General features: G+C 39.6%; 12 protein-coding genes, 2 long non-coding RNA genes and 1 pseudogene across 19 annotated transcripts in view; 7 read left to right on the forward strand and 8 right to left on the reverse strand.

The window, feature by feature from the left end:
* Positions 1-8753: 8753 nt before the first annotated feature.
* LOC116725274 (granzyme-like protein 1) lies at positions 8754-10577 on the reverse strand. The gene is made up of 5 exons (XM_032571213.1): positions 10452-10577; positions 10116-10275; positions 9845-9983; positions 9406-9630; positions 8754-9296 (listed from the first exon to the last, which is right to left on the reverse strand). The coding sequence occupies exons 1-5, from the start codon at positions 10507-10509 to the stop codon at positions 9132-9134; spliced, it is 747 nt and encodes a 248-aa protein (XP_032427104.1). The 5' UTR covers positions 10510-10577; the 3' UTR covers positions 8754-9131.
* Positions 10578-10872: 295 nt separating this feature from the next.
* On the reverse strand, positions 10873-13207 carry LOC116725892 (granzyme B-like; annotated as a pseudogene).
* Positions 13208-35936: 22729 nt separating this feature from the next.
* LOC116726286 (Rieske domain-containing protein) lies at positions 35937-38477 on the forward strand. The gene is made up of 3 exons (XM_032572951.1): positions 35937-36314; positions 37301-37416; positions 37939-38477. The coding sequence occupies exons 1-3, from the start codon at positions 36125-36127 to the stop codon at positions 38035-38037; spliced, it is 405 nt and encodes a 134-aa protein (XP_032428842.1). The 5' UTR covers positions 35937-36124; the 3' UTR covers positions 38038-38477.
* A 7386-nt stretch (positions 38478-45863) lies between these two features.
* cilp2 (cartilage intermediate layer protein 2) lies at positions 45864-68371 on the reverse strand. 2 transcript variants are annotated; one of them, XM_032572947.1, is made up of 9 exons: positions 68268-68371; positions 60506-60583; positions 58594-58863; positions 58265-58447; positions 57669-57824; positions 55730-56047; positions 55277-55385; positions 54281-54438; positions 45864-49205 (listed from the first exon to the last, which is right to left on the reverse strand). In XM_032572947.1, exons 1-9 carry the CDS (start codon positions 68329-68331, stop codon positions 46789-46791), a joined length of 3753 nt encoding a protein of 1250 aa, XP_032428838.1. In that variant the 5' UTR covers positions 68332-68371; the 3' UTR covers positions 45864-46788. The 2 variants fall into 2 exon arrangements, with proteins under 2 accessions (XP_032428838.1, XP_032428839.1); XM_032572948.1 differs by lacking the exon at positions 60506-60583 and having other exon boundaries at positions 68268-68365.
* Positions 61260-86345, forward strand: LOC116726287 (uncharacterized). The gene is made up of 3 exons (XR_004340575.1): positions 61260-68082; positions 68278-68414; positions 85599-86345. It is a non-coding gene; the product is annotated as an uncharacterized LOC116726287 (long non-coding RNA).
* yjefn3 (YjeF N-terminal domain containing 3) lies at positions 72484-127187 on the reverse strand. The gene is made up of 6 exons (XM_032572950.1): positions 126737-127187; positions 87969-88077; positions 78438-78548; positions 74852-74965; positions 73505-73655; positions 72484-73269 (listed from the first exon to the last, which is right to left on the reverse strand). Exons 1-6 carry the CDS (start codon positions 126793-126795, stop codon positions 73073-73075), a joined length of 741 nt encoding a protein of 246 aa, XP_032428841.1. The 5' UTR covers positions 126796-127187; the 3' UTR covers positions 72484-73072.
* Positions 127188-129518: 2331 nt separating this feature from the next.
* Positions 129519-156030, reverse strand: gatad2ab (GATA zinc finger domain containing 2Ab). Its single transcript, XM_032572949.1, has 11 exons — positions 155808-156030; positions 141472-141780; positions 137038-137161; positions 136700-136831; positions 134974-135045; positions 134750-134866; positions 134443-134622; positions 134109-134349; positions 133630-134018; positions 133311-133524; positions 129519-132490 (listed from the first exon to the last, which is right to left on the reverse strand). Exons 2-11 carry the CDS (start codon positions 141765-141767, stop codon positions 132357-132359), a joined length of 1899 nt encoding a protein of 632 aa, XP_032428840.1. The 5' UTR covers positions 141768-141780; positions 155808-156030; the 3' UTR covers positions 129519-132356.
* A 2710-nt stretch (positions 156031-158740) lies between these two features.
* On the reverse strand, positions 158741-171063 carry mau2 (MAU2 sister chromatid cohesion factor). The gene is made up of 18 exons (XM_032571934.1): positions 170791-171063; positions 170410-170493; positions 170158-170253; positions 168931-169025; positions 168306-168333; positions 168005-168160; positions 167701-167847; positions 166840-166930; positions 166629-166732; positions 165384-165461; positions 163612-163677; positions 163421-163504; positions 162928-162977; positions 162752-162829; positions 162548-162659; positions 160445-160535; positions 160185-160312; positions 158741-160020 (listed from the first exon to the last, which is right to left on the reverse strand). Exons 1-18 carry the CDS (start codon positions 171022-171024, stop codon positions 159946-159948), a joined length of 1797 nt encoding a protein of 598 aa, XP_032427825.1. The 5' UTR covers positions 171025-171063; the 3' UTR covers positions 158741-159945.
* A 1615-nt stretch (positions 171064-172678) lies between these two features.
* On the forward strand, positions 172679-178988 carry LOC116725705 (mitochondrial coenzyme A transporter SLC25A42-like). Its single transcript, XM_032571935.1, has 8 exons — positions 172679-173044; positions 173469-173629; positions 174900-175011; positions 175250-175275; positions 175968-176134; positions 176360-176476; positions 177448-177599; positions 177701-178988. Exons 2-8 carry the CDS (start codon positions 173540-173542, stop codon positions 178024-178026), a joined length of 990 nt encoding a protein of 329 aa, XP_032427826.1. The 5' UTR covers positions 172679-173044; positions 173469-173539; the 3' UTR covers positions 178027-178988.
* Positions 178989-188160: 9172 nt separating this feature from the next.
* On the forward strand, positions 188161-191822 carry LOC116725983 (uncharacterized). The gene is made up of 2 exons (XR_004340517.1): positions 188161-190149; positions 190814-191822. It is a non-coding gene; the product is annotated as an uncharacterized LOC116725983 (long non-coding RNA).
* A 52198-nt stretch (positions 191823-244020) lies between these two features.
* Positions 244021-248115, forward strand: tmem161a (transmembrane protein 161A). Its single transcript, XM_032573047.1, has 11 exons — positions 244021-244138; positions 244581-244684; positions 244762-244845; positions 244940-245031; positions 245159-245315; positions 246227-246442; positions 246526-246669; positions 246772-246885; positions 246996-247170; positions 247276-247372; positions 247463-248115. Exons 1-11 carry the CDS (start codon positions 244136-244138, stop codon positions 247765-247767), a joined length of 1491 nt encoding a protein of 496 aa, XP_032428938.1. The 5' UTR covers positions 244021-244135; the 3' UTR covers positions 247768-248115.
* Positions 248116-252385: 4270 nt separating this feature from the next.
* On the reverse strand, positions 252386-268223 carry mef2b (myocyte enhancer factor 2b). The gene is made up of 9 exons (XM_032571126.1): positions 267945-268223; positions 262567-262636; positions 260535-260738; positions 259926-260054; positions 259605-259788; positions 258709-258857; positions 258375-258489; positions 256406-256502; positions 252386-254642 (listed from the first exon to the last, which is right to left on the reverse strand). The coding sequence occupies exons 2-9, from the start codon at positions 262618-262620 to the stop codon at positions 254330-254332; spliced, it is 1245 nt and encodes a 414-aa protein (XP_032427017.1). The 5' UTR covers positions 262621-262636; positions 267945-268223; the 3' UTR covers positions 252386-254329.
* A 7557-nt stretch (positions 268224-275780) lies between these two features.
* tmem221 (transmembrane protein 221) lies at positions 275781-282248 on the forward strand. The gene is made up of 3 exons (XM_032572703.1): positions 275781-277504; positions 279918-280003; positions 280642-282248. The coding sequence occupies exons 1-3, from the start codon at positions 277200-277202 to the stop codon at positions 281181-281183; spliced, it is 933 nt and encodes a 310-aa protein (XP_032428594.1). The 5' UTR covers positions 275781-277199; the 3' UTR covers positions 281184-282248.
* On the reverse strand, positions 279815-285942 carry borcs8 (BLOC-1 related complex subunit 8). 2 transcript variants are annotated; one of them, XM_032572701.1, is made up of 6 exons: positions 285785-285941; positions 285477-285589; positions 284419-284483; positions 284239-284346; positions 282299-282388; positions 279815-280478 (listed from the first exon to the last, which is right to left on the reverse strand). In XM_032572701.1, exons 1-5 carry the CDS (start codon positions 285819-285821, stop codon positions 282319-282321), a joined length of 393 nt encoding a protein of 130 aa, XP_032428592.1. In that variant the 5' UTR covers positions 285822-285941; the 3' UTR covers positions 279815-280478; positions 282299-282318. The 2 variants fall into 2 exon arrangements, with proteins under 2 accessions (XP_032428592.1, XP_032428593.1); XM_032572702.1 differs by lacking the exon at positions 282299-282388 and having other exon boundaries at positions 285785-285942.
* A 2-nt stretch (positions 285943-285944) lies between these two features.
* rfxank (regulatory factor X-associated ankyrin-containing protein) overlaps positions 285945-288358 on the forward strand; it is a 3465-nt gene continuing 1051 nt past the window's right edge. The window contains exons 1-8 of one of the 4 annotated variants that reach the window (XM_032572694.1): positions 285945-286190; positions 286286-286408; positions 286559-286657; positions 287529-287594; positions 287673-287773; positions 287851-287991; positions 288091-288157; positions 288261-288341. In XM_032572694.1, coding sequence (XP_032428585.1) covers positions 286288-286408; positions 286559-286657; positions 287529-287594; positions 287673-287773; positions 287851-287991; positions 288091-288157; positions 288261-288341 — 676 coding nt within the window. In that variant the 5' untranslated portion in view covers positions 285945-286190; positions 286286-286287. The remainder of the gene's footprint in view (positions 286191-286285; positions 286409-286558; positions 286658-287528; positions 287595-287672; positions 287774-287850; positions 287992-288090; positions 288158-288260; positions 288342-288358) is intronic. The other 3 variants (XM_032572696.1, XM_032572695.1, XM_032572699.1) reach the window with 3 other exon arrangements.

Raw genomic sequence — 288358 nt, forward strand, 5'->3', positions numbered from 1 at the left:
TATCTGATGCATTAGCAATTTACTTCCTCTAACGTTCTTCACACTTACTGCGCAGATGACACTAAGATAAGCTAATGAACCCACAAGAAGAGGTTAGACATGTCCCTTTAAAATGCTATGTGACTACCAGGTCATAATAATGAAAACTGACTGCTTCAGATATGTCTCCAGTTTTCTATCATTACTGAAAATTGATGTACAGTTTAGAATGCATTTGTGACTAGGCCGCATATGAACATAATTTAAGGGTGAGACGCTCAAAGGGATAGTTCTGATTGTTTTACATTGAGTTCTGTTGTGAGTAGGCATAGTAAGAGAACTTGTACCTTTCTAAACCATTGACCGTCTCAAAAATGCTATGGTTAAACATGCAAACCCTTTTTGTTTCTATAATCGTGGGGGAAAACCCAAGTCTTGCTTAAGAAAAACTAAATTAAAATTGTGAGTAGATAAATATTATGCTCCGGCAAGAACATCGTGGTCTGCCAGGAAATGATTAATTCTTGTGACAGTGCTTGTAACCTATGAGGAATCTTTCACCATCTCCAACTGTTTTCAGCATGCTCAAAACTTCTGTGACGAGATCTGGCTTGCATGGCTGTTGTGTGGGATGGAAGTGTTTTACCACACTTTTCTAACGTTACACAACAGCTGATCTGAATTTCCAAAATTATTGGATTGATAGTTGGGCTTGGGCTTCTGTGGCATGCTTACATTGCATGCACCACAGAGAAAACCATTTGGTAATTCAGAATATAAAGTTGTGTTAAGGTGGGGAAAAAGGTGCAGAAATTAGCTAGACTGTAACAAAAGCAGCTCACTGCACAATAAAAGCGCGTGCAGCTCCGTCCTGCTCCGCTCCTATCAATCACATCCTCGACAGTTTGAACCTGACTCACCCTGCAGTTACAACAAGCAACTGAATGGAGCTGGAAGATGCTGCTTAGCCAAATGATGGTCTAAAAATGAAAGCAGTACAATCTTAATTAAAATAATACGTAGAGTTTAATTCAGGCTTAAAATTAAAGATTATTATTTTGGTCAGACTGGGCTTGGACACAATTTCCATGGGCTCTGGTTGGGTCGGGTTGGGCTTTTTAGGCCCAATCAAATCTCTAATGTCAACAGTCTGCTATGCCCCCAAGGTCTAGGAGTTCGGGGGTGGTAACATAAAAATGTGTCCAGATAAAATAAGTGGAATGTAAAGGTTTTTATTACAAAAGAAACACAATACAACTTAACCCAATTAAAACAAAAGAAAAAGGGCCAACAAATTCAAGGATGGTTAAGTGCAAATTAAATTACAAAATGTTCAAACAAGTCAGTCTAAAGTAAACTCAAAACAACCCAAAAGAAAGGACAAAAAGGGAGCACCAAACCTCCCAAACACAAACTTCTAGCTTGTATAAAGTCAACCTAAAGCAGATTCAAACTACTTAGCAGAACAAGCAAGAACAAAATAGTTCAAAACTGCCCAAAGCAGTTGTAAAACACCAAAGATGGGGGACAGCCTAACAAAACCTCTTCCTACTAGCTGCCACACTGGAGGAATGACTTCAGGAGCCTTTTATATGGTGCAGGTGGGCCTCATCAGCATTTGATTGACTTGACAATCTTCTGCTGGTCCAATGAGGTCGCTGCTCCTCTGCAGCCTTCAGGCAGCCAATCAGGAAGGTGTACCCTCACAGTTCAGCCTGCATAACAAAGAAAAAGGAGCCTGCACAGCCTCATACAGATTCTTTGTTTCTGTACTGTGGCTGCCTCCTCTCCCTTTCTCTTCCCTGTTGTTTTGTGAAGCAGTACACCAGCAGATCAGGACCACCTTTGACTGCTTTCAACTAATGATTGGCCTTTTTTTATATTAGGTCCCACCTGTGTGTATGATCATTTATCACTCAGCTCAGTTGAGGAAGCAAGAACTGGCTAAATACACTGCCCTGTTGCCCAAATGTTGCTTTTGTGGACTTACTTTGTAAAAGAAAACAACACCTGACAGTCTTAAGGCTCCAACATACTCGATCCAAAGCCGAACAGTCACGTGCTTTGGGCATGTTTGTGCCAGGTGTTAATTTCCACCTGTAATACCAGACCCAGCTGGTAAAATTGTTTAAAAGAAGAAAATACATATAAACAGCCAGATGTTGTTCAATAAATATAAAACACAATTTAAGCACCATCAAATATATAATGTAATATAATGTAATAGTGTCCCTAGTAACATAGATTTCACTATGTTTCACTACATTATGTTACAAAATGTATATATTAGTCTAAGCATTTTTTTTCTAAATGCATTGTAGTTTCTCTTTAAGACTTTAGAATAAACCTCCTAACATGTATGTGTTTAGTATGCCTACTTTTGGATAGAAGAGTAACTTAAAAATCAGTGCTTGAAATATTTCGTATTATATTTCACTTCTTCTCTTCTTAAATTTGCAAATACTTTCTAAAAGTTATGCCATCATAAGAGGAACATATACTGTGATATGTTCCATAAGAGGAACATGTACTGCGAAAACAAAATCTTACTCACCAAGATGCTTCCTCTAATCGTCTGCAACAGCTGGCAGGATTTGTGATTAAAACATTAATAGAATAAAAATGTTTTGAAAGGTATAAGTTCCACAGTTCTACACTTATTCACTCTTATGATATTAAAACAGTAAAAATTTATATGCATCAACTTTAAAATTCAAGTAAATCATCCCAAAAGTTGTGTTAGATGTCTAAAAATTAAAACATTTCATGGTTAGCAGTAGCTGGTGGTCATATCCATATGAACGCACCGCAGTTTGGAATGCTCTCCTTCTTCCTGCTTTTAAAAAGAAAGAAAATCTCTGTTTTGCATAAGAAGCAAAACAAAAAATTTTAACCCATTTGTAAGGGAAATAGTTTGATTCAGAACGCAAAGAATAAATGTATGATTAAAATAATTTGTAATAATGGTAGGATGAAAAATCAGTAGTCTACAGAGAAGGATGTGTACATTTGCGGTGAGGTGTGAATATTCATTAAAATGACAAAAAAACAGCCAATTGCATTTGTGTAAGACAGTTTCTGACACTGCAGCACCCATGAGGTCATACTGAGAGCTTTTCTGATAAATCTGAGCAAAAAATATGAATTACTCATCTGGGACATGCACACGCACAAGCGTTAGCATGTTGAGTCATTGTATTTCTTAGAATAATGTAAACTCATTTGGCAACTAGTATCTTAATAATCATATTAATTTATCCTACGTCAGTGACTGAATTATAACAACTAAACGTTATGAGGCAGAAACAGAGATATGTTAGATTACAACCAATCATTGTAATTTTGTTTCATGTCATCCATTGTATAAAACATGTATGCGCTGCATAATTGAAGTTTTCTTTTTCAGGCTGCATTCACCATAATAATGCACCATGTCAAAAAGCTCAAATTATATCAAACTGTTTCTTTTAAATATGAAAATGAGTTCTTTGTTTCCCAGCAACCTCTACAATCATCAAATCTAGATCCAACAGAGATTGCTTGGGTTGTGTTGGTTTGGGAGAGTTGCATCAAGTTTTACCATTTCATGAGGCCTTGAATGAGGTTTCTTTTATAAAGTCCGTCTGCTTTGTTCTGGTAGTAATAAACACAGGGGTCAATTTTCAGTGATAGCTGCTAAAGTCAATAAATTGCATATTGAACTTCCATACACATTTAACTCAGAAACTGCAAATACCTGTGGAATATCTTTGATAAACCTCTGTAAGGCAAAACAGTATATAAATCCAGTGTTGATGGTGTTCACAAATAAAAAAAAAAACAAAGTTTTTATCACCCCCTCAATGTAATGATCAAAGGTCTAAATGTCATATGATGTCATATAAATGACCAAATATTATCCAGATAAGCATGACTTAAAGTTATACGCATATGACAATCCTCTTTTCAAATAGTTTTTGCTAAACAGACAGAAGATCAACCGGTTTTGTTGACAGTATCTTATTTAATTGTTCTTTCAATGAAAAACACAAAATATGGCAAATATTACTCCTCAAAGTGAACAAGTTTAGGTTTAAAGCCAATATGTTAGAGGACACAGTGCTTCTATTCTCAAGACAAACATCCATCCATCCATCCATCTTCTTCCGCTTATCCGAGGTCGGGTCGCGGGGGTAGCAGCTTCAGAAGGGAGGCCCAGACTTCCCTCTCCCCAGCCACTTCTTCTAGCTCCTCTGGGGGAATCCCGAGGCGTTCCCAGGCCAGCCGAGAGACATAGTCCCTCCAGCGTGTCCTGGGTCTTCCCCGGGGCCTCCTCCCGGTGGGACGTGCCCGGAACGCCTCACCAGGGAGGCGTCCAGGAGGCATCCTGACTAGATGCCCGAGCCACCTCAACTGGCTCCTCTCGATGTGAAGGAGCAGCGGCTCTACTCTGAGTCCCTCCCGGATGACTGAGCTTCTCACCCTATCTCTAAGGGAGAGCCCAGCCACCCTACGGAGAAAACCCATTTCGGCCGCTTGTATCCGCGATCTCGTTCTTTCGGTCATGACCCAAAGCTCATGACCATAGATGAGGGTGGGAACGTAGATCGACCGGTAAATCGAGAGCTTCGCTTTTTGGCTCAGCTCTCTCTTCACCACGACGGACCGGTACAGCGCCCGCTTGACAGCAGACGCTGCGCCAATCCGCCTGTCGATCTCCCGCTCCCTTCTTCCCCCATTCGTGAACAAGATCCCGAGATACTTAAACTCCTCCACTTGGGGCAGGACACCCCCCCTGACCCGGAGAAGGCACTCTACCCTTTTCCGGCTCAAGACCATGGCCTCGGATTTGGAGGCACTGATCCCCATCCCGGCCGCTTCACACTCGGCTGCGAACCGCTCCAGCGAGAGCTGCAGATCACGATCTGATGAAGCCAAAAGGACCACATCGTCTGCGAAAAGCAGAGATGAGATCCTAAGGCCACCAAATCGGATCCCCTCAACACCTTGGCTGCGCCTAGAAATTCTGTCCATGAAAGTGATGAACAGAATCGGTGACAAAGGGCAGCCCTGGCGGAGTCCAACTCTCACCGGAAACGAGCCCGACTTACTGCCGGCAATGCGGACCAGACTCTGACACCGGTCATACAGGGACCTGACAGCCCGTATCAAAGGGCCCGGTACCCCATACTCCCGGAGAACCCCCCACAGGGCTCCCCGAGGGACACGGTCGAACGCCTTCTCCAAGTCCACAAAACACATGTAGACTGGTTGGGCGAACTCCCATGCACCCTCCAGGACCCTGCCGAGGGTGTAGAGCTGGTCCAGTGTTCCACGACCAGGACGAAAACCACACTGCTCTTCCTGAATCCGAGGTTCGACTATCCGACGGACCCTCCTCTCCAGGACCCCTGAATAGACCTTGCCAGGGAGGCTTAAGAGTGTGACCCCTCTATAATTGGAGCACACCCTCCGGTCCCCCTTTTTGAACAGGGGGACCACCACCCCAGTCTGCCAATCCAGGGGAACTGCCCCCGATGTCCATGCGACATTGCAGAGTCGCGTCAGCCAACACAACCCTACAACATCCAGAGCCTTAAGAACTCCGGGCGGATCTCATCCACCCCCGGGGCCTTGCCACCGAGGAGCTTTTTAACCACCTCGGCGACCTCGCCCCCAGAGATTGGAGAGCCCAACCCAGAGTCCCCAGGCTCCGCTTCCTCAGTGGAAGGCATGTTGGTGGGATTGAGGAGGTCTTCGAAGTACTCTGCCCACCGGCCCACAACGTCCCGAGTAGAGGTCAGCAGCACACCATCCTCACTATAAACAGTGTTGGTGCTGCACCGCTTCCCCCCCCTGAGACGCCGGATGGTGGACCAGAATCGCCTCGAAGCCGTACGGAAGTCTTTCTCCATGGCCTCTCCAAACTCCTCCCACGCCCGAGTTTTTGCCTCAGCAACCGCCCGAGCCGCATGCCGCTTCGCCCGCCGGTACCCATCAGCTGCTTCCGGAGTCCCACAGGCCAAAAAGGCCCGATAGGACTCCTTCTTCAGCCTGACGGCATCCCTCACCGAAGGTGTCCACCAGCGGGTTCGAGGGTTGCCGCCGCGACAGGCACCGACAACCTTGCGGCCACAGCTCCGATCGGCCGCCTCGACAATGGAGGCACGGAACACGGTCCACTCAGACTCCATGTCCCCCACCTCCCCCGGGACGTGTTCGAAGTTTTGCCGGAGATGGGAGTTAAAGCTCCGTCTCACAGGGGATTCCGCCAGACGTTCCCAGCAGACCCTCACAACACGTTTGGGCCTGCCAGGTCTGACCGGCTTTCGCCCCCACCACCGGAGCCAACTCACCACCAGGTAGTGGTCAGTGGACAGCTCCGCACCTCTCTTCACCCGAGTGTCCAAGACATACGGCCGCAGATCCGATGAAACGATGACAAAGTCGATCATCGAACTGCGGCCTAGGGTGTCCTGGTGCCAAGTGCACATATGGACACCCTTATGCTTGAACATGGTGTTCGTTATGGACAATCCATGGCGAGCACAGAAGTCCAGCAACAGAACACCGCTCGAGTTCAGGTCAAGACAAACACTAAATATCTTTCTTGCATTAAGTGGTTCTGTTCACAAGGAGGCAGTGTTGCACAATTTGCTGAGGTAGTTCAGATGTTAGGATCAATGAACTGAGGCTTTCTTGATTTTAAACATAACACAGGACAAACTTAGATGAAACCAACTCTCAAATAATGTAATAATTTTCAAACCGTCTGAAATTTTGGCAAACTTAAATGGTGCAGGTCCATTAGGGTTCATCAAATAATGAAGACACCACTTCATAAGCTGCACCACCTTCACAGAGCTCCAGTGTCCTGCAGAATACGCAGCATACATACAGCTGTTTTTGTGAATTTTTGCACATACACAGCAAAAATTCACCAATTATCAAAGCAGTTATTATGGAATATCTGCCAGTTTTTTCATCTGATGAGCAGGGAGAGTTTTATTTTACACACTCCTCAATGTTAGTCAGTGTTACATTGATTTCCATGAGTTTGTCAGTCACATTTATTTTCCCCAGTCAGTTTCCCCCCAAAAGAGACACCATTTCTTTTCATTACTTTTGTATTTCCTGTTTTTTTTTTCTTTTAAAAAACCATCATGTTTTTATCCAGTGTGTGGGATCTCATTTTAATGAGGCCCTTTGCAAATTACACAGTGGCAGCTAAAGTTATGAAAGAACAAATAGAAGAAAACTGATTTAGTCTCGATCTTAAACAGTTTGGTTCCTTAAGATATTCTAAGTTGAATTTTAAAAAATTGTGACAGTTTATTTGTATTTTCTGTGGCAGGACTGGAATCAAAAAGGCTTGATATCCCATTAAAGTCGATAAACTAAAATGCATTTGGGAAAAAAAAGAAGAAATTAGCCTTAATATATCTAAAGTTGAAAAATGAGAAGAGACTGTGATCATAACTTTGAGAAGTCTAGAAAGCCTGGTTCATGAGCAATAATACACATTCTTCACACAAAGGAGATTATGTCTCATTTGTAGACTCAAACACTCTAACGTCCACACACACAGCTTCAGAATTTGTTTTGTTTTAAACCTTTTGATTAACGCTTCTTAAAGTAGCTGCACAACATATGATGTCAACTTTGTGCGGCGACCTAAACTGGCACATATAATAGTTTTTCATACGTCAATTTATGATTTAGTCATGCATATTTAATAATTACCTGGTCACTGGGGAAAATTCCCAAGTGGACTATTTGGCAAGAAATAGATCATTACCAAACAATTTCCCAAGTTCTGAAATAGCAGAGTACAGAATCCCACCAAGGATGAAGGATGGTCAAAACTTATCTTTCCAGATATTAGTAATTATTTATTCGTTCTGCTGATTTTAATCTAATTGCACAGATAGTGATACATGCTAACATCAATAACTGGCAATCACTGAACTGAAAAAAAATTATTAATGACAAGATGCGGAGTTATAACTTTAAGAACTGGTAAACCTCCTCCTTCTGCATTATTACATATTTTGCCTAGACAGGACTTTTTAAAGTTTAAATGAGCTAGCCCAATCTAGGTGATCTATTTAGCATCCACACACCTGTGAGAACAGCCAACCAAATTATCCTCAATGTTTAGAGGTGAAGGACCATTTGCTGTGGCAGACGGTGGAATAGCTTAGCTCCATCTGCATTGTTTGCACCATAAAACCATTAAAATATCAGCTTAAAATTAATTTGTTTTGTCTGGCCTACGACTTATTGTGCATAGGATGCTAAATACTAAATCACATACTCAAAGGAGAGCAAAAGATAAAGTTTAGAATAAATAGGAACATGGTTAACGGACAGTGACTCTAAATCAGATTAAATTTGCTCATATATGATCTGATTAATCACATATCTTGTTCATTGTTTCTTGCAGAGAGCGCTTTATCTTGTTGAGATGATCCAGTTATGAAGGGTTGAATTTAAAATCAGTAAACTGCAATTCTTGAGCTGAAAGACAACACACCCTTTTAGAGCTTAAGGCTAATTTATGAAAAGTTTATTGTTATAACTTCAAGAAGTATGGCAACCCTCCTCCTTAGGCAACGACACACATTCTTCACAAGGAGGGAGTGCTGTCCTCTTTTTAGTGTATCAGTTGCTGAAAATAAAAGCCTACACTACAAGTTTCAGAAGACAAGTTTATTGTTTTATATATATATATATATATATATATATATATATATATATATATATATATATATATATATATATATATATATATATATATATATATATATATAGCACAAACATAGAGGAGAGCCAATTATGGACAATCATGGATAATCTTTTCACACACATTGAATCTCCAATCATTTTACAACTATCTAGGTGTTATCAAACATTTGTTAAAGTTTAGCTTCAACAAACTGACATTTCACATCAGTGTCAAAATAGGTTCTCAAACTCAATATAGAAGAATATTAACAAATTTCACACTCAGACTATGTTCATGGACTGGCGACCTGTCTAGGGTGTACCCTGCCCCTCTCCAGAACCCACTAGGGTGGGTGGGTGGATGGACTATGTTCATAATATGCTGTAACTTTTAGCAATGAAGTTACTAAAAGTAAAGTTAAACATGATTGAATTAGCAAGGTCTTCTATTTCTTGCTAAGAGCCTTTTTCATTGTTGAGGTGATCCAGTCAACGTAGCAAGGTATCTTTGTGTAAGCAACCATTGAATGACCATCTGGGCTTTGAGACATGAAGGCCACAACTCCATAAGCGGTGTTTTGTCCACATACCAGTGGACCTCCAGAATCCCCCTGCAAGAACATACACATAATGTAGAGATCACTTGAGTGACAATGAGATGTTATATTATCAGTAACATCTCAATAGTTTGCTTTATTCTGAAAAAAAAAAATTACATACCTTACCAGGTCTAGCTTTTCCATTTGAACAGTATAACTTAAGTTTAGTACAATCGCTATTTTCAATCAATGTGACATTCATTTCCATGAGTTTGTCAGAGATCACTCCATCCGGACGAGTTTGACCCCAGCCGGAGACGATGCAAGATTTGGGCAGAGTCACATCATCCTGGCTTGCCAGAGCGACGGGTTTCACAAAGTTGTTCACCACCGCTCTAGAGCTTAGCTAGAAGAGTGATGAGTTAAATGAAATATAAATAAAAATCCAAACTCATATTGTACTATGCACATTTCCTGCAAATGCATTGTTTTCTAGCATGAATTGTTTTCTAGCATGAATTGTTTTCTAGCATGAACTGAACTCATTACGATTTTGGCATGTGTGTTGAAGAAAAAACTAAAGCAAATGGCAAAAATATAAAGCATTTGTTCGTTTTTACCTTAAGGAGCATTATATCATCGATATATGCATTTTTGTCGTAATTTTCATGAGGAAAGGCTTTTTCCACAGTTCGATCCTGTATGTCGTCATTTTTCAAAGATTTTGTATTATCAACTCCAAGGTAAATTGTATAATTGCTGTAACGAGATACCACAATAACAAAAAGTGCAAGCATTCAGGTTCCTTCTGTATAGGCAGTAATTACAAATATATGCACAAAAATATGCAAAAATATTGTCCATAAATAAAAATGATGGTTTTAGACAGACTTGGCTTGGCAGTGGGCAGCAGTCATCACAAAATCCTCGTTCAGAAGAAATCCATCACAGAATGATTCTTCATTGTTGGCCAGGTGCCTTCTTATGAACACCATGTACGGCCTGCTGTGTGGCTCAGCCACATGGCCTCCAATTATTTTTTCAGTTCGGCCTACAGGAATTATTTGATACAATAGATTTAATATAAACACATTCACAAAAATCCTTTTCTTATACAGTTGAGGTTAGCTGTATAATGTTTAATTATAATGGTCTGTGGAACTCAAAAAAGGCAAATTAGCTGTTCCTCAAATTGATGGTTTTCATGCTATGGAATCATTTTCTTACCTTGATCATAAAGAGTCAGCAGGACCATCAGTACAGGCAGTTTGTTATTGAAGAACATGATGTGATCACAGTCCAGCTGAGCAACGGTGCTGAGCAGCCGAGGCACGAATAGTTGACAAGTTCAAACCCTCATATCTCCTGGCTTTTAACCAAAAGGGGATGTGTCTTAACTTGCACATGCAAATGACGTGGCTTAGAGACACACTCAGACAGAGCCTCACTGAAATACAGATTTTAAAAGAGAACTTTGGGCCAATGTGTAAAAATGCCCATCAATCCTGCAATTGTGTTTTTGCTGCATGGGAAACATTTATACTAGTATTTCCAGTTAGCAAACTGAAGAATCTCTTGTTGCAACAACAACAACAACAAAAAAAGAATCAATTTATTTAAATGATAATGAATTTGGAAGCAAGTTTGTTTGTGACGTATGATGCCACACAATCAATTATTTGCACTCCTCCTCGGACTCTATAACACATGGCACACGTCTAAAGAACGAGCGTAAATTAGATTGAAGGCTCAAAAACGTGACAACATTTTGGCAATAAAGCTGGCTTTCTTTATTAATTACACATGATCTTCAAAAGGAGGCAGCATTATGTTTTCAGTGTATCAGTACATATGGAAAATAAAAGCACACACACCCTTCAATAGAGAACATGTTTAATTTTATTTGTTTGCTCATGATTCAGCACAAATGTATAAGTCCACAAGCCATTGCCTGTGTTGGTCTGACAGTATTATGAATTCATTCACTTGCAATTCTCTCAGTTATTGCGTCAGCTGGTTGTCAGATAACATGTGAAATTAAATGACACCTATTAGCCAGGTCTGTAGTGCAGGTTTTCAGAACAGTACAAGTTTTCCTTCCTGCAGTTTGCATTTTCGATCAGTGTTGCGTTGATTTCCATGAGTTTGGGGGACAGCAGTCCATCTGGTGCTGTTTGACCCCAGCCAGAGACGATGCATGATTTCGGCTGAGCCTTATCATCCTGGCTTGCCAGATTGATAGGTTTCACGTTATCTTTAAAGTTTGCCTTGGAGCTCAGCTTTAAGACTAGTGCAAAAAAGAAAAAGTATAATCAGCATTAAGATTTGGTTTTTGTGGTTATTTTAGTTTGTTAGTATCATGGTAGCATGCATGGTTTGTAGTATCAAGATCTTTGCAAGTGATACCATGAAAAAGAAAGATAACAGCCAATACATAAGATTTACAACTATTGTTACCTTGAGGAGCATGACATCATTCTTAAAGGTTTTATTGATGTAATGTACATGTGAAAATGCTTGTTCCACTTTTATGAGCTTCACTTAAAAATGACACATACTGTGAAGTCCAATATAAACTAAGTAATCCCTGTAATGGGAAAAAAAGAGAAAAATCTGCTTTTGCATCATATGCCAGTTAAAGCAAAAGGTAAAAAAAAAAAAAAAAAAGGTAGTAAAAAACAAGACTCACTTGGATTGACAGTGGGCAGCAGTCATCACAAAGTCCTCACTGAGAATAAATTCATCACAGTTTCTTGTGTCATTTGACGCATCTCTCCACAAGCACCATGTAGGGCCGGCTGTGTGGCACAGCTTCCCGACCTCCAATTAGTCTTCCTGAATAAACTGGAAAAAAATCTAAACATAAGTGTTCAAAATCATGCTTTTCCGCCACAGGACTTCACTTCCTCCCGTACAGCACGGTGCATTTGAGAATGCATTTCTGGACCCTCTGTATAAAGTAGTTCATGAAATATCATGTCAACTTCAAAATACAGTACATGCCCTTTGATTATATGACTTTTACATATTTATCTCCATAAAGCAGTTTGAAATTTACTTTCATCTTGGTTCAACATTTGTTTACTAAACATGTTGGACATTTTATTTGCAGAATTTCTAAACCTAAAGTACTCAGGATCTCGGGTTATTTCAGATCATTTTTGGCCCTGCATTTCAATCATGTGTTTAGGTGAGTTTTCTTTTTCTTCCTCCTTCTGCCTATTTAGATTATAATTTTTAAAGCTGTTTATTTAATTATGATAGGATCTGACTTTGAGTTGTTATACTTTGTATTTAGTTCATTTTTGTCCCTGTTATCTACTTATTTATTTATTTCAGTCTGCTGATTTATGTTTACTCCTTGCTCCTCTCCTGACTTTCTCTCTCCTTCTTCAGTCTACCTGTCTGGCCTCAACCCATTACCAATCAGCCACCGGTTCTCTGTCCAGTAAACAAACTCCCTATTTAAGCTCCTCATTGTTCATTCACTAACCGCTGGACTCTGCTGCTGTCTCCCTCATGGTTTCCCTCGCAGTTATTTCTTGCCTCCAACGATGTATTTTTGCTCTTCCTTATTGTAAATATTTTTTATATATATTTTTCTCAAATACTCTGAAAATTCATCTGTTGGCTCTTTGCGACTGGGTTCATAACTAATCATGACAAAAGTTTGATTTAAATAATTTTAACGTCAGGTAAACACAAGCCCTTTGACATTTCACAGTGTAATCGGCACATTGTCTACTTACAAAAAAATATATGTATATATATATATATATATATATATGGCCTTCTTTAAATTAAATGACAAGAATCCAGAATTACCTTACCTGGACCAAACAACGTGAGCACAACCAATAGTACCGCCACTGTGCTGTAGCTAAACATGATGCGGCCGCAGTCCAGCTGAGCTGCAGAGCTGAGCAGTAGAGTTCAAGCGCCCAGTCGTTCTTTCCTGCTTTAGAGAGCGAAAAGTTCTTGCATTGCTCATGTAGGCAACACATTGTTTGTATGATGATGTGGCTTCTAGTGACCTTCTTATGTAGGACAGTAAGACAACAGCCTTAAAGAATGACCTGAATGTGAATGTACACTTTTAGTCACCATGTTAGTCATTATTTGTATACTGTTAAGAAACTTCCTTTTTTGGGGGGAGTTGGGACATTTAGAGTTGAAAATATAGACCGCCACGAAAGCATATTCATTCAAATGTCTTCTGAATGGGACTGGTTTTATTATTGTTGCTATTATTTGCTGACCTGCTAAAAAGAGAAATGCATGTATTGGGGGGAAAAAGTTGTTTTATTTATGCAGATCAGTTTGTTTTTCTTCCTTTGAATTTTCAGTGAGTGTGCCTGATTGTTAGGCTGTGAAATTGGAGAGAAAAGAAAAGCACATCAGTCATTTCAAGATCCAGCACTATTAAAGAAAGAGAAAAAGAACATTTACTCTCAAACTGCTTCTGAATGGTCTTATGTGAAGAAAACTAAATAGATAACAGAGTTGAGGTGAGAGCGAGAGAGTAAGAAGTCATCTGGGAGATTTAGATAGAATGAATTCTTAGAAGTAGTTACATGGTGACAACCAACATATTTTGAGTTTTAAAAGCATGGGCACCATCTCACTGCTGAAATGTTTGATTGTTCTAAAACTAATTTGCATATTTTTGGAGATAAACATTTTACACAGAATGTTTTATTCTGGTGTCTTGCCTATTTCAGAAGTTAAAAAAAGAAGAGTCAAATAACCAATGCACTATTTTTGTACATGTATCCTAAATACCTTGGCCTAGACTGCCATTTCCATAAATTTGCAGTGCATGAAAAACCGCTTTTTAAAAATGTCAGTGCAAGTTAACGTGTAATTGACTCAAATAGTGTATGCCTCAAGATGAATCAGACCGACTCAGTGAGCTGTAATATAGCTGGTCATAATTTATTCACCAGTGCTTCTGTGGTATTACTCACAAGATTCAACAAGCTCTGTTGACATTTTGTGATCAAAGCTATGGGCTTCTAAGAGGAGACTCTGTGTCTGTCATTCACCCTCAAAGGTAACATTATTCTGATGCTATCATGTCATAAGAGAGCGAATAAAAATATAATTTATTTCACAGTGTGGTTTGCGGAACTTGAGGTGAAATCTAACCCATGGAACTACAGGAATGAAGAAATGATTAGAATTGAGTTGCAAAGAAAAGGAGTTCAGGCCAAACAGAGCAGATTTATAAATTACAAGAACAGAGGAAGTGTTGTTCTCTCGGGTCGGGAAAACAAACCTCAATCACTTTTTATTAGGAAAAGTATGATGTAATTAGTTGAGCCTACCGATAGCTCAAAATTAAAAAATTATTTGTAATTCCAAAGGAAGTTAAATGTTGTTTGTTATCCAAGGCTCTTCAAGGAGTTGTTGTAGATGCTGATTACTGTGAGCAAGAAGGATATCCTGCAGCAATCTGTGTTACTATGATGCTGGAGAAGCCTATAGCTGAAGACACCGTTGTTGTACAAAAGACTGATAAAGTGAATCCTCAGGGTTAGCCAGAATGTTTTTTTTTGTTTGTTTTATGATGAATCTTCCGTTGCACAATCATCTCCAGAGATTTTACAGTGGAACCATTGTTCTTTATGACCATGGTTAAACTATTTAAGTCACTGTCTTTGATGCTCCTGTCCTGAAGACCACCTAGTTTAACATACAGTTTTACACAGTTAAGCCTCAAACTGTTTGTCAGGTAGTGATTGATCCACTTGGATGTCAAGGCCTCCACCTGTGTGTCTTGGAGATTTGGACAAAGAAGATCAGGCTGAATTGTATAAAATGCATGGAGAAATCAAATAACATGATCCTCACAGTGCTGCTTGCTTTGTCCAGATGACAGTGGGTTTGTTGAAACGGGTATATGACGGCATCTTCAACTCCATCTCCACGTAATTCTTTGCTTACCCAGTTACGATTAGGCTCTTCATGACTTTCATATTGTGGGACATAAGGGCCACAGCTCTGTTTTCTTTGGTACTGGACTCAGGCAGGATGTCTTCCACAACATTGGAATCTTTTTCTGGGTCAACCCAAGGTTGAAGAGGTGCTGTAAAATCCCACAGATCTCCTCTGCACAGGCCTTCAGTACCCTGGGGCGCTCACACCACTAGACATGCAGCCTTGGCCTGCAGCTCATTCTCTCCACGGAGCAAAGCGAGCACCACCATCTCCTGATTTGAAGACAAACATGTAGAAGCAGAAGGATCCATGGCTCATGGAAAATCCTTTCACTTCCAGGGGTCTCAATTTTCTTTTCTTGAGGGGAATTGTCCTGCAACTTTTGCATGCGCCTCTGCTTCAACACACCCAAATCAAGCAACAATTAGGTCATAAGGAGGAATCTGAAACCATGCATCTTTTCTTTCCACAAAGTTGCTTATGGAGGTCTATCACATCAAAGACTGACAATATCATTGGAAACAAATCCAATGAGTATGGATACCTTAGCACTGGCTGGACAATGAATGTATGATATACTTCAGATCTAAGTAACCAAAAGATCCAAAGTATTGAGGCCACTGTTGGCATTAACTTCCTTTTCATCTTTTTGGCAGTATGATCAAACATGAAGGAATGCATCTTATTAACCACAGTGTATGAATATGTCTTTTACTTCACTTCCTATGTCTAGACACAAGTATTTTCCCTTTATATCTTTCTCATAAACCTTCATGTAATTGTTTTAGCAAAGCAAAAAAAAAAAAAGTTTTAATGTGTTTAAAAAAGAAGAAAGGAGGGGGTAAAGGAGTTGTGTAAGCAGGTTTTAGGATGTGAGCGCGTGGAGTCCAGGGCTGTAATGGGAATCACAGAAGGACTTCCAAAGAGAAGCTTGTTTGGTAGAACAGGGGTCTTTACCACTAGCCTATCCCTTTTATGAGGATCACGGGGCTGACAAGAGTGGCTGGTTTATCCATTGGACATACCAACAAGGTAAAAGGAAATATGATAGTGGCCATTAATCAAAGCAAAATTACATATTTATTAAGAAGAAAGAAAGAATGACAACACTAAAACCAATGGACAGAGAAACAGAACTTCCTGGAACAGTTGCAATATATCAAACCGTGTCTTTAACTGAAAACACATATGTGGATGCTCAGAAGAGACCTGTGCTGACGTGATACTGACTGGATTATTTTGCAATCGTCCTGATATCATCTGAACTTTATCTCTTCTCAAAAATTCAAAAGTTAACTATAAAAAAAATACTGCACGTATCCTTATCTCTGGAGTTATGGCCACTGAACCTTTTAAAACCTAGAAGGCAAAAAAGCAGAGGCAAAATAAAAACTTATATTAACAAAATGATTAGGGTTAACTTACAACCATCTGCAAAAGACAGCAAACCTGCTGTTCTGAGAAACATAAAATCTAAAAAGTTAAATAATGCTTAATTGCATAATAACCTCCCCCTGACCCTACTAATGAGCATTTTATTCAATGAGATAAACTTGGAGATTTTACATAGTGAGTAAATGTTCATGTGACTTGGTTAAATGCCAGTACTTTACTACACATACTTTTCATAGTTTTCTTCCAAATATATTCAAAGAAGTCGGGAAAACACTCGGCTTCAAAAATTACCTCTATGGACTGAGAAAATAACTGCGAATGTGATAATTCTACACAGAACTATAATGTTTCTATAATTTACAACGTTTCATAGAATGAGCTAATTTGCTGCCCTCATTTCAGCCTCGATCTTGACACTCATCTGATTTCAGCTGCAAAGGAAACAGCTCAAACAACTTGAGCACGTATGCATGTGGTTAAACAGAACGTAGTGCAGCAACTTATCAGTATAAGATGAACAGATATAGCAACAGTTTTTCAAAATTTGAAAGTCTAGGAATCCTGAATGTGGATTGTTGCATGTTTGCTTTTAAACTAAATAAGGTGAATCGTATGACGAAATCTGGTCCCTGGTAACATTGCAAACAAAACATAAGTGGAAATTCTTATGACGAGGCTGAAACAAACATACCACAATATCTGCATTAATGCAGTAAAATGATCATGTCTATTGCAAAAAGAGCTTGATGTGTAACATGCCCCAGGTGGATTAAGGCTCTGAGCTGAAGAAATTCACACATTCACACTCCAATTTGTGCATAGGCTGGAAGACCAAAAGAATTTTTAGTTTTTCCAGGATTCAAAATATACCTTCTAGGCCAGGGGTGGGCAACTCCAGGCCTCGAGGACCGGTCTCCTGCAACTTTTAGATGCATCTCTACTTCAACACACCTGAGTCAAATAATGAGGTCATTAGCAGGACTCTGGAGAACTTGACTGCACTTAGGAGGTGATTCCGCTATTGGATTCAAGTGTGTTGGACCAGGGAGACATCTAAGAGTTGCAGGACACCGGCCCTCGAGGACCAGGATTGCCCACCCCTGTTCTAGGCCGTCAAAGAGAAGTTCTGACAACATATTTAGTAACAAGTATGGAGGAAGGTAAGGACCAATGAAGATGACTTTTATTAATTGGCTGCACATTGGGTTTGCAAGCTTGTTTGACAAGTCACTGCTCAATGTAAGAAAAAACAAGTAAGATGGATCAACTCTATGTGGACAGAGAAAAATATATGTATTTTTAAACATGCGCCTGTCTAAAAATACTAAGATAAGAAATGAGAGTACAATATGCAGTGCCATCTTAATAATTTCCCTTGGATGACCCACACACATTTAAAGCACTGTACAGAAACAAGTCTCATCTAGAGCCTTTTATGATGTTTATAAAGTAACGTAAGTCTAAATCCTTCATAACAGTGTTGGAACTGAGGTGGATGAATGCTCTCAAACTGTTTGATTAACTGAGATATAAATTTCCTGAACTAGCTAACCGTGAGTTTCATAGCTTAGAGGCTATGAAAAGGTTAATGTAACTTGGTTACGGCATTCTTGCCAGCTTAGAGCAACAGAAGATGGGCTGCTGGGATCACAGTAAAAGTGGGAGCCAGCGCCACTGGTGTCTGAGAGTCCTGGGCCTAGTGGTAGATGTTGCCACTTTGATTAGCTTCTACAACCAGTGGTAATCCTATATGTTCATTCTTTGGAACTGGACTAAATCCTCCAAGATGCCAATCATGCATGTGAGAGACAAACCCTGCTCTCACGTGCACAGAGCAGGGTTTGTCAAAGACCCCCAAAATTTTGGGAGTGGAGAGAATAGAATGGCCTGACTGCAGTGCTGACCCTAACTACTTAGGAGATACGTAGTTCCTGCTGTTTGTGCCAGTGTGGCCAGCACAAACACTCTGGCAACAAATATTGGTTAAGAATTGGATGTCACCTATCAGCAGTGAGTGACCAAACCAGTGATCACCAGGAAGAGGTGCCAGGCTTTTATGGTTGTGTAAGTCTTTCCAGTGCATTACTGAGGCCAGATTTTGTTAAATATTTTAATTGTTAGGCTGCAAGTCGTATGTGGTATGAGATTTTTGATTAAATCCCTTGTGATCTGAATTTGATCCATTCAGTTCACTTTTCTTTGACAGCTATCAGTAAAGATGTGATGTACAGTGCTTCGCTTATGTACTACTTAGTGGTGGTTTTCTCTACTAGTAAGATACCACAATTTTTCTCATGCTAAGACTCCAAATACTCCAATATTTCTGTAAGTTCTCTTTGTCAGTTTCTCTCATATATGAGAGTTATGTTAAATATAACATAGCTGACCATTATGGATGTGGAAGTCTTTCAGTCATAACATGGTCCTTAACAAGGGCATTAAAGAAAGGAAAAGAAAAAAAAAGAGAAAGCATTTGACTGAGCTTTGAATGGCATAAGTTATGTCAGCGCTGTGAATATTTTTTGTTCTGCTTGAATCTTTTCAATTCAAAAAACATATGCTGTGTCTCCACTGTGGAGATGGAATTCATATTTAGATGTATCACATTTAAAGCAGTATAATAAGAAGACAGGAATTCCATCACAACAGGCCACATTTTTTGTCGGAAAGTGATATGGCCACAAAGATTCTGTGTCTCAAGCTCCTCTGCGCGGTCCCTAAAAGACAGCCTATTAAAAGTGAGGAAATGCAACAAATCAAGTCGTGATTGGTGAATGACTTTACGTTTCATTACAATTACTTGTTTCTTTGCAGTGAACTGTCTGACTCTCTCTGCTTAAGAAGAAGAAGAGCATCTTGAATTACCAGACTTTTTGTACAGCAGAAATTTGACAAAAGACTATCGCAGTTTCATTTCCTGCTACTTTAGTTTCCTAACTCACTTGTATGCTCTTCTTTTAGTTTGAACCAAATCAAAATCCCTCAGGAGCGATGTGAGGCAAGCAGCTTGAAACTTGCTCCGATAACTGACGCTGGTTTTGATCCCAAAAAACACCAAAGAATGGTTTAGGTAAATAAAAACGTGTGTTGGACTTTCTGACTTATTGAAAGAGGCCCTCACAGGCTCAGAACAGAAAGATTCATATGGGAGGAATTTGTTGGGGGGGAAATTAAAATCAAGCAATGTTCTGTGGAGTTTTACAAAATAATATGGTACCACCAGTGACATATGCTCATCTGAAGTCAATTTCAGTAGTGAGAACACTATGTAGCAAACGAAGGAACTGTGAAAAGCAACTGTTTTCTTACAGGTTATTTCTGTTTTGTTATACTCAAATGACTGATGTCATTACAGAGAATTTTTTAAGGATACAAATATTATTTCAGAGTACAGTACTTCAAGACACAATTTACCCTGTTCTTCCTCAACTCTTGATACTCATAGTACAAAGACCAGAGAAAGCTTCAAGTAACAAGGTTCACATAAGTAAGTGTATAACTTATGCGAGTGAATTAAGAGCAAGGCAGACTTTTCAGAAAAGTGTATTACCAGCAGTTGCTTAAGATTTATGAGATAAGTTGTTGTCATCGTGTCCTGGATTTCTTTATAAGGTCATGTGCTGCCACAAATCTCGCCCCAAAAAACTACAGGAAGTCTCAGTAAGTACAGTGTGCATAAAACAGGTAGCCTTAACATTCTTCTTTGAGTGAACCTTTAAAGTAAAGTATAAGTTAAACTCTTAGAGATTTCAAGTCAACCTATTCTGAAATTCTAATTTACATGGGTATAAGTTGCGACTGAAAGTATCTCATGTATTTTCTTTGTTTTTATCAGCTTTTTGACAGGTCTATGGATCTATTAATATTGTAAGACATGTAAAGCTTTATTGTCAAAGTTGTCAGAGTGTGGGAACATATATCTTTATCTGCCTATTGAGCAATACTCAATCATAAAGATCTTTTTTGTTGACATATGACATAGTGAACGTTAAGATTGACAGGGTCAAAGGAAACCAGATGAACCTCACGTGCATTTCTGAATACGTGGGAACCTTCACAGAACTTCAGCGCTCAATGTCTCCTCATCGGTCCGTCTCAGCACAAAGATCTAGTGTTCTGCCCATAGGGAGCGCTTCTGAAATACGAGCGGACTGGTCAAATGGTGTGGAAAGAAAAACAGGCAGATGAAAAAGGTGCTGTGTAGGTTTTCACTGAACTGCAAACAAGGTTTGTGAGAACATACGACAAATACACTAGGCCTTCTTGTGATGTGGCAAATTAGGAGTCAGATATACTGCATGTACTTGTATAGCCCTTTATGAAGTCCAGAGACCGATGAAAAGTTGTATGGGTGCATTAGTGTTGCTTTTTCATGCAGTTGTAGCGGATTGAACTGGTTTAAACTTTTTCAGTTTGAATGTAAACAAAGGCAACAAAACACATGGTAACTCTTACAGAGCGACATGATGTAAAGTTGGGTTTGACATTGGGTTTAGGTAAAGGTTATGGCTAGGGTGAGGCTGTGTGGTTTTGACTGTCTGCCAAAAAGACTGCTTGAGTGTGACTTTGAAATACTGTGTTTATGAATTATTTTTGTTCATTAAAGAGGCACCTTACCCATCCAATGTGTATTCAGTGTCTAATTCATACGCACAATTTGATTCAGGCCAGACATTTACACTTATTCAGAGATCACCTCTGTTTTGATATTCAATGAAAGCTTCTTATAAAAGACATTTATGATGCATCAAAAAAGATCTTCTCTCATCTGTTTGTGCAAAATAGGAATACCTGCACCATGAATGGTTTGTACTGTCGCCAAGTTTCTCATTGCCCCATTCCCTTTATGCAGGAAGCCTTTACTAGATTGGTCCCAGCAGATGGGAAATGACACTGGTATTCTGAGTATTTGGCAGTGAGTAGGGGAAAGAAGAAGCAGGTTTTTGAAAGTATTTTAATAGTGAGAGTAGATCAACAGAATGTGGATGAAGAGGAAGAGGGTGAGAACAATACACAGTGTATCTTTAGACTGGTCTGGCCCACTTTGCAGGGAGAGTTAGATAGCCTGTTTTTGCCATTAAAGAAGAATTTTAAATGTAGAAAACAGATGAGCCCTTCTTATCTAATGATTCCCGACAGGTCAGATCAGTGTATATATGTGCTCAGGCTTTATGGGTCTGTGTGGGGACATGATTTGTGTGTGGTTTTATAAGTTTTTATGATTAATATTTTCTTCCTGCCACTATGGTTCGCTCTCTGGTGATTTTTCTTCAGCTAGAAATAAATAAGCTCTCATGATTCTCCTTTAAGTCTGTGATTATTACTGGATATTTCATGGCTTAGACACAGAAGTGAGTGGTAAACTTCCCAGAATAGTTCTTATTTAGTTTTTGATCATCAACAAATAGGCTTTTATTGTCAGTTCAACAATGCAATGTCTGGTTTTATACTTATGCCACACCATTGACTTGCAACTCTAAAGCAATTGCAATGCAAACTAGGACCATTTAGAAAGACAAAACTGGAAACGTTAGAAAAAACTAAGCAGAGAAAGCATCATTGTTCCGGGAGAGCAAGCTTCTTCATTTTTGTTGAGAAACTGAACAAGTAGGAAGATAAGAATAGAGGCAACTATCACTTGCATACAAAAGTTAATGTGGAAATAATAAATCTGCTACTGAAACATGGTTTTATAGGAAGACATATACATGTAATATGACTAAGAATGAACCACAGCAAAAAAAAACAACAAACAAAACAAACATTTTTTTATCTAGTATCTAATACACACTAATATTTATTTGCTTACTTCAGTGATTCATGTCTAAGAAAGTTCTGCTCTTGGCAGTAGTTGTATTATGTTCTTTTTTAACTGGCTTGTGATGTGGCCAAACACATGGTGAAATGATGCACAGTCATTGTGTATGGGCCAATCACTATTTTATCATTCTGGAGTCAAATACTAGTTTTCCCTCTAAGGAAGAGATTAACAATCAGCTGCACAATTGTTGCATAAACCAGACTTTTCTGTACAACCACAAACTTTAGTGTATATTTTTGTGATTTTATGTGACAGACCTTCTCAGGGTGGAACATAATTGTCAAGTGAAAGGAAAACAATACACATTTTCCAAATGTTTTCATTTAAAAAACTGTTAAAAGTCTGTGCACCTGTCTTCAGTCAGTATGAGTCAATAGTTAGAGTTGCTTCACACTGCAATTAAATCTGCAAGTACCTGGGGGTTGTTTCCGCCAGGTTTGCACATCTCAGCTTATTCTTCTTTGATTTAATCAATACAATGGCATGTAGCAGTGCACCCTTTCTTTGAGCTCATGGTATTATGTCATCCTGCAGTAAATGGCTGTTACCAAGTTGTCAGTCACAGATTTTATCCTTTCTACAGTAAGTGTGGGCTGAAATGGCAAAAACCCCTTTAATTTCTTGAAATAGCTCAAACTCAGCCAGATAAGATGGGGACTTTCCGTGAACAGCACCAGGTATTGCCAAAGTTTTTTCAACCTGAATTTTGCCTGGACCATTCAAACAAATGTGCTTTGGTCTGAAGGATTTGATTGTAACTCTGGCTGTACTGGGATGCGATTCACTTCATCTGACAAAACAGAAATGGCTGACAGCATTATGTTGCCACCATTATGTTTTAGCACAGGAATGTTGTATCCAGGGCAATTCACAGTGTTATAATATAATTATTGATTATAGGCTATGAAAATTTGTTCTTTTCATATACATGGTGAGTGAAAAATAATGAGGACATTAGCAACTTGTTGGATGGCATTATAGTTTCAAAATGCAGCTTGTCGTGAAAATGAGTTCTTTTTTGACATACATTTCAAATCATCAAAGCCTTGTCATGGAAATAATCTGTCATCTGATAAAAGATCCTCGAACAACAGAAACTTTCTTGCACATATTATGTAGCTCTCAAGCAGCTCAGATCAAAAGCACCTTGAAACTTGTTTAACGGTGACCCTTTCTTTGTACTCCTACTCTCTGTGAGGGCGTATTTTCTATTAAACAGAGTCCAGATCTCTTCCCATCAAGTCAACTTTTAAATTTGAGTGTTACATAAAGCCAACAAAAAACTACTAAGGGTTTGTTCAACAAGTGACCTCATTTCCCTGTCTGTTTCTGGAAATATGTTTTTTGTTTTTTTTAAAAAAAAACAACTTTGATTTAATTTTGCTGTTGTTAAAGTCTTTGCTATTTTTTAAGGTGTTTTTTTAAAGGCTACAAAAAAGTCACATTTTGTGGATCATGACTGATTTGTAAAACCGCATCGAGAGCGAATTATTCGTAAATAAAATGACTTTATTTCTAAATTACAGTTGAATCCAGATGTTTAAACGTACTAACACACAACCTTTCAGCCTAGAAGCTACACTTACTTGACTATATGAAAAGTGTCTTCCTCACAGCCCAACACTATGTCATATCCTGATGCTAAATAGGTTAGCTTTAGGTCAGTTTTGTGTATCAAAATAGCTGCATAGTAAACAAAATTTGGAGAACGTTACAAACAAATGTCAAAAACATCTCTGGCATTAGCAAACAGAAAAATATGCCAATCCTAACTGAGCTGAAACATATAATGTATAGTTTGATTCTGGCAAAAAAGGTCATCTCTGTTTTAGACAGTGTATCTAAATCAAAGATATGAACCGCATTACATGCTGCAAAAGGTATTTTTATTCTGATCAATTTAAATTACCGGAAAGGACACTTCTTGAAGCAAAATCTAAAGAAAACGGGAAGATACGGGGACTTGCACCATATTCAGATTTCTAGTAGGTATAGTAGTCAATGCATGTTTACTTGTGTTGGCTTCTTGTTTGAAATCTGATGAGTCAGAGTGAAATAAACATGATAAAAACATCCGCAGTGAAGTTTCTCATTCAACTCTCTCTTTAAATAGGTTTCTGTCTTACCAGAGATGCATGTCTTCACAGATGTAACACCATCTCTACACTATGATGTGGAGATTAACACCACAGGAAGCGGGGACTGATCTGTGCCTATTGCAAACACAACACACGTTGTATGAAAGATGTCAGCTTGAAAAGTGGCAAGCCTGTTTTACAATTAAAAAAATAAAAAACAATACACAGTGGCACATATTGGACTAACCACCAATGTAGTAAAAAGCCAAAACAGAGGACTGTGCTGAATCAGTTCACACATTTTAATTGTAATAGAACCGTATTGGGGAACACTCTCAGGTTTTGTGAAAGTATCAACAAGCCCAGATCTTTTTTCACATTTTAGCACATTACAATCGCTAACTATAATGTGTTGTATTGTGATTTTACATGAAAAATCAGTACAACATAGTGCATAACTGTGATTTACAAAACAAATATGAAATGTGGTTTTTATTTGTATTCAGCTGAATCGATACTTAGAACCACCTTTCAGCAAACTTACAGCAGCAAGTCTGTTTGCCCATTTTTCTCTGTATGCTGCCAAATTAGTTCAGTCAGACTGAATGAAGAGTGTTTCCAAGCAGTGGTTTTTTTATGTATCTGGATTTTGATCTGGACTTTGACTGCGCCGTGGGCACCTCTGACTAATTCTCAAGTCTTTTGCTGACTGTAAAATATTTGTTTAACATTTTTTCCATTCGAGTTAGCATTAACTCTGTCCAGGTATTCCATCCAAAGAAAAGAGTTGCAACAGCTTGATGAAGTAATCGTTTGAACTGTATTTTATGTAGACATAAGTCATGAAAGACACAATTTTCAGAGTTTTATTCGTGAGACATTTTGAAAACCTTGAAATATATTCCTTCCACCTTCAATTTTGCTCTACCTTTTGTTAGTCTTTGAAATAAATCGCAATAAAAACATTCACATTTATGATTTTCATTGTCACGTGAGAAAGTGAAAAGCGTTCAACTGGCACGAATACTTTTGCGAGGCAAAGTTGCAAACCAACCAAGCAACCTCTAAGCAAGATAACAGGGCTGATTGCATGTTAGCTTCAGAAGATAAAATGCAAGTAGTGTTTCTCCATTGCATGCTCACATTCACGCAGCATCACACATTGCTGCATGTCAGTAGAAGATGGTGCTTTGGGGTTCAGCACAATGTCAAGGGTCAAGCCAATAGCCATGTAAGATCAAACACTGTAGCTTCAACAAGCAGGCAATGAACAAACACGTTTTCCTTTAATGTAAGGAAGTTGGTTTAAAGTCATCAGTATTTAACCGGCTCAAACAGGATGTTTCTTATATCTTACATGTCTTCTGCTGATGTTCCTACATCACTGCTCAGTTTTGTTTAGGAAGAAATTCCACATCAAGCTGTAAGCTTAAACTGCATTAAAAGAGTTATTTTTGTCTTCAAGTTCCCAGACTTTAGAGATAAAAAACAATTCTTGTAATTGTTTTGGCATCATGATGCAATCACAACCTTATCGCCCTTTACCCATTTATCATAGAGCATGAAAGGGATTAAATCAAATCTGTCTGCTTTTGACAGGCACTTCAGCACAATCTAATCAGAACATCACATTATGAGTTTTATCAAAGAAGAAAGTTTAAACCTAACAAAGTTTTTAGCCTATAAAGAAGAAAAATACAAATACATAACTTTAAAAGTCAACTTTGTTATATTGTTTGGTACCTTTGAACAAAGGGTTCCTTTGGATTTATTAAAGAAGGTATATCATGCAAAGTCCATCTTTTAACCCATAAATACATTTTGTTTGAGACTTGGAGGCTCCTGGATTGCAGAAAGGTTTAGTTGAGTGTTGCCTGTTGCTGCATGAATATCTTTATATTCTGTTTATGACAGTTTTCATGCTCTTCTTTTTTCTCTACTACCCAGTGATATTTTTTTCAACTATTATGTCACAGTATTTGCTGTAGAACTGCTAAGGTCATAGACTTCCAGCTAGCCACTTTTGCAAATCAAGCATTTTCATTTCTCAGTGATTTTGGAGTCCAAGTTCAAGAATGCCAAAGCTACAAGTGGATAAGTCAAAATGTTTGGTCATTGGGTGTATTATCCCACAAAATGCATTACACTCTACTGTCCCCCTGCATCAGATTGCTGAAACACTTGTCCTTGAAGTGCTTCATGCAAACAAAAAGGACTTTTTCCACTGGCTTGGGTACATTTCCAAGAAAAATAACATTTAACCGAGCTCTTCAAAGAGGTTCTCTGCCAGTATCAAGAAGGATTTCTCAAAATACTTCATCTGACTGAGATGTGAGGTCTCCGTCTGCAGAAATGTAAGACACAGCATAGCGATGAGCTGCAAATATCGCTTAAATGACAACAATGAGCTTTATTTTAGACATGGATTTGTTGTGTGTTGATATGATGTCCTGGCCATTGTTTTGATTGTTTTGATAGCAGTAACATTGTGCCTGATGTTAGGGCTGTGTGCTCGCTTTTAGCTCCTTGACGACATAACCCTCTTTACCACAATTGAATGATTTAAATGTGAAAAGGGAGGATTTAAAAGCAGGATACATCCACTTTGAGACTATTCTAAAACCATAAAAGCAGTCATGAGCCTTTAAGGATGGATTTATGGAGTATGTTGTCATGTAGAGCAGAAGCAACTCAATCAGTTTTCTGCTTAAATCAGCTGGGTGGCATTTAGGAAGAATCCAGGTGGTTTAATTAGCTTCCCAACAGACCTTCTCAGGTGTGTTGAACAAGGGGAACACTTAAAATCTTCAGGACACTAGCCCCCCGAGGTCCGATATTGAACACTTCTGTCAAAACATGACATCAAACGGTAAAAGTCTAACTCTGAGGGGTATTGCAAAGATACAAAAAGAGTGATTCGTCCAGAGGTCATTTCCCAACATTCAGTTTATATGCTGTTGTAGCAACTGCAAAAATCATATCCAGAAGGCTTTAGGAGTCTGGAGCAGATGGAATCATATTCATCATGAAAACAATGTTTTCCAATTCCAGTGTATCACCAATTGCAAAAACATTGCGTAAATCTCCCTGATGATGTTGTGAAAACAGATACCATGCTGAATATTTTCTCCTTTGAGTCCAAAAGCTCACTATTCCAGATAGATCGGTACCCCACTACAAATTAATCCCTTTGCCATGCGAGTCATGTGGACTCTTTTAAGAAGCGAAAGAAACCTAGTGGGGGACAAAGTTGACTGAATGTTGTGTTGTGGGTGGTAGCTGTGGGATAAAACACATTTCATCTTTCACTTTCAGTCTATCAATATGCCTTTTATAGAGCTTAATGTCCCTTTCAATACTTTGCATCGGGGATAGCGTACACTCACTAAGTCTGACAGACAAGCTGGGATTAATGTTGTTTTAGTAAACTTTCATATGTCCACAAGCCACTAAGCTAACCTCTCAGGAGGAAGCTGGGGAACCTGTTAGATCTATTGAAGCTACAATGTAAAAAATACTCAGAATTTATGTGAAACAAAACCTAAGATCTCCAGAGCAACAAGAAAACAGTGCACAGCCTCAGACATATTTATTACAACTCTGGACCAGTTTTAATCTGTCTGTGATAGAATCATTATGTTTATTTTGAACAGAAGCCACCGTCTCTGTTATCAAGTGTGAGATCTATTTGTCTAATGGTAATAGCCTTTCACAAGAGGTTTCCTCTCCTTTGGAGGTCCAGATAATGCATAACAACCCCATAAGTTTACTATTATGGGGACACTTGGAACTCATTGATGCTTTAAGTAATCTTTAGAGAAACAATTACTCCTGAATCCTGCAACAGAAGGCACAGCAAAAGCTGCCGATGGCAACGAAATGGAGCATACCTAACACATCTCTGAGGGCCCATTTCAAACAGAAATTTCAACAGTAATATTTTTTTTCTTTTTCTCTCCCTTAAGAGGCCTGTCTCATGTTCTTTCCTTCAGCTTAAAATGTGTTTTTGACATGCCATATAGCCATGAGCGAAAAAGATTTCCATCATTGCATTTAAGGGCAGTAAGTCCTCTGGTAAATCTGGAAAATAGCCAGATGACTCACAGACCACATGATGTTAGGATTGTAAATCTTAAACTAAATTCCCTGACTTGTGTTTTCTTCAGACTGGTCATGAATATTATATTGATGTGAAAGTGACCGGGAGTGTATCCATCTATAAAATGATCAGCAGGGTCAAGAGACTACATGGCTGTAAGGAGAACAGTGTCTGCTGAGGGGGTGAAGCAGGTTTTATAGATGTCATGCATGTGGGTTTTTTTAACCGTGTCAGACTGGAGTGCCTTTGTCTACCTTTCTGTCTCGGTAGAACTGAGGGATGATCTATGCAGCACTTTCATGTATTAGTGAAAGCATGAAAGCTATATAAGTTTTCCTTTTACTTTCTTTCCTTTATGACCTTATGCATGTCATAGTTTTTCCTCTTTTTCTGTTCGGTTCGAGGAACAAATTCACTTTAACTCTTAAGTGAACAAAATAGCATGGAACGTTACCAACTAGTCAAAAGCACAGACATAAACATCAGTAGAAATGTTAAGTACTTAAAACAAACACGTGTGTCAAACCCAAGGCCTGCGGGCCAAATCTGGCCCTCCATAACTAATTCTGTGGTCCTCCAGACTCTGGTGAGGTCTGTCAGAGTCATTGTGGAGCATGTTTTGCCAAGTATAGTCAGAAGTTTACATATATTGTGGTTTAGATTGATTGGTCATGTAATGTTAGAACTGTGATAAAACATGTCATCTAGGTCTGAGCTGTATTCTACAAATGTGTGTCAAAATTTTGATATTAAAGAAAACACAGTCAAACAAGAACTTTCATATGCAGTTCTTGCTGATATATAATTAAAAGTTTCTCAACAGAGACACATCAAATTAATGTATTTTATACATAAAAGCAATCACAAAATAATTGCAAAAATTTGTATTTGTACGAGTCTTTATTTCACTGAGAGAGACAAAGAAGAGAGAAAATTAGACTGAAAGAAAAGATGTAATGACTAGCAATTATTAGTACCTCTGGAACAAAAAAAAGATCTTTACTAATAGTTTTGCTACCTTTACTATTTTAACCAGCCATATTACATAATTTACTGCTTTCTATGAGAATGACAAATCTGTGGGAATGACTATAGATACCCCCCCCCCCCCAAAAAAAAACACGTCGGTTTTTTTTGCTTCCTTTAAGATGTGAAAGGCACTAAAAGGAAATAACTCACTTACTTTTACCGAGACACTAGATAACTCCTTCTGGATTATTTCAGTTCATAAATCTATTAAATCCCCCTCTAAATTGTTGAACGCTTATTACAACCAACTTAGTCAGATACAGTAGAATAAATGTGTCATGTGTCTATTTCAGAACAAAGTATCCAACTTGTTCAGGCTTCTGGAAGACAAGACACACACACACACACACACACACATATCCCCGTTCTTTTTTTCTAGGAGTCAGCATAAATGTCAACAAATCCCAACACAGACTATGCAACACACTTTAAAACCATCGTCATAGAGCAAGCTATGAGGATTCCATGTATACATTTCAGATGATGAACTTCTTACATTTCAGACATTACCTCCCTGAGCACTCCATCTGCTGAGCTGTGCACCTTGAAGAACAAGATGTATTGTGTCTGGTTATAATCAGAAATGAGGACACTATGGAAGGAATGCAGCAGAGTCTGATCTCTCCTGCAGGCATGTATGCCATGGAAGCGAAGGTGAATTGGGGTTTCGGGTTTTGCAGCAAGAGTGACTCAGTGGTTCATGGGTTCAACTAAACAATGCTGTTCCGTTTCATACTGAATGAAGGAAAACATCCCAAAATTTCAGAGTGTGCTGAACACAGAGGCTTAGCTGTCAAATGAGATTCAGCTTGCTGACTGGTGTCACGCTTTCATGCTATTTCTCGATATTCGGTGTAGAAAGAAAAGGTTTTCCTTTTAGATTTAAATGTAGACCTTGGTCAATGTGAGATGTCAGAGCAAAATAAAGAGGCCTCTCTCTCTTGGGCTTGCATGAAAAATGTATTTTCATATGCAGAAAAAGACCAGTTGAAAGAAGGGCCTCTTCACACATCAAGTCCAATATCTGACCGAACATGGTCATTTACTAACTTTTGTTTCTCAGATTCATTTGAAACTGAATAATATCGATCCGCAGAATGACAAAAGATATGTGCTTCATTCTGTTTTATTAAACTTTGCATAATTTGGAACCAGAGCATAGGTTGATGACTGATTTTGACTTTCACTTCTTTTTTCCAGCACCGAGGCAACTTTATGTTTGGAAAACGCTAAAGAATGTCTTCGGTTCACCCTAGCTCCTGCCAGCTGTTTAATAATCTTTATTGGTGCGAGCAGCCATCTCCGTGTCATTGGATATGATTATTGCAGTGCGCACGCAAATACCAGCCAGGACAGGGGACTGTTTTACGGATGCAGGTGGAGTCGCGCTCCATTCCTTAACCATGATCTTGATTTCCAGGATCGTGATGTTCCCATAAACGCTGCTAAACAAATCAAAGACTTGTTTCAGGGAATACCGTTCAGAGCAAGTGGTGGCCTCTGCAGTGACCAGACTTAAACATCATCAAGTCTGTATGAGTTATTTAGCAGAGAGGGCACTTTCACACCATCCCTCATGAAGCAGGTCATATATATATATATATATATATATATATATATATATATATATATATATATATATATATATATATATATATACAATATCCGTACTGAACTCATCTTAGCCAAGAAATTGTCTCTCTTCAAAACGATTTTACACTACTTTGCCAATATTAACACAAAAATTTTATTATCATTATTATTCTGAACTTCCCAAGTTATATTCGTGTTATTTTTTTCTGAATTTGAGGTCAGTTGGATTGTAAGACGTGGAGAAGTCAGGAGTCTTGTTAAAGGTTGGCCTCGTGAAAATGAAAGGCAATAATCAGCATTAAAGCTTTGAATTTAGTTTTGGAGAGAGAGGGAGAGAGAAATAGAAAGATCATAGATATTAATATCATGATTTGCTCTGACCTCTCATCTAGCTTTGCACCAGGAAAGCCAAGCAAAACCGATGCCATGACTTAAAATATTTTATGAGGGATGGATTGACATTTAATGAAAGGCTTTTTTGTGAGACTCCGAGGGCAGATGCTGGGACTTGGCAGAAGAGTCTGTTGTGGTTTTAGTGTCCAGTTCAACAACCATAAATGCTGAGTCTGTATTTGTATTAGTACTGATATAATGACACTGCGGCTGTTCATTTTGAATAGAATGGAAAAATGAGCTCAAAGCAGCAATGAAAGCCATAGTAAGCGTTTTTTTTAGCAATTGAATTCTGTGAATAGGTTATGAGCTCTATTAACCTAAATTCATAAACCCAACATTAATTTTTTTGTTCATTTAGCTTTTTTTTTAATGAAACAAAATTAATGAGTAATTACGTTATGTCCCTCTTTGTCCATCAATTGTCTTTGCTTACTTAAATTGAATTTAATTTTAAATAAAATATAAGACTACTCTTAGAAACATGTTTGTCTTTCTTGATTTGCCAGAAGTGTCTCTCAGAAAACTATGGCTCATGTGGTTCAGAATCCTCTCTGTGTGAAAGATCATGGCCTGAGAGATGAGTTGGAAGTGACAAAATACATTAAGCGGCATCATTCCTCCTCTCTGAAAATAACAAGGTGACAGTTCTCATCAATAAAAACGTGGCTTTTTTTTTGGCATAAAGTCTCCAAAAGCTTTAAAATTGTTTTTGTTTTTTTTCACTCCCAGATGCAGACTTTGTGATGTTACAAGGGAAACCTGCATTTAGTGTAAGTTTGTAAATCTTATGAATCTACTCCAACTCTTGAATTAGCTTTGCTTCACAATCCCATCTACGTTGGGGTTACGTTGCTTGTGCACCTTTATCCTTACACACATTTTCCTTTCACTCCATTACCTGGGGCTACGAATCCATGGTGTTCTTAGGTGCTGAGCACTGTAAGGTTTATGCCCATCTTAACATTATGCCTTCCTTTTAATTCCAGGTGACAAATTAGCACACATATCCACCACACACACACAAACACACGCCTGTTTGCGTGGCTGTCTTTCTGGGGATTTTTCATTAACTTCCATTTATTTCTACAGCCTAAACCTTACCCTTATCCTAACCCGAACCATAACATACCTAACCCTAAGCCTATCCAAAACTCAATTCACACCTTAGTCCTAAATCTAAACCCTGACCCAGAAACAGAGCAGTGGGTCCCCACAACGTAGTATGTGTCAGGAAAATGGTCCCTCACAAGGTATTACGAACAAATGCACACACTGAACAGAAATAAACATGTGTAATATTTATTTATTTTACTGATTTAATATATTATACAGCATAGGAGAAAGTCTGTTTTTATTTGAACTATTGAAATAAATTAAAATTTAAATGACATTCCAATTCATCAAGATGAAGCTGTACTCCAAACTAATTAAAATTCCTGTAAATCATACTGTGATCCTGTCTGCGAATGACAAGCTTTAATAGAACAAGTGGCAGTGCAAGTAGGAACTGTTTTTTTGAGCTTGGCCCAACTATTTGCCTCGGTAATAAAAACCATACTGACCAGAGAACTGTTCTTCCAGATGTATTAGGAGCCATTTGAGAGCACCTTGGTTGTGGACAAGATGAAGCAAATGATGGATGAGATTTGGCTCTATTTTCAGCCTAACATCTTTTCTATGCCATGTTTTCTTCACACCATATTTTGTCCCATGCAAAGAGTTACACTGACCAGTGGCCAGAGTGCTAGAATGAGAAGTCAAAGAAATTTATGGACACTGCAACACTCCTATGATCATTCCAGTTCCTTTTCACTGTCTGCAGCTTTGTTTATTAATTCCCTCCAGACGGCCGACTCAGATTTTCCACAAAGCATTATTTTCATTTCTGTGGTATTTTTTATTTATTTTTTCACTCCAGAAAATCCCAAATCTCTAGGAGATCATTACAATTGAAAATCTTCATGCGAACTCAAACACTCAATGCGAAGAAAAGCAGAGATGTCAGTGCCACTAGCACAAATCCCACTTCATCGTATATTTCATGAGTCTTTTACTCTAAAGTCTAATACATAAGACACACTTACTGCTTGGAGCATAGCTGGTAACAAACACCTCTGGTTATTCTCCAGTCTAACGCCACTGAACAGCAGGAGGTGACATTAGCAAAGCCTACCTGTCATAAAAAAGGTGAAAAAAACCCCAGCTGATTTCCACTCCTGTTTTTTTTTTCTTTTTTTCTGTGTTTTACTTTATTTCCACAGACGTTTTACCAGGATTTGCTGTTGAACAATGTTCAGAATCTCAGTGACTTACACCTTCATGCATTGCAATTTCTTGTGTTCAATGGTAGTAATTTCTCATAGCTTGCGATGGTGACAAGGACAAAAAGAAATATCAAAACATCATTACTCAGAATGTCAGAGTAAAACTACTTTCACTGCTACACCATAAATTTCACAAGTGGAACTTTGTCTGTCTAGGACAAAACATAATTAAGAACCTGGTCAACTAGCTTAGATTTCTTTACTTTGGCCTTCTGTTTTCTTCTCATTTACTTTTGTAGAGATCCAGCTTCTGACAAGTTACAGAAACATTCTGTTTTTTTCTCCCCCTGCCTGCAGGGGATTCTCAAAGTGTTGTAGTTCTCTGTGCTCAGACTGCGCTCTTACATGACTCAGTTTTTCAAAGTCACAGATCAGAACAAGCTGCCTCTGTTGTAGATCACCCCAGTCTAGACACTACCTTTCATTACTCAGAGGCGGAACGTCCTGTTTCATTATTTCACATTTAATAAAGCCGTAGAAACAACAGATGAGACAAAAAAACAACATACACATATGAGGCATAATATTATAACCGCCTGCCTAAACGTTTATTGGACCCATTTTGATTTCTAAACAGAACTGATCCACTGAGGCAAGTACTTCACTTGACCTTTCAAGGTGTGCTGTGGTATCTGGCACCAAGATGTTAGCAACAGATCCTTTAAATCCTGCAAGTTGTGAGGTGCGGGCTCCGTGGATCAAACTTGTTTGCCCAGCACATACCACGGCGATTGAGATCTGAGAAATTTGGAAGCTAATTTAAACTCCCAAATGTGCTGCAGCGCTCCAAAAGCTGTTACTGTCCCAGTTTTGGTTTGTCGGATTATCCTGGCTGAAGAAAACCACAGCCAGTAACGCTGTTTTCATGAAAGAGCATGCATGGTCTGCGTCATTCACACGGACTTTGGAACCCCAATTTTCACAGCGGAACATTGCCCAAACCATAATCTGCTTCTTCCCAAACTTCATCCTAGTGACCACAAATTAGTGGCCTGATTCAGCTGGATTATATGGAACAATAAAGAATCGCAGTATGCACGTTCTGCAGTAAGCATGAGTACCCTGGCTGTCTCATACAGAACATGTTGCAATAAATTGTGTATTCTGACACTTCTCCCTCACATACCAATAATTATGGCCAGGCTATCCTACTCATCTCCATGAGCATTGGTCAGCCATGCTCCTTCCACGAAGCACTTCTGATGAATGTGTTGTAATGTGCCATGATGCAGAAATAATCAGTGTAATTCACTGTACTTGTCAGTGGTCATGATCTAATGACTAATCACTATATATCACTATTAATGCCGTTTATTTTCATTTTTCAAATAGATTTTCTTCTGCACAAATTCAGCTGTGTCTCTGTTTTTATGGAACAGGGTCAGGATTATTTTGGTGCTAAAGTCAGTTGCTCCATATATTCCTGAAGATTATTGCAGGAGCATAAATTAAACAGTTGACAAACATTTTGCCTATTGTATTGTCTCTAATTTGATAGTGTCTCAATAAAATACCACAAAATGCATCAAATAGTTGAGATGGAATTTGGTTTTTAAAAAAGTAAATAAATAAATGACTGAAATAATTAGCAATAACTCCCATCACTTTAGAGAAAGAAATTGAAAGTAATCAACTACTGCTGCCTAGCCGCCATGAAAGAACAGTTTTAAGCTCTGTGTCTAATAATTGAGGATTTCTTTTCAAGTAGTTATAGAGAACATGAAAAGCTATGCTCCACATTTACCACACAACTTTGGAATCTGGTAAGAATCTGTCTTTAATTAACTCAACAGGCCACCAACAAAGTACTAGACAATACACAATGGAGCTGTATTGTTAGAAACAGACTGACCCTAATCAAAGAACAGGAAGGGTCTGTCTGGGTCCATCCATTTATTTATATATATATATATATATATATATATATATATATATATATATATATATATATATATATATAGGATTGCTGCAGCATAAATAGCTTAAACGTTAGATATATACATATATGTAGTCCCGCTCTATGACGGTAGGTTGAGGTTGAGCCAGCAGCAGCTCGGCGGACACAGATTGCAGTAGCTCCTTGCTGGATGAGAGCTGTGATAGTCTGGTGGTTAAATATGGAATATTTACATGCTGCGAACAGCAAGAACACCGTGCGCACCAGTGAGAAAAAAACAAGGCTGTAGCTGCGCAAATTACAAAACCGTATAACCCCGCGGTTATTTATGGCTTCTGGCTCGGAGGATGATGAAGGGAACACGACGGGCGCTTCATGGAGACTTATAGGCCCAGCCTCGGAGCTTTCCAAGAAGCCCTGCCGTCTAATGTACTCCCCTCTCGGCCGCGACAGTGATGTCTGTCTCTTTTATGTCAGGGGACAGTTTTTTGCCATGGACGCCCGCTGTGCTCACTCCGGTAAAAACACACTTAATTTCTGCCTAGTTTAAAGGAAAGCAGCGCTTTGCTCAGTGTATGATGAATGCAGCCCATGTTGACATATGTGGCGATTGTTTCTTTTGCAAATTCATATGAATATGCGAGACTAGAAGGATAGGAACAAATGGGGGGGAAAAGCATTCTGCCCCCTGCCGTCTGGTTTTCAGAAATTACCAATTGTCACCTTCACTTTTTCTCGAAAGAAGAATAATTTAGATAAAATACACTAGATTAAAACTATGAAATAGCTTTTTTTTTTATTTAAAAAAATGTTGTTTTTTTTTTACAATTTTGTTAAAACTGTCACTATATCCTGATAGTATAATATGAGGATAATCAGACAGATAATCTGTCTCATGTTATACGAGGAACTATGTCAGAAACAACCTCTGTGAAAAACAACCATTTGCAGCCAAGAGGAAGCTCTTAGCGTTGTTAATCACCCTCATGTAAGCGCTGCTCACACTCTTTTCCTTGCTCTCTGCTGCACCTGCCGTGAATGTCCAGGCTGGCATGGCCACTGATGACGACGGATAAACATTAACATTAAGTTGCTTCTTTGCCATTAGCAAATATTACTACAACAAAACTCCTGAGCAGTGTTTCAGAGCACAACAATTATTTAGGAACATTTGACAATAATGAAATGCGTGAAGGTGGTTCTAGGAATAAAAACCAAGATGAGGTGGGATGTAGCTCAAATGATTCAAAGTTTGTCCAAAGCTATAATCTCCTCCAATGTTATTCACCTTGATTCTTGTGCCTCTTGTGATGTCATCAACTAAAACTCACCAAACAGAAGTAGCGGACGGGGTGGAGGCATTGTTTTTTTATTCTTATTTTTTCTGAGTGCGCTTCTCAATAAGTATTGTATTTTGTGGAAACCCACACTTCGTTATCCACCTGTGTTTTTAACAAAAATTCCCCACCATAGTAACTTTAGCTGTTTGCTGCACTAACCTCAGGGGGTCCTCTGTGTGAGGGGGACATTGAGGAGGCTGATGGAGTCCTGCAGGTCTTCTGCCCCTGGCATGACTATGGCTATGATCTCAGAACTGGGAAGTCTGGGACATTATTAGAGGTCAGTGATGCAATAAAAGCCTTATTAGTTGTGTCCTTATTCTTTCCATGTGCTTAAATCCCCATATAAAATGATTATATGAGCAAATAATGTATTTTGTGGAAATGAGAAGTATGAATTTGACATGCAATGTGTAATAATAAAATATCCTATGATATTAATAAAACAATAAATGTTTTATTATTTTGTTAATCCCAGCTTTCAGCATCAGACAAAAAATTATTTAGGAATCAATGCATAATCTTTAATCCCTCCATTTGCATAACTATGTTTAATTAAAATGGCATCAACACCAGTGCAAAGTAATTGTTTTCAATAAATTGTTTCAAAATTTGTTTTTGCCCTGCAGTCCGATGTGGATAAAGCAAACTTTAGATAAGATGGCACATTGGGTTTTTGTCAGTATTGTCTGGTTTTTTACAGATGACATCAGTTGCACACATTAAGATATAATTGTTTTCCACTGCTGTTTATCATTTTCGAGCACTTATGACTTTTCGTCTTGTGGTTTCACTTTCACAGCAACAAGTTTATGAAGTAAAGCTGGTGGATGGCGACGTGTACGTGAAGCACGCAAGTCATCTCTCCCTCAGGCCTTTCCCAGCAAATCAGAAAACCTGAGTTATCTCCGCGCAGCTGGTTCATCCTATTTTTAAGACTTTTTCCACAAGCACAAGTCATTCGAAAACATTCCAAAGCCTTATCTCTGTTGTTCTAAGAGTTGTTTTTACTTTGCTGAGAACTCAGGACTAAGGAGACCGTCTTGAAGAGGACATGACATCATGAAGTCGTTTTTCTTGTTGGTATACCAGGCAAAGTTCAGGGTTTAACACAAGCTGTTAAGATGAAGAGTTGTGAACATTCATGTTTTTTCTCAATGGAGAAACAGCAAAATACAACAAATACATTTCTTTGCAAACGTATTTGTATCCCGTTTGTCTAGCCTCACAAACTTAATTTATTTAATTAAGACTTTATCTGACAGAACAAATTGTGAGGTGTAAAAGAAAGAGGATTTGTTTTCAATATTAGTTTTTGTAAATAAAACTCTAAAACATCTTGTTTTTATTTCTTATTTGATCAATTACCTCGTGAAAACTTCCCCAGATGTTTGTGTGATCTCTGCTGCTGCTTGGTTAGGTCAATCTGATATCAAACAAGCTGGTGATCAGTCAGTTCTTATAACTTCTTCTTAAGAACTGTTCGCTTATTCAAACCACAAACAAAAGCCAAGGAGTTACATCATGGTTAGCTATTTCCTTTTGTTAAGATCTAAACTATGTTATCCTTATAAGACATTGTGATGTTCTTTATAAAAAAAAAAACTGGCTTCATGCGTGATCAAGTAGTAATGAATTAAGCATAATCTTCTCCTTCAACACTTATGTAACATTATCTGAAGTGTCTAACATCCCCACAATGGTCTCATTAAACCCACAAATTTTCTTCCTTTCATCAACAAACTTTACATGTGGTCTGAAACTGTTAGACTCACTGTTGAGTTATTTGGACTAGAGCACGTATAAACACTTATTCTGCTCATCTCACAATCCAAACAGTGTTGTTACTTGACAATTTGTGGCCCAACAAAAGAAGCAATGAAAATGGTGCAACTAGTAGCTGTTTAATTTGTAAGGTGTTAGTATATATATATATATATATATATATATTTTATTTTATTTTATTTTTTTTTTCCTGGCATTGTTACAGGCAAGCTTTTATTCTATTGACCCAGTATGATTTAAGAAGAGCGGTTTGGTCAGACACAGCAGGGAGGTTCATGGCCTGAAATGCACCGTGGGCTCATAGAAACCATTTTTATATGTCTGTGCTCACCAATGCCAGTGTGTATTTTTTATTCCTTAGCTGTGACCGCCATCAGTCCGTGTATTTTCTTTCAGCTCAATTTTCTGGCAAATGCAGAGCCCAGTCATAAAGGTGTCAGTGACAGCATGTCTCAACATTCTGGTTTTCCTCCCCACTGTGCTCCCTGTTGTGCAACTTTATGACAAGAATTATTCTCCTAGCTAAAAATATCTGTTCTGTGCACCAGAGGTGTCAGCCTCCTGTGCCATAAGTCATCACCTGGAGGGTAATGAGCTCCGGGGATGTAGCCGTTCAGTATGGGTATGGAAGTCAAAGTAAACTTGCAGGAATGGTTTCTGCAGCTCCACATGTTGAACCCCATAGGTAAAAGGGTTGGACAAGTGCAATGTACTTTTTCATGTGTTCCATTTTAATGAATTCTTTATGTTATTATATATAAACATACAATAAATATTGAAAATTACATGTGTAGAGCTGTGCTCTATTTCCTGGGTGTGTATAGAAACACCCCCAAACTGGTGAGAGAGGTGTAATATTGAACGAATTGAATTATTTTATTTTGAAACTTGTAAGTATGAATGGGTTAGTGACACTTTACATAAACCAAAATTACAAACTTAAATTGTAATAAAGAATGTTTATGGTCCAGAGCTTTAAGTGACATGGAGCTTAACTAAAAAACAGAGGTGTGTGTGAACACCAAAGACTTGGCACTTTGCCTCTAGTGTTAGAAACTGGATGATGTCACTCAGTCCTAGAGGAGGACTGAAGATGTTCTCTGTGTGACTAAAATATGAAACTGGAAGAGAAATGCACTTTTTTGTTTTATTATGCTTTGTATGCAAATATTAAGAATGAAATACTTGCTAAAGTACTTGATGTCTGCCCAGATTTGTTTTATAGGTTTGCTGATGATAAACTGCAGTATCCCAAGTATCAGCTCAGTATGTTTCAAACTCTCGGCACCTTTGAAAAGAAAACTCTTTGCGTCTGAAGTATGTTCATGTTTATCTCTGTCTGCATCTTTGAATATATTTGTGTCTGACCAATTCATGAAGGCTTTGCACATTATACTGTATTTATCACGAAAGAAATAATCTATTTCTAATACTACAACTACTGTTTTATGGGGCAGAATTTGTCACTTCACAGACTTCATGCAGATGCATAATGTTTCAGTAACTATCCCTTTTATTTACAATGTCTTCCAAAAGTATTCACACCCCTCTCAGCTTTTCACATTTTGCCAAAAACTTCAATATGTTTAATGAGTATGCCACGTAAGTGGACAGTACAAAGCAGTACATCATTTTAAAATTAAAGGTACATGTTATATATTTTAATGTTTTACAAATAAAAGTCATTAAGGTGGAGCCCTGATTCTCCTAAATAAACTGATAGCAACCAGTTGAGTCAACCTGTTTGTAACTGAACCAAAACTAAAAATACAGCTGTTCTGTAAAGACCTTGGAGGTTTACTGGAGACCAGATATGAAGAAAAAGTATTATGAAGATTAAGGAGGACAGCAGGAAGGTGAGGGACATAATTTAGACCTAGACAGTTTCTGGTGCAGATTTTGTCTCTGGCCTTTCCGTTTTAGACTTCAGAGGTTCTCATGGTTTTATCCGGTTCCTCCTGCTCCCTCCCACTTTCCCAAAGCTAGCATGTTAAGTTAGCTGGTGTGAAAGTGTATTTGGTGTTGATTTTGTGTCAGATTGGTGACCCAACCAGGGTGTAATTTACATCTAGTAATGAATGCTTCCTTCAGACAAACATTAGTCATTTTACACCTTTATTTACAGTTTCGTGTTCATACTTTAATTATAGAATCAATACAAGACACAATTTACACACTAAAATGTAGGTCAGAAATAAACAAAGCAGTCAGCATTATCATGCATCAATTATACAATACAGAGTGCTGTCAAGATTTCAGTGGTTTATTTATGTTTTCTTCTATGCCATGCCCAGGGCCCTGTGACCAACACACATTTAGCCTCATTTACTGAAGAAAGGGCTCCTGGTTTATCTTCTAAATAAATTATGATCTCACTGAGACCACCTGTGCTATGCAAGGAGGAAATGAGCTGAATCTGCTCATACTTGCTGACAAATTCTTGATTCAAACTTGTAGGATTTCTGCTTTAAAACTTAAAGGAATACATAACCAACAGAGAAGAAACGTGGTCGTTTTCCTTTTCACTGATAATCCTCATGAGACTGTGGTTTATTTTTTTTTACTGGAAACCCTATTTTGTTATGTCTGGGTTGAACCAGAGGGTCTCATGAAACCAGACCCAAATAAAGAAAGCATTTTCTTTAAAAATAGATTATTTGCGTGTTCCTAGAAGCATACTTAGTTCCTTGTCAAGTGCAGCCCAGTTTTCTGTTCTGCATAAGTTGTGAACTTAATGAAGCAAATACAGTACAATATGTCCCACTGGTCAAGTGGCTTTGCAGGGTAAACTAAATCAAGATATTTTGCTACATAAACTAAAGCAAGAAGTTTACTTTCACAGAAAAAGACAAAAAAAAAGTTATATGTTGCCTAAACATGGCAGTTTGGCTTAGCAGAGGAAACACAACATTAGCACCTGGAAATGCCAAAAGCATTGAATGATATTCCAAACATGTCTAAATGCCATAGCTAACGTAAATCTTCAGGTAATAACTGAGATATACATGACGCCTCATATCTCCACCAACGCAATGCTCCCATTTCACTTTGATAGCTTTTTCATACACTAGTGGCAGAGTAAACACGTGAATTTTCTCTTATGTTGTTAATTAATGTTATGTTAGAAGTTTGGAAATTGATCTCTCTTTCTCTTATGAACCAATTTTTCATAATTAGAATCTTTAAAACGTGTTTTTAAGTTATTCCCAAATCATCACATCTTTGATTTGAAAGTGAGATATGCATCTCTCAAGGTAGAAAGACAATGTGAAAGCAACATGAACAAAAACATGTCCATTTTTATATGCATTCCATTTAAAAATAAAACTTAAAAATATATATACCCTTCTCAATAAACAACAGGAAAATAATTTTTCCTATTGTTTGTTGACATCGTTGATTACTTTCATCTTAATCTTTGGCTCCCTCCCTACATTGTCCACCAGACTGATTGCTTCAAATACTTTATGCTACAAATGAGATCCATGCTTGTCTAAGTTACTACTGTGGTCTTGAAAATTTAAAGTAAGTGGAGATGGACAGTTAAATCACTGTTGTAAAAACCATTATAAGGTGTGTCTAAAATTATCCCATGTTGGCATGCCATACCATAGTTTTCTTTAGCTTATCTTCAGTGGAAAGAGTTTCCCAATTTGTGGGAAGCAGGCTCAATGTCTGTCAGAAAGGACCTTGAGTTGGTTTCTTTCAGATGTTCAAAATATGAGTTGAATAGCAACTTATGAAATATTTTTGGTTGACCAGTAATTGTAGAATATGAATGTAAAAAAGTCGACTGCTGCGGCACAGTCTGACTCGACCAAAAATAATATATTTATTTTAAAAGTTTAAAAGCATTTATTTTTTTGTAGTAGAATGGCAAAACGTTGGGCGTCAAGTCCATCCCAAAAACTAGTGTATTGCTTAAAAAATGTATGTATATTTTTAGACAAAATTCTGCTAGCTGTGGATGAGATATGTAAGGTCAACACACGTGTGAGTTCGTTTTGCAAAATATCCAAGTTAGTGTGAACAGGCTCACTTTATTCATTTGAAACATTTTCACACCATTAAAGACAAACATTGAAAAGGTCCCTTAAACTTGTTTAAATTCTCTCAAGACATAGGGACCTGGAGAACACAGTTGGCTTTTTCCAGGATAATATCTCTTGACAAAGCAAATTCTCTTTTCAAAGCATTTTCTGAAAAAAAAACAAGAAAAAAAAGCAGCTGCATTCTTCAGCTGCAACCACTTTTTCAAAATCAGGATCCTTTAAGTGACAGACAGTGAGACCAAAGACCACATTCCCCTTTTCAATAAAAGAACGAAATGATTGAATCCATCAGGAGATAATCTCACTTCTATTTTCTTTTTTGAAGTCTAAAGTTTGACATTTCCTTTATTTGCAGTACATCTGTTGAGTGGCCTCAACTGACCTGACACACCACTGCATTAGAAGACTTATCTCTTTTGACACATGGATTCAATTATCATCTTTGTTACTGGGCGAACCGAGCATCTGGAGCTGGGAGATTTTTGTCTTCATCTGGAAGTCTTAACATGTTTCTGCAAACAGGTTTGTGGTTAGTGAGAGTGGTGATAATGGCGAAGATGCCCCAGACTGTCACTGTGAGTGCAGTTCTGGAAACGAGGGCTATCTGTAAAGTGCTGCCAAATGTATCTGTAGGTTTATATGGTTGTAATTTAGATAGACTCTTTATAGCCCAGTTTCAAAACATTTTGTATCACTCTGTTGCAGAGCATGTTTAAATGTAATACCGAAACTGACAACAAACAAATGCTTAGTGTGCTGGTTAGCACTTGTATGGTGTACTCATTTGTAATAATACTCGGGCCCAGCGTTTTGTTGATGATAAAGTAGAGTTTGAGTTAGTTTGCAGAAAATTGCCCTGTTTTGATGTTTGCAAAACTACAACCGTTTCACTAGACCTCAGGCCAGTCCTAGTTTCTAATTAACATTAAGCCTGTATTTACTTGTCGACTTCTTCCTGTTTCCCCAAGGGCAATGGTGCTCCCATTTCTATTTGGATGCAAATTAGTTCAGCTTGAATAGATTATCCCATGGGCTTACAAAAGGCTAGACTAATGATAAACAAGTTCTGGGCTTGTATTTCCACGTAATTTTAAGACTAATAATGACTTCAAGTTAAACAGATATTTGTCAAAAAGCTTCCATGCCCAAAGCCTCCAAAAGTGTTTGTTTTTCACAGTATTCACTTACACCATGACCAATGTGAATTTTTTGTTTTGTTTTGTTTCAGCAATGCAATGTGCTACTTAAACAAAGAAATGGTCTACTGAGAATCGTGAGCCTTACCAATGAAATGAAACTCTGATGCAAAAAAAGCAAGAGATTCAAGTGGATAAAACAACATAAGCTGAGTATGAACATATTGGCAAATTCAAAAAGACTAAGATTAAACATCATAATTTATGTGAAAAACATATAATGCAAGTTTTGCCCAGCTGTACAGACACACTACTTGCTATTAAGCTAGTTATTTTAAAGCTAATGTATCCTTCAAGAAGCTCAATTGAAGAAATCCCTGGCCTACAGGACTGAGCTGCAGTTCAGAGCTATTTTCTGTGAACCACGAACAATTGCTCTGTAACTATAAAACTATTTTGTCACTTGTTTATATGAATATTCAATTTTTTTGTCCCTGATACTGATCACAGTCACATAGGAAAATGCATGTGTTGATACCAAGTTCCAGTCTCATTACATCTTGAAATATAATAACATTCATACAATGAAAAGTTAAACCCAAAAGTACCTGGCAGGTTCAATAATTTATTTCTGCCGGCAAGTGGAATAGCCATATCTCAAAGGATAAAACACAACTAAAAGGAGGATCAGTTTAGAAAAAAGTTGGGCATCTGTCTATTAAAGAATAGTATGTTAATGTTTATTTGAACCCTTTCTATTAACCTCTGGAAAAACCTTTATTTGCAGAACCATATTTAAATTTTTAACAGCGCTGATCTCCAGAAAAGTCACGTGTTGCTCCTAGTACTAAGAGTCTTTTAAAGCTGTACTACTGTTAGCACATTTTAATTTGATTTGGCTTGTCGATTAGTTGGTTCACAACATTTTCCAATGTAGTTTAGTTATTCCTTTTAAGAAAACAGACAATTAATTACAATGAAAAACCTTTAATATTGAGTTTTTGCTGTTCTCAAACTGTTAATAGAAGAAAGCTGTAAGAAAAATACTTAGATTCAAAGCTGAAAAAAAATAAACTGAATAAACAAAATATTGTGTCTTATTTAATTATTCTATCCTTCTTTACTGGGCTGTGCAGTGGTGCAGTTGGTAGCACTGTTGCCTTGCAGCAAGAAGGTCCTGGGTTCGATTCCAGGCCTTTCTGCATGGAGTTTGCATGTTCTCCCTGTGCATGCGTGGGTTCTCTCCAGGTACTCCGGCTTCCTCCCACAGTCCAAAAACATGACTGTCAGGTTAATTGGTCTCTCTAAATTCTCCCTAGGTGTGAGTGTGTGTGTGTGCATGGTTGGGTGTCCTGTATGTCTCTGTGTTGCCCTGCGACAGACTGGCGACCTGTCCAGGGTGACCCCGCCTCTCGCCCGGAACATAGCTGGAGATAGACACCGGCAACCCTCCCGACCCCATTAGGGACAAAGGGTGAACAGAAAATGGATGGATGGATGGATGGATGGATGGATGGATGGATGGATGGATGGAAATCCTTCTTTATGTCGTTATTTCATATGAGTTTTCTTAAGGATTCATTAACTTTTAATCATACTCTTGGAGTGGTTTCATTTACCTACTAATTCAACACAGTGTGCTGTAATTTAAAACATGGTGAATTTTTCCAGTTTTGATGTTTCATTATCACTATCACACTTCAAACATTAGGATAGCTCAAAAACCCCAGCAACAAATCAAAGACCATGCAAAACTTGTTTAAGTCTCTTACTGTAAGAGGAAAGAAATACAAATTCATTGTTTAGATTATATTTAGTTTGTTTGTATGTTTATCTGGAATGTGCATAGGAAATTATTTCATACTTTAGCAATAATTTATTTTCCTTTCATGAATTGCCTCTAATGACATCCATGTTTGTCTAAGTGACAACTGTGGTCTGGCACATTTGAAGTAGGTGGGGACAAACATTTGGCTGAATTACTTTTGGTGAAACGTTATTGAGTATGTCTAAAATGATCCTTCTTACTCATCTTGGCATGTCATACCACACTGATTTGGACTGACCTTCTGTCGGTGGAAAGAGTTTACAAATTTGTGGAAAACAGGCCCAGTATCTGTCAGCAAAGACCTTATGTTGGATCTTGAAAGTATGAGTGCATTGGCAGCTTACAGTTAGGAAGTACTTTGGTTTACTAAAGTATTTATGTTTGAAAGTTTGGTTTTAGATTAAGCATTAAAAGATGTCTGTGAAATAAAATCCCACATATGCACCCCATAAAAAGCTCTTAGGTCCACTGTTAATATTGCATATTCATTCATAAAATTAGAACATAGGCAAAAAAAATAAATACAAGGCACTAAGTCATGAAGAGTCAAGTGATATTTACCTTTTATAAGAGAAATGAAGCAAATTTAACAAAACCAAAACATTCAAGTTACTATAAGACAAATGATCTACACTAGATTTTGCCCATATGTCTCAGTCTTTTAATTTGTTTTTGTTTTTTTTCTGTCAGGAAGTCATACTTTTGATTAGACAGGCAACCGTTACTGTCTAGATGTAGGGCCTTCAAATTAGTCTTCACTAGTGTGCAAGGAATTAAAAAAAGAAGGCATTGACCATTTCAACATTACCATCATGGTAAACATACTGTAGATAACCTACTTCATGACACATCTATTGGCGCTGTTGTGCTCGCATGGATGCTCTCCTTCTGGTTGCAGAACTAGCTCGCCGACTTTGGGTCCTTCCCCGCTGCTCTGAAGGAAAAGCTACGACCTGGGTTGATGATCTCTGCACCTGCAGACCCTCCATTTCCCTCATGTCCCTTGCCATCTGAGACAATGTTTGACCCGGATTGGTCTGCAGACGCTGGAAGAGGCTTTCTCTGTTAATTTTTTTCTCTGGACAGCTAAAGGTCAGTGCCACACCAAAGTCTGACTTCATCTCTCTTGAGAAACCATCAGAGGTGCCATCAAAGCAACGGCCAATGGCGATCTCTTTGGCAACTCTGGGATTCTGGTCTGTGACTGTGTAGATGCCATAGTTGTGTCCTAATGGATCAACGGGGGCTAACATGGTGAATGCATGTGATTCGTTGTTTTGAGCAACTGGCGGATGTTTAATGAGATATTCCTGTAGAAGGCCATTGGTACTAATCCTTCGACAACTACCTTGTGGAATCAACGATATGAGTGATCTGTCCACCTCCGCTTGATCAAACAACATGCCACTACATTTGAACTCAACACATGCAGCTGAGGTGTTAGCCTCTCGCATGTCACGGGTACTGCGAATGTCTCTAATACCATAAAGTTTGCCCCTTGTCTCTTGATGTGTTCCTCCCAGATTCCTTGACCGGACCATCACTTCCTTCTGGCCATGAATCTTGACTTTGATGAAGCATGCTCTAAACTCCTGGGGGTTAGGCCACCAAGAGAGGTAGTCTCCCGTCCAGGTTGTCAAGTCATTCTCCTCAAAAGGAACAACATTGTATTCATACTTGTCCTTTTCCACTCTGAAAAATCTGAAATGGTTTGCGTCCACAGGAGCATTTTCACAAGCTAATAAATTCTGATAAGGATATATTGGTCCGTTTGTCTCATCAAAATTGTTCTGGTTAGGCTTTGCCAAATTAATTCTGAATGCAGTTTTCTTTAGAGCTGGATCCTCATGATCAGAACGCTGGTAGTCTAACTTATCTAGATAAGGTTGGGAAACTCCAATGATGTTTGGATTCATCTTAGGGGAAGACGGAGCTGCTTCCAGCTCCTCTCCACCTAGTATGGCTGTGACATAAGCAGTGTAAGCATCCGGTCTCATGGCATCACAAAAAGCAGGCAAACAAGCCCCGTTGGGTCCGGTTAAGACACTGTCAAACCGACCCCATGCCCTGGGATTAGATGAATAACCAGGTTTGGGCTCCAAGTTTATCAAACTGATAACAACTCCCTCCAATTGTTCTGAAGGAAGGAACTTTTCACTCATGTAGGCACGCACTTTAACATAACAGCGCCTGTTTTCAGGCACGTCTAAATTGAAGAGCCTACGTTCTCTAATCTCCATGTTGCCTATTAGAAAGGTACGCTCCTCACGCTTGCTTCGTCCATGACCACCAGTAGTTGTTGTGCTGTAGGAGAAATCACTTTCCTCCTCCCAGACACCAGTATCTGGGTTTAAAGACCACAGCTTCATTGTGGGAATGTGCTCTTGCATTTTAACATGCTGCGTGTCAAGGAGAACTTGGACTGCCCCTGTCCCAAGAACCTCCTTGCTGGTCTCATCTCTAAAGTCAACTGAAAACATGCCGTAGGTCCTTAATGGCAGCATGTCACCCTCTTCATCCACAAAGTTGAGGTCACCAGGGGCTGCTGCTGCTGTCGTTATGTTTCTTGGATCAATAAATGTGACGCTGGCTTTCACTGTCCCCTCGTAGATTTCTCCGTTGTCTTTAAGGAAGGAGTGGGGTGGAATGACCAGTTGCCCTATTGGGTCTTCCCCTTTAATTTCCCCAAGGTCTATAAAATTGGTCTCTGCTGGATTTATATCAACTGGTGTTTGCTTTCTCATCACTTTCACATTATGATAGATGGAGCCACTTTTCTTGTCAAAAATGAACACCTTTGGAGTGTCAATGTACGTTTGAGTAGGGTCAACAAAATTTACCACCAATCTTTGTGTATCTGGAGTAATTTGCAATGTAAACCCTCCCTGGTATCCTGTGGTGCCTACTCTATCTTTACCAATATAAATATGCCCAAATCGCAGAGGCTCATCATTGTCAGCTGCCACAACTCGGCCACGAACCAGCACGGTAGGTTGCACACACCTCTGACAGCTGCACTGTTTCACCGCTCGTATGGGGAGTTTGTAGGTACCACAGTCAATGTTTCGACTCTCCATTTCCTGGACACCACAGCAGAACCCAGCTCCGTCTCTGCACCGCATGTCAAAGTCGAGGGATCCCGGGCATTTGTTGTGAGAGCATCGACCAGCATTGTAGTACTTGGAGTGAGTGCCAGGTTGAACGCAGTCCATTGGTAATCTGATGAGGTGCATTTCAGGAGTGGCATTGCATGCTGGTGATCCGTTAGCTGTGAATTAGATTATATCCAGCGTTAAGATGTGTGGCACAATATTGAGATGCAATCCTTACAACTCAAATGTTATCGAGAAGAATGTTACAATTACAGTGGTTTCAGTTTCTTCATTTGCTAGCATCTGACAGACGTTCTGTTTGGAATAATACTGTATATTAGACCTAATATGGTAAAATAAAATTAATGGACATGTTTACATTCATATTGATTATTCAAACTGCAAAGAAAGTCACATAACCTATTCTGTAGAGCACACACAGAAAAATTGGCATCAACGTGTCTAACTAGGAGAGTGAAGCATGGGTTAGATTATTATTACACATGAACTGAACATGTATTTACAGATCATTTAAATTGAAATTTTTTTTTTAAAGCAGTAATTGTTTAGCTAGATACTTGAAATATAATTACTGCACTTGATATCCTGAAATTCAATCATCCTCTTGTTAGGTACCCCTCAATTTCCAAATAATTGGTGGATGTAGCAAGACAAGATAAGCTTCCTTTGGCATATGATTATGTAAGTGCTGCATTTCTGCTGCTTTTCCTAATATGAGACCTGTCTAACTAATTATGTATGCTGAATTTAATTCGGGGTCCCTTTTCATATTAAGAACTTCACCACCAACAACATTGTTTCAATAAAGATCTGGTGGATTTGGGGGAGGAGGCCAAGCTGAATTAGCTGAGCTTAAAAGCAATCACAAATAATTAGTTATTATTTAATGAAATGTATTTGTGAAAAAAACTGAGCTGCAACACAAGAAAGATAAGACTTGTGGCAACAATTTATAACCATGTTAAAATAACAATAAACTAAATGAACATTACTGTTTGGAAAATAATCAGTTACTTTAAATTTTAATATACATTGTAAAACAAATTTAATATTTAACTTGGGAAGCCGGCAAATCAAATCAAATAAAATAGAATTCTCATTCCTAATCAACAAATAACATTTTTTTAAATCTAAAATTCAAGGATTCATGTGGGCCTCAAATGGTTTTTGAGGTTTTAGCAGTTTAGTTCACTTATGTCTTGAGCCAGCTCCGATTATGATTAAGATAGTTTATTAGTGTTCAAATTAAAAATGTAAACACAAAAACAAATTATTTATCTCAAGACTAGTACATGTACTTCTCCTCTGAGGTGGAGATGTTATTCTTCTCGCATGCTGGAGTCTCCTGTGACAATGAACTTTGGGCTGCAGGGATTTATTTGTTGCCTGAGGGAAATTGCTCTGTCTTGTGCCTTACCTAACAAGAACCATGGAGAATAGGCTCTATCTACAGTGCTGTAAAAATGTATTTGCTCCCTCTTAGATTTGAACTGTTTTAACTTTTTTTTGTCACAATTGAATGTTTCTTGTCTTGGAGTAAATACAAAGCAGTTTTTCAAATTCCTTTTTTCATTTTTCAAGGGAAAACTAAACCCTGCATGAGAAAGTCATTGGTTCTCTTGTTTAATCACAAATTAATTATGATTTACCACATTCTTTGATTTAATTTCACAAATCCAACCAAGGCATAACTACTCTAAAGTGAAGATTTAAGAATTCACTTTAACAGAACTTGTTTGACAGCATGAAGTCAAGTAAAATATATGATAAAGCAACACGAGAACAAATTAGAAAAAAAGAGGCTGATATCTACAAGTCCAAAGTAAGTTGCAAAGTAATTTCTAAGATTTTGGGACTGTAGTGAACCACTGTGAGAACCATTGTTGACAAATGGGGAAAATGTGGGGCAGTGGTGAACCTTCTCAGGAATGGTTGGCACACCAAAACTACTCCAAGAGCTCATCAACAACTCATCCAAAAGGTCACCGAAGGTCTTTGAAGACCATAAAACTCCTTTCCAGCCTTAGTTAAGGTTAGTATTCTTGATTCAACAATAAGAAACAGATCTGATTTTTTTTTAAAATTAAAAAATTGCATTCTGGAGCGCTCTAATACTGAAACCATTGTTTGTTTGTTTTTCTCCAAAGAGTTTTTGCGACTCTAGTGGCTTGTATTTTTTGCGACAGTAGGCAGACAGGAAAGAGGGCGAGGAGAGGGGAGAAGACATGCGGCAAAGGTCGTCGGGACCGGGAGTCTAACCCGCGATGTCAGCGTCGAGGACTAAGGCCTCCAAAGGTGGGGCGTGCTGACCCCCTGCGCCACCACAGCACGCCCCCTGAAACCATTGTTTACTAAAAAGAACCCAAAGAACATGAAACTGTCAGACATGTTGGTAGTAGAATGATGTCCTAGGGTTGCTTTTGTGTTTCACAACCTTAGTGATCTCCCATTATTAAAAAACAATCAGTTCTGCTCTGCAGAAGACAATCCAGAAGGGAAATGTCTAGCCATCAGGTAACAGACTAAAGCTCATGTGGGTCTCCGTTATGTAGTTGCGATAACAATGATATAAAGCAAATTAGAAAGCTCTAGAATTGAGTTATAGAAATGCAAACATCAGAATCTAGAGCTTAGATCTTGGATTGCTTTGCTAATAAAATAGTCCTTTATTAATCCCACAGTGAGGAAATTCTCTTATTACAGCAGTAAAGTATCAAAAAATACCCCATTGAGTAAAACATGTATCTAAAAACAACATAAACAACTGCATATAAATAAAGTACCTACAGATAAAATAAAATTTTAATTAAATAGAAACCTGAAAATGTGGAGATTTTTAAATACACAATAAATAAATGAAGAATATTTTATGTTAATGGTGGCATCATGTTGGAGTAGCTCTGTTACATTAACTCTGTTACATTACATTACTGATATGTCCTGTTAGAGGCCTTTGTTCATAATTTCTTTGGTTCACGCATTGAATGTCTGGGCAATTATTCCCTTTGCAATTGGATACTGTGCAGCTGGAAATATTTTTTGCATTTTTTAAACTTCCAGACAGTTGCTATGATGCATAGCTGTGGCTACAACATATTGTTTTTACAACTGAGAGCAGCTGATTAGCATCTCAAAAGCCCAAATAATACTTGAACTCCTAACCCAAATCCCAGACAAGTTAGAAAAGAGGCTTTGAGTGGGAAGCTAAAACCGTCTCTTCCAACAATCATTACGGGAAAGGATCATATCCTCGACTCCAACGCCTCTTTACCCGGCTTTCTAACCATTCGGCCAGACAAATATTTAAAGAGAAGTGGCAAAAGCAAATGAGGTGGATTAGTAGTGCTTGCCAACAACTGATGGTATCATCCAGGACATTTCACTATGGAATATTATCTGCTGCCTGGAAACTGAACTATCATACAGCAACAGCCTTCTGGTGCAATGGTGGTGACGGTGTTAGAAGTTCATCCCATAATCGGTGGTTTGCTGGTTTGAGTTGCTGTTCCATCCATCTCCTTTGTTGTGTTCTTGGCGAGACACTTCGCCTGTCTTGCCTGCCAGTGGTGGTCACTGATTGAGCTAGTGTGTGGTAGTATTGTTTCCGTCAAACTGCTCCAGGACAGCTGTGGTTGCAAACTAGTAGCTTGCCACCATCAGTGTGTGAAGAGGCTTTGGAGTCCTCTGGATTTGATAAATTGCTATACAAGTACAGGCAATTTACCATTCAGTTAAAAGCCTCTTCAGATTTGTTGCAAGATTGACTGCTACTGGAGATCTTTTCTGCCCACAACATCACCATCCAACCACTATTTGAAGATACTTGGATGATATGAGTTACAACAACATATAATTTCCCTTTGGAATAAATATTATGAGCTGAATTGAAAACCACCTTTGAATAACTCAAAAAGAGTCCAATTATAGTTCTGGATTAACTTGGTAAAATGTCCAGACTTCTATCTAATTTCTAATTGAGATGTAGAAGGACAGTAAACAGGTTGCTCTTACTTGAAAACCCTTCAATGTGGCAAGTGTGAGCTAAAATTCCTCCACACCAGCGTAACACTTAATGTCCGTTGTTAGAAATGTTTGATAGCAGGTATTGTCTTAAAGAGTAGCACATAGAATTAGTAGGTCAAAAAAAACTGGTTTAAGGGGTAATTTGTGTTTCATATACATCATTTTTTTGGCTTTCTTAAATGAAATCATCTTTTTAAAATCACTCTTTTCGGTTTATTTAGGTTGCCATTGTCTGGTATAAAACTTGCTTGACTGTATAAAATGTGAAACAAAAATGAAAAAGAATAGTATAATATACAAGGGGGCAAAGAGGGCACTGTAGTTCTCCCTCCTTGATGTGGCAACATTTTGTTCCTTGATTGAGAGAGGAACATGTAGAGTTTAGTTTATGCACTGCATGTTGGAGGAAAAACTGCCGTCTGGGGTTTTCTGCACCTAGAGCCACTTCAAACGATAAAAAAAAAAAAAATCCATCATGAGAAGACTGTATTTCAAACAAATGTAAACAAAATAAAACCTAATCCCTTAGCTCAGTTAGATTTCCCTGCTATTTTTACTTTCTTTTGCTTTTTCCACTTGGTGTGAGGTGACTCTCTCTTTCCTGGGGTTTGTGAGCACTGTGGTTTTGTATGATTCTTCTTAATGCATCAACATGCCTCATGGATGACTTGAATGTAGCCCAGGTCTGGCATTCCTCTCAAAGGGTGTATTCAATTTTAGCAGCGGCTGTTTTTTATACAGTCAAATTATTTGTGGTTGTTTGGTTTCTGTCAGTGGTTTTACTTGAGCCTGTGGAAAATTCAATACGTCATTGTCAAATTCACCAGGATAAGAGTCATCCTGAGTCATAATCCCACCTAGCATCTCGCCATCATCATGTCAAAATGTTTTCCTTTGGAGCTGATAAAGAGGAAATGCAATGTACGAGAAATTGGCTTCTTACTGCAAAAACAATGTTGCATATAGGATAAATCTGCTTTACCTGCAAGCAAAAACAAAGTGTTGCTTTTTATCGGAAAATGCTGTGTGTTGCTTTCTTATGAAAATCAACACTGTTGGTCAGCTTTGACATCAGTGATTTCATTGATTAAAAAAAACATTGAAAAGAATAAAAAGCAGCGTGAATCTATATTTGCATTTAGAAGAAAGACGTTTTTATTGTGAAACGAGGTTTTATGTTTTATATTCTCCTTAAGTCTGTACGTACCAATCACAGTAAGGTGAGCTGGGGACGACTTGATGGTGCCTGCAGCGTTGCTGGTTTTGCAGTAGTACTCCCCGGACTGCTCTAGCTTTAGGTCTCGTAGCACAAGGTCTTTTCCATACTTATACATGTTCTTATCCAGCAACGTCCCATTGTGGTACCTGGTTTATTTTTATAGAAATGTAGAGATACAAAGGACACAGATTACTTTAGTTTATTTAGATTTTGATTTCTTAATAAAGCTCCTTAAGTCAGCACATACAATTCTTAGTAGAGGTGAAGGCTACATGTTTTGTAAGTTTTTATTAATGATTCTTACTACAAGTCTGGCTGGCCTAAAACTTTACTTTAATCCAAATAAATTCAGTCCTGTTGTATGTGACCATATCCAATGAAATTAAAATGTTAACCAAGCACATTCATTTGCAAATGTAATGCTCAACTCTGGTTAAATTTGAGCATTTTTATTTGTTAATGCTTCTTCTGGACCAGGAAGAGAAATCTATCGGCACATCGGCTGTAAAAACTGAAATAATTTAAACTCAGAATTGTTTCTTAAAATCTTTACAATTACTTTGCATGTACATTTACACTGTGGTGATTGTGACTCAGTTGGAAGAGTAGACTTTTTGCAATCTGGAAGTTACAGGTTCAGTTCCAGCTTCTCCCTACCACATGTAGATGTACCCATTGGCAAGGAATTTAAACCTGATCTCTGTATTGATGTGTGAGAGAGATTGGATGAACATGACAAGTTAAAACACGCTGAATGGTTGGTATGTTCAGAAAAGCATGATGAATGTAATATAAATTCAGACCATTTAACATTTAATTCTGTATTTTTAGTCTGCTTTAACTATTACATTTGATCTTTCATGAAGCATGTCATTTTTTTAAAATTCCCCTTTCAGTTTATTTTTACTTTGAAAAAAGACCCGTTCCTCTCACCCCTAACATACCATTGTGTGTATTACTGCATAAAACTGCTGTTCTTCTTACCAGTAGTATTTGTCTGGAGCTGGTGATCCTGTAGCCGAGCAGCACAACAGCGCCCTTCCTCCCTCGTAACGCACTTTGTCTTCTGGGTGCTTCACGACATATGGCTTTTCTGTGGAAGGTGTAAAAGCACAAATCTTATACACCTGTTTTCTGTGCATGGTGAGACAGAAGCTTACAGAGCTCTTAAAACTCAGCCCGACAGGCACTTTGTTCTCACATTGGTCTCTGGGCTTTTAAAAACTTGTTAAGGGAATTACAGTCTCAAAGCAGCACAGTTCTAACATTATCGGGTTTCTTCACAACTATATAGGTGGTCTGGGCTTGACTTTGTGGTATTTTATTTGTCTGAAAGTAGGATTTGCCCAATAAAAACAATCAGCATCAGGAAATGTTTTTTCATGGCTATCCGTCAACACCTAATCAAATCTATCTACTCCATCTACTGGCACTCACCAGCTGACGTGAGGACAGCCCGTAGCCAGGAAATCCCTGTAGCGTTACTGAAAGTAGAGACGACCACTGGCACAAACTTCTCTTTGTTGATGGAAATGGAGGTGGAGCCAGAGGAGCAGACTCCTGATAGTGTGAACTGCCCTTTCACGTCTGTAAGAGTCCGGATCACTTTAGGGTGGCTGGTCAGAGCCACGCTGGCCCCTGCCACAGGGACTCCGGTCACAGTTTGGATGTCTCCGAACAGCATGTGGCCTTCACAGACACAAATGCTGCAGTCCTCACTGGGTTGGCCTTCAGAGCACTTCAGCTTGCATGTGGCTGTTGTAATAAACCCATTAAGACATACAGTACGTAAAGTGTGAAAAATATGCTGAAGAATAGAAATGAAAAACATTTGGAATCACAGTGTTAAAATATTATGGTTTATGGTTAGTAATATCATCTTCCATAACATTGTTTCTATGTCTTAAAGTCATTCTAATGAGAGAGGAATGCAGCAGAGTCCTTATTGCAGCTGTTGCTGCATAGTGCCGGTCAGCTGGCTGAAAGAAAGTTCTTTGACGTTTCCCTTAATTAAAAAAAAAAAGCAAGTTTGCTTCAATGGAAATTTTTTTTATTTATGAAAAACACATACAGTCATGGCATGGACGCTAATAGAGGACCATCCATCACTCTCACAAGGCCGATAGAAATTTAAAACTACAATTAGAAATGCTTTGGTTACTCAATAACATAGCCAAACTAGTTAATTATGATTGTATATTGTCAACCTCTTTTGAGTAAAAATCTAAAATGTGATGATGTTGTGCATATTTGTCAGTACCACATTAACATTTGTTTATAGTAATGAACTGTCAGTCATATCAAAATTCTTATTTTTACTATAAAGCAACTTGGTTTATATTTCACATGGTCAGGTGCACCTCAGCTTAACGACTTTATTAAAAATGAGCAGCTTTGCAGTCATCATAACAGCATATTGTTTGGAGCTTGTTGCAAGATGTGGGCCTGGAAATGGTTTGGTTTTAAGTGGGAGGATTTCAGAGGAAAAGTTGCAATCTGCCAAGTGGATGAAAAAAATATTATTTGTGCAAAACGTTGCCACAACAAACGAGCTTCATTTCTCCTAACTAACAAAAACTCCTGACTACTTTTTGGAGAAAGGGCCTGCAGTATTTTCTGGACTTGTACACAGTGTCGATTGTTGTGCTCGACCTGAATGAAGTGCTGGCATGTCAGTCACCACAACAAGGTCCCATGGCTTTAATAACAACAGAGTCAGTGTGCTCCTGATTAACAACTGTAAATATATATATATTATTATCAGACAGTCTGCTGCTGTTGTTTCGTCCAATTTCTTGACTCCTGGCAACAGCTGTTGCATTTTAGCAACAGTTTGGTAACTTAACCAAACCCAGAAGATCATTTGTTATCCTTTTCATTCCTGTTAAAAACATGCCCAGCTCCTATTACTCAAATATAATTTTGTAAGTCAAACAAATTGTCAATTACATAAGGTTTCCAAAATACTTTTATAAGAAATGAACTTATTTGAAATGTGAATTTTACATAATTAGCCTCAGGGAGGTTTTTCCCTCTTGGAATGACATGATAATACTTTATTCTTTATTCTGTCTGTTTCTTGCTATAGGGTTAGCCCCTAACCCTAACCCTTATGGGCCATTATTGTGTCTAAACAAATAGGACTGATTGATTGATTGATTGATTGATTGATTGATTGATTGATTGATTGATTGATTGATTGATATTAAAAAAAGTCAATTTTTATCTCAATTTCAGAGTTGAACTGTGTTGTTTGACTTTAAAAACATAACAAAATTGTAGAGATTTTGATGCTTTTTTGCTGTTTGAAAGTGAACTTTTAACATAAAACTGTGTAAAGACATTTTACACAATATCTAAAAAAGTCTGAGCTTACTAGGACATCGACTTCTTCCACATTTCTGGACCTCAGCAGGTCGTCCAGGACACTGCACCATCTCTGAGGTTCTCACACAAGTTCTTCTCCTTGTCCTGCGACCTCCACCACAAGTTACTGAGCAACTCCCCCAGGGACTCCAAGGGCTCCACTTGGCTATAAGAAAAGGGCGATTAGAGGGATTTGTGGTACTTTATTTTCAGTAAATCTTTTCAGTACTTTTGTCAGTCATTCATTGGTGTTTGCTGGCTGAAAACACTTCACTTCAATTTGTTGTATCTTGAGCATTAAGCTGATTATAGCTACAGTTGAAGTATTAATATCATGGATGATTACTTGAAGTAAAGTCTGTCAGCTTTTTAGGAGCATACCACTCAAAAGAGATAGTCAACAGAGCATGTAAAAGCACTTTTGGATGTCAGAATGTTAAAGATAAAGGGAACAACAATATGCTGCATTGACAATGTTAAGGTTTAACCTGCCGATGAACAGTCTTATTTCAGACTAAATCAAAAACCCAAATCCATTTTGGTATCTAAAAATTGCTCAGTAATTTTAGCCAGGTGTAAGGATAATTCTCGTCACAGTTGACCGACCTGCGCATGGTGGAGTGGAGCACTCCCTCCTCTCCGCATGGTGTCCTATACATGCTGGTACGAACAAAAGTGGCATAGGCTGAGCGCTCACACATTTCCTCTGCCGAACTTGGATTCCCACGTCATTGCAAACCGTGGTGGAGCAGGGACCCCACTCACTCCAGTCGGTCCAGTAGCTCTGCACTGCACACACAAGAGATCTTAGGATTTCAAATCATTCATCAGTTTCTGTACTAGAAAAGGCCAGTTATGTGACAAACTAGTGCACAATAACATCACATGTTTAAGTGACAGCTTGTGCCGCAACAGGCTGCTCTTATCAGGACTACCTGGAGGACACTGAAAGCGAACATGATAGTTGGAACAGACTCGACCGTACGGCTGTTCTTTGTTGATGCACCAGAAGCCCTTCTCCAAACTGGAGTGGACCACTTCACCAGTGTCTGCAGCTGCCACCCAGTCTGTGGTGCGGGCCTCCATGGCCGTGGGCCGAGCACAAACCCTCTCTCTGTAGTAGAAACGAATTGCTTCCAGGCGCTCGTAGTCTCCATTCCCACCAGGATGGTCGATGTTAAACCAAGATGTCCACTCAGTCACACCTGGGGGCACGCAGAGAAAACTGATAGAAACCAACTGTTTGAAATGGCCAGAAATGGCTAGGAAAGCACCATCTACTCTAAAGAAGCAGGAATACTTCACACACAAAAGTGCATTTGTTTTTGATCAGACACTGTTGTTGTTGTTATTGTTGTTATTGTAACAGTGCCTCCTTAGCAATAAATCATAAACCGCTAGAAAGCATGTTCCCCTTCAAACATAAGAAAAATCAATATGAGGGTTGCAGCAAAGTCGAGTATGAGGTATGGGCCGTGTAAAACTTGTCAGATCCTTTCTGCCAATTCTGTTCACGTTATTCAGCTAATGACTCTTGTTTTGTGTTGCTTAGTGGATTGAATGGTAGGAATTTAACAAAAGAAGATACATTTGTGGTATAACAATTTATTCATGTCTCAAAGAAGGATTGATTAAGATAGAGCAATAAACAACCAGAACAGCCTGCTACTTTCTTCTCATACTGGTCAACAGCTTGGTCACCCGCTGCTGTGAGAAGGCATCCAGTCCTTCCACCAGTGTTTGCTTCAAATCACCCAGTGTGTATGTGTTGTTCAGTATGGTACAAACAGTGTATATCTAAGGTGATCCCACAAGTGATTGTAGGGTTGACATGAGGACTGCATGCAGGCAACTCCATTCACTCTAGATTTGGGAAGTTTTTCATCAGCTCAACCCACAAAGAAATTTTTTTCATAAGTGTGACAACATTTAAAGAAACATAATCAGGCTATTTAGTACAATAACATTTACAACTATTTACAAGAAGAACTACGACAAAAAAATTGATAATATAACACAATTTTATTTTCTTTTGTGCAAAATTTGTCTTGGGGTTAGTATATAATGGTTTTTCTACACTGTGGAATATAGAGTTAAGCCTAACGGCTTGTTCAAGGAAAATATAAGGAATAAAACCAGTGCACTTCCTAATAAACATAGTTTAAACAAATTATTCTATGCCATTAAAAAGATCTTTCAAAAGAAAAAAACAGGAATGTTGAAAGAAGGAAAACTCTTTGTAGATGTTTAAACATTTGTAGTCCTTAAAGATGACAGTACATTGGGGATTAGTTAAATTTGAAATGAATAGTGATAAAATTTCATGTCTGTTAGAGCCTTGTGTTATTTCATACAGGCATGAAGTTAATGTTTGACGCAAGTGGATTTCTTTCCAATTATTGTCATCTTCAATCAGTCCCACGCAGGGAGGAATCCTAATAAAAGAGCAATTGTTCATTTCTTCTCATGCTCACTGTAGGTTTGTTGTTGCTCATAAGACATATTTGGTTAAGTGTTCTCTGGGCATAGATTTTAAGCCATTGGCTGCTTATTTTACAGGAAATTAGTACCATTAAAAATGTACTGAGCTGACTTTTAGACTTTTCTGCTTGTAATGGAGTCGTGAACATCAAGTGAAGCATGTAAAAAGCGTTTGGATTTGCAAAAGGCCTGTGAAAAGTACAAGTAATTTTATAGTTTTATGTAAATTTTCACATTAGTGAAATGGGAAGGTCTGCTCCCAGATGTCGCATGCTAAACCATAAATTTCTTTACAGATCTCAAACAAGAAGATGTTAGAGATATTTTTTATGACAAAAAGAATTATTTAAAAAACAGCCATAATACCTGTTGTTTGTGAGTCTGTGAATGTATTGAAAACCACTCTTTTGCTCCTGTCTGATGGGTTCCTGGTCCTTAATAAGCCTGCACACAATGTAAAAAAATTAAAAAATTAATATCAATACCCCAACATACCCCAATATGTCATAAAGTCCCATTGGTCCCTTGTACATCAACAGATGTAACCGCTATAAATGAACTCTAATTAGTTAAAATTCTTTATTGTTTAATGTATGTTTATAAACTGCGACAGACCGGCGACCTGTCCAGGGTGACCCCGCCTCTCGTCCGGAACGTTAGCTGGAGATAGACACCAGCACCTCCCGACCCCACTAGGGACAAGGGTGTTAGAAAATGGATGGATGTATGTTTATAAAAGAACAATGATAGAACATCCAGAAATACCCCGGGGTAAATCAAAGTAAGCATAGCAGTGATTTTTTTGGTATGAAAACTGTAACTCAGATATGTATCAAACTGGAAGTTGTTCTGAAAAAAAAAAAAAAAACTGTGTTGGAAAAATGTTTTATCTGTGGAAATATGTTATTTCTTAGCTGATTATTTTCCTGCTGTCTAACAAACTTTTTGATGCCAAAAGTTATATATTTTGCCATTCATTAGCTTAGCTCATTAGAAAACCTATGCAAATTAACTAACATAAGAAACATTAACACATTTAATTTTTACGTTTATACATTTATATACACACATACCTGCAGCAATTATTACACGTCTCAGAGTCACTGTTTCATAACGTCTTGTTTCTATGCCCTGCTGCAGTAGTGTAATAAATAAGAACAACACATGAAATATGAGGTTTCTGGCTCTTTGATTTATTAAATGGGACTCAGTGACATTTTCTTCCATGCCATAATGTGCAATGATTCATTTATTCTCCACCACTAATTTTTAATGTTGCAAAAGACGTCAATTGTTTGCTTGACATTTCTCTTTTGGGTTACATTTGGGCCGCTAAAAAAAAAAAAAATATCATGGTGCGTGACGGAAACAAAAAGTTACGTATGCTACCTCTCACCATGTACACGTGTGCGTGTGTGTGCGGGGGTGGGTGCGTGTGTGTGTGTGTATTAGGCACAAGCACTGCTGAGTTTATGAGAAGAGAATCCCAGCACATTAACTAGTATTGATCGATGTCCCTTCTGGTTTTATTGCATGCTTCAGCTCTTTATTGTCGTGCCAGCTCTTTTGGTTCAACCATTAAAACCTTTTAGTTACATTTCTAAAACGACGTTAGGAATTGCATAATGTACACTTTTAGGTTGGCATGGGCAGCCAGCTGACCAACATTGGTGCTCTTTTTTTTTTCTTTTTTAATTTAGCTTTTAAAAAGCCATTGTACGCTTTCCATATGGCTTTGTGTCTCTGAACTACTGGGTTGACTTGAGAACCACAACGAAATGCCTTCAGATTGATGTGTTCAGCAGCTGTGTCTGCTGCCTGCAGATTGAGTTCAGCGGGTGGAATCAAATACTTTCCCCATCATTCTTTTTCTGCAGTGATTTGTATGTCGCTATTGCATTCCTACACACATGCTCGCTGATGATCAACACTATGTATTGGTCTTCACTGATTTAACAAGTGCTTGCAGAATGCATGACACATTTTCTTCCCTCTGCGATACTGTAGCTTAGAATACATAAACAACTTTTCACTTAGCTTCTTAGCTTGGAGACCCGGACCTGCGGCCATTAATGATCCTTTCAACTCCGCACGCAGACTTGTTTCCAAGAAATTCTAAAGAAGCATTTCGGCTTGTTACATAACAGCGCTACTCCCCCTCACACCAACTCCAAGTTAATTTACGGCCAAGTTCTTGGCCCCTGATTATCGTTTCAAGATGTTTCACATTGAAAACCAAACACCAAAACAAGTCTTCTGGTTTTACAAGGTGTCTGATAGTTTTAGGGAAGTTAAGAGAGGGAACACAGATTAGGTGCAGCAGAAAGGCAAATGTTGGAGTGCTGGCCTCACTTATGGCAGGTATATAATCTGGCCCAGTGCACTGGGATCTTTGTGCTTTTGACTGACATATTAACACTTTTTAAAGACCATGGGCTTTTGCAGGGCTACTGCTTCATGTGGCTGGTATGTGAGTGAATTAACCTCACCAAGAAGCAAGTAACACATGTTTTTCAAACCCCAAGGAGAAATGTTACAATTTATGATTTCCTATTTGCTGCTTCAGGCTCACACATACTCGGGTGTCCTGTGCATATTTTGTGAGCCGTGCAGATTCTACATGGAACCCGCGTGCACTGTCCACAGACGGTTGAGATTTCACGGTCAAGCCTACTGGTTTCCTATATTTCTCGTGACAAATTCCTTCATTTTCCACAATTCGACTTAGCTCAACACAGTGACCCTTCCTTACTCAGTGTCTGAGTTATTAAGTAAAAATACTAAGTATTTTGCCTTCTCTGAAAGTCCTTTTGTTCTCTGATTGATATATCTTGCAAATTTTTGTTCTAATTTCTTCAGTCAGACACCCTTCAGAACTGGACTCCATTTCATCCACAAGATGGCACAGATTCTCAACTTTATCAGCTCGGTGTTGCACATGCAACAGTTTGATGAAAACATTGTTTCCAGTCAAGCTTTTTGCTATGGTACGCTCTCGTACACGTACTCATGGACATCCATGAAGTATGTCAGAGCCTTTAGAAAATGACATTTTGAGGTGCCTCACCGCTGAAGTATATCTTGTTTGTCCTTTTTCATTTGTGCTTTTAGGTTATTATAAATTTATTTTACATTAGGAACATATTCAAAATGTCTTCAAACACCACTTTTTGTAGTGGTGTTTGAAGACATTACAAAAAGTGTCTTTTGTAATGGAAGATCCGTGCTGCATTTATTTCACTTTTTTTTGGATTAGGGACAAATATTGATTATGGAAATGAAAGATGACCAACAAACAACCGTGGTTATTTTACAGTGACATTTGGTATGTTCACTTAAAGTACTTCTAGTGGCCTAAACATCCATAGTCAATCTTGGAATGACCCTAAGCAAACATCGACTAGGTAACAAGATCCTTTGGTGACAGAAGGCTGGCTACAAAACACCAAACATCAGTTTTAGTAACTGGATTTCTTCTAAGTGCAGATTAATCTTGAGCCACAGAGCCTATTGTTGTTTTTAACTAACTAGACATTGGGGTTTACAGCTTGGCTGGACATAAGCACATCTTCTATTAGTAATCACCTGTGACTTTCTGAAGATTTGCTTTCATTCATTTTGTGAGAGGGAGTTTCCAGTGTTTGTATTATGTTGAAAGAAAAAAGAAGAAAGAAAAAAAAAAAACTCCCAAAGAGAGAAAATGAAAGACTTTTTAAAATTGCACCCAGAATGTTTTCACTCGTATTGGGAAGGTATGTCTTTGCCAGATGTATGTTGGCAGACAGACAAGGCCTAAATAGGTGGTCTGGATTCTGTTTGTAATACTAAAAATCCCTACATGATGGAGAAGATTAAAAAAATAACTACTCTTGAACTGAAAAAAAGTCCTACTTGGTGAATCTGTTTGTACAAAAGTGTTTTATGTTCGACTTGAGAGTGATTTGTCTGTGTGAGCCTGTGCATGCAATGCTCTGTTTATGTTTTCATATGAGAGTTGTTTATGCACTTGCACAGAGAAAAGAGGAATGCCAGGGGCCCCAACTCTCTCATGTGATAGAAAAAGGACAAAGAACAAGGCTATTTAACAGTCAAAGCACAAATAAGGTATTTTATATGGAGAGAGAGATAAACATGTACATAACATAAATGAAGTTGGCATAGCGCAATTAAAGAGGAAGGTAGAAATAGAAATACAGCTGAAACTGACTGAATTTCCAGCATTGTAGCACCTCTAGCATTTGCATTAAGTTAGAAAAGCAGTAGTTTCAATCTCCTGAGTCTTATCGCCGTAACTAGACAGTTACCAAAACCAACTAACATCCTGTTCACATCACAGAAGGAAGAGTGACAATCAAACATTCCTATCAGAGAAAAGGCACATGTGCATTTTTGAGCAATCGTAAACGTTTTTCCCATTAGAGACAAAGCGATGAGTTTTTAAATTCACTGTAAGTAATCACAAAAACAGATTATAAAAATACAGAAATTATATCAGAAGGCATAGTTATTCAACACCATGCTAACTCCCCAGCTGCCCATATCAGGTCATATCAGGTCAGTCTCAGTTAATATTTTTGTTAATATTTCAAATGGTAAAAGTAGAAGGCTGTTTGTAAAACACCATCAGGCTGGTGCTTGGGCCAGACACAGGTTTGAACTTGCTGCTGATTCTTGTCTGGATGTGAGGATATTTTAAAAAATGTCCAACTGCTTGAAAATACTGTTTCCCATTCACATTCAACTGCGAATAAAGTTAGACAGTAGCTGTCAATCTTACTGCTTGACTGGATACATTTTTCTAATTAGGTAAAATTAGGTATTTAATGAACACCGTATTGTTTTTGCTGATTTGAAACAGTCGGGAGGTGTTTAAAAGTTCAGCTGCTCACACTGTTTAACCTCTGGTCAAAACAATGAAACAGCTCAACTAAAGCAGCTTTAAATATGTTCTGGACACATGTGTGTATATGGGAAAATGAAAATATTGAATTTAAAAATGTGACACAGTTTGGGATTAATGTGAATTTATTTATATTTCTTTGATCCACTGACGTCCTTGTCTCAGTCATTTAATTCATCTGGCCAGACGGCTTCGTGTTTGGAACAGACAGTGGTCAGCATCTGGAGAAGTAGCCCTGGTGTCTGCCTAAAGTTATGTGGAGAGAAGAGAGGACTGGAAGATTCATGTGAAGGGGTGGTAGTTCCAGAGCACTCCTCTAATACGGTGGGCATTCAGCAACAGCTGCCACCTTTAAATGGAAAAAATGGGCCATAAATCTCCAAGGATTTAGGGTGGATGGAGAGAGTGACAGAGAACAAAGCCAGGATAGTGTTTGATGGAGTAGGACGGAGGAATAAGTAGAGAAAGGTGAAGGCCAGAATTTGATGGAGTGAGGAAAAAGAAGAGAAAAAGGTGGGGAAAGTATTTGTGAGAAATACCTGAAGCAGAGACAGATTAGAAACAAGAGGAGAGCAGATGAAGACGAATAGACAGATGGAGACGTTCTGCGAAGTCAATGCTGCAGTAGTAGATTGAACACACAGAACGGAGGCATAAAATGGTCGGCAAGTTGGCCGCTTCAGCAAAGTTGGAAAACAGAACGCTAAAGCCATTTTACCTGCGCTCCTTCACTTCCCCCTTTATTCCATTTTCTCATTTAGGAAAGTACGAAGCCAGCAGGTGTAAAAAAAAAAAAAAAAAAAAAAAGGGCCACTTGCTATGTGATTATTGCACCTTGTTTCCAAGGTGACCGGGTTTATGTCTTTGGGGATGGCCTGGCTGCGCAGCATTCGAGAGTGAAATAAGGCCAAGACGCACCACCTTCTCACAAGATGTGGGGATGTACCGCTAAAGAAGCATGGCATAAAACGTAAAAGTTTATTATCCATTTTAGGGTCAGAGTGTTCTGCTCAGTCAAGATCAATGTGAACAACCATTTATAAATCTTCTTTCTCTGTCGGCTGGTCTTGTGATTTACTCATCAGTATATGGCACAAACCCCTCTGCCAGACATTTACGACTCAGAGGCCTGAAAGTCCCACAAGATGTGGAGACTATTATGGTCTATTCACACTCGATTGCCTTTATGAACTGCCAGCGCCTTCACTTAAAAAAAAAATAATAATGGAAAACAGATGGAAGGTGGATAGAAAGTGACACTTGGGAAGAGCAGTGAGTTTTCAAAGCAACAGGAGGTGAAATTCAGGGGCGAGCACTTATGATGTTCATGTGTTAGGTGGTCATTGTAATGGCCAGATGCTCAAGCTGGACCAAAGGTTGGGAAAAACTGGAACAACAACAGGAAGTGATGTAAAGATGTGTTTAGGCACGAGGTCACAACGCCACAATGTGAAGCCTTATCATGGTGGTAACATTATCGGGTTGCTGCCATCATGTGACTTGGCCTGGTAAAGTAAGCTCAAGCTATTTTTATGAGACCTGGAAATGAATGTGAGAAACTGTATCCTTACGTTTGACAGACTTTCATTTGGAGTAAGAGAGTAGGCAATTATTCTCAGTTTGACCTGTTGTCTTCACAGAGTCAGTTAATAAATACTTTGGTGAGCTGATTGACAGCAAAGGCATTGAATATGACCCAACATTCGGCAGAAACAGACAAAGATACATAAAGACAGAGAAGACATAAATAATTTGCAATCACCGTGAGAAAAACGTTTGATATCTTACAACAAGAAGTTGGTCTCTGCTTCAGAGCTTCCTATAAGTTTTAGACGGTTTTTTAAAAATATATTCGGACCACATCCGATCAACCCTAGTTTAAATCCAAAGTATTTCGACTAATCGAAGTTGAACTGAATGATTCTACACTGAATGGAGATTCTTCAAAATACAGTTTAGGATTTATGTAACCATTATTCTATGCAAATTGCAATGCTTTTTGGCATTAAAATATGACAACCACCAACACCACAAAAAGTTGCTCTGTCAAATCTGCACAGGAGCATTGCTAAGTGATTGCATTATTACTTCCTCGCATCTTGTTAAATTAATCTCTCTTACTGTTTTTGTGAACCCAATATCGAGTTTTGTCCCATTTGGTGAGCTGAATGTACCCCTAGTTGCAAAACAGGTAGGTATCAAAACATAAAGTTTGGTGACGTTTTGTCTATTTTTCCACACAATTGTTTTTTTTCAACATTTATGACTGCATGTCATATCCCACATGATCGTACGCTTTATTATGAACAAGTGAACGGGACAGAGCTGAGATTTGTATTTTGGGATGGTAAGAAAAAAAGCATGATGCAACAGCTGTTTGGTTGGGTCATGTAATGCAATGTTTACTGCTTGTTTCATAATTGGTTACTCTATTATATTTTTATGGTGTAAAGTACTTTGAATTGTCTTGTTGCTGAAATGTGTTATAAACTAAAGCTTGCCTTTTTTGTTTGCTTTTTTTTTTTACTGTGAGTTAAACCTCAAAGAAAGTTTTACTGATCCCCTCATTCATCCCCACATGTTGCTAATCGCACTGGGGTTGAAACCAGCTTTTGTTTTCACACGAGCAATTAAGGGCCAATGAGGAGAGTAATGAATGTAACCACAGAGTCCAATACTGTCTTTCTGAAAGACTGTAAATAACTTTCACAAATTTGCCTGCAGATCTGCACAGCCATTGCCTATCTAAATATCTAAACTCTCTTAATTGGACAAGCTTTGCTCTTGATTTGTTTACATGAACATGTTTGATACTTTTAATTCTTAATGTATCAGTTTACAGGTTCACAGTGTGTCCCCACAGCATTTCAATCTGGAACACACACCAGTACCAACACCCCCACACCCGCCCACGCACACACACACAAAGTTTATCTCATCGTCCTCCAGACACTTTTTCTGAAGCAGTCCTGCCCTGACATCCTCAAGGGAATGTCGCTAAGCCGGAAAAACCTCTACAGTTGCTCTCAGTTGGTCTACACATGTGAGTGATGCCGTAAACCGGTTGTTGTTGTTTATTATGAGACATGACAAGGAGATGAAAAATGTTTAACCCAGAATTTGTTTGTTTTTTCCTGCTGCCCAGCGCTGTCTTCTTTTAAGTTTCTTCATCTTTTAACTTACAGTGATGATAAATACAAAACAAAAGTTAAATCAGTCTTCTCTTACCTTGACCTAGAGCCACTGAGGCCAGAAAAGAGAGCAGTAGTGGCAGCTTAGTTAATTCCAACATTGTGCTGATGGTGTGATCACGGAGTCGGCATGGATACAAGATGAAGACGAAGCAAACAACTGGTTCTGCAGCACTTGGTCAGGGTAAGTGGGCTTCAGATCCTCAGGTGTGGGTGATGCTGCCGGTCCTGCAGAGTCTCGCCGTGTCTCCTCCTCATGTGGGTTGGAGACAGGAGCTTTTTAAAAGAAGGGGCATCAGGAGTGCACACCAATCCAGCCCCTCTCCCTTTACCATTGGTTAGTGGAATTTAACATCTGGGTCCCCCATATCATTGTCCAGAAGAAAAAAAGAAACGACAAGGGCCTGCTAGGGGGAGAGAGGAGAAAGATGAACGCAGTCAGTGGGCGTTTGAGTGGCTGGAGTTGCCAAAAACTAAGAGGTTGCTTTCCCCTTTGTTCAAATCCATATCTCATATTTCATCTTTCTGACTCAACTGCAGCTTAATTTAGGTATTTGCTCTTTTATTGCTTGTGGGTTCGAGCCTCCTTTGCAACAGAGTTGTTATATTTGTCCTGCGAACAGGTGTGTGCACGTGTCTGTTTCCTTCTTTAAACTTCTATTCTGGTTTCTGTCTCCATCTTGTCAAACAGTGAAGCATTCTCTAAAATTAGCACATCCAAAAAAAAATTGTAATAATCTATGCTTAATATGATCTCATCTTGCTTTTTTTTTATTGCATTTAAATGTACAAAAGGGCTTCAATGTCCATCATTAAATATAACTGTGGTTCACTTAACTATACGTGAAGACTAAGTTTTCTTTAGTTGTCACTGTGGCTCGCTCTTACTGCCCCCATCTCCTCCACTCGCTCTCGCCACAGCCAGATGCTGCTGCTTCCCCCCTCTTGCCTCCCTCTGGTTCAACTTCTGGTTCAGTTTTGTAACTTTTTAACAGTTGCTGATTGCGCGGTGATGCACTGCCAGAGAGTGGAAGTGTCGTCATATGGCATGCCATTCAGGAAAAAGTCCTGAGAGCACAGACGTGAGACGTGCTTATGAGGTGCAATGTACTTGGGCTCGTTTTAAACATGTGTGTTTGTTCGAGAAAGAGGTGGAAATTAAAAATACTAATTTAACTCAGCTCTTTTATAAATCCCACTTGGCTTGACATTAAAACCGGGTTAAGCAGCAACAGCTGAAGGAATGCTTCCACTGGTTTTAGCTTGATAAAGGTTAAAGAAAACTGTACAGTTGAAAGTAGAAATGCACAACGATGTTAACCTTTGAAAACTTTATTGCTAAATGAATCCCAGATGGGCAGCTAACTTGATTGTGGCTATTGTGCATATTGTCTAAGACGGTTCTCAGACCGGTGTATAAATACCAATATTTCATAGAATTATGTGCAATAAATAGAGACTTTAATAAATTCAATAATTTTTACTCAGCAATGATAAAGTTGGCTTTATTGAGTAATTTCCTTACTTTGAGAAAATAGGGAACATACTATTGTGCATATATACTTAATTACCTTAATGAATATGTACGAAACTACGTGTTTAAAATATCTATAGAAAAACATAAAGTAGGATTAGACGTAAAGTGTAAATAAACACTTCAAAAGCTATCACTACATTTGAAATATGAGAAAGGCATATTACATTTTGAACTCTGTTAATGAGCTGACACGCCCACTTGGATTTTCTACTTCAGGGGAAATTCATGTTTGATTTTCTAATGAAAAAAGGGACAATTTTGAGTTCTGTGTAAAGCTGTAGAGCACAGTTATAATAAATCAATAAATATGCACTATCGGCTATTTTCCAAAAAGCAGAAGGGTAATCATGATACAGTGTTGAGTCCAACAAATATACATTCTGGTTAGCACCTTTGAATGTTTTATTTTTATTAAACACTGTAGTGGCTACTGCAAACAGTTAAGAACAACCAAAATCACATAAATGTTTATGTACAGTAGCCAAATTTAACAGACTATTAAATGAAGTGAATACTCTTAATCAGTAATGAAAAAACAACGCCCTGCCCGGAAGCTTTGATTCTTTCCGTGACAGTGAATGGCACTTGGATGCGTGCAGCTTTCCTAAGGGTTGCAGCAGACGGACTTCCCCTTATGGCAACGTTATTCCTTTGAAAACTGTTTCCATGACGTTTTAGTGTTTTCGTTTTCGTCCCTCCAAAAGACCCCTTCATAGATTTACTCAACATTAATCCTTATATATATAAAGAATGTTTATAAATGTTTGTAACTGGACCAAATACCACAATAAATTTTTTTTTGGGGGGGGTTACAAAATGTCTGGATTAAAATTGTGTAAGGTATACCTCTTCATGCTCCTTATTATGGCTTATTCAATTCATTATGTTGAGTTTAAATCTCTTAGTCGAGAGGCAAACGCTACAAATTATTCATTCTCCTGGTTAATCAAGAATTAAAGACTTTTTAGTAAGCAAGATGGTTGTTTCTAATTGGACAGAAGACGACATAAAATTTAAAATATGTTTTGATTTTGAAAATACAAATATTTATGTGTTTTTCCATATATCCTTCTCAATAATCACAAAAACAAAACGATTTCATCATTACAGCAAACAAGCCCTTCTTGCTGATCAACTTTTGACTGTTTTGACTTTGAAATGCTACAATAAATTAAGATTTAGACCAGAAGCCAGGTCTTTGACCAGTTAAATTTCTTACACAAATAAGATTTTGAATTAGCTCCTCCTTCAGCCAACCCACAGCCAATGAAAATGCAGAAAATCATCTAAATCTTGCCACAGGATTAACTTTCCATTGCAGTGTTTGAAATAGTTTTTCTATTCTCTGCAGCAAGCAGGGGTTGCAGTTTACTGCACCTTGCATCAGAAGCAGAAGAAAATTTCTTCAAGGTGTATGGAGGTGAAATGACAAGTGCTTGTGGTTACCCCAAGTGACTTTCTGATGCCACCCTGGGCATCTACCCATATGTCCTTTATCCAAAACCACCATGCGCAGTCTGTTCCTAAACATTGGAAAACAGCTGCCGTTACATTTGACTGTATAAATTTATATCAATCAAGGATCCTGGTGCTAATTACTCACCCGCTCTGGTGATGAGCACCACTGACACTGTAACGACAGACCCATTGTTTGGCTGAGAGAGTTTTGGACGGACATTAAAGACTTGGCCACTGACAGTTCAGAGATATTTCCACAGTCATTTCCCAATTGCTTTGGACAGTGCAGAGTGAACAACATATAAACATTCCTTTTCACTGACTGCCTACACCCACTCACACATGTGCATACTCACCAGGCATTAGTGCATTAGTATGCTGAAGAAGCTCCTAAGGTTGTATAAATACACATTACCTCAGCCGTAAACAGCACAGTAACCTCCGTCTTAAGTCATTCCCACCGAAAGCTGCAGCGCTAACCTCCACACGGACAGATCGTCTACTTGGGCTGATTGTAGGCCGATCTCACCTGTTTACAGCTTATATTAACAAACCAAATCCAGTTGGGAGCAGGCAAGCAGTGCAACCATATGAGTTCTTTTAAAGAAGCCCGACTTTAATTGTTGCAATATGCTTCTGTTTCAAACTCAATGAATCAGTGGCCATTATTCAAACTCCTGAATGCACATTACTTCAATATCTGATTACTTCAGTGCTTGTGTTACTCTAGTCAGTTCCCCACATGGGGATGGGAGAGCAACCTAATTGAAGACGTACTGTGCTGTGTGCTTGAATGTTTTTACATTTTGTTACATCAGAACCACAAACTTCGACATCTGCTATTGGGAATTTTGTGATAGACCTACACAAAGTTATTGTAAATGCTTAGTGATAGAAAACAATATTAATGGTTTTCAAAGTTGTATAAAAATAATATAAGTCCTCTTTACTCTTTTACCCCTAAATATATGTTTTAATTAGAGTAAATACAACTGTGTTCCTCCACTTCAAAGTTGTGTGGTTGACTTTGTAGGTCTTTCGTGAAAACCAAAAATAAATCAATCTTGTAGTATATAAGCAAATGTACTGAATGAACATTAAACATAATTTGGACCAGTGCTTCTAAACACTGTGTTGTTTAAAGTTAGTATTGAAAATCACTTACGCCTGTTTTTAGAGGTAGCTTTGAAAAAAAACCCAAGTACATTTTGAATTATTTTCATTATATTAGTGAAAAAAGTTAAAAACACCAGTCACGTTGCGCTTCCTGAAATTGGTCAGATCTTTTTTTTTTTTTATTGGTCAACAAGAAATATGTGAACGTTTTGTAAAAGCAAATGGATTAACTAAAAGAACGTAGTGGCAAGTTTAAAAATGACCAAACAATCAAAAGAACACAAATATATATAGCTTTATATATTTATACCCAAAACGCCAACCTACACCACGATATTTTAGCAGCACACTGAGGGAATAGGGTCCACAGAAGGAGTACATGAGAACATAAAAGCTTCGGGGTTTTTTGAAAAAACAGAAGAAAAAAAATTCAGTGACTTTAATGATAGAAAACTTGTTTTTTTTCTTTGCCAATTCTGGAAACTAGAAAACGGTGGAATGCTACAGCTCTTATACGTCGACTGACAACAAACTCCTCATGCCATTTCCTAAACAGTCACGACTCGAAGCCATTGCTCTAAGCTTCAACCTTTTACAGCAGCTCAACAACACATTGGGCTAATGTGCATTTTGGATCTAAACAGCCGAGACTTTGACGTAAAATTACAGTAACAACCTATAAAACGCGACCAAGGGTAGAGTGGTTATACCAGCTCCTGTGTTTCTGTGTGTTACAGTTCCAGGAGACAGTCCGTGCCAGCGTAGTCTGGGAGATTAAGCTCATATTTTTTCTGAATGTCATAGGGCAGGAAGCGTCCAGCCAAGAAATGCTTTCCAGAGAAGTTTAATGCACACTTCTTTGGTGCCATGAGTGAGATGAGAACTTCTGGGTTTATCCCATCCTGACTTGGTTCCTCTGCATCCCAACCTGGGAAAGACAAAATGTCAGTATTTGCATGAAAGTTTTTCAAGCGGTGCTGAAGTTGAACTTTGATGAACACAGACTAAGCTAACAGCAAGGCAAGATTTATTCTTCACGTCTGAAACCAGACCTGGAAAACTCGTTTTTGGAAGCCAGGGCTCCCAGCTGGGTGCCTTGTGGCTCATTTATCCTGCTTTGTTGTTGTTGGCCTCAAGTCAGAAGCACATTATTAAAACCTTACCTGAGGGCACATCCACACTGACAATGGGAATCTTGATTTGCTTTAGGGTGACCAGGATACCAGAATATGGCTCCTTAATATTGGATGAGTCTGCCTCCAGGCCTAGCATGGCATCGATCACTAGGTTGTAGGCATCATTGATAAGCTGCACCTGAACAAAGCACAAGTCAGAGTGAATAATATATATTTCTTGTGCATACAGTTCAAACAGAACATTTAGCCAAAGTCTAAATTTTTTTCACAACTCCATCCTCTAATGGTAAGGTTATTTATTGGAATCCAACACACACAAACACACACACACTCTGGAGGGATAAAAGTAAATATTTTCCATTCATTCCTAAGATATTTTTATGCTTTGTTTATATGTCTTTTTTATCTATGTTTTGGTATGAGAATAATTTAATCGCAGGTAAACCATTAGTCCTGCTTCAACGATTAAATTAGAAATACAACTAAAAATGCATGTTTTTGGGGGTTTTTTTTAGCATGTTTGATTATCCGTTGGCTATTGTAATCCCCTTTGGCTGAAATAACTTCAGTGAGACAGTTTTTATAACCATCTTCAAGAGTTCGAGGAATGTTCACTCCAGTCCTCGCTTTCAGCTGTGAGATGTTTTAAGAGTTTCACATATCACTCCAGGACTTTCCATTTCTTAATTCTCATCCAGGTACTGGTGGTCCCACTTGTATTTAAAAAAAAATTTTTTTGATAATTGTCATGTAATGTCATGTCCATTTCTTCTTGAGCTTGAATTTTTTATGCACTTATATCATATCAACAGCAGCAAGAACCTTCAGTTAGTTTCATGGTGACATTTTTGGGATTTTAAGAGAGTATTTAGCATCTTCTGATCTGCTCTCAAGATGGCCAGATGTGGCCATGTTGCCAGTTGTTTTGTATGGCCCTTAACTTTTATGTTATTTTTCACACAGTAAGATGGCTGATTTATAGGGGGGTTAGATAAAAAATACTTATATTTGTTTTTGTTTAGTTTTTTTGAGAATGAGAATATAATTGAATTTGATTTAAATGTTTTAGCACAGATTTAAAAAAAATACTTTAACTTGCTTAAAGTTTTAATTTAAAAATATAAGAAGGAAGAACAGTGAGAAGTGATGGGCAGTGGCAGTTGTAGTGTTTGTAGTATTCGTAGTAGTCACAGTAATAGTAGCGGTAGTAATAATAGTTGTAGTTTTGGACAATGGCAGCATCTGTAACGTCCATACATGCACAGGTTTTGAAATAAGTTTCAAACTAAACCAACGGTCACCACAAATAGAAAACAATTTGGTAGGACAAGGTTGAAGATCTTGTAAAATGTACTCTGTTAAACGGTTACTGACCTCTGTAGGGAGATAGGAAAGGAAAGGGATGTCCATCTTCTCACACTGAATTGTGAAATCCTGGTGCAGGCTGTGAGAGGAACGTTTCGGGTGATAGATGGTGGGCTCATAATCCTGCATCAGAAACAGAAAAACATGAAGATGGAGAAAATGTCGCCTCAAGAGAGACAAAGGTTTTATTTGAGGTCCTTGCCAATGCTTTCAGCAAATGCTAACAGGATTCAGTGTGGAAAATGTCTCGGTGCACATCTGACCAGCAGTTCACTGTGGGGAGAAAATACTGTTGCACCCTGATCAGAAGTTGTGGTTTCAACAGTCTGCTTCATGTATGAAAATTCCCGTTATAGCTGGAAGCTGAGAAGAGTAGAAATCCAGACACCTTCTGTCTGAGAGGTGTGTGATGCTCAGCAGGAAGCACCTGTGACCATGAATTTTTCACAGTCACAAAGATAAATCTTTAGGAGTCAGCAGAATGAGTGTGAGTTAAACGATGTCGGTTCGTGTTTAAATTTCCCTTTCCCCTTGCTGTTTTTACATTAAGGGTGACTTTGTCGACATCTTACTTTCACTGAGAAGTGAACATGGGTAAACTTTTAACACAAGGATCCTATGATGTGCATCCACTGAGGCCTCTCAGGTGAATGACAAAAGCAATTCTAAAGTACATCAATTTAGGTCTAAGAATATGTGGATTGTGAAAAGCATCATATGGACACTTTACTTTCATTTAAATACGTGACAGCTTATATTTTTGTCAAATGTTAATTCCATTATTCTACAGAATACTATAAGACTTCAAGAGCATTTTGAGTATCAGACTCAGCTTTATAAAGGAATTGGACACATGTGCAGCATGTAGACATAGAAATATGTAAACGCTACAGTAGACAAAAAACATAAAAACATACTTATTTTTAAATGGCTGGCTAAATAGCACAAATTTGCATATTTTTGTTTACAGGTAGAGGATCAGACTACTCTCCCAATAAGGTGTTCGTTGTGTCCATCAGAGAGGAAGATTAGGACAAGAAACTGTTTCTGTGGTGGTTGGTTTTTGCAAATAGCTCTTTATACAACCTACAGGTACAGTTTTGTCCAGGATATGTGGGTGCTGCAGAGATGTATAATTTGAAAACTAATTGTCAGCTAAATACACGCTATGCCTCATTTCCACCAATCTGTATGGCACAGGTTGGTGCAGTTCAGTGTGCTATCACGTCTGTTTTCATTTTCAGAGCGGCCCATACAACTGACCCGTGCTGGACTCCTTTCTGTTGTGGGACAGTGGTACCGTTAGGATGGAGCTACAGGCTTGTGACTGTTAGGTGTTTGGGTTTAACCCCATCTGCCCATTAAGAGTCCTGCTGGTGGTGGAAATGCTCTTGTCAGTACACCAGACCATAAAACAGCATGCTGAGTCACACTGGTCCGTGCTGCACAGTGGAAACGAGGCAAAAGAGTACAGAATAACCGCAACACGGTTTTTCCTGTTAACGTAGCTCTGTGTTAATGGTCCCTTAATCCATTCCTTCTTAATGTTTGTTCTGAGGATAACAGATTCGATATATCTGCCAGTATGCTCACAGCAAGTACACTTAATCTGTGTCTGTGGTTCCTATTTGAGCTAAAACCAGAATTGGCAGTGAGTGTTGATTTGGTATTTTGAGACGTGGCAAATATAGCTTGGTTCATGTGCACTCACAGCTCCCAATGCATATTTTCACCAAAACTCTTTTTTTTCTTTTTACCCAATGTATTGAAATTTTCCATATGAATTCATTTTCTGCTGAAAATGAATTCAAAAGAATTCATTTTGTGAGTTAAATTATGTCGGTTCGTGTTTAACTTTCCCTTTCCCCTTGCTGGGAATTACCGGTGAGGAGAAAAAGTAGAAAAGAATAGATTTTGTCAAGGTCGGTGACTGGACCTGGCATTTGTTTGACCTGAACAGAAGTCGCAGCTGCAAATTCAGAGAAACTGAAGAAGAACTCTTAATGACTGTTTGCAGAGTCATTAAGACAATAGCCAGGAAAAATGGTGCAGAAAAGCTATTTTCCCGTAAACGTTTCACATTCACCAGCGCCAAGCTTCCAGCCCGTGAGGGATGATGGTGCTTTGTAGAGTTTAGTTTTTAAACACATGACATTAACAGTAACAGTTTGTCACTTTCCTGTAAAAAAATGACAAACTAAAATGACACACAACATTAAAAGTAACAGTTAGTCATTTTTCTGTAAAAACAATAAAATTTTCCACATGTAATAATGTTTTTTTCTTTAAATAGTGTGTGCAACCTTCTGTCATTTCCATAACCCAGCATTAAAATGTAATTAATGTATAAAATAGGAATTTAAATAATTTATTATGTGACTAATATTATGAAATTTCAATGAAGAAATATAATTCACTGAATAGTGAACTGCATTGGCTTATGTTGCAGAATTAATTGTTTGGGTTTTTTTTACTTTCATAGAGTATTAGCTTTAATAAAAACATATCTGTACTTTGTTGTGCTGAATTGTGTTTTCTTTCATATCAATGAGAAACCTCATGATTTACACGGGAGTCTGATACATCATACAGATGAAACTAAAACTATTCTGCTTAAGGAGTTCTGGGATGAACATATTTACATAGATTTATGTCTTTAATGCAAAATGTACATATTTGTTGTATACTTTATGCTTAATTATTGCTCTGAGGGTGTTGTTTTTTTAAAGTCTGTATACTCCAGTTAACAGTTATTCAGTTACTAAATTAGTTGATGATTATTTCAAAGTTTTAATATTCAATTGGACACGATTAATCCAATTAACTGCTTCAGCCAAAATTGAGAGTTTTCAAAAATAATGGTATGAAAATCTTCGTTTATTAATTCATTACCCTGTTCATTACCCTGAGGAAATCATATGAGAGGATTTAGAAGAGAAGACTCCATAAAGACAAATTTGCCTGCTTAAATCAAAATCCCCCAAACATGTTTGTAATTCAAAACTATCCACGCACAGTAAATCTACCATATCCGAGACTTACGTTAAAGTGAATAAATGGATTCCATACTAAGCCAAAGATCTTCAAACTACATCGCTGACATTTCTCCACTAATAAAGTCAAGGACTAAAACAGGATAACATTGCACATTTGATATGAGAGACGCTAAAATTGTCAGCGATATATGGAAGTGATGGATCACTGCTCTTAAAATATATTGTCTTGACATGTCAGTCAGTGTGCGTCCCGAGCTCCAGAAATAACTCCAACGTCGCACCGAGGGGGTGAGGCAAAGCTTCAAGAAGCTTTTAATGGGAGTAACAATGGCATGATATCATCATGACTGTCTGAGTGCCCTTGCAGAGAGTGTAATGGGATAACTGCTTCAAGCCGTTTACAGGAGCTGAAATGAAATTCTGTAAAGCACTTAGGGCCTGTATACAGAATCCCCTGTTAGTCGTGACACACGTTAAAGTTTGGAGATTGTTTTTCATTTGTCTGAATGACTCACCAGGCTGTTTTTAAGACCGTTGTAATGAATAATTTCTCAGACCCGTATTATTCACTTTAATATGTTTGCTTTGTATTTACTTACGAATATGCGGAGATGTCGGGCACACACTAGGCCAATGGAGCCATTTTGATCTGGACCGCAGACCACCAGCACTGTTGGTTGCTTCTTTGATAAAGCACTCAGTGGATAGGCCTGAACGGGAGACATAAATGTGAAAGATAAGTAAAGCAAGGGAGTGCCATTTCTCTTACATAGCTCAGTCATCACCATCTCAACTCTGAAGAAACTTGGTTAGCATGAGTAACAACAGCAATTGTGTTAACTAAAAAGTACTTTTTAATTGAATCAGTTGAATTGAGTAGAATCGAGGGTTCCACATTGGTGCAGTTGAGCTAAAGAAGAAACATGTAAACAAGAAATAACAAAGGCCCCAAAACAGAACCGTGAGGATCACCACGGAGAAATCAGTTTGAAGAAGACCTATGATTTGAAGCAGCCACATGGAATCAGTGATTTCAGATCTGGTGGTCTTTTGTATGAAAGGTTTAGGTAAGCAGAACAGTTCGATTCCCTGTGCCACTTTACAGCCGAACATTATTTCAGACTCTGAGCAGAACCTTTTCTTTTAATTGATCACCAATAGTCCTGATTCAGATGTACTAAGAATGTTACATTTTTCCAAAGCAGCAGTTAGCTATGCAGCCGTCATCCTCTCAAGAATATTGGTGCTAAATGCTAAAATAGTTCAAACCTGTAGCATCAGCTCGGTTCTGGCACTCAGACTTGTGGTTCTCATTCAGTACGGGTTATCCGATCTTTACCTCAGGCTCTTCATCATTCTTTAAATATTAGGCCACAGAATGCTGCTGCTGCCAGTGGAGGCTGAAAATGGCACAAGCTGCCCTGTGTCTATGAGAGACAGTCTATTATCATTAAAATAACCCTGGCAACAGTGGAAAAAATTCCAGTTCACTCTTCACGGGATGCCTCTGTAAATAACACACCTTCTGTCTCCATCCCGACTGCTGTGAGCTGCTGGTATCTGTCTTGTTTAGTGGCTTCAGTCGCCCTTGTAAATCAGCCTGCACCTTCTGAAAGCAGACAGGTATTCGCCTGCAGGGCAGTCTTCCTGAGAGACCAATCTTCCGTCTCTCTCAAATAAACCAAATTGCCATGTTAGCGATTGTGTCTTTGAGCGTATGTACACACTCACTGACAATAAAATGGTCCTCATTCATTTCACTCTGACTTTCCACAGATTCTTCAAAGTACTAAAAATTGAAAAGCAAAATATTGATTTATTATAATATCAAAAACGTAATAACTTTCTGTTTTACATTTTACTTCACATCCTGTGGGTTTCTTTCAAATACAGCTTTCTTCTTGTTAGTCTTCCCTAAAATCTTAATTGTGCCTCTTTTGACAGATGTTGATCCTGATGTTGCTGTTTGTTCACAAACATGATCCAGCAAACGTCTGAAGAGTTTACGAAACATTTGGATTTATTTTATGATTACAGCACAGGCCCCTCCTATTTACTAATTGTATAATTTCTGAAGACAGTAAGAGGCATGGGATTTTATTTAGGGGTGTCAGGTTGAAGGAGTAGGAAAGGTGCAGGATCAATAAAAGTGAAATCTAAATATTACTTTTCTCCTGCTTCCCAATTACGCTCTACTTTGTTCTATCATAAAGCATAATCAGCAAAAACAAAAATGAATGACAAGTTACAAAACTTGATAGTGTGGATACATGTTGAAAATGTTGACTATGGACAGAAAAACACAGTGACTGTTCTAACTCACAGATATATGAACTAAAATAAGATCAAGGAATTAATTATGGACCAAGTTTTTACAGAAATCTCATCTGTAAAGAGACCAACAAAAGCCTGTCAGAACAGGACCAATTATCCTAGTTTAGCTCCTATTAAAACTGGGTGACTGTGGCTGACAATGCACACTCTGACGTAGCAGTTCTCAATATGGGATCAAAAATAGGACACCGTAATGAATTTATTCACTTCAATATAATTGTTAAATCTATACTTCAAAGTTGTTACATCTATACTTTAAAAGTGTTACTTGTTTTAAAGTCGATGGACTCTTCCAGCAATAGAAACGTGTTGCTGAGGAAGAAGTGTATGCGGCCCAGTTAGCAGCGCTCATCCATCAAAAGCAATAAAACGTAGACTAAAATTCCTCCACTGTGTATCAAACTCATCTACCTCCATTTTCAACACAGTTTTTCACCACAGCAGCACGTTCATGCGGGGGAAACAGGCCGTCGTCCACGTCGGATAATTGGATGGATAACAAGACTCCGAGCGCATTAACTAGAGCGATGAATCTGGAATATGGGAAACCGGCTGTTATCTCCATCATAACAGCTCAGCGGAGAAATAATCACAGTAACTCAATGAGTTCTGAGGGAGATTGTTTCGGCTGCCGTGGGCCATGTGGGATCGATCGTTAAATTGGGCGTCTGGGTGATGACTGAGATCAGCAAGCAATAAAAACCAGAAAGTATTCTTTGTACTTTGTAGAAACAAAGGAGTGGGATTGTTTGCTTCTCTGTTTGTCAGTAAGTTAATTATGAAGGCCCGAGTCGATGATAATTAAACTTGGCCAAAATAATTGGTTTTGCTCAAATAAGATATTGATAAAGAAAATAGTCCATTTAATGAATAGTGTGACCTATTTTTAGTTCTCAATACTTTTTAGCATCACCTTTTGCTACAATTAAAGCTGCAAGTCTTTGGGGGAATACCTCTGACAGCTGTGTTCATCTAGAGTGTGATATTTTTGCCAATTAGTCTTTGCAAAAAAGTTCAAACTGAGGCAGATTTAATAGACTGTGGGTATCAATTTTCAAGCCTTACCTTATATTCTTAGTAGGATTTGTGTTGAAACTTGTACTGGGCCATTTTCACACATGCATATGCTTTGAGCTGAACTGGACCTCTGGCTATTTAAACATCTGCCCCAGTTTCCAGTCTTTTGAAGCTTCTAACAGGGTTTCTTCTAGAATCGACCAGTGTTTTTGATCTGTCTCACCATCCCTGTTGAAAGAAATGTTGACCAAAAAAAAATGTCGACCCACAACATGATGCTGCCACCACCGTGTTTAGAAATTGAGATTGTGTGTTCAGGGTGATGCATAGTGTTTGTTTTTCAAACAGATTGGTATTTTAGGTTCAGGGACACCTTCTTCATTTTTTCAAATGTTCCTTCTGCTTCACAAGAAGTAGAAGGTAGAAGTAGATTTATAAAATCCCAAGTTTGTATTTGTGGTGTAAAAATAGGGGAAAATTTCAGAGGAATTCATTCCCTTGCAAAACAGTGTATACTCTTGTCAACAAAGCGTGTTTTTGACTATTGCTGCCATTGGGCAGCTATATTCCTTCCGACAAATCCACTAAATTGCTCAGAAGCAAATTGTCCAACAATTGGCAAATGAGCACAATTGTGAGGAAAAACTTTTTTTTTTTCTTGGAAGTATAAATTTACAAAAAATGGCTGAGTAATATGTGATAAGTCAGTGCAGAAAATAAAGCAGCGCACCCCTTCAGCCACGTCTAAAAAGAGACATAATGATTAAAGGTTATATAGCAATAACATAGAAGATGATTCGCTGCGTTTATACATTTGTTCATCATGGCGCTCTGTATCTGCTGGTTCTGTGGGAAGGAGGAATTTCAGCAATAATAACAATTGCACTAATCTATGAGGAACAAAATTGCCTGTCTCTTCTTCAAACTGGATGATTTAAGCAAGAATGTTATTTACATATGGACTCACCACATTTCCTGTTAATAAAGGCAAGCTTAAGAGTTGTTTTTGTGAATGTTAAGAGGGATCACGACGATCACTGCTGGAGTCCCTTCTGCTGCTGCAGAACCCATGAGGGTAAAGCGCTACATGAAACCGCAGCTCACTTCAGGCAAAGGTGTAATGCATTATCAAGCATCTGTGTAATTTCATCTGCTAAGGAAAGCTTGATAATTCTGATATAAATCTATTGAAATTAATCACTAATTCTGATTTAGGGCTCTCAAACCACCAAATAACTGAGAAAAAATACCAGAAGAGGACATAAACGGCATGTTTAATACAACCTTAGAGCCCAATTGCTTTGTTTATGTGCTTTTTTTTAATGTTTCTTTTTAATGAGAAAAGAGGGACTGCCAGAGTGATCTTCACATAAATATTAAATTCTCCAGCTCTTTTTTTTTTTTTGATCATCATGTGAGGTACAGCTTGCAAGCCCGACCCAGTTTTTCTGTTCTTTAATGTATTTTGCATATCCAGCGGTAATAAAAGCCTGCTTCCTGTATTGGGAAATATGTTGGAGAGCTTTATTCCAAAATACCTTCAAGCAACTCAAACCACCTCAGCAAGAATTTCTACAGACATTTTCATCATATTTCTTTCATGCCTTTAGTTTCTGGATGTTTAGGAGGTTTTATCGTTTCATTATGTCAGTGCGATCGTTTTAACTCTATTGATGCTTTTAGAAAGCAACTTAAGACGTTCTTTTCTAAACAAGCAACAATTTTATGTTGGTATGATGAACTTCTTAAATGTCTTTTTCTATGTTTTTATTGCTTCTACAGTTTTTTTTTTTAAATTTTTACTGTGAAGCACTTTGTGAATACTGCCTGAGAAAGGTGCTATATAAATAAAATGTACTTAGTCTACAGTATTTTTTATTTAACTTTTTTATTTTTTAGGATGAAGTGCATAACTTAACACTTAATGCAACAACCACCAACTTAATTTTACTTTATTAATATTTTGTGTCATAAACCAAAACAATGTAATGAAAAGTTTTGAAGTTGAAGGAAACGGATGCATGGTTATTTTTCTAAGATCTTTTGGAAAGAAACCTGTGTGTTTTTGTATTCAGCATCTCGAATCAATGCTCTCTAGGAAAACCTATAAATGCAATTACAGCTGCAATGTTCATGTGGTTGTCTCACTGCAAGTTTTGTAAACCTATAGACTAAAATTTGCATCCGTTCTTTCTCACAAAACAGTTTATACTTGATCGCATTGGACGTAGAGGAACTGTGGCTATAGATCTATTTTCAACAGCATCTAGGTCTGCGCATCTATTGGGGCCATACTCATGATTGTTGCAGCTTCTAACAGCTTTTCTTCTAAGATTGTCCTGAATATAACTCCACAAATCTCCCCAGCTTTCCTGTCCCAGTTGGGGAGAAAAAAAAGTCTTGGTGTCCTACTGAAAGTTAAACTTTCACTTTTTCTCCAGAATTGTCCTAGTTTTAGCTCAGATCATCTTTGAGCTCCAGCTTCCATGCCTGTGCTGAGGAAAGCATCATCACAACATGATGCTGCCCCAACATGGGTCACCGTGGGAATGGTGTGTCGATGTGCAGTTTGTTTCTGCCACACAGCGTTTTACATCTAGGCCAAAGAGTTACACATTTGGCTTCTCTGACCAGAGCACCTTCTTCCACATACAGTATTTGAATTGATTTGAATATACTTAAAGGCACAGAGGACCTACACACTGTAAAGAAATTGAAAATGTCTCTAATTTACGGTAGAATACCGGCAGCTGTGGTTGCCTATGCAAATTACGGTAACACATTATTTGAAGGGTTCTGCATGTGACTGACAAAACACCGTCATAAACATGAACATGAAGGAGTCTTCGTACATCTTCATGACTGTTGTCATGAAGATGTACTGTAATTTGGCAAATAATGACACTTTTAGGGCAAAGTTGCGCTAAAAGTTGCATTAAAAGACAATGAAAAGTGTCAACTGTGCATTTAAAGTGTCATTATTTACCGAATGACACTTCATGACAACAGTTGTAAACATGTTCATGACAGGTGTTACGTCAGTCTTATGCACACCTCTTCAAATAAAGTGTGACCCAAATTGCTCAAGCTGAAAAAAGCAAGATTTTTATGCCATACTTGTTCAGTAGGAAGCAGTTCATTAAAATAAATGGTTAATTATAAAATTATAAATATAGTCATGGTCTGCTGGACTCCAGAAAGAGTCTACAGATGTCTAAAAGGGCAAGAGCAGCAACATTAAGACTGTTCAAAATATGTTTTCCTGATTGTAATAGTGTCTCAAAGGGAACACAAGTAAAATGAAAAAATTTTAAAAAGCTCTCAAGTCATCCTTCCAAACTGTCCTGAAACACACACCATACCTAAGCGGGCCTAAAAGCACAAATTAAATCACAAGAAAACAGAACTTTTTTGTAGATTTGCCCTAAGACCAAACAGTGGTCCTGGGCCTCCTGCGCCAAGAATAATTTATTGGCGCATGGCAACACAAATGTCTCCTGTCTCCATTCAGGTGTTGAAAACCCTCAGACTGATACAGAAACATTCAGTCTGGAGCTGGTGGTTGTGGCCACTGCTGTTAGAACACTAAAGGGATTACTTTCAGAGAACCTATAATCTATCTGGCAATCAGGAGTGTAGGTGTGTGTGAGAGCGAGAGTGTGCAAACGCTTGTTTGTGTGGTGTCCAGCAGCAGCAGGAGCAGCGGGAGCAAGCCAGCAATGAAATCAGTGAAATCAGACTGTCTGCTGCTCCTTCTACTGTAATTTTCCCTAAATAGCAGTGATGTCATGTTCAGCAGCAAGCGCTGCTGGCGGCAGTGGGTAGCCGTGATCTGCCGCATCCAGGCCGTATTTGTCTAGTAACACTAAGCTGAAGGGTCTGCTGGTGGAGGGCCAGGCATGAGGCCAACGGCGGCTGATGATAATAGAGGGGAAGTGGATGTGGTTGGTTAAATCACACACTATGAGGGGATAACATAAAGGTTCTGCTTCTGACTGATGCCGCCGCCACACAGCCCTGTTTAAATGGTAAATGACTTGTACTTGTATAGCGCTCTATCAAGTCCATGGGACCCCAAAGCGCTGACACTGCATTCAGTCATTCATGCTCACATGGTGGCAAGCTACTGGACAGTAGCCACAGCTGCCCTGGGGCAGTTTGACAGAAGCCAGGCTGATATGCACTGGCGCCACCGGGCCCTCTGACCCCTACCAGCAGGCAGGGTGGGTGAAGTGTCTTGCCCAAAGACAGAGCGGGAATTGAATCGGTAGGTATCCTACCACCGTCTCCACCATCAACCCAGTATAGTGGAAGATGCATGAGGAAGCTGCTGTTACCGACCCTTTTGACTTAAGTTGCCTTTAAACTATAAATGTGTGTTTCTGTGTGTCTTTTCTCTCTCTACCCAGTGAAGCAGAGTTTCATGTGTCTTGTAGCCCGGACTCTCATTCATCACACCCCACTGAGAAAGCCCACAGTGGAATCCGGCGTGGCAATCGACCAACTCCGTGGTCCAGTCAAAGGCAACCACATGTGTTCCTTCCAGCTCTCCCTGACACACACACCTCATCCTGAAAAAGTCCAGATCGCAACGCAATGAAAGCGCCGCCACACCAGAGAAGAGGAGCGCCGTTTCAGTGGCCGTGTGGTTTTGTCGTAAAGAGGCGCTGCCAAAGAGTTAGCTCAGGTGTTCTGCCCTGAGGTGAACCGCACAAATGTTTGGATGTAAATGTCACCGAAATTTCAGAACACTCGCTCTACATTACAATCAGACATTTGTGTGGAAGTGGATGCAAATTAGGGGAATGTAAGTAGCAGCAGCTGTGACTTCTTACCCTCTTGTACAATCAAATGGACACACAGGGGACTCACTGAGATTTGGTGTTGATTATGGAGGCTTAAACTGGTAGGTTGAGGAGAGCATATCAGAAACTGATGACCTTTAGAAGTGGTCTGCCAAGATGCAGAGTGGAGCTTTTTTAATAGATTTGCATAAAACTGCATTTAACAACCCTGCATTCTCTGGATAGTTTGAACTTTTAATCCATCTTCAGTTTTTTTTGTGTTTTGTTTTTTTTTTTTGTTGCTGAAAATAAATGTTACTTTTTTTCCCCCAAGTCTGTCTTTGTCTGTGCAGACAAATAGGACTGGATTTATGTTTCCTATTACAGGAGAAGGAACATGACTGAAAAAGTCTTAAAGAAGTATTGCAGATTGAAAAGGGGAAACTGTAAGATTTATAAGACTTTCATTGAGGAAGCATAAGTTCTTGCTAGAAAAATACTAATAAAAATCCAACTGTTACTTTAAACACATTTATATAATTGGAGAAAAAATAATCTAGTGTTTCAACTAAGATATTTGTGCGACAATCATGCCACACATTGACAGTTATTGTAAAATAATTGCAACAGAAGCATTCATAGGTTATAGGTGATCAAATTCAAAGAATTTTGAATTAGTAACTTATTGCTGCTCTATCCGTTGAGCTATAAATGCGACATGACTCAGAGGCACATTTCTTTTAAAATAGCTAAAATATGGCTAAAATGTCTCCTAACAGCTATCTGCTTATGCTCAACTCCAATCTATAGGCAAAGCAAATCATTCAAACATATGAACAAGTAGAACTGTGATTAAAAAAAAGCCAGAACAAAAGGACCCAAGTTTTGTTTTTTTTTTACCCCTCCAGGGGGTCTTTTGTGGGCTCTAGTGTCCCTTATATGATAGTAGGCTGACAGGAAACGGGGAAGGAGAGGGGGGAAGACATGCGGCAAATATCATCGGATCTGGGAGTCGAACCCGCGACGGCCGCGTCGAGGACTCAAGGCCTCCAAATATGGGTCGCGCTAACCACTACGCCACCACGGCACGCCCCGGACCCAAGTTTATTTTGCTACCATTCCAGGTTGTTGGGGGAGGGGGGGCTTGAACAATGTTGAGGTGGGACACAAAACCAAAACATGTGTGTGTATTTTAATTTAGTACTATTATGCAAATAAGATCATCTGTTGGTGGGTACAGACGATTTGCCCCACCTTTTTTAATAGGTTTTTTTTACATATTTGTTAAAACTGTCACCCTGTCATGTCAGTATAACAAGAGACAGATAACATGGGAAAAGGTCCAGCTCCTCCACCTCTTTTCTTAGCTACTATTGCTATCTGAAGAAATGCACCGCTCCCTGTCAAAAACAACCAATCAGGGCAAAGAGGCGGGCTGTAGCGCTCTCAATCAACGCTGCTCAATGTGCTAACGGTAGAGAAATAATTTACGATTCCAGGAAAACCATTTATCCGCCATCATTGAAGGCTATGCTACTTAGCCTTAGCATTCGTGGTGAACCGGCTGTAGCATAGAACAAGGAGGATGGGGTGAGCGCGAGACTGATTGACAGCGCTAAGACCCTCCCCCTGCCTCTGATTGGTTGTTTCTTACTGAGTGGTGTGCTTCTGCAGGTAGTTCTGGGAGCAGTGGGAGAAGGCAGAGGAGCTCAATATTTTTCACAGATTATCTGTCTTATATTACTCTCTCACTAAGGATAATTTTAACAATTTTTATATATATATATATATATATGTATATATATATATATATATACAGTATATATATATATATACTGTATATATATATATATATATAAGTTATATACTGCAGCTTTAATGGGTGTTCAGTTTTTCCTCAAACTGTCATTCACATGCTTCCTGTAAAAGAATGAAGGTAAACAAAAGAAGAAAAGCAGATTTATGAATTAATAACAAAACTTTTTCTATCCATACCTTAGTGATGGCGACAGCACATGCTTGTCCCCAAAGCTCTATGAGCTGCTGTTGTCCAAACTTGTAGTCTCTCAGTAGTTCTGTCTCGATAGCTGCTGCATCCCCTTTGCTGAAAGAAAAAAGAAGATAAGGCATGAAGTTTATAACCCCGCTCATAAATACATTTCTACAATACTTGTAATTTGTGTCTGCACAGCCAATAGTAATGTTATTTCCGTGGCCATGGAGGTTTTCTCCAGATTGTTGATTTAGGAGCGCATTTGGGTTCACCCCAACTGGTGACTCTTAGTTGGGGTTTTATCTGTTTTATCTGTCTGTGTTGGAGAGTCAAGTCAGTGAATGTATAGAGGCCTGACCCAGGTGAACCCGAACACCCTGAGTTCCTTCCCTGGAATGATGTCAAGCTGAAGTAGATGATGGAGTAGAGAGAGCAGACTTAATAACATGAGTTGCATATGCATATGCTGTTCAAACACATGTGCATGCATATTCTATGTGTTAGAAGACGAGAGCTTCCAGAAGCTTCTCGAGATTTACTCAATCAGTTCTGAGTGTGAAGACGTTCCTGTGAGAAAACTCGACATCTTCAGTTCGATGTGGTCAGGAAATTCAAGACTGAGCCCTCTGCTTGATCTTTCACAAACGGTTCGTGCTTTATGCACACATATGAAAGCATCTTTAATCTTTATGCATTTGGGATCCACTGAGAACATCTCTCTGACTACACATTTGTTTTACATCCTCAAGCTGGTATTAAGCGTTTCCTGTTCTTGATAAAGCCTGTTGGCATGTAGGATTTCCTGCTAGATAAAGCAGATCAGGCAACGCAGCAGCAGCACAGCACTGCCATCTAATCCTCAGTGTGCAGAACAGGAATGACAAAGACCCTGCCCTCTAATTTTGAGCTTCTGTGAACAGAATGCATATCCCTTCTACTCTACAGACACCTGGTGGCCCTTCTCAGTACTGCCATCTCAAAAACAAACCCCTAATGAAGCGGTCACTTTCAGAAGACAGCGATACCACGGCTTAATATTTTAAAATTTTGGGGGATATCAGATCCTCCTCAGGGGAATTTAACAGGGGCCGCTGCATGGGGGATTAAAGTGACATTACTGAAGCCGTTCATTTTGCCATGGGTGCTCCAAACTAATATGAACAGATGAGATTAGAATCAATGCAGGAAATCAATAATGTGTATCTAATCAGCTCTTACTCAGCAAGCCGCCGCACTAGGCTTCAAACCTTTACCTCTCAGTGGAAGCTGAAAGGAGATCAAGCGCTCTTTGTGTGAGTACCTCTGGATGTGCTGTAAGCGTGTCATATTTCTTTGTGTTACATCAGTTATGTTCAGTTTTGTTACATCATGTTTTCATCAAAGACAGAACACAAGAGCAATAACAGCACATCAGAGGTTTATGTGACGTTAATCCATGCAGTAGATAAAATGGGTTCAAATTATCAAGCATTTAAACATGAAATCAAATTAAGAAAATATCCCAGCAATGCAAATGCAAGACATTAATATTTATTTAAAGGGAATCACAGAATTTAAGCGGGATTCCCTCGTCCCTTTAAAACTCTAATTGCTCAAAAGTAGCCATAAGGAAACATTTTGTAGTCTTAAAATCGGTGCTGATGCTCTCAGAATTTTCAATCAGCTCCACTAGTTTGTAGACAATCTAGGACACAACGATGAAGCAGGTCAATTGTTTTGCTTTTGCTGAAGAGTTAAAGTGAAAAACTAAATTTATGTATTTTCTCTTAGCTCTTATTTCGCACTGCCTTGTCTTAAACTAGCCCTAATCATTAAAAACATTTTTGAAGTTACAAAAGTAAATCCAATAGATTTCTACATGATCATGCCACACCCATGGGTCACTATGGAGATGGTGTTAAATTTTTAAATAAATTAAGAACAGAACTTTAAATGTTACTTCTCCTTTCGTTCAGCAATAACCTTATTTTTGGAAGTCTTCCACAAAAGCCAGATTCAACGGTTGCACGACTAAATGCTGTAGGAAAAATTTGTCAACTGATTTTTTCCAGAGTTGCTAAGGGCTTCTTGTCATGTGAATGACTGAATGTAGTGTGAAATGCCTTGGGGTCCTCTGCACTAGATCAAGTGCTGTACAAGTAAAGGCCATTTAATTTAAATATATCCTCAACTTCATCCATAACCTGTGTACTGTTATCAATGATGTTGTTTGTTCACTAAAGTCTAATAATTATGTGAGACCTTCACCGAGCCACTGGAGATAACGTCTCAAGATAATTTATTGCACTGAGTTGTATTCCTGGTTATCATAGTGAAAGGGAATAATTACATATGCATGCCACAGTTTTTAACTTGTTTTTTTTTTTAAATAACAACAATGCTTTTCTGCAGTAAAGTAAGTTCAGGAATACTTTTGCTAGGCTTTTTGTACATACACCTTTTATTCTCTTTATCTCTATACTGTAGGCTGACAGTGGGAAGACCGTAACCCTCTTTTGGCTCCTTCTGTGTTTGTCTGAGGCAGCAGTGTGTGTGAAGGTCTGTGCGCTTTGTGTGTCAGCACGCCATGTATCCAAGTGGGGCTCCTGGCATTTACCTGTGCCAGTGGAGCGGCAGCAGCTGTCACCCACGGCTCACTTCAGGGATGTTTCCTGAGCCACTGTGACAAGCTGATCTTTGGAAAGTTCACCTCAGTCCACAGGGTTTGCTCCGTTTTGCCGTACGCACTGGCGCCAGCGTGCCCTGCTGATTTTATTAGGCTGCGCAGCTCTGCATCACGGTGAGTTATTTTGGTCCTTATCAGGCCGTACATTCAGAAAGAGTCTAATAAGCAGCTCGGCTTGCTGTGGGATGGGCGAACATCTCAGTTTGGTGCTGCTGGATCATAGAACAAGTACTGCTAGTCGACCCGCAAACTATTGATCGCATACATTATTGACAGAACAAGCTGTTGTAGGTTTGCTGCTCAGGAGCTGCCAGTTTTAGCAGGGAAACAGCACATGTTGTTCAAGACAGATGGCTGCTTTACGCCATGAACTGCATGTCTTTTCAATTAACAGTTCACATTCTGCTAATCCTAACTGGAAACAATTCATTTTTACAGTAGCTTTATTAGAAAGCTGAACACATCTCTTTGAGATTTTGCACCACATTTGCTTCCAAATGGTTGTTCAAAATGAGCCGCAGCATCATCATTGTGCAAATAAGCAAACTGTAGCTAAAGAAATAAATATATATCATTCCCTCATGAGTATTTCCTTCTGTTGCACCTGCAGCCTCAGCCAGTTGCCTCTCTCTGGAGGGAAAGTTAATTTCCCCATGCTGCGCGTGAAGTGCTCCTGTTATGTGTCACCTTCGGTCAATCCCCTCAACTATGATCCCACCTGCCTAATGAGTCTGTTTACCTTACACATGAAATGAGGTAAAATGAAACTTTAATGACCACACTGGGGAATTTAGGCAAGTGTAGCAACAACCGGCTGTGTACGCTGCAAAGATAAATAAAAATGTGATCACATCAAAAAAAAAAAAAAAAAAAAAAAAAGGAGGAGAGGAGAAGCGCTCACAAATGACAGCAACACATGTTTGAAATGATCCCACTGCAGAACAACAATGCAACATAGTAAATCATTATATCACTCTTGCAGTAGATTCAAACAACCACTGCTCACACCACAAAACAAAAAAGAGACAGAAACAGCTTTTAACACTGTACATGGCCTCCACCTGTGAAGCATCCGCATCTGATGAGAGATGAATCCACCTCTGAATGTCAGATGGGGCTTTCATTTTTCTAGGCCTTATTACTGGAAGACCGAAATAGCCTCAATCCACCCCCACTCTCACTCTGACTGATTTCCACTTTTCCAGAGACAGAAATTTTCAGCAAGCACACTTTTTCTCTCTCTCTGTCTCTCTCTCTTTCCTGGCAGAGCTATGTTATTTATCACACTGGCAGATTGTTTTCAGCCGAATGACAAAAACTGACATCCATGGTATTAAGAAAGTGAACACTGTGTTTGACTATGAGAACAGCAAGCTCATGCTGATACATTCTGATGATTTCAGCTGCAAGATCTTAGCTACTAATTGTTATGTCATTTTACAAGACGCTAACATTGTCAGGCAATGTACGCTAATGAACACGGTGGCATATTAGGGCAACATTAAAAAAAATAAAGTCATAATATTACAAGAATAGTCGTAATGTTATGACTCGTCGTGATACTACGACTTTACTCCCACATTATTTTGATCTTAATCTCGTATGACTTTATTCTCGTAATATTATAACTATTCTCTTAATTGTATTTTTTATTTTCTTATCATGGCCCAAATATGCCATCATAACCAAAACATGGCAACAACAATTTGTTCTTAGCCACAAAAATAAAAGATAAAAATGTTAGTTTTTATCTAAAAACAATTATTTTTTTCTCAATCTAGTGCTTTGTAGGCTTGAAATTAATTATTGGAAATTAGTCCCTGCTATTGCCATTCGTAATTAAAATATTCAGTAATTTATAGTCAATATAAATACAGTTGTTCTGTGAAGGACATAAAGCTCAGCAGAAGTTTAAACAAAATCGACTGCCAAGCTGTGAACATCCCACTGAACAAAGAGATGAATCAACCACTCTAAATCTGCTTTGAGATGACCTTTGACCTAATCTGAAGGCCAAGCAAGTAGGGCATTAATCAAAAAAGCAGCCAAAAACGCCCATGATCACTTTGGAGGAGCTGCAGAGGTCCACAGCTGAGGTAGGAGAAACTGTTGCCAAGATAATAATTAACCATGTAATTTAGAATCAATAAACCCGGCATTTATTGAAGAGTAGCAAAACGGAAGATGTTGAAACAAGCTGTTCATGTGACATTGGTCACAGGTTATATGACATACACTGGTGAGATGAAACAAACACGTAGCTTCCTGGGGTCTGCATGCAAAGCACTATTTCACTCCAGCCAGCTCCAGCGGCCGTTTTAACAAATGGCATGGCCATAAAGAAATAAGCTCATCTGCCCTCTGAGAACGTCTCCTCTGCATGTCAGGAAGAGAGAAGCTCAGACCTCAGAGCCCGAAGAGAGGCCTGAGAAACAAGCAGAAAGCGGCAGCAGCAACAGGCCGGAAGCAGCGCATGAACAGACCAGACCAGACCAGACCACCCAAACTGCTATGGCAAGTTTGATATATGTGAAAGATCATGTGTGACGAAGCAACAGCAAAGTTTGAGTTCCTGCTTTCACCACAGACATCGCCACAGTTGAAGCAGAAACTTGCATGTCGCCCTTAAAAAATGTCATCCCCCTTATGATACGTGGTGGTAGCAGCAATAAGCTGTTGGGATTATTTTCTTTAGCAGGAATAAGGAAAATAGTCAGAGTTGATGGGAAGATGGGTGGCGCTAAGTACAGGACAATACTGGAAGAGAAAATGGTTGAAGGCTGCAAAAGACTTGAGGGTTCGCCGCCCAGCCGAGCAATAACCGTGAACACACAGCTGTTGAGCTCCCTAAATCCTAAACATGGGTGAAAACAGATACACAGCCTGCTCTCCCCCTTCTGCTTGTTCTCGAGCACAGCTTTGCTGAAAGGAGAGATGATGCAACACAGTGGAAAGCACACACCTGACCCAACTTATTCTAAACTTGCTTCTGGCATCAAATTGAAAATGGGTTAAAAAGGCTGAGTAAAACAGCAGTGGATGTGTTTTGTGTGGTATTATTGTCCATTTAATCCATTAAAGCAGATATTTTCATGCACTTTACTGAAAGATACAAAACAGTCAGGTTTTTTCTGACTGATTTTAAATCACACTAAATTGTTCCTGTTTTACTGCAGTTATGATGACCAACATTTTCTTTAAATTGATGGCAGAGTAATCAGAATATTTTCACTTTCTTCAAAATCATACGTTCACATACCTGTCCTCAGTATTTGGTAAAATTGCCTTTTTAAAAGTTAAACTCAGATCAGACATTTTTGTTGAAACAGACTTCGTCAAGTGCAGGATTTTTGAGAAACACTTTCAAAGTACAACAATCTTCTCTGGTGTAAATGTCTGAATTAGAATAAATTATAAAACATTTTCACCCTTTAGAAAAAATATAAATAGTTTCAATATTCTTGCTGAGCTAAAAAGAAGAGTCATTTAATTTAAAATCAGCCATTGAGGAAAAACAATATGCATGTTTTTTTTGTTGTTTTTTTACACACAGTGTATGTAAATATCTGGTTCTGTAGCTACAAAATCAAGAAACAACGGAATGAATGGCTTCCGGGTTATTCATTTCACGTTTTGCTTCAAATGTTGAAAGAGGAGTGAGATCCTAAGATCTTTTCAGCTCATCAGCATGCTTTATAAAAGTTAGCATAGAGCTTTTGGTGCTCCTAAATTTACTGCTTGTAATTAACTGAAGTGTGCCCAGATGGGTAAAGCCATGAGTGTGACTGGACCTACTGTGGTGTATGAAAGGGCAGGTAATAATTAGTCAGAGAGGACAGGAGGAATAAAAAGACACAGTTCATCAGTTCCAAAGCTCCTACATGTTTTCTCACTAATTATCCTGTCCACCTCCTGGCCCGCCTATTACTCCACACACCCTAAAGATACCGCAGTCCTTAAAAATAAATGAAGCTCATCATGGAGGAGCATGTTGGTGAAAAAGAAGCACATCTTTTATCTTCATTCATGTCCTCGTTTTACTCTTTTACAAGTCTATACTTTTTTTTATATTTCTCTCTCTACTAATGCATAAAACATGGTCATCATTCAGCACACAGAGTTCATTTAATTGATTAATTTCATTTTATTTATGCTTTTTTATGTAGTTGGTATCAATGGGCTTCTTTTGCTAAAATGCCTCATCTGCACTATGCAGTGTGAAAACTGAGATAGTAAAAAATTATGTTTTATGTATCAGGCCGACGCAAAGTAGTACATAATTTGCAAGTGGGAGAAAACGAAGTCACGGCATTTCAAATTTAACACGATTCTTACAGTTTGGAATGGCATCGTGCGAAGCCTTGCTAATACCTTTGAGAACAGCTGCAAATCTTTTTTGGTTGTGTCTGACTTCTGTTCCTCTGGCCAGCATCCATCTTTACATCAACTCTAACAAGCTTCCCTGTTTAGGACAAGCATGCCCAGAGCACGATGCTGCCCCCACCACGTTTCCCGGTGAGGGTGTGCTGTGCTTAAGGCGTTGTGAACTAACTCAACTTTAAGCTTTTCTACAGTCCTATCCTTTTAAGTGTTTTCCTTGTCTTCGTGGTTTCAGATTTTGAATTGTATAATAAAATTAAAAACAATAAAGCAGTCACATCACTGCTTACGCCTGCATCCATGGTAATTCTAAACTGTAAAATATTGCTTTTCTGATTTTCAATCACAAAGAAAAAGAGGCGAACTAGACTTTGGTGGACTTTTGAGATTCTTAATTCCTTTATAGACATATCTCAGTTATGTACGTGTATTAAGGGGCGTGCCGTGGTGGCGGAGGGGTTAGCGCGACCCACATTCAGGCAAAACGTGGCCTCGACGAGGCCGTCGCGGGTTCGACTCCTGGACCCGACGACGTTTACCGCATGTCTTCCCTCCTCTCCTTCCCCCATTCCTGTCAGCCTACTTTGAAAAAAGGGACACTAGAGCCCACAAAAAGACCCCTTGTGGGGCGATAAAAAAAAAAAAAAAGACATGTACGTGTATTAAGAAAGTGAACACTGTGTTCGCACCAAACGACCTTTTTTTTTTATTCCTTCCTTTTTTATGTCTTTGCTCACCTTCCCTTCACCGCTCCTTCCTTTGATCTCCAATTCTGCCTTATCAGCTTCCCCAGTTTACGCTTTTCCATTTTCTTTCCTTGGATTATCTCCCTCACCAGAGTAGCCCTCCCTCACACTCACCACAAGAAAGATTTGCACATCACCGGAGCGACAGAAAAGAGTAGAATGAGTATCAAGAGTTGACTTTATATCAGATTAAACATGGAGCTTGTAACTGTTTTGTTTTAGACTCTTGTTTTAAATTTGTATAATTTCTACTGATAAATATCGATTTATCAGTAGAAAGTTTTAGGTCCTAATTCTTGTGTCCGGTTTAAGAAAAGCTTGTCCAGTGCTGAAACGCATGTGGTCTCTTTGCTGTAATTATTCTCTAATTAAAACCTGGGCTTTCCCAGGAAGCATGTCAGTAAGTTTGCATCTAATGCAGCATCTGTCGGATCAGGAGACCTTTCATCTTCTCTCCCATCCCCTGGAGAGTGTCTCCAGGAAGACCTGCAGGATCCAGCCAGGAGATGATGTAAACGAGGTGAAGGAGGGAGAGCAACAGAAAGGCAGCGTGACTCAGAATCAAATTACACAAAAAATATTAAAAATGAAGCAGGATGGTTCTCTAGACCGAGAAGCAAATCAGAGTGAAGCTGCTTGTAAAATGAGAAATGAAATATCAGCAGCAAATTGTGTCATTAAACAACAATTAATTATTACAAGGAAAATCATGTTGTTGTTGCAGAGGCATATCTGAAATTAAAAGATATCACCTTACAGAGAGTTATATAGTTTGTGTTTTTTTTTTTTTTTTGATAGGTTGTTGTGTATTTCCATCCGACGTCACACTCTGTGAATGTTAATCACATCGGAGCGAGCCAAAAAACCAAGAGCGCGCACGACTTATAATATGTGCACTTTGATTACGCTCCTTTATGCTGGAAGCATACAGACACATAAAACGTTTCCCCTCCACATAATTGGACGGCTGAGAGGATCAGGTGCCGAAGCCATGGGGATGGCTCATAAACAGCCTCAGCTGGCAGATAGGGAGCTGACCCGGTGCCTCCATATGGTCTCGTTCTAACCGCCCAGCATGAGCACACCGTCATGCTGCTCAGTTCTTATCAAATCAGGATGCCGTGATTTAGTTTGGTCCCGGTCTTCTAGGGGCAATCATTTAGGACTTGGCTTCGTGTCGCGTGTGTATGTGCGGGAAATGCATACAACTGTCTCCAACGCCGTCATCCTTCTAAATCAGGCTTAATCAGTTTATCCGCCTGCGTACAGTTCCTCATATCCGCTACAAGGAGACAGACATTCTTTTGATAGTTCCTATCAGTGGCTCCTCCATTTCGATCTCACAACTCATCTGATCTTCCTGCAGTTCCTGTTAGGAGTCATGCACACTCTCATCACGTTGACAGTGTCTGGTCGAAGTATTTATACCCTTTGGATCTTGTCACCCCAAAACCACAGACACATTTTTATCGGCTTTTATGTGACAGACCAACAGAAAATGGTACTTAAGTTATATTTTATGCTAGTATTAATTCCCAAATCTCTTTCTAAATTCTTTGTTCAACCACATTTTGCTCCATTTTTGGGGAAAGTTGAGCCACATGATGAGTTGAGTGACCCCCTGTTGATAGGAAATGGAAAGAAACATTCATAATGTGACCAAATAGTTAGGAGGTAGCCATTATTTTTTGAAGTCTGCAAAGGGAAGAACCACATTGATAAAGTCGTTAATCCTTTTATTAAAAAAAAAAACATTTTCACTCTTAAAAGTGAATTTAGTCTATCATGAGTTTCATAACAATGGTGTTTAGACCATAATTGGTATTTTTAAATTTGTTTCATATATTTAAAATTTGATTATGAGCGATATGAAGTCAGCAACAAAAGCCAGGGTTGAATTTCTCCCCAATTGTATTCCTGACGTAGTCGTCCTGTTGCTGTTCGTTTGCTAATAGACTCTAATGAACCTCTGTAACTTTCACAGAGCAGCAAGCACTTTCTGGAGTTTTTCTTTCTAATAAAAAAATATATAAATCATTTTTTCTTTTTATTCAAATGTATATTCATGGTATACTTTTTGTTGGTCTGTCATGCAAAAATCATTTATTTGCAAGGAATTGTGTTTATTTAACAAATAGGTGTTAGTAGGCTTCATATCTGTGTTCAGCTCTCAGAGTCGGCTGGAGTGGTCTCATGAGCTAAAAACGTCCGTCAGAGTGAGGTACTTATTCCTCATTTTTAGATGCTATGTGACTGCAGAAGAATAAGGGCTGTTATCTCGATGCACAAAGAGCCTCTCTCATGCACACACACACACACACCCCCACCCACGCACACACATTTTTGAGCAGATGAAGCGAAGCACAACTTGACAATAAGCACAAGGGACATATATAAACTACGGCCCAACCACATGCCCACAGGTCACATCATGCTGTATTACCTCAACGGACATTAATCCTCTCCTTTGTTTAAGCATAATGTATCCATTGAAAACCGTTGCTTCAGCTCTAAACCCAGCTTGCCTCGGTTTGAGGCTGGGGGCCATCAACAACGTAAGCTTTATCTATTGCCACATTCCATTTGCTTCAGATAGGGGAAAGTTGTTTTTTTATCTTCCAGGTAGTGCAAATAGAGAACAGTGACTAAGATGTTATATCAGGTTTATAGTAAAGATATGACAGACTGATGACCTTTCAGACAATAAAATATCAGTGGTAATGTTCTTTTTTTGTGGCGATTGAGCCACACTATTGTACATATTCTCAAGGTATCCATAAATGAGTTCATATCATGCTATCTTGTCTGCATCATATGTCAATTTAGCCCCCCCAAAAAGCAGTAAACTTTCTCTCTGCTTAACAAAGTCCTGGTATCATAGCAACAGAGCTACCAGAATCACATGCAACATATAAAAGGCACACTAATGAAAGGAAAAGGTTGTTGCATACCTGTGGGAATACATTTGCATTTGTTATATTTGTGCTTAACTAGACTTACAAGCTTCACAAAAAAAAAAAAAACAACAAAAACAGGCATTGGAATCCTGAACAATGACCAGAGGAAGGATCTTTCTGTCCTATGGGAAAACAGACCAGGGTTTATGCAAAGATATTATCATATATTGAAATACATTTACATAAACTCATATAGGACAAAAAAGTAAATATTGTTGGGTGTTTTAGGAAAACAACATTTTCTAAGAAATCTTTAAAAGAAGGAAAACAAAGTAGATATTGTCGCCAATACGTACTGCTTCAGACAGGATCCAAGTAAACTAATATTCCTTTATTTTTGTATAAATCAGAACCAGTTTTCACCGCTGTGTCCATCCATTATCTTCCTCTTATTTGAGGTTGAGTTGCGAGGGTAACAACATGCAGGATGAAACCATGTGAATGAGCTCATCCACACGAGCTGAAGGATTCAGAGGCGTTCCCAGCCCAGACAGACTATATTGTCCCTCCATTAAGTATTGGAGGAATATGGTGGTCTTTGTTATGGATAGACCAAAACTTTAAAAACAAAAGAGAAAATCAAAAACGGGCAAAATTACTTGAACCCATTCCTGACATCAGGAACAAACCACTGACTTGTTGCTCTCACCAAAAACTAGTGGCGTAACTTCTGTTCTTTTTCTCTTTCCAATAAAAAAAAACCTAGTGTTTATCTTTAAGTTCATGTTTCATCCCCTTGAAAAGGGTTGGTGGTTGTGCCCATCATGTCACAACAAGAACACCGCAATAGTATTCAGTTATTTTTCTTCTGATAATGCCACTTGCAGTAGCAGCAGTCTAGGCAGTTTTCAGCCCCAGACAGATTGTAGAAGTTGAATACTGTCCTCATGTGGTTTGTGGGCTGAATAAATGGATCTGCATTTGGCCAACCAACAGGACAAAGGTTACTGAAGGAAATAATAAAGCACCATTCCACAAATGCAATGAAACAACGAGCAACTAAAAACCCATTCTATTAATCAAGAGACACCATAGGGCGCAGTAAAGTATGAGAGACTGAAAGTGAATAAAAATTAGATTTTTACATAGAGAGATCAGGAAAATGAAATAAACAAACAAGTTGAAAAAGCAGGAAATAACAGAGGAGGAGAAATAGCCACCGCGTAATTAGAGCAGTTGCTGCTGGCAGCAGCGGGACACAAAGAAACAAGTCAACCTAATAAAACCCTGCCACAAAGAGGACAATCTAACGACATCTCTCCCTGTTGTATACGGCCAAATAAACCCTTTTCTCCCAAGGCTGCAAATTAAGACTGTGGGAAAGGATGGAACAAGTGACACCAACTAAAAAGGGAGCATCCACTGTTTGCTGTATTTCAGGCCAGCCTTTTACCCCATCAGGCCTCTGTCTGCACACTTATTTGGCTGCAGATGTCACGGTTGGTTAGCAACGGGACGACACTAACAGCAAACGGATGAACTCTTTCGGCGGAAGAAACAGGAAGACGAAAACAGAAGGAGGGGATTTAGAGAGTGCATTTGAATATTTTATTCAACATGGAGCCTTGGCGAAAATTCAAACTGGGAGACTCGACCAGCTTCACCACATCATCTAATCACTACGCCCGACTGCAGCCAATCCGGACCGGAGCTTCACGCCGCTCCAGCCAATCGTCGTCCAAAGACACCTTCAAAAGTCCGAGCTACCCTGGGGTCTTCCTGCTCGTCAGCCGTGCTTCGACCCACCTCCTCCCCTTCTCCACCTTCACCATGAGGGTCGTCCTCCAGGATCCCTTGTGCCCTTCCTCTCCAAGCTCCGCTTCACCACCAGTTTCGGTCCCGGGGGAAGACTATCCCGAGCTTGCCGAGCAGACCGCCTGCTGCTCACGGCGATCCTCGGCTCACGGTCTTCTGCCGGGTCCGAGCGCCAAAGAAATTGTACCATTAAATCTTTTTAACTGCTATTTTCTTCTCTGTGTGAGTCTCTCCAGATTGAAATGTGTGTATGCAACAGACAATAAGATTACATTCTGCTGTTTGTCAATCCTTAGAAGATTTTCTGAGGAATCTGCTGATTGCAAAAATACATAATCCTGTGTTTATAGAATTGCTGTAAGCAAAGAATCATGTGATTTACTTCTAACATTCAATATTCTGATGATCAGGCAAAAGGTTTGCCTTCTGGATCAGTTTTTTTTAAGGATTTCATTCTCCTTATTTACAAGAGATGGAAACACTCCACCTTATTATTACTCCATACATGTGTTTTACTAATTGTGATCAGTTCTAGCGTCACAATGGGACTCAGTTTACAAAGATAATCTTCTTTCAGTTGAATTTTCTTTCAATCAAAGCTTTCTGTTAATGTACTAAATGAGACCTCCTGCGGCCTCAGGTCTTCCAGGAAATGCAGTTCCTCGCAAATATAATCCGACCCCTTGAGCTTTTTCTCATTGTGTCACAAGCACCACCACAAACTGCATCGGGGTGACAGACAAATGCAGAAAGAAAAATAATTGGTACCTTTCTATTTTTTATCAATAAATAAATGGCACACATTGTATGCAGAGCCATACAATATTCTGTAAAATCACATATTGTTCCAATTATAGATGCAAATCCTTTGGACTATTTCTCTACCTACTTTGCAGATGCTAATATTTCAGCTCATTGATTAGCTCAAACTTAATCAGCTGGAATGGAAAGTGTCTGAAGACATCGGTTTTTAAGGCAAAGAAATTTCATTTGTGTAGCACATTTTCAGAAACAAGGCTAGCCAAAGTGCTTTATATGATTAGATAGCCCTGTCAGAGATTCTCAACTGGACTAAGGACTGAACTTTGACTAGGCCACTCTGATACATAAATAATATAGAGTGGGGGGAGAACCTCTTTCCCTAGTCCAAGTCTTTTGGATCCTCTAACAGGTTTTCATCTTCTCATGGGCTTTATTAATGTTCATTAATTTGGTGAATGCGGAAGACAACTGCTGGATTTCATTTAGGGACATCAAAATAAAGATGATTACAAACAGAAATCCAGGCAAAACTTTGTAACAAATTTGAAAATCATGGAGGATTGTCATTCCACTTATGCTGGTCTGTCACATAAAATATCCCCAAAAATAAATAGCCATTTGTGGTTGTATTGTGGCAAAATATATATATATATTTAAAGTTCTAAATAATTTTCAACATACAAAAAGATATGTAGTTTTTTCAATTAAAAAAATATTTTTGTGTCAAGGTCAAACATTTCTAAACCTTTGCTTTCAGGAAAGTATGTCCTAATTTATACTAAATACAGTGTGTGTGTGATTGAAATCAGCTGACACAATTAATTTTATTGTGTACGCTGTATAATACCAAACATCAAGTTTTTGCAATCTACTGAACCAGAAGCAAACTGATAAGTTTTTTGTAGACAAACACAATGAAAAATGTTTGTTCTCAACCAAAAAAAAAATGAAGCAGAGTCTAATAATCTTCAAAAAGCCTTTTGAAAGCTTTCAAATAGCATGACTACTTCTTTCTCTTGTACTAAGATTTTAAAATTCACTTGGAAAGATCCGAAGTAAACCACATGATAGCGTTCTTTATCTGTATTTCAAATATAACCTGAAGATCGGAATCAGCAGCAGAGAGGAAATGATCCAGTTGACTGGGGAGACCTCAGTGTGACTGGTAGACATTAACTTTGAACAGATACGTATTTATTACGTCTCTTTTTTTTTTCTTTTAGATTAGACATCTGTGTTGAAGTCTACAATCTCCATTTAAGTTGACATCTAGTGCAAAATTAGAAATCTGGGAGGTGAAAACAGGCCGTGATTACTGTAACTGTTGCGTCTCACTCTTTTAGTGTCTTATCTCGCAGCTAGTTTCTCCCTCGGCAGGGGAGAAGAGCAGATTATCCCATCAAATTACACACACATTAAAGGCCACTTGTGTCTGTGTCAGACAGTAAACAGAGGCATGCCAGCGTTTTATTAGAATTTACTCACATGAAAATATGCTGGGGTTGGGCTCATTTATTTATTTCATTTACTGAACTTCAGTTATTAGCAAGCCCGTCCTCTACTGTTTTATTTTTTCATGTAAGAAGTATTTTGATTTTGCCACATCCAGATAACCAGCACGGTTCCATGTTATTACATCATTAAAATGTCTCCTCCTGTCATCTGGTTTACTCTGAGTTTCTGGATGATCACGGTTCTGGGAGACATTTTTAGCTACACAAACAGAATTATTTATCTCTGTATAATGAAATTCCTGGTTTTATTTGCTGTCAACATGATTTAGTCTGATAAAGACAGTATTAACTATTTTTATTAGTCCTGAGCAGGCTCCCATATATCCTGGAGGCAATGAAATGAGACAATAATTGGTTATTGGCTAACCAAGTTGTTTTAAAAGAGTTGACTAGTAACTGACACGACTCAAAATAAAACAGTGCAGAAGCCTTCACCAATTTTATATCGTTTATGAGGCAACATTTTATATGCCGTATGATTTAAACATGGTGCTTTTAACATTTTCATTGGTTATCAGTTTCCACCTTAAGCTACCTATCAAAACATTTCTCTGATCAAAGTGTTTGTGCTAAATATTGCTGCCAGAGTCTCCTTGCAAACACATCAAACTATAGTTTTAGTCAGTTTAGCACTGGAACCAGTTTGTTGGAAGATGCCATCTTGTTAGCTTTCTTCTGCCTTGGTATTGTTTTGATGTACCAACCCTGAAACCTGGAGATCTGGCCTATCGGTTTGTCACATTAACTGTAATAACATGTTCATCCCAAGTATTCGTGGGCGTTAGGGACCAGAGCCGCTATATACTTGAGAGCCCGTATAAAATTCTTACAGCTGCCTATTTTAATAGTTTAATAGTTCGTTTTACACAGTGGCATGATCACAGCAGCTAATATCTAGTCTTTATTATCTGCACTCATCGAGGAACAGCCAATCAGCACCAAGGAAACTTGATACCGCTCCTGAATTGGCTGCTTTGTAAACACCAAACCATACCTTTGTGTATTTCAGCTTTCAAAGTTGCATCTTCTTTGGAATATTTCAGGTATGCTCTAAGAAAATGTTCTTTTCTGCGAATAATTTGGAATCAAGTTCCACAGAAATATCAACAAGTCAGAGTCCACGAATGCAGAATTATGAATATGCAGAGGTCCACTTTATCCACATAAACACAAACACATCTGAAAATGCAGGTACAGAGGAGGAATGAATGGCTTAGTGTTTCTGAGGGCGACAAAGAGGACATAAACTTGGCAGCTATTTTTAATTCTCTGCTTTTTGTTTTATTTTATTTTAAATAACTGTCCCCATTTGCATACTTTGAAAGCCCAGCAGAAAAATTCCAGGCCTCGGCTAAGTTCAGCTTTTGGTCGGAATACAAAAGAATAATCTCCCTCCTGCCTGCGCGTTTTACAGTTCCAGTTTGCAGCTCTTGCCGGCAAACGCCAAGAAGAGAGAATCCCCAGGCAAATCACGGGGAAGACATAAAAGAGCAGGAGTTTTCTCCCACTGAAAACTCTCCCGCGCTTCCTTTGAACTCTCCTCACATAAATTCTTGCTTTTCTTCCCACCTGATCGTCCAGAATGAACATTCTTGTACCATGCGTGTATGAATTCGCGAGTCATTTGCTATTACGGTGCAAACTATGGAGACTGTTTCACGAGGAAAAGACCAGTGAATCAGCTGCTGGGTATTAGAGAACGTGAGAAAGATAAGAAATCCTCAAACGCACTCGCAGCAATGTTTTGTTTCAGACGTAGCTGCTTCTTCACACAAGTGCGCTACACACACACGCACGCCCACACACAAAGTGAAGGCTGTTCATAATTAATGAGCCCAGCAGCAGGGAGAAGCATGAGAGGGACCAAAGAACCATCGCATTTCAACTGGCATTCGGCCGACCTTTCACAGCTTCACCCGGCGTGTCTTTGTGAGCGTGCGCGTAGACGCGAGTGTGAGGGTGGGTGTGTGTGTTTACGATGCCTCGGCGGCAGGTGGTGGAGGGAAATGTGTGCGAAGAACAGGAGCCGATGGCAGAGACGATTATGAGAGGATTCTTCTGTGGAGCTTTGATGAAGAACAGGAATGGTGATGATGAGGGTTGCATCCAATAAGAGCATGTGTCAACTTCACCTCAGATAAAGAGGCTGGAAAAAAGTTGGAGATTTAGGAGTCGGTTGTGCAAATGTGAAACACACGAGCATTGTCTGTTGTGAGGATTTTTTTTATTTTATTTCATTACATTAATGTCTAAGAATAAGTTTACACACGCTCCTTGGTGACATTAAGTCATATTAGTTTGAGGTTTTATTGATTAACTGAATTGTTAATCAATTGGGGCTGATAATGCAACATACAATACAATCTCTGTGAGTGTTAAAAACAAAAACGTGGACGCACTCTTTCAATTTATTGTGAATTTTCTCCAATTCTCACATGGTCAAAAATACGCACACACACTTAAATAATATTTGGATAAATATCACTTAAAGTTCTTCAGATAAACAAAATGGAATGGCCACCGAAAGCCACGTGTTGGAAATGTATGGACTGTGCTTAAAAACAGGATCTGTGAAAGTAAATCAGTACGTTTATACAAACTCCCACCCTTTTTTCTATGAGCAGTCATTAAATATTCAGTCAGGATTATTGACTGAATATGCCAGAAGCTAGCTGTTCCCTTCAAAATGTGTGAAGTGCAACTTCCTTATGGATTTTTATCCAACTACTAGATATGTATGTTTGCTCCTTTGTGCTTTTTAAATTCAAGCTTGTTCACATATTTTTAAGAATCTCTTAAGGCTTTCCAGAATATAATATTTTCAGCCCATAAAAATAATGACTCGACAGCAACGTTAAGGAGCTCCAAGTTAATAATTTCAGATAAGTGTATGCAAACTTTTAACCAGAACAATACACTAAGTACCAGTAAATTCAGTTTCCGAAGTCAATGCACTAGTTGTATGTTAACACATGCAGCTGTAACCTCCAGCAACTAGCGCTTTTGCACTGACGTTCCTGTCTGCATAATGTAAACACATGCTGCATTTTCCCCATACATTAGCAATAGAATGCCACACAAGCTGTGCAGCCTGAGGAGCCCAGCAGGGTGGTGGCCCATTTCTAGAAGCAGCCTGGGCAACCATTATTCTGGACATCTTACACATGGAGTTGCTATTCTCTGCTATAAGGAAATAAAATACAGCTCCACACTTGAGTTGCAAGCTGAGGAGATGTGGAGGTGTGAAGGAGGAGCCATCAAGCAAAGCCAGCGTCTGTCACTGCTGCCTACACAAACATCGTCAGCCCAGTTTTTCTTCCTCTGATTTGTAACCGTGCAGCCTGTTGGCGGCCGTCTCTATTCAAAGGTTAACGTTCGTGTTTGCGCAAACCTACAAGTCTGACTTTTACATTGAATTGTTCGATAAAGCTGTCAGCAACGTTAGTCAGGGAAGATGTATCGCCTCCATTTAATGTCTTAATTAAAAGGAGCAGCAATACGCAGCGTCAACAGAGCCCTTATCTCCCTTCCGGTAGCTACTGCGGGTCAAGACAATTACCCAATGTCTCAGCTTCGGCCTTAAAAGCAATACTTCTTGCAGTCATGTGTGTAACCAATTACAAGAACATTATTCAATCTCCTCAAGGCTGACTAATCTCATTACCTTGAAACTGAGTAATGGGGGAAATCACTTGACAGTACTCTGCTGCTAGCGCTGCTAAAGGACCTCTTTTCTCTCCACTAGCACCTCTCATTGCCATCCTTACCTACAGTCTTACATTTACTAATTTGACCTATCTTTAATTGTTAATTCCTTGTCTTTTCATATATTTTGGAAAACATTGCTTAAAAAAAACTATTCAAAATTGTTTCTAACATAGAGCTGCTAATGATGATCTCACACCGTAATGTCACTCAGTGATATTTCAGGCAAACGAACCCTGACCAGACCACTGAGAAGATTAATAATTACAGCAAATACAGTAAATATACTTTGCTAAGTATCTACTTAAATAATAACTATATACACAAAGACATATTAGCATTGTAGGTCTCAAAGTTTCGAGTATATTCCCTCATGTTGGTCTCATGACAGCATTGTTCCTGATAACTTTTTAGAAATACTATTATTTTGGGAGGCAGAATTAAGGTTTAGTCCTTTAGTTTCCTGATGTTGCGCGATCAACAAAACGTTTCCCTGGTGACAGGATGTGTCGAGTCTGTCCACCCCACTACTTATTAGTCTACTGACATATGACAAACAGTGCTTGGACTTTATTTCTTGAAGCGAGACAAGCTTTTTTCTGATATGAAGAGGTGTTGCCTTTAATCAGGGAGGAGCTGTCAGGGTGACAATGGCACACAGTATGTATAATGGGATATGCGACGTTGGCAGGCTTAATGTGGACCTATCAACATAATTGCTGTTTTATTTTGACTTAAAAAAAACTATTTTTATTTCTCAGAATATCCAAAGATGACTTAGCAAAAAAGAAGAAGGTGATAAGAGAAAGAAGATACTTTGTTGTTGGAGTTATGACGAATGGTAAGAATTAAACGGAGTCCAGGTTAATGTGTTTGACCAAAATGAACAAAAAAGAAAAAATGTGTAAGATATTATGTAGGGACATTACTCCTTATGTTAGTTTTTCCGACAAGAGTTGGATATTAAACATAAGACCCATTCATGAGTAGAGTTCACATTACTGAGAGCTTTGAAATGAGTGATGTTATTTTTCAAGAGGTGACACTGAAGGGTTTATTGCTGGCGATTTATTTTTTTATGTATTCATTTATTTATTTTTTTGCTATAGAAAAGACACGCAGAGCAGCTTCAGCTTTTACAAAAAATTTTAAGAAATAATTGCGATGTTTTTAAATTTACATGACTGAACATTTTGTTGGCTAATGGGTTTAAACAAAAACTGCAGTTCATTGAGGTGAACTAACTCCATTATGACCTAATTTATATTTTGTCAACCTGAATTTAATAGGATTTTATGAATGTAACATGACTGCTAATTAGCGGTTATAAAATACAGTTTAAAGAGTCAGTGTCATGACTTGATACAAACTTTTTTACATCTCAGTTCATTTCTGTGTTTGTTATTTTTGTTTATATCATTCTACGTCATTGTTTTGTGTTTAGATCATGAGGTTCTGTTTGTGCATTTACGTTTTTCACTGTTAGTGCTAGTCTTGTGATTCCCTTGTGTTTTAAGTGAGATCCCTCTGTGTTCACGAGGTCAATTACTTTCCTTTCCCACAATTCCCCTGCTCAGCTCTCTTCTCTCAGCTCTTTCACTTTCTTCTAATTATGCTCCCTAGATCTAATGTAGTTCTCCACTCTTGCTCCAGTATATACTGTATATATAAGCTCCCTGGGTTTCGTTACTCATTGCTGGTTCCTTCCTTTACATTGCTCGTGCTCCATGTCCTGTTTCTCCTCATGCTCACCTCTATGTTTTTATTTTGTTTTACCACTAAACCTTCACTTTTGCTGATCTCTAGTCCATATCTGCGTTTTGGTCCTACTGTAAACAAAACATGACATTTGTGTTCATATGTTGCCTTGCTCGCTTATATGCATACAGTTTCAGCTTAGATCAGGGATTTTTGATAGCCACTTTACCGTCATTAAACCAACTTTTAACCAATCTTGCCATTATACTTAGGGTCACAGTCCACTTGGAAGAAACATTTTTTAAAGCTTTGGCTTCTTGGCTGGCATCTTGAGATATTGCTACATTCAAATGTAAGGATGGTCAATGTGAAACTGCTGTGATGCTGAAATCCCATTTCATCTCATAATCTTGGTAGACTCCAGGGTTTTTATATGCGTCGGCTACAGCGAGGTGACAGATGCAAAAGATAGAAAAGCTTGAGTCCCTTCCCTTATGTCCAGCTCTTTGTCACCCCAGCAATTATCATAAAACTCATATAGTGCAATTGCAGAAATCTGATTGCAGAAAAATTGGATTCAGATGCGTTGGAGCTCATAAAAACCTAACAGACAGCGGGAATGATAAAACAAGCAGCGAGGGAGCAAAACCAGCTGCTTGGTTATATCCTTTTTTGTTTTTCTCATTTTCTCTCACCTCTCTTGGGTTTCAGTCTTCCATTTCTGTGTGAACATTTACCTGAATGCTTGCTTGTCCTTCTGCCTGGCTGTCTGCTTCTTCTCAACACTACAATGTTAACGTACTGTCTCTCAGTTGTCCATCAAAACAGGCATGTGGAGGGAACGGCTCTGCACCTCTGGCTTGATTGCTATCGAGAGGATGCGCACGTGTTGCTAGGCAAAGAAGAAGGCAGAGCCTCCACATCGCTAGGGATGATTATAGATGCCTTCTGACAATAGAAAAATGTTAATAATTTCTCAGAGAATGAACGGGAAGAATGTGCATGTAATGCTTTTCACAGCTACTTATGCACCCTAATCAACACACAGGCAACAGCGATGCTAATTAAGTTTGTTTCATTCTTACATTCCAGCATTGTGTTCTCTTGACTAAAATAACTTTAATTTCCATGAATGCACAAGGATCATTTAGTAAACAAAAGCAGAGGGCAATCCATAAGACAAGTCATTTACATAATCAGAATCCTGTCACAGCATTCCTCGGATGAGAAACAAAGCAGAGTCACAATCAGGACTTAGCAGAGCGAAGCAGTGGAATCTAATTACTGGGAATTGGGAAAGCCTTCAGCTGGGAGCAGTGGCGTGGGCCCTGCAATGCTCACAAACATTTGGATTAAAGCAAAATGAGCCTGAACACACAAACAAATGCATGATAATGATCTTTTAATAAACTCATGAGGGCAAAAAGAGATGTGTGGAAGAAGACATCCATCTGCAAAAAGGAATTATTGTCAGCCATTTGTTCTGCTCTTTTCTGCTAAATGTGTTTCGCTCATTAGAAAAAAAAAGTGTTGGGGCACAAAATCCAAAGATTTGTCCATAAGCTGCATGTCACCAAATATCTCCGACAAACATATCATCACAGCTCATATTAATGCAAGCATCTTGCTTCAAGGTGTATCTGTGGCTTCGATTACAACAGACAAAGGGGAGAAAACAAATATTTGAGTGATGCATGAAAGTGAAATTGGTAAAAAATACACAAATCAACTTCCCTCCAGAGTCTATTAGCAGCTTTCTGCTTCTTGTTCATTCTTTACTTCTATCCTCTACATGGAGATTTACCCACTCCTTACTTCTTATATCCTCTTTATTTAAATCTTTCTTTCTGTCTCTGCAGTTTTGTTTTTCCCCAACAGAGGCAACATATGATGAGTTACTAGTAGGCATCGCTCCCATTCTGTCACCATGAGAACATTTCTCTTTCTGCGTTATCCTGAGCAGCTATGACCGCTGTAAGCAAACTTTCAGAAGAGTTCAGAGGACAAATTATTATAAAGGGTGGACTTACATAAAAATTACACTAAATTAGGAAAACCTGCTATTTGAGAGGAAGTTGTACTATGATATAAGCAACGGCTTAACTGGCTCAAAACAACAATAATCAAGTTACTTATTTTAACAACCACCTGATCATGTTAGGCAGAGAGTTAATCGACCCATATCAATGCCTATAAACGTTCAAGTAGTCGGTAGCTAAATGTATTCAAAATATGGGTTGGCTTGTCCTTCCGTTGGAGCTCGTTCAACCATTTAGAGTTGAGTTTATATTCATCAGTATAGAGAGAGAGTATGTGTTGCACCCTTAAAAAGAACTAAAAAAACTCAAAGGTCTTCGCTTTTGTTCAACTTTACTAAACAAAATCCACGGTTCGAGCATACAGCATGTGTAGTTTTCTCTCTTTTCGTATATATCCACAGGTCATGAACTTTTAACTCCCATCATGCATTGTGTCCTTCTTAAAGGGGTATTATCATGACAGAAATCTATGAAATAAAAAAATAATAAAGTAGTTTGAGCACATATTTAGTCATAAACCAAATGAATTGTTCTAACTAAATACTAAATCAAATGAATGCTTGCCCAATAAGATAATTATACCTATTAATTTAACATTATCACGCTCTTAACATATTTCCAGGACTCTACATATGCATTACATACAGTATGTTGACATTAAAGACTGACAAATTCTTTAATTTTGTGTGTAAACACACAAAACTGACGGAAAAGTATACTTTCTGTACTGGCAATCTCAAACTGAACTCTATGTTCAAAACAGCCTAAATTATTCCTGGCAATATAAGCATCAGTTTTCTAACAGTAGGGTGTTAGTAGTGGTGTATTCTAGGTGCGTTATTTCTGGAATTGTAGTTACACAATCGTAACTTGTATCATATGGCTTAAATAACATCCTTTATGATCTTGACTTCCGTATTTCATAAAATTGCAAGTCTAGTATTTCTCGTTGTGCATTACAGTTTGGTCCACTGTGGGGTTGTATAAGCTCACAGAGTACTGAACTGTACGCTCTCTCATAAGGTGATAATGTGCTTCAAGGGGGTTAAGTACTCCCAGTTTCAAAAGGCAGAAGCTGCAGAGAAGGAGGAGGGCCAGAGTTAAGTGGCTCACTTGATGTCCACGCAAGTAGGTTGCTTTGAATACATCAGGTGTGAATTGATGATTTAAACCAAAGATGGTCAATTCTGGTCCTCTGGGATCCAGTATCCAGCTGATTTTGTCCCTGATTAAGCAGCCCTCACATTATATTTGAATTCTCTCCATAGGGTGACAACAGGTCCTGCAAGAATCCAATAATGTACCATTTGTGTAAATCAAAACATGCAGAACTCTTATTTTTACTGTATCTTTGTGCATTTTTCTATGAGATAAAATGCAAAAAATTACTTTCAGTTTGTGGTTGTAATGTAGCAAAATGTGAAAACGTTCAATAGGAGTATATACTTTTATAAAGTACTGTAGTTCCTTAAAACTAAGAAAAGGGAAAAGGAAATCATCTTAAACTAATTTGACCTCAAAATGAACCTTCTGTGTAATTAAAACAAGGACCTCTCGTGTGTGTCAGCTCCCTCAGGCTCTTCAGGAGACAGGATAAAAGGAGAACATCTTTTTTTAACCTTCCGCCACGAGAGTACTGTGGGTTCATCTGTTACTGTGGTAACTGACCCAGAGTTTACCATATTAACCCTGGTTACATCCCCAGCATCATTTCTAGCAACATATCTATGACAGCTTCCCACAGCTTGTCTTGCAGTCATGGACAGATAATATAAGGTATATATTGAAGAATAGAAAGGAAATACGCATTACATAACAAACATGGAGTCATAATGATGAGTTGGGCATTGTGGCTTTTCAATCTGATCGGAACTGGAAGGATCTGCCTTCTTCAGGTGAGAAAAACAAACAGGCAGCAAGAAAGCGTTGCCAGGGAAAATGTACAATGCACGGTTACCGTAGGGAGGGTATTGTGTTGCTAGGGAAACATGCATGTGGTCATGGAACCGAAGAGGACCAATTAGGATGGGGGAATCAGGTGAAGAAGAAATGAGAAGGAACCAAACGGGGCTGGGGTGACGCTCAGACAGCATCACCTTGAAGAACCGCTGTTAGCCATGTACATCTTTGCTTTCCACGCAGTCCGGTGGAGAGGGAGGAACATGCTGAAGCTCCCCTGGCCAAGTAGCTTGAGTTTGATGTTCAACCTGTTGTCTGAAAAAGAACACCACCTAATGCAGACGTGGCAAACCTGTAGTAAGGGGTCCCACACAGAACCCTAAAGTCCATTCTCTGGCAAGAATCATAAGACTGAGTAAGATTACAAATTTACTTTTGTGTATTATAAGCCTTCTTGTATTTTGTAATAGAACTGTTTGGCTAATTAAAGCAATCTCAAACTGAACTCTATGTTCAAAACAGCATAAATTATTCCTGGCAATATAATCATCAGTTTTCTAACAGTAGGTAAAAGTAGTGGTGTATTCTAGATGCGTTATTTCTGGAATTGTAGTTACACAATTAGCCTGTTTGGCTAATTAAAGCCAAACAGTTCTATGATATGGATCTGTGGGGTTGGCTCTGTGACATTCTTATTAATAGTTGTCTTACCAGCAGCTGATGTCATATTGCTGGAAACGGTGGCAGAATTACAGCGAGTCCATGGAGGTCCACTTAGACATTCAGGATGGCTTACATACACACCATATTTGCAAGTACTAACAGACTTTAGATTTACTAGAGATTTTAAGTTTATTGCTGTTTTCTCATCTGAACAACGTTCATGTTAATGCATGAAATTGCTATGTCCATCCGCTTCATCAGCAATGATTTCTAATATTAGTCCACCAACAGGGGGGTAAATATTTTCATGTTGGGTTCTCAATCATAAAGATAAAAGGATGGTACGTTTCAGTGCTTTTCCTGGTATTGTAGTTTTTTTTTAGAAATGATCCCAATGCATGGACACAGGCAGCAGTAGGTAAACTCAATTATACAACGCAAATCTCTGATGATTTCCTAGATGATCACATTACCTGGAATACGAAGACGTACTAAAGAGGATGTGTTGATTAGACTGCCTGCAAAGTGTTTAGACAGCACAGAGCGAGCCCGGGAGTTTTGTGACAACTCTTGTTGAAACAGAACAGTATCACCATCTATTTCTCTTCCAGAAAATGCAGTCTACCCTTCATAAGCTTTTGTTTTCACTCTATCATGTCTGTCACTTCCATAGCAGACCTGTGACATAATCTTCACAGTGATTATGTCTTAATATATCCTTGGCAAATGCAAAAGCTAACTGAAAATGTAGTAAGACTTACCTCGCTTTTAATATGTGGAGGTATTTAACTTGCTTTCCAGAAATCAATCAGTGGGATTTTCTTTCAGCACTTCTATGCGTACTGTAGGTGCGAATATTTGACAAGAATTTAGCAGTGAGGTGTCGGAGGTGGGGGGCCGAGCTGAGAGTTTCCTGGCAGACGCTACAATTGCTCTTATCTGCCACAAGAGAGACTCTAAAATCCGTCAAATCAATCTCACAAGCATAAACACTTACTCACGAACTTACGAGAAACATGTTCATGAGTATCCACAACTCCTCACTGTGGCTTTATGTGACTCAAGTGTGCCACCTTTCAGTTCTCAATTAAGGTTTAATGCTCAATCATGGCAGCATCGGTGGAATAAATAAAACAAAAAGCCACGTCCTCCGCTCACTTTTCTCTGAGTTTGCCCCAGAGTCCAGAGTTTGACAGCAAGAGACGAGGAGAGCAGCGAGGCACAGAGCTGTCTCTTGTTTAGGAAGGAGAGTGAGCGAAGCTAACCATTAAAATTTTGCTGAAGCGTCCACACTCATTCACAGCTCCAATCTGTCTAACTATCTGGGTCAGTACTATTACTAGTAGGAGGAAAGAAACTCATTAGCGAGTCCACTGTATCTGCTATTCTAGACAGACACAGGAACAGATGGACAGGTCGACAAACTAAATCAGATGTAGAAACGAAAACGACTGAGCAAAAGAGGTTAAATTATGTACAATGCTAGTAAAATGTTTACATACGCTCAACATGAGGATGAATGGCATGTTTATCTGGGGAGTTTTTCAATGGAATAATGGAAAAATACATTTTCGATTAACTTAAGAATTTGGATCATAAGTTTAATTTTGTTGAAGGGTTTCTTTAACAGTGTCAAAGTAATGTTCACATGTTCAAATTTAATGTTCTGATATTATTCATACTGAATATTTGTCTGATCTTTATTTCAGAACTGATAGAGTTAATTCAAACTGGTGGGTTTCCTGGCATGGGCTCAGCTTTGAAGCATAGTCCATAATATTTTTGATATAGTTGAGGCTGAGGTTTTTCAAACTCTTTTATCTTTTCCAAAACCAGCTTAGATGTGTCTATGGAATCACTTTGCTGTTGGATGCGCTAATTTCTTTCAACGACATGACCACGGTACTGAACAGTAACACTGAAAACTGCACTATATTGGTGCAGTTTTAAAAGCTTATCTTGATTCTTTCCATGATTTTTCTTGCCATTAACCCAAAAGCAAAATCTTGTATTTGTCTAACAATAAAATGTTTCGCCACTAGAAAAGACATTTTGCTCATACATGCGAGAAGCTGGAAATTTCTGTTTTTCTTAATTGTTTAGGTTTTGGAGCAGTGGCTTATTTTTTAGCTAACACTCTCCCAGCCCATGGTAATGTGAAACTCACTTCATTGTAAACACTGACTCATACGCTTGTGTCCAAGCAATTCTTCTTGAATCATAGTGTGACAGGTTGAGTCAGATTTTAAGACTTGGACACAACTGGGGTTTTAGTAGCACAAATACCCCAAACTCACATTAAAACTGGTAGGAGTAAGCAAAAAGTCTTGACCTCAAGTGGACAGGGAACCAATTTATTTAAGTAAACTCAAACAGTGGTTTTTTTAATCCAGCTAGGTTATACATTAACCTTATTGAAGACTTGAAACAGCACGTGGTTTCTCTGCAATGTTTTAAGGGGAATTTAACCCAGCCTTAATAGGCACATATGTATGTATACATGAGCAAGCATATTTAGTTTTAACCATGCACTGATAAGAGAAAAATCACAATAAATTCAAGCATCTGCACTAAATTATTCTTGTTAAAATTCATTAAATTAGCATGTATGTAATACCACATCATTGCACCTGAACGTCTGAACAACACTCTGTGGAAACAGGAAACATCCAGGCTATATAAATTTACTATTCCTGTCGCAAAGATGGAAATATTAGCAGTCTCCGCAAACCATAGTCGACTGCAGCCAAAGGACAATTTATTATATTGGGTTTGTCAGAGCAAACCTGAACTGAATGTAAACAAGTCATTCCATCATTTCTGCCTGCTATGTCTGACCTTTCCTCTGTTTTTCTTCCTCCTACGAGCAGAAACTGATAAGGGATGATAGCTTTTTTTTCTCTGTTTTTTATAAATCTTTCACTGTGTGTGTGTATTTTATAGAAGAAATGACGTTTCATTTGAGAACATATTGCTTTCTGTACTGTCTGCCCAATACCCACTGAAATCCCCCTAAATGATTCACAGTGTGGGCATAGAGAGGTGGACTGAGTCCCACTCAGCCTCTTTCGAATGGTTCCCCTGTGTGCCTTGTTAACAAAGGCTGCTGCCTGGAGACCAATTCAAACCTGGATTTGAGCTGTTTTGGGCCTTTGTGATGTTCTGGCAAATGAACACAAATTCTAACAAACCTCTACTAAAACAGACCTCACCCTCAAGAGAGGTGCATTGTGTAAATTAATTAACATGAAAAAGCTGTTGCTGCCTCTTTGCATTTTCTTTTCTGTCCTTATTTGCTGGCAGCTTGGAATTGGTTTGCTCTCTCTTGCCAAATGGATGCGTTTGAGTCAACTAGCTGCCAAGTCCAACTTTTAGAAAACATCTTCTTTATGGCACCTGCTATACTTAAGTAAGTTGTTCTTTGCATAATTTTGAAAGGACTCTGTCAAACGGCTGTGGTTTGCAAGTAAGGGCCCACTTGTGCAAGTAGGAGCACTTTCCTAGTAGATTAAGCATTTTTAAAATTACGTAGTTAGTTCTTGTTAAATCACACACAACCATAAATTTATCAGATTTAAACAACAACCTAGCAAAATTTCTTTGCCTGTAGTTTTTCATTTGCATATAGACAGTCCTCAATACTCTATTCAATTTCTGCCATGATGCAGGTAGAAAAGAAAATGATATCTGCTTGACTCCTGCAGGATTGCAGTGGAGCATGTGGCTTTATTATTTACAGCAGTTAATGGACGAGAGGTGGGAGCATTCTGAACAGGGCACCAGTCTGTCAAGGAGACATACTGCGCAAACAGCTATTCAACTATCCTAAGAGCAATTAGGAAGCCGGGATGCCTGGAGAAAATCGATGTATGCACAGGGGGAACCTGCAAACTGCATGTACAATTGGCTCAACCGAGGTTCAAAACCAGAATGGGGTTTTTTTTGTTGTTGTTGTTGTTGCAAGACAACAGTGAATTTAAAAAACAAACTGTTGTAGTGTTCAAATTACCACTTGACATGGGGCAATTGACACAATTTTTTTTTTTTTGTTAATTGTGTTGTTTTATTTGAAAGTTAATTGCATAAAAAAATAATCTAACAGGCAGGAAGAAGGGAAATCCCCCTCCACTAGAGGAAAAATATTATTTATTGACCTTAAGTTAGGTGACATGCTGTTATCACCAATATGCATCAATTAGTGCAATAAACTAGAATGTTAGTATGTTTGCTAACATTTATTAACTAATTACTGTGCTTACATATGTTTGATTTCTACTATAACTCTAACTATGAATTATTGAGGTAAGCTCTCTTTTAGGTCCAATAATAGCAACAAATCAAATGTTGGAGAGGCATTCTCTGCTTAATATTGAGACTAATTTTGAATGATGTGTTTAGGCCTTGTTTCAAATGACTGGACCGTTTGTTCATACATTTCATAGAAGAGCTCCAAACAAGCAAAATGTGCCGTTAGTGAGATGACGCATTGATGAAATATGTTACAGAGAATGGTATCGGCCTACATCTATTACCTTTTATCCACAAATGTTACGCAATTTAAAAATAAATAAATAACAGAATTAAGTCAGAGCTTTCAAATCATTCAACATGAAAGTGAACTAGATCAGTTTTAGTCCGTGTAAAGGAGACGTTTTTGACACTTTTCGTGAATTACATACATACACAACACTGTGAGCTCAACATAAGTGTGTATTGCCACACTGTATTTCTAAGCTGTCTGACTAATGCATGCTGTAGAGAAGCAGAAGAATATTGACGTTAGGCACTCAGGAGCAGCCATAAAGCTTCTGTAGTTTTCATGTTCCCAGCCCATCTGTTACAATTATATCACATGGAAGTAGTCCCATAAGATTTGTTTTTTCAGATGGAGCATTAAAATGTGACAGAATCATATATATCTGTATTAAATTGGCTGGAGCAAAATCCATTTAGCTGTTATTGTGACTTTGTGTACGTATTTTTCCCAAACAGTGTTTGTCTTTATAGTGTAATATCAGTGTTGTATAAAGTACTGAAATCTCAGAGTCAAGTAAAAGTACAAGTACCTCTCCAAAATATGACTTTGGTAAAAGTCGAAGTCACTGACTGAAATGTTACTTGAGTAAAAGTCTTAAAGTATCTGAAACTTCTTGTACTTAAGTATGGAAATTACTGTAAAAATGGATGTACTCAAGTAATGTAATGAAAAGTACAAGTAAAAAGTAAAACAAAGCAAATGCAGTTTGAATGACATTTTTTATATTTTGGTAAACTTGTCAAATACACTTAAAATAATGTACCCAACCAAGTGCAGGCAAAATTAAACCTGCTAATAGATATACCTGCAGGCATCATTTAGTTAAGAAAATTAGGTGCTTTACCTATAGCACAAGGTTAACTTAACCTGCTTTACAACTGAACCAGCTTCTTAGTATACCCTCCAGGACAGAAAATACAAAGTTTTTGTAAGCCTTAAGTTTTCCCTTCAAGTAAGGTCAGTGCTGAAAATGAGAAAAATAAATAGTACAGAAAATGCGGCCAACATGAAGAAAAAGAGCTGTTACGATTACTCTACTTCACAAATCAGTGAATCAGTCAATCCTACAGTCAGTAGGTCATTATGCAAAAGAAAAAAAGAATTGGGAGGGAAATGCAGCTTATTGGCATCTGTAAACCTGGTTTTGAACTTGCATGCCTTTCCTATATTCGCTAAATTTAGTCTAAATTGCTATCGCTATGGCTTCTGTCCCCCCTTGAACAGAGGAGTCTAGGTAGCCTGCTACAGTCAACATTAAGCCTAAGCTAAATACACCAAGTGTGGAACTGAAACAATGCCAAACAAAGTTCATTTATGGTCAAGATTTCACAATACAGTAGTGCCTAGTGACCAAGCTATAGTTACTGAAACAGGAGGATTATAACCATTTCATAAGACGTTACCTCGATGTGTTTCTTCAAGTTGGACGGGGAGTTTTTGTAAGATAGAATTTCCATGTGACTGCTACTGATTGCGAGACTTGTTTTGTGTTTAATGGGAGAAGCGAAACAGGTTCGCTTCTGTTTCGCTTCTCAATTAAAAGTAAAGAAGTAAAGAAATCAAGAAATGGCAAAAAATGTGGAATGAAGATAAGAAAGGAAGAAGATTATATGAAGTACAAAAGTCAGTTTGAATTCGAAGCATTAATGAACGAAACAGAAGAGAAGAAATAATAATTAGTAGATTAAGAGTAGGTCATACCTACTTAAATGACATGCTTTATAAAATAGGGAGGAAAAATAATGATAAATGTGAGAGATGTGGAGAGAAAGAAAATGTAGAACACATATTGATGAACTGTAAGTCAAATGAACTCGAAAGGGAAGAATTAAAGAGAATAGTTAGAAATATGGGGCATGAATGGAATCTTAAAGGTATATTAGGAAATGAAGGAAACATAACAGATATTCACAAATTAAGGAAAGCATTGTTTATTTATCTTAAGAATACAAAATTAAAAAGTAGAATTTAATAGATATGAAGTAATGCTTCTACACACTCATGTACAGTAGGTGGCGGTATGCACCTTAAAGTTGCTTGTGATCCGCCATAATAGAAAAGAAGAAGAAGAAGAAGTATCCTATTGGTGGTGATGAACAAGCCCAGGCAAGCAGGCTACCGACTTTGTTCGGTAGCCTACTTGCTACTTGCTAATCAGTAGGTGGGGTCAAAACACTTGCGTTTCTCTCTCTCGCTTTTTTGTAACGAGTAACTAAACCACACTTTGAAAATGTATCGGAGTAAAAGTACGCAATTAAGTTCGGAAATATAGTGAAGTAAAAGTGAAAGTCATCAAAAATTTTCATACTCCAGGAAAGTATGAAGTACTCCAAAATATACTTAAGTAAAGTAGTGAAGTATTTGTACTTCGTTACTATACAACACTGTGTAATATAGTATCTTAGAAATTTGTAAAAGGACCACAACCTCTTGAATACTTTAATTCAGTTGGAATGGAAAGGAAATGAATCCAAATGATTTTGTTTAATTATTGAAAAGCAATATCTGGGTTTCGTTTTTAATTTAAATTCAAGGGCAACTTTTTTTTTTTATTGCTGCTCTTGTTTACCGGGTTAGTAAGGCGACCTTACCAATCGTGCGGCCTAGTTCTCTGGTTCTGTCCTCATTTTGAAATGTGCTCCTATCACACAATGCTTTGTGATGATGAGCGGTTACTATATTCCGGCTATTAAAAACTGAATATTTGGGTTAACAGACAGTTCAGGATCTGACACGCTCTACAACATCTTGGCGTGTTTGATGAATAAACGCTAACGCTGTTATCACACTGAGTCCTACGTTTCCGCTCATATTTGCCTATCTAAAAACTTGTTTTAAACTTGAAGAAATAAAACATGTTTCGCAAAACATGACGTGTGTCACTTATGATGCAAGCCTATTTTGTACAATCAATTCATGAGATTTGCACAATCTCATGAATGTGAGCGACATGCACAGTCTGCTGCTGTGTAAGGGAGGTTGTGTGTGTTTAAAGTTCAGTGCTGAGTGAAATTAAGCAGAAAGTTTCTCAAAATGGGTCACAGCGCAATCAGGGGAAGCAGCTTCAAGAATTCACCATGCCGAGAAAACTAATGTTATTCTTGGGTTAGTGCTGCGACAACTGCATGTTATTCAAGTACATTTAGCATGTGCACAGTATATTTAACATCTCTGAGATGCAAGATGAAATTATGTACACCCCAGTATCAGATGGACATGAAAACTATGCGAGAGTAGCATTGAATTAAAGCCATGTATCTTCACACACTATTAAAAACAAAAGGCAGATGTGCAATAGTGTGACAGGACTATAAGAAGAAAACTCTAAAAAATAGGCTATCTGTGATGAGTTGAGGTCAGATAGTAATTGTATACGTTTCTTGTTCCAACCATTTTAGTTTCTAACTAAATCCTAACATCATTCAGAGATATTTCTGTTGTTTAATATATATAGGTATATAATCTAAAGTACAAAAAATAGCTGTTGCTTATCGACATCAAATTTTTCATATAAAAAACCCAGTGAAGCTCACCTTGCCCTCTGCATATTCCCATCCTGTTTGTTGTTTTAACATGACAAATTGAGATAAATGTAGTTCTCTACAGCTAACCTGATTTTAATCAAAGAGGGGAAAAATGATGGGCAAACATCGTACTGGTTGCAAATCATAACTGTCCTCGGTTCTCCACCTCCATGCCCCAGTCATTACATTCGGACTATAAATAAATACAGAGGCTACCACACAAGCAAATGGAGCTGCCAACCTGAGAACTGGTGGCAGGAAGCTGAGAGGAGGCAGATGAGCAGAAGGAATAACAATGAGGCCGAAATTAATCTTTGCAAAGGTTGGAAGGGCATGAAGTTAAAGCAGGGCGGTGGCTAATAATGATAGGCAGCCATTTCAAAGCCCTTTTATATTTTATATTAATTTGTTTTGTAGCATGTCATTTAAAAATACACAGCAAATAAACAGAGAAAAAACTTTTCCTGTCATGAGGTGTGGTGCGGGTTGGTGAGGCAGACGCTGTGGGCCCAGATGAGGTGAATAATGGAAGTTTAATGATGAAAATAAGTCCGGCAACAAGAAGCAGGCACAAGGAAACACTGACGGAACATAGACGCTAACATTGACGAGGACCCGACGAGGAACAAGGAACACAGGTGGAGTTAAATACACGGGAGGGTAATCACAGAACGAGACACACCTGGGAACAATCAAGGGGAGGACAGGACAACGAAGAGACTCAAGGACACAAAAAACTCTAAATGAACACAGAAAACACAGATCCTGACAGTACCCCCCCCTCAAGGGTGGCTACCAGACGCCCAAAAAAAAAAAAACACACAACAAGGGTGGGCGGAGGGGCGCCGGATGGGGGGCCAGAGTCCAGAAAAAACAAAAACACAACAAGGGTGGGCGGAGGGGCGCTGGACGGGGGGCCAGAGTCCAGAAAAACAAAAAACTACCCACCATCGTGGGCGGAAACACAAGAAGGGCCAAGAGTCCATAAACAAACAAAAAACCACCCACAGGGTGGGCGGAGGCAAAGGAGGCAGGAACCACGGAGGTGGTCCGGCGGTCGTCCGCGGCGGCGGGAACCACGGAGGCGGTCCGGCGGCCGTCCGCGGCGCTGGAGGCGGGAACCACGGAGGCGGTCCGGCGGCCGTCCGCGGCGCTGGAGGCGGGAACCACGGAGACGGGAACCACGGAGGCGGGAACCACGGAGGCAGTCCGGCGGCCGTCCGCGGCGCTGGAGGCGGGAACCATGGAGGCGATCCGGCGGCCGTCCGCGGCGCTGGAGGCGGGAACCACGGAGGCGGTCCGGCGGCCGTCCGCGGCGCTGGAGGTGGCGATGAGTCCCAGGGGCCGCCCACAGACGGCGACGACGAGCCCCCCGAGGCAGGGTCTCTGGTGGAGCACAGGGGGTCTCGGTCGGAACGCTGGGGGTCTCGGTCTCGGGTGGAACGCAGGGAGTCTCGGTCTCGGGTGGAACGCAGGGAGTCTCGGTCTCGGGTGGAACGCAGGGAGTCTCGGTCTCGGGTGGAACGCAGGGAGTCTCGGTCTCGGGTGGAACGCAGGGAGTCTCGGTCTCGGGTGGAACGCAGGGAGTCAGAGTCTCAGGAGGAACGCAGGAGGTCAGGGTCTCAGGAGGAACGCAGGAGGTCAGGGTCTCAGGAGGAACGCAGGAGGTCAGGGTCTCAGGAGGAACGCAGGAGGTCAGGGTCTCAGGAGGAACGCAGGGGGTCTCGGAAGGAACACAGGGAGTCTCGGTAGGAACACAGGGAGTCTCAGTCTCTGGTGCGCCGGCTGGTGCGCCGGCTGATTCGGCCTCGGGTGCGCCGGCTGGAACGCCGGCTGACTCGGCCTCGGGTGCGCCGGCTGGAACGCCGGCTGATTCGGCCTCGGGTGCGCCGGCTGGAACGCCGGCTGATTCGGCCTCGGGTGCGCCGGCTGGAACGCCGGCTGATTCGGCCTCGGGTGCGCCGGCTGGAACGCCGGCTGATTCGGCCTCGGGTGCGCCGGCTGGAACGCCGGCTGATTCGGCCTCGGGTGCGCCGGCTGCGCCGGTTGGGGGTGCTGGTCCCGGAGCTGGAGCTGGATCTGGGCTGGCGGAGAAACTGTGCGGATTGGGAGGCAGAGGGTTACCTCTCAGCACGGCAGCCGCCGTCAGGCACTCCCTCTCTGCCTCCTGTTGCAACTCCGCCAGCCCCAGATGCGGAAGTCGCGGGATCCATTCGTCCAGCATGATCACCAGGCGTGTGGCTATGTTCAGGCGGTGACGGGCGGAGTAAGGCTTTGCCACCTCCTCGACATAGTCCTCTACAGTTTTTAGTAATCCTGCTGGGTCCATAATAAAGCGAGCCTCACCGTTCGGTATGGTCGGGTCCTTCTGTCATGAGGTGTGGTGCGGGTTGGTGAGGCAGACGCTGTGGGCCCAGATGAGGTGAATAATGGAAGTTTAATGATGAAAATAAGTCCGGCAACAAGAAGCAGGCACAAGGAAACACTGACGGAACATAGACGCTAACATTGACGAGGACCCGACGAGGAACAAGGAACACAGGTGGAGTTAAATACACGGGAGGGTAATCACAGAACGAGACACACCTGGGAACAATCAAGGGGAGGACAGGACAACGAAGAGACTCAAGGACACAAAAAACTCTAAATGAACACAGAAAACACAGATCCTGACATTTCCACAATGAAAATATGTTGCAGTCGCAGCAGAAAGAAGAAGAAGAAAGAAAAAGATATGTAGAGAAACAGAGCAGGCTTTGGAGCTGAGATATTTAGTCATCTGCTTTCTTTCCTTGAATAAAACGCTCTCGCAGAAGCCTTTTGTGTGTGCGTGCCCTTTGCGATTTACTCATTTGAACTTTCCGTAGCTACCTGCAGCAACAAGCTCCGGATCCAGATACGAGGCCGAGTCATTGCCAGCTGCGAACAACATTTTCAGGTCTCGCTGCCTGCGGCGTCACATCAGCTGAAGTGCCAGAGCAAGGACTCCGCTCCTCATGAAAGATTGTGGGGCGAGCATTTTATTCCACATTTCCATCTGATTATTTGAATACACAGATGTGCGCGGCAGCCCTTTTGTGTGTGGATTTATTTTGCTTAATTTTGATATCGCTCTGCATTCCATGCATTAACGTAAAGGGGTTTCTCTTTGCCTCTGGCAACATATGCTAGATGCAAGTTCTATATGATCTCACCAGGCCGGCAAACGGCTTCATCATCACCACGTTCTCGCAGCCAGAGGTGGCAGAGAGGAATTATCACCGTCTAATTATCATCTCATCCTAAATCCTCACTTAGACTTCACACATGTAGACATGCATGGAATCTGAGCAGGACAGTTGCAGCTTCTAATGAGCATTCCCTCCACAATAATATCCATTAACAGAGTGCCAGCAGAGACCCGTGAGCGAGGCTCCGTTTTCACAGCCTCATTTTCTCTAATGCTGACATATTGTGAGTAATGCAAGCGCAGGCGCTGTGAAGGCTGCAATTACATATGTTTACGAGGAGTGTAAATTAAGCTCCACGGGGGTGCTCTAATAATAAATCTAATGATAAAAACCAGGGAGTTTCCTCCTAAGTTGAATCAATCTCTGTGACTCAAGAGTGTTTTGTCAGTTTCACGGGAGCAAATTTGATCCCGTCTCTAAATGACGTTTGTGAAATATGCCACAGCAGCACAGGGTAATCCATTTTTATCCTGCCATCTTTTTATATATATATTCAAAGAGAAAACAAAGGGGTTGTAACTAAGAAGACAAAAGTATGATCACAGCATAATAGTAAAATTTCATGAATTTTGAAATTGATTAACGCCACCACTTTAGCATTTGTTTTGTTTGTAATAATTTTTGCCCAGTCCTAAGCTACATCCACACCTCCCATCAACTCCGACCAGCTTCTGCTGAAGAACAGCATCCAGAGGCATTATTCTGCCGCCACCATGTTCTAACAAGGGGTTGGTGTAGTTTGACAAACGTCCAGTTCGCATGCATGTCAGTCAAAGATGTACATTTTGCTTTCATCTTGTGACTTTGCAGATTTTTATTTGCAGAAAATATCAAAAACCATGCAGGATTTTCCTTTCACTTTACAATCGTGCCCTGCTGTGTTGGTCTAACCCAGTCCAATCCAATAATAAAAAAAAAAAAACACAGAAATTTGTGAAAAAAAATTGACAAAATATAAAATGGATCAAGTTCAGTATATAGTTTTGCTGGCAGCTTCATGTATCGTTATTTGAAATGTTGTTGCCTCTTGAAAACTTTTGGGTTGTGCAGTAATCAGTCACACCAAACAAGGCTGAGGCATTAGGAGCCACTGCCATGCACAACTTTTTTAAATATCTGTCTGAACTTTTTGCAAGAAAAAACACACACAGTTATTGGACTTCTGATTTAATGAGCAAGAGAAAATATTCTTCACAAACATCTGCATCATAACCCAGTTCTACTTAAGTGAAATAGCTTATGAAAAAATAATCTTTTCTGAATTTAACCACCTGCCCACAGAAAGCTGTTGAAAACCTTCATGTTAATCAGTGAAACAAACCAATTAATGAGCCAGACTCGCTCTGCTCTCTAGCTTGTGACTGTTTCCTTTGATTTTCTAGTGGGCTTTTTTTATTATTATTTGAAGTCTTTGGCTGTGGGCAGATTAGTTCTAAAATAATTTTCAACAACATGCTCTCTCTGTGTGTGTGTGGGGGGGGGGGGGGGGGTCTGTGTGTGCATGTCTGTTTCAGACAGCTCACAGATCATAGAATCTTAGGTGGGACTCAAGCTGACAAACCCATGAGTCCCTTTGATTTATGCATTCAAACTGTACTATAAGCTTGTTAATAACTCACTAGAAATGACTTTATGTCCAGCATCTATTTCAGGCAGAGCACATATAGTCATGTTATCACACCAGAATTTCATGAACAATTTCAGATACAAAAGAATGATAAAAAATAAACCAGCTTAAGGGATACTTTGTGAAACAAAGAGCTGCATTACATATAAAATTATGTCTATGTATACTTACATAGACATAATTTTGTAATTCGTTTATTTTCTGTTGGACTCAAAACGACGACCTCTGTCAGAGACCTCACAGTGTTTCTTGTGTTCTGGTCCTCAGGGGAGCAAAACCAGAATCTGACTTCGAAGAAAACAATTTCAACCATTAAAAGCTTAATCAGTGCAGCTTTGCCACTTAACACACATATTTGTGTATCCTCTTAACCCGGCAGCCCGTGGAAAAATAAATCTTTGTCAACAGCTTTCGTCATGTTCGACTGGTTCTATGTGAAGCAGCAAAACTACTGCGAAACAATTTAGGACACTTGACGCACACATTTGTGAGCGAGAGCAACAGGCAACCAGGAAAGCGACCTCGCTTCTGTAAGTCTCCACAGCCCTCCCATCTCATTCCCAAATACCAGAGAATCACAAGATGCTTGGCCTGGTTGGTAATGTGTGAAGTGATGAGGTCAGATAACCCGTGGACATCCTAATTTAATCACAGATCAAATTGGTAATTCAATTTGTGCCTTCAGGGGAGAGAAGAAGAGACAGGAATAAAAAGTTAAGACGCAGGGCGGAAGAAGTTCCTCAGAAGAACTGACCAATCATGTTGCTCACCAGTGTTTCTTAACTAAATATTATTCCTATTATTATTTACCTGATCCCAGTAGCTTAGTCAGAAAGTTAATATAAAACCTTGTAAGAAGATGCATGTAAGAAGATGCTGAGGTCTCTCTCTGTCTCTCCTGTCTCCATCTGCCCGCCACTATCTGTCAATTCTCCACACTGATCTGAGCAGTCATGAGAAGGAGCAACTGTAGCTCAGCGTGGAAGGAACCGGAACAGCTCAAGACAGCGTGAAAAATCAAAGTGGTAATAGAATAGAATAGAATAGAATAGAATAGAATGGTGCCTACCTGAGGTAACGCAGCGGTTCTATGGTTTCAGGCTCTGCCTCAGCTGAGCTGTGGTTCATCTTGTCCGTCTGTCTTCACCCACCACGAGTCGGTAAACAGGAGAAAGGATAAGCTGTGCTCCCCCAAAGAAAACACTTCCGTCCCTTCTCCCTGACTCTGGTTGAATGGACGGGCTGTGAGACTGCGTGCGTGTGCGGGCGTGTGTGAGAGCGCGAGTGTCTTTTTCCTGGGAATAGACTGAAATCTAAATGGACTCTCTCACACACACACACACACACTCTCTCTCTCTCTCTCTGCAGCTCTTGATTGGTTCAGATGCTGGAAGGTAATTACTGGCTGCTTCAAAACACACACGTACACGTCCGTTCACACCGACAGACACACGCCCACGCACACACACACACACAGACACACAGCTTCTTGTCTCAATAACCCTTCCTCTCCTCTCTGTCTGTTTTTTCAGCTGCAGGGTCCCCTCGGCTCATTCTCTGAGAAAAAAAAAAAGGTCTGCCCTTTCGGTGACTCTCACACGGAAATCCAGCCAATTAAGAAGCAGGAGCCCAGTTGCTCTGACGGCTGATTGGCTCCCAGTCGTGGCTGTTTAGTCATCAGCATCTCCACTGGTCATCACATCACTAAAATTTGACCAGACAGGTCCATACATTAAACACATTCTCCTCAGCCCTGAACAGGTCATGGATGATACATGCTAAACTAAGAGGAATATCTTCACTTGCATTTATTTATTTTTTCTCTTGACATGACATAAGGGCATTTGTTTCTTATAACAAAAGATGGTATGAGCAATACTGCACTATGGTCACTAATATATGACAAATCAGCAAATGGGATTCTAACTTCACACACTTATCCATCTCCAGCGGTCATTGGGTGAGAGGCGGAGTACAGCCTGGTCAGGTCACCAGTCCATCACACAAAGACACACAACCCTGCAAATGGCTAGACTTAAGGGGAAATTACCTTTCAGTTATGTTTTTAGACTGTAGGAGGAAGCGAGAACATTCAGACTTTATGCAGAAAGACTCCAGGGCAGTATTTGACACATTGACCCCAGCACCTTTTTGATCCACACACACACACAGACCAAAAGTTTGGACACACCTTCTAATTCAATGGGTTTTCTTTATTTTCATGACTATTTATAAGGCAAGAAATCCCACTTATTAACCTGACAGGGCACACCTATGAAGTGAAAACCATTTCAGGTGACTACCTCTTGAAGCTCATCAAGAAAATGCAGAGTGAAAAAGCAGTAATCACAGCAAAAGGTTGCTACTTTGAAGAAACTAGAATATAAGGGGTATTTTCAGTTGTTTTACACTTTTTTGTTTAGTGCATATTTCCACATGTTATTCACAGTTTTGATGCCTTCAGTGTGAATCTACAATGTCAATAGTCATGAAAATAAAGGAAACTCATTGAATTAAAAGGTGTGTCCAAACTTTTGGTCTGTACTGTATATATACAGTATATATGTATGAAATTTTTGCTTCTTCATGTTAGCTTTTAAAACTACTGGACAGGAAATAAAATAACTACAAATTAGAGTCCTATAGGTAAAAGTGGGAATGTTCCAGACCAAATTGACAAAATGCTAATGGACTAGCAACCGGACACAGGGATCATTGCCAAACAGCATTATTGTAACTAATAGGTCATATAAAAAAATGATAAAATAAAAGACAGCCTCAAGGAAGCTGTGTGTTCTGTGCCTGTGGGTTCTTAAAATCTCATTTCCAAATGTGTCATATATGAGCGACTATAATGACAATCTATTTTCATTATCTATCAGTGTAGTTTTGTCCATTCCACATTACAGTGGCTCTCACTGAAACGTCTTCATGGCATCCCTTCAGAAAAAAAAAAAAAAAGATTTTCTTACTGAAGGACTCTGCTACCATCTATTGTCCACAACAAGCAAATGCATTTCAGGTCGTCTAACTCAAAACATTTTAAAAAGAAACTTTATACACAATATCTATATCTCTTGCTATAACCCCTTATAGTCCATACATACATAGTCTTGTACATCTGTAAATAAATATTTATATCTCGTAGAGCACTTCTGGATAGATGCAAACTACATCTCGTTGCTTGTACTTGTGACAGTGCAATGACAATACAGTTGAGTTGAATTCTATTCTATTCTATAATTGGCCTTTTGTGTAATTACCTCTGAGGGAGACTGCTCTGCAAAAACACAAAATCTTACCAAGTAATTTTGGTCTTGTTTCTAGTGCAAATACTATACTTACAACAATTAAAATTTTTCCTATGAGTGAAATAATCTGCCAATGGAACTAGTCATTTTTCAATAGTAAGGAAGTAAATTTGCTTTAAACAAGCTCCTATTTCTTGCTGAAAAGTTACTTGTAAGTTAGTTCTCTTATTTTAAGTGTGCTAAGATATTTGCACTAGAAACCAGACAAAAAATACTAGGCAACATCTGATGTTTATGCAAGGTGGAGTAAATTGAGTCTTGATGAATTGTGTATAAAAAAAAATTGAATGTGCTGGGGAAAAGTGGCTCTTACTAAAAAAAGGACAAGGTGGGTGGGTGGAGTCTAGTTGGTACACAGAGGGTGTGTGCATGTTTTTGGGTATATGGCTCAACTTACCCCTTATATATTAACCAGCTTATACCTTGGGTCAAGTTAAAACACTTTCCTTCAGCCTTTGTCAACACTTTGGATCTTTTCCTCCAGCAAAGCAAGAGTTCAAATTTCATGCAACCCTGCCAGTAAACAAACAAGTCAAGAAACAGGGGTTAAAATTAGTTTTATTATTTGACAGAGCAGGAAAAAAAAAAAATCCAAAACAGCCAACAAAAAAAAACAAAAACCTTATACATTGTTGTCCATTTGCGCTTCACTGCAGTCAGCAGCTGACCCCAAACACACAGACAAACAACGGAATGGTGATAATGTTGCCAAACAGCAGCAGCAGCAGCAGGCAGTCGTCAGGACAGCACAGGGTTGCACCAGGAGGGCAACGAAAGAGGCATGGGCTCATTCCAGGTTGCTAGTTTTTGCTCCCACAATGTATGGGTTGCTATTTTTTGTTTTGTTTTGCTCATCAGGAATGTACACACAACCTGGAATATTTCCCCTTCTATGCCAATGTAGAAAATATGAACTTCACAAGCAATCGACCTTAATTTCTGAATGTTTGCATTACCACCAGGCATCTGCACATGTCAACATACATTTAGTTGTTTTTTTTAATGAAAGCCCCAAAATCAAGGGATACTTTTCAACTTGAGGCGCTGACATATAAAGTAATTGTCCAACCGTTGGATTACATAAAACAAAAAAAAACAAAAAAAACATGTTATCTGACGTGAGGACATTAGGCTTCAAGACGTGGAGCTTATAAGGACATAATCTTTGAGTGCAACAAAGAGTTAGAAAATGTGAGACTGAACACAACAATTGGGTCAGGCAGTAACTTTTAATTCAATTTGACTAAATTGAATCTAATTGACTCTTTTGGGAGATGCAGCAATCAACTGAACAGATCAGAACAGAGCTTTTCTTTTTTTCTTTTTTAATTACTGAGAAATTGTTGGGGGCTTTTTCCTTCCCCTCAGTCATTAAATGCATGAAAATTGTGATTGCTCCCATTTTCATTAAATCAACAGCATGTGGAGTTTTCTAAAAGTCATAGGTTAAGGACATGCTTTGATGCATAGACGGCTACTCTTAGAACATCTGAGTTTATTTCGACTCAAAACACACATTTCTCTCATGCATTATAGTCCTTTTGAATTAGAAAAACAAACATAAAATCTGAATCAGCAGGAGAGACTGGAAAAAAACATAAAAAATGTGTGTCAACCCGTTACAGCCCGATCGTGCATTTCTGCCTCTCTCTCCCTTTTTTTATTACTGTAAATTTTCCAATAAGACAAAGAGAACACCATCTCATAAGTGGTACATAAGCTGGGCCGCCCTGCTGGCTGATAAAAGGAAAGCAGCCCATTTTCTCTTGTGACCGTAACATCCTTTTATTGTTTTATACCATGACACTTTACGTCTGCCTGTGCTGCTGCAATCTGATTAAAACACACTGTAGCGCATGTAAAATGCAAGAATCGACTTTACAGAAATCATACACACCTTAAAGACTAAGAAGTTCGTCATCTGTTGCAGAAGGGTTTAGTTTTTGTTTTTGCATGACTACATTCTGAAAGCTGTCCAGCTTCGCTCAAACCGGTCGAAGGTTCTGTGAGAGCCGCTTGACACAGAGGGAGAAAAAAAACACATTTTAAACCAATATCCATTCAAAACGTAGGGCATATGCAAGTCTTTACTAACCCTATAAATAAATTCAGACAGTTTTGTCTGTAGAAGGAACAACAAAAAAAAAAGTTATGCACCACAACCTATGACTAAAAAGCAAAATTAAAATGTCAAAATCTTGACATTCCTTACACCCACTCAGTTTAGCATGAATTCATGTTCATATCCAGAGAGGGTTCAAATAAACTAGAAACCTTCTAGCAGAAGGGATTCCATTTGGGCTCCACTAGTTCTTTGGAAGGTTTATTTTACAATATTCAATAAGAATAGTCCTCCAAATATGCTCCGTTTTCTTTTTTTAAGCTTTTTTTTTTTAACATGAGTCAATGAAACCCTTAATCTTTATTCTTCCTCATCATCTTACCAAAAAGACAAAAAAAAGTATTTAAAACTAGGCCACAATAATGGAAACCAGCAGATGTAAAACCACCTCAACAGTAACATTAGCCTCTTTTTTTTTATATTCAGACCTCAACAAGAGGCCACTTCCAAAGTGTCAGGGAGCACGATATTCCAAACACAGCATAGGACTTACAGAAGAGAAGACAAAATCCTAACATTCAGCCATACAAAATAGTCCAACAGACAACTTCTCTAATTTACACGCCGAAGGTTGGTGAGAAGAGGCAGTCTGTGTGCAGATAGATCCTTTTTTCTTTTTCTTTCCTTGTCAGTCTGGGGTTTTTTTTATGTTTGTCTTATTCATTGTTGCAAAGCTAAAGCAGTTAATATTTTACGAATGGTCCTCGAAGCTCAACGATCCCCGTCATGAGGTCCGTAGGAGAGTTCGGTTAGGCCAGCGCGCGGGCCTGAGTGGCTCAGGCTGGAGGGGGTAGGGGGTGGCAGAGGGGCAGGATGCAGGACAAATCGTGTGTATAATGATGATCATTGCTAATCCCTGCGTGGTCCATAAGGAGGAACGCTCAGCGTTGTTTTTATTTATTTTTTTATTTTTTTTGCCACTTTCTTCAGTAAACAGTTGGAAGAGCCGAAGTGCCCCCCACCGAGTCCCCAAGTCTTGCAAAAGGTACCCCGAAGATGTTTATGACATGTTCCTTGCATCCCTGAAGCTGCTGGAGAACAACTCCATTAAGGAAGTGATTCAGAAAAGGAACAAGGTAGCATAAGTAGGCGTCGAGAAAAGGTTTAAATACACCTCTGATCAACGAGAAAAAGAGTTCTTATCCTGGCCGTCCGAGCCAGAGTCTATAGAAAACAATAGAATGATAATGAGCATGGCTGTTATTGATATTAGGAGGGCTAAACGCTGTGGCATCAGGAGGAGGGGAGAGATTGCATTATTTCCATGTGTTTGCTGCTTGGGAGATGGAGCGGGAAGGAATCATGTCCAGCAGATATTCCCGCTGACGTTCCACTGCGGAGGAGGTCTTATGAGCAGACAAGCTGGGATTGACGTAGGCCATCGTCACCCCTGGAAGGACACACGAAAAAATGTAAACGCATAGTCATGTGTGATAAATGAGTACATTATTAAAATTTGTTCTTTTAATTAATTCGCTAAGAGAAACATTATATAGATTAGTTAAAACAGCCTTTCTTTTCTGTTACCAATAAAAACACACTGTAAAGACAGAAATGTGGACTGTGAAAAGGTTTTTTTCAAAAGGTTCATTTAATCTGGCAAAGAGGTCTCATTGGAATGCATATTCTTATTCATTGAATATGGCTATGAATCAAAGATTATAGAGTCTAAGAAAAAAAAAAGTTTATTCATTTAACTCTTTTAAAGTCTATGAACAAAAGGAGCATTATAACTCTGTGCCTTGCACATGCATGCAACCACAACTTTAATCTTTTTTTACTGGGATTTTATGTAAAGACCTAGTCAAAACCTACACTTCCTATAAAAAAATAATTGGTGAGACTTGAACATAATGTTTCCAGATGCAGTCTAACGTAGCTGAGCTGGAGTCGTTTTGAAACTAAGAATAGGAAAGAAAAAAAAACAAAAGGACTTCAGATGTGCAAATCTGGTATAGACACCTAAGGAGGCTTGCCAAACTCTTTTTGATATCCACATTTTGAAAACCATAAATCATTTCCCTTCCTTTTCACAGTCATTAACTATTGCATATTGCACAAAATCTCAATACATTGAAGTTTGTAGAAACATTGTAATAAAATTTAAAATGCACTGTGTATTTCACACTACACAGTGTACAAAGTAGTGTTCTTACAAAGTAAGAAAATGTGGCGTGCATTTTCTGCATAACTTTGTCACATTTGTGTACCTGCGTTCCCACTGCCCTGCTTCCTCCAGGCTCCCATGTTGCCCTGGTTACCGCTGCTGCTGGCGCTGACCTTTGCTCCCTGCTGCAGTGAGAGAGCGGCAGCGTGTTTCCCTGCTCTGCTGCCCAGCGCGGCCGCCGTCACTGCGTTCTGCAGCTGGGAGGAGGTAAAGGAGTGTGCCACGCCACGAGACTGGATGCTGTGCGCCAAATGACTCTGTACAGAGACACAACGCGGGTGAAATCCTGAGCAAGGTGGACATCAACAAACATAATGCAGGAGCAAATAAGAGACTGCTACATAAGTAAATGGAGTGCCGACCTGCTTAATGGAGTGGTGTGCAGACACTGATCGGTGCTGCAAGTCAGACCTGATCTGCTTGTACTGCGGGGATATCAGCACCTCGCTCTTGGACAGCGAGGGAGAGGAGGACGAGGTGGTTTTGGAGGAGGATGAAGAGGCCGTCTGCTGGAGGATACGCTGTTCGATCTCCTGCTCCTGCTGGAGCGCCTTCACAAAGGCTGCCTTCAGACGGTTTGTGTGCTCGGCCTTTAGGGCCTTCTTCTGATTGGACGACATGCATTGGTCGCAGAGGATGGTGCCGGCCTTCTCCTTCCTCCAGCGGGAGGTGAAGTCCGTCTTGCACTGGGCGCAGGTGTATGGGTCTTTGGAATTGGAGCTGGCCATGGGAGCAGCAGGACCCAGATTACCTAGATATGGAATAATATTCAGACAATATGGATTATTTAACAGCTTTACAATCTGTTGTTGCCATCGTAACCACAGAGACAATTACCCACCCCGGCCGTGCATCTCGAGTAGCTTTTGAACCACCTCCTCTAACCCCAACAAGTAGATGAACTCATTATTAGCCGCGGATGGCAGGAAGTTGAACTCGGGAGCAGGAGGTTTGGGTGGAGGAATCTCCAGCAGAGTCTTCTCCAACTGCTTCCTTAGAGCTAGCTTAGCGGCCGCTTGCCTGCTAGCCGGAGAATCATTGACACTGGAGCTGGGAGACGAGCCTTTAAGACCAGAAGAGCCCTAAAAACACAAAGACAAAATCTAAATTTCACACAAATGGAGAGGAGGTTTAGAAATCACCACAGGTGCGGTTTTAACCCGAGGGATGCTGACCATGACGTTGTTGGCCACGTTAGCCACTCGAATGAGTCCCTGCTGAATGATCCTCTGGCCCTGGATCTGGACGTTGGGGACAGAAGCCCTGGGCGCCAGTAACAGTGGGGGCGGACCTGAACCGCTGTGCTGCTGGTGCTGCCGCAGGCTAGCGATCTGCTGAGGGGTCACCGCAATAGGCTGGGGGGGTGCACAGATATAGTAATTATAGAGAACAGTCCTCAACAATATAAACAAGAAAAATAAACACATTAAAGACATTCACAGCATAAAGTTTAAAGAGGACAATCAGTCAGTGGACAACAACCTGGGCTCCTCTGACCAAGGGTGGCATCACAATCTGAGAGTTGTGTTTGGACGGGATGTGCTGTCCACCCCGCACTAAGGGTGGGGGGATCACCGTGCCTGAGCTGCGACCCGTCACCTGCAAACACAATAATGATGATATTTATAAATAATAGAGATGAAAACTCTCAGGTAAAAGGAAAAAATACACAAGTTTTAGAATGAGTACTCGAGGTGAGGCGATACCTGAAGGGGTCCTTTACTGGATGTCATGCTGCCTCGCACTAGAGGAGGAGGAGTTGCCACTGAGCCACTCGCCTGAACACAGACAAAGTGTGGTTTAAGAAGTTAACCAACCTTGGCAAAATAAACACCATAACTTGGTTTCTACAAGGTAGCAGCTTTATAATATAAAAAATGTAATGACTTAAAAAGTGGGTTCAAATTGACTAATTTAAATTGCTATAAGACTTATGTCTAATATTCACATCAAAAATATCCTGAGATCCTGAGTATTGGTTAGGAATCCCAATCTGGGCTTTTACTTAAATGATCCATATTTCTGAAGAGACTCAACTCCTGATATCTGTTATCATGGTGTTGTGAATGATCTTGTCTGCCACAGTCCACAAAGACATGCGACCGTAATTTGTGCAGCTAATTTGAATTAAAAATAAAGACAATATTTAATTAATCTAATCAAGACACGGCCATTTTGTGGCCCACTAGCTCATCAAACACAGAAATGTGAAATCCGCATGCAAATCAATTACACTGTTGTTGGGTTGGGGGTGAGGGAAGCATTTTATTTTGTAAATAAAATCTTAAATTTCCTGATTTTGAAAATAAGCACACCCTGCACAATAAGCTTATTTCCCGCACAGTGAATATAGGAAGCGTTTATAGGAAGTGCAGATGCTTCCTATAAACAGTCTGTGCGGGAAATACAGTCCCGGGAAATACCTGCCTGCCCGGCACGTTTATAGGAAGCGTCTGCACTGATAATAGAGATATGCCTCAACGCTGAAGAATAATGACAATAACCAAGAAAGATTCACACAGAAAGTAGAGTTTTCAAACAGGACATAGCCTTAAGTGAGTAAATGAGCTTGAACTATAACACTACGGCATTCTGCTTGCAGAAAAAGTTTAAAACTCTTCTTAGAAATTATAAATTAAATTGTAAAACAAACAGAAATGTATCTTTTATTATAAAATATATACAGTGTTAGGCCAATAGTAGGGAGACTGGGTTGATTACAGATCATTATGAGGCTCTTTGGGAAAATTGTTTATTTCCATTTTTAACAAACCTTTTATTTTTTACCCTTCATAACGTCCACAGAGAAAGAGGGGTTAAGTCCAGATGTAGTGCTTTGCTTGTATGACGTTACAAGTAAAGCACTACATCTGAGAATCAGATGAAAACTCTTTCTGTAAGTTTTGACTGCACGTGAAAAATAAATATATAACAAAGAGGAAACATGATAGCATGAACAACTTCAGGGAAGTGCTTTGCATAAAAAAAATTCAAAGGAAGTAAAACTGAATTTTACCAAAGACTACAATTGTGCTGACTCAGATATATCTAGAGAAACAAAATTATGTTTTTCAGAGACTTCTATTAGAACAAAATTATCCTTTGCTGCCAAACCAATAAAGCCGCGTCCAAAGTGTCGAAATGGCCAAACAAAAATGAGTTTCATCAACTGAACACAATCACAATACTAATGTGATTTGACTGTTGCTGCAAAGTCAAATCACAAAATGTCCTGTCTCAAATAATTTGGAGCTGTACTGGGGATTAAAAAAATCCTGATCAGGAAATCTCTATTTTTCATTCCATTAAGAGTCAATAAAGGATTAGAACAAGAACTACGTGTTCTGTGGAGAGCTAAAACCCTTATTCAGAATGGCACAACACAGTGGAAAGCCTCTTAATGTTGCAAACTTTGCTCCCTTTGCTGCTTACCTTCTGTACAGTGCTTTCCTTCTGGATCTGGCTTTGTCGTAGTTTCTTGAGGAGAACCAGTTTGGCTTCTTGGAGCCTCAGTTCCTCCTTGAGCTGTTTTATAATACGTTCCCTTTCCTCAGGTGAGCTCTTCTGCACATATGACAACAAAAAAAAAAAGAAATACATTCATACCATGTTATTTTCTGGGTGTAGTGAAAGCCAGCTTTTAAATCAGTTCAAGATAATAAATAACATACCAGACGATTGCCTAACTATCTTTTTAGTGGCTGCAAATGCCTTTATAGACAGTAAATACTGCAAAACTACCATTACATTTTAAAGTTCTGTTCTCCTACCATGAGTTTATCTGTGTCCGTCTTCGTGAAGCAGTGGCCGTTCATGACGGGACTGGACGGCTCGTTGTCTGATAACACAATCACATCATCTGGAGAAGGCGGCTGTTGTTCTTTCTTAATGTCACTGAAGGAAGAAACAATAAGAATGCATGCTTATTATTAAACAAATAATTATTACATGTTATTACACATTCATGAACCAAAGACCAATTGCAACTGAGTTTAAGTGAAATTAGTTTTCCTGAAAGTGTAGCAATGTTGCCTTGCGTTAAAATAGTGCTTTCCAATAACGCTTTGCATCATGCATAGGAATTCTAGTGTCTTTTTGTTTTATTTAAGAACATACTTGGATGGAGCGAGAGAATCAACTGAAGTTGTTTGGGAGTCTGACTTTGATGGTTAATTGGAAGATTTTTTGCACTTTCAACGCTTGTGTAAAGACCGTTTAAACTGGTTTCAGAGTTGTTTTGCAAGTTCACACCCAATCCATGGAGCATCATCACTTTATCAAACATAACTTAGTTGCAGTTATGCAACAAAAGATGTACAATGCCTGTCGCAATACGCAATAAGTCATTTAATCGCATGATAAAGTTAAAAATGCTCAATTTCCATTCTGATGATTAATATTTTGTGAAGGGCAGTTTTGTTTGTAGAGGTTTTATAATCCATTTTATTTATGGTTTCTGTTGTGTGTGGTTTTGATTTCCATTTTATTTCTTGTTTTTGGTTGTTGTGTTTTATTTTGGATATTTAAAATATCTTCCAGTTCCAGCAAAATTTGTTATTGTAACAGACCTATGAACAAGTGACATTTGATTAATTTTCTCTCGTTTGAACAAAGTTGTCCATTATGAACTTGTAGCTTTGTCTTGAATCCAGTAGATGGCGTTATTGAATTGTTATTCTGCCAGCCTTGCTGCGGTGCAAATGTGTGCAGGAACACACAAGAAGACATGTACCAAGAGATCAATAATGGGGTAATGGCGGCAGAGGAAGAATACAACCACCGATTATATCCAGCGTAAGGTAGCATCAACAGACCAGCTGTGCTCTCCCTTCCGGGAGCAGAGGGACTCAAAGCAGCAATCTAATGAACTAAAGTGTAGAACTGGAACTGAAGTGAAAGCTGGAGACCTTTGTTAAGTGCATAATGGCTTTTCCTGGCGACTAAGCAAAACAAAGGTGACTTACGGCATGTTATGTTCGCAATCGAAGGGAGGGGGAGACAAGTGGCAGTAGCGGAGAGGTGGGTGAAAAAGAGAGAAGGGAGGGGAGGGGAGGGGGGGTCACAGTAATGTTACAGAACAAGAACAACGACTGACCACTGTAGGTAGGCCGAGTTATGCAAAATAGCTTTGGGTATGCTAGCGTCTGTGACATCGGACTCCGACATCTGCATCATGCTGTGCAATTATTCTCCACTGTGTGGAAGTTCAGTCCCTGCCAAGCAAGAGGTTCCAGGGCTTGAGGCAAGACCCGTTTTGTCGCCCACACAGGGCCTCACCCCGCTCCTGCTCTACCTCTATGGCAAGGCCTGTGGCCTAGCCGCGCCGGCAAAGCCTGAGCCTCGGCTCTCCCCTCCCTCCCAGCTGCCGACGCCAGAGTCACAAGCGGAGCGGAGCAGAGGTCGGCCCGAGACGCTGGAGAGGGTGACAGCGAGCGGGGGGGGGGGAGGGTAATACATGGCCAGGAGCCAACCTATTGTGTACACTCACTCTCACTCAGTCACCACTTCACGCACCCCTCCCCCAACCTTACTTGTTCATCTTTTATACTCCAACTCACTGAGTCAGTTCTTCTGGGGTTTTTTTTTTCCCCTCTTCCTTTTGCTCACCCCGGAGTCGTGTCTCTGCTGCCCTCTCAACGGCTCCCCTCAGGAGACATCAATCTAAGGCCAGTAAGGTCTGTCCAGAGTGTGTAATAGAGTATTTTCCTTATGTGTTTAACTTAAATGTGAAAAGAAAAACTGATCTGCATAAAGTTCTGCTTTTCAAAGACATATTACACCTTTGAACAAAAACAAAGCCCGAGATGAGCAGCTTCGTTTACATTCTGTCCATAAAATAAAAACAGCAGTCAGAGGAACACAGTAAGCACCATTACTGAGGATTTGAGTGCTTCCTAATGTACCACAAAACCTTCAAGGCGAACCCTGCGCGTTGACCGATATGGCCTCATTACCAACATGACACGGCCTAGCTGATGAAGGTTGCTACCATCTATTGAGAACAGCTTACACAAGCGTCACAACACCACATGGCAGCTTGGTTATGTAAGGTCCAGTGTCTCTGCATGCCTCGGCTTCCCCAGATTGTAGATGTACGCTGACCCCCCTTCCATGGTAGGATTTTGCTGATTCAGTCGTTTTGAGGTGTAGATGGATCTTCAAATTCAGAGTGCAACGCAAACCAGCCCGGAGCCGATTTCAGCTCTTTAAGGGAATGAAACAGCTCGGTGCAGATTGGTTGAAATATCAACAAAACACTGTAAAGCAGACGTCTAGCATATAAATAGAAAGTCTCAATTCAGTTACTGTACGATTGTCTGACACAGTTTGAAGCTGGATTGAACTGTCATTCATACTTTTAACAAAGCTGAGCTTCGATGACAAAGGCCTCCATAAACAATCCAAATAATCACTTTGCAGAAAGGAAGCCCGTAAACATTAAAAGAGGCTAAAAGCTGGGGCCAAAGGTGACACTCGTCTGTAATTATGCGGTAACGCAGCACAGCCAAACACACTCACTATTCAATCACCCCTCTGTTCCACTTACACTGTTATCATATCACTGTGCGTGTGTGTGTGTACGTGTATGTATTTATCTCTCTACCAAATACACATCACATGACATCAGGCATTTCTCTGTGTGGTCATGTGACACACCCACCACTCCTCCTGGCCCCTCCTTCCTCCAACTGCTCCTTCCAACGTGGAAACCATGGCAACGGCCAGTTGGAACCAGTTTGTGACACATAGCCTTCATTTTGTGAGACGTGCGAGGCAGAGTTCAGGTGCTGCTGTGGGAGAAAATGGAGCCTGGGCCTTTAGGAGCCTCAAAAGTTTTCAGAATGGGGGCAGGCTGCTGGCAACCACACACCGACTTCCTGTATGACTCCTGTCAGACCACTCGCTCTACTGCAATTTCAGTGAGAAACCTGAAACTCCAAAAGACGTAGCTCTATGCAGAACACCCCGCTGTGCGTGCCAGCATACAATCCATGGCCTATAGTAACATACATGGGGCCTTGCCCTTTATAACAGGGAAGCATAAAAATACATAGAATCACCTCAGATGTCGTAGAATTCAAAACGTTGTTTCAGCCTACAACTACCAATCTACAACTGTATCAGAAAGGTAGCCCTTGAAGCTCAGAGTTGGCGACAAACATGACGCAAGAAGGTTTCTAATGTTTCTTGCAAATGCTGGTAAACGACTGTGGAGATAATTGACCTACAATGTAATATCAAGGCCCAGAGATTAGGAATAGACTGCTACTGGTCAATGTTCAATGCATTAGATGGCACGCCTTTCCTCACCATGAAGTTGTTGTATGTATGAGAAAAGTTTTGTAGTCTCCCTTCAGCCAGCTGATTGGCAGTGTGCTGCAGTAAGTGGAGGAAGGACAGGACTATGTATACACCATACTATCAAGTTTATACAGTCCAGAAATTCCCAGTTATTCTGGCACTTTCTCTGACATCCTATTAAATGGTTTGAAAAAAATGAAAGCACCACCTATCAGTCTTTTTACCCATTTGATAATTCCAGCTAGCAAGCTTTGGGGAAAGTGTCTGTTAGCAGTCTAACACAGGATTTATCCGAGCAGATCCCCACTATCCATCCTTCCCTCCCTCCATCCATTATCTTCCACTTATCCAAAGTTGGGCTGCATAGGCAGCAGCCTAAGCAGGAAGGCCCGGCTCCTCCAGGGGAATCCCAAGATGTTCCCAAGGTGAGAAAAACAGACCCTCCACCGTGTCCATAACCCTGCTAATTATCCAATTATTCTCAGCTACCTCAGTTCTACTTTTATAAACACCTAAAAGCTATAATATTCTGACCTTGAAAAGTAATACTAAATTAATGTATTTTACCTTTTCCAAGTTTAAAAATTTCCATAAAAATAAAATAAAAAAATGTTATGGAACCCATTACCTGTAATTATCAATATGTTGGATTTTTTTTTTTTTGCAACAGCAGGCATAATTGTTGCTTTTCCTCCGAAAATTGACTCGTGTTGCTTATTTTTGTTTTGTAGTTTTGTGTCAAAACATTGGAACCTTTGCACTCAAAGTTGTACTGCAAAAATGTAATACCAGCTCATGTCCAACAGTAATACAATCACGTAAAATACAGTATGTTCTGTTTACATGACAGTGCAACACCCACAAAGAAACCAAAACCCAACAGATTATTTTCCTTGTCTCACCTTTTGGATGTGCTCATATCCACTGGTTCGTCTCCAGTCTGCACCTCCAACTTGATGGTAGCCTTCACCTCCCCAGACTTCAGGATGCTGGCTGCTACCTTAGCAGCCTGCTCACTCTTCAGCTTCATGCCCTCAGCTGCAGGTCCCACCAGGGCCAGCGGGGCCCCAGCTGCATCACCTCTCTCCAGCTTTACCCGCTTGCCGTCCATGTCCCCCGGGGAACTGCCAAGAGCTGCATGGTCCCTCTCCAGAGCTCGCTTTTGGCTGCGCGTTTGACGCACCGCCTCTTCTGACATGGCTGCTCTCACCCTGGAGATACAGAAGGAACAAACAGTTGCAGCACTCTGTTTATGTATTCAGAAAACACAGAAAAGCAAACAAAAGAGGTAGGCTAGGCAAAAAAAGAAAAAAAGGAAACGGTGAAGAAATTGACTTGAAATCAAGACTGAGGGCGAGCATTTCTCATTTGGCAAACATCATCAATATAACAAAATGCTTCAGCACAACAGAGGCAGTCTTATAAGCCAAGTGAGGTAAAATCTGGCTCAGTGTACATTTCATTGAAGTGAAAGAGTATCTGAAAGTGAGTCAATTAGATAAAGCCAGCAGTGCCAGGCCGGCTGTCTTAAACCGAGACAACAAAGAGTCCTAAAGGTGATTGAAGATGCTAAACCAAATCAGCTAATCTGCAGTTTGAAACAAAGCATCACATACAGGGCTTGATTGGGAGCACTTAGTACTTCAATGCCAGTTTGCAAAAGTCAAGCACTTTACAATACATTAATTTACATCTAGGACGATTGGGGATTAGGGGGGAGAAACGTACGCAGGATTTGATTTAATCAAGATTTTCTTCACTTAATAAAGAAGTGATTATTATAACAGAAGCCGTCTTGATTTACTAAATTCTATTGTGGGAAGAAATGCTCATTAAAAAACCCCAAGGATGCAATATTTGCAGTTTTACTTTATTTCTCTTAAAAAATAATCAAGTCTAATAAATTTATTAGATCTACAGAGTTTACTTAAAATTTCCAACAACTGGGGGCGTGCCGTGGTGGCGTAGGGCGTAGCGCGACCCGTATTTGGAGGCCTTGAGTCCTCGACGCGGCCATCGAGGGTTCGACTCCCGGACCCGACGACATTTGCCGCATGTCTTCCCCCCTCTCCTTCCCTGTTTCCTGTCGGCCCACTATCACATAAGGGACACTAGAGCCCACAAAAGACCCCCTGGAGGGGTAAAAAAAAATAAAAATAAAAAGAAATTTCCAACTACCGTCCTAAACAGGTGCAACACCAGAAAAGGTTTACATACATAGAACATTCTCATATTCTTTAGTCTGGTCGTGACAGTCTGGGTCAGATGGTTGAGATTAGTGTTTTGCCTTAAAAGCATAAAAGCTTTAGAAGATTCTTGGTGAAGTTTTCTATTCAAAGAAAAACTAACTATTAAGTATTTTGGTAAAAGCATCATGCTTAGCGTATCTTTTGTTGCCAGTGAGATACACTGAATCCAAATTATTCAACTCCCTATAAAATCAGTAGTTGAAACCATAAAGGTGTTCCAACAAAATGTTCTCAAACACACACAACAATGAGCTTCTGGAATGACCCAGACCAAAACTCTATCTAAAAACTGAAAAGTGGCAGAAAACAAACCAACTTAAATTAAAAGCCGACCCAATTCTTACAGAGTACAGCAACAGCAAAAGTAAGAGAACCACTAAGATTTCAGAATACAAAGCAGAAAGTGAATATTATTAGTGACACTTTCACATAAAGCGAACAAATAGTCACGCATTAGAGATGAAGCAGGAACTCACATCCTCACTTTATTAATTCATGATGTTTCACATAAAATGTGTGTCATTTGGAAACATTCTGCGTACTGATAAGTGAACACATTATGAGCAATTTATGAGAGGGAAATCACTTCCTTGAAAAACCAGTTCTAACTGGTCCAAGATGGAGGGAGCACAAAGGCCGGACCAACCCAGAGACAAAGTCGCAAGAATTACAAGGAGAATACGGGACAAAACTAATTCCAAATCACAGCTGCAACTTGAAACCGAGCCCTCGTACCAAATTATTTCATCTATATTTAGGAATATTTATCTATAGAGTCTAATGTGAAGCAGAGAGTTGGAAAAGAAAATTTGAAAATAAGTCAACAATTATTGTGTTGATAATAAAAACAGCAAGCTAATGTCTGGGATGTTTGTGTTGGGCTGCAAAGCATGGCAGTCTACTGAAAAGATAAACCTAGTCTACAGGTTATAGGGCCTTTTGAGTTAAGTCTCTTTAATATTAATTAAATATTAAAGAGACAGCAATTCATACTGCTGTTTAATGGCCAAAAACATTCAAAACAAAACCAACTTAACTCAGCCAACATTCAGGCCTGCTGACATGAAAGTTTGCAGTACTTAGAAAGGACCCAACTCTGTTACACAGCTAGGACAGATGTGCCCTGCTGTACCATGCCTGAATACAAAGAGCATCTATCTACCGGAGATGACAGCTTGTGTGTGGGAGTGTGTTGCACACGACACTGCAGAAATCAAACTTAAACCAAGATACAATTAAGTAATGGCTTCACAGTCAGTTTGCACAACATTGTGGTGAACTATGGCAGATTTAAGAAGCAGAGAATCTACTCTCAAAGTTAGACATTCAAATCGCCACGTGACCAGAAAAACTGTAGCCACTAGTTTCAAGTTGAGACACGTGGCTACCTTTGTCCCGGAAGGAACGGACAGACTGCGAAGCCCTAAAGTATTAGATGTCCCGATAGGGAGCATTTGCGTATGCTACAAAGTGAGATGATTATGCTTGAAAACCAATGAGGCCTTTGTGTGCCATTGCTGGTTTACTTATTCAAATAAATTGTCTAGAGATGAAACACCAGCGGGTCATTCAGACATTAGGTGTACAATACCTAAACCCTATTACTAGAACCGAGTGATTTTATACACCAGATGGAAACTCAAAGCATTTTCTCATCACTGCAAAAAGCACCACCAGGTCCTGGATCCATAAATCCTCTTCTGTGTGGATACCTTTACCAAGTGAAAAAGACTCAGAACTAGCCACTTTCACAATCACTGAAATGTTTAATGGCTGTGGTTTATTTGGGGAGTCAGAGAGAGACAGAGCCGATACCAGGAGGACTGAATGGAGGAGGAAAAGTTGCTACATTATATTCTTCTAAACTTTGAATCTCTGTCTGCAGTTGGAAATGTTGGTGCCTTCCAGGAAAACCCCAAGAGTTGAAAGGGAAGAAGTTACATACTTCAGACAATTAATAATGTCAATCAAACTAATTATGCTAATTGCTAAGATGATAAATACAATTTAAACTACATAATTATTTCTCTTTTATAAAATTAGCGAAACACGTCTTTACAGTACTACTCACATCCAACATAAATAATTCTTGCACACAAAAAAGAAAAAGGTAAATATTTTGAATGTTTTTCTGACATCTCCCAGTGTTATTGTTCTTAAATAGAAACCAGAATTGACTAAATATCTGCATGTCAAAGCTTAACCACAAAATATATGGAGATGCATCAATCGGGATTTTAACAGCATTAGTCAGGCTCGCTCTGTTCTGGTTGAAAAAATAAAAAAGTCAAACTCAAACATCAAACTGGCAAAGAACTACAACTACAAACTTCTAAAGCAACCAAGCAGCAATAGTCTTGGCATCCTCAAACTCTTCTATGCGCCATAAAACAAACAGCAACTGACCCTATAATCACACTAAGAGGTTTGATTTGTTGGCTGTCAAGTCTATAAAAGAGTTGAGGGGAAGCTGAAACCTGCAACCAGGAGAGGCTGATTTTTCAGGCATATGGTCTTCCGTTTATGTCTGAAACACTTGCAACCGAAGGGAATTGGTGTGTGAATGTCTGCTTACATTAGAGATTGAGCATATTACCAATGAAGGGATGTCAGTATTTTCATGAGATGCTAGCCAGTTTGCCCCTTATTCCCCTATCACCCTCTGTGTAAACAGTTAAGTTTCCTAATTTTTTCTTTTTGAATGAAACTTGATCGTTTTTCACAAGATTGACCCCACCAAAAGTCCTAAACTTAGGAAGAACACCAAGAAACTAGTGGTGGAAAACAACAAGGCAATAAAAGTTGCAAAATGCTTGAGGGTCATAATGTTTGTAGGAATAAGTAGATTTATTCAGCTGCCTAAAACTTAAAGAACATATATTAGATGGGGGAAAAAAACTAATAAGAAACAAGCTATATATTGAGACCTATGTATTTGTGAATCCACAGTAAATGTTCCAGCAGCATGTTGAAAGAGAAAATCTACTAATCAGTGGTCAAAGGACGTTGTAATCACAGGTTAAGGGTCACATTTAACTGTCTGCAAACAATTACATTTTAAGGGAATTCTACAGCATAAACAGCTTTGTAAGCTCAGTTCATTATGTATTAAACCACTGTCTCCACTTATAATTCAGACGTTTTCTTTCTTAGATGAAAACAAAGAAAAACAAATCTTACCTGAAGCAATTTTTCAGGCATCCCATCTTACATAAAATAGTTAGGAGTGTTTAAATTTAGTAAAAGACAGCAATCTTTTTCCATACCTTATTCTCTGTGTAAATATGGGACATTTCTATGAGCAATATATAGTACATCTAAAGCAAGGCATATGCGTGTTGATTGTCAGAAAATATCTATAAAGTGCAAGCAATGCTAAATGTTTAAAACACAAGTGGATCTGTGGGAAACAAGGCCGGAAGAGGACATGTGTTTATCATGCTACCATGGACGGCAAGGAGGATACATGGGCCTTATTTTCAAAATTCTGTTTTATTTTATGTCAAATTCCACTTTTTCTGTTTCAGTTTTTCTGAATTACATTTTAACCATATTAATTAACCCAAAAAGAACATAATTATGGAGTGAATGGAAAAAACCCCCACATCCTTAGCTAGGGTTCAGTATTTCATATCAAATGAAAAATGAAAAACTGCTGTGGTCCAACAGAACATTAGTTTTATAAGGTGTTCAGTGTTTCCCCCTCATTTTTTTAAGAACTCAAAAATTATGTGCAAAAACTAATATCTTTTTTGTAACATGAAAGAAAATTTCCCTTTTAAAAATGCTCTAGAGTTTCAACTCAATATCAATATACTTATTACATGCAAAAAAAACTTGTAAGTAGTAAAAGTTTGTGCACATTTCCATAATAATCAAGACCTTTGTTCATATTTTTCCTGAATCGCCACCAGCCGTGTTTTGCTATGGATTCTAGTTTGTTTATTAAGTTCAGCGATTCAATCCCCATTTTCCGCATCGCAGAAATCATGGGGCCCTAGATACAGCCGCAGTATAAAAAAATGCCCCAAAAAGAGGATGGGACAAAGCAAAAAAAAAAAAACTATGTAAATCTGTCAATTAAAGCTGAGCAGAAATTCATATATAGCTTAAACAACACAGGACATTTATTGTTCTCTGAAAGGACCCCATAGCCCAAATGAAATCTCCAACATCCTTGAGTACAGTATAGCAGGATAAAAAAAAATGCTTGCCTAAAAGTAAATGGAAATCTGTGACCTGAGCTGACACTCCATGTTTTACCCTCAGTCGCTCTCCTTTTGTGTCCAGAAGCTTCGCAGAGAATGGATCAATGGCAACGGCTCAACCCCTCAGGTAGACCGCTCGCCGCTCATCTCCAGCGCCTTAACGACCCCCCCACTGGGACTGGTCGCAGCCCGTGAACACATTAACAGCCATTTTAAAGACACACAGGCTCCTCGGCTGCGTCCTTAGGGTTCAATACAAGGAGAAACAACAATTATGCCGTCCGATAGAGATGCCACAAGTATGAATTATTATAGCCCAATAAAAGACAACAGAACACTAACTCATTTTTGGGTAGTTAAGCAGCACTGGCCTTTATTATATGGATTTAATCCCTCATACTGACCAGCTATCCAACAGGACGATGCGTCTGTGTGATGATTTTAAATTTAAGGCGACAGCTAACAAGTCATCACAACTAATGATTTTTTTTTTTCTGTACTGCCAGCTCAACATTTTAAATGTCCAATGCTCTTTATGAGGTGATCAGAAAACAGGATATTTTTTTACAGATATACTCTTAATAATAACAAAAATAAAGATCAGACTACTTGTGCTGGTTTGATCACCAGGGTAAGAATGGGGGCAGGGACCCAGCTGAGGAGGTGCCATGGTTGGGGGAGGGAGAAGAACGCAGAGCGCATGTGGTTAGCTGAGCCATAATCTAACTGTACCCAAGTGAAGAAAAAAAAAACAAAAAAAAAAAACTCTTCCTTGTCTTCTCTTTCTCACTGACAAGCTCACTCTCCATCTTACCCCTCCCTGTCTTTCTCTCTCTCTCTGTTCCTCTCTCTCTATCTCACACACACACCCACACACACACTCCTTGCTCGCTTGTTCTGTTCTAGGCTTGGACAGCCTAGAAGTCTCCAAGAGTGTGTGTGTGTGTGTGTGCGCGTGCAGGGGTGTGTGTGTGTGCCCCTACCGGTTGTGTCCCGAACGCCAAGGGTTAAGCCCCTGCCATTTTAACGCCACTGACAGATCAGACCATTAGGGTGTTACCTAACAAAATGGAAGCCTTTAACCCTGAATCTGCCAGACTGTCTCTTTGTGTGTGTTGGGGTGTGTGTGTCTGTGTGCGTAAATGAGAGCCGGAGCTACACAGAGTGTATCTGTGTGTGCGCATGTCTCCACCTGGATTCTACCCCCAGCAACATGACGACAACGAAACACCAACAAGACCAGGAAGTATGAAAAACCTCTGACTTCTGTACATGATCGTATAAAACTGCTGGTAGACATACGGCCGCATTTAACCACAAGAGCTTGCTTGTTTGCATCACACAGACACACTCACACCTCATCATGTAACCTCCTCGCATAAAGACCCAACGTCTAATCTGGATTACAGTAGACACACGTAGAACTGCAGTAACGTTGCGTGTCTGTTGACCACCAATTAATCCGTAATAAGGTGACAAAACTCACATAAAATACTACTCATCTCATCTCTCAGTATCATTCTACACTATTTTTGTAAAATCCCAAGATACATTTACAGACACAAGTATTTACAATCCAAAATATAAAAGAACAGCTAAACCTTGTCAAAAATCTAAGGAAGGGCTAATCTCAAATTTCAGCCTAATTGCTTCCAAATGGTCCCTCTGTAATCCTGTAAAACCAGAAGCACATACCCTCATAGAAACTGGAGGGCCAGGACACACGCAGACTGCTATCAGATTACATTTCTTAGAAATGGATCTAAGCAGGAAGTGACCAGAGCAAAAAAGGGGACCTCTGGGAGTCAAACAAAACCGTATAAAAAGACATCTCAAGATGGAAAACATGAACAAACAAAGAATTACACCCAATGTTAATGACAATTGGTGCATATTTCTGAGATTAGACGAGGCGTCATAAGTTTTAAGTGGCTCTCCATCAGAAGGGGTCAGTCAAGATTAGAAAAACAAAAGAAAATTTCCCGAAGAGTAAAGATGAAATGATGAGATTCAGGCCACTCCATTCAGAGAAGATTCATGAGAAAAACTGACCAGACACAAAAACTGAGCCTGTACTAAGTATGAACTCTTTCTACTAATAATTATTTTTACTTATAAGGAGAATATACTGCAATGATACTGACAGCTATGGATTTTCAAAACGGTAAACAGTTTTAATCAGTGGAAGCAGACCAAGAGAGGAAACAAAAATGGTGCTAGAGACAAAACAGAATTTAGCTTCTAAATACGTCCCTAAATATGTGTATGTAGGCTTTGCTTTGGTTGCTGCATCATGTTATTTTGGATTTTCTTGATTGCCTAATAAGCTCTCCTCCAGCATCAAACACCTGGCATCTAGAACGGGCTCCCACTCTATACTAGTGTTGTGTAATGTAAAAGAGCAACCAAGGGTTTCTTCCTTCATCTGCTACTTGCTTGCTTGCATTACACCATTTCATCACAACCTCTGCCATCCTCCACTTATCTGAGATCAAGTTGAAGGGGTGACGGGTCCAGGAGGGAAAGTCAGACATTCATCTCCCCAGTGACCCAGCTCCTTCTGGGGGATACCAAGGCCAAAAGGGATAGCTATTCTGACCAGCAAGTTCAAAGACTTCCTTAGTGTCATAACTGGGGTTGCACAATACATCACAAATACGTCAATGTCGCAATATCACTGTGTGCAATATTCATATTGCAAAGAACAGCTTGGTGTTCAAAAACTTGAGGCTCATACATTCCAAGTGTTGTGAACTTACATTTTTGATGCTAATGTATCAGTTAGCCTGCAGGGGACACGCTCACTGCAGACACAGAGACATTGTCCCAAAGCATAAAAGGTCACCGAGTGTAGGAAGCACACACAAGAAAGAGAGGAAAGAAGACAATAGGCATATATTGAAACTGATATGATTGCAATATTTAACATTATTATCTCAGTTGAGAGATTTTCTAATGTTGTGCATCCCTATAGTCACAACCCAGGTGGAAGTCCCCAACAAACCTCCAATCTAAAGTTTGCTGTATGAAGCTGTACCAATGTATTCACAAGCTACAGTTCAAAATCTCACACTTTTCTGTCAAATGATGTCTAGTTTTTACAATCCTAATAAGAAGATGGCAAAGAAAATGCTGAACCAGAGAAACAAGCGTTTTCATAGAACATAAAACAGCATATTTCCCCTTCTCTGTCTGCTACTACACACTTCTGGTCATCTAGCTGAAAGAAAATGTCCAATAGTTACTGTTTATCTAAAAGAAGAAACTTTCTGTTTGGAAAATCTGACAGTCATGGAAAAAACAGACATTGATGGTGTGGAAAGAATAAAAGTGCAACCCATGCTGCTATTAAGGCAACATTTTACAAAGTTAGTTATCCAACTACAAGCCACATATCTGCGAAGCAGCTGCCTGCAGGCTCTACCAGAGCATATAGCTGGATTAAACAGATAATATTAGTTTGTTATACTTGTGTTACTCAATAAAGACTAAACATAAAAAGGATAGAATTTCCTGCTTAATAAAAAAAAAAAACAGATTGAAAACCAGTATTAAAATCTAGCATTCTATGGATGTCGGAAATTCCTTTGGTCCACTTGTCTGGGCCGGAACAAAGGCAAACTTCTTTTCTTTGTTGGTTTGCTTTCACATTGTGCTTTTTTAATATAAATGACCTACAATTTGTAAACAAAGCAATGCGGTAAATGGTTACTGCTCCCATTGGACAGAAATGATGCAAGGATCAAGGGGGTCAAGAGGTTGAAATCAGCTGCAGGACTTAAAATGCAAACAAAATTTAGAAATAATTTCCAATAGACAGAATACTAGCCAATTCAGGAAATATCAGTTGTGGAAGTTATTGCTAAAAAAATCAAAAAAACCTGAATGCTCACAAAACTAAACCAAAGCATGACTTCTTTTTAGGGCTGTAAGATAGAAAATCTTGTAATGAGATTATTAGTGGTAAATATTGTGATGACAAAACCCGCTGATCTGCTGTTTAAGACTGTGTTTCTAATGGATAAATACTAAATTAGCATGTAAAAAAGCAAGTTCACAACATTTGGATATATACTAGCCTGCAATTAGGCCACTCCAAAATCTCCTTTTTGATATGAATTTTGTACACACTTATATTGTGATAATATATCCTCGAGATTCTGTAGCGCCCCTCTGTCATTAATATAAAAATGAACATATTGCTGAGAGAACATATTTCATGAAGCTGCTGACATGCAAAAATCAAAGCAACCGCTACACCAAAAATGATACACAACTCCAAAAATATTAAAAAAAGTTTATTATAAATTGCTTGCTTCCCTGCACAAGGATCTTTGAAATTATAGGGAAAAAAAACATTTCCTATGATGTTGACCAAGTGGCTTGAAAGTCACTTTGGTCAACTGACAAAGGACAAAGCGATGCATATTTAATGTGGGACAGGAGACAGTTTTTCACTACTAGCTTTCTGTTGGACTAACATTTAAAAAAAAACAAAAAAAAAACACCTTATGTGTCACTAAAAACAATAGTTCTCCTTTCCAGGAACACAAAAATTGTCATTTTTAATTAGTTGGATTTAGTGTTATTTAACATCTTTGACAATTAAAAAATTTGAGCTGCACACAGACCTAATGTAAAGGCGGTGAAGTAAATTATCACTGCTAGTATGAGAAATGCATTACCTAAGATAATAATTTACTAAATAAGTACATAAAGACACATGACCTGAAGCTGCCATCACTTTAAACAACAAAACAACATGAGGTGTCTGATGGCTAAAAGGGACAGGCTGGTCACATTGTTAACACACATGCTTGACAAAATCCAACAGGGTAAACAAGTAATAGTCAGGGCAGTTACGGTTTAAAGACCTTCCTGGCTTCTGCTTAAAGAACCGCCCCAGGCTTTTGGGTGGTTATTCCTGTCCAATATGTCTACTCCTGTCCTCTGGTATCTGGAGGAACTGTCAGAAAGGGAGTTTCTCAGATAGCATGAAAACACTGTAAATCAGCAAAGTTCTGCTTGGGTGATATAATAGAACTAGATGTCAGAGGTGGTAAAGTAAAGAATTGGTGCTGTAAAAAAGTGGCAGGAAAGTCTAGAAGTTTAATATAAGTAAGTTTACTGTGACGTGTGAAATATTTGTTATACTCGGAATCATAAAAGGTGAACACCCTTATTAGAAAACAGTGGAGATGACTCATTATTAGTAAAGAAATGAACAAAAAAATAGCCATGTTCATGCTTGGTATGACACCAAGACCAACACTATAGTAGTTTGTTTTTCACTTGTAGAAAGAGAACTTAGATTTTTTTTTTTAAATGAGTGACATTTTAACATAAACTGAAACTGCCTAAACTAAACTGTGACATGTAGTATAAAGAAGTATAATAAAATACCATGATGAGGGAGGAGGAGAAGGGAGGAGAGTAGTCACACATTTAAGAACATATGCTTTCATATCAGCTATAGTGACTAAGGAGTAAGATACACATGCCATAATTAAGATTACATAACAGTAGGATTAAAATATATATTACATTTCAGATAAGAACATTTCCAGTATTCATACCCCTTGAATATTTTCACACTTTTGCTACGTACAATCGCACACCGAGGTGTTTTCTTAATGTGACAGATGAAAACAAAATAGCACAAAATCGTGAAGTGGAAGGAAAATTATACAATGTTTCCACTATATTTTACAACTAAAAAGTGTAGCCAGCATCTCTATTCGATCCACCTGAGTCAATGATTCATAGATCCACCCATCATGGTAATTACAGCTGCCAGGTTCTTCTGGCAGATGTTTTTACCAGCTTTGCACATGGAAATGCAGAACTCTTTGTCCATTCCAATTTGCTACAATAAAAAAAACCCTCAAGCTTACTCAGACTGACTGGGAACATCAATTTACAAGTCTTGCCACAAAACCTTAGTCAGATTTAGGTCTGTACTTTGACAGGGCCGTAAAGTGCCCAGGTCTAAACCAGACTTGCCCACTTTATGGTTCCTGGTCACTATCCAGCCCTTTAGATATTTTGCTGCCTGGTTTTAAGATTTTTAAGTGGAAATTAGAAAGACAGGAATTGCCGAATCTAACAGCAAACATAAAGAGGCACTATGCAAATGCATGACAATTGCAATAGTTATTCATGTTAAATAAAGATAACGATTCAGTTGTCAAAATGGAGGGACACATCCTATCAATGAGTTAAAGTTTTTACTGCAAGGATGTCAAAGTGATAATAGTAGTTTATTATCAAATAAACTACTATTTTTTCGAAAGTCACTTCGAAAAAAGGTCCAGACAATAGTTTGGCCTTCTACCATAGTAACAGATACATCGTTGGGTCAAAATAATAATAGATTTTATTTATAATGCCCTTTATATCTTTAGATCTCAAAGGGCAATAATCACCCAATTCTTGTTCACTTGTAGCTCTGATTCCACGTTTGGAGTCGCTGTCTTTCATCAGCTGCCTTGTTTGGCTAAAGAAATGCATCCCACAGCATTATGCTGCCACCCCAATGCTTTTATTGCGATTTGTAATTAAATTTTGTTCTTCATACAGTGTTCTTTTAAGTACACTTAAAAGAAGTGTAAATTTGGTGTCATCTGATCAGATAACATTCTTCCACATGTTTGTCACAAAGTGTATCAGCATTCAGCTTTTTATATTGTATTTATACAAAGATTAAACACAGGTTGACTATTTCCCAACTGAGTGAAGGCAATTGGTTTATATTTAGGGGAATCAGCATAAAAGGGGAAATACAAATTCCTGCCACACTTTTCATTTTTTGCAAAGTATTAAAAAAAAAAAAATAAAAGCATCTGTTTACTTTCACTTCACAGTCACACCCTACATTTTGTTCCCCTGTCACATAAAATATATTGAATATTACGATTGCAACATTAAAGACGTCCAAGGGGTGCTAATATTTTTCCAGGCACCGTATAAGCCAGATAATTGCAACAAAGAGTGAATAACCATGGAAATAAATGCGGAAATAATATATATTAGTCAACAATAGAAAACATATCTGTAAGTTAAAGTTTTAATCAAGATGAATAACAGAGCATCAGAAGTCATGCCTGTCTAGTTACATCACTCTCAGGGGAGTTACACCCCTCCCACCCCCCATGTCTCTTTTTTTTATAAGAGGCACCCCTCCTCAGGCAACTCCAAGGCGCATCATAAAATGCAAAGCGACACATGTCCTCTTTCACCAGCCAAGGGTGCCAACTGTCTGCCTGATCTAAATAGAGGACACTTGCTCAGAAGAGAAAGTGATAAGCAGACTGCTGTTCATCTCACAAAAAACAAAAAGAACAAAAAACATAACTGAAAGTCAGAATTGCAAACACAATTCTGACATGACCTCTTGAAGAACAGGCAGGGACCTTTGGTCGGGAGCCAAGTAGATATAAGACGACTGCTTAAAGCAACCTAAAAAAAAACACAACTAAGAAAGTCACTATAATAGAATAACAATAATGGCGTAAATTAAGAGGCATGTCTCTACTGATAAAATACTTCCGAATTTTTTTTACCTCAACAGGCACTGAACGGTGTAGTAACTAAAAGACCATGTCGACTTGGCATTAGATCTCGAATTTGTATCATGGTACACAAACCTTGTTTTTCTAGTAAAACAAAAGTGGGAATTCAGATGTCTCACCAAAACACCTAACCAAACGTGGGAGATTGCTACTAAGCTGTCGTGGACAGACAGAGACACACCGGCCAAGGCACAATCGTCCACCATTACGCCTCCATAAAGTCTCTTCACGCTTGAGCTAATCTGACAAAGTTATGAGATCAATGGTTTCTGGAAGCGCAGGAGAATAAATCTACAACTAGGAGAAACCGCAGACTTATAAATGCCTGCTGACAACAATAGTAATGCTGTTTGAAAACTTAAGAGACGCTACTTAAGCCTCGGAAGAGCGGATGCCTGTGCTGAACTAACCCATCAACAACAACAAGCTATCGGATGCTAACGTTAACTTGGCTTCCCAACAACAACCTGTCCATCTGTCCGGCTACAAAACCAGAGGCTACATAAATCCAGCTACCAGCCCACAATGGTCCTCGGCGGTTAGTTGTGATACCAGGTGTAAACCAGGAGCTTGTGCCCCTTTAAGAAGTGATAATACATATCATACATTTTAGACTGGGTGTTTCTACACCTCCAAATAGCGATACACGATAGAGACAATGAAACCGACCCCGTTTCGGAGAGCAACGGGGTAGTACAAGACGAGCTAACATGCAAGCTAAGTTAGCCTGCTAACGCTAATTCTCTGGTCTGCACAAACAGTCCCTGGATGTGTTCACGAATAATTGAGCGTTAATTACACAGAGAAATGTCATTTTTGGCTAAATCATTGTTGGCTTCAAATTAGCAAATTCAGTAATTAACTTTCATTATGTACTAATACCGGTGCAGGATAAAACAAGTTTGATAGGAAAAGTTTGTTTTATTTTGCTCCACTTTTGAGGCTTTGCTCCTGGCAGTCCGTCCTCGGTAGGTGTGTGTGAATGTGTGTGAATGTGTGTGTGTGTGTGAATGTGTGTGTGTGTGGAGCCCAACGACACACAAACTGTTACCTTGCACGTTAGCGGAGATCAAGCTATGCTAGCTAGCTTAACTTGCGTTAGCCGAGCTAACACCGACAGAAAAAAACTTCCGTCACCGTCACGTTTTAATTGGAAATTGTGATCTCGGATAAGATTACAGGACAACGAAATAAAGTTTCACGAACTTACGGAGTATATAGGAGGAGCCGGGTCGAGTTCCCCCGCGGTTTTCACTTGTTTGGCGTCAGTATTTAGCTGGCTTTGGCGTAAAAAAATCCCGGGGATCCCCTCTCTTCTGTCCGCTGCCACTCCGGTTGCCAGATAATGTAATGAGCCACCACAGGCGGCGTCATGCTGCGTTCATACACACCTCGGAAATGATAAGTGCTGCGATGGAAGGAAAAAAGATGTGTTCTGGAACGACTTCACGGAAGTGACTGAGGAGTAGGAGAAATGCATTTTTGCGAATGCTTTGACTTTGGAGTTTGATACATTATACGCATGTCCACTTTTAATGTGCATCTTCTCTGCATAAATAAGATAGCTTCAGCTGTTAGTAATTAAGTGAGTCACATAATCTATTTATAGTTTTGACACAGGATAATTCGTCCCGGACAACAGGTAGCCTATTTAATGTTACGCCTCTTCATTGTATAAAAGAATATATATTTTTAAACTCGAATCATGTGCTGTCTTTACAAGAGCTCATTCAATAAAGTTGATGTTTTTTTATGAATATATTCATTCATTTAGAAATGTCTGGGTGAAAGAAAGCTGCACAAACCATGTGCAGTTTAAAAAGTTTGCCGGGGTTCTGCTGTGACATAAACCAGATAATGCAATCAGGCATCAGTTTCCGTCTTGTGCGGAGGCATCTAAAAAAAGTGTCTGAATCCGAAAAGTGTCCTATGCATTTGAACTGTACCTTTACAAGATACGGTTCTATGGAAAAGCAACCTTTTCACATTTTGTCATGTTGAAATCATAGAAATGTCTATTTCAATTATTTTTAATGCACAGTAGTGGAGGGAATAATTGAGTGGACAGAACATGGCACATGGCTTCCAGTTGTTTTATAAAGAACTGAAAAGTATGTCATGCATTTGTTTTCGGCTCCCCGCTCCAAGTCAGCGCTTTGCAATTAAAGCTGCAAGTCTTTTGGGGGGGCATGTCTACCAGCTGTGCACATGTAAAAGCTGATGTTTTCAGATTTTTTCTTTCTTCACGGGAAATTGTTCATTGTCAGAGTGATGGTTAAAGAGTGCCTGCGAGACGCAATTTTCAAGTTGCCACACGTTCTCAATAATATTTAGCTCTCCTCTTTGACTTGGTAATTCAAACTTATGAATATGCTTTCCTTTGTAGCTCAGGCCATATGTTTTATGTTCCATGTTCTCCAGAAGGCTGAACTGGCTTCTTGATCCATAAAGCTACTTTTCCGCTATAACATACTAAAACTGTCTCTAGTTGTTTTTTCCAGGTACAAGTAAAAACCAACTTGTACCTGGAAGTTGTTTTTACAACTACTAATAAAGGTAGTAGATCCTTTATTAGCCTCTACTAAGCGAGCTGAAGATGTGACTTCAAAAGATTGCTGGTCACTGACTGGCTTGAGCGGTGGTGTCCAAAGTCAATCTTCAAGGGTTTTAGTTCATTTCCTTGTTCAACACACCTGGGTTAAATTATGGATCACCAGCAGCCCTTTGTAAAACTTTTTAACATTATGAGGAGGCAGTTGGACTATTTACGTCAGTTTTGTTGACGCAGAGACAAACCGGCAGGACACTGGTCACTGAGGAGCTGAAAACAATTGGCCATTATGCAAGAATATTGTACAACAATAAAAAAAATGACCCTTGTTTTTAACTTGCAATAGTAATTGGTCATTTTCCAGGCAGATAATGCCATTTTATAAAATAATGAAGAACTGGTGTCATTTTCAGTTGTTATAAAAATGCTGTAAATATCAAACATGACAAAAAAAATTACTGTAATTTGACGCCTTGAAATTCCGCATCCGTCTCTTTAAGAAGCTCCTATTTCCGACACTTTGACTTTAGCACAACAATGCTTCCCATTACGCTGTTTACAACCATTCTTAGAAGAATTATACCGAGAAGTAGTCTGTGCGGGAAGCTCAGCAGACTCGCAGTTCCATCAGGTGTTTGCTAATTGCTGCTGCTAGTCTAGAGGAGATGAGTGGTAAAGGAGCAGGGGAGGGGTGATCTGTGAGAAGCTCTAAGGAGGATAAGTGGATATAAGCAGCTCTTTATGAAAACAAGAGTTTAGACATCCCAAATAGCTGCCATGGGATATTAACATGCATGAACAAATCAAACCAAACACTCCAGGTATGTTTTTGATGAGGGAAAATCAAAAAAGTGAATTTTTTCACAATACTTTTGTCTTCGTGGAGCTTTGCAGCAACCCCCCACCCCCCACCCCCCTCCAAACACAGCCATTTTCTTGTAAGATGGAGAGTTCAGTTTTGGTCTTATCTGACCAGAGCACCGTCTTCCATGGATATTGTTATGGATTTCTTCTTGCGAAGATCTCAAAAAAGCCATATTTGTGAAAGTGGATGTCTAATGGTTGTTCTGGTGACAAAACCTAAGCTGTAGATCTCTGTAGCTCTCGCAGGTGAAACAAAACCCCCCAGAATGCCTCACTGATAAATGCCAGACTGTCGCTTTGGGTAGACAGCTACGTCTCGGTGAAACTGCGGCTGTGGCTTACTTGTTCCATTTCAGATGATAGACTGAACAACGTTCTGTGAGATTTTCAGACTTGGCTCATTGTTTTCTAGCTCAGTCCTACTTGTTACTTCAGCGGCTCTGTCCTTGACCAGTCTGGTCTGCTCCTTAGTCAAGCAGTTTACAAAATCAAAACAATTTCAGCAAATCGACATTCTAACCTGCCCTTTCAGTGCATGCTGAAAGTAAAACATCACTGGAATGATCATAGAAATGATTAAATTTGCTGCCTCATTCAAACGCTGCACATGTCCAATCAATATGATTGACTAAGCATATCTCCAATGCATACAGATTCCAGACTTCTTTGATAAGGAAGTGAGCACAAATCACACACAAAAAAAAAAAGACATCGGAATGGAGACATCAGTCAATAAACTGACAGATTTCAATCATATTTTTATTGGAAAAAATATTGAAAACAATGTAAGAATTAAAAACAGAGGCATTGGATAAAATATGGCTAGTACTGAAGCTTAAACTGTGTGTTCACCTCTTAACAGTGCTTTAAATACCAAGCATTGAGATACCTACATAGGGTAGCTAAAATAATACATATCACACTTTACTAAATTGAATTTATAAAATGTCACTGTACAATAAAAGGTTCAACAAGTGGCAAATTTATACAAACATACTGTGAAAAGCTCATTTAGTAGGACTATCAAGACAAATTAGTACAATAAAATAAATCTGTTTTCCAATGTTTGGAAAAAAAAGCTGATTTGTGGAAAGAAAAAAAAAAAAAACATGAACGAGAAATACTCTATAATGGAACTTAAATACATGAAAGAAATGTGTATTTTTTAAGGATATTAGTGATAATATGATAAATTCTACTAGTATTTAAAATGCATCCCCTAAACACAGTGGATTGTGCCTCAAAACAACATTTGGTGATATTTTTTATTTTTATTTTTTTTTCCTTTCTTTACACAGACTTTTCAAATGAATATATTGTGAAAATAAGTTACAGTTCTATATTACCTACTGTGAATTTTGTGCAAAAAAAAAAAAAAAATCATAAAAAATTTACGGTTCGTGCCCCAGCTGAAAAACTATAGTGCAGGGAGTCCGCATTAGTAACTTCCACGCATGGGAGAGAAAAACAGCTTCCATACAAAAAAGGCAAGATGTAAAATATTTATCAACAGTTACAAAAATAGCAACATGAATAAATTAATTTCTTCTACATATTTTTACTGCCCATATCTAACTGGATCTTTTCCAAGAAATGGAAATAGAAGATAATCCTGGCAAACTCAAATCCCTACATCTGAGGCAATGAAGCCCTTTTATACATTGCCATGTGTCCTTCCTCCCAAAACCAACAGTCATACCCGGATCTTGTGCCCCAAGTCCATGCCGCCAGAGTGTTATTGTTTGATAACTTTAGGAAAAATTAGTAGCAGACAATCAGGAAGTAATCTTCAGAAGCAAATAAAGTGAACGTCCAACCTGTCACTTGTTAAAATCCTTTTTTTAAGCTACAGTGGTGTGGATAGCAGGTTTTTTAGGCATCAAATTGCTGCTTGTGGTGATTTACCAGCTACAATCATGCATCAGGAGGCTCCTCATAGCAGGCTTGCGAGGCTCGTGGTTGGACCATTCTGGGCTTGGATCTGAACTGGAGGGGGGCCGTCCGTCCACTGGAAAACAAACAAATTGTGCAACTGCAGCATTATAACGCGCATCGAAAGCAAAGGATACATTAACGAGGTAAATGTGCAGATTTCACGAAAGGGAAAAACACGGTGAGGCAACAACTGAAGATTATGCACGGGAAAGACTTCCTCAAATCTGCTTTACGTACGCTGATGAGGTTATGCTCAGGGAGGCTGCAGGCCGCAATGTGGTCCTGCAGCAGCTGCTGGGAGAAATTCTGGTGCATCTGTGCAGCCTCGTGGGCATCGATGTTGTTTCCAAGGGCCTTGTTCAAGTCTGCAAAAAATAACAGTGGGGTTTCAGTCTTTCATTCTGAAGCACCAATCCACGATGCGCATCCCTGCTGGGAATGTGCGAGGCTCGCGCTCGTCTTTCTGGAAAGCAAACAATGAAAAGTGAAGTACGGACCTTTCAACAGCGCCGAAGACCAGAGCTGCACAGACATATCAGGGATTTTGCTGGCTAGCTGCATGGCAGGTACAACCATGTTGTTGCTTTCCTAAAGGGAGGAATGATAATATTATATATACATGTAAAAAACACTTTAATTGCTGTAATAATAATAATAATAATCACGTATTGAACAAAAATACCAATGCTCTTGAATTTACATCGTTTCCACAGATTTAAACATCTGCTGCTACAATCACGATTGAGAGAAGAGCTTGTAATCATGTTTAGTGAGAAGACTCCTACAAATACTGAATCATTTATTAGATATATTAATATATTCATATTGTGTCCAAGGCTTCAAGCAATTAAAATTTCATTGCCTGGAATACAGGATGTTTAAAAGGGGGAAGGGTCTCTTTCTAAGGATCATTAGATAACTGACCGCTACCACCAGAGGTTTTTTTCTTCTTCTTTTTTTTTTAATCAGTTTTAGTAATTTGGGTCAGCTGGAACTTAATTCCAATTGATTGCATCCCTACCGTCAAATGAGAGCTTTTTTTTTTTTTTTTACAACCAACACAGACTGAACTTCAGATCACAGAATCCAGCTTTACAAATGCTAATGGGTAAAAATATGTTAAACAAACATAAATGTATCATTTTAATATAGAGTTGTTTTTTTTATTTTCAAGTTTTTTAGATTTTTTTTATTGTATTGTCTGACTGCTCTTTATTATTTTTGTATGCAGCACTTTGGTCTTGTGGGTGTTTATAAGGTGTATATAAATGAAACTGCTTTGGTTATTTCAGAGGCATGTTTTACTGCTCTGGGCAAATGATTGGTCAATCATTTCATTTATATTCGTTTCAAGATTACAGATTACATTTTGCCGTCTGTTGTGTCAAAGTTTAGACTCAGAAATAGAAAAAGCCAATTCAGTAGTTAGAAACAGCAGGTTTCTGTAGCAGGTTTTGCTCAGAGCAGACTTAACTAGAGATCTGAAGGAAAACATGAAAGAAAAAAAAGTTTATCAGGCTGATGCACTGATGCCTTTAGAGTATTTTTGCCAGAAGAGAGATGCACACACTCTTGCAACCTCGCATTGATTGGTTAATGGATAGACATGCACAGAGAAAGGAAATGGACCATTTTCAGCTTGATTGGCAATTTGGGAACTCGAAAATACGACTCTTTTACGACCAGTGAACGCAACATACCTAAGGTTTGTGTTGGCTGTCGTGGGCGTTGTTTGTGAGCGAATAGATCTCAAAGGTAGCTGTTTTCAGTATCAGTGAAAAGTAATAAAGTAATAAAATATTAACAATATTGTAGAAAGAAAAGTTGGAAGCAAACTGACTTTTAGTAATGAGAGGTTGAAAAGACTTTAAAATGTCATCTTTACTTCATCTTTCTTTGTTCGCAACATTAAAATTCAGCTTTACAGTGACTCCTCTATCATACAGGCTCTTCTCCAATAAAAAATAATTACTGAAAGAATATGAATAAGAAAATTTAATTTGAATGTTTTTCCTCAATCATCTCTGTTATAGTTCTTGAAAAGAAATCAAAATCAGCTGAAATTGGTACCGGAAGGTCAAAACTATATAAAAATAATCTAGAAAAAAATTCTCATTGGTGTATCTCTACTACTGTAGTGCATAAACATGAGGAGAGATATACTGGAATTGTATTTGCCAATCAAAAACTAGCATAAAACTACTATTAATATTGACTAAAGCAATCTTGACCAATAAATTTGGCCGAGCTCCTTTGCTTTAATTGTTTACACCACCCAAACCGATAAGCTGCATTTTTTTCCATTCACTACCCACTCCAAAAGTAAAGGCTCTTGCAAGTCTCATCTAGTTGATTTATTTTAGGTTGGGCTGGCCAGAATAAACCTGCAGTTTTCTGTTCCAGAAGTTAAACATAATTGGATAAAAAGGACAGTCTGACTCTAGGAGGAAAAAAAAAACAACCCTCAAAAAAACAAGGAAACCACAATGTTCTGTCCTGTGACCTTGTGCTTCAACCTTATTCACAGTCCAGTTGTTTCATATTTTAAAAAAACCGTTTTAGTGTGAGTGTGAACAATGTTTGCTAGGCGTTTGTCTTACTCTGTGGTTGCCCAGTACATAGAAAATGTGGCCCAGCAGAACCAGAGAGCAGGCTGTGAGTCTGTTCAGATCCTCAGCGTTAGACATTTTCAGTGTTTCTCTAAGGAAACGCCTAGAACGCATAAAGAAGCAGCGTGAGCATAAGGTAGAACTTTGCATTTGGGGTTGAAATTTTTGGAGCAGCGAACTTTGAAGTTCTCGTACTTTGCCTCGTTGTAGCGTCCCTGAAAAAAGGACAGGAGTCCCCTTATGTAAAAGGCTGCAGCGCGGAGGCAGTGGGAGCTGAATCAAAACAAAGAGGAAATAGTTTAAGTGTCGACAATAAAACTATCATATAAAATGGTATTTTAATGTAAAATAATACATTAAAGAACTTCTACCTGACTGGGAAATTATGATCCGGGTTTATTCTCTCCAAGAGGCCGTACAGCTGGAAAAGAGATAAAAACATGAACATGTTAACATGCTTCAAATATTAATGTCTTTGATTCTGATGCATTTTAAACTTTGTTCTTAGAAGAAGAATGTTGTTAGTTTGAACACGCTTCGCCACAGTCTGGGGAGCATTGTTTTCTACTGAGTGGGAAGTAAAACAGGACACCTGAGAAGGTTTTTGGTGCCCCCTGGTGGCAAAACAAAACAGAAAAACAATGAAAAGCAACTGCTTTTCAACTGAACTTCACACATTCATGTTACTCTTTGATAAAGACAAGCATTCAAATATTGAGAATCAGTTGATTGGAAGTAAACTATAAGACAAATGCAGTCTACTTTTTTATTATAAAAGTTTGCTATAAAAAAGTAGATTCACCTCATAATAAATACACTGAAATACTCCCAACCTAAAAAGCGTAAAATGAATCCTGTTCTCACCTCCTGGTGTCTGTTTCCTTCCCTGATGTACACGCTGGCCAGGTTGGTTACAATGTACGTCCACAGCTCCTGGTGTGTGGTGAGCTGCAACACGAACAGCGACTTGGTGACAAGAACACAGACCAACTACAGCGCGGAAAGGGCGAGACCCAAGCGGTGGCAGCGTTGATGTGAAATCCCAACGCACTCACCCGCAACGCTGTGGTAAACTGTGCTTCTGCGTTGTCCATACAGTTCACTGAGATGCAGTACAGACCCTGGGAGGTGACAGACGAAAGTTATTTGAAGGGATTTTGAATAATTTTCCATTTTAAAATTCAAGTTTAAGCAACTATCCATTCTTTAATATTCTAGGAATTTGAGGATAAAACATTCACCTAGTTGGGTAATCTGTAAATTACAGATTCACGAAACAATACACCTGTTTGTCAATGTTTTAATGGACTACTACAAAGCCAAACCAAACATTTTTTTTATACCATATTTAACCAAACTTGGCAAATGATCAAATCAAATTCCTTATTTTCAAGGCTGTGCAGGAAGGAACCTTGCCATTGGATTAAAAACATGAAATACTCTAGTGTTAATAGTCCTTCTTTTGTCTATAACCTTGGTAAATAACCTGACACTTTGTGTGTTATGACATTTTCCTCCCTTAGTTTGAAACATTTTCTTTGAGTTCTAGAAAATGTAAAATTTTAATTACAAAAAAAATTAAAAGTTCTACAATTTCACATTCTCCAGATGAAAAAGAACTCCTTTAAAATTGGATTTTTTCTTTCTTTGCAGGCGAGTATGTTCCATAATATCTACAAGTCTTTCACTTTAATTTTATCTGGAGTCCCAAAACTATTCCTTCAAATGTTTTCACACACAGCATAACTTAACCATAATAAATATGGAGCTATTTTCAGTTAATAATAAGCTTTTGCAAAGTTTAATCGCACCACTGCAAGAACAGTCATTACCGACCTAAACAAATGTTTAACAAAGAAGCTGCAGAGCGTCTCAAAGTGCTACACAACTCAAGTGATGACTCGGAAAGTAATTTGGTGCCCCACAGAAAAATGATTCAGGTAAATATGTACAGCTGTGTTACTGAGAAAGGTGATTTCTCTGGAATGGAGATCATTTGACAAGTTGAGACACTCCGCTCCTCAACTACTCAGACTTGCAGTGTGCTAAAAAGAAATGCATTTTCATTACCGGGTCTGACCTTGTGGGTTGGTGGTTGCGAACTTTACAAAGATGAACTGCGGTGGCCACTAAGACAGACAGGCTAAATAGAAATTATTTACTAAAGCTGGCAGTAGGCCAGTCTTTGACGAGCCATGTCTTCGGTAACTACGGTGCGTCTATTTGATTTCTATCAATTCATATTTTCGAAAATAGTGCAGAAGTATGAGAAATGCTCAATCAGAGTGGAGTTTGTGAATTCTGCTTGTTGCTACATTAGTAACAATCAAGCCGTGGCCATTTTGATAGTTTACATTGGCCATCTGCTCTGCACTTCTCCACTTTCAGAGCAACTATACAGCAATGGCTGATACTATGCCTGTTTAATGCTCGGCTGATTTTCCAATCTTTTGTCTACTTCAGGAACTTACTAGCTAAGCCTAAAGCATACTGATGCACTATTTTCCTACAATAATCTACTGTTCAGACTTCAGAAAGCAGGTACAATGCCCAGCCCTCTGCAGGACATCTTTGGTTTTCTCTGTCCTCTGTGCGATAAACAACTTTTCTGACTGGCTCAGGCACGTCTATCATTAACCCCTTCTGACCAGTCTTGCACCTGAATTACATCTTGAATTGTTGGTAACCCTCTTATGAGTCCAAAATGCCAAATTGGTCACCAAATTAGGATTATTACTGGAATATTAGAAAGAAACTTTGTAGTCTTTTCACTTTTAGAAAAGCACAACCAGCAATATTAAAGAAAGTTTTGATTCAAAATACTCACTAATAGTGTGTGTAGTTGAGCAGCATGGTTGTTGAATAACCTGGGGGACTGTTGGCACAGTTGACAAACCTGTGAAATCTAAACAGAGAGACAAATGTTCATCAAAGATGCAAATTCTGTTTTGACACAGCGTGAACACAAACTTTAAGTGATGTTAAAAATGTCTAATGTCAACTTTAACCTTTGTGACGTACTTGGAAAAACAAACTGAAATCTTTCAAAGGGACAAACAAACTGAAATAATGTGTTTGGATTTAGTTGTTTTTGGGTAGGACTCAATCAAAGTGGAACGTCTTCATACTTCGAATCTGTCAAGACAGTGAAGGCATCTCCTGTGCTTCTCCAGTCCTCAACAGACCAGTGGTTGGGAAATTCACAATGACGTTCACACAGCAGGTAAATGCAACCCAAACCCAATTTATTTTTGCCCATATGTGACCCATGTTTGATTTTTTTTCATGGTCTCAACAGCCCAGTTCCAATCCTTTTACCAAAATAATCATTTTAAAAAATGGTTCCATTTCAATATGTGGAACTAAATTGGATGTGTATCAGATAGTTGTCTGCAGTATGAACGGCCTTATTGTATCATAGTTTTCTACCAGAAGAAGCCAGAAGCAGTAAATCTGGATTAGATGTGCTTTCCTTCTCTTGGCTTCCTCCGTCTTCTTATGATCTTGGGAATATGCTGTCTGCTCCCATTGTTCGATAACATAAAAATCAATCCATAGACAGCGGCATCCATTATTACTCCTGTAAAGAGTGTGCTGCTGTGTGACGTAAACAGTCTTCTTCTGTCCACGCATGTCGCTCAAACCGTTCACGCATAAGACAGATTGGGGTCTCTGTGTGAACGTAGCCTTACTCTTCTTGTGGTGACTCATTATTCTGCTGATTTCAACGAACAGAATCATTATATATAAAATAATTATTTGGAGGTAATCATAGCCAGCTGAAATTACTCCTATGTATTTTGAGTTCAGATGTACTGGTTAATTCTCAGCACAGTCTTCATTAGGGTGTGCAACCACATTATTTTATTTCCCCCTGTTTTTAATTTCCTTTTAAAATGTTTCAGTTTGTTTATAAAGGTGAGATTTTCTGGTTGTAAGCTGGAAAAGCTTAAAACTTCTTTAAGTCACAAAGAACTAACTGAGCTTTGAATGTTCCATATGAGCTTTTTTTAAGATGGCACGTATTTAAATATAAACTGCAGAAGTGGTGACAGGAATAGAAACGATGTACCTCCTGTAATGCCGTGGCCTTGTGGCCCGTGACGAGTCGGCACATGATGATGTGCTCCAGCAGAATGACTTGGAAGGTGGACAGGATGGGGCTGCAGTCCAACACTGACATAAACCGATTAGTGGTAAAAGAAGCACCGTTTAGTGATTTCTGGACAGTTTACAGAGCAAAGCTGATGAAGTTAGCCACGGCGTAACACTCAAAAACTCACTTTTGAGTTTCTCCAGTTGCATAAGAGCCTTGTCTGTGTACTTCTGGGCTTTCTCCAAATAGCCCGCCTGCATGGAGTGCATGACTGTCACCTGGAAAATGAAAACAAACAACAACAACAAAAAAAAGCGTTTCTGATTAAATGTTTTTGCACGATTAAATATTTTTTAATTAATGTTTGTACAGGTTTGACTATTGCTCGATGCTTCTGCTGTAACTAAGCACAAACTATTCACTCCATGTGTAATTATTACTTCCCGTTTCATTGTAAAGCACTAAGATTGATTTCCTATGGAGCATGAATGACAAACTGGAGGAGAAACTTGTTGCAAGCAGAATGTTTTGCACACTTTGCTTAGAATTCAGAACGTTTGTCGGAGCCACAGGTAGTCAAAACATGACCACACAAGAACTGATTTACTGCTGTTATTAATTCCTTAGAAGTATGCCAATACAGGTTTTAGCTAGCTGACGGTTTATATTTTTCTTTTAGGTCTGAGCAGCTGATTCCAATTTTGACCAACTAGAATTTTTCAAAGGAGATTGATCTAAAAGGGCGTCAAAATTGTCTTATGTATAACACGTATGCAAAAAACAAACTGCATAACATGCTAGACTCTATGTATGTGTGCACATTCTTGCAACAGTATAAAACCTAATTATTTTTGCCTTAGTCGTCCTCTGAATGCTGCTGGGTGTGTACTTTAAATGCAGCAGTACTAAGTACCTACTAAGTAGGGATGAATTTGGAGTTTTCGTATTAAACTGTTGTTTGGTGTCAACCACACAGAGAAACCAAAACAACTGACAGGAGCTTTTGAGTCACAGAGAAAAAGAAAGGAAGAAAGAAAATCAGCATTACCAGATATACGAGGACACACATGTGCTCCTTGGGCAGCCAGTGGAAGAGGTCAGCTGGGTTGGTGGGTAAAATCTCATCATCTTGGAGTGTAGAGATAGTCTGAATGCACTGCTGCAGCTGCTTCAGACACGGCTTCACGCTTTTTACCTGACAAGAAAAAAAAAACAACAACAAAAAAAACAATGTAGCCACTCGTTTCAACTTTGACACGTCCATCCTCATCCCGCTTTAGAAATAAAAAAAGAACTTTGCTAATCAACTATTTTCCTAATAATAGGAAACCCATGCAGGGGAGGTTTCCTACCTGTCCAGCATCCAGGTAGTGTGTGACTTGTAGTACCAGGAAGAAGACTCTCAGTGACTCCTTCTGGATGGGGTTTCCCTGCCAGTTTTCTACTATAGTTCCACACAGTGTGAGAAGAGGATGCACCTCGCCAAGCTTCCTCTCCATTAGCAGCAACTGGAAGGTTGGAAAACATCCCCAGGTCAAAACAAATTACTGCAATATTTAACACTGTGTCTCCTCGTGGCAGATGTAGAAAAAAGAAGATAGGAAGACATGAAGATAAAACTTAGCAACAGAAAAATAGAAAGAGAAAACTTACCATGCCTTTACTAAGAAGAAACAAAGCCCTAAAAGATGCAAAAAGTAAAATTAAGTCAACTTTCACATCAAATTATTACAAATAAATACATTGTAATCTTAATTATTAGATACAAATCTCAATTAAAAAGAGTTCCAAGCAAAAATAAAAGGCTTATTTTGTAAGAAAGCAGGATATTTGTAATCTTAGTACATTTAAAATTTAAATCAATTTACTGAATTGTTTACAGTGGAAGCTTGCTCAACAATAAAGTAGTACCTTCATTTTCCACACATTTTGGTTGCACCTTCTATGTTGTAAAAATATATATAGTATGTTATATTTATTTAAGTTTCACATAGTCACATTTAAAAATCTATTTGCATCAGCTTCACATACATTAAAAATAAGACCTTAAAACAGCTTGAAAGGGTTTCCCCCTTAATTATTTAGTGTGCAATAGCCAATACATAACAGATTCAGGTGAAGCGAATCACACAAGTAAAGCTGTCGGCATTACAGCAAAGAGTTATATTTCGTCAGGATGCCATTTTGGTTTAGGCATCCTATAATAGTCACATTTTTTCCCCCCCATGTCATCTGGGTAATGCTTTAAACAAAAACTACAAATGACAGAAATGTTTACCTGGTATATTCTGAACCCACGACTCGGGCATACTCAGCACCAACTCCCAGAAGGTCACATGCTGACACCAAGTCTTTCTCCAGAGTATGAAGTTGCTGAAAGAGATAAGAAAAGAACCTTAACAACTCAATACAGGTAACTATTAAGTTTCAAACAACTAGAATCCAAATGCAGCAGGTCTAACTCTGTTCTCCAACTTAAACAAAAGAAATAATAATAAAAAAGATAAAGCAAGAATAAATCTGATCATTTTAATATTCCCTGGCCCTGATCAGTGACAGGCAGGTCAGACACAATTAGTGAATGCAAAAAAACACAGGTGCTAACAGGTCACACTGACAACAACAACAGTTGTTAACAAGAGAAAAAGAGTAAGCTATTTTTTTTGAGTCTGTGACATTCTTAAAAATAATGCTAGTGGAATCACATATTGATAAGACACATCCACAGAGCAAATCATAGTTTGTATTTAAGTTCATATAAGTTAGTTTTATATTTCTGTAAAGTCCTATTTAACTGCAGAGGTATGTAACCCACCCCGCACACAGTGTGACGCTGTCTCATTTGATAATGGGAATAATTAATGGCAATCCCCCCCACCAAAAAAACATTACTGATGGCTTTTTTTGGATTCACCATGAATTAATGTTGTATTATTTTGTGGTGTAGAGACAGTTTGGTATTTTCAAACCATTCTTGTGAAAACCACCGTTTTAGTTTATGTAAACTAACTTATGTAAACTCATGTGTTGTTGCACACAAATAAATGTATTAAAAATCAAATTAAAATTAGTCTATGTAATTATTTTTTTTTTAACCAAAATGCAACACATTAACACATCCGGTGAAACTTTTTTATAGCTTAGCAAGCGTTAGGTATATTACTGCCATCTACTGGGTTGGAGGTTGAACATGAGTAACAACTGTGGGCCAGAAATGTGGCAACTGAGAAAGGTACAACTAAATATGTGATTTAAATTTTTTTTTTTGGAGTACTTACTTTGTTAAGTGCATATGTAAGTAATATAAACATGTTTATGTTAGGACGGATCAATTTGCTATATATAATGAACCAGCAAAAGTAGAATCAGACTACCAGCTGCATTGGCATGTCAAATCCTTGGAAAAACAAACCAACAAAAAAATGATGATAAGAAATCGGCCACAAAATCTGCGATCAGTGCATCTTCAGTAGGAAAACTTTAATACCACTGAAGTAATACATACCGCTAACTGGAACAGCAGTCTGCAGTGCCAGTATGGTGTTTGCTGGGAAATCTGGATGGCTTTACGCAGCAGGGGCTTTGCAGAGTCCACCAAATTCTGAAAATGTATTACATATGGGCAGTTAGCGGGTCATACTAACACACCCCCTCAAATATCAGAATCATTTGTGAATGTCTTTGAAAAGCACAAATATGGCTCGACTCTTATTTCTGTTACCATAATAGCATTTTAGTAAGTCTTTATATGTTTTACCTGTTGGCAAAATAGTTCCGACAGAATACTCGCAGCTTCAAATTTGACATCTTCGAACTGAGGAAGTTGTTGAGATATAAACCACTGCAAGAAAGGAGACAACATATTGTCAGCCAATATTCTGGGCGTAAATATTTGAGCAGCAGTTTATTTGGTAAAACCCAGCGCGTGAGCGTAAAGTGGCTGAACCGGATTAAAACAACGACACACTTCATATCAAAATTATTTGAACACGTATCAGAACCTCTGTACTAATGTAACCTTCTCGGATGAATAGCTATTTAAACACTTCCGCCGTTCGGTGTTTTCACTGCCCGCGGCCTACACTCCCTCCGCTTCTCTGCGACATCCCCGCTCTTTCCCAGATCAAACGCCCCTCACCGCTTTCTCTAGGTGGCTGCGGGCCAGCTCGCTGTTCTTGGTGTGATGGTAGAGGACCGAGCCCAGCTGGAGATGCGTCCGAGCTTCGATCCTCTGCGGGGGCTTGAACTGAAACACGGCCTGTAGACAGTGTACGCACAGCCGTATTTTGGGTGGACTGGAGGTTCGGAAATGTTCCGCAAAGCCGAGGAGGGCGAGGTACCAACGCTCCGGGGCCTCTACGTTTGACGCCATTTTCCCAGACAACAACAAGTTTTTCAGCGCTACGGCCAGAGCCGCGGGTTGCCAGGTTGGGCTAAACAGAGCAGACTACGATCGAAGTGGCTTTATCCAGCTCCAAACTGTGAAGAAAAACTTTAGTTGTGTCCTTTTTTTTGTCATTTCAATAAAAAAATAGGGCAGGAAATGGTCAAATCCAATTTTATTATGAAAATGTTTATCTTATTTAATACGCCTAACTACTATTTTAACAATATTCCCCAATGTTTATGTTCCAATAGAAATAGAAAAAATGCTTTAAGCCCGTTTTCCAGGGGAGATTTTTTTGTAAGAAACAAATTGTGTTATTTTATTTATTCTGAATTGGGGGTTGTACTAAATTAATAAAACGTGATATTGAGATGTTTTCCGGATTGCAATGATAAATTTGCACAAGAATACCTTCCTCTTGTGCATGCATGTAAGTATTAATATACATACTGTATTTCTTTATATGTGAATAACAAAAACAAAATGGCTACACAAGATGGATCTTGTAAATATTGCTCTTGTCCTTTCTTACTCCTGTAGTCCTTACTTACCAAGTGTTTTTGTTATATATTTTAGTTTGCTGTTTCTGACTGTATCCTGATTACTATGCAACCTTTGGAAAGCAAAGTAAAATTCTTTGTACCCATAAACTTGGCACATAAGGTTATTTTGATGTTAATGACATCAAATGCAATTAATCTATGTTTTCCTAATTTTTTTCAGAGTTATATTTTTAAGGTTTAGTGCCAGAAAGTGAAAATCTATACAATTGCTCTAATACATTTTTGACAAGTAAAGTATTAATGCATGGCACCTAAAATATTACCTTATACAGCCCTGCAGTCATTTATGATTTCATTATTGCATGTATTTACATGCAATAATGATTGGGATTAAGCATAAAGTGCAGTTCTGTTTGATGTTCTTTATGCGATTGTGTTCTGTAGATCCTAAAGGCAAGTAAAAAATTCTTCCAAAAATTCAAAGAGTTTGCCAAGTTATCCATAGGTTTACTTTGTAAAAGGCAGATGTTTTGTGTGGTGATTAATTCTGCGAGTACTGAAGCTATACTCTGTCCAAAAAAATGGGTGCTAGGTTAATTGGTCTCTAAAAATTGTCTTTTAAGTATGCTGTGTGTGTGCACAGCTGTTTGTCCAGCTTATCTCTGTGTTGCCCCTGTGCTGACTGGTGACCTCTCCAGGGTGTACCCTGTCTCTCATCCAATGATTGTTAGAGTTAGGCACCAGCCTGCCCTTGACCCTGCAAGGACAAGAGGGTTTGGATAATGGATGGAGGTTCTCATTTAGCTCTTTCCAAAGTTTGACCCCAGAAAGGGAAACACACACACACACAGGTAGGTAACTAGATGGGAGCACAAAATGGTGAAAAGATTGCAAGTAAGAAGTATTAAGAAAGAAAACAGAAAGAGAAAAATATTGCAAAAATATTTTATGAATATAACGCTTACCTGATTTTTCAAAACAAAATGAGATAATACGGAAAACGAAAACAAACGGTTAATTAAAAGATCGCTATGATTGCGTAATATATACTTGGCAACCCAATGTTGAACATAATCTCGCGAGACTTTGGTTATTCGATACTATTTGCTCTTGGGTATTGTAGTCCAAAACAGTGAAATACGCCGTGTTCTCGTTCGCTCGGGGCTCGAGAGTCCAGAATAATCTTTCTGTGCACAGAGCAGGAGAGAGGAGGGGGAGAGGGAACACCTCCGAGATGAACGTTGCCTGACTCACGTCCCCTTACAAACAAACTGCGCGCTCTATTGACACTTTTCTTCGACTCAACTTGAGAAAAGACGTCAACAACGAGAGGAGACGTGGGGACACATCGCGGCGCGTGTTGCTGTGCAACTTAAAAGCGCGAGTGACAAGCCTTCTGCCAACAAACAGGAGACGTGCAGTACGAGCTGCAGCTCTTCAGAGCATTGTAGGATTTCACGCGTCGACTGTTTGTGAACACGGACTGCTCTGGGACAGTCAAGGTAAGCGTTCATGCGGGTATTAATAATCAAAACAGATTTCCCTGCAGAAAGGAGGAGTGTCTATTTTATTTATTTATTTATTTATTTATTTATTGGACAGCTGTGGCTCGCAGTTCATTTATTTTACACGCGCCTACTAAGGTCTAGTATGGTTTATTTAAATAACAACCAGGGCACATATAATCACTTAAGCAACGTCGTTATGAATTTGGCTTTATGTAGACAAACCAATGTTGGTTTTTTTATCCTCCGTACTGTGACACACTTTGTTTACAAGGCAGACTATTCGTGTGGGAACATGGGCGTGAGAGAATGCACGTACTCGTGTCCTGGTATAGAGGGGAACTATATAGCGAGGAGGATGTTGCCTTGAAACGGGAGTTTGGGAGTGTTTTAACCCAATGTATGACATTTTCACTTGCAGCTGTGGGGTTTTGTCCAGAAAGAGCACCTCGGGTGTGTGACGAGCCTTGGTAATATAAGAAGGGGGCACCAATGGCCCACCGTGTGCACGAGCACCGCCAGGGCCGCATGCCTGGGGCCCAAACTACTGTGCTGACCCTCCCGCCGTCCAGCCAAGCAAAGGTGAGCGTGCTGGGTGTCTTAGCCAGTGAGAATAAGCAAAGGGTAAACAATATTAAAACGTGACCAGACAGGTTGCGGCAGATGGGTGTGGAAAGGCATTTAAAATGTAGTGTTTTTACAGAAGAGATGGCTGGAGTTCTCTGCACAAATCTGAATTAATCCTCTTCTGAAGTGTTAAACAGGAAGGTTGACGATGTCACAACAGTATATTCAAATAAAGTGTAAAAATGACCAAAAAAGATAAGTTTGATTTAAAAAAACAAATTAAAAAAAATCACAAATGTATATTAAAAGCAATTAAGAATGGAAAAAGCCACTATATGTTACCTCTCATACTATAGTCTTCTTTATGGTGGTGTTTATGTGACGTTCAGTGTCTCCTTGCTGGTTCTAAACATCCAACATCAGAACAGTACTGCTGCTGTAAATAGAAGGATGATGTCAACTAATCCTCAGCAGGCCATGTCCATGTCCATAAAAATACACATTCACGAGTTGGACTTAAAAGAAAGCCGTAAAACGCACGTGCATCTTTTCTTGTAGAAATGCAAGTTAAATGCATTTCTACATTTAACTTGTCTTTGTTGACGTGTCCCTGGTTCTCCACACTCTTCTTTTTTTTCTGCTTTGTCACCTTTGTGTTTTTATTTCTTTAGAGATGCGTACACCACACCTGGCCCAGGCAGTAAAATGAACAATTATAAAATAGATTATGAAGCAGGAGGAATGCCAGCTCTAAATTCACAGTACTGTTGGTTCTTTGAATCAAAAATAAGTGATACGATGGAATAGTTCCAAGAATATGAATTACAAATGCAAGCTTTTAAAGTGTTTAGTTTTTCTGTTGCTGGATATGAAACGTCTTTGTTTATCATGCCAAATCCTTCCGCTATCAGTCAGTGCGAGTGTTTATTGAGTTCAGCTGGCCTACTTTAGGACTGCTTCCATGATCACACAGGGCAGGGCTCATGTTCTAAGAAACTTGGGGCAGTCTTATCTCATGTGATTCTCAGTTTCCGTGTCCCGTCATTCACGTGCATGTTGTAGCTTTTTCTTTTTTTTTGCCCTAACCCTGAGCTGACAAATTTATGTGGGAGCATTTCCGTTGATCAGCTTTTCCACATAAAGCACAAACATAGATAAGACATACCATAGCTTTTGTTTCATTATTTCATATATACAGTATATTATATATTATATTGCTTTTTATGTTTATGTTGCAAAACACTGTCTCGCTAGCTCACAAATGTGCGAAAATGTCTCCACACAGGACCTAAGACCCAGATTGACCCCTCTGGACTCTCTGCTGTGTGGTGCATTTGCTGGAGCTGTGGCCAAAACCGTCATTGCACCTCTGGACCGCACCAAGATCATTTTTCAAGGCAAGACATACTCTCAAGTCTAAGGTTTCTTTCCAGATATAGATGAGGAAATGTGCTTGCCTACAAAAAGGCCACACTTGGACATTTTACACTTTCCTGTAGACTGAACTAATGTTTTGTATCCGTACCAGAGTTTACACCCCAACTGTTCTTGACTAATCCTCTTAGTAGATGTTTAGCCTACATGAGACGGTGTGTCTCAACCCTGTGGTTCACTGTGTCTCTTGTTGTTTTTCAGTGTCTTCAAAGAGATTCTCGGCAAAGGTGAGTTTATTTATCTCACCTATCTGGAGAACAGGAACTGATAAGACACAGATTTTCACCACTTCATGTGCACCTGCAGTGATAAGCAGGGCAATTGACTGCTTAAGTGCAAAACATACTGAAAGTTCTGAACTCTTGCGTCACTGTTTATACACACTGAAAGTTTATTTTTCAAGAATATTTGCTAAAATGTTAAAAATAGTTAAATTTGAAGCAATAAGTAACAGTTTAAAAATTCATAATGAAAGAGTGAATGCTTCTTTTTCTTCACTTTACTTATCTGGCCTTACAAAAGTGTTAACATGTGTACCTTTTGTACAAATTTGTGTTTGAATATAATCAAACACAAATTTGAATGTATTCTTTTGGTATTTAATGTGAAAAATATACATAGGGTGTTGGATAATTCTGAATTTATCCATCCAAAAAGGATGGATAAATTTAAGAAGTATTTACAAATAAAAATGTCAAAACTGCTGTTTACTGCAATTTAATTTCCGATTTTTTAACAACTTTGCACATCTAGAAACTCAAAAGTAGCTCAGCTTGAATCACTTTGTCCTGACGTTGTTTTTGGGCAAAACTGTTTGTGGCCACATGTTAACAAAGGTTCTTTACAAGCCTTATTATGTAATGCCAAAATGTCAGACATGCTAAGCGGATAACACGTTGAACATTACGGTGTGCTGCAGGAGGCCTTCAGGGTGATCTACTGCACGTACATGAAGGATGGATTCCTCAGTCTGTGGAGGGGGAACTCTGCCACCATGGTGCGGGTCATGCCCTACGCTGCCATCCAGTTTTGTTCACACGAGCAATACAAGAAACTCCTGGGGGGCTACTATGGCTTCCAGGGCAAGTGAGTAAAGACTTAAAGTATTTCTCATTGGGATATTTTCATGTTTTAAGTCTTTGGCAAAACACATGATTGCGCAAACTTTGTGAAAACACATCTTTAGCTGAGTCAGCATGACTGTAGCAACGTGGATGTTAGCATTTAGCTTATACTAGCACGTTTGTAGCTGTGTGGGATTTACTTTATGTTCTTTTAAGTGTGCTTACAGTCAACTGCTTTTTATTTCAGAGCGCTGCCTCCTTTCCCACGGCTACTGGCGGGCTCTCTGGCCGGTACGACCGCCGCCATGCTAACTTACCCCTTGGACATGGTCCGAGCCAGGATGGCTGTCACCGCTAAAGAAATGTAAGGACCTACAGAGTTACGCTCATCTAGCAGGGGAACCAGAGGACAAATTTGTCCGATTTTAAAATGATCAGTTAATCATTCCTGGAAAAAGAAAAAAACAGTTAACACCGTTCAGTATACAGGCCATGTCTGACAGGGTTAGTTATGTTAGGGACCAAAATGAAGCATTCAGATTATCAGCATTCATGATAATCTGAATGCTGGAAGTTTAGGATCATATGGTGTACCCTTTCTCAGATGTCTGGTTTGTTAGTTATTTTGAACCAAGTTTCTTTATCACATAATTATATTTTTTGAGTCATTAATTTTTTAAGCTTTTGGTTTAGAACCACAGTCAACATTTATTGACTCTGGATATAAAATGGTCAAAATGGTTCTGTGTTCTGCAGATTTCTTCCATCTAGGGACACTTCATTTCATTTACGTCTTTCTTTTAAAGGAGTTGGATTTTTCCTGTAGCTTTTCCTCTACCATTTGTAGCCTCCCAGAGTTTATGATGTAATCAGATAATTAATAGCTTAATTAAACATAAAGTAAGTCATGCATTCAGTCCTGTATATCTTTAGAAAAATGTTGAAAGGTCCACATAAATATTGTAAACCTACAGTTAAAAGCTCAGTTTTAAAGTTTACTACAAAGTCAAATTCAGAATTTGAGTTTTAATTTGAACTTTCACTCTTTGACTTTCAGTCTGGTGAAAAGAGGAGTTCCTTCTAATTCTCTCTTTACTAACCGGACTATGTTGGGGTTGTCTCTGTTAAATATGATGTGGGTGGTCTGTCCTCATCATACTGTCTATCACTTTGAACGTAGAATTCTATACTGGCACCAGTAAAGACTTTTCTTACTCTTGATTAATGCTTATGTCATCCTCACATAAAAATACCGTGCTAGTCTTTGCAGTTGTTGTGACCTTGCACTCATCAGAAAACTTATTTCTCAAATTTATTTCTGTTTGTCTTTTACAGGTACAGTAACATCATGCATGTCTTTGTACGCATCTCCCAAGAAGAAGGTGTAAAGACACTGTATAAAGGTTTCACTCCTACCATCTTGGGCGTTATCCCATATGCAGGGATCACATTTTTTACCTACGAGACCCTCAAAAAGCTCCACGCAGGTACTCACCATTTCTCTGTCTTTGCATGTTTGGTTTTGATTAATTAAAGTAAAATTGGTAGATAACAGTCAGTTCCAACCCTGCCATCTGTTTTACCTTAGATAAGACGAAGCGATCGCATCCTTACCCTTACGAGCGCTTGGCATTTGGAGCCTGCGCGGGCCTGATTGGACAGTCGGCTTCGTACCCTCTGGATGTGGTGCGCCGGCGCATGCAGACAGCCGGCGTGATCGGCTCCTCCTACACTACCATCCTGGGGACCATGCGCGAGATCGTGAAGCAGGAAGGCATCAGGCGTGGACTGTACAAAGGCCTGAGCATGAACTGGGTGAAAGGACCCATCGCAGTGGGAATTAGCTTCACCACATTTGACGTTACGCACAACCTGTTGCTGAAGCTGCACCAGATGGACTACTCCATCCACTGAGCCAGCAGGGGGCTGAAGAACTGTAACAGAGGGAAAGTACAGATGCGACCTACACAAGGAAAGGGAGCCGAGCCCGCTTTGTGGCTGTGACGAGTCTCTGCTCTGTGCAGGACCGTCCCACAGCTCACTCCTGTTTCCTACGGAGGATGTCAGAGACGCGAATAAGCCGGCAGGAGGTCTGTTCTGCATGGATACGCATTATCACAAGCTTGGCCTAATGCAAAGGGATCTCTAGCTTTGCATAAAGGCACAAACAAAAAATATAGTTTTTACTATCATGGAATGGTTAAAACATGTCTGAGAAACATGGTACCACTAGAATGATAGATGGCAAAGGAGTTAAATCGCACTTTATCAGAATTTCCCTTCAGTTGATCCTACTTAATCAAAAACAAATCAGTTTTTTTCCATTGGTTTCCTTTTGCCTTTTTTGTGCAAGAAACAATATTTTAAATATTTTTTGAGATTTTTTTTTCCTATGGCAAAGTATGTGATGATACAGGGTTACTAAAGACAGATTTATCAGGTTTAAATTTTATGATGGTGCCAGTGTGGATTTTATTTCCCATTGAAAGGAAAACAATTGATTGTGACTATTACATTTTCACTTACCCATCCGTCCAACACTGTGTAACTCCATTTGTATCTTAGATGATCATAAGTGTTGCTAATCAAACTTATTACAAGCAAAAACGTATGAATATGAAAGACTTTCGTCTGTATGGAAGATTATTGCGATTTAAGCATTTCAAAAAAATGTTTTATAATTTTCTTTTCTCACATTGTTGTATAGATTTTCTTAAAGCTGTCACTTGATTGTATGACATGTCTTTTTTCCAGTCATAATTTGTATGTGTCTGGAGAAGAAAATCGTGCTTGTTGCCACATTTCATAGGGATTTTTTGCCCAAAGATGTTTACAGTATGATGACCGTGCAATAAACTGCTTATTCACAACATTGAGCAATGTCGTGTTTTGTCCACTAGATGGAGATGTTTGATAAAAGAAGATAATATTGACATAAACAGCAAGGGAACGTATCAATTAAACAAAAGGGGAAGAAATTTAAATTTTTAATATTTTTAAAAACGTCAGAATTTTCAGTCGGTTGGAAGATTTAATTTCTTTCATAAAGCAGACGACTTTTTTTTTTCTTTTTAGAGAGTACTTATTTACTTTTGTCCCAATGTTCCATTTTACTAATTATTATAATTTTATGACACTTAAGATATGGCCTCAGCTTGTATAAGAAAATATATATTTTTTGATAATCGTTCAGATTTAAAACGTACTTGGAAATGTTTTCCATCTCCATGGTTTCTCCTTTGTCACTAGATGGCGGGAGGGAGCAGCTCTATCCGCTCGTGCAACCCGGTACCATTAACGAGCTCATTTGCATGGCCTGAACTTGACCTTATGTCTGCCCATTGAAAACAGTTATTTCTCTCACATCATTGATTACATTTTATTTAACGTTTCCTGCATTACTTAAACTATGTCTGTGTTACTAAAGCAGCTTTAATCTTAACTGTGAATCACAAAGAAATATGTTCAGCTTACTGTAATTTTTCTTAGCAATCATGTTGTAGCACCACACCAGTTACCATATTTAAACAAAGCAACGTTCTTTTTTTTTTGCAGATCTATATTTATTGATCTTCAAAATCTGCACCATATATATATACATGTACATTAACTTAGCTGTTAAATTCCAGTTTTCACTCAATTAGCAGATACAAACCTTCAATTTTTTCTTCTTTTTTTCCTTTCTTCTTCACCACTCAGTGTGCTTCAGCTGTGAGAGCATTGAACTGTGTGTGTGTGTGTGTGTGTGTGGGGGGGGGGTGGGTGTGTGTGTGTGTGTATGCCCAGTCTGCTGCTTTGTTGATTTTTATCAACCGAAACACCTTCTTTGGTGGTTGAATGTCGTCTCTCCTGAACTCCAGAACTCAGAATGGAGGGGAAATACCTTCTTACCCCTCAGTCTCGCCATCTTCCCCGCCTTCTTGACCTTGACTGTGAATCATGGGATACCCCTGCCAACCTACCAGCCTGGCTTTGCAACAATCGAAACAATGCGACTGGCTGGATGATGTGGTCGAACGGTGGGTGCCTGCGAGAGCGAGGAGGAGGTACAGGAGGAGGATGGGGGCCTGAAACGATGTTTCTTGAAGGCGCCGTTGCCATAGGTAACCTGGATCTGTGCCAACGGAGGCGAGAGGACCATTTGCATGTATTCAAATCTTGCATGAATGATTCACTTTGAAGCCCCCTTTGGAGTGTGAGCAGACAATAGCCGCTCGCGCTTACACACACAGATGCACAGAACAAAATGCTCACCAGAAAAAGAAATATCTTTTACATAAACACACACACACACACACACCCCCACACCCACGCACGCATACCCCCACACACATCACCCAGACTCAGGCTTGAAGGGTGTGAGAAGGGTGAGGAGGTTATTGTGGGAGGTACGCATGAATAAAGCCTCTCTTGGAGGTGTGTTTGATCCTTAAACGTTTAGATAGTAACTGTTGCAGCAACATTTTTCTGCATGTATTTGCTGGCAATTCAAAGCACAGAAGATGAGATCTTTCTCACACCAAACACTGGAGTGTGTAGAGACTTAGTACCTTGCTGTAATTTCTTCTGGAAATAACACTAATTCTAATAATTATTTTTGTAATAAATGGTTACTATTCATAATAAATTACATGTTAAATAAACAATAAAATATACTATTAGTAAAGTGAACAGACCTTGTATAGGTAACAACATAAAATGCAGCTCTATAAATCATTTACTGTAATGATACTTTAAATGACAATACAGTGCAAATCAAAATCCTCACTAATGCTGCCGTTAATAAACACAGCGCCACTGCTGCTATTTATTAATATTATTATCTACACTTCTCCAAGGCAGTTTTTGATTATGGGTGGTATGTTTTGTTCTTTGTCTTTTGCCCAGGACGATATGGAAAGAGGGAACAACTATGGTAAATGAGCAAAGAAAGATAAATAAAACTGCCATTTTTCCGAGTTGTCGAAGAGTCTGGGATACGTACGACTGACTACTTCAAATCCTTAATTACTTAGGCCCCATGTTTTTAGAGCTGAAATGCATTACTCTACTAAAAATTAATTAAATAAATAAATAAATGGAAATTATTATTCTATTTGTGAACATAGTAGAAACAAATTTTTCTGCTTTCTTGGCATTGGGACCACCCAGAGAGAGAAGCTGAGGTAAGTAAATGAGCTGCTTCTTGGGGCCCCCAGTCTGGCAGAGGTTGGGGGTTCAAGAGCACTTGACCTCTGATGCAACATATAACTCTCAAAACCTCAAATTTGTTGTCACTTTTAAAAGAGAAATGTAATTAATTCAGTATACCGACAAAATGCCACATTTTACTACATAAAAGACGGAACACCTGACAAATATAGTAGTACAGAGGAAAATGTTCATTGTTTGATTAAATAGTTATTAATTATGATGTATTTATATTGATGGTTTGTTTACTGCTTTTTATCAGTGGAAAATTTACAACATGGACTGTATAAATGCTGACCTAATTTTTCAACAGTGATTAGAGGAGCTTTAAAATGAAGTTTTATTGCCATTGACGTAGAAATGGGGAATTTAGATAGTGACTATGAGAATCTGTTAATATTTATCTAGATTCAAGATAACTTTATGTCAGACCAGTGTATTTTAGTTCCTAATGTTTTAATAAATTCCATAATATATATATTTTTTTTCCCTAAAATGATTTTGCTTTGAAACGTGTTTAGCTGTGCACTGGTTTGGAAAGACGAGCGCTCACCCAGGACACATTACATGCAAGAGCTGCCACCGACAGCACAGCTGCTGTACATATTTTTTCACTGTAACTGTGCTGTAAACCCCTCTCCAGTAACTTACCGGCACATGGCTTTCAAGGAAGTTACAGCTACATTTACAAGGTAATTTTTGCAGGAAATAAGACACATCTGTTATTTGATCTGCGGTAAAACCTATGTACTCGGATGCGAAGATGCTCCGACTACTTGTGGTGCCCTGCAGAAGCCAGGCTGGCTGGTTGCCATGCACTTTGAAGGTCTGCTCTGCATCAGCCTCCCAAGCAGCAGCCTCAGAGGAAGCTTATCATAAATTCAGAGGTATTAAAATGCCTCCGAGGGAGTTTTATCAAACACAAAGGGAGCCTGTAAACGTTTCCCTATAAAATACCTCTAAAAAAATCCCCACAAAACAGATGAGTAAATTCCTAATTGTGCTTCTGTGACCCTAAACCCATAAGCTACAGTCTTTCTCTGCATACATGATGATATTTACAAGTGCTACAGGACCCCTCGCGCGGCGACCCTCTCTCTCCTCTCTCCTCCACCTTCTCGGTCTTGTTAATTTTATAAGATCCAGCATATTGCCACTTATCGGTTGGCAGCGTTGTAAAAGCTCTGAGGTCAGTGCATTACTGAGCTGCTGGGCTCCTCTCTTCCATTAGAGGGAGTGTTCAGACTGCACTGGCCTTCACTCAATCAAACGCTAGCTCCAAGTGCAAGAGGGAGGGCACACACTGTCACACACACATACAAATGGAGACTCCTTCTATCCTTGCTTTGGAAACTATAGTGTGCATAAATCTCTGCACATTAATCTCGGCACCTACACATGCACACACACACGCATAAAACAGTGTGTGTGTGCTTGCTAGCTTTTCTCACTTTTTCAAGCCTGGAGGCGGTTAACGTCTTCATTTGCATGTGGTCTTTTTGCATTTAAAGAGGGTAAATGTATAGGTTGCCGTGTGTTCGTGCTGCACCTGACATTTTCACCACTTGGCATTTTAAACAGATTTTAACACCCAATGAGCTGCGGCGTCCTCCAGTCTCTCGGTCAGGTGAATCAGATGGGAGGCGCAGGCCACAGCAAGCAGCAAAAAGGAGAAACAGGGCGAAGTGCTGATTTAAGAACGCGTGTCGGAATAGAAATCTGTGGCTGGATGTTTGTTTTCTTTGTTGAAACGTGCAGTGGCGTAATTATTCATTTCAACCTGGCAGTAAATAAGGTCAAATCATTGCCTCTTTTTGCCTGAGAGTGCCAATTCAGGGTGTGAAAAAAATAAGTTAATGCAGACTGTTTTTTTAAAAAATCTACAGCTGTCTTTCTTTTCTTTGTACTTCTCGATTTTTTTACTGCATTGAAACCTTATGTTTTGACTTTTCAGAAGTAAAAGACAACTTAGTAGTGTTCTGCATTATATCTTCTACTATAAAAAAAACCCCAACATTTTTTCTATGTATTTTTACAGTACTGGGACATCCTGTCCTGCTGTCTCACTGAGCGTGTTTCCATAAGTAAACACGTCCATGGACGGTGGGTGGGAGTGTGGTGGGTGGACAGCCGAAGAAGAGCAGTTTGCATGAGAATAGCCAGGGTCCTGTGAACCTTCTGCTCCCTGTGTCCACATTCAATGGCATTACTGCAGCTAGCATGACAAACTAGACTCCAAGTTCTCGGACTTTTTAATGCAGCTCCCCCAAATCCCCCGCCCCCCACCTCCTACCCCTCTGATCCCGACCAACCCCCAACACAACAAATCCTGTGCATGCACACAGAAACATTCACAGTTACAACATCCTTTATATTTCATTTCTGTCGCTTTAATAAAATAAACTGGATGGCAGATTAATTAATAGCAGCATTCTCTTTCAGTTTGACAGCAAACTAGATCAGCTTTAGTTCAAAAGCATACATCAGTGAATCTGAATGTCATGAAATAGCAATTCAGTGAAAATCATTTGTGGTCATTTTCAAAAAATGAGAATAGGCGTCTCGATGAGGCTCGTTTGTCAGATTAAAAGTACCTTTTGAAAATAACTTTTAAGCAGATATCATACCTACTTTTCTTTAAGCCCACATTTCTGTATCAAAATGTTTTTTTATTGGTCTGAAGTATTATTCTAATCTTAAATGATGCGTTTTGATCAGCTGTAGGTGGAGAATTATCACAGTTTACAGAATTGAAGGCTTGAAAACAATAAGTGTGTAATTAATTTACATAATGTGTTTCACTCAGTGAATTGAGTTACTGAAATAAATGAACTATTCAATAATATTCTAATTCATTGAATATGACTGTATATTCTAAAATAAAAACAAGATAGTAAAATATTCAGTATTTACTTCTGGTAATTTTAATGATTATAGCTTAAAGTTATTTAACTATTTTTTTTTTTCATTTTTAAATTTGAATGTTACATAAAGCTGTTTTGTAATATAGATGCATTATGGTATGGCAATGTTGTGAATTATAAAATAATGGGAAATGTTGCTGTATAGCAGACTTTCACTGACACTATCCATGAGGAGTTTAAGCCAAACACGGTCACCGCGAAAGAAGTATTCAAGCATTAGCTGGAAAGTTAAGTGGAAGGAAAAAATGTGGTGTGCAAAATACAAACCACGGCCTTAGCAGGACTGTGAACAGAGCCTATTCAGGAATTTTACTTGGACTGTGGCTTAAAAAATACCAGATGCAAACAAATGTAGAACATGAGACACATCTCTCATTTTTTGTGTTAGGTCACTTCTGAACCTGAGATGAACTTCAGCTCCATGATAAAAAAGTCTGCTCTTAGGAAGAAATTAGTTTTGCATATCATTTGGAAACCAAGGTCTTGCATGTTGGAGGAAGAATTCAGCAGAACATAATTCAAGTTGCTCGTGGTCCAAGTTTCCATAGTCGGTGATGAAGTCAAACGTTGGCACTTAATACTTCCATTTGCTTTATAGAGATGAATATTGTTGTTTTTTCCAGGAGGACTCACCCATACCAAAACTTTAATGACCATGGTCACGGTCCGTCACTCTATCTATAGGTGTCCTGATTCAGAGTTGAATCCAGCTGTCTGGCACGCTGGCCTGACAAAATCCCCATAGAGAATCTGTGAAGTTTTGTCAAGAGGACGATGAGAGTCACCAGACCCAACAATCACAAGCTGAAACGTGCTTGCAGAACAACCTGTTTTTCTTTGGTTCCTCAGCAGAACTGCAGGCAGATCAACTCCAAGACACATTGTGCAGATTAACCAATAACATATTAGACACAGTGACACAACTCACTACTGCATCAACAAATATTACAGATTTATTATCATTTCCTTCCACATATTATTAGCAGACTTTATAAATGAGAAGTTTCTCATTTGATTTCCCTTTAATTATAAGTTTGTTACAATTTGGCATGAAAATTTAAATCAGTAACTTATAGCGATTCGTTTCATTATCAGATTTTGGCACTTTTTTTTCTTTTTTTTTACATACAGGACAGAATACACATGTGTCATTAAACTGTCCCTATTTGTTATACAACCAGCCGGCCTTGTTCATCCTGCTGTTGGAGGCCTTTGTGTTGTTAACGGACCAGGATGTAATTAGAGGCCCTCCATGTACAAACAAGCAGTTGAGCAATTACAAGACAATTAACAGGCCCCTGAGAGCTTATTCAGGTCAATAATGGGCCGCTCTTACAACCGCAGGATTTACCACAAATACACTGTGACTGGCTGGTAATAAATAATGCCGGGGTTGTGTGGAAAAATCTTTTAGATTGAATCAATCGGAATGATTCGTTTTATGATAAAAGAGAACAACTAGTTTTATTTTATTTTATTTATAGTTATCTTAACATGGACTTTAAAGTGGTGTGATGTAAAGACAAATGTTTCAACAAAGGCTACTGCTTTCCGCTTGTCTCATCTGGACGGAGCGAACCCTGCTGTCAGACTGGTACACAGTATACAGAGTTTATGTGACATGATCCGTAACTCTATCTATAGGTGTTATGGTATCATTCCCACCATTAAAGAGGTTTTCCACCTTCCCTCTGACCTCCGCCTCGCCTCACAGGACACAGAAAACGACCTGATAGCAATGTCTTTTACTGTACAGAAGGGGAGCCGGGGTGTGCGTGTGTGTGTGGGCTCATAGCAAGGTGTGTGTGTGTGTGTGGCTGGTCACTCTGCGACGTTAGGGAGCGTCCAGCAAACCGAGCTTCTGTCCAGTGAGAGTGGGGGAATCTGGCACGGCCAGTAAGCATGTATATCAGGCCATCTCACGGCTGGCTGGACGCTCCCTGGGTGGCCCGCCGTGGTCAATACTGCACTGGTGACTGGACACACAGAATGGGATAATCTTGCTTTCTTTCGGGGGCCACAGTGCACTCATACAGGTCTGCTTTTTATGCCAGCTTGACCATGGAGGCTATAGCTTGCCCGGTGCTACGATTTCAGGTCGGGACCAGTGGGGGGGCTGGACTGAGAGAGGGGACAGTGTTGTTGGGGATAGCGAAGGGGAGGGCTGGATGAGTCCATTTCAGCCAAAGCAGTGGAGCACACTGGGGGGCACTGGGGCATCGCCTCCACTGGCTGTTGGGAGGGGAAAACAAAAGGGGGTGTGGTTCCCACAAAAAAAAAAACAGAATCTGTGTGTGAGTGTGTGTGTGGTAATGAATGTGCATCTTTGTTCAAACTTTCCTTCAGCTCCAGCAACTCGTTCTAACGCCCCCGCTGCTCACGTACAAAGACGCATAATTGACACCGCAGATTAAGGCCACTGGGGACTGACTGTTCTCCCAAAACGTCCCACTCTACTGGAATATCAGGAAATATAATTTCTAACACCTTCATGTGCTGAAACAGGGTGATTTTCTCTAAAATGAGACATTATTCTGGTAATTAATCATTTTAAAACACCAGAAACAAATTGTTTTCCAGGCCAAATTTCTTCAAAGCACAATGAACTAAAGCAGAAGAACGAAGTTATATAAAAAAAAGGGGGAAAAACTTGTTACTTTAACATTAGCACATCACTTTCTGTCAAACAGAAAGAAGAATATTGGAGCTGAACATGAAAATAAATTTTGAACGTGCGTTCCAGGAAATGTATTTCCTGGATACAAAGAAACATTAGAAGAATAAAGAAAAAAGAAAAAAAAACAAACAAAGGAGGCAGCAGCTTTTTATTTCACATTTGTATCAGTTTTATTTAAGATTTCAGAATATTATAACAGTAATCTGTGGTTCAAGAAAAATGTATTCATCTCACAATCACAAATATTATACAGCACCCTTTTATAACTATTGCTAATGATGTGGAAGAAATATTAGTTTTTTGCAGTAGCATAATCTCACACTAAAAACAAGAAAGAAAAAGTCAAACTTTAATTTAAGAGAAAATATTTTTCCTAAAAAAGAAATGAACAAATTGTTTTCCTTTTACAAAATCCAAAGCACCAATATTCTTCAGACAATCCTCACTAAATAGACCTAACTTAAGCATTGTTTCTAAAAATCCAAATATTTTTTCATCGTTTTGATCTGAGTAATTTTATGCCAGTCTTGAAAATGGGAGAGAGAAGAGAATGTGCCAAGTAAGGCAGGAATTAACTACATTAAAATAACCAGCTGGGTTAACATGCCACGACTGGAGTCAGGGGAATAATGGAAAATGTTAAAAGAACTGAAACAGTGACAAAGAAGGCTGAAGGAGGGCCGAAGTCGATCTTGTAACCGTGAGGATACTGGTAAAAGAGGTGAAATAAAATCTCTAAACCTCAATGAAAATAGCAGCATTCTTTTTTGGGTGCAATCGTGCTGCTGCTGCTGCTGCAAAAAAATTGTTTTCAGGCTTTTTAATTATCTCTATCAGCCTTTGAAAGTGCAGGGTGCTGTATCTGAAAATGCTGTTTTTAGGGGGAAAAAAATAGAAATGCAAGTTTTATTTTTTTAGCAAAGTCTTATTGCACGATTTTAAACATGGCAGACTGCAAGTCACAGACAAATCTGCAGAATAAAAGATGATAAAAAAAACAACACAGCATCAGAAAAAATTCAACGTTTAAACTCACCTTTCGAAGCGGCTCCTTTATACCTGATGTCTTAAGGAAAAGACGCGGATTATCTGCCCCGAACGGTGCAGCTAACTTATCATGTAGATGGGAAGCTGGACCAGGCTAACCGTGCAGCTAGCTAAAGGAGGTATGTGTGCTGTCTTGTGTTTTAAGGCCCAATGTTGAGAAAGGGCCCATTGTTAATCCTCATGGTGGTCTTTCACCGACCGCATCTGTAAATACATAAAATATGGAGGGAGAAAAAAAATTGATCAATTGAATAATTCTAGAAACTTTGTAGATCATCTCAACGTTCTTTCCAGACACTGAGAGGACTTCTTACACAAATGCATGAGCAGATTGATGTATTTTTTAAACATGGGACCGCACAATTTCTGAGTATATATATCATAACAGCTCTGCGCATGCGTCTGACAACCTGGAGCGTGTCATCGCCCCAGACACATATAACTGTTAAAGTTAACGGCAGGAGGAGGGGTGTGCTCGTACATTTGTTTGTGCGTCCATCAGCTGTCTTTATCAATGCCGTGTGCGACCCTGGAGCTAGCAGACAGCCAGGGGTTAAAGGTCAAAGCAGAGCCTGTCTGGGCTTCCTGCCTGACCCCAGTGGCTGCGAGCGCTGGCGTGCACTCGTATGCAGAAAACTGGGTGCTTTCGGGGAGGGAGGGCTGGTTCAACCGTCTACCAGACTAATATCACCTTTGGGATTAGGATCCAGACAAAAATAAATTGACCCCAAACCCCTCTCTTCCCACACACACACACACACACACACGCACACGCCCACGCACACGCCAGATTTGCCTGGTCATAAAATCGGACTCGACCGTGCGGCATGACGCAGACAGACATGGCAGAGGTGCTGAGTCTGAGAGGAACATCTAATTATCTTTTAGAGCTGAGTTAGAGGGAGGAGTGGAGGAGAACAAGGAGGTTCAACGGCGCCAATAACATGCAAGCCAACAGCGTAAGACGGTCGTTTTAGCCAGGATAGAGACGAAAAAAACAAATTCTGTAAGGTGGTGATTTCAAAATTGGGATCACTGTATGATTAAGAAGGAAAAAGATGCAACATATGATAAGTTTATATCTCTGTGGTAACCCAAATTTAGATTTTGCAGCTTAAAATAGCCTGAAGCACAACTTCGGTGTAAAACGACATCAGAATGCTTGTAAAAGAGAGAGAGAGAGGGAGAGAGAAAAAAATCCCAAATCAAAGAGATCTCAGCTAAATGAAACAAGGAACAAAAGGTCAAAATCAGAGGCTGCCAAGCCATCGGGAAAACTCGCTAAATAAGCCGGAGTGTTAAGCCTGCTAATCCCCCCGTATTATTGCAACATCTGTGAGGCCTAGAGGGGCTCTGTCAGCGTACGCCGAGACAGATGTAAACAATATCCTGCCTGAAAACGAAGAGGGTTTGTTTAGGTATCGAAAACCGCCAACGGTATGCGAAAAGAAGGTTGAAGTGACGCGGCGAATGTAAAGCAGGTGAACCGGGAGAGACGGGGGAGTGGGAAGAAGCGATGGAAGTGAGCGAGTAACAAAAGCTTGATGCAGAAGAGGTAGTGAGAGTGTTTTTTTTTTGTTTTTTTTTGAGTTGTTGGGATACAGCTTGAAGGTGGTGAAAAAAAAAAACAAAAAAAAAACGGAGGTGACAGCATCCCGGAAAGACGGCACACCTGAGGACCAGGCTGACGAGACGCCAGGGAGACGAGGATAATTTATGCAGAGAGTGTCTGGCATCCCGTGAATAGTCCAGAGAACTGAAAGGGGGGAGCTGCTTGTGGGTGCTAGCAGTGTGAAGGAAGGAAGAGATGGGGGGGGGGAGGGTGCTTTTTTAAACGAGGGGGCTCAAAGGCTGCTCTTTCTGCTCGATTCAGCTGAAGCTGTCCGTCTGACGTCCCATTAAGATTTGGGACAGGACATGTGGAACTAGGCATTGAAGAGGAGCGGGAATGGGAGTGGTGGGGGGGATAGGCACAGAGGTGAACGAGAGGCTCTTACCACCCACTCCAGTCTACTTCTTCATTTTGGCTATACGTATTAGATCCACAGAGCTGTATGTCTGCTAATCTGCATGCTAATTTCCTTTCATCACAAACCAGAACCTCATAAAGGACCAGGGACGGGCTCTGGGCAGACACAAGCTACTCAGCTGAAGTCTGGCTGAATGAGAGGTCATAAGAGCGCTTCAACCGCCTGGCTGGTAAATCAACTCATCACATTATTGTTTTATGTTGTGGGAGCCCAATTCTGTCTTTAATTCTTTATTTAAACCTTAAAATGTACTTTTTATGCAAATGTCTTGACATTGTTGAAGGATTTGCCCTCTTTGATCAAAGAGCCAAAAGAGGCCAACAAAAAGTAGTTCATAATTCTGCAATAAGCAAAAAAAATAAATTATTATGTGGTTTTACTTTTCAAATTGTTTTACAGATAAAAATGGAAAGGTTTGGTGTGCTTTCATTTCTAGCCCCCAACTGAGTCAACACTTATTAAAACTTCTGATTATAGCAGCAAGTCTTCAGAAGAGTGTTTTGAAGAAGTTTGGCAATTCTTCTTTGTAAAACAGCTCAAGAGCTGGCTGGCTGCATAAAAAGCATCTGTTAGCATTTTTTCTCAATTTGATTAAGCTAAAACTTTGACTGGGCCATTGCCAAACTTTAACATGGTTTGACTTACAGCACTCCACAGTAGATTTATGGTCACTATTGTGCTGGAAGGGGAACCTTTTGCCCTTTAGACTTCCATTTTTCTATCGACTCAGGCCCGCTTCCACAGCACGATACTGCCAACACTGAGTTTCACAGCAGGGGATACGTGGCCTACGACAAACTGTAAAAGCCTCTTCTTTTGACTTTTTTTTTCAGCACTGACTCTTCCTGAAACTCCTCCATAAGATGAGTCATTTGGCAATAAAAAAGCTGTGGATTTGATTCCAGACACCCTCCACCATCACTGACCAGTCCCTTGTTTCTATGCTGTGCTTCGTACAAACGGTCTGGACCCTTGTCTATTGAGAATGCTACTGGAGAAATCCAGTTCAATATAAGAAAGCCCAAAGGGAGCACTGAAGGGAAATGAGAACGCAATGGCAAGGGTAATGAATATCATTTGCTTTAGCAAAACCATGTCTCATTTCTTTTACACTCCACAACTATGCACCGTTTTGTGTTGGCCTATCAAATAAAATTCCAATAAAACTCAATTCAAGTTTGTATTTGTGACAAAGTACAAAGAATGAATACCTTTGAGTAGCACTGTACTGAAAAATCTTTTCGTAAGATTCCCTTTTCATGTAAAAGATTTCCTACACAAATATATTAACAGATGGACATAACTGAAGCAAAATTTCAACAGTGTGACTTCAGGACTATGTCAGATAACACAACAAAAAGCTTAGCCATAGGCAGCAGTCTTGACATGTACGAACATCAGCAGAGGCTGGCATCAACCTTTAAAATCATGGAGCAGTTTTGATTTGAAAGTGAGGAGACAGACTGTATGCCTCGTGCATTTGAATCCTGGCCAATTGCCAGGTGAAACCGTGCACGTGCGTGCGTGTTTGCGTGCATGCACGCGTGCGTGTATGCGTGCATGCATGCGTGCGGGTGTGTGGGCCAAGCGAGAAGCGCAGCGACCAGGGTGACGTTTGAGTCCGGTGATGCAGGCGGACAGTTTAATGACAGTCCTCGCCCTGAAACATTCAGACCGGTGAGCACCTGGCCCGCTCTCGGATGTATACGCACCATATGACAAGTGCAACTATACGTGTGATGTACGGTGTGGCGTTTTCTGCAAAAGACGAGCAGAACTGGTGAAAATGAAACAGAAAAAATATCTTAATGCTTACGGCCCTAAGCAAAAAAAAAAAAAAAAGAGTTTCAGGCTTTGCCTTCGACACAGAGGACGACAAACGCTGCGTTAAAAACTGTCCTTTGCTAGCGCTAATTAAAGCAAGTGTTAGAAGCGCCGCGGATGTTGGTCATGTTTCTTTAAAGAGCGGCGTGAAGTAAAGAGCCATTCACTGTGCCGGCAGACACTGGACCCTTTGTGTTTTGTTTTGTGTGTGTGTGTGTGGGTGTGTATGCAGAGTTGTGCCTGGCTGTGGACTTGCATCTTATTCAGCAGCTCAGGTCTGGACTTGAATTTGGTGCCCAAACAAAGACATAGAGCCACCTCATTAAAAAAAAAAAAAAAAAACATGTCATTGGATCAGACCTAGGCTCAATTGTGAGATTTTTTTTCTTCCTTCTTCCACCTACCATAAGCGACCGTGACTGCAGAGGAGTTGAATAAGAGGCCGGGTAGAGGCCCGGCGGTGGAGCGCCACGCCACATCCCTACGGGAGCCTCCCCTTCACAGAGGGGGGGTTGCATTTAATGCTTTGTTAGTGTGTTAACACGGCTTTTTAAAGCACCTCTTTATGGAGTCGGCTAAGCAAACTGCAGAGCCTGGTTTTCTTGGGACAGAAGGAGAACGTGGAAAAACAAAAACAAAAAAAAAAACAGGAGAATGAATAAGGGAGAAGAAACGGTTTGATTTATTATAAAATGCAGTGCCTTGGAAAAGTCTTCATCATTTATCATATTTTGTCATGACACTTTAAGCTGATTTTAAGGTTTTAAGCTTTTTTTTTTTTTTACAAGTAAAATCTGAAAAGTGAAGCACGAATTTATACTAAGTCAGTGTACTTTGTAGAACTACTTTTCTCCATTTCAAGTTTTTGGGGGTAGGTTTCCACCATGTTTTTTTTAATTAAGAGTCTCATCTAGGTTCTCAGATGGATTTAGATCTGGATATCGAGTGAATCAGCCACCTTTTGGCGCCACCTGTGTCTCTTTAGGGGCTTTCAAATTTATAAAAAAAAAAAAATTGAACTGAGCAGAACATCTAAACATAAAAATATTCTTATTTCAAAAGGTCAGTCTTATATTTCTTTTAAATTGTTTTCTTGCAATATTTGCATAAAGCTTTAAGAACAACATGGCACTAATTACTTGGTTTTGGGTTTTTTGATCATTTTCTTTACCGTCAGGTAACAAAGTATGCACTGTCACCCCCTTGTCTTCCATTTTCTTTTATTGCAAAGCGTGGAAATTTTTACTTCTTTGATATAAAGGTTAGGTTTTTAAACATAATGGTTAATTACAACATGTATTCGAGGTTTTCTTCGAGGTTTGCCCTGCATTTCGCTCTACCCGTCTTCCCATCAACGACAACTTGCTTCCCCGTCTCTCCTGAAGCCAAGCATCCCCTCAGCATGATACTGCCACCACCAGTGGGGAAGATGACATATCGGGTGATATACAGTGTTGCATTGCCAGCACCACCATGATGTCTTGCTTGTAGGCCATTTAATCTCATCTGAGCTTTTCCTTCAGCTTCACTGTTATGTTCCGCTCTGTGTTGGTCTTTTACATAAAATAAAAATAAAATATATTGAACTTTACAGAATGAAATAAAACCTAAATGTCTTCAAGTGGCATGGATAGTTTGCCGTGCAAATCGTAATTAAACCAAGTGTGAATATTGCTATTATTCGACCAAAATAACTCGGCAAATGCGGATCTCGGGCAGAGGAGAGTGAACTTGAGTGCTGCTGAGTGCAGCACAACCCGGTCACTGACAAACTGCTCCTTGTCCCTGTGTCCTCTGACACAGTCAGCACACATGTTTACCCAGAGGACCACAGTCATCCTGCAGGTGAAACAATAGCTTTGGTGCGAGCATAAGCATGTGTTTTTGTGCGTGCGTGGGTGTGTGTGTGGGTGTGCCAAACACGGCCCTGCTTGAGAAACCTGTGCTGGAGACTTAGTCAGTCTCCCAGGGCTTCTGAGATGACAGTGAAACGAATGGCAATGAACTTGAGACAAGTTCACAACGTTAGAGAGGAGGCAGAGCAGAGCAGCACAGCTTCCTTGTGTGCATAATGTGTGTGTGAGTGTAATAAGGATGCACTCAGAGAACATCGCAGTATGTGCGGAGTGTCGAGCTGCGGCTTGGAGCACCCACTCAGATGAAAATGTGCATGCATGTCTCCCCTAGTCTCCCCTCCCTCTCCCCTCTGGCCATGCATCCGCAGCAAGGACCCCACTCTCGCCGTTCCAATGCTGTCCGCTGAGTGCCTGATGAAAAAACAAAAACGACAACAGGGGTCCACACGGCTAAAGGCGAGAAAATGCACATTTGTTAAACAATGGATTTAATAGGGGTTTCTCAGACACATTAGTAGGGGTTCACCTCGCTGTATGCGTCACCGGACGTGCTGCTATTTTGGCTATCTGTAATCAAAGGGGGGGGGGGGAGGAATGTGCCTACAGCTGCCACATCCACACAGGCATGATGGTTTTCAGAGGGCAGATAATGCATCTGAATACATTTACATAGCGATGGTGGCAGGTTGACAGAAGTGCTGCTGAGAAAGCTTTGAGCTCATCACTGTCCTCAAAAAAGTAAAGGAACGGTTGTAAGGAGGGTGCGCTGGAGGGGACGGCTGCTCAGAGTGGAGAAACCGTCACTTTTTCTTCAGAAGAATCAGAGACGGTGCGCCTTATCTACTCCGTAGGAGGCTCAGTCACAATGGGCCTTCCTTATGGTAAAAATAGAAATAAAGTATATAAACTGCAAACACATTCATAGTAAAAAAAAACAAATAAAAACAACAACAACAAAAAAAAACAATGATTCCTGAAGCAGAATGTTGTGGCACGATGGTAAAAGCAAAAAAAACACAAAAAACCCCCAACTATCTTTATGCACAGAATCTTATGGTATGTATATTTACGTATACAGGAACAGTAAAAACCTTTTCTCTGTAGATTGTAAATGTGATTTTAACAAGTATGAAAGTATTTCACATATGAGAATTTTAAAATTTATAGATGTTAGTAAAAGATCAATAGATTTTATAATAAACATAAATTAGAAAACAGGGCAATAGTATTTGTTGACATTATGAAACAGTTTCCTGGGTAACTGTAAAACACAATTCTGATTCTTAACGCACAGACCAGTAATACAATACGTTACAACAATAGACTCCTACTTTAGTGTACTTCACTGGGAAGTGAAGTAGAAGGAAGATAGTTTTATGTTTTCTTTCTAATAAAAATCTAAAATACTGTTGCTAACCTATCAATAGGCCTCCTGTTATTTTACTATACTTTACTTATTCAGTGCCTTGCAAAACCGTTGAACATTTTGAAATTTTACCGTGTTATAACTATATACTTTGATATATTTTTATTAGGATTTTTACGACTTTACTGAAAAAACGTAGCCTATATTTGCAACACCGAAGGAAAACGAATCATGCTTTCTTTTTAAAAGTTTTGTTGGCTCTAGTGGTCTTTATTTGAAAGTAGTTTGACAGGAAACAGGGTAATCAGAGAGGGGGAAGACATGCGGCAAACGTCGCCAGGCCGGGAATCGAACCTACGACCACCGCTACAAGGACTAAGGCCTCAACGTGGTTCATGCTTTGCCCCTGCGCCACCACAGCACCCCCGAATCATGCTTTCTAAAATGTTTTACAAACTAAAAACGTGAAAAGTGTGGCGTGTTTTATATTCAGCCCCCCTGAATATAGTCTTTGTTGAACTTGAAGATACAAATTGAATTGCCGTATGTTTCCACCAACTTTTCACACCTACAGACTTCAATTTTCGCCCCTTCTTCTTTCAAAATACCAGTTTGTTCAGTCACATCAGGTGGAGAGCATCAATTTTCTATTCTTGCCAGATTTCAATCAGATTTCAATCTGGGCATTGCTTAGTCATCAATAAGCTCTGGTCTCTGATTTCATTGTAGCTCTGGCTGCAAGTTTAGGGAAGGTGTTTCTCCTGTCCTCATCCAAAGCGTTTAAAAGGCTTTCTTCCAGGATTGCCTCATATTTAACTCTTTCCAGTGAAGAACTGCTGTCTTGAACGCCGAAGAAAAACATCCTCAGAAAAACATGCTGCCAACAAAATGTCCACATCCAGGGCAATGTGTAGTTTTAGTTTTTCACGGCACATAACATTTTGGACGCAGGCTTAAAAGATCAATTTTAATCTAATCTCACCAGAACAGCTCCTTTCACATATTATCCGTCTCCTGTATTATTAGTGAAAAACTACAAATGCTAATTTTAATGGTTTTCTTTCAACAGCAGCTGTCCTTTTGGTACCCTTCCATAAATGCCAGATAAAACAGTCTAAATACAAAAGAATATCACTATAAAAAAATAAAAAAATTGCATTCAGTACTCACATAAAAAAACCCAAAAAACATTTAAAAAGATTTTAATCAAATGTAAACCTGAGCACAGCCCTGGGTGCAGAGCAGGTTTTTCTTATGGAGAAAGTCACTTTAATTTTGAAAAGCAAAACAGGAAGGTAGCAGAAGGAGCGCTGCGATAAACCTCTTGCAGATATAGTCAGCTAACGAAACCATCCTGTCAGATCATTGCCTGAGGAGAGCAGGAGGGGGAAGGAGAGACGGCAAGAAGGGGAAGAGAGCAAAACAGGGGTGAAAAGGGTCAGCAGGGAGGAAGGCTAAACCCCAGAAGCAAGCAAAAGATTGTGTGTGTAGTGCATTTATATTTTAGCATGTGTGTGTGTGAGGGTGTGGGTGTGCATGTGTGTCAACCCCAGCTGGGCAGACATTTACTTGACATGCTGATAGGGATTTAAGCAGTGGGTGGGTGGTGTATCTGACCAAGGTGAGTGAATGAGCAGAGAAGGGGAGCCTGTGGGGATCGGAGGATGATAGGAGGAGGGGGCGGCGGTGGCGGCAGTGGAGGAAGCAGGAGGGTTAGGGATTTTTTCTTTTTTTTTAAAATTTGGACCAGAGGGGCTCACAAAACTGCTGTTACTAAGCTTGATTTCAGAGCGAGTTGAGACGATTAGAAGACGGGGGCAGAAACGTGCGGGGAAACGAGGACGAGGGAGGTGGGTTTTTGTAGAGGGGAAACCCTCCAGGCTGTCCAGGAGAAGGGGGACTGGTCTATTGAGGTGGTGAGGGAAAGAGGGTCCTTCTTTCAGACTCTCTAATGAAGCATAAGTCCATGGTGGAGAATGAAAGCAGGCAACTGCTGCGCGTGTTAGCTTGGTGCCTGAGCTCCTCTACATTTCTCTCCTCTGTTTTCCTTCCTCACTTTTCCACAACCCGTCGTTCTCCTCTCCTCCCCTTGAGCGCGGCGTCCCTCCTCTTAAAGGGCTGTTGATTCTCAAACGCAATGTGCGTAGTGAGTCTCAACTCTCAGGCTCAGCCGCTGAATGATTTGATGGAAGAAGAACCAACTAGATTTCACCTAAAAGGAGTCACCGAGTGATTTTATTAAGACTATGTGATACATGTGCTGGAGAAACAACAAAGCCCATCAGTCTTCTGAATGGTAAATTCAGATCACTGATCACTGTTTTTTTGTCCTTGACATGGACAAAACAAAACAGACCGGTCATTGAATTGAAGAGAACCTGAGCACAAAACCCTCAGCACCAACAACTATGAAGCAAAGAAAATAGATATTTGAATCGCCCTAATCAGAATTCTGCAGCAGATTTCCAATCTGTGGGTTTTATAAAACTTTCACCTGGAACTCTCTCTAACAACGCTAATACAGGAGCATATAAAAACAGTTTGAAACACCTTTTACTACCCCCACGCTATAATGGGGAAGTCAATATTTGTAGTAGGAGCAGGGTTGCAATATCACACAATGTGTATAGGGAAGAAAAGTCACTCTAGAAGAGGGTTTGCAATTATTTCCAAAGACAAAATGATTACCTGAGTTACTAGTTAGCATTGTTCCCTGTACAAAGTGAAACATAGCATAAAATCGAACAATTTCAAAAGATTGATGACATTTGAAAAGCTGAGATTGGAAGGATAAGACGAAGCATCTTTGTGTAATAGCCTTCCTGGTGTCGCACAGCTTAAGCCATAGATATGTCTCAACATGTCATAGAAAATAATTTCCTTTCAATGAGTTGCATTTCTCTGTTTCCTCTAGGTTTATTTTGAAACACCTCATTGTTACGAAATAAACCTAATTTTAAGTCTTTTCTTTCTTACTGACAATAACTCTCTTCTGCACTGAAGAGAGTTATTGTCAATGTGACTTGGTAACTCATGGCATAGTGCATTTACACACTAGGTTAAGCAAAAACAAACAGTTTTTGTAGCTTCCAGTGATCACCAGTCAAGGCCAATAAAAGATCCGTAAGATTATCAACCTCCAGTGATCTGATGTGGTCAAAGAACACCAACGGGATTGTGAAATTCACCCAGGAGGAACTGAACCCCCCGAGGAAACTGAAACAATCACTTGCAACGAGCCTCACAACCTTCTGCAAGGTTGTGGTTGACAGTATGTTGACGCAATGCATTTAAATGTGGTGTTCCTTGTGCGACATGGCAGACAAGAGGGCACTGTGGAGGAAAGTGTGGGGCAATGAGAAGGTCACTGGAGTATCTCTACCCTCTTCCCATGACATGTTTTAGAGTCGCAGAAGGAGTTCTGAAGTGCTGCCGTCAGGCGAGCAAAACACCAAAATGAGAAGCAGAACTGTCAAAGTGCAAAAAACAGTCTCGCCCTCTAACTGTTAAAATGTTCAACTACACATTTGCAATCATGTCTTGTATCGGTTTCATTTATCTCTGGTTTCTCTTTTCTAACTGTTTGATTATTTTTTCTCGCTACTATGTTTTAAATCCCAGAGAATCCCTGTCTTATTTTGATGTCTGCAAATTAGCATGCAATGAAATGCCAATAAATTGATTTGGACAATTTCTTTTTTTTTTTCAAATCAAAGATCCAGTCAAAGCATTCAAAAGTGATGCATGTAATGAAAGAGCTACATGTCTGACGGAGGCGTGCACAGTCGATGAACCCTGAGCCGACATGTTAAATTACAGAAGGCAGCAGACTGAGACAGACAAGAGGGGCTGTCAAAGCGTCTGACTTGGTTTGACCGTGTTCGGTTCGGGGGGGTGGGAGGTGTTTGACCGTGGGCTCAACTGGGCTGAGGGGACTGATATCTGGGACAATTTGGCTCTGGGCCGAATGGAGACTGGCCAAAGGGCTGACTGAAGGGGTTCGGATTCCCCTTTTTGCCTCCCCACTCTGCTCATCCCCGGAGCTAGGCAATATGAAGCAGCTTATAAAATAAGCAAACACAGAGGCAGCCAAACAGCGAGAGGCAGACTAACACTGCACGCTGCTCTACGCCACGATGATGACCCCTTTACCCCCTCTCCCTCTAACCTTGACCCTTGAGGTCCTTCTTAACCTATTTCTGAATGGAAGTCGGTGCAGCTGGGGTGTCTAGCCGCAAACTAATCACAACCCCCTCCCTCGTCGTGGAGCTTGTTCCCACGCCTCCTCTGACCGAAGCGCTGCCTCTCCATTTGAATTGTCAGGCTTAATATTTATGTGGCTGCCTGTCTCCGAAAAAAAGTAAAATAAAAAACAACACCATAGTGAGCGGTTTAAAATAAAATAACAATTTTCCTTTTCGATTAAATTTGGGAGGCTTTTTTTTTGCTTTTTTGCTTATTCTAACACTGCAATGTTCCTTTCTGGTTTGTGCCTCAGCTTCCATCTGCCAGTCTCTCTCCATGGCCCCAATAATCTATTCAGCCTGAGCACACAAGCGCGCCGTATAATGTACATGCAACAATGTGAGCGTGAAGGCTCATACACGTCATTCGGCAGGGGGTTCAAACCCCACCACCTTCACATTTTCATTACGCCCAAGTCCTGGGCCCGTGTAGCACAGCAGCGTGGCCTTTTGCTTGGCGAGCAGGCAGTTTAATCACACATACGGCACTACTCCATTTTCATTTCCTTTTCATACAGCCTCCATTCCACTCCAGCTTCATAATTCTCCCCCCTCGGAGCTGTCTAGCCCATCTGAGTGTTTGCAGCCTGTTGAAATGACATAATCAGTGACTTGGATAAATGCCTGACTGTTTTTCCCTGAGTCTATAATCAGACTTGGGGGCTCGGCGTTGGAGTTACGAGAAAAGCACGGCAGCCAACACTTGATTCAGGAATTACTTCCTAAGATGGGTAGTTTCACCTAAAGAACGTGCTCAAGCACCAGTGAAATGAAATGGGTTTGGTCTACTATGCATCATGTTGGTGCTAACCCCTATTATATACTGTGTATATATATATATATATATATATATATATATATATATATATATATATATATATATATATATATATATATATACGTAAATGACATTATCCAAAAATAAAGCTTAACATCATGGAATAGAGTCACAAATGTAAATAGGCTGGTGAATGATATCGGATAATTTTTTGCTGAATAAAAAAATATGAATTTTATCTATTTTCAAAGCAAGCAAAAGCAAACACCGGTACCTAATCTGTAGCAGACTGTGCTAGCAGCAACCCTCTTCAGTGTAAAAGTTGCCACACTTAAAAGAACAGTCATAGATGACTATTTTGGTTAAAGGAATGTGGTTTACAGATTAATGCAAAGCAACCCTCATCCATACCATCCCTACACAAAACCACAATAAGCAGTAGATGTGTGCATATTGATAAGGGAAATAATATGGTCACAGCCCTTAAAGGCAATAAAAAATGTCATTATAGAATAACAGGCTACTATCTACTTTCTAAAGATATACTTGAGAGCATAAAACATGACATGGTCATATCAGTACATTTGTATACTATAGAAAATGTAATGCATTTAACTAAATCAATTCACTAATTGCCCTTTTTCACTAGTGCCTACTCAGGTCAGCTTGAAATGGCTTTACCACGTAACTGTATAAGGGGAAACCCTTATACCAGTAGGTACTGGTACCAATCCCTTTACCAGTGCCTACTTAGCTGGGATTCCAAGCATGCCATGTCGGACTGAAAACGTGACCTCAGAAGACTGTCGGTTATTGATTGGCTGAGGAGCTGAATCGCTGGTTGCGTCCATTACAACAATCCGATCATCCATTTCTGAAAACTCACAACAGCGACTGGGCATATTTCTTTTAAGCAGCAGACGACAGGAGGTCTAATATTTTAAAGATATTACACAAAGAGGCTGCTGCAATAAGATGCTAACTATTTTGTTTTGTAATTATTTTGTCTCTTTAAGGATACCAACTTGTTTCTGGAAGTGATATTGCAATGAAGGACAGGCCCCAGCAAAGACACGACTTTAATCTCATAGAGGATCTGAGGAGAAAGGCTAAAAATTAGGAGGACGAGAAAGAAGTGTTTCAACCATAAAAACTCATAACTAAAGATAAACTGCTAAAACACAAACCTTCAATGCCCTTAAAGAAATTTTCCACCAATTATAAATCATTCCAGACATGCCACTTTCAACAAAATGTAAACTTAAAACAGATCAAATATTTTTCTACGCTTATGCTCTATTTTATTCTTTTATTATCTTTTGGGAGATGCCTATCCCATCTCCTATTAGAAACAAACTATAATATAAAACAATAATGCTAATCTAAATCTCCCAGGGATATGCTGTAATATGAGCAGAATTGATGCAAAGATGTACTTTTTTAACATGTCAGTCTGACTCTGGGATTTGAGTAAAAAAAACAACAAAAAAAAACTAGATCCCTTTGGTCTCACCAGTGGGAAGAGAGATGTGCGAAACAGCCCAGGATGAATTGAGTGATGGCTGTAAATGCTTTCAGCAACTATTACTTCAGAGGGTGCACCACACTCAATCAATACCTAAGCAAATAAAAAGCAAAGGGGCAGACAGAATGAGAAAAGCTGCAGTGGACTGGATGACAATAACCTGCACAAATGAACACCCAACACTCAAGTCGATCTGTGAAAATATGCTTCAATATTCTTGGTTTTATACAACCCAAGAAAACCTTTTGACTGTTTGTGGCTCAGTAGCATTCAGGTGCTTTCCTCTTGAGCATGAGGGTTTATATTTTAAAACAGACACATAAATCATGCCACGCTGAATAGATTTAGCAGAAGGTAAACGTTGGTAATGATAGTAACTTAAAAAGGTGATGAAATCTAAAATTAACAGTGTGGGACGCTTCCAGCAAAACACCTTAAGGATTTCAGTCTGCAAGTTTTAAACTCCAACCGCCAAATAAACACCGTACATTCAAGGTCCTGAAATGTTGTCCACATAATCCAAGGTGTGTTCGTCCTGCACGTGCTCTGTGTATTGAATTATGAATAACTGCAGTAGCGTAGTCACACACACGCACGCACGCCCGCACGCCCACACACAGCCACTGTCATTAGCGTAAAAGCTTTCAGCAGGGCTCCGTGTTTTGGAGGGCTTCCTCCCCGCATGTAGGCGTGAACAGACAGGTGGATGAGTGTGAGCTGGAGTTCGTGCAGCTTGTATGTTTGTGGTGGTTCCTGGCATGTATGAGATTTTCATGATAAGCTAAGCTAAAGTAAAAATAGTGATGTTTCGTGGTATTTACATGATTTCAATCAAACATGTATGATGTAACTGCTTTTAATTAAAAATAATAATTTAAAAAAATGTTTTTATTGGTCCTTAAGCAAAATAACTAATTAGTCACTACACTTGTATGAAAAAACAATCTATCTTAGTTTTATTTAACACATTTAAGAAGAAGACAAAGAAAAATTTTTGAATAAGCCTAAAGTGCCCAGACTATTGAAAATTTTTGTTATTCTTCTCTTTCCAGGATGACACAAGCAGAACAAGAGGAATTATTAATTATTTAATTATTTGGGCCGCCCGCCTGCATTTAGCTGCTTAACCCACAGCCACGTGCAGCTTATCAGCTAAAGTGTTCAAACTGTGTGAAATGAAAAAGAGGGATGAGCGCCACTTCTTCTCATTTTCACACCATCACTGCCTGCATTTATCGCAACCGGAAATATTTCCAAAGAGACGCAAGCTTAAGTGAGCGTAGCGGCGTTTGTTCAGTCATCTGACAGACAGTGTGCAGCAACAGATGGGGGAGGGGATGGGGCACGGAGGCAGTCAGAACTCTGGTAACTTTCTTTGGCGTCTCATGAATGGGCTTTAAACGTAGAAACGGCATGACGAAGCGTTTGAGCAATTATGAAACGCTATATTCAGATCATGTTTGACAGGGAAAGTGCAGCTTTGAGCATGTACTGTACATAAGGTTGAATGAAGCCCTTTAACACTGAGACCAACATATTTACCATTTGTCCATGTTGTGTCAGAAATTCTGCCAACCGCCAACAATTAGTGATTGATCACGTTTAGTAAACTTTTAATGTGCAAAACTTTCAGATTCCTGTTGTTTTATCCTAAATGACGGTTAATTATAAAGTGTTGATTCTACCCATTCCCTTCTTCCTTACCCCAACAAAGCAACACAGAGGGCTTGAAGCCTCTCCAGGCTGACACACATCAGTTTAGTGTTGGCTCTTATTCACCAACCAGCTCAGATGAAACTCAGCTTAACTTGTGTCGGTGTGGGCTGATTAGACGGAGAAGCTTGATTAAAACGGCTCTGGTTCTGATAGAGGAGGCGATAAGAGGAACGAGCAGTCTACTTGAGCGCAGGTACCCGACAGCTGATAAGGGAAATCTACAGCCTAGTTTACAAGAAAATAAATTATTGTGGTCATGCTTAAAAATGCACAGTAAAGCATGTTTGGTTTTGAAGTTGGAAAGAAAATACACGCACTTCAACAGTCGTAGATCTCTTAAGGGCTGTTTGAATGATTCTCTCAAAATTGTAGGCTATGCACTAATTGTAATCGCTAACGCCTAGCTATAGCATACTATAGCATACTAAATGCAAGCTCAAGAAATAATGAAAAAGAAAAAGGATTAAGTTTTAAGTGATCAAAAAGTATGCTTCTTCTTTGTATGACGTTTGAAGTTAGCCCACTTCAGGCTAAGAGCAGATGCCAAACAGCAAGTCTTCAGCGTGGATGAGTGGCCGGGATTCAGGACCTAGACAATTCCCCAAATCAGCCCTTTGCACTAATTAGCAGTGACAGGTGAAAGCAGCCAGAGATTCCACGGGAGCTGACAATGAAGCAGACAATTGCATAAACACACTCAGCCATAAGCCACAGAGACACCCATACAAACATAAACACACATATGTCAAGGCGCAGCGGCTGCATCGGAGGATCTATGAGAGCCACTAACGCCGCATTAAAACCCTTTAAGCACCAAGACATCCCCTGCTCCACGTACACAGCCCAGATCCTGCTTCCCCTGCACTGATACCGCTGATCTCAACTCCCCCCCCTGTGCTTTGACAAGGCGTAATAAAGCCTGTATGAAGTGCCGCATTGTGTGGGGAGAACACAATGTTGCATGCTGAGTGCTGTGAGAAGGGCGTACACCGGTGGGTCCCACGGCGCTGCACAGCACCGGGGCCTATAGCAAGGAGTGCCGAGCATGCTAATGAGGTCATTATGTTATGCCTCACCCTCTGCTTCTCCTTCTCCTTTACAGTGTGGGCTTTTTGCCTGTCACAGGAGGCAGGGCACCCTTGTGATGCAGCCAACCACAGATGTCACGTATGGCACAATGCGGAGACACAGGAGCGAAGTCTCAGACGGAGACAAGGTGCTGCTGTGTTTTTCAAGCTAGCATCCAAAGCGGTGGAGCAGCATCGGTGATTTGCGTGCACAATAAGGTGAGCTTAAAGGAAAAATCAAAAGCAGCGTAACAACATTCATTTGCTAATTGTTCCCGCTGTGTATTCAATCAGCAATTGGCCAGGGTTGCGTTTTCTTTTATTCCTTTTTACGCTCCCGCCATTATTTGCAGCTGAGGGGGAGGGGTTAAGTATCTCGCACATGCAAAAGCAATTACAAGATATTTGCATAGCCGTTAACAATCACGGGGCAGATGGCAAACAGCGGGCATTAGAAAGACGATCGAGCGCCATCTTGGCTCAGGGAGACAGCTGGCAGACAAGAAATCGGCCATTTTGTAAGCATGGGCCGCTGCCAGGCTGAGGCGTAGCGAGGCGCCAGGCTCTATCTGTGTGCCAGGAGATTGGCAGGAGAGGGGGAAATCGAGCTTTCATATCCTCCCTGGTACACGCAACCAGAACAAGCTCCTCCGACAGGCTGTGTGACAGCGCGATCATAGCCCAGGGCTCACTGAGGAGATCAGCTACAACACGAGGTGTCTGCTTTAACTTTAAATAGAGACATTCCCCTTTAGGCAGGAATAATATTTCCTAATAACACACTCAGAAAAGAGCTAAACATTCATTTCTGTTCACAGCGTTCCTACGTGGTTCACAATTCCGTACTTTTCCTGGCTTACATTTCAATGTGCTGGACATTCAAGTGCAAAACATTGACTTAGTTGGGTTTTGTTATTTGTATTTTCCACAAGTAGTGAAAAAAACCAAGGAATCATGTTGGCTCTCAGTTCAGCAGAGTGGTAAAGTGCACTGTTTTAAAAGCTATATCTTGGCTGGACTTGATTATCCTACTCTAAATTTAGGTCATGGTTTTATTCTGTACGGTAATGTAAAAAGAGAGCAGTGTAAAGCTTGTCTTGCATATAAAAGGAGTCAGTTTAACCCTAGAAAACGTTGCTTACAATTTTATTAAATACATTTTTCTGACACCTCTGTTTCTTGAACAAAGTTTGACCTTTCCTTAAAAACATGTATTAGAATGTTTGCTTGTGTGCGTTATGGTGATTGCCAACTTTACCTAAAAATCCAAGATGGCTACTATGTGCCTTTTCTTACAGTACAAAGCCTTTCTTTGGGAACTATTACAGGAAGTACAATGATAAAAACATTTTTCTTAAGAAAGGAAATATTTAAAAGAGAGATATAACAAATAATAACCTAAATAACATTTAATACTTTTACTGGACTTTTTCTGGAGTGGACATAGGATAAAAAATATAAATAATTGTTATTTTTTATTATCTACTAATAGTCATACCTTGAATAGTAACTGAGATATCTTTGAATATATAAAAATCCTGAAGACGTACAGATCACTTTTATCTTAGTTGCAATGGTATTGTGTTTAGTGAATTTCCAGGTTAGACTGTACTTTCACAGAAAGATAACACCAATAATAAAGTTATAACTTAATTTGAATAAATAAGATTATGTTTATGACTACTGCGAATTGGCAACATAGAAAAGTAACAATATCAGTAAATTATATAAATGTAATGCTAAAACATTTAATAAAGTCTAAGTCTACAGTTGAAATTAGAGTTTTCGAAACATTATTTTACGCATTAGGTTTTAAATTGCTGAGAACTATTTCAAAACCCGGATCTAAGAGGCCTAAAAAGTTGCGAGACAGACGTCATATCACTGCGTTGGACAACAAATGGGTAAATCAAAATAAAACTCTCTTCATATTCTTGAAAATTGTACATTTTACCTTTTTTATAAATAAGAATTATGTCTCCAATCTCAATTTTATATACATTTTAATACCTATACAGACCAGGAAAATTATTTTCGCCAGACTTTAAGATACATTGTAGGAACCCTGTGTGCAATATTGCCATAAAAGGGTACATTAAACTTATACTCACCATAAATGTCAATCTGAAGAGAATATCTCCAGGTTTTTTGGGCAAAAACCTTAATCCAGGCCTCAAACATGTACAGCACGAACTCTAGAAATGGAAGTTTAGTGAGGACGCGACTTCCGGGCGCCATGTGACGGTGTTTCTCCGCTTTTACTTTCCTGTGCTGAGTAAGAACTTAGCTTCAAAAGGCTTTGCATATGCAGAGGAGGAACAAGTCTGTCAAACTAGGGTCCTTTTCAGTTGAGCTCTCATTCAATTAGCAGCCATTCACCTGTGCTGTCACTGGATCCGTTCTGCACAGCAGTAAGTGGACTTCAGGTACAATCCCCCCTTCACCCCAAGACACACACACACAGTGAGGGAAAGAGGTATGAAAGCCTGAACCCGCCTTTCTCTCTTCCACCTCACGGATCAATACTGCACTGCCATATCCTCTGAAGGGAGCTGCTGTTGTGCGGGTAAGAAAATCTAAGGCGAAAAGACAGCTTCTGCCTGATACAGTAGATGAGAGGAAAAAGTTCAAATTGTCCTTTCATCCGGGCTCATGAGATCTTAGGAATACTGTGCACTATACGTGCTTGGAAACAGCACTGAGCTGCAATGTCCTCCTTAGCATCCTCATTCAGAAAAGGTAAAGGTGGAATGACTAATTGGAGCGTGGGAGCCAGAAGGAAAGGGACCTCGACGTCATGGCTCGCTCTTCAACCATTTCCTTGTGTGTCTTTGGCAAAGTTTTATCAAGCAGAGTTGGAAAACCTCCAGCTGAACCACACACAAGGATAGTTTCTGTCTCTTTTCATTTTACTTTCCTGCGCACAAGTGTGCATGTTCTGGCAAACACACTGTGATTAGGGCAGCTGCGAGGTGAGGGCCCTGGCCCTGGCCGGTACTGGAACTCCAGGAGAGAGACAGAAGGAGAATTGGTAGATAGGAGCTGGGAGTAGTGGTGGTGGTGGTTGGTCCCTGGGCTCTGAGGCCTGCAGGCGGTGTTGGGCAACCTCTGCTCGCCTCTCTCCTCGGTATTGATTTCTGCTGCTCCGCTCTGCTCTGCTCTGCTGAGGAGACTCCTAGCCGGCGGGAACGAGAGCTCGGCTCACCCGGCTCACCTGCCTCTTTCCTGGCCTAGCCTGCCCACTTCGCTGCAGCTTTTGGCTGGCCCCTGTTGGGTCTTCGGAACCCCAGTACAGAGCAACTTGGCCCACAAGAGGAAGTAGACAGAAAGCCCATGGCGATCCGCAGCTGCGTTCACCTGCTCTGGGTTCACCCGCTTCGAACAACCTCCTCAAACTGCTTCCATCCTCCTCTTCTTCCATGCTTCCACCCACTCTGCTTCTCTTTTCCCTCCTCCACCGCCTCCTCCTCTTCTTCTCAAGCTGTACACAAACAAGCACAGACAGTGATGGAGAAAGAAACAAGTTAATCTCAACTTTCAGGATATTTCTTTCCCCACTCTAAGTGTCAGTTCTGGTTTTTGATCAGCAACAAGTCAAGGGTGAGGATTTTGGCATCTTCTCCCAGCTTGCAATATGAACCTGCTAACCTTAGAGGGTGGAAACTGCAGAGAGTTAAGTGTGTCAGGAATAACATATTGCCTGCCAATGTACTCTCAGCTATTAGAGTCGATGTGCTGCAGATAGCAGAATACAGTGAGAGTGGGCCCATTATAAAAATCACTACTGCATCAATCGAATACATTAAAAGTGTAGTATTTACAGGAAAAGTGTTACTTCAACAGCCACAGTCTTTTGCTCTCTTGCTGGACCACAGGCTAAAAGGTTAAATACTGCCCTGCAAAAGTGAGGAATTTACTCACATTACATCCAAAAACCTCAGCATATTTTGGAGGGATTTTGTTGCAGAATTGCCCACTAGAGTTCAGCTTACTGTGATTTAATCTCAGTACAATTATGAATATTGATGCACCATCAGAATCAAGGAGACCAAGGAACAAGGCTGTGAAGAAGCCTAAAGCAGGGTCAGCACATGGCCTTTTGTGTAAACTGACAGGCCAGACAAGGAGAGCATTAAAGATGCACCCATGAGGCCTCTGGTAGCTGTGGAGGAATTTCAGAGTTGACAGCTCAGTTGGAAAAACCTGTCGAAATGATAACTAATAATCACGAGCTCCACAAATGTGTCCTTTATTTCTAAGCCACTGCTAAAGACGTGAAAAGTCATGATTGCTACAGATCATGCAAAGGACACAACAAACATGCGAAAGAAGGTGCTCTTATCAAATGAGACCAAAACTAACCGTTTTTTAATCTATCAGTTCGAAGCTCAGCATCTATGGTAAGACTTAGTTTCTTTTTTTCATAGTCACTCTCCATACAGTCTAACTGAATTTTGGATACTTTGCAACTATTGAATGGCCAAAACTTTCAGTTGTTAGATGTGCAAAGCTGTGGGAGACATACCACCAAAAGACTTACAGCTGTAATTCCAGCAAAAGTTAGTTCAGGAGGCTACCTAGGGTGCTAAATACAATTCTTGCCACTTTCATCCATCTATTATTATCTATACCCGTTTGTCCTTGCATGAATGTTTTTAAAAGACACTGTATTCATAAGAAATAATAAAGGCAGTACTGAAAGTTGACCGGAAATTTCTTTCTTGGCCTTTTCTTGTTTGTGGCAGAGTGGGTGTGATGGAATGGAAATGTTTTGGCTAGGTCAGGGGTGCGCCATAGAAACTTTGCAAAAAAAAGAAAACATCTCATCTTTTGTAACATCTAGAGTTATTCAAATGGGTCCAGCAACTCTCTTCTTATGATAATAGCAGATGGGATGGGGGGGGAGACATTTCTTTGAGGATTCATGGCCCCATTGTGCTTCTCAAGAGAGAAAGGGCCACAGCCAAATTCAACCCCCTCCACGCCGCACCAACTTGCACAATCAACGATATGCCCTCACCAATGTCGCTACAGAACCGAGAACGGGTGACGGGGCTGTGATCCACAACTCTCCACCCTTCGGCACGCTTTACAAAACGGACTTAAACCCGCAGGCCAACTGCCAGGGGAATAGAGAAGTAAAGTGCGGACGCTTGGATTTGGTGGGCCGGGGAGGCTTTGGAAGTTGGAGCTTTCTGTTAAGGAGTGGGCGGAGGGGGGGGGTATAGGTTGTGGTTTGGTGGCTGGTGGGGGTGGAGATGTAGAGGGGAAGTTACACTGTTGGGACAAGGGAAGCAAGTTTGGGAGGGGCGGAGGCCGGTTGAGTTAGGGGGACATAGATGGGGACCCGGGGTGCGGCGTATGTCTCAGACACAATAATACTATTCATTGGGCTCAGACATGGGTGTTAACTCCCCTCTGACAGAGTACAATGGGACTCGGCGGCATTCAGGCAGCCTTGGTGATATTGTTAGTTCAGGGCTGCATTCTCTCTGCCGTAGGATAGAGCGCCTGCATTGTGGCCGTCCAGGCAGGATGGATGGAAGGAGGTTTGAGAGGGTGAAAGGCGAAGAAAGAGAGAACAGTATGTCTGTCTATCTTTCAGTCTTGGCAGAGGGAGAGGGCAGAAGGAGGATGGGGGTGGAAGGGCGTAAAAGTGGGGTAGACTTGGTAAGGAGATGGGGTTGGGGGTGTTTTTGCCCCTTGCCAATGGACTTGTTTGTTGCAAGGGGGAATAAATAAAAGTGGGGAACTGAAGGTAAAAGAAAATGGTTTGAAAGACTCGCTCAAACGGCTGAATGCGGTGGTAAATGGGCATTAAAGAGAGTGAGGATGCAGATGGAGGGCTGGAAGGCATGTTGGCATTTTTATGGGTTTACATGAGTCAAGAGTTTCAATACATTTTGTTCACATGCATTACGAGGACAGCTTGAGAGATGCATGATGAGGGGAAAGGATGTGGAAGTTAGCTGCAGCTTTAGAGTAAGGCAGGTTGACAGAAATTTATATTGAATAAAATCTATATCCAAACTGCAGAGTCACTGTGAGCAGAGAAAATACTGAAAGAGAATGTAGTTGGGGCTTGTACACAGGCATAAGTAAGAATAAACTGCAGATTTCTTGTTATACCTCAGTTGCCCAAGTATGTGAGAATGCTTGTCTTTTTCTCTGGTCAAACAAATGCAATTTTCTTTTATAGAAACAAACTTGCAGAACATTTTGGGATCACAAGCATTTTCCTGAATTCCTTTAAAAGATAAATGCACTATCACCACAACACCTATGAAAAATGCGATGAAGGTTCTCGACAGATGAGCAGATCTACAGTAACAGTACAGACAAGACTGAATGGATCTAGAAAGCCCAGATTCACAAACTAATCTAGTCAATTACTACACATGACACACAACCCTCGCTGGCACACTCACACCGAGAGTATCAGTGCTCCTTCTGTCCAGAACAACCTGCTCTCATGAACAGTACTTTGTTTGTTTCCCCTCTGGTAAACTCTGACCAGCTGTTCCTATAGCAACCTTACTTCCTCGTTCCCTGTGTGAATGTGTGTTCGTGTGGTTGAGGAAAAAAAAGAAGAGACAGGCAGAGAGAGTGAATGAGGTACAATATGTAGGTTAGTGGAGGCTTTTTACTCAATGGTCTTAATGCACAGAATGTGGGAGAAACCAGGGCACAGTCATGCAGTTCAGATTTATTTTTATTGCAAAATAATAGAAGGAAAAGAAAAATTAAATGTCAAGATTTTTGCTACAGCTGAAAAATCAGTGCAAGCTTCAACAACTCACAATCTAATGGTGATAAAGGTGGTTACAGTGGCCCAAAAGTTAGTTGTGAGTCCTACAAGAATATTGTATTTAAATGTTGCTCAATATATTTCAAAGTAGATAAATAATTACTTATATTTATTTATGGCACCCTCCAACCTATGATTGATGTTTATGTTGTAATATGCAGTATATTTTATATGTGACACCAAAACACACAATCACATTTTTTACATTTATGTGATTGTGATTATGTGACATTATTTGTCATTTTAAAAATGCTATTTTAGCCATTTATTTACCACTTAAACATTTAAATCATTATGATTTATTTGCATTACAAACCACTCATACATGTAATGAATGGCCTGATTATACATGTCATAATTATTATGGTCTACAGGCTGCTTAATCCTAACACTGCCACAACTTAAAGGTATCTAAACTTCGTACCTAATTTAAGATTATATAATATTATTAAAAAGTGTCTATAAAACCAAAGACTGGATTAAAAGGCTGCAACATAAAGTTTCTTATTGAAAAACAAGTACAAGTAACAACATGTATTTTTGCTATGGTGAAAGACAGAGCTGGTCTGAGGCAAAAGAGAACAAAACAGCTGTTTAGGGCCTCCAGACCTGCAGGGGGAACCCAAACATCTTTTATTTCCTCACATATTCTTTTGTAGTAAAGTGTATAAACAATAAGTCAACTTTTAAATTCACTCCCTTATTGTTTGAAATAGCAGCTCTACTAAGGATTCAAATTTCACAATTTACTTTATTTAAATGAATAACATATAAACACATTGAAGATTTAAACAAATTGTCAAGTGTATTACATAAAAAGCAACATTTTTATGGCTTTCTTAGGAGGAGTATTTCTGTAGTTTATTTCAATTGTGGGTTACCTCGTTTGACATGACCTTTAAGGCAGACTGTTAGTTTGTAAATAAATCTCAGCATCTTGATGTGGTGATGCTTTTCTTTAGCAAGGTAAATGGATGGAGCTGAATACCATACAGGAATAAAACCTGTGAGGAGCTACAAAAGACTTTGTGCAGAGATTCACCTTCCAGAAAGACGGCCACACACTAAAAATGCAGCTGGATGTCCATCTGAACACGTGGTCTAATAATAATAATAATAATAATAATAATGATAATAACCTTTATTTAACCTACAGTCTCTTTTTCAAGAGGGACCTGGCAAGATAGTAGCACTGGTTACAACATTTGCATCCAACCAGAGAAACTGATTTGTTTAGTTTCAAAAGCATCAACGCTTAAAAGTGATAAAAACAGTTAAACGGCTGGCGTGGCTACAATGTCCCAGACCTAACTTTAATACTTGTGGAAAGAACTGTGTGTGTGTTAAGTTAGGAGCATTATTCCTAAACAGAAAGAAAATCCCGGCAGCCCAAAGTTAGTAGCAAAGAGCCGAAGGTGTGATGCTGGGTTCCCAAGGAGGCAGGAGCAGGCTAGCTTATGGTTCTCATCAGGGGGCTAATGCCACTTCAAAGGTGGCTGGAGTAGTGAAGGTGGTGTCCTTTGTCCCTGGTAGGAGGATTACACCAGTCAACTAGTACAGACAATGTACCCCCCTCATGGGAGGGGAGGACCAACCTGCTCTCTACCAATGATAGGGGCAGTCAACTGATCACTAACTTAATTCAGGAGCAGCAGAAGTAAGAGCAGGGAGGAAAGAAGATGCAGACGTCACAGGAAAAAAAAAGATGAGGAAAGGGAAAGGCAGGGGTGATAAAGGGGGATAAAGAGGGTGGAAAACGACAAGAAGAAGGACACGCTGAAATGAGAAGAGGCACAAAGTTCAAAAAGAGCAATGTGAAGCGGAGGAGGGCTGTGGAGAAGGTTTCTCTAGACGCAGGATTAGGAAAGAGGAGATGAAAGGATCAGGCCTGACACAGGACAGAGGAGATGGCCAGAGGAGAGAGACCAGAAAGACTTTAACTCCAAGCAGGCAAATCAAGTAGAAGAGTGTGAAAGGAAACGGGAGGAGAGCTCAGGTGTCCGTGACCTCGAGGCTCTGGTGGAGGAGTCACTAAAAGGCTTTTTTTACAACAGGAGTACAGCGTGACAACTCCCTCTCTGTTTGCCATTCGTGCAACAGAAGACACACCTATTAAAATCCAATGACAAATGTGGCAGATAATTCTATTACCGAGGACTTTAGAGGATGTTTAGGGGACGGTTAGCGGACCCAGGTAGCATAGCTCAGGCTCGCTGCAGACAGATATGACTCTGCAACACTTAACAACAGGGATTTGGCAGCACCGTTGATTGAACATGCCAAATCCCATTTGTTGGAGGGTTGTGAGCTTTTGTATCGACACTCGGTAACCTTGTGGCTCCGTAAAAAAGGAGACCTCGGTATGATGGTGTGTGTGTTTTTATTTTTTTGAAATGGTACGATCTGACGCCACAATCCCAGCTCCTTTCCAACCTTCATCCATGTTCCCTTCTTTCCAGCTTCACGTCCTCAGTTCCCCCCACCTCATCAGAGAAGAATGACAAGACGGAGATAGAGAGGCTTTTTCATCACCCCTTTTCCTTGCTTCCCCCCCCACTTTCTCCCTCTGTTTTCTCCATCCCCTACGGTAGAGCTGCCAGACAGGAGTGCTCAGCAGCTCTCCGAACGTTATTGATCCTGAGAGCAAGTCGGACAGGGAGTTGGTGTCTCTCCCTCCCTCTCTCTCTCTCTATCTTGCCTCCCTCCATCAGAGCTTCATCTCCCAACACAGTCCACAACTTTTTCTCTCCCACCTAGCCTGACTCACTGGCTCCCTTCCTGCCTCTACTTCATTTATCAAGGTTAAGGAACTCTTATAAAAAAGGGAAGAGGGGGTCGCCTGGATGTTATCTGACTTCATGAAAGAAATCCCCTCGGGCCACTCCACAAGAGGAGAACGCTGTCTGCCAGGCCCAACTCTACACAAATACACGCACGGATGCAGAAACATGAAACCACACAGTGGGGCCACTCACACCCAAACAGAAACAGACAGCATTTCCAGTTTGGCACAAAACAACAGAGTGACCAGAAACAGGAAATATCTTAACTTAACCATAACCCTTAAAGGTAAGCATAGAAGTTCTCCTTTTTCAAAACACAGATTTTCGTCAAGGAGATTTTGGGGAGGAGAGCTCGGGAGGAATCATTTTAATCAGTTTAAAATGATTGTGAATATCGAAAGAGTTTTACACATGTCCTATAGGTCAAAACAGTGCTTGGGTTCCCTTCTTAGTTGGTTGAAAACTGTTGAAGGGATATTGTAAAAGAAAAAAAAGAAAAGGAGGTGAAAAGACTTGATTTTTACTGATCAGGCTTGTTGAATCTTCACAATTGGGTCACACAGGGCCAAAGTTTCAAATGATAATTTCATTTAAGAAAAGGAAAAAAAAGCTTTGTTTTCTTCTTGTTTTAAGTCAGCGACACTGGGCGGTTTTTGATCTCTAATGGCCTGTTCAGGATCATGCCACGCAGCATTTCAGTCAGATTTAAGCCCTGACTTTAAATAGGCTACTCTAAAACTTTTATTTCACAATGTCCTGCTACACAAACCAGCTGCTTTTGAGCCTACGGTCACAAGCTGATGGTTGGACATTCGTTTTTAGGATATTTTATTTTGCTGGAGAGCTGACTTTATGGTTCCCTCATGTACAGTAGGTGCTCTCGCCACCACCATGTGTTAGACTGTGTGCGTTTTATGCTTGTTCTTATTTATAGGGTGCACAGTTTCCAAAAACCTTCCCTAACCTTGAACGCCAATTAATCTCAAGCAAATTAGGGGCAAAAATTTGTTTTTGTCAAGTAAGCATATTATGTAATCAGACCAACTCCACGCTTTTATTGTTTTACTTTAAAAGTCGACTACTGTTTATTACTGTTTATTACTATTTATTAATTCCACCTCTTCACCATCAAGAGCATCCTGACCAACTTCAGTTACTGTGCAATGCCACCAAACAGTCCAACAATCTGCAGATTGATCAGAACCAGAACGAGCATTACCCAAGATCTACAGTGTTTTTGCAGCCCTTGGACCATGCTGTGCACAAATGACCAATTGCATACAGTAATGTGAAGGAAACAAAAGTGTTTTTACTTTCATTCCAGACACTTTCATAAATTGGAGTGAGCTCCATCTGAACAGAGAGAGAGAGACTGAGAAACATGCCACATGCTTGAGTCTCAGTCTAGAGGAGTGAGAGTTTGTTACCCCGATGTGCTAAGATAGCAAGTGGAGTCCTTGGCAATTATTTTTCAAAACCAGAAAATAGAGAGGGTTCTGTCCCTTCCAAGGCTGAGACTAACTCTTACTGATTCCAAACTGTCCATGCATACATACCATACTAACCTGCACTTCAGAATTCACCAAATAGTTCTTTTTACCTCTATTTTAAGTTTAAGTAAGTCTTATTGTGCAGATAGATAGATAGATAGATAGATAGATAGATAGATAGATAGATAGATAGATAGATAGATAGATAGATAGATAGATAGATAGATAGATAGATGATAGATAGATTTTTTTTGCAAAGCTCTTACCTGAAGAGAATGTAATTCAGCATAGCACACACTACAAAGAGGTGCATTTTGAAAGTTTGCACCTACAGCTGTATAATTTAAGCACATAAAATGCACCCAGACATGTGCATTTCCCATCCATAATCCATCTGTGGAGATCATAGAGTTTGAAAATCTCCAGTCTTTAAGAGACCCCAGCATCCATCGCCCCATTTTGTAAAAGCACTGGAAATGGTACTACATGTGGAGTACATTCTGTCTTCCATTGTTATTGCCTTCACTCTCTCTATAAAAGGCCTACCTGCCTTCGGGGGCCACAACAGGCAGGCAAATGCACGCAGTAGCGCATTACAGAGCCATACTTTCCTGTCCCTTTGTGCTCAGTAATTGCCACAAAGCATCTTCTCGTCCAGCTAATTAAGTGAGTCTTCCTCATTGTCTCCCACTGCTATCACCTCTTCGCACAGCCAGGGTATGGGGAGAAAAAGAGGGGAAAAGAGAGGATTTATAAAAAAAAAAGAAACAGGAGGAGTAAGTAGGCAGTAGTCAGAAGACATGGTGAGAATGGAGTCAAAACAAAGAAGGGAGGAAAGACAGAGATTTGTGTCTGCATGCTAATAAATGTTTACCAGTTGGAAAAGGTGCCTGCTGTCTTTGTTTGCTGGTGAGTTGAACTTTACAGCTGTCAGATGGAAATTATACTCCATTAAATCAATCTGTGAGCTGAGAAATGGATTATATTTTATACATCCCACAACATTAGACAAATTATGCCTTTAAACACTAAAAATTGGAGTGTTAACCACTTTAAAGGTGACAACTGTTATTTTGCATGTGGTTTCCATACGTAGAACAGAACATGTGCTTGTCAATGATGTCAGTGTACACAAGGGTAAAAAAGGTAATGATTTTAAAACTGCTCAAATTGACCTAATTACAGTTCCTTCAGTTCAAAGTGAGTTCAATGAGATCTAAATGTTGAAGTGGGCAGCTTTCCCTGTCTGTGTGGACTTTGAGTCTCCAACTCCAAAGCTGCGGTCCCGCAACTTTTAGATGCATCCCTGCTGCAACACACCTGAATCAAATGAGAAGCTTACTACCAGATGTCTGCAGAACCAGAGGACATGAAGGTAATTCATCCATTTGATTCAGTGGCATAAAAGCAGGGTTGCATATAAAACTTACAGGACAGTGGTTCATTTAGACCTGGAGCTGGAGACCACTGGTGTGGAGCAAAAAAAAGAAAACAAAAAAAAACACAACACTGAATATCCCCCACCCATTGGTGTATGGAAATCTTTTAATTTTTGAAAAATGCAGTCAGGTTGTAAATGAAAATTAAAGAAGCTCTGTCCATGACTCAAAGTGCTGCTTTGAAATTTTTGGAAAAAAATATATAATATTATGTACAATTCCATTTTTAAAATTGTATTATAATTAATGTAATAATCAACATGCTAGATAACTGTTCAAGCAGTAGCAATAATTATTGATTTTTGGTATGAATAATAGCTGTTCTATTATGTATTTCATTTCTATTTCCATTTTTGGGATAAGTTCTGTGTTGCATGAAGTTGCAAGGGTTTTGTTTCTTAATTTTGTACAAGAAAAATCTGAGACAAACTCACGTCTACTGCAGCATGGTTTATGTCTTAGGTCATTGTAACCATATTTATTTTACAAAGCTGTTTAGTGTGCATATTATGTCAGAACTTTAGAAGCTTTTACAGTGACAATGCAAACTTTTAATTTCTGTGTATTAAATCCATTAACTTTATTCTATGAACCTTATTAGAATTTTAATGTGGAAATATACAGTATATTTAGACACTTTCATAAGGAATTGTAATTTGTAAATAATTTGAGTGTTTGGTAAGGTTTCCCTAAACTTAAGTTCAATTCAAGTAAAAGCAGGATTTTATAGACTCAGTGTAAGTCTGAAAGCAAATCCAAATACTCACATGCAAACTGGAATCCAACTGTAAAGTTTTTCATATCAGAGACTGCCAACAAAGTCAAACCCTGAATTCTATATATAAGATGAAAATACATATAAGATTCCTCAAATAGAAAAAAAAAACCCACATAATGACTTCACTGAAAAAAGGCCATTTCTGTTGGCTCTTAAAGTGTTGTAGAGAGGTACATCAAGGCCTAAAGCAGTAACTGGGAGCACTGACATAATTAAAATCACTAAAATCTACCCTTTAAGTGTACTATATTGGTACCTAAAAGTAGTTCTGCACAATATTAGGAAAATTCAATTGCGATATGATTGTGAAAACAATATCAGATTCTTTCAAATATACAATTTGGTAAATCTGTGCATCTCTACCTGAAATTGTGCATTTTGTAGCTCTATACTGATGCACAACTTGACACTTATTGTACAGAACTTATAATAAACAAAACAAATGTGTTCATATTTTATTGATATTATTGCTGTTAAGATGCTTTGTGTTGTCCATGCTGAGCTACTAGAAGACAAAGACCAACAAACTCATATCAATTTCAGTTTGTTGAAAAGTTGCTAAAGAGGGCCAGAACAACCTAACACACACGCACACAACCCTACACACACACACTTATCACACACTTTCCTCCTACTCAACGCTCCTCTGTGACCTTTTCGAGGGTAGAGATGCATTTTCCTTAGCTTTAAATCCTCAAATTTCCCCTCCACCACCCCTAAAAAAAACCCTGAACCTCTCCTTGAACTTCCACCACCATCACCCCCTTCCCATCCTGAATGTTTTTCCTTTCCACACTTGTCCTGACAGACAGACAACTAGGGTGACAACCTGGTGCAGAGAGACAGTCAGAGGAAGGGGGCTTGCTTCCCCGTCTACCCCTTTCCACCTCACCCCACCCCGGCACCAGCACAATACAGCAGGGCATCTGGCACTGGAGTGGTAGTGCTGGGGGGCTAGGGGAGTTCAGAACAAAGCATTTACACCCCCCTCCCTGGAATATGATTATAATTTGTAAATAGCAGCTAAGACAAGTACTTGTAAAAAAAGAAGAAGGATATTTACTGCTGCGAACCAGAGAAAGCACCAATAAATATATTCTTATGCCAAGGAGACTTGACATCATCAAGTCTGAAATCTTTAATGTTTAACAAGCTGTTATACGTACTGAAGTGGTATCTGCATGTGTGTTTGTGAGCGCAGTTGCAGCTTGTTAATTTGTAGGGTTGCAGGATGAAGATGAGGCAATGCTGCCAACGGTCAAGAAATCGCTGCCTGCCACGAAGACGAGCCCCCCCCCCCCGCCTTCGTCTGTCACAGAGACTGTTTGTCCCCCCCTCCTCCGCCTCCTCGTCCCGTGTATATACGAGTGTGTGCTTCTGTCTGTGTGCATACATAAAGTAAATGAGCGGCGTGTATGCATTGTCAGAATCCGCAGGCCCGGTGCATGTATTAGAAATGTGACTTGACCCCAGCCGGCTGAAGCGGGGTGTCCGCATCGGACCGGGCGTGGGAAAAAGGGGAGACCTCTTTTCACAGCTGCCTCTGCCGTTGCATTGAACCAATGAAGCTCCACCACCCCCAACCTGCCTCCGCCGCTTATACCCCCCCACCACCACCCTCTACCCTGTGTCCGCCCCCACCCCTTTGCTTTCCATTCACTCCGTAGCCCCGCTGCCTTTCAGAGGACCCCCCCACCTCTCCCTCCTCTGTCCGTCACCCTTCTGCACCCCACGATCACAGCCACCACCAATCTTTAATACAGCCACCATTCAGCATTGAGATGCCAGAGGCCACACTGCTTCAAGGTCAAACTAAAGAAACAAATAACAATGCAAATAAAGAGTACATAAAAGCAACTTTTATTCTACAAACTTGAATAAAAGCAAACTTCCTAATTCCTCAATATTCCAGTTTTAAATCTTGTGTTCGTTAAACTCTTCAAATATTTTTTCCCTCCGTCCTCTTGACATTCTCCTTTCCTTTGTTTTTCTCTGAATTTGAAGTTTACGTTAACATACAGTACACCACCACTCTACACTTGATTGGCTTCCCACACACAGCCATCTACGGCCTCCTCTTTTCAACCAACGTTTTCAGTCAGAGTCATCCATCTCTTATCAAGCTGGTCATCATGCCAAATAAAGCAGGGATGTTTGTGCAAACAGTAAGATATAAAGAGCAAACCCCACCAAAAAAATCAGAAATCACCAAACAACAAGCTGCTTAAATCGGTTTGTTACTTTACCAAACAACAGCTTGTTGGCTATGTGTTTGGTTTGAGGGTTGAACATTATGTAGGCTTTATTTGTTTCTGACTTTCTTCATTTGTTGTTGTTTTATATTTATGCCACAAACGTAGAGTGGAAGAGGAGTATCTTTTTCTTTCAGTTTATTATATTTAAGTTTTGTTGGTAACATATTTTCATAAAATATGGACATAGTCATAAAAATGCCATACTTCCATTGATTGGGTATGGTATGTTTTTTTGGGCAAGTTAGGACCTCAGATGAAAGCATAATAATTCTGATTGGTCAATATAACTTATAAACTGAGAAGTATTTATGATAAGTGTGACAAGTTTGGGAGACTCCCAGTTCCACAAGGTGCTTGCTAGTTGCTGCTGCCGCTAGTCTAGAGGTCCTGTGCGGAAAGCACGGAGGAGGTTGCCCGTGGAGCAGCTTTATGGAAATAAGTGACACATTGTATGAGCAAGCGTTTAGGCACCCCCAAACGGCTGCCAAAATAGATTCAAGGATTCTTCGAACATCCATTAATGAGTCAAAGCATCACTCCAGATATATGTTTGATGAGGGAATAGCCTTAGAACATGACATAAAGCTCCAAAACGTCAATTTTTCAAAACATCAGCCGTATAATTGATTCTTTCTTTTCTATCTTCATCTTCACACCAAATGCAATATCATCCTCTGTGAGGCAGTCATGAAAACTGTCACATGTGAGTGAGATCCTCTGATTAAATTCAGCCAAAACATTGCTTAAATGTGAATGTATAATGGTCAACAGGAATTGAGGTGGCTCATGTGCATGGATGTATAGGGGTGTGCCAAGGTCTAAAGCAGTAACTGGGAGCACTGACAACAACACTCTTCATGGTGGAAGTTGTTACTGAGGGAAGAACATTCTTAGTTCTCGTCATCATCAGAGTGGTGTTGAATAATTAACTCAGAGAAAGCAAAGAGATGTACAAACTTTCTGGAAACTGTTTGCAGCTGTTGTTCAAAGCTGCCGCCTAAATAAGGCTGGAGACGTCAGAAAACAGCAGGAACCTCTTGCAACGACGTGGATCTTGTGTTATCATTCCCATGTGACATCATATGTTATTTATAGTAACTAAAGAGAAATTTAAATCTCAAAAAATTGGTATTGAATTGTCACAGAATGTGCAAAATAGCTCCAACAGATTCTCAGAAGTGGTGCCGAGCGCTGTCTGGCTACCCGGCTGGGACACCAGCCGTGTTGAGGAAATGTTGAGAGGCAGCATGAGGGGGCAGCGACGGCGTGGGGAGGTCGCAGCCAAGGACCTGAAAGAACTCCATCTCCCTTGGCCAACATGCCATGACGGTGTGGAGCAGCAGTCTGAATTGGTTTCTCTGGGGTGGCGGTGATGGTGAGATGAGCCCAAATAGAGGGAATGGCAAAGGAGGTGGGGGGGGCGACTGAGATACGGTACACACAGAGGTATGTGCCTGAGTGAGAGATGTCAACTGGATCTGAGGTACTGTAAATGAGCGGATTAAAGCTTCCCTCGTCTTTGACTCGTTCCATATACATGAGAGTGCTCAACTGTGAAAGCAACAGTGTTGACGTGTGAAATCGCACATCCTGCTGTCTGCACTTCCTAAAGAAACAAATCCATAACCTGCCCGCAAGGTCCTTAAGGAGGAAAACACAGTAGGAATGCAGACGCCTGCATGCGAGTTCTTAATATGCTCTTACGTTTACAAAGAAGACGCAACGAGTGTCACTTCTGGATTATTATATCTCTGTATCAAACATAGCCGGTAGCTATGCCTTCACTTCTAAAGCTTGTGTCCAGCCAAAGCCTGTTTGCATCGATTTGACTAGTTTGTGGATATGATATTGACTAAGTAGACCGGCAGCCCTCATTGAGTTGAGGCAAAGCGAAAGGAGCTTTAAGAGGTGGTCGAACGCGATGGAGGAGGATAGCCACAGGCTGTGAAATATCCTCTGATCTTCGCTTGTCTGATTCTCAAACGCAACCTCTTCTCTCATGAGGTGGGAGAAAAGCTGATATAGAACTAGGCCAAAGTCACAGAATGCTCATCTTCTAACCCTAAAGGGAAATAATAATAATAAAAAAAAAATCACTTCCTTTGTTTCTCTTCTATGGCGGCCCCTATATCTCGACGAGTCGTTCGGCCTCCTTCTCTCCCTCCACTTTGTTCTCCACAGGAGGCTGAGCATGCACGAGCTGAGCAGCATTCGCTGCCTGCTGCAGCAGTCAGGAAAGTGAAGGTAATCTTTAGTCCTGTCACTCAACGCTGAGAGGGAAACTGAGAAAAAAGCGAGCGAGGCGCATACTTCAGCCGTCCATCACCTTCAACATAATACGTACTTTACGAAAACACACAGTGAGAATGGGTTTTGCCGGGTAGAAAACCGAGTTTTGGTGCAAGTTCATAAAATATGTTGAACATTAATAGATAGACATTTTTTTTAGAAAGTTTGAGAAATAAAACTACTTCTTTGCATCGTAAGGGAGTTAAAATGTATAAAAACATGGTTTACACAAATGGCTCCCCTCCACCGAAGAATCAAACAAATTGAAACATTATAAAGAATGTGGTCAGAGGTGACTGACTAGGAAGGTGAGGAGAGCAAACTAGTAAATATTCATCCTAAACATGAGGGTTAACCACAAGAAAGTATGTCAAGTTATTAAAAAGTTACAGTATATAAAAAAAATACTTTTGCTGTTCTTTCGTTTGAATAGTTTTTTTTTTCCCCTTATGAGAAGTCAAAGAATCTAGAACATCACGAAGCAACTTTTTCTTCTAATTTTTGACACACTGCCTGTCACTTAGCTGACAAAAGACTTTCATAATTTCTCCCACTTACAACACAGACAAATTTGTCTTTTAAATATCTGTTTATCAGCCTCAATCGGAGCAGCGAGCCCAAATTATAAACCAGCTAATACATTTTTTTCCCCAGTTGTCTAAAGAACAGAAAAACAAAATGATATTCTTCGTAACAGACACATTTATTTGAAGATTACTGCTAAATGCCTATTTATGTGTTTTTACATGTTCTGTATTAACACCAAAATAATGCATTTCTGTTTTGTTCTGTTTTGTATTTCAGCAGGAGGTCTAAATATGCCCTTTGTATTTTAAATAAAATGTGTTTTTTTTTTAACCATGATATTTATACTCAAGGTTTATCATTTGGGAATTTCATACAGACCTACTGTATGTGTGAGGTATGAAATAAACAGAGAGTTGTTTTTCCGAGTGCCAAATTTAAAAACTTTTCCTCTGGTCATGTTGTTTGAGAGATTTGTGCACCTAGTTCAAGTTCAAGTGAGAGGACAACAGCAGATCAGGTGCAGCAGAGAAGGACTTTGTCTCACCTCTGACGTCAGCGCGATGACCTGACCCCGTCGCTGACCTCTGCTCCTCATTCCAGAAGGTCGGCTGTCTGTCGCTTGCAGGCCTGCGGATGAGGTGCGAGTATTTCTGTAGGACTTCACTTACTCCTGTAAAACACGAAAACACTGCTCTTACAAAAGTGCTCTAATAATGCTTAAATTCCCAAACAAAATGTTTTATATATCACAGAAGAAGTTTTTCTTCTTCACCTTATGTTGGATTTTTGCAAATACATATTACATAAGATGTTTAGTCTTGAAGTAGAAATGTTAGCAAAGAATTCCAACAAAAATGCTATTTAATAAATTGTGTTAAAGAAAGCAAGACATAGCATTTTTCACAACAGCTTCATTGAATAAATGTAAAAAGTTGGAAGTGTTGCCTTTTAGTAAATCTTAAGAAAGAGTATTAAAAATGATGCACTGATAGGTCTTTTGAAAAATTAGCTAATTTCCCTTTTCAGATACCAACAAGGAGTTTCTCCCCATTTTCTTTTACGGCTGGTAAATCCAGATAATACACACAAAGACGTGCACACATGCGCACACACCCAAACACACCTCACAAGCGATTACACAAAATGCTCAAAGATTACATCCACTGAAATCTGACGTCCTCCGTGGGTTTAAAGCCTGCATGTCAGCCCTTTCAATACCCCCCCCGCCCCTCCTTTTCTCTTGCATGGGTCAGAGGCTGTTGCTAGGCTACCAAACCCAGAATACATAAGTTCAGAGAAAAAGGTTTATATAGGGCACTGCAATCCAAGGTAAAAACGATAACAGGAAGCTGATGACAAAATATGGATTTAGATTACTGAGACTCAAACACTGTCAATTGTGGATGAAAACCGTGGAGGAGAAGGAAGAAGTAGAAGTAGAAGAAGAACTAGTTAGTAGTTTCCAATGATGACATTAAGACAGTCTCTGCAAAGGCTTCTCTTGCAAACATATAAGTCATGTTGTGATGGGATCAAAGCAAATCTGAGTGTGCAAAAAGGCCTGCTCTGCAGCCCACTGTATTCTGTCATGTTCATTACAGCCCTTAGTGACAAAAAATGAGGCACTCTGGGTGTAGCAATAACGCGCCCTCTCATAAACACATCCAAGGAAGCACGCGTGTAAATGTGGGGACGCGTGTGCGCCCACACTCATGCCCGCCGCAGTGGAATCTAGTGGCCAAGTGTGACACAATCAAGATAACATCTGTGGGATAGTGAGCTTGCAGCAGGGCTGTAGAGCTAAAACAATGGCTCTATTGTGTGTAGGGTAGAACACAGTACGTCAGATCTGTCCAAGCTAATCGCGCCAGTGCCACATCCATTCGTGCACCTGGCAAACGAAATGAACGGAGGAAGCAGTGGGCAAAACTTTGCGAAAGCGACAGATTGAAATCTCTCTAACTTGCTGCTGCATCGCTTTGTGTTCTTCGTTAACACGGCCGTCTTGACGAGTCCGGAATAAATCTAGGCAGCAGACACTATAAAGGGCATTCAAGCAGATGTACAAATGGAGACGTACAAATCACCAAGACAATGGAATGTTTAATGCAGCCTTATGGCAGGTGCTCAAGAGATAGACCCAGTCTAGACTGGGCTCCATCTGGTGCGTAGAGGCCTCCTCCTCACGCCCCAGACAGACACATATTAATGTGGGAAAAAAACACACGTCTAGCCTGCCTCTGTGAACGCTCACCAGACTGCATTTGAATCTCAAAGGGGCTCTCCACATATCCTCCATTTATTAGCCCTCAGCAATGCATTAATTTTTTTTTTTCTGCAACAGGGCGAACGTGGGGAGGGCGGCCTTGTTGGTGTAGAACAATTGCGGCTGACGGATCACGCTGTGTTATAAATCCCCGGCTCAGAGTTGAACCTTTATCTTTAAGGGACATACTGTAAGAACATGGGCTTCTGACATTCAATTTCAGGGGCTATTTTTGTCAAATCACAAAAGAGAGACCGATGGTGGCGTTTGATATTGACTTCAGTACCTATAATAATTTACATACTTGGATTAACAGGCTTAGCAAGACGTCAGTGTCCTGCTCCTCGATCAAATTACACTAAATGCCTCTGAACAGCACATTAGCAAATCATAAAATGACCATTAATAGCATCAATTTAAACTACAATTTAACACCAAAAAGTGTCAACGCAAACTGCAAGGCTATGCCAGGTCACACAAACAGGGCTGTAGCGACACAAAGACGCGGCAGTGCTGGCATCTTCTCTGAGCTGTGATGCAGTGCAAAGTGGGGCCTGCAGTCAGGCAGGATCTGTGCTGCTGCACACCTACACTCAGCACACAAGCAGAAACACAAGCAGCCACACAGCTTTAGAAGCTATAACACACAAATGACTTGTTCAAATTCAACAGGCTTTACCACTGTGGAAGCTGATGGCCCCCTCCTCGACTTGGATGGAGAGGAGAAGAAACAGGTCATGTTGCAAGACAAACTGGGTTATTAAAAACAGGCCAAGGTCACCACCTTGTTTCAGCTCTCAGTAGAAATAAGGGTCAGATTTGAGGGAAAGTGGGTCTCTTAAAGCCTGTTTTGGTGATTCACTAGCAATAGTTCTTTGACTTGTGCAAAAAAACCCCAAAACAATAGATTGATACTTTGATGGTCAACAGATCTTGACCAGGAGAAACTTTAGTTTCCGGATCTTTGACATTTGTCCTTACAGATGTGGAATAACTTCTTTTGTATATCTTCATCCATACAAAAACAGCTAAGTGACTTTGCCATGTCTATATGTGGTGATGGAACGCAGTCACCAAAATACACCGAAAACAAAGAAGGTGGTGAGTAAGCAGCATTCTCTTCAAGCTGTCTATTATAAACACCCTGGTCAGAAATTGGGTGATGCAATTATCATCTACACCAGGGGTGTCCAAAGTCGGCCCTCGAGGACCGACTTTGGACACCCCTGATCTACACAAAGCCACAAACAAATCAAACACCTCACTTTATATGTCAAAGTTTTCTTTGGAAAATGTTTGTGAAACGTCTTCTATTTTTAAAAATATACATTAAATCTCTAACCATCTTGTTGACATTTTGGACCTAGAATACAGTCTGATCTTGAAGACTGTACAGCTGCATTTCTTTTTCCCTAAATATTTAAATAAGCCCAATAAGCACCATTACTGCCAAGCAATCATCTGCAAAACAGCAAATACTTGAAATGGGTACTTGATCTACAATTTGTGTTTGACCCCAATTTTCTGCAGAACCTTTTCCAAGGAATCAGGCCTAAAAGGGCTGGTAATGGTGGCAAAGATCTGGTTGAATCCAGGGATATAAGATTTTACCTTTGACAAGCACAGACTGAACTGGAGAACTGTCTCATTTCCTCTTTTTAGCTGGACACACTGACAGGTGGGCCAGTCGGAGAGTCCAGTGGAGTAACTTTGAGTAAAAATGTCACAGTTTCATGACATTATAGAATTTATTTTACAAATATCTAAAGCAAAATGTGAGAATGGCTAATTGGTTGTTTTTTTCACAGTAAAGCATGTCTTTTCTCCTTTGTTTAATAGGACATAAGGAGCTAATGACTAAGCTAAGAAGTGCTCCTTAGGTTTCCATGGATGCAGTAGTTCCCAAATGTAATAGATTCCTAACATCTGAATGTCTCCTTCTTGCAAGTGGGAGAGAAGCTCAGAAATATTCTTGCGGCCAGCTAGCCATCAGTGTGCAGCAGCATGTTAGAGAGGCAGTCTCGGATAAAAGAACTCTATTATCTCAGGAAGTTTCTTATTAAAAGGACTTTAAACCACATGAATGTGATGATGGAGATTGTGTGTGATCTTAAAGATATAACTTTTTTAAAAACCTATCTTGACACTATGTCAACACACACCGAAGATATAGTTGGAAACTAGCCTGCCTGTTCTCTTTTCTGTAACATGTCAAGCCCTGAACATGGAATCTCATCTTCTGTGTGGCACATAACAAAGTGAAGCTCATCTAGAAACTTTTTTTTTCTTAAAGTGAGACTTTACATTGATGTGCAAATGCACCAAAAGCATGATAATACAACAATGCAGTTGCTTTTCCTTGTTAATACCCCTTTCCATTTCAGAGATGCAAGGCATAGTTGGGGCTGCTGGTAGAACACGTGACTCCCAGGTGTCCTCCAATCGGGTGCCTCTGACATCTTGCACACCTCACCTTGTGTCTGCTGTTCAGCGGCTTCCAAGTAGCAATGAATAAAAAACGGCCACGTGCCATAGTTCCAATGGTCCATTACGACACCAGAATCAGCGCGTTTATCGTCCTCATCACCCCTCAGCGAATGGAGCCTGTGTCCGGCTGCTAACTACTGTCACTCCAAGCAACCCTCTTGATCAAAAATAAATAAATAAATAACTGTAGTCCCACGAATCCATCTTTTGAGGGAGGATCGCCTCTCTTTCCCGCAACGATGATCTTCCAAGGAGGAAGAAGGTGCTCCATCGGCGCGATCCACCGCGGGGCTCTCCATCCTCAAGCTGCATCCCTCCCTCCGTGCACGCATGCATCCATCGGCTCATCCAGCCAGCTCAGGCAGTCCAACCCCCCCACCCACAGCCACCCGCTTCTCGCTCCGGTTCCAGCTCGCTCCGCCGTGACGATTGCGGAATTAGTTTATACATTCGGTTCTCTAGCTTTATGATATTACATAAACTCATACAGCTAGATAACCAAAGAGAAAAACTAACCCACGTCTCTTAAAGGGGCCGCCGCTGGGAGCTGCCTGTGTTGTGGTCACATGGAGCCATTGCAATCCGCCTTGCATGAACGCGCCTCCCTCGCTCCGTCTCCCGATCTGCCTTTCTAATAGACGCGCGTAATTGCGCGCACCCACAAAAACAGGTTACACTCAGTGAGATTAGTGTATGTATACATACATACAAACACACACACCCTCACCCCCCCCCCCCACATATATATATATATATATATACGTACACACAAGAACGTATTTCTGTGTCTTTTGATTTGCCACGTTACTAAGGATAATAATAATAATAATAATAATAATAATAATAATAATAATAATAACCATACAATATCCATCATCACAACATAAAATCCACCATCCTCCTCTCTCCTATCTCTCTTCTCAAAAATAAAACATCCTGTTTTTTTTTTTGTTTGTTTTTTTTAACTTCAGCTTATGTAAAAACTTGAATTCTGACGAGCATTTGCAGGGTGAAGTCATGCCGCTGCAGGATGATGATGATGATGATGATGATGATGATGATGATGATGATGATGATGATGATGATGATGATCATGACACGTCCAATGTATCACCGACGGCTTAACGACATCTAATAACCGCGTGTTGCTCTGCTAATAACACAACACAGTGTCAAACCCAAACTGCTCCGCGCCATCACACAACTCGTGAGCTGAGATAAGACACTTCCTCCGCAGCACAGGCCTCCTCGCACACGACCGGCTCATTGTTGCTTTTAAAATGCCAGCTCACATCGACCCATTTCAAACCACAGGACCCATAATGTTTTCGCCGCTGAGTGAATTAATCCGCGCATTGTTTGAAAGAATGACAAACTACAACGGGCTTGTGCAACCATATATATATATATATATACAGTATAGGACGGCTTCCAGCAAAATGTCAGCAATGTGACCTCCAAGAAAAACCCAGTCCTGCCTCACTGCCTCACTGGGGCTGCTTTTGTTTCAGTAATTCAGTGATAGTGACAAGCTAAAGGAAACCGAGGTGCTTTCAGGACAGTATTAGTCATCGGGCTTTCCTTTCTTTTCTTTTTTGTTTTTGTTTTGGTTGTTTCCAGGGGCACCACCGGGATGTGGCGTGGGGGTGTACGTTTTGTTTTTTTTAACGTAAAGTAAAAAGGTGTTCACTTATTTATTTCAATGATTTGTTTTAATCCAATAACATTTATACATGTTTTATGTTCCTTACTTTGGAGTATTTATCACATTCATGTATAAAAATAATTTTAGAAAAGAATAATTAAGTTCTACACTGATTTGTTTTCACCCCAAGATATCATCTGAGCAACCTAATTAAAAAGTTCCTGCTTGCTTAAAACGCTTTTTAGAACAACTTGCAGTGACAATAAGAGTTAAATTGTTAGCCTACCAGAACTTCACTGATAACAATCACCCAGCAGCTCCTACTTTTAATTGCGCATTAAAGTTAATATAAAACTAAGGCAAAGTAGGTCAACAGCACAGTGCACATAACAAAGACTGTTGGTAAGTAAAATATAAAGTATAAACTGTAGAAATTGTTACTGTAATTCATGCTATAACACAACTCAGAACAATATTTTAAACTATGTTTTAGCTACTATAAAGATTAAAGAAAGGAAATCCAAAAACATCCACTTTAGTCGAGAAAAGTCTGAAGAATAGTAAAGATATCGGTTTTCTATTTAGGTTGCAATTTGAAATACAGTTACATAAATTTATTATGGAATGCGATGTACTTTAACAGCACGGTGACGTAAAGAGAGAAAATAGCCACGTTGTGTCTATTTAATAGTTTTACAGTACAGATCCATTTAGGTGGAAACAACATGATAAATAAAGACGAATTAAAGTCGTTGACTTAACCAGATGGTTTTATCGTTTAGTAGGTTTGTTAAAACATGTTTACTGAGAACGTACCTAACATTTTCTAACCTATTCTCAGGGGAAAGAAATTAAACAAGTCGGTTAAATGACAATTAAAAGCGAAAACACTCACAAGACTTCATTGTCTATGGAAAAGAGCTTCCAGTCAATGTGCTTTTTTTTAAAAGGGTCTTAGCTCGGTTTGGGGGCATTGCTCCCTGGTGCGCTGCACCCATGACGCTGCGCGTCTTGGTAACCACGTGGGCTGACGGCCGGCACGTGAAGACAAAGCCCCGGCTTGCACAGAGCAGCGCGCACTGTCTCTCCGTGCGTGAAAACAACGCGCACATAAGATGGGGGAAATATGCAGCAAGCGATGAGGAAATAAGAGGCTTTGAGTGAGTCAGATGTGACACAGGGCCGCGTGGTGCTCCCCACGGGAGGGGGTCAGGGGAGGGGGGAGGAGGGGATACAGACTGCCAAGGGACAGGCAGGCATTTTTACTGACACGCAAACACGTGGATGGGCACGAAACAGGACAACCCACGAGACGGATCCCAAATAAGAAGGTGATCTATCAACCCATTCTCACTCCCAACTCGTCATATATTGACGCATCGGACGGTGAATGTGTTGCATCTATCTATCTATCTATCTATCTATCTATCTATCTATCTATCTATCTATCTATCTATCTATCTATCTATCTATCTATCTATCTATCTATCTATCTATCTATCTATCTATCTATCTATCTATCTATCTATCTATCTATCTATCTATCTATCTATCTATCTATCTATCTATCTATCTATTTCTCTCTGCAGCCTAATTCTGCTCCACCTCATCATGAGCTCCTTAAAAGTTCATTTAGTTGTAGCTCTGTATGTTATGCGTCTGCCTGATCCAATGAGAAACATCTGTAACATCTGGCCCCCAGCGGCGAGTTACAAATGCATAATAACCACATGGTCACTTTATGAGAGCTCTATAAAGTGGCCATGTTTCGCCCTGCCTATGATTATGATTATGATTTCTTTTTTTTAAGTGATTATAGGTGTAAAAAAAAAAAAAAAAAAGAACTGCTGTTGACAAGTGGATGCTATGAGAAGGTGCTCAGGGCTAATATTTTATAAATAATAATAATAGTTTGGTCACAAATCATTTCAACCCATCTGAGCAATGTCAGTTATTGCTCTGAATAATATTTTCAAAGAGAACATCTGCAGGTGTATTTGAAGGCTTGCGGACAACAGCCTCAACAGATCCACGATTTTTCTAACACTGTGATAGTAATAACAATAAAATTCAGGTAATTATAACAGAATCTAAGCCCAAAATAAGCTTCGCCTTGCTTTCATCTCGATTTGTGTGGCTGGTAAAACCACCCAGTTGAAATTGAACCTGCCCTGCTACTGTCGTTCTGTGTGTGGGTAGTTGTCTCTATGAATCATTTTAAAATAAATAAATGAAATAGGTAAATTAAGGTGAATATCATTTTCATTCTTTAAAAGTGAAATGTCTCACAAAGTAAAAAAAAAAAACATGGAAAAAAAAAGACGACTCCCTTCCCACACACATTAATTTTTTTTCATAATCTCCCCTTTAAGACATTGAGGCTTACAGTAAATTGTCTTTTCTTGCACTTGAAATAACATTAAATGAATAATTTATTAATAATAATAATAATAATAATAATATATTTTTTCTTATTTTGCTACAATTTATCTAAGGCACACATTTTAAAAACACGAGCTATGTATAAATAGCCGGGGGCAAACATAATGTTGTATACCTACTGTAAGATCTGTGTGTGTGTGTGTGTGTGTTTGTGGGTGTGTGTGGGTGTGTGAGGAAGAGAGAGGGAAAGGGAAAGAGAGAGTTAGAAAGATGTATTTTCTCTGCCCGCGGCGCAAAGTGAACGTACAGTACGTTAATGCAGATTGACTTTCAGTTCTTCCTCTCATCAGCTGAACACGCCCCCTGCGTGCGTCACGTCCTACCACATATAAATACCGTAAGCCATCCAACCGAGGTAAGCCTTTAAGCTTTATTCCAGCCTATTTATTTCTAGCGCGCTAACCCCTTTTTTCTTCATTGCTTTTTGGTATGCTTTCTGAATACATGTTTTACATAAAAAATACTCGCAGATTAGTTTTGTTTTTGCTCCGTGAATTGAATGCAGTTTCCTGGGGGCGGGGAGGGGGGAATTTACAACAAATCCTACTGAAATCTAACGAAAAATATAAATGTAATATACCAAAAATGTTACGGAATGTAAAAAATATCATTATTTTAAGGATAATAAGACTGCATTTCGTCGACGTTAGCGCTCGGACGGAGGAAAGCGACGTCTCTGTCCATGGTGCTGAAACGAACGAAATTATAATTGCTATTTGGATGACGGGAGACCAAAAATGTAAATAAAATAAAAATGAAAAGCGAGGGAACGTTTGAGCTTGTTCAAAAAGATTTAACACAATTGAACTCTATTTAGATAATATGTAATTGCCTGTTTGGGTTTTTGGAAAAGGAAAAATACCATTCTTTGATATTGTTTTTGTTTTATGCGTCCTTGCTGTATTCAAATGAGGACCCAACCAAAACGCCTAAGGTGTCTATTTGTAAAATGAAAACAATATTACTATTTCAATAAGTCTTAACTTTAGTATTCTTTTAGAGATACAATTGCTGCTCATTTTTAATCTGGAAAAAAGGTCTTATTTTTAAAATATAATTTTTTTTACCGTGCTATTTTTGCCACTTTTGGACTTTAACATTTTAAGCTGGTTGGAGTGGTTGAATATGGAAAGGAAAAGCAAAGTGCAGCTCTCAAGTTCCATAAAAACACATCTGACCGTTTTTAATATAAAAAGTACTGAATTGTTTGTTTTGTGGGCAGCTGCATTCAATTTAAATGTATTGTACTGTAGCTAGCTACCCAGTAATACCAACGCAATTACATCAAGCCTATACTTGTTGCACAGTGAAAGAAAGAAAGGAAGAAAGATATAAATGGCGATTTAAAATGTAACTTTTCAGTGTAACTTTCTTCAAACTGTGATTTATTTCTAAAATAATTTCCTTTTGTCTACCACCAAAAATATTTAAAGAGTAATAGACAAAGTAGTCACAAAACTTTAGTTTTTACTTAAAGTGTGTAAGTATTTACATTAATGGTAATTGTGTAGAAATAATCATTTAAATTCATATTGTTATTTAAACACATTTTAAATAGGGAACAAAATGACATAAAAACTATATTAGTACTTTTAAAAGTTAGTGGCTATATATATATATATATATATATATATATATATATATACATATATATATATTCAGCTTCAGTGGTCTTATCAATTAATTTCACACGGTTCCTCCGGAGAACATTTTCCCACAAACAAGGTACTTACAAAAAAAAAGAAAGAAAGAAAAAAAAAAGAATGGAAAGAAAGAACAGGGGGATAAAAAAAGAAGAAAAAAAATCGTCCGATAATAGAAAGAAAAAAGTCAACATCAAGTTCAACAGCGTGCTGGTGCTCATTATCATTACAATGCTGTCTGGGAGCACACACAGGTCTTCTTAACAAGGGGCTCTGGCGTCAAGTCCCTCCACCTCCCAGCCGAGGGGACATTTTCCCAGGCTCTGCTAACAATCACACAACTGTTTGCTTTCTAAGCGCCGCGCAGCTCCGGGGCCACTCAGCTCAGCCCGCCTCAGCTGCGCTCAAGGTGGGACGGAACAGCCGGGCTATCAGTCCGGGGCTCAGCACATCTGACATATCGCCCCCTTTAAGAGGCACACTTTAACCCACAGGAAACTATTATTATTATTATTATTATTATTATTATTATTATTATTATTATTATTGTCGCACAAATTGAGTTCATCTTTAACAAGACTTACGTGAGGAATACTTACAAGCCATAAAAAGCGAATAAATCCCGCATCTCCGGTTGAAGTCCTTCCAGAATTTTAAGGCACGTTTCTACGGGTGGATCTCTCAGTCAGGAGTAAACCTTACATTACCAAAGACCCAAAAGTCCAGGGGGGAAACCCCAGTGACACGCGTCTTCAAAGCGGTACAAGTGGATCCCATGCAGAAAAAAGAAAAAAGTTTAAAAACGAGAGAAAATAAACATGCAGCCACCACTTCACTGTCTCAGCATCTCCTCACTACCCTTGGATGACAGAATAGAGGAGGCTGCCGGGTCGCTGGTCCCCTCCTTCCTTCCTCTCTCTCTCTCTCTCTCTCTCTCTCTCTCTCTCTCTCTCTCTCTCTCCCTCTCTCTCTCTCTCTCTCCCAAACACGCACTCAAAGCGGCCGCAGTTGCACCATGTTCTTGCACGGCCCGTACAGCAGCGCAACAGCAGCACAGTATTCCCGGACCAGTGAGTCCCCACGGTTGGAGTTGGATCTCCGTATCCTCGCGTGGTTTCCAGCATCTGACAGACGTGCTGCGCCACGTGCAGCCCTCTTTCTGCGTGGCAGTGACGGGACGCAGAGAGACGTGGAGGACAAAGCACCGGGACTCCTTTTTTTTTTTTTTTCCAGACACACATGCATGCCAACTCACGTCCGTAGTTTTCCCCCCTTGTTTTATCCTACATGGTAGGGAGGAGGGAATCAAGAATCTCCACACTTCGATGAAGAGGCGCACTTTCGCAGCTGGGGTTTTATGTGCTACAAAAACGAAGCCCTCACATCTTATCGTGTATCCTATTTCTTCATAGCAAAACATCCAAATGGCAACACACACAGACAAAAAAATAAAATTAAAAAACACCACGCCACCTTGAATGAGTGGTCCCCCACTCCTGCATGCATGATGCATGCCTCTTCTCTGAGGCACCTGTGCCAGCGTCGTAAGAGAGAAAGGAGGAGAGAGCGAATGAGAATGCCTCCAGCAGCAGCAGCAGCAAAGCGGCTGCGCGTTTAAACGCCGTATAGTTCCCGTGTAGCTATGAGCGCGAACCGCAGGAAGAATGCGCTGTTATCGAGCAATCTGAAGTGGAGCGGGTTAAATTGCGGAGCACGCACCAGCGGTGTGCGCGGGGCTGATGTCGCAGCGGCAACCTCGGCAGCGGCCAGCAGATGCCGATGCCTCTACACTGAGCGCCGGTGGGTCACGCTGCTTTACGCGGTGCGACGTAACCAGCAGGACGCACAGCGGGCACTCACGTCTAAATCTCGTCTTTGGAGAGAGGTGTTACAAATACACCAAATGAAACAATTATATTCCAAAAACCGGCATTCAGGCTGTTGGCGTATTTAGAAGAGGCAAAGGAAGCAGCGTGAATGGGTAGTAAAAAGAGGAGAGAGGGTGGGTTGGGGGGGGGGACAGGCGCGCCACTAAAGAATTGACGTGTTAAGCAGCGTGCTGACGTAAGGGATAGCGCGTGCGCCGGGATATGTTATTCCAAATGTGTTACCCAAAGCGTTAGCATGTGTGTGGGGTATGCGTAACTGAGGGGCTGGCACAGTAAATCTGTTCGCATTTTATAATGTCTTAATTTCTACAACACTATTTTAAAGAACAGATTAAATGTTGGGTTTCTCTCTCTCTTTCAAATTTGGAGGTTAAAATACAGAATTTACACAGGGACACTTCCAGAAAGTTACTAATTATAGTGTGCCATCACCAGAGCTTCAAGAGTGCTCCGGGGTAAGGTGAAGGGGCCGGACCGGGAGTGATGGACGCATTTCCAAAACTGACATGTTACGAGAGAAAAATACATCAAAGAACTCGCTTGAAATCACAATAAATAATTGTCCCGTCACTCAGATTTTAAAAAAATGACATGGGTAAAGCTTGGGTATGCCCTGCAACCTCCCTCACTCTGCACGTCCTTGTGCCACTGAATTCAGGACAGTTTTCATTGTCTCTCTCCAATAGCCCAAATCATTCATGCTTTAGTAGTTCGCCTTTGAAAATTAGTCAATACACATTATAATTTTACAGGCAACGTAGTCAAAGTACGTGTTGTTATTGTGGAATGCTTGCAACATGTCACTTTTTAGGAAGTGGTTTGACACATGAATTAGGTCAACATTGAAAGTTAAGGCTATTTAATTTATTTCAATATGCACAGACAAAACAACAAAGAGGATCTGAGATTGAAAAAGTTTTGCTTTAATAAAAAAAAAAAATTGAAATCCAATTTGAGATGTTTTTATTCTGTATCTCTTGTCGAAGTTTGTTAATTCACAGAGAAAAATAATAATTTTTAACTATTAATGTAAATATAGACCATGATGATGAATACTAATGTAAACATCAACGTATCTTCTCTTAGCTATGGGCCTTTCGGAGGCCTTTTTGCCGAACACATTCTGGGAAGTAACGTCAATCTTTAGTGTAAAACTACGACACCTACTGGCAGAGAGCTGGTAGTGCGGAAAATCTCGGGCCTGCACAGATAAAATGCCCGGCCCGAAGCTACAGCACGTTAAAAAAAAAAAAAAAATTACACTAAGCGCCAGAAAGGTCATTAATCATGACGCAATGTAAATAAAGCATTCAAATGAAGGCTTTTAAATGTTTCAAAACAAGGCATTCCTGCAGGTAGAGGGACTGTGTGTGAACGGAAAACACGGCCTGACATGTTGCATGCATTAATGTTTGCAAACTGAAACGCTTTTTATTCTACTCAGTTTTGTGAAAATTAATCTGATTTATCATCCCAAACTGGCCTGACTCCAAAGGCCTGCAAGTTAAAATAAACTTGTACGAATTAGCGGGTGGTTTGAACAGGATAATATTTATATATCTCTATAACAAATCCATAGCAGGCGTTTGGGTTCTATGAAATGAGTTTCGTTTGTTTTTGTTTCTGCGGTTTATTTAAAAATAATAATAACAATAATATTAATGCAATAAAATTGCATACATTTTTTCCCATTATGTTCATTACATTACTTCACACTTGTAACTTGCGTACAACTACTAGCACGACAAAGAGCTCGATTGAAATCTTAATGAAATTGTTATGAACATTTTGTCGCGAGATTTGACCGTTAAACGTTTACACGTGTAGCTCGTTAAAGTCTGACATTTATTTATCTTTGTTTGAAATGTTACATTTGTGGAGAGCAAATCCAGCAACAACGTGCGCTTTGGGCTGACAGTTCACTCGAAGCAGAAAAGCGACAATTTTCTAGAAATATAATATTTATTTTGTTGAAATCGCGAGCTTGAAGAAATACATTACAAAATGTAATGCTGTGTTTTACATACATACATGTGTAAATATTAAAATGCCTTGTTATGTCTTATTTATTGCATAAAGATGATTTTGTAACAAATCAGCTTCAAAAGGAACGCTGTTCATCCTTTGAAAATATATGTCAAGATTTCAGGATGAAAATGTTGCATTTTCATGTTTAATTAATTTGAATTACTTCAATTGATTTATAATATGCAGATTTTGCTGAAATTAATGATACAATTAATTGCACTTTAATGAATTTGTACTTGAATAATATTAATAATAATAACAATAATAATAATAATAATGTTGTTCAGCTATATGCACATTGTGAAATAAAATGTAAAAGTATGGCATTATTATTATTTTCTACATTTGGATGATAAATAAAACATGACATAGCAAACACTAACAGAAGATGTGGCATAAATAAAATTCTTAAGATTCCAATCTTCCTCGTCAGAAAATTAATCCACTTTGCTTTCTGCAAGGATGTATTCTTGTTCCACTTAAATCACCACCATCATCTATGACCTAAGTCAGCCCTGTCGGCTTCGGTTGCCAATAACTGACCAATTCAAGTGGCCACTTTTGGGAATTGTAATGACCGAGCTTCAAAGAGGTCTGACCTGACACAGGAGCATGAAGATGTCAAAGGTCAGGCATGCGAAACCAACAGGGTGCCAATATTTGTCCCTCCCTCTGTTGTGCTCCCAAATCAGAACCCTACGCCTCAGTGCTGCAGCTCATTCAGTGTGTTGGAGACGACCACTTGAGTGCAATTACAAAAACTTTGAGATGGACTGAAATTAAATTGCATGAAGATGTATTATCTATCCATACTTAGTGTGGAAGAAATCCACCTATAAAACCAGCAACAACAAGTTTCTGGTATCTTTTAAACTGTGGCAATTTGCAAATAGTTTCCCCAATCTTGTGGTACATCCTTAATTACATAATTATTGAAAGAGAGCAGTTAAACCAGAGGAAAAAAGTTTGTAAAGGGCATTTAAATAACCCGATGACTCAACTGTCTCCACAAGATGAGGCAGCATCAGTTTTCTCTGTTTTAGATCTTTAAGACCAAACAGTGCTGCCAGTCAAATCTCCCTCTGTTAGGTTTACCTGAACGCCCTGAAGGCATAGAAGACCAGCTCAATCCCCCAATCTCAAATGTTACAAGATTAGAGCATCTCTTCGGAGCCACATAAAGTTGTTGTCAGTAAGAATCATTAAATACTCTAAAGCTGCAGGAACAAGTGTTTTAAAGCTTCACTTGAGGTGGAAAGCATAACACAAACTATCACAATGTTTCACACCAGCCAGGGGTAAAAAAAAAAATTGTAGCAATCCCAGTTTAATGTCGAAACAATTAAAAACAAAGCAACTCCAGAGCTTACCCACAGTTCAGCTGCAGCTCCTGGCTCTTTGTTGGTCTGTCTGCAGAGGAGATGCTGGCCCATTCCCGGCCATGTGAAAACAGATTGATGGCCTCCCCGCTCTCCTGGTTTAATTGGGAACAGGCTGAAATTTATGCTAATGCGATGACATCAGTCCCATAAAAGAGCGGAGCAGAGCAAAAAAAAAAAGGGATGGGGGGGCAATGTCGCGCCTCTTTTCCCAGCCAGTTCCGTCGGTCGGTCAAGTTCAAGCGCGCCGCCGGTCGCGCTGCTTTTGTCATTTAAATGCGTGACCGCGCTTATCAAATTAACGCAAGGTGGAGGGTGGAAGGGGGGGGATACGTAGACACCTGACCATATCCATGCATCTGGTTTGGTTATTTTATTGGTGAAACTTTTGTGTCACTAGTGTAAAAAAAGGAGTTAGTTTCCACCGGCAGCAGAGAGGGATGGTGCACCCGTGTTTAGGTTTTGAATTGCAACCGGACCAGATTTGTTTTGCAACGGATCTAAAATAAAAAATGTGACAGAGATGCAGCCTGCCATGCAGTACACGCACGAGTGTGACTTTTTAAACATTTGTGAAAGTAACATGAGTCATCCGCTCAGACGCGCCACATTTTGCGCTGTCACACTGTCCACCTGTATGACAAAACAAGATCGCTGTAGCAGAATTACAGACAGAGGGTTCCTTGGTTTTTCCAAATGCACAAATTGTGTGAGGACATAAGCAACAGCTTAAAGAACCACAGCGGAATCGAGCTGAGCCTTAGCGGATGTGAGGCCACTACATGATGTATCATGACGGGCCTCTAAAAAAAGAAAGAAAAAAACCGTGCAATCACTTCCGACTAGCATTAACATCCAAAACTCCCTCCCAAAAAAGCAAAATAAAACTTTGTGTGAAGCACAACTGAAAGACATCTACCATCCTTCTTTCTTTATTTCTTTCTTTCCTTTAGAGTCGTGGCTCTGTAACTAGACTCAAGTGATCAGAAGGTTGTAGGTTAAGGCACTTAACTCCAAGTTGTCTACCGATCTGTGTATAAATGTGTGTGCGTTTGTGAGTATAAATGGGTGAATGTGACTCTAGTGTAAAACGCTTTGAGTGGTGAAAATGATTGGGAAAGTTCAGAACATTTTCCTTCTTTCTTTCTTCTTTTCTTTCTTTCTGTCTAGTAAGTAAGGAACCCCCTGGGTCACGCTGTGCATGGTATAATCTACATCAAAACCAGCACTGACTCTCCATAAAAGAAAGTCAAGTCTGTAGATAGGCATCAAACAAAAACACGTTGACCAAATACTTCATAGTCATATAAACAGCCAATATTTGATGTAGTGTTATATATATATTGAGTAGAAATTTTGCTGTGTAGATTAAAATCTCAACACGTGTTAATGTCAGCTAGGTGGGTTGGCTGAGGCCTTTCTACATGGAGTCTGCTTTTTCTGCCCATATGTATCTATATGTATTTTTCTGTGTAAGGCTTCCTCCCAACGTCCAAACAGCAACAACTGGATATTGGCACCAGACTCCTCTGTGAACCCGATGGACATAGAAAATGAACTGATGTATAAAAATGATTCATTTCCTGTATTTGTTCTGTGGACACTGCAGGGATTAATGAGATATCATGCTGAACGACAATGTATCACCTACTCAGTCTCTTTCCATGCACTTCCTTATTTCCCTTAGCCTACCATGAGCCTGCTAATTAACAGTCATGAGTTGTAGTACTGTTTTAAAAAATCCCTGTGACAAAACAGATCTGGTCCTCCTTAGCTTGTTCCCACAATTCTTCCTCTCTCTCTCTCTCTCTCTCTCTCACACACACACACACACGCCCACACACACATTACAGAAGATGCAGCAGTTAGGACTGAGACAAAAACAGACAAAAGCGGGTAAAATCAAGGCAGATGATAGGGGGGACAATAAGCACAGAGGGAAAGGGGCAGTTTCCTTTGACAGGCCACCTCTGCAGCATTTGCATATATTCAAATCAAGGGGTGAATGCCATGCGTGGGGGTTGACAAAGACGAGCCAATGGGAGGGCTGCGTTCCTGCTGCAGGCTCAGAGGCTGCCTCCAGTCTTCCAGCAGCACCCTGGGAGAAACCGAGGGAAGTGGTGGGAACCAAGAGGCCCCAGGAGCTGGACAGAGGGAGGGGAGCCACTTGTAGCCCGTGATGGATTTGCATTTTATTTGTGTCCATTTTGCTCAGTAATTTCTGCCCCTGCTCTTCAGCCACAGATGGCGGACATGATAGAACGATTAGCATTTGTGTCAAAGATGATAATGATGGAAGTGTTGGGTTTTTTTTTACCCAGACAGATTTTTCGTCCTTTTGTTTGACTGGCACGTTAATGTCGGACATGATGGGCAAACCTTAAGAACATTTAATAGATATATGGATCATTTTGTTGTCGATTCTTGCTTCAAAAATGTGCTTTATATATTTTAAGAGTTACAAAGAAATCCTAAACTGTTCTGGATGATTTCAGCAACTCACAATGGATGTTGAGTTAGACAAAAAAAAAAAAAAAAAACAGATAGCAACTGGTTTTCTAAGGACAGCACTTTGCAAAAGCATCCATCCAGCCATGCCATGTTTTCGCTCCACGTTGCCCCATGTTAGTTCTATCTACGTTTCACTGAACTCTGACCTGCTTTGGTATCCTGTCTAAAGAAAAGCATCCCTAGAGGATGATGCAACCATCGCCATATTGAGTTCATGGACATGTTCAGTGTTAGTTTCCCTCCACATATGGTTTGCACACCGAAAAAAAAAAGTCCGGTCTCATCTGGCATTCATAGTATCCTTTTCCACATACTTAATGTGTCACTAATATTATTTCAGGTTAGAAAAATGTAAAAAGGCCATCCTCCGGCTTTCTTTCAATGCCACAGTCTGCTTCTCTGAATAATGATTTTCCATGTCAACTCTGTCAGTGTAGGTTGACAGCCATGTCTTAATGTGTACGTTTTGTGCCATACTCTTTCCACTTTTAGAGGATGGATTGAGCAGCACTATGTGAAATGTTCAAATCTTGAGATGCTGTTTCACAACTTAACCTTGTTTTAAACCTTTCCATGACTTTATATCTGACCTGTCTGGTGTGTTTGACGGCTTTCGTGACCCTGGTTCTTCAATCATTTACACCACAACCCTTCAATATGATGCTACATTGTTTCATTACTTGAGTATTTGATGTTTCAAAAATATTTGTTGGATTGTTTTTTGTGAGGGGTACAGGAATACAGGGGACTTAAATGTGCACCCCACTGTTTTCTATTTTCCAAATGATTTTGTAACCACGCATCATTTTCCTTCAACTTCACAGTTATGCACTAATTTGTGTTGGTCTATCTCACTAAGATCCAATGCAATACATTAAGGTTTGTGGTTATAACTAAAACAAAGGCAAGGAGTTTTAATATTCTTGTCAGGAACTATATAGTCACAATGTCAATAAAGTGTACTCAGTTTTTTCTTCTCAATGTGTCTCAAATTCAGGCAGAAACATGTAGTTGCTAAAATACCAATAATATAAGCTGACCAAGTAATGTGATTTGGTTTATACAGCTCTGGAAAAAATGAAGAGACCACTGCAAAATGATCAGTTTCTCTGATTTGACCTTTTATAGGTTTATGTTTGAGTAAAATGAACATTGTTCTTTTATTCTATGAACTACTGACAACATGACTCTGAAATTCCAAGCAAAAACTTAGTATTTATTGGCAGAAAATGAGACATGGTCAAAATACCAAAAAAGATGCAGCGTTTTCAAACCTCAAATAATGCAAAGAAAACCAGTTCACATTCACTTGGAAACAACAATACTAATGTTTTAACTCAGGAAGAGTTCAGAAATCAATATTTGTTGGGATAACCAGGAGGTTTTCAATGGTCCAGTGGGCTCTTCGTTTCTTCCAGAGCTGCATTTCCAGAGGTTTTCCTACCAGAAGTACAGCATGAATCTCCATCTCATCAAATTCCTAATCCTCTCTGAAATGTCACGCTCTTGTGAACAAACTACAAAGGATCAGATGTTTTCTTTTTAACAGAGAGGGAGTCGCCAATTAGCCAAAACTGAGAATCAAAGCCACAGTGGAAGAGCGCTTCAATAACATACCCAGGCTCACATCCTAAACACAGATTTGAATCTTGTTGGTCTAAGAGGTTTAGATGCAGATACTTTTCGCTGTTGGTGGCACATGGGGATGAGCTGACATTTGAATGCATGTACAGGCTGTGGCTGTGCCATTCACTCATTAACACTGACCAAGCTGCGCCTGAGCAAGGCATCTGTGCACCCCGAGCTTTTGCCATGCATTGCCGTCTAAACACAGCGTACATATGTTAGTGGATTTTAGGGTGCAGAAAAACATGAGGGCAGATTAAGAGGCAACAAAGACATTACCTTGGTGTATAATGTGCACCACGCTGAAGCTTTTCAGAGTTTTATCCTTTAAAGTGGAAAAGAATGCTCTAGTGCACAATTACATCACACAATTATCCCTGTTGAGCAGTGTTTTAGTGCCAAAGAAGAGAGGAAGAGGAGCATATCTGAGACCTTAAGCTTCACCATTTGCATATTGTTTGTTTTCATGCAGTGAAATGTTAAGATGCATGATGGTGAAGCATGAGACCCGGGGATTATCATTAGGAGGATCACGGAGATGCATTCAGGGGTATGCTGAGGAACAACAAGAGGATCAAACTTTACATTTGGAAAAGATTTGATGAGTTGAAGCATGATGGTAAATTAAAACTGCTAAGAGGTATCCTTGTTCAGTGATGGTTTTCTCCACGCTTTCCACAGTTTTTGTATGTATGGTGGTCAATGTGTTAAGAGAGAAGAGCAGCAATTATTAACTAAATCTTCACAAGCTGTTGAAAATTCTTCTTTATATTATTATTCAAACATGAAAAAACATTTTGTGATTTATTCTTACAACATTATTTAGCAAAATTTATATTTTAAGAAAATATTTCAATTTCTTGAACGTTTTATCATTTTAAAACATTTTCTTAATGCAACGTCTTGTTGCATTATATATATATATATATAATATTCATATTTTTGGAACACTGAGAGGCGACAAAAAAGCACGGTTTTACCTATTCCTCCGGTGCCTTCAAGAACATCGGAAAATTCTCCTTTTGCATCGGATGTTTATGTTTCCGATGCATTACTATTATTTTGGTAAAACCTCAAATGTTAGTAGCACGGAGAATATAATTTAAAGTTTGACTAAATTCTGAAACCCCAAACAGAAACATCAACTGACATATTAAAAATACATAATTAATTTAGAAAATGTTGACGTAATAGTGAAAAATAATTTATTAGCAGAACAGCATATGGAAACAGCTTCAAAAATATGTAAAAAAAACCCCACAAAAAAAACAAAAAAAAAATAACTTGAAACTGACGATGTTCGTGTTTCTTCTTGATTTAATCATTATAATATACCTAACTTTACTGAAGTACCTGAAGCTAACTCGGAACCCGATTCTACATCCGGGGCATTCAGTAGTTTCACATGTAGGTCGGTTCAGCTCCCATAGAGTGTCCTGGTACAGAAGCTCCGGGTGCTACTCTGGTGTTTACATCCACATTTGACAGAGATTATGGTAAATATTTACATATTAACTCAACAGTCTGTATTTGTCTGGCTAACAGGCTCGCTCTATGGACTTCTAGCGAGCATTTAGCTAATGCTAAATGCGGCTTGCAGCGGGCTGACAGGTGCTGGAGTTTTGGCTAAATTTAGCCGGACAGACATCTGCTGAGTTTCATTCATTCTTCCTGGGGCTTTTCAGCTAACATATGTAGTTTAATTTATTACTTTTTCATCGAACGGTTTCACTCTTTGCAAGCGTTTTCTTCACAACAAAGTCGGAGTATCACTTGTTTTCTGGACACTTTTTTGGGGGGGGTCATTTATGTTTAGTAACTGAAATTGTGCAGTCACAAATTTAGCCATTCGAGCAAAACAAACAAAAAATAAAATAAAATTAAGCTGCAAACATACCTAACTACAGTTGTTAAAAATGTACTTCATTCCTCTGCCAGGCACTAATAGGGATTCAACTGGTGGTCAGCTTGCTGGCCGCCAGCATCATGCAGAGGATGGCCCCACACTGCTCATTTGCACGATGGCTCGTCTGCAACGGCAGGTAATGTCACACTCAAGTATCAGTTTGTGTGTTATACATGTAGTATAGACTGTAATAACACACGTGTTTTCTCCCAGTTTGTTCCGATTCAAACACCCGTCAGAGGGAGAGTTGTTCGCCTTGGCAGGAAAACAGATGCCCAAACAGAACAGAAGAGACAGGTGAGTGTTTTTTTTTTAATCAATAAACTCAGCTTATAGTTATCGTGAGAGTTTTCTCCAAATTTGCCCTCTGTGTTGTTTTTTTCCCCCTAAGGAGACAGAATGGAGAGAACAAGCCTCTCACGGTGCCCAAAGACATTGACCTTCACCTGGAGAAAGCGCCGGTCAACGTGATGGATGCTCTTGGTAAAACAAGGCACTCCTCTATGTGCATTGCAAATATATTATTAGTCTAAACTCTGTTACTAATCTGCAAACCGATAGATTCTATGAAATAATCAGAGCCTTTTTGTTTTACTATTTCTGTTTGCAGTCCTGCGTTTTTTCCTGGAGTACCAGTGGCTTGTGGATTTTGCTGTCTATGCCATGGGCGTCTTCCTGTTTACCGAGTGTTATTATAGTGTGGCGGACGCCAGTAAAGAGGTCAACATCGGAGCCTTCTGGTGTGTCCTAACGGTTGTGTTTGGACTGTATCCTTCTGATTTTGTCTTAAAGCTACAGCAGCCTTCTAACAGTGTTGGGACAGCAGAGGCAACAAATGCTCTAGTCACATTTGTGTCACTGGAATACATTTATATCAAAATATGAGACGGAGCAAAGAAGATGCATTAGAAAATAACTTCTGTTTTAAGTCTCTGTCCGTCCTTCTGTCCAGTATCTACACTTCTTTCAACTAATCCATATGACATCTGTTTTGTTTTCCATCCATTCGCTCAATCAGTTGTCAATCTTTACAGGCCCAAATAAAATGGTCAGATGGATTTAACTCCAACTGATGCAATAAGTAGCTTCACATTTCTTGAATAGTCATAGACACACCCTGTGGTCGTGGAAAAGATGTTGGTATGTTTAAGAAAGATTGAATCAAGCAGAGAAAACGTCTGAAAATTTTGCTGAAACTACACCACAAAGTTTGGACCTTAACCCAATTGAGGATGTCTGGGATGTGGGCTTTGTGTAATTTTCAAACTCTACCATTATGAATACAAGATCCTGCAGAGTCTTATTGAAAAAAATGGGACAGTAAACACATGGTGTTATCAGAGCTAAAGGTCTAGGAGATCCCGTCCCCTTTACTCCTTTTCTTTCTATTTTTGACAGAGTATTTTTTCCTCTCTCTTTCTTAATAGTCTTTGTGGGTTTTTTATATTTAAACCAAAAATATTGTAAAAAAAATAAATATCTGCAAGAAATTTAGAATTGGCCAAAAATGGTTGAGAACTTCAGAAGGTCGAATAATGTAACTTTAAAATAAAATATATTCAGGAACCCTTTAACTTGCTCTTTATTCCACGTATGAAGTCGTGTTTGTGTCGTCTTTTGCTTCCCATTGGCTCTCAGCCTGCTACCGGTCGCTCCTCCTTAGCCCGTCGTTTTTCAGAAAGGCCCTTCACACTCTGATGAGTCACTACTTTCGCTCGGAGGAGGGCGGCGAGCGCTCCGTGTGCCTCGCCTTCGGCTTCCTGTCTCTGCTGGTGGCCATGCTGGTTCTGGTGGTCCGAGAGGACTACCTGGAGTTCGGCCTGGAGCCCGGCTTTTCCAGCCTGTTCGACAACTTGGAGACGTTCGCTAAGCATCAGGGTTACGCTGATTGGTCGTAAGTAGAGACGTGGACTCAGCAAGGCGCGCTCGCTTCGGGAGACGCCGTCATGCTGAATTTTGCGGCTGTTTTGACAACAGGATCCCGGTGACGAAGCTGAGTGTGAAGCTGGGCCTCGCTGCTGTCTGCGCTTACATCGGGTCCCTCCTGGCCTTCCCTGGACTCAGGCTGGCTCAGACTCATCTAGATGCTGTACAGATGAACTCTGACCGCCCTCTCATTCAGTAAGAACTTTTAGAGGGAGGGAGAAAAACAAATAAAACTGTAGTCCCGTCTTTTTCCAAGACATTTACCATTGTGTTTGCATCTCTCTGATTGCTCTACAGGATTCTGCTGCACATGAGTTTCTTATCTCCCGTCGTCGTGTTGGTTTTGTGGGTAAAACCCATTGCTAGAGACTTTTTGGCCAACGCGCCCATGGGAAAGACTTCTGTCACCCTGTAAGTGTACTTTTTAACTTTTTTTTTTACTCCACTAACTGTTTAACCTCAGTATAAATTAAGCTGGGAAGTTGTCGGCAGGAAGAAACCTCGCGGTTTGTCTTCGGCAGGGTGAGCAGCGCAGCATTCGACAGCATGCGCCTGTGGATCATCGTGGCCCTGTGCGCGCTGCGTCTGGCGCTGACCCGGTACCACCTGCAGGCCTACCTCAACCTGGCTCAGAAGTGGGTGGAGCAGATGAAGAAGGAGGCGGGACGAATCGCTGCCATCGATATCCAGCGGAAGGTCAGACACACTTTTTTTGTGACGAGAGAAGTTTTGGCATAAAAATAAGAACGATTTTAATCGCTGTCACGGAGAAACCTTTTAACTTATTCCACTTTCTGTCAGGTCACGCGTGTATTTTGCTACCTAACGGTGGTTACACTTCAGTATTTGGTACCTATTCTGCTCATCCTCTTCTCCACGTTGGCACTCAAGGTGCTGGGTGAGTGAAGTACTGGGAAAGTAAATTTTCTGGAGAAACCCTGATCAGGAAACCTTGAATGCGAAGTGTCATGACTTTATGCTTTTCTAGGGAACTTCTCCTGGGGTTTCGATGTCGAGGAGACACCGGGTGTGACGCCAGCGCTGGTGCTCCCCACAGCAGCACCCGTGCCGTCTGGCGGCCTCGACGATGACGAGGACGGGATGGAAGACATGGAGGAGGACATCCAGGCCACGGTGGCACGCCTGTCAGAGACGTTCGCCGCGCTGCGCTCCGTCCTCACTCCTCTCTTCCTCCGCGGTCTCTTCGCCTTCCTCACTTGGTGGGTCGCCGCCTGCCAAGTGATCAGCTCTCTGTTTGGCGTCTACTTCCACCAGTACCTGATGCAGAACTGAGGAAACTGGAGCGCCGGATGCACGCACGTCACTTCTAACTCTCGCTGTACGAGACGCTGCTGGAAGGGTGATGGACACAGGGACAATAGTGGATGACCACAGACTGAGACTGAGTTTGGTTGGAAGAGGTAAACCAGCAGGCCTCTGGCATCAGTGACACAAATATAGAGAAAGAACCGTGACTTGTTTCACAAAGCAAGTTCAGCTTGTATCAATTTGTACGACTTCACTTGGTCATATCATGGAAGCAGCATTTTTAGCAAAGGAGGAATGACCGAGAACAGATCTATGTTTCCTTTTTGGTTCAGATCTAACTTGACTGTATAACTTTAAAGGTATTCAAACCTATTTTTTTTTATTCTCACTCTAGATCAGGGGTGTCAAACTCCAGTCCTCAAGGGCCACTGTCCTGCAGTTTTTAGATGTGCCACAGTTACAAAACACTAGAATGAAATGACTTAATTACCTCCTCCTTGTGTAGCTCAGTTCTCCAGAGTCCTGCTAATGACCTAATTATTCTATTCAGCTGTGGTGCAGCAGAGGCACATCTAAAAGTTGCAGGGCAGTGGCCCTCCAGGACTGGAGTTTGTGCTCTAGATGAACCTCTAGAATCCAAATAGCCACTTCATTCTTGCCTTCATTCCTAATAAATCATTGTCTCCATTTCCAAAAACATACTCGTCCCCTTAGTGAAAGGACGACTTAACATTTATGAATATGTTATGTTGAATTGGTGTGACTGTAACTGTGAATCCTGGGAATGAAGGATTCCCAGTTAATTTTTAAAATTTTAAAGCAAAACTGCAAACTTTTCCAGAGGGAAAAGAGCTTTCTTGAGTAGAGAAAAAGCCAGCTTGAGGCGGTTGCATATATATGATGCACATGATGAACAGTAACTTCAAATGGCAATAATGGTCTGAGAAAGAACAAGCAAAACAAAAAAAAACAAAAAACATTGGCACTGGTGGTGTCATCCTGCTGTGGAAGTTCCTTGCAGATTTTATACAAAAAACATTTCTGTTGCCTTTATATTTAAAATCATTTCTTGATTCTCTTATCATGTTTGATCCAAGTTACCAAGAGCCTCTCTGGAGGATCTGAGGAGCCACACTCACATCAGTCATAGTTGTATGTAAAAACGAAGGCGTATTGTTTGAACCACTCATCTGTGCATCAAGAAGGCAAAAAAAAATATTTTATTCTCTAGATTTGATTATAACTCACAATGCATCACTTTGTCTGTGCTGCCAGATCCAGTTTTTCACGACTCTGATGTTGGACTCTATCTTTGACTCATCGGCTGCCACTAGCATGGTGATTGCAATCCCGTTGGTTCGCCTTGACTCCAGCTTTTTGAGTTTAGCAGAAACTTACCTTGGACACAGATTTTCTTTCCAGGAAAGTTCATGAATATAACTCAATTAAAAGTTGCAGTATTTGCCTGCACAAGCAAGACACAGCAGTAGTTATTCTTAAAGCATTGTGTGTGTGTGTGTGTTTTTTAAACAAATTATTATTATTTTGTTGTTACTCGCGATGCTCTGTGAACCCAGAAAGCATAACCTTCCTTTTAGTACCGTGCCAGTTTTCAGTCCCTTTTCCTGCTGTCGCTGCTCTAAATTGCCTCAAAACATATTTTCCATATTTAAAAAGTGGAAATTATGGAGCATGTACTGATGGTGATCTGCAGCTATTAAGTGTCTGCTAACACCATAGCGATTAACTTTCCATTAATTTTGTTGTGCAGCCTTCCAGTCCTTAGCTTCAGTGTAAAAGCATCTTCTGCAGCTTTTGCCATGCATCTGTATAAGTGTAATGTGAACAGTCTGCTGTTTAATGCTGCATTTATATAATATGTAATTGTACCAGTGCAGGTTTTTGTGCCTCCTCCCAGAGCTGGAAGAGGATATATTTTGTGTGAGGGACTCTGTTTCCCTTTAAAGAACCGATTTAAGAGTGCTAAACAATTTCTTTTTTCTTTATGTGAATGAGTTCAGACAGAATTCATCAAGAATAGACAAAGCTGTGTTGAAAGTGTCTGAAAGCCAAACACTGAAGAGTTATTTTGTTGTGACCCAAGTGCCTGGGAGCGTCAGGGATTGTTAGTTTCTCTAAAACTCCCTCTCTCCTTGTTTGTTTTGTATTTATTAAAATCAGCTTAATCACATTTTCGTTTATATATATATATATATTCACAAAAGCAGATATGGTATTTTCCCACGCCAGATGGCTAAAACATTTCATGCTACAAATGAGTTACGTTTTATTTATTGTGCGTCACCTCATGTTGTAAGTAATGGAGGAATTTAGCAGATTCTGACGTTTTGATCTTTAATTTTATTGTGTTTGGTTTTTTTTTCGAAAATCATTATGCTGTGAAGTTTTTACTGAGATTTCAGATTTTGAATGCATGGTGTGTTGTGTCTTAAGATTTTTTTTTTCGTGTGTGCGCGCAGCCTAATTAAAGACAACTTTCTGATTTTACGCGTTTCAGACATTCTGACTTTGTTCTGTTTTTGGGAGATTTCTGATGCGTTTCTTTTGTTGAAGTAGCTCTCCGTTGATCATTAGCAGAAGTCTGGAGAACGTGACCGCATACTGAGGTCATCCAGGTGCGTTGGACCAGAGACGCATCTAAAAGCTGCAGGACGCCGGCCCTCGAGGACTGGAGTTGGAAGTCCTCCAGGTCTAGTTGAGCTGAAGGGTCCTGACCTTCGACCCCAGCCTCCAGAGAGGATCATACTTCAAGGACTGGTGATAGCTGTGAACCTGATGGGCCTGAACAGTCTGGAAAAATCAAGTTTGCCGCTGCTCAACTTAACTGTGACAAAAATAGTCCCTGTTAAGACGGTGGGACGTTTCAAACCTCTCAACTGTTTTAATACTTTGTAAAATTTCAATGCATTTTCATTAGGATTTCAGGTGACAGACCAAACTTAAGTTGAACATAAAATTGCAGTAGCCTACATGTAAAGTGGAAGTACAACCTTGCAATATCTGTTTTTTTTATGCAAATAAAAATATGGGAATTGTGACATGCATTTACATTTGGTTTTGTGTTTCATGGTGGGGGTGATGCGTTCAGGGTCAGTTTTCCTCATCCCAGGCCCCATCGAAGGCTAGCAGTGACGTTCATCCTGACTGACCTGTCTGCTCTGCTCTGCATCTTCATGATGTTGTTTGTTCTCTAATGTTCTCCAACGTTTTCCATTCATTTATGCAAAAGAAGGCAATTAATTAGTGGCATCAGAGGAAAGGAGGCTAATGCACGCCACAATTTTGAAACTTTTGGAATGTGAAAAAGGGAAAATGTACCCTGTGTTTTCTTAGAATGTTCTTATCTTAAATCTGACATAAATTTCTGATAATTGTGCTTTATTTCCATTCTTTTTTTTTTTTTTTTAAATCACAAATGTCCCATGACAGCAGTCAGGAGAGGAAATTTGAGTTGCAGTTTAATAAAATATCACATTTATAATAAATCGGGGACGTCGTACTGAAAGGTGACTCCGTCTCCTCACCGATGTCTGTGCAGGAGGCCTCTGGTCACTTCAGACCGCTCTGCGCCTCCTCAACCAAAAGCTGCTGGCTACGGTTGCTATAGTGATTTCCTATGTATGTCTGTGCAGGGGACCCAGACATCCCCTACAGACTGGGCTGAGGCTGTCCTCAGGGGAGCAGACCAGACATGACCCCGGTGAAAGTCTCTCTTTTTTTTTTTTTTTTTGGAGGGAAGACAACAGAGTCGGTCCATGCTGGGGTCAGCCTCTCCTCGTTCCCCGTTTGGCTGTGAGCGGGAAGGCAAATTCTCCGCGGGTGGGGTTTCCGTCAAATGCCCCTTCACAATCACCGCGAGACAACCAGCTGTGGAAATGAGCCTTTTTATACTGAACAATTTTAGTTTCTTTTCTCTCTCTCCAAGCCAGACATAAAGGTCTCTGGGCTTTTAAGCAGCCCATTCTCGTTCTCCACTCTGTGGCGGCTGCGTGGTGAGGAGCGTGACAGGGCCGTGACATGATAATGAGGGAGTGTGTTTGCATGTGGGTTCAAAAGACAGAAAGTGGGTGAGAAAAGAAGAAATAAAGGGAAACATAAAAGGTGCGCAGTAAATGGCATTTTTTTTATATCAGCCTTCAGACAACGCAAAACAGGCAACGGATTCGCATTTTCTCTTCAAAGCGAGATATTTAACTAAATGTTAGATGTTAAAGAAAACGTAAAAAAGGACAAAAAGTAAGGAAGAAAGAAACCAGGAGCATAAGGTACAAATTAAAATGTTTTTATTTAAAAGGATTCACGACAAATATCAAATAAAAATCTGTCTCTGTTCTGCTGGAGAGGAACTCAACAAACATTAGGAAAGAAAAGAATCTGCAGTAAAATAAGAATACTAATAAAAACTTTTTTTTTTTTTTTTAGATATATAAACGCATGAAATAAAAACAAAGCCAACTCCGCCGCAGAGGTTCGATGTGGCGACCTCTTTTCACTGAGGTAAAACATGAACCTGAACCTCCATCAGGTCATGGACATCCTTTTTTAAGTTAACCAATCAGCAACAGAAAGCTTACCGCATACAGCCTCAGCCTTATTAGGTGCGATAGTGTGACATAATACCACCCCCTGGAGGACAACAAGAGGAAATGATCTGAACGGCCACCAGCAGTTTTTCCTACACATCAATACAATAGAAAAGCAAAGATTTATCACGCAGATTGTCCCATATCTGTGAGCAGCATAAGCAATAATATCTACAACATGAAGAGGCGAGAGACGGCAGCCATGGTAACAAAGTCTTATTTGACCACGTTCAATTCAGCACCCTTCCACATTTATTATTGGTATTAAAGATGAATACAATAAATTCACTGGTTTTTTAAATTTATTTTTTATTGTAGCGTAATATTACACTGAAAAATGCAAACTTTAATTTATTAATGATTCCCATTTCTTTTGGCAACTTGTTAGAAGGAAGGCATGTATTTTGTGCCAACACACAGTGAACAGAATGAGGGGAGAAGGAAAATCTGAGCAAATGGGGGATTTTTTTTCAGGTGGAGTTATCATAACTATCAAATATCAAAATCGTATCTATATATCGACTTACTTTTGGGGAGCCAAGTCGGGAAAACTATCTAACTTCTATTCATAAGTATGGTGGAATATCTATGACGCCAATTATCTTCTGCAGGTTGCAGAAAACCTGCTACAATTCATCACATGTTTATTGTTTTTGTAAATACCAGAAGATTTAAGGAAATTTACTGGACTCCTACCAGAAGACTGAAAGTGTGTCGCCTCAAGATGTTTAAACACGTGAGCAAATTAAGCCAAATAGCTGATCAGGCAAATAATCCTGGTCATTTCAGGACCTTATCAGAGATGATAAGAGAGGATCCAGGACTTTCAGTGTGACATGATGCTGCCGCCATCAATGCCTAACGCTTTTACACATCTTTACCCGGGCTGCACATGTGTGCACAGGACTATGTGGATATTTCTTTTGGTTTCGCAGGATTTAACATAAAGCTTGGGGATCACATTTGTGCATTATTAAAAAAAAATCTCCCTCATTTGAAGATATATATATATATATATAAAAAAGAGAGTTAAAGCTTAAAATGTGTCAAACCTGAGAGCAAGAAGAAAAAGCATCAGGTTCCAATTCTGAGAACTCTGCTTTAAACAAGTCAGGCGTGTTCACATGGAGTCTGAAAATGGTTTAGACGTTAACGGATTAGCTTAGCATCACGGAACAAGAGCTGCTCCTACAGGGGGAAAATTAGTCTTTTCAAGTTTACATTTATGATCGAAGAACAGAATAAAAAAAAAAAAAGATTGCTTTTGCATGCAAATGAACTTCACTGCATATTTTTAGACTGGTTCTTAAACAACATATTTATTTATATGTCAGACTGAATCCTTAAGTTTCAAATCAAGCCTCTTGCTAGTTTCAAAAGCCTTTTTTATTATATTTAGAGGTCTGTTTTTGACTGATCAATTAGTCAATCAATAATTAGCTTGAGCATTTAAAAAAAAACTACACTTTCTAAAATAAAATAAATTTCAATGTTTATTCATAGCCTTTAAAAATGCTGTTTCATGTCTTGGTTCATTCCGGACTTGGAAGAGATGCTGTTTTAAAGGCCAAATGTACTTTCAGAAATCTTTAACCCAAAACCTGGGGAAGTTTTTTTCCCCAGGTTTTTAAACTGGGGAAAACTCTTCCCCCGTTTGAAAACCTGGTCTCAGCTAGTCTTTAACTATTTTCCAAAAGCTGCAAAACAAACAAACAAACAAAAAAAAACCATAATCAAACTGTATTTTGTTTCAGCACAGAAAAATCTAAAAAAAAAAAAAAAAGAAGGAGAAAGTCTGTATGCGTCTATCGCCTCGTGGGATCAAGCGAGTGACTTGAAGGGAGGATTTCTTTCCCACCCTGAAGAGCCCAGCTCTGCGAGACGAGACGTCCCCAACGGGGCTGGAGGGGGACGCTCTAGAAAACATCTCGACCCCGTCGGGTTTTGTTGGCAGCCGTTGAGCGGGAGGCGGTGGCAGCTGGCTATCTCTGCCAGCCGTCGCTCATCTCCAGCTGCCTGACAGGCTGCCCTCGCTCCTCTCCGTCCTGCGGGTAGCCGGCTTTGGGAAACTCCTTCGTCCTGTTGGCGGGGTGGGCTTCCGGAGGGCTGTGGCGCGCCACGTCGGCGTTGCCCGTGGGCGAATGCTGCCTGAGGTGGTGCAGACGAGGGGAGGACGGAGAGCACATGTGGTCAGGCGAGCTTCGCTCCGATTTGATGCTGAGGTTCAAGGAGGCAAGATGAGAGGAGTTGGAGGAGCAAGACTGAGATGGGAAGGAGCACCCCCCGCTGGACATCCTGGGAACAACAAGTTAAAGTATTAGTTAACGGCACATTCACGCCAAAGGGCCATCACCCTGCTGAATCACTGATACTAGTTAAATGTCCAGTACAGTGCTGAACTATTCCTTCCCCTTGTCCTTTGCTTGTTTGTTTGTTTGTTTTTTGCAATTTATCCCGATAAAGCAGCAAGCCTCTTGGCTTTTATGTTTTACACACCAACTCAAAATATCTCATTACTGTAAAGTCAAAGAAAAAGGATTTTGAAAAAAAATAAAATGTTTAAAAAAATATCCTTCAAAGAAGAGTAGAGAGAATAAAATCATTTTTGGAATCAAGTTCATTTGCAGTTTGCCACAAGTCATAAAGGGACACTGCAAACCTATCAAAGGAGGTGCTCTGGTTAGATAAGACCAAAATGTAGCCTTTGGCCCATATGCTTAACGTTATGCGTGGTGGAAAACTAAGATCGAGCACACCGTCCTCCTAGTGACATAAGGTAGTGGCGGTATTATGCTTCGGTGACGCTTTTCTTCAGTGGAGATAGAGAAGTTGGTCGGAGTTGATGGGAAGACAGATGGGGCTAAAAAAAGGGCGATGCTGAGAGAAAACCTGCTTGAGACCACAGAGGACTTGAGACCTGGGTAGTGGTAAACCTTCCAGCAGCACAATGACTCTAAACTTACAGCCAGAGCTACAAAGAAATAGTTCAGATCAAATCATATTTCACATATTGCTTGAAAATATCTTGTTAATGTCAAAGTTGAGCCAATCTGACAGAGGTTGTGCTTTTCTACAAAGATGCAGAGCTAGTTGAGACGTTCTCCAAAACATTTGCTGATGTAATTATGGCAACAAAAAAAAAAAGATAGCTGATAAACTGCTGACCCTACTACAGTACTGACTGAAGATGAATGCAAGCCACAATTTTCTTCCTCTAAATAATTATGCACATTTTTTTTACTCTTTCTCATAAACTCACTAAAAACTACAAAGACATTTGTGTTTGCAATGGGAGACAATGGGAGACCGTTATATCGTGCTTTTGCACATAATTTCTGCATGTATAAGAAGAAGAAATCATCATTTCTTTTTTTTTCCTATTTTGTACTTTGGTCTTTCCCGTTTTCACAGTGTGACATGCATTTTTATCAATGAATGAATTATTTATTTCTTTGATTTCCACATTTGTGATTCAGATGCGAACACAGATTGAAAACCAAGGTTTTTAAGACTTTTAGACAACTTCCTCCCGAGGCGCCTGCAGTTTCTATTTCAAGGTTGAGATCAACAAACGCTTCGCATGTCATGGCTACCAGAAAGACAGAAACAAATACTATTTTATGTGTCATTTGCTTCGCTTCTACACTTCATCTGGAAGTTTTCTTTTCGTTTCTCACGATTTATCGTTTCATTAGAGCTAGTGTCAATTTTGGTTTTACTTTCAACATAGAGAAGTCTGACTAGCACTGCATTCTGTCATCTCTCAGTGACCTGATAGACAAAAACAATATTTTCCCTTTTCCGTCACAGAACTCTATCTTGAGGGTATCTGTAGATGTGTCTCTGTTTGATAAGTCAAAACCTGCAACATTATTCCTCTTGCTTAAAATAAAATATACGTCTACAGTTGGTTCTCTTGAGGAAATCCGTTACATCGCTGCGAGACAGGTTCATGCATTTTACTCCCCTAATTTTATGAAACACAGGTGGACACTACAACATGAACATCTGAACGAGAGACAATCTCCTGCAGACACAGGACCAGCTTTATGACTTACCCTGAGCTGATATGAGGAGTCTGAGACTCATGCTGCCAGGGATTCACTGGTCCTCGCTGTAAACTGACAGAGTGAAAGAAACCAGGCTGGCTGTACTCTAAAACAAAGAGACAGACAGGAACGTCAAGAAAATAATCTCCGAGAGATGGGAGACAACAACAACAAAACAACTACGCTGTATGAAAAGATATACCAGCTAATTCTTTTAGGAAACAACTCAAACCAGCTTCCTTTCTTAGGGTTGTTGTTTTTAATTTGTGCGCAAAGCTTGAAAAACTGAACAATAAACTACTCGCTGCTCGGTTGAGCAAACTAAACTGAGGTTCCCTTAAGTATTTCTCACTCTTTACACGAGGGGTGTAAAACTCCAGTCCTTGTGGGTCGGTGTACTGCAACTTTAAGATGCGTCTCTGCTTCAAAACTTGAGCAAGGCTCAGTTGTACGCTGAGGAGGTTATCTGGGAATTCAGCTCAGGTATTCATGACCAAGGACACATCTAAAAGTAGCTTGACAGCAGAACCTCGAGGCCTCACTTTACAATAGTGCATACTTCATGCACTGTCACTTCATGTCACCTGATGTCCTTGGATGTCTCCAAACATTGGTGTAGGAGTATGCTGGAACATTTGTCTTTCATAATTACGCCGTTACAATCGAACTCCATCAGTCTTTTGGAGTTAAAAATGACATTTATGGTTTCATTTGCAGATTTCATAGTAGTCGGTGCGGACAGCTGTTGACCATTCGGCGAACGCTAACTTGCCAATTGCTGTTTGAAAGCCGCCTTTTAGGAACGGGCGAGCTTGAGTCAGGAGACTGCGAGGAGGCTTCACTGTGCTGGTAAACCAGGAAAGTTAAAAATAATCACAAAAACATAAAAAAGCTTAAGAGAAAAATAGAAGAGGGAAGTTGAAACTACCGACAGATTCGAGATTCGTCTCTAAAATGGATGTAGTTCCCAATGCAATAGAGGTGTCACTTTCTTATTAGTGTCACCTGCCATTTTTAGTCTTAACTTGTGAAGAATGCAGCAGGTTGACTGCACCTCAAGCACAAGCATTTACATTTGTGGTCTTGCTGTGACGTCAAAATTTGTCCGCCCTACATACAAGTCGAGTATAACTTTTATCTTGGGCCTGGCTTTACTGAGGGCTTTTCAGCCTTTAGCATAGACCTTAGCCTTGCGTCCGTTGCATGTCCATTATGCTATAGCAACATATAATCAGTTAAGGAAACAAACTGATGCAAATTAGTGAAAAATTGAGAAGGTAAGAATAATAATGAATATTTTCTTCTTTTTTTTTTTTTTACAAAGCAAACAGAAAAAGAAATATGTATATGTTAAAAATATGATCTGGATTTGTACTTTGGCCCCTTTACTCTGATACCCCCAAATAACATCCGGAGCAACCTTCATGAGTCACATTTAGCAGATAGACTCCCCCTGTTTGTCAGGTAATTTCAGTATAAATCCAGCTGATTTATGAAGGCCTTAGAGGTTTGTGAACATTAGTGAACAAACAGCATCATAAAGACCAAGGAACACAGCAGAGATAAAGGGCCGGATAAAATCACACCAGGGTTAGGCTTTAAAACCTAAACTAACAAGCCAGGCAAGGAGAGCAACGTAACTCTGGAAGAGCTATAGATATCCACAGCTCAGGAGGAAGTTGACAGGAAGTATTCCAACAAAGTTTAGTCTGGAAGGCAGAATATAAACACAGGCTACAATTTTCAGATTTTGTTTTTGTAAAAAAAAAAAAAAAAAAAATTATTTTTCCTTCTGCTTCCCAATTATGCAATGATTTCTGTTCGTGACATCAAATCACTTAAAACAATACAACTTAAAAATAAAAATTTGAAAAGAAAAAATTTACATAGAGTACACAAATATCTTCAAAGCATTGTGTACACTGTATTATATATATATATTTTTACTGTAGAGAAAAATAATTGAAAACAGATTTACCAGAGGCTCCAGCAGGGGGGAGCCCGTAGCCCCCCAAATTGTGACTCAGGAGACCCGCTTTACCCATCGCCACCATCGAGCTGCTGCTGTGCAGGCCCTGGTACAGCAGACTCCTCTGATGATGAGGAGAAGTACAAATAGTGAAACACAAAATGTGCAGTGACGTCACTCCTTGTGACTTGTAACCACTATTGTAGTGAGAGATGAGGATGAGTGAGAAAGCAAACTGTGAAATTATGTTACAACTGGCAGGTAAAAGAGTTGTGCACATTGGCTTATAAGCTCAGCAAGTGGCAGATTGTTTCATTTTGATCGCAACGCAACAGATACCCACAGCAGAGTTGTGGTTTACTCTTGTGGCCCCCATGGCCTGATTAGCAGCGTCTGCCCGCAGGTTTTCGCTGCCCAGGCTCAGAGGAGGAGGGCTTTTCATGTCCAGAGCTCGGTTCAGGTTGCCATGGGAGAACACGGAGTAGCCGATGCCTAATCAGAGGGAGAGAACAGCGGGGCGTGAATGGAGTCCAAAGCTTACTTCACCTATTGACGACTCATTTATTAAGTGCCACATTCTTCACCTCCTTCTTCTGCAAACTAAAAGCTCAACACTAATACATTTCTTGATGCAAGTAAAAAAAACAAACAAAAAAAAAACCACAGGAGCTTTTTTGCAGCGTGACCGAATCTGTCTCGAGATGACAGAGGTAAACATGTTGTCATTTAAAACCAAAATCATTCTGAATCGCTACGTGTGATCGGCAGGTAAAGATGAAAATGGTAAAAGAGGCCGACATGACAGGCAGGTGTGATGCATTCTGTGCAAAAACCACAAAACTGGTTATAGCTGCTGTTACACTGGTGGAGGGCCAGTTTCACAAAAAAAAGGCTCACTGCATGTGTGGATTAGTGTACACAAACACACCCACACACACACACACACACACCCCCACACACACACAGACACTTCCTGTGAGTTCACAGCCAGCTGCACAGAGGGCTGACAGCATACACATGAAATTCAATGTGAACTCTCTGTGAGAATATAACAGAATGCTGGATGGATTTTTTTATGCTGTTCACTCTGCCTCAAATGGAAAGCTCTACAATAAATGTTTCAAATTTGACTTAGCATGAAATGTAATTTCGTAAATGATTTAAGATATTGTTCAGGCTTTGCTTTTGTAAAAAAAAAAAAAAATTCATTTGGTGTTTTATGAGAGCTGCTGTGCACACCTGGATGTGGGGACATGAACGCCGGGTGCGGTCCTGCTGGACTCGCAGAACCCGGACGAGAGCTCAGCGCTTTAAACCCAGGGGGCCGGTGGGAGGCTGCGCCGGACACCGAAGAGTTGGGGAAGCCGTTCTCACACCCGGCGGACACGAGGAACTGAGTCTCCGGTGACAAAAGAGAGGGAGGCTGGAAGACATGACGAACGGCACAGAGGATCAGAACAACAGCGCAACTTCTAAACTGTCACCACCTGAGCATCTGTGCTGCAGAAAAATCTGTGTCGACTCGAGCGAGTGAAAGCAGAAGTGTGTGTGTGGACTGACACAGAAGCGCTGGCGAGCCACAGACAGATCCATGCTGTCGCTGCCGGGATACTTGTCGGCCGCCGCCTGCGCGCTCTCCTCGCTGTCGAGCTCGGAGCCGTCCAGGCCGTGGCCTTTCCTGCGCAGCGTCTGATGCAGGAAAAAAAGGTTGCATGTTGAAACGTGCCAATCATGGAAAAATGGTTTAGAAACACATCCTCCTGCGTTGATTTGTTTCGGAGTTTGCAATCTACAACTTTATAATGCATCAATTTATCATAAAACATTGTAAAACATTCTGCTAATAAAACTCTAGCAGGGCTACAACGACCACATCAGTTAGAATAAATTCAGATTTTCTTCTCTCTGTTTCTCATCTCAATTATGTATCCAACATTCTCTCTTACCTTTTTGTATTTTTGGCACTGTTAGATGTGTTTATGCAAACTCAAATATATACTAATGGCATGCAAGTTTGTGGCCCTTCTACTATATGTGGAATATAAAAGCACCCAATTATTGCGCTCCAAACAGTCTCTTGTGATGTCAATTTAGCAACAACTGATGTATTTTGCCTCGACTTGATTTTTCTAATTTCATGGGGTTTCTTTTACAAAGCTCTCACAGTACCTCCAATATGTCGGTGTTGGTGCGACTCTCGTGCGGCTCGCTGTACTCTGTGTATTTCAGCAGAACTTTGTCCATGTCAGTGCTGGCGTACTGGAACAGGCGGTTGGTGCTGTTGAAGATGATGAGGGCGATTTCGCAGTCACAGAGCACGCTCAGCTCGTACGCCTTCTTCATCAGGCCAAACTTACGCTTAGTGAAGGTCACCTTCCACAGTGAAGGGGAAAAAAAACAAACAAAAGACAAATCAGCATGCTGTGAATAAATGCAATATGTTATGTCCTTTAGAGAGCTTAACACTGTCATTTTTAGTACCATTCATCAGTTCTTCTGCATGTTGTTAATGAGGATAAACAACAGAAGGGCACCAATGACAAAAGGTTTTCATTAATGGAGAGAGAGTTCACTCAGGTGGCCTTGTTCAAAAAATAAAGTCTTTTGTTGTTTTTCTTTGTAAAAGATGACTTATTTTGTTCTAAAATCTAATAAGTTGAATTTCATTAGCTTTCAAATTTTTGTTAAAATTTATAAGATTCAGACAAATGTAATTTTATATAGCATCGGGGTAAAATTAGCTCTTTAAACCGAAAAGGTTGCTGACCCCAAATCTTAACTGTAAAGAGCACATCCTCAAACAGGCCCTTTCTACCTGGACTTCACAGTATGTACAGTAATAAGGACTGTCTTTCATCACACATGTAAGATACTCAAAATATCTCAGATTCAAATAACTCAAAAAGAACAGTGTTCAACGGACAAGCTGCGAACATCAGTCCTCTTCTGTTGTGACCTCAAATTTCTTTCATCTTGGATTTCGCCGTGTATTTTTAAACTATAATCGTCCCTGAACTGCAGGTTTGCACAAACACCTCAGAGTCTAGTGTCTACGTACAAAAAAAACTGCTGTATATAAACTTTCTTGACTCTAAAATATTTATTTTCTTTATCCTGAAGCCAATTTCCTCTTTTCATTTTGGTGTTTTGGTGTCAATTCATTTTCTAAAACCTCTGCAGGTTACATAAATTTATAGGCAATAAGAAAAAGTTGAGTTGTTGACAACCAGGACTTAGACCTTATTAGACTTAGAGCACTCCATCATAGCAGAAGTTGCCTCCTCTTACCAGACAATTCAGCAAATTATCATATCGACCCACTTTGATGGCACTATTTCTGTCTTGTCAAGACTTAGATAATAGTTTCAAAACCTTATTACTCCTGAAAGTATTTCCTTTATATTTTGAAGATACAAATGTTTTGTATAGTATCTGGGTTATAAAAATATAGAAGTTTGCAAAGTGTTTCTTTGTTATTATTTTTTTTTAACTTGAGAGGTGTGCAGAGGTTAGCAACATAAACCCAAGACAAAACAAGAAAACCCCTCCTTGTCAAAATGCAACACAACGAGCTTTTCTGCCTATCTGCTAATCAAATGTCTAAAAGTCCTTTTCTGACTAAACGCAAAAGTTCATAAATGCGTAGAAGCAGAACATTTGAATCGCATCACACTGATTTACATGTCAGATAGGGCAGTGTTCGCTCTGGTTGTTTTGAACATGCAAAACACCACGGGATATTTTTTTCTTTATCTCTAAAATGGAAATCTAAAGGATATTGATAAAAATGTGTGCACTGAAAATAACAAACTCTTGACATCCAAACTGCAGTCTCTATGGTATTTTTTGCTTTAAGAGGTGAAAACACTTTTTTTTTTACGTTGGCTTTTAATTTGATCTTTTATGTTGGATTAGCCGCTTCTTTTAACCCGTTCCTACGCTTTGATTTTCCTGAACGTATTTTACTGAGTTTTGATCTTTGCGGCTTTTATTTACCTGATGAAGCACATTAGACATTCCATGTATTGTATTGCTTTGCTGAACATGAGAATTTCAATAATGAAAAAGAGAATATCGCCAGAATAATAAAAAAAAAAAGTCAGTTTGGTATCAAACATCTCTTAGCAACAGATATGAGACTGATATTAAAAATTCACAAAAAAGTCTGAGACAGTTATGCTTGTGGTAGGTGAAGGCTCACCTGTCTGTTTCTCTGGTCAAGAATACGAGAAATTTGGATTTTCTTTCTCCCCATGTCTTCTCCCACGACTCTGAAAACAAATGACAGTTGATTACAGGACTTTTAACGTTTTTCGCATTTTTGTCACAAACCTGCCAGCTTCCCTTTCAAGGTAAAAGAAAAAAGCATCCCCATACCATGATGCTGCCACCACCATGTTTCTTCATCAGGATGTTGGTCCCATCATTTATGTTTTTCTGGAAACTGCAAATGGCATCCCTGATGGCTTTCTTCCACCAACTGTTTTGTCTTGCCACTTTTAAATAAAAGCTGGATGTGTGGTCTGTCGCTAATAGATTTTTGTTCAATAATGTTCTCTAATAAATTTACATGACAGCTGGGTTTATATTTTAAAAATTAAAGTAAACACATCTGGACTTTTTATTGAGCAGGTGAGTCCAGAAGGCAACTGGCAACACAGGATTTTTTGGGGTGGTATCTTGTGTGACATTTAGGCAAAATCCTAATAAATAAAAAATATAAGAATAAAGGACATTTTTATGTTGTTCTATTCTTACGTGAATGCACATATTTAAGTTCAACACTTCTACATCCCGAATCCTGACGGAGTTAACTCAGCCTATTTCTGGTTACATAAAACTAAAATAAAAAATGCATACCTTAAGATTTTACAAAATTATTTACTTTTTCAAGCAAAATCCACCTTTCTTTAAAAAAAACACAAGAAAAGTCTCTCACATCCGTATATTTCTGATGAGAAAATATCCTCCGTTTGGTTTAAGTGACTCAGGTTCCTTCCTCTCAGTTCATGGGGGGTGGGGGGAGATGTTTATTTTTACCACCATAAGGCGATGTGGTCTGAAGTCAGAGCCACTTTTGCCAGACCATTTGTCCACGCAGACTCTTTCAGTCTGCGTGTGTTACTCTCCCCCCCTCCCCAGCCTAGCAGCGCGGTGCTCGAATACACCGCTTGGCCCCAAGAGACGGGGTTAAAAATACAGTCCACGACTCCTTTTTAGAGGTTCAGCAGGCAATAGCTTAAACCAAACAGTAGAAGGAAAACGGTATGTGCGTGCGCGTGTGTGTGGGTGTGTTTGTATGTGTGCTTTTGAAAGATGGCCCGACGACGTGAGCCACCCACTCCTCTCTCATGCACAGCTAGGTCGGAGAAAAAGCGGGACTCTGAGGGGCAGAGGGCATAGACATGGATGGATTGCGGCTGGCTTGAGAATGTTTTGAAACTCTGTTTTCTTTATTTACTTGGTGTCAAAAACCTCGCTCTCACTCCTCTTCTACTGACCATGGGATTATAGTAGTTAAAAATTTGCTACTTTTGCTGGACTCTTCCGTGCTTTGCAGCAAAACACTAACTTGCACCTCTTATTGGTGACTTCATGATGACCGTACAATGCATCTCCAAACCCCTGAGGAATTTTCCCTGGTTTTCCCCTTTAATTCTAGACGTGTAGCAGAGTTTTCTAAATTTAGTCGCTTGCCCCCGCTGATGCTGCTTGAGCGGATATGGCGCCCATGTTCCCATGACCCCTGAAGTGCCCGCTTGCCCCTCAACATAAGTTTGGCACAAAGACATCTGGGTCACTTCTGGTGGAATCTGCTTCTTTGACAATTACCTTATAAAGTTAAATGAAATCCAATGCACCGGACATGTGACACATCGTCACTAAACCTACGATGCCCTTTGGCGAAACAGAGGACGTAATGGACAAATAGGACCACAAAAACCAGTGTTGGTCTATCTGACTGACAACCTTGATACCACAAAGAATTCACACAAGGCCTCAGGCAAGCTCTTTAGCTTCTTTCACACCAGAAGTGAGACAATTTAACCTCATATCAAGACATTTTATGGGTGGAAAGACAGGGAAGTGGGACATATGTTTTAAGCAGCGCAAAAAGATCTTTATCTCACGTCTTTACAGAAGGTTCCCCTCGTCTTCCAAATAACCAAATTACAGCTATCAAGCGCCACAGACTGCTCTGCGAAAAACACATCACTAAATGAGTAAATATAGCCCCGCATCCAGCCAGGCAGCGCAGAGCTGGCTGCAATGCTCTTTGTGGTTTCACAGGTTTGTCAAGAGCCTAAAGGCCAAGACGGGCAGGAAAAGCCTGGCTGTGCCTCACGGCTCATAATGCAAGATTTCCCATATTAAAACGGCTATTTGAGGTCCGCGTGTGTGCAGATCTGTAAGGTAAACCAGAATCTACCTGCTCCTCGTGACCTTTCATCTCGCAGGTCGACTCCTGAGCAAGCCATCTCTGAGAAAAGGTGGAGATGAAAAGGAAAAAGAAACGTGTCTCGTTTGCATGTACTTGAAAACCTCGTGAATACGAGACAGAAGTACGATCATAGAGTGTTGATTGCACATAAAGAAAGCTGCTCATGGGTCTGTGATGGAAAACGACTGTTAGATCCGAAAGACAGCAGAAAACACACCGGCTCTGCAACACACCGGGATCCTCTTGCGGATCACCAGGAACTGCACCAGAATGCAGAGAAAAGTAAAAAGAAGAGAAAAAAAATCAAACAGGCCCATTTCAATCAGTTCGATTCCAATTAACTCACACTGACTGTTTTACACTGTATGCACCATGTGATCATGCTGAAGTAAACTTCACGCATGAATGAGAAAGGGAAAAAAGTAGGGCATTTGCACAGAATTGAGGGTTCTGCTTTGATGGTTTTCTTTCCATGAGTCATTCAGAGCATGGTGGTGAGTAAATGTTTCAGAAAGTTGGTAAACACGTGCAGGCACATCAACTGAGGCAGATTATAGCTGATTATCTGACATCAAAAGAGAGTTCAGGGAGTCATCAGGAATGAACGTGTGTTAAGTGTGGCTATAGGAGCCTACACGTGGTTAACAAGAGACCCTGAGTCACTGTGTTATTCAGTTTGCTGTAAAACAACATTATTAATGTTCTTGACAGAAACTTGAGAAAATTCAGACAAGTGCTTACAAAATCTAACCGCAGCAGGAGCAATGTGCATAACATCATAATCAATATGAAATTATAATTACAGCTGAATAAAGTTTGATCATTCCAGAGAAAATATTTTTGAGTTCTGTAAATGTAGCTAGAGACACAAAAATCCACTTCCTTTAAAATTTCTGACAGAGCAGCGTACTTTTAGGGAAGGTCCAAAACCAACAATATTTAATCCTCAAAGGGTTAGATCTCTAACAGCGTATTTGGGGAAAATGTTAGTTTCGTCCAATTGGGTTTATTTGTATTAACATAACATACAACAAAAGCCTCAAGGTACTTGGCAGGAAAAAAAACAACTTATTTTCAAAATCACAGGTTCAAATCCAGTCCAAACCAGGTCAATTCAGTCTAAGAAGGTCTGAATGTCACATCCAGCACCAATAAAATATCCTGATCATAGCATTATTGATCCTAATCATGGCTGATCATTTAACACCACTTGGTAAAAAGCAGGGTACCTAAGAGCAGCGGACCACCTTGAGCCATTGACTTTACAGAAATCCTTCCTCCGAAGCGAGCATGTAGCGAACATGAATGTCAGCAACACTAACATAGACGTAGCGTTATGTTTACCACTCAGTAACGCTTGGTAACAGAAATCCTTCCACACGGCTGTAATAAAGTCCAGGAAACTGTTTCTGTATATTTAGGTCAGTTGCAGTCTTTTTAAAATAGTGCCACAATGTCAGTTGTTCAGTGTTTGTCGCTCATTTTTTGACAATTTATTGTATCTTGAGATTTTTTAAAACTTTTTTAAATTAAGGTGACCACTGCGGAAGATTCCCCGCACCAAGCAGGTATGGAGAGATCGAGTACAGTTAAGGAATTATAATATAGTGGCTCAGCAAAATGCCGAGAGCAGCTTTGTCAGATTTGAACATCATCTTGGTATCTTTTTTTACAACCAGCCTTTTAAAAATACATTATTTGTACCTCATTTTGAACCGTATTTAATTACTGCAGTAGTGTTAAACTATACTTCTGTATTTTTTTATTTTGCAGATGTAACAAAAGAAATGCAAACAAATCACAGACAGTTTAAAGGAATCCATTAAGGTCGCATAAACAGAAGACTACTTTATAACACTGTATCAAATAATATTTTGATAAATTATGTGGCATGTATAGACGTTGCGCAGACAGCTTCGGTTCCTCCTTTCAATTTAAGAAAGTTTTTTTTTGCCTAAGTGGCACTCAAGACAAAAGAGGGATTCCAATAATAAATGATCTAAAGAGACAGACTGGGAAGGAGTGACAAAAAAATCAGCACCAGGTGAGTCCAAGCAGAGACACAGTCAACCTACTGATAACTGAAGTTTAATTCCCGTGCAAAGAAGCGTAAGCACTCCAGATCCCAAAGTTGTACTGCATCAACTTTGGGTTAAAAAAAAAACCTTTTGAGTTATGTAGTTAGACTTCTTAAAAACATATGTATTTTTAAATGTACTTATGATAACTCATAGCTTCTTAATAATTCACATCTACATGTAGCACAAAAGCCTATGTTTGTGTGCGTGTGTGTTTGGGTGTGTGTGTGTGGGGGGGGGGGGGTGCGGGGGTGTGTGTCAGCTTGAGGGTCAGACAGTTCATAAACTCACGACAGGCCCGAGCGCTGTAATGGTGAGGAAATTTTTGTCTAATTTTAACTGGAGATAATTCAATTGCCTTGATATTTTTGATCGGAGAAGCAATGGTGCATACTCCGGGCCCAATCAGGACATTTGACCTTTCTGTAAATAGAGAATGAAAGATTTCAGGACTTTGTGCATTTGGTGGGCAGCCATTTAAAGAATTTTTCTTTTCTGCAAATAGGAACCAGCCGTCAGTGAAAGCTTACCACAAAATGGCACGACCTCAATTTCCTGCAAAAATCTATCTATCTATCTATCTATCTATCTATCTATCTATCTATCTATCTATCTATCTATCTATCTATCTATCTATCTATCTATCTATCTATCTATCTATCTAATTTGGAAGAGGAGGTATCATGGCATGGGCCAATTTTCACAAAGGAGAGATGTAAATTGAAACAATGACCTCTATAACCTTAGAAATAAAAATAATGCCGCGGTACGAAACTGGGGAAAATGTTTGTGCATTATTAAACCCAATGTATTGTTTACGTCAGTCAAAATAGAGCGTATAAGAATAGCCCGCCTGTCCCCGAGTTGCCAAGCACCTCTGTCTAATATAGCTTCATCTACAGACAGATCTTAATAACACAGCAACAGGTACTCAACACACAGCTGTGTCATGAAATCTGCCGCGCAGGAAACCCAAGGAAACGCTGCTCATTTCCCTTAAAACACCCCCAAAAAATTACACAATGACAATATCTAAACGTACGCCGTTAACAAGCTTACCTTTCTCTTTTTTTTTTTTTGTCGATGTCCTCTCTTTTTGTTCCTACTTGATTTGTTTAGCAAGTGTTACGCCACACTTGACCAGTTTGAGAGACACGAAAAAAGAAACGTGAAGTCGGCTATAAGAACCGCAGGTATCTACTAACACGAGCAGGAGGAGTCCCGACGTGTGCACTCTGTTGCTGGGCTGATGAACAAATATCCACCTGATGCGGACGCAGCGGGAGGTTCAGGAGCGCCGCGCGCCGCTTTCCAACAGCTGGCCGCTGCTGCTGCGCCGCCCGCCTCCCCGCCACCGTACACCGCCTCCCCGCCCCTGCCATTGGACGCAGTCCCCCTCCGCCTCCCATCCAGATTCAAACGCACCCCTCTCCAAAACATACCCGCAGGTTTTGAACAAAAAGTAAAAAGAAGAAGAAGAAAAAAAGTATTGTATCGTACTTTTTAAAGACAAAGCAGACGAACTAGTCCAGACCGGGACAATTTCTGAACGTTTTTATTTTATGTTATTTTTCTTTTGTGACTTAAAGGTCTTCACAAGGAAAGTTGGCAGGGTTTGCGGTGCAAATAGAAAATGCCACTTAAATTCAACTTTTAATCATTACGTGATTATATATTTAACATTAAATTTAGCAAAGGGCTAAATTAAATAGAAGGTCCGCCTTGGAAAAGTCACATATTGTATGACCGTTTTTCATCTGAAATCCCACATAAACTGTTAAAATAGTTACAAAAGCACACACTGGTGTTAATTTAGGCCAGGACTAGTAGATTTAAAGCAGGCGTGTGCCGTCTTCAATGTAACAAAATCTGTTTTAAAAAATTTCAAAACCACACAGATTTTCCATAAAAGCATTTCTACAATTTGAGGTCAAAGTGCTGGAGAGTTGTGACATAGGTTAACTTAACTGCCCTCCCCCAACATGTTGCTGCCCACTCTCACCCATAAAACACACTTCCACAGTTTGTTGCTTTTTATTCATGGATATTTATGGCATGGGAATAAAAGGAGAGGCACCCATCCACATTAATTCATTAATGTCACATTATTTTAACATGTTTTCTTTAGTATGAAACGAATTATATACTGCAATGCATTTTTGCTTTAAATATCTGTGTTAATTACAGCAACATCTTTACGAATGGTTATGAATCTTGTAGTGGCTTCAGCCTAAAAGATTCATAACACTCAGAACTGATATGGAAAAGAGATAAATAAACGCTGTGCATCTTCTCGGGTCAGTACAGAGTAGCTCTGGATCTTGAAGCCCACTTGCTCAGAAGCTCTCAGAAAACAGCATCGTGAAATAACGCCTCATTTTCCATCATGGTCAGGTCAGTAACACAACCCCAAACCATGACAACTCCTCCACTGTGTTTAACGGTCAGAAAGGTGTTATTATGAAGCTCTGTACTTATTGAATTGACATTATCTTCAGTCCGCCAGAAATGCTTAAGGCAGCTGAGTTTCAAAGCAAAACTGCAAAGCAGAAGAATTTGATTCCTGGAAAAGCTTTAAAATCTGCATCATCTGCTTCTGACCTATGTCATTAATAGTGAACTTAAATCTGTTAAGTATGCCAGAAATGGTATTGACTGGTTTTGATTAAAATGTTTAAAAAGAACGTTTCCTCTGTACGTTTAAGACCATGTACAAAAATGTTGATTTACGCTGCCCAAGCCTTGCAGCATATACTGCTATATAAAGCCTTGACTTCTTGTGAAAAGTCGTCACCATTTGCAAACTTGTGAGCAGTTCAGAGTCATTTCCCCTTTTAGAGATTGCAACCTGGATATCAAGTGAGTTTAAAATACCAAACACTGCATAATCATGAAGCAGATATTAGAGAGAAGGTCACGTATTTATGTGTTTTTGAAGCCTGACATATCGTAAGACATCTTTCAAAGTGCTACAGAATGAAAGGGCAAATAAAACTATTTCAAAGCAAAACCTTGGTCCTAAAGATGCAAAAAAAAATTTGCAAAAACTATACAACCAGCATTACCTCTCTATAAAAATAATGGAAATATCTATTTGAAGATAACAACTGAAAGCGCAGAATAAAGTTTCCATATTTCTGGAATCAAATAGCATGCTAATGTTGTCTGACTTAATTTTAACATAGCATTTCAATTTATTTTGAAGAGTAATTTTTTATTTAGAAAAAAATCCCAAACAAAATAAACGTTTATGTCACTGAGCACCTATTAATTGGGAATTGTTAGGTGAAATGTATATATTATCATATATTTGTTGTTTCCTTTATAACAATAGTGTTTCATATTTGATGTTCCATGATTGTTTTCTTTTCTCTAAACATAAAGACTGTTTCTGTATGTTTTGATCTACTTTATCTCCGTCTTCACAAGAGGGCCTCCCTGAAGAGAAGCAGTGATAACCGTGCTCACGGGGTTCATTGCTCAGCAGGACTTCTTCTTCCTTTGAGCTGTTAGATAGCTGACGAATCGTCGCCTTGAAGATATACGACCTGTTCTGTTTTTACTCTGTGTTTTAATGCAAGATAACGTGTTTAGTTAGTGATTGTCATTTAGCACTGCAACTAAAATGCTTTGTCCCCACCCCTTTAGAGTTGCAGTGCTCTCTGTGATAGGGACTCTGAAAGTAATAAAAAGAGAGGAGCGGACAAATGTGTTTCAGGGCGGTTGGAGATTTGTAACTGTAAACACATCTCTGTCCGTTCTCCTCGCGAGTACAAAAGAATCTAACTCTCTTGTCTTTTCTGTGTTGTTCAACTTGTCTTTAATAGGTGTCAAACCTGACAGGAATTTACCACAGAATTTTAACCAAGTTTTATAATGAGTCACACTGTGTAGATTTTGTCCAAACAAGAATGAAATCAAAGTTGAAAATCATTAAATCGGTAAATAAAGATCTTGTTGAAAAAATTTAACATGGAAAAAAAAGAAAAAGAAAACATTTAAAGGAGTGCCTTGTTAACCTTCCTTAAAAATAATCATTTATGTTTACATTAACTGAAAAATAAATCAGTCTACAATAGATCAGTGTGTGGTTTTAAAGTTTGTCAGAATCTTTACAAGGCCTATTATTTAAAAAAAAAATAAATTAATATGCATTTTTTCTGTGTTTTACAAAAAATAAAAAAGGGGTTATCAATCTTAAATGGGAAAGGTTGCACGACATACCACAAATCTATAAAATTAATGCAGCATTAAAAGTGTTAGAAAATGAAGAAGTAGTAATTTGGTTCAGTAAATTACTATTGTCTTTTATCCCAAGTCATACAGATGGCAAACTTGTAATAAATTCATATGCATAATTTCCTGAAAAGTTGAGAAGTTAGCAGAAATTGTAGCCTTTTATTTTAATGTATATCCATTGCGTTTTCAAATGCAGAAGGCAGAAGGCAGAGGTGAGAAAGGTCCTGTCCATAATTTAGTGAAACGTGAGGGTGTCACAGTTCATCACAAAGGGGAGAGATCAGCAAAGGCTCCATCTTTTCAAGAAAGAATAGGCCAGTGCAAAATAGCAATCAGCTTAAGTATCTTAAAACATTTAGTGAAGATATTACGAAAAGATTTAGGAGGCTTGAGAGGGAAGACACTAAAAATTCAAAGTGTTCAACCATTTAAGTCGTCTGTTGAAGAAAAATCGTTCACATCACCCTGACTGGTGTATAAATTAGAAGAACATTTGAAAATCAGAATCTAGTGCAACCTCAAACTCTATCCTACATGTTGGCTTTGTGTTTTAAAGCCTCGTAACTTTGTTGGTACAAGCTCACCTCAGATGAACAGAAAGACAGCCTACCCTTGTTCTGTGGTCAAATTAGCCCATGTTTTGGCTCCACTTTGAAACGTTTGGACTTCACCTGCTAAGAAAAAGCAGAACGGTTTGTGTGCTTTACTGATCTGTCTTCAGTCCACATTTGCATTTGGACTGATAAGGAAGAGAAGAGTCAGACGAGCTCAGGCCTTGGAGCGTCTGAATTAGTGTTTGTAGCAAGAATCGAATCAAATCCAATCAATTTATGTTCATGTCACTGAATAGCAAATAGTATGAAAAAACTGCATATTGTTCATCAGGGATTATTAAACAGATGTAGTGTGAAAAAGATACATGTACACACCCATACGCACCCCCCCACACACACATATATATATATATGGTAACACTTTATTTAACGGTTTGTGAATAAGACTGTCATGACACCATCATAAACATGACATAACGCCTGTCTTGAACATGAGTAAGTCTTCAGGAATATTTATAACTGTTGTCATAAAGTGTCATTGGGTAAACTTTTAATACAAAGTTGACATTACTCAAAATGTCTTTGTTATGACAACTTGACATTAACCAAGAAATTATGATCTGACATAAATTTGTTACAAAAGTATTACTGATTAAACTTTAAAAAGTATGTAGTTTTATGTTATTAAAGCTAAAGTTTAATCAGTAATACTTTTGTAACAAATTTATGTCAGATCATAATTTCTTGGTTAATGTCAAGTTGTCATAACAAAGACATTTTGAATAATGTCAACTTTGTATTAAAAGTGTCATGATTTACCGAATTTCACTTTATGACAACAGTCATAAATATTCCTGAAGACTTACTCTTGTTCATGACAATTGTTATGTCATGGTTATGACGGTGTCATGACAGTCTTATTCACAACCCGTCAAATAAAGTGTTACCATATATATATATATATATATATATATATATATATATATATATACTGTATATATATGGCCCACCCTTCAAATATCACCACCAGCCGCCGCTACCTATCAGTCTTTCTCTCTATGGTATGAAACTGCAGCAGCATGTTGGCTCACTTCTGAATTTACAGCATCTTCAACACTTTCACAGCTTTCAGCATAGGCTCTGGCAGTTCTGCACTTGATGCACCATTTGCCTGACTCCGACTGTTGAGAGACATTTGAGTCTCTCAAAATGTTCAGAGCCCTGTTCCTGCTGCCACCCTGAAATAGATCCTGCACAGAGAGGGAGGCCCCAAAGATGAGTGACCCGTTCAGCTCCCCTCACTATCCTGCGCAGGCCACTCTTGTCTGTCATATGTTGCCACCGTACGTTAATCTAGAAACTCTGCAGTGACGCCTAAAATCGGTAAAAGTAAATAAAAGAAGCAATCATCTAACTTGCAGAAGATTCCCTGATGCAACTTCAGTGGGGTTGGGTCAGTGGGGGATCGTCAGGAGGAAGACAGGACACGAAAGAGTTATGTGGACGAGCTGAGGGTCAAAATTAAAACAACATGGCCTTTCTGAACGCTTCAGAAGAACCACCAGGCTGATTTTCTCCATGCTGTGCTGCATTGATGCAGTAATTCATGCGAAAAGAGGCCGGATAAGTAACAGCCCTGAGAGCATTTGTTGTTCAGTACAAAGATATATGTTTCAGTAGCCTCACTTTTTTGTACTGAAATCTTTTTTTTTTTTGGTTTTGTTGACAATTTGTCACATTTTCATTTTCTGAAAAACCTAATTTTGGGTTTTCTTTAGCTGTGATCACCAAATCACCAATAATAAATGCTTGGAATGTATCACTCTTTGTAATAATTCTAGTATAGAAGCTTCACTTTTTGAGAAAAAAAATACAATTATTTAACTGAAATATATTTTTATAACATTCTAATTTATTGCGATGCGCCTGTAACCTTCTGTGAACCATTTCTAAATAAAACTCAAATCTCTCATTATAAACAAGCATGTGGGCCATCAGAATCTGTTGCTAAAATGGATTAGATCACCTAAATATAGCTATAAAATATAAAAAGCAGGTGACCAATGGCAAGTATCAAAACAAAAACAAAAAAAAAAAGAAGGAAAAATAGGATGATCAAAATCAAAACGGGGAGCAGACATGTGGTCAGTTATTATATTTAGAGGTAATAAATGAATCTCTGCATGAGCCACATTATTGTCTATTTCTGGGAGGCACAACAATAAATGGTCCTCCTAAAAATAATAGGGCGACAAATTATTAGCAGAGATAATCTGCGTAAGTGTGGATAACAGCTCCATCTCACTGCCTCACACAGACAAACAGCATGCAGGCACAGACACACTCAAAAATGCAGGTTCAGACACACACAGTTTGAAATCCCAAGGGGTTTAGTCTCAAACTGTACATCTGATGCAATACTTAGCAACATCCGCTGCAGACCGCCACAGTCTATACCTTCAGGATTCGTCTGTAGGAGAATAATGCCAGGTCCCCCTCTATTCATACAAGAAGCAGATCACCTGCTGTGGAGAGGAAACTTTATGTTTCCAAATGGGATTTTGTACACATATATATATATATATATTTTTGTGACTTTCGGTGAAACCTCTAGCAGTGCGGTGGACCGTCAGGGTAATCGAATCACAACCATATTCATACCATACTTGGAATCAGCGATAAATCAAGTAAAGGAGAAGAGCCGTGCGGAGATAAAGGTGCCTTTGAGATCTTCTCATCTTTTTCTTTTTTTTTTTCATTTTCCTGAAACTTCTCACTTCTGCTTTCGACAAGATCAGCCACGTCCCTTTTAGAGCATGTGGTGAAGCTGTCGGATTCAGAAATAGCCTGCATGGTCAGTGTACATGTGTGAGAGCAACTCTTCACATTGTGCGTCTTTATAGCTACAGCCTTATCTGCGTCTCAGCAGAATAAGGGTTACACCTTTACCTTCCCACCAACCCCCAACTTGTAACAGAACAGACAGGCCTTTGTAACAAAAGTCGCAGGCTTTAAGTGTGTCAAGGTGCTTGTGGTTTATCACTGTGTTTATGAAGAGCACGTAAAAAAAAAAAAAAAAAATCCCTTCAGTTGGATTAAAACGAATGGTAAAGAACTTGCTGTAAAAATTTGGCAAAAAAAAAAAAAACGTTTGTCTTATGAAAAAAAATTAAATCTCTGATAAGTCATGCTTTTTCTGCAGAAGTGAGAGAGGTTTTACAAAAAGGCTGAACAAAAATCAAAAATTAAAAATCATGTTTTACAATATAGGGAATATAAGCCAAAAGAGAGATCTCAGCTGCCTGCAAAGTCTTCAAGCTTCAGTGTAGCTTGCAGCTAACAAGGTCCCATTTTGAACACAAGAAATTCTAAGAATGCCCAAAGCATTCGCGTTATTTATCTCGTCTCTCCTCAGTTGAAATGCTTTATTCTACCTGCAGTAGATAATGTAGTGTCCTGTTGAAAAGACCAGCAGTAATCCTTTAATCACTTCACGAGGAGAGGGTGGCTGTTCATATTACAGCATAAGAAGTAGGCTAATCTTAAAGTAGACTGGAGCCTTTTGTCATATACACACATTTATGTGCCGATTATTTTTGCAAGATGTAGAAGTATGCATAGTAAGATGCATTGATGTTGTGTAATTTGAGTGAGTTAAATTCAGGAATCCACAGAAACTGACGTAGAAATGTTTTTGTTAAACTTTTTTTTTTTTTTTAGAGATTATTACTTACAATACTTTCTGTGCAAAACCTACTCTGTACATTACAAATCTGAAGTTACTCAAGCTGAGTTGAAAGTCTGATTTTGCGCTACAGTTGTGAGGTTATTACTTTTTCCTAAATATATTTATTACAGTTGTTTATGACCTGTAATAAGCAAATGCATCCACTTTTGGTTGAGGACATCTGACCAAAGGAAACATGAAACATTTCCCTCTTATTACACATTGTAAAAATATGTAAGATGCTTTCTTGTTTATCACAGAAGCATCATTTTCTTAATTGATCAATTGGTAAACACACAACCTTTAATGTGAGTATGTTTGAGCTGGGAAGAATTGTGGCACATAAAATATATATATATACACATTTTTTCTGAAATCACATCTAATGGCGCACTAACAATTCTTGTAAAATAAATGAAAGCTTTTATTTGTTAACAATACGTTACATTTTAGGTTGATCAGAGGGTCCACTAACTTTCAATTGCAACCCGTGTCTTACTGTTTTCTTTGTTTAGAAATGTGACATGGCACAGGGGCCCATTTCTCTTGGCCACTCCTAACACTGGGAAAGACAGGAGAACATGTTGCTTAATTTATACTAATTTTTGTTGATCTTAAAGCTGGAAATGCTGGGGAAAAAAAATTAGCTTCTGGACCGAACTTGCTCACTTTAGTTCAAGTCAAACTTGAAAAGTTTAAAACATCTAGAACTGTGATGAATGAAGCTTGTAGAGAACGCACATTCATGACATGAAGCACAGCGAGGAGGATGGCGGGAGAGGTGAGAAACATATCCAAAGAAGAAGAGAAGTTTTAAGCCCATCACTGTGAGGGGGTTTAATTTTGTGGATCTTGTCTAGACACCTCAATCTGCAACTTGCTGAAAATGGTCACAACCAGCAAGCCTGTGTATAGTCAACTGTAATAACAATCAGGGAACAATTATTTAAGGAGGAAGACATTTATAGAAACTTTGCCAAGTTCCTAAGGGACATTTTTAGAAAGGACAACTACAGTTGATGCGTTTGCAATAGTAATTATAAAAAGCTTCTTATAAAAGGGCCCCTGGGACCGTCATGTGGCCCTGATAACAATGATAAAAATGTATTGTATTCCAACAGAGCTTTTTTTTTTAAATTATTAATAAAACACTTACCAGGAGTGAGAACAAGTGTTTAGAGTGCTATATATTACATCTTCAGTGAAAACAAATATGGATGAAAACTGACAATAAATAATAATTTAGATTAAGTCAACAAAAATGATAATAATAAATGTATTTAAGAAGAGCAAATCCTGCTTTACTCAGAATAGTATTAGTTTATTTAATGACTAAACGCTTTTAATGTAATGGGCTCATAACTATCAGTTGAAGTTGTAATTCTCACAAGACAAATAAAAGAGTAAGCACTTTTTATCCACTCATATCGCATGTAGGACATTATGCTCAGTCCTGTCATTGTTTGATGACTGTGCTCGGCGCGCTCTCCCGTGAACACGCCAAGCCATTGTTTCCGACGTTCCAGGAGAAAAAGTCCATTGTTGCCGCGAACTTTTTAATCTGGGGGATTTAAAGCCCATCACATGCTCAGACAGAGCAGCGGGGCGCCCTGCCACTCAGCTGAAACCCATACCGAGGAAGAAAAAGGTTTTCCTCCGGACAGGACCTCCGGGAACATTTTCCACACGCTGCAATGCCTGCCCACGGCGCAGGACTGTAGGGAGTTGGGGAGTCCCACTGGACGACGGGGAGCTTCTCTTTCCGCCCTTCTGGAGCCAATTTCAGGATAAAACATGACGCTCAAGTACAGCCAGAGGTCTTTAATTGTCCTGTCCTTCCTGGGAGTGCTGTCGGCCATCATGACCGTCTTATCGGTGATCTTAATATTCCAGCTGCGGTCCCACCAGGCGGCGGTGAAGGAGTCCACCACCCTCGCCTCCTCCTCGGTCATACCCGCTCACGTCTGGCCCGTACTGCTGCCCGTCTCCACGGTGCTCTCAGCGCTGTCCGTCACCCTTAACTTGAGCTCCGTGGTCGTCAGTCTCCTCCACAGCTACTTTTCCACGGAGGTCTGCAGAGGGGAGCAGGACACCGAGAGGTATTTGGCCTGCTGCAGCTGAAGCAGCTGGTTCAAGGAGCAGCCAGTTGTGACGCAGATTTAAACCATAATTTGAAGCTAATTAGAATATTAATTCAACCTGTTGAGGGGTATTGGAACTGCTTTCAAAATGGGACAGATTTACGTTTCACTTTTTGTCGCTGAGAAGTAAAATTGTTCAGTTTTGGCATGCAGACTGCCTTGTTTATCAGGCAGTCTAGCGTCCAACGTTATTGATGAAAAATACACCATTTTAACCTTACTGGCTGTTTTTTTTTTTAAACGAAAAACGTTCCTTTTAAAGTGTTTTAAGGTGGAAATGTAAAACAATAAATAAAATACTTACAATTCTGTATTAAAAGTTGCTGAATCTTCTGGGAACTTAAGTAGCTCTCAGAAAGGTTGATATTAGAACCTTCTGTAATTCTGTCCTCCACATGGTATCTTAAGATTACATTAGGAAAGTTGTAGTAACACTTCAGGTAACATTCCCTAAAGGTTCTCTAAATGTTTCTAAAAATAGATGTTCCTCTAAATGTTCCTCTAAATAATGAGACATGCAGATACACCTGAGGTTGCGGAAGCTGTAGATAAAATTTGGGGAACCAGCAGAGTACTCAGAAAATCCTACAAAAGTTGAAGATAACGCTAAGAATCTAACTTGTAGGTTCTCCAATGTTACATTTTGAAAGTTGTAGATTATTATATTCCGTGCAAGTTCAGAAACTTTTATGCGTCAGTGTGTATCAGTATGGAAAATCAGTAACTTTTTCTGAATTTTCTGTGAGGGTCACTTGTTATAATCTTATGAAAACATAATTCATTTAGGGTCAGTAAGGTTCGTTTTTGCTTGGAAAGGTCTTGAATGCTAGCCCAGCTTGTTCTTTAATTTTCCATTCAGTTCCAAAAAGAATGTTCTCCGAGATTAAATTGTAAATGTTGTGAATGTTGTCTGAGGATTCTTTAAAGATTATTTCATAAAAAAAACACAGATGACAGATAACATTTCGGGAATGTTCCCATAGCGTTCAACATAAAAGTTGTAGATAACATACAAGGAACCTCCAACATTATTCCCCTTTACCACAAACTTTCGCTGTCAATGTTGAAACTAACCTTTCAGAAACATTCTCTAAAGGTTCCCTGAAGGTTAGAATATCATTTAAGAGGGAATTGTCTGAATGTTTTTTCAATATGACTCTTCTATTTTCCCCTTTGGGTTCTAGTAAGGTTAGTATTTGCTTGGTACGGTCTGGTATGCTAGCGTAGCCTCCAAAATGTTAACTGTGAATTGTAGAAATCCTTAAGAGAACATTCAATCAATGGTTCTTTCTTTTGTGTGTTTAGAAAGTTATGCCTTTAGGCAACATTTACTAAAGGTTATCAGAAGATTATATCATTAACCTATGGCCAAGATTTCCTGACAGCAATTTGAGGTTTATACCTGGTCAAAACTTTGGGGAACATTCCCTGAAGGTTCTAGTGAAGTTAACACAAGCTCGGATAAGTCTGACATTCTAGCCTAGGTGAATCTTTTTGTAATAAATGCAGCTCCTCCCAAAGTCGATATATTATTTTTAAATCAATCTTGTTTTGTTAGTTTAGTACATAAATTAAGCAAACACATTTTTGTGTGTTTCACGGGTATCATTACTTAGATTTTCTCATGGCTTTCGTAATTCTTGAGAATAAATGAAAATAATGTCCTAAGCAGGGCAAGTCCTTGGAATTCATCACTTATCTTAATTTTAAGAAAAGAAAGTATTTCTGCTTCACATCCTACATTGGTTCCTCTTTTCTGTTCAAAACACTGTTGCTACCGTTGAAAAAAAAAAAGATGTTTGCATGTGTTTCTCCTCGTGCCCACACAATCTTCTTTCGTTGTTAATGCTACTAACCACAGCCTTGTCCTGGATACTAAATTTAACTATTAGGTTTTGTGTAAAGAAAACATGGTTTCAGAAGTATATATAAAAAAAATGGGGCTAGCTTATGTGTCAGAGAGCAAAGGACTGCAATGCCTTTGGTCAACACCCCCCACAGCCCTTATGAATCCTATCTAAACAATGGCCTTCCTCTTATTATGCACCCAGCACACGGCCTCGCGCTGGCCCTTTCCCACGTCGGTATACTAATTCAACACCAAAGCCTGGGACCTCCCTGCTGACATAAGGGGGCATTCCAGAAAAAGGGGAAATAATAACTAGTGTCACAATATGCATATCAAATAAACCCAAATACCCAGTAATCCCACGATTTTCGATTGACAAAACAAACTTTTCTGGGAAAACAAACACATAAACACAAAGATATTGTTCTATTTTTATTAACCAATACATTGATTTCAAAAGTGAAGCATCAACGTGAAAGTGCAAACATACTGTAGGTGTTGACATGGGATCTCTTTCAACAGAGCAGACTGGTTCCTTCTGGATAGCAGAGCTGTACGACATGTGGCGATTGGACTATTCTGCCTGGGGGTGTCTGTCTATTTGGCAGGTAGGAACGACAGACAGAAAACAAAACAGTACATTTTCACATTTTTTCTTAATCACCATTTACTACTAAAGCACTTCATGGACACCTCTCTGTAGCTAAAAAATCCACAAAAAGCTTCCACAGCAATGTTGTGTTAGTTGTGTTTTCAGCAGCAGAGGCATACCAGCGCTGCTGCTTTTCCTCTAATCCAGCCGTCCAGTTTCAGAGAACAATGCATTCTTTGAGCAGCCATGACTTAAGTGTTTCTAATGCTGAACCTGGCAGTGCTGGTGCACCCCGCTCCACAGAGTGGCGAGTTACTTTAGCAGAAGGGTGGAAGGGGGGTCACTTCATTGTGATGGTTGGTCGTCTCCCCTTGACCCCACTTCAGCCACAGTCAAATGGTTGTGGAGGCCAACTCAGGAGGTCTCTTTACATCCCAGAGTTGTGCCTTTCTGCCCCTTCCTTCAACATTCCTGGGTCTATGGTCCGTTTCCTGCAGGCAAACAGGATATCAATGAGACAAGCAGCATTCAGTATGTGTTTGGTTTGCAGTTATCTGGGTCTCTAATGACTAATATTGTTTGCCGATAGTGCATTAAAATACTGTCTGCACAGGTAAATCAAGTTTTCTACGACCTTCTCTTCTTTCTCGGCAGCAATGTCCATTTTCATGCTCCTGATATTCGAGATGGAAACGGGCATCGCCAGCGCCTGCATACTCTCCTCTGGGATCCTGATCCTGCTGGTGGCGGTGATACACTCCCTGGTCAAAGCTTCCCGAAGCGCCAAGCACTACAAAGGCGATCTAGCCGACACCCTCTATCAAAACGACCACGGAAGCAGCAGCGTGCCCATCTCACGGCCCTGTGAGCTAAGAGTCGGAGTGGACAAACTGCGGATTCACCGCAGCCAGTCTCATCATATGCAGCATCCGATCTCTTACCCAACGTGTGGCAACGTCAGGCAGAGGGAGCATTATCAGCAGCAGTACTCCCCCACCGAAGGCTCTCAGAGCCACTCTAGCGATAAAGATGGATACAGCGCAGGAGAGAGCTGCCCTCGAATGCACCGGACCTTGTCTACCGAATCTGGCTTACTACAGGCCCAGGTGAAACCCTGGAATGGAGTCAACAACGAGATGAGGAGCGTTTTAGCACGCAAATCAGGGATTTCAGCAAAAGACTCAACGCTTGTGTGAGCTGACATTCTTTTCAGAGGAATGAGGAATTAGAGAGCTGATATCTGACTGCAAGTTTGTGGAGCAAGTGAACCCCCACCGCAGAGGGACAGCTCTTTGTTTCTTCAGTGTACAGATGGCAAGTTTATATTGTCTGGCTGCATTCAAAATGGCCAAGTTTCAGGTATACAGTCAACTTTAAACACGATCCACCAATCTGAATAACACAGGTATTGACTAGTGTTGGATGCCGACAGTATGATAACCTTAACGAAAACTACCCCTGGTTTTACAGGACTGTGTGATTTACACCACAAATTGAAACAACAATGTATTACATGATCAAATTGCTTTTCTATAAAACAAAAAAAGCCACTAGATGCAACATAATTACAGCCATAGATGTTAGAAATATCAGCAGTTCTAAAGCCGGGGTCACGACCCCAAATGGGCTGCAAATCAATAAGTTTGATTCCTGAGATCCTCCTCAGGAATCAAACACAATTCTAACATTTTTCAGTAGTTGTCAAATACAGGATTTTTTTAAAGAATTGGGCATAATTTGTAATGTTTTCCCCTTTTGCATTTTATAGGTGAATAACAAGCTGATAATTATTCTGACAATATGCTCGAGTAGCCAGCCTGCAGCTTAAATGTCATGCTGTTCATAGATTGACCACTACTTATTGTGGCACTGTATTCAATTTCAAACCATAACTGGTAATGTTTTTTCATGTAGAAATTTAACTGAAGTATTTCCAAAGAGCCGTATTTGTCTTTCTCTGAAGTGATGGAAAATATTATGGGAAATATTAATTCAGCTGATCAACAGTACACAGTGGAATTTAAATTATAGGAACAACTTTAAAACTTTGATGTTGTTGACCAATCCAACAAAATGAGCTATAATACACCAACTGGATATTGAGCTGGCACATCTGCAAACTTTATCATAATACTGTAAATACATTATTTCACTTTATAAAGTGTTTTTATGTCGGAATTGTGTGCGTGGAGCGATTGCATTTCTTGACGTGTTCAAAAATATTTCATGTAGAACCTTAAATAAACTGTAGAAAGAAAGTACTTGTTTACTTAAAACATATCTTCTAGGTATATCTAGAAGAACTACTAACCTTGGACACGTGTCCAATGTTCATAAGGAAGCAGGTGAGTTTTGTGGAGCAGGTACGGAGGGAGCAGGAGATGCGGTCACATCATTTTGTCTGCATGCAGGTGTTGATGGGAGAAAATGAGCAATGAAATAAACAGAAAAACAAACAAGAAAACTGAAAAGTGGTTCAAAATACGCATAAATTAAAATAACAGCAAAAAAAAAAAGGTAATATGATGCAAATTAAAAAATGAAAGCACAAAGTCATGTAACTGTCAATTTGTTTACCTTATTAGGAAATCTGGACAAATAAGGTAAAATCATTTGTATAAAGATGGACACTCAAAGCCCAAACTTACATGGGATGCAAACTTTGATACAAACGTTTCAATGGCTTTTTCACAGCCATTTCAGCTCAGAGAAATTCACATTTTACAAAGAGAAAAAAAAATCTCAATATACACCAAGGAGCCGTGTGAAAAAGTACAACATCCCACTTTTTCATCCCTAGGAAATAAATTGTGTCAACAGGAGGTGGCGAGCAAAAATGTATCTTGTTTCATTCATTAAACAAATACATAAGAAGCAGTAGTCTTGTTTTTGAAGACCTCTGAGATCTCCTGTCTAACTATGGTGGTTGCTCTCTAATAGTCAACCCAGAAATTGCAATTTTTAAAATACAGAGCATGTTATGAAGTCTTGCATTCAGTTTTTATTGTTTATATTATTTTTTCAATAGTTGCTAAAATTTCAATCAAATAATAGTGTGTCCAAATATAATGAAAATATACATGACTGCTTCTATTGTACAAACCTGCTGCTTAATTTCAGTCTCACATTAGGAGCAATTTTTGGCAATATTTTGAATTATTTATGTTGTTTTTTTTTTTTTTTGGAAAACCCAGTTCTTACTCACTTTGAAAAATATGGTAACTTACTTTGGTCACAGTATAATTTGAATTTAAAAAACCCTGATGTTGCTTGATCATTTCAAGAATGTAGGTACAATTTATTAATTGTAAGGGTAGAGGCGATGCGGGCTGGACTTACTCAGTTCTGACTGTCGATTCTGGTAAAAATGGCAGTACTGAATTTGGAGACTAAGGTCAATAGTCTGAAATATTGCACTGCATGTAAACACAGATATTCACTATTTATGGTCTGTGGAAAGAACTGTGTGAAAGCCGTCTTCAGAGACATACAAGCTGAGTTCAAAAGTTTGAAGTGATGAAGGGCACATGAACTTACAAAATACAAAAAGTAATAAATAATGGCAACCTGACAATATCCTTCCTAACAGACAGTTGGCAGACAAAAGGATTTTGCTGCAAATGAAAGGTCATTTGTACTAATTTTTTTATTTTATTTTAAAATGTTAATGTAAGAATGGAGTAAAGTCAACTGAAACAAGACAATGTTTATTTTGAAGCGCATGTCATACACAGCTGTGCCCTTGTGAAATTTAGGTAGGGGACAAACACAGCTCTTAAGATAACACCACAGCATTTCAATCAAGTGCTGGTCTGAACTTTGACTAGATCAAAACAACAATTTGATTATTTTGGTTTTCTATAGGTCTCCTTTGGTACTGTGTTCTGGATCAATGCGTTATATATTTTCCTAATAAGGCTCAAGGTTCAGCTGTCCATGAGATATTATATTTTTTTACTCTACCACCACTGTGTTTTAGAGACATCAGGGATTATTAGTAATGCTTCCATGTTTCTAGTATCTCATTTAAAATGTTGTGTTCAAATTTAACACAGCAAATGGAATACCGTATACTTTTATTTTTATATATAAAAAAGTTATCCAGTGTACCCTTCAAAATTACTCTATGGCTGTTTAGAATTGTTTAAGGTACTTCAATAAGGTACATACAGTACTAGGGCTTGTACTGTAGATGGGGATATAAACTTTCTACGGGTTACATTTATACTCATATTTACAAAATGTTTGTACCTGCGTCCATTAAAGTTACTAATCTGCTCCTTCATGGTGATGGTTTGTCGAAGAAGGGTGTCAATGTTCTTGAAATACACACTGCTGTTTGTCATACTTTTCACGGCACTGCAAAACACAGACAGAATTAACTTTGTCGGATGGGGTTCGGCTTAATTCAAACATTGTGAAGCTTCTCACCTGCATGCATACTCTACCGAGTAGATGGCTCCCTGACTCTGTTCCTCCCAGCTCTGCATGTCTGTCTGTGAAAAAAAGGAACAAAGAAAGAAACAAATGTCGACGTAGAGTTTATCAAAATACAGAGTTAACAGTGCAACTTGATTAAAAGACATCACGTAGCATGCTTCTCGGAAAAAAATTATTTCAACAGCAAAAAAAAAAAGTTTTTGTGAAAAAAAAAGAAGATATTTTTTGTTTGTGTGTTCCTTGGAATAAGCCGTGATTCACTTAATTTTGAACTCAAGTTATTTTAGACCACTGAGTATTAGATTGAGACAATGGGGAAAAGATGACAAGTTTATTAAGCGGAACTGTGACAAATTTGATCAGAATTCCCTAAAATACGATATATCATTTAGAGGCATTTTAAATGACTTCTTAAAAAATATATATTAATTTTGAAAAAAATAAATTCACACATCCTTGTTGCTAATGTGCAGCAATAAACACAAGGATGGCATAATTCAAATAAAAACAAGCCTCTCCAAAACACCAAGTGATCCATTTGATTCATCATCTGCTGCTGGCTGGTAACACAAAGCAAAGCTTGGTTTTACATAACAACAACTCCCCCACCCCCGCAATTGTTCTGTTCAACAATTCCCATAGTTTAAAGTATTTGAAAGACTTTAAAATAACTTTAAAGAAGAAAGTTGGAGTGACAGCCTGTGTCTTAAAATCTAAACAATATATAAATGTAAGCAATAATAAAACTATAATTATTCTAACATCGATATGAATAACTAGGGGAGGTCAGCATCTTACACTGGATCAATAAATTAAATAAGGATTAGTTAAACTATCCAATGCATTCATAGGTATAAAGCACAACATTTAGTGTGTTAGGCAGATCAGGAGCCAATATTTGTTTGTAACTAAGTTTCAGACTCATAACTGGATAGTCTAAAGATGATTGTTCACTCAAATTACAATGTGTTGCTGGAAGATTGAGTTTTTTTTCTTTTTTAATGCTGCAGACAGCTGTAAGGTGTAACATCGAGCTGAAGGAGGATTACCTTGTGCTGCACCAGCTCAGGCAGGGACCTCCTGACGTGCTCCTGCAGCCTGTACAGAGCCACCGATGGCTCGTTAGCCAGGACATACATACTCTCCGTGAATTTGTCACTCACTGTGGAGTCAAACAAGCCAGGACACAGCATTAAATGTGTGATTCGTGCCATGAAACATAACAATAGCGAAACAAACACTTAACGGTATTAGACTTAGCTTGGCCGCTAGCTTAAGCAACCATTTCTTAGCGCTGTAACGTTAATGTATGGTTACAACAGAAAGTCATGTACGGATTTGTTTTGCTGCTGTTTACCTCTCCTAACTTTCAGCTGCATCTCTTGGTCATCCATGACAAAAGCTTGTATCTCCTCTCAGAAGCCAACAGCGCGAAGAACGGCGTCAGCTGATCCCTGCTTCCGTATTATTGTCCATCTGTGCAACACGACGAGATTCCGGACAGAAACACTGACTCCAACAAACGTTTTTCCTTCGCGAATGTAGTCAGAAATGCTTTGATACCCGAAACGGACTGCTGATTCAAACGATATTTCACCTTGTCTGTTCCCTTAACATTGTTTCCAACTAGCAAAACAACCGAACAACGTGAGAAGTGTACTTTCCAAACTGTTCGGAAACCGAAACGATCCGGTGTTCGAGCGGAAATTTTACACTTTCTGTTTTCCCAAAAGGAAGTGGGTCTGTGAATGTGGCTGGATGAGGTAAGGAATTTTCCCCGCAGATTTTACAAACTCTTTTTGTTGACTCTCACTTGTTTGTGCAGACGCATAATCTAGTGTCAAATTGTTTTCTGTAGTTATGATGGAGAGCAGAGATGATGAAGAGGTTACAAATGGCCATCACATTCAGCAGCCTAATGCTGCTGAACATTCTTCCAGTTCAACACGTGGAAATCCAAACGGTATTATATCTTCCACAGGTGCTCACATTCTTGACACTTTACACTACCAGAGTATTCCATGTCATCTGATTATAGTAGTCTTAGATTGGATGGACTGTAAATAAAATATCCCCTCTACCTACAGTATGTCCACTAACATGGATGTGTTTTCTCTGATTGGTACTCTAGAGATGGATGTGGAGGAGGATGACATCTTTAAACACTCCACTACTTTGACCAACAAGCAGCGTGGGAATGAAGTAACAGTACGTCCAGCAACATTAGACTGTAAGTAAATGCACTTAGAAACGTGCAGTTTCAAAAACCAGGAGACTATTTGCAGGCACAAAAGTCCATATTTATTTGGGACTTTTGATGGTGCATCCTAGCCGTCCACACATTGGCAGTGTTTAAAAAAACAGTAATTGAGTAGAACACCTATAATTTATAGTATGTTTTCCATAAGCTTAATATAACCTGGAATATGTTGGAGCGCCAGTGCCACTGTCCACAGTGACAGTAGTTAACAGGGCCATGGCCTGAAATGGTGCAGATCTATAGGGAACTATTTGAGCTGTTTTCCACATTGACAAGAAGTACATTTGGAGTTGTCAAAATATGGTTCTCAAACCAAAGATCACCATGTCCACCATGATGGACAGCTGGCAGCTCAAATCCTTCAACACCTTAACAATTACCCCATTACGTATTTCAGTGCCGTCCTCAACCATAATTGATAAATTCATGGACTATGCTTAAAATTATGCTTGAATTTAAAAGTTCATTTAAATGTGTTGGTTCACCCAAACAAGTGGTCATATATTCAGCCAGAAGCCTGCTGATGGCTACAAAAAGTATTCCGTAGGGGTATTTATGGCTAAAAAACATTTATCCAAACATTGGTCATGATGATTTTATGTATTAGACAAAATCTGCAATAAATTCAAATGCCCAGTGTTTTACTAGCTCTCTGAAGTTGTTTGTCATATCAGTCCATCCAGAAAAAATAAAACAAGATAAAAAGTTGTCAATAGTTAAAAGCCCAAAATGGAGATGACTTTTATTACCCCCATGAATGCGTGTAAACCTCTGGTCAAAACAGGTGTTTCATCATCGTTTCTGGATTATTTGCATCAGTTATTTTTTAACCTCCCAACAGCTCTGTCCATACATCAGCTGGCAGCTCAGGGTGACGTTTTGCAAGTGGCTGCACATCTAAGTAAAGGTAAGAAAAATCCCTTCCTGTTGTTTTGAAAAGTACTTGATTCCACAATCCCGAGTGTTTTGTGTTTTTGTCTTGCAGACGGCTCAGTGCTCACCACGCAGGATGATCGGGGTTTTACGCCCCTCATGTGGGCGGCTGCGTTTGGAGAAAAAGCTATGGTGGACTTTCTCTTGGAAAAGGTTAGGAGAAAAAAACAAGACATGCATTACATAGAAACTCTTTAAGTGTCATTTTCAATGAAATAAAAATTTCATAGAAATATATTTTAAAGGGTGCGGATCCCAATGCAATTGCAAGGGAGCGAGAGAGCGCCCTGACTCTGGCCAGCTCTGGCGGCTACGTGGACATTGTCGAGTCTCTCCTCAGACATGGAGTGGACATTAACACCTACGACTGGGTACAGCTGGGACTTTAGACATTCACACATGCTGAATATATATCAGCAGAACAAGTTATATGTTAAAATATAACCACTGCTTTTTGTTTTTATTCTCAGAATGGTGGAACTCCTCTTCTTTATGCTGTACGAGGGAACCACATCAAATGTGTAGAAGCTCTACTTGGTACATTGCATGTCTTTTTTATACAAAATAAAAGAATATATATAATAATAGTAGTAACACTCGATTAAAGCAGGTTTATTCTAACAATGGTAATCTCTTACAGGGAAAGGAGCAGATATGACCATAGAGTCAGACTCTGGCTACAGTCCAATGGCCTTAGCTGTTGCACTTGGACACAAAAAACGTATGTATTAGATTGTT

This window comes from Xiphophorus hellerii, chromosome 9, assembly GCF_003331165.1.
Source record: "Xiphophorus hellerii strain 12219 chromosome 9, Xiphophorus_hellerii-4.1, whole genome shotgun sequence".
Lineage (NCBI taxonomy): Eukaryota > Metazoa > Chordata > Actinopteri > Cyprinodontiformes > Poeciliidae > Xiphophorus > Xiphophorus hellerii.

What these genes read in the sequence shown, in the direction of transcription:
- LOC116725274 (XM_032571213.1), bottom strand. Translation starts at nt 10,509, where the DNA reads ATGTTCTTCAATAACAAACTGCCTGTACTGATGGTCCTGCTGACTCTT. An exon ending in GCTGACTCTTTATGATCAAG is followed by an intron (nt 10,276 to 10,451) that starts GTAAGAAAATGA and finishes TAATTCCTGTAG; the next exon opens with GCCGAACTGAAAAAATAATT. An exon ending in GAAAAGCTAGACCTGGTAAG is followed by an intron (nt 9,297 to 9,405) that starts GTATGTAATTTT and finishes ATGTTCTTGCAG; the next exon opens with GGGGATTCTGGAGGTCCACT.
- LOC116726286 (XM_032572951.1), top strand. Translation starts at nt 36,125, where the DNA reads ATGGCTTCTGGCTCGGAGGATGATGAAGGGAACACGACGGGCGCTTCA. An exon ending in CGCCCGCTGTGCTCACTCCG is followed by an intron (nt 36,315 to 37,300) that starts GTAAAAACACAC and finishes CACTAACCTCAG; the next exon opens with GGGGTCCTCTGTGTGAGGGG. An exon ending in AGTCTGGGACATTATTAGAG is followed by an intron (nt 37,417 to 37,938) that starts GTCAGTGATGCA and finishes TCACTTTCACAG; the next exon opens with CAACAAGTTTATGAAGTAAA.
- cilp2 (XM_032572947.1), bottom strand. Translation starts at nt 68,331, where the DNA reads ATGTTGGAATTAACTAAGCTGCCACTACTGCTCTCTTTTCTGGCCTCA. An exon ending in CTCAGTGGCTCTAGGTCAAG is followed by an intron (nt 60,584 to 68,267) that starts GTAAGAGAAGAC and finishes CATTGTGTGCAG; the next exon opens with GCTTATTAAGGACCAGGAAC. An exon ending in CACAGACTCACAAACAACAG is followed by an intron (nt 58,864 to 60,505) that starts GTATTATGGCTG and finishes GCGTGCCCCCAG; the next exon opens with GTGTGACTGAGTGGACATCT.
- yjefn3 (XM_032572950.1), bottom strand. Translation starts at nt 126,795, where the DNA reads ATGAACCACAGCTCAGCTGAGGCAGAGCCTGAAACCATAGAACCGCTG. An exon ending in TTTCCTATCTCCCTACAGAG is followed by an intron (nt 73,656 to 74,851) that starts GTCAGTAACCGT and finishes TGCTTTGTTCAG; the next exon opens with GTGCAGCTTATCAATGATGC. An exon ending in CAGTGTGGATGTGCCCTCAG is followed by an intron (nt 73,270 to 73,504) that starts GTAAGGTTTTAA and finishes TGTCTTTCCCAG; the next exon opens with GTTGGGATGCAGAGGAACCA.
- gatad2ab (XM_032572949.1), bottom strand. Translation starts at nt 141,767, where the DNA reads ATGTCAGAAGAGGCGGTGCGTCAAACGCGCAGCCAAAAGCGAGCTCTG. An exon ending in ACTCGAGATGCACGGCCGGG is followed by an intron (nt 134,019 to 134,108) that starts GTGGGTAATTGT and finishes TTCCATATCTAG; the next exon opens with GTAATCTGGGTCCTGCTGCT. An exon ending in GCAGGGCAGTGGGAACGCAG is followed by an intron (nt 132,491 to 133,310) that starts GTACACAAATGT and finishes GTGTCCTTCCAG; the next exon opens with GGGTGACGATGGCCTACGTC.
- mau2 (XM_032571934.1), bottom strand. Translation starts at nt 171,024, where the DNA reads ATGGCGTCAAACGTAGAGGCCCCGGAGCGTTGGTACCTCGCCCTCCTC. An exon ending in AGTTTACCACAGCGTTGCGG is followed by an intron (nt 163,505 to 163,611) that starts GTGAGTGCGTTG and finishes TTCGTGTTGCAG; the next exon opens with CTCACCACACACCAGGAGCT. An exon ending in GGACGCTACAACGAGGCAAA is followed by an intron (nt 162,660 to 162,751) that starts GTACGAGAACTT and finishes TATGCGTTCTAG; the next exon opens with GCGTTTCCTTAGAGAAACAC.
- LOC116725705 (XM_032571935.1), top strand. Translation starts at nt 173,540, where the DNA reads ATGGCCCACCGTGTGCACGAGCACCGCCAGGGCCGCATGCCTGGGGCC. An exon ending in TACTATGGCTTCCAGGGCAA is followed by an intron (nt 176,135 to 176,359) that starts GTGAGTAAAGAC and finishes TTTTTATTTCAG; the next exon opens with AGCGCTGCCTCCTTTCCCAC. An exon ending in CCTCAAAAAGCTCCACGCAG is followed by an intron (nt 177,600 to 177,700) that starts GTACTCACCATT and finishes GTTTTACCTTAG; the next exon opens with ATAAGACGAAGCGATCGCAT.
- tmem161a (XM_032573047.1), top strand. An exon ending in TGGCTCGTCTGCAACGGCAG is followed by an intron (nt 244,685 to 244,761) that starts GTAATGTCACAC and finishes GTTTTCTCCCAG; the next exon opens with TTTGTTCCGATTCAAACACC. An exon ending in GGAAAGACTTCTGTCACCCT is followed by an intron (nt 246,886 to 246,995) that starts GTAAGTGTACTT and finishes TGTCTTCGGCAG; the next exon opens with GGTGAGCAGCGCAGCATTCG.
- mef2b (XM_032571126.1), bottom strand. Translation starts at nt 262,620, where the DNA reads ATGGGGAGAAAGAAAATCCAAATTTCTCGTATTCTTGACCAGAGAAAC. An exon ending in GAGTAAACCACAACTCTGCT is followed by an intron (nt 258,490 to 258,708) that starts GTGGGTATCTGT and finishes CCTCATCATCAG; the next exon opens with AGGAGTCTGCTGTACCAGGG. An exon ending in CCCCCCTGCTGGAGCCTCTG is followed by an intron (nt 256,503 to 258,374) that starts GTAAATCTGTTT and finishes TCTTTGTTTTAG; the next exon opens with AGTACAGCCAGCCTGGTTTC.
- tmem221 (XM_032572703.1), top strand. Translation starts at nt 277,200, where the DNA reads ATGACGCTCAAGTACAGCCAGAGGTCTTTAATTGTCCTGTCCTTCCTG. An exon ending in GGGGAGCAGGACACCGAGAG is followed by an intron (nt 277,505 to 279,917) that starts GTATTTGGCCTG and finishes CTCTTTCAACAG; the next exon opens with AGCAGACTGGTTCCTTCTGG. An exon ending in GGTGTCTGTCTATTTGGCAG is followed by an intron (nt 280,004 to 280,641) that starts GTAGGAACGACA and finishes CTTTCTCGGCAG; the next exon opens with CAATGTCCATTTTCATGCTC.
- borcs8 (XM_032572701.1), bottom strand. Translation starts at nt 285,821, where the DNA reads ATGGATGACCAAGAGATGCAGCTGAAAGTTAGGAGAG. An exon ending in GCAGCTGAAAGTTAGGAGAG is followed by an intron (nt 285,590 to 285,784) that starts GTAAACAGCAGC and finishes TTGACTCCACAG; the next exon opens with TGAGTGACAAATTCACGGAG. An exon ending in CTGAGCTGGTGCAGCACAAG is followed by an intron (nt 284,484 to 285,476) that starts GTAATCCTCCTT and finishes TTTTTTTCACAG; the next exon opens with ACAGACATGCAGAGCTGGGA.